The 267,233-nt window shown below is 44.8% G+C and overlaps 1 protein-coding gene across 2 annotated transcripts; it reads left to right on the top strand.

Moving 5' to 3' along the window:
• Positions 1-33,715: 33,715 nt before the first annotated feature.
• On the top strand, positions 33,716-246,338 carry LOC147709500 (uncharacterized). 2 transcript variants are annotated; one of them, XM_086928057.1, is made up of 6 exons: positions 33,716-33,927; positions 92,404-92,913; positions 125,299-125,406; positions 151,318-151,621; positions 155,550-155,756; positions 245,695-246,338. In XM_086928057.1, exons 1-6 carry the CDS (start codon positions 33,784-33,786, stop codon positions 245,910-245,912), a joined length of 1,491 nt encoding a protein of 496 aa, XP_086784183.1. In that variant the 5' UTR covers positions 33,716-33,783; the 3' UTR covers positions 245,913-246,338. The 2 variants fall into 2 exon arrangements, with proteins under 2 accessions (XP_086784183.1, XP_086784184.1); XM_086928058.1 differs by having other exon boundaries at positions 33,769-33,927; positions 92,407-92,913.
• Positions 246,339-267,233: the final 20,895 nt, after the last annotated feature.

Here is a 267,233-nt window from a genome sequence, read left to right as displayed (position 1 = left end):
TGTAAATATTGGACTCATCCAAATTTCTCACGATAATGTTTTGTTGAAAAAGGATCTCTAATCACGATAAAAATCTGCAGTAATGTAGTGGTTCGGTAATCAATATCTATGTGAATCAAAATTAAAATTTGCTGGGATCCATCGTTAGTTGTAGCTCAGCAAGTATGGAAACCCAAGCTGGCTACAATATTGTCATCATGTACTTCTAAATGATGTGCTCCTAAAAGCATAGGAAGCATGGGAATGTTGACCGCCGCCAGTTAGCTACCAGAGACCACAACCATTCTTAATTTCATGAAACTGATAAGGCAATTTTCAACGAGAAGTACTTGATCACTGTTCCCATGCCAAGAAAGAAAATGAATATCCAACAGGTGCTAAAATGAGGCCAGTAAGACATTTTTTGTTTTCTTCAATGCATTTTATTTCCACGCCGATGTTCTAAAACCGATGTACATTTAATTATCCACTCCTCACAAGAAGGAAAATCACTGGAACTCAGTCAACCAAATAGAAACTTTGGTTCAGATAGTTTCTGTAAAGATGCTGGTCCACACTCTTGCTGCAACTGTTCTGAAGGAGTGCCCTCAAGCGCAATCAGTAACATACTCGCTAGACTTTGACAATACAATTTCCACCAACATTCAAAATATGATTTCATAGCTGCAACACCACCTCCAACGTTCGCCACCCAAAATCAGTTACCTAATCCCCCATCCAACATACAATCACCACTCACCCATCACTCTCTGCACAGGCCTTTGCACTTTACTTCTCATCTAAGATCACCATGATTTGAGACAAATTCACTATTATGCTCACTGCCCCTCTTCCCCCTTTTTTGATTCACCCCACCCCTACTCCACTCTACTCTTCTCTCTGATTTCTCTCCTAGTTCATCTATGTTGCTCATCTCCATTTACTGTTTCGCTGAATCGCCATAAGCCTCATCTGATACTTTCAGTTCACAAACAATGAAACCCTTGGTTCTCTCTTCTAAGATGGTTCTTTGCCTAAAATCTCTTTCTCTACTTCTCAACTGAAAATTACCCAGAATTCATCAAATCTTCAGTTGCACTTCCCATACTGAAGAAAGTCAATGCAAAATCTTCCTCTTCCTCTGTTGTCTACTACCCTTATTACTTTTCTTCATCAAGATACTGCAACTCTTTCTAATCAGGCTTCAAGGACATTAACTCAATGGAACACACACTATCTCATACCCAACTCCCCACTGAAGAAGGTCCTTGAATTTGTCATCAAACTCATATGCAAACGATCAAGGCACAATGCCCTTCTCCCTCTCACTAGGAGGTCAGATGGCTTTCAGCTAAAAACAAGGCATTCTATAAAGTACTGAACAATATATTCAACCAGATAACCTTGGCAACATAATAACCTGCTCCACCCTCCAGGAGTTTGCAATCCGTCAACCAGAACTTGCAGATTACAGCAGAGCCTACTTGTGGAGAATCCAGATTGAGAACTGTCTACCTTCTTGCCCCCATCACTGGAAGACACACTGCCCCTAGAGATGGCAGACTGTGCCACAAGGAGGTCAAAACAACCCTGAAATGCCATTGTGTGAGTCTGGAACAAAAGAACAATTAATGAAGCACAATATGACAAATTATAAATACATCTACCCTGTAAATATGCTACGCATCATTGTATTATTGATGTTTTCTCTGAGTTTCTGTCTTATTGTCTCTATCACAAAAAAGCTTATGTATATAAATCTTCAGACACCTCTCATGTTTATGAACTCCACCACAGACAGCTAGCTAGCTGCATGCAGCAGTTTGACCATAGGTAGACATGTCATGCAACTTGTTCCTAAATAAATAACCACACACACCTGCAGCGTATTTACTAGGTACTATGTAGAATGTTCCATTGCCTTCAAATGTCCGGTCCATACAAATAAAACAAAAGAAAATTAAAGTAAATTACTTTGTAGAGTTGTAGCTACATGGATCTACTGTTTACAGCAAGAGGAGATGGTATGGAACACTGGTGGCGACCAGCATGGCTCACAGGTGTGCAATGTAAAAAACTAAAAAACAATAAACACTTATCTTGCCGCCGGGTCCCGCATCTCTACTTCTGCTGTCCTCGTAGAACTCGAGAAACAGGAGTACAGCCAGGCTCCCCTGACCAATCACAACTCTGCAATGCAGCGTTGTGATTGGTAGGCACCCAGGCTCCCCTGACCAATCACAACGCTGCAATGCAGCGTTGTGATTGGCCTGAGCGTCCTGGTTCGATGCTCAGCCAAGGAATGGGGGCCTGGGCATGTTCTCCACGCAGGCTGTAATGCAGCCTGCATGGAGAACAGGTAAAGTGCGCATGACTGTTTTGGGCAGCCCGAGAGGTCCGGCCAAACAGTCATGTGCGCTTAGGAGAAGGCAAACCATTCCTCCCCTGCGCTGCTCCCAGAGCAGCCCCGGCCGCCTGCCCGCCCGCAAAGCAGCACAGAAAAATAAAATGATAATAACTCAAAGTTATTATTATTTTATGTTTCCTTTAGTTTGCACTGCTTAAAAGCAGTGGGGCGACGCTCCTCAGCCATAGTGGAGGAGACCGCCCCTGAGGAACACCACAGATATAGAGCATTTGAATAGAGGATTGGAGTGAAGAGGCAAAGTCACAGGTATACGACTTTGAAGATTGGGAGACGGGTAAGGAACAATAAATTTGCTAGCCGTGTTAAAGCACTTAGGGCACTGAGAAAGACTTAGTCCCTCTTTACGAGTGAGCTGTAAAATAGCAGTCCCTTTGCAAACATCTGTTTACAAAGAAGTTGTTCATCTACATTTTACAGACTTAGGGCCATATGTAGGTAATTACTATTTACCGATTCTAAAATACCGAATTTTACCGATTCGGTATTTCAGAATCGGTAAATAGTATGTAGCTAAAAATTCGGTAAATATTACCGATTCGGTAATATTCGGTATTACCGAATCGGTATTTACCGATTCAGTAATTCCCATTCATTCCTGTGGGCCTGGAGGCCCATAGGAATGAATGGGAAGCCATTCACTATTACTGATTCTGTAAATACCGAATCGGTAATAGGGGAACACATTCAAGGGTGGCAGGGTGTCACAGTGACACCCTGTTGCACCCCTAAATCATGCATGTGTGCACATGTGGCACACATACATGCCCTAACGCCATGTTTGTCTGCCACATGGCACAGTTAAAAAAGCACAAAATTGCTTTTTTAAAGGTTTTCAATATTTACCACCAACTTGTAGTTGGTGGTAAATAACGAATCCTTAAAGCACATAAGCACTCTTCAATGTGCTTCCTACATACCATCTACCGATTCGGTATTTACCGAATCATCACCTACATTGGAAATGGCTCAATACCGATCGGTAAGCCTGAAAATTATAGAATTGCGGGTTTACCGACGGTAGTGAGCCACCTACATCGGGCCCCAAATTACATCTAGTAATTACTGGGTGCAATTAAGTCCAACCCAAGGTGTTAAATTTGGGCAGGTCAATCCTGCTGGAATCTAACATTGGCAAAGTGCCTGATAATTACTGAAACATGCAGATTTTACTGTTGTAAGAATGTATATGGTACTGCTGTATGTATATGGTATTTTTATAGAGAGCACCCAGCCAAAAAAGAAGCAGTAGATTTTAAAGGGTAAAAGGCAAGCTTAAAGTCAGAGAGTCATAGGAGAGGAAGCGGAGCTGTGTGCAATTAATGGATTGTGATGTGACCAAATCTGCATGCTGTTCCCTACTACAGAATACTTGTAACAGGTGCTAAAAACGAAGTGAAATAAATATCACACTAATCACCTTCATCACTCATAATCTCAGTGGGATTTTAGAGGCATGTAGTAAAGGGACAGCCACTAAAATTCAGTGAATGCCCTGCCCGCCCACCTCTTGGTTACCCTGCGTCACCTAGGCTTACAAAAAGCACTGAGATTCCAATGGAGGAGTCTCAGCCAGTTCTGTATCAGAAATATACTGCTGGCAGTCATCACTAGGGAGTTATAGTTACAGAATTGATTTTTTGGTTTCCTAATAACTTTGGAGACGTTCGACAAATCTTCATGAAACTTTTTTTAAAAACATTCATCCACATCAGCTTATTGCCAGAAAGTTTCGAGGTAATCGATCACTTGTGGCTAAGAAAAAGAGGGGGTCACAAACCGTAATTCCTCCATGCAATTTTCATAGGGATCTTTGAACAACATGACAGCCAAAACGAGTGAACTTAATTACACCAAATTTGGAAGAAAGCTAGATCTTTACCCAGAAAGCATTATTTTATTTGAAATTTGTTCAGTATTTCTGAGAAATTAAGTTTCAAAATTGTTATATATTGAAAGGTCGAATGTGCGGGGCTCCAGCAGGAGTCGAACAGGCATACAACTTCGAATAATAGAGTGATTAGATTGGTCAAGGGGACTTTTTCTTTCCGTTGGCCAATTTACTCCAATGGGAGCGAGAAGCTCCCATGAGCCCCACGGTAGCTTACGCCCTGGTTGGCTGGCAGCAAAATGAAGAAAAATATTGGAGCTGGCATTACAGGACATGGGAAAAAGGTTCTAATTTGTTTTTTTCAATAAGGTATAAGGGTGCTTGGCAGAGGTGAATAGCCTTGCATACTGGGGAGTGGCTTCCCACGGAAGGTTGGGCACAGGGCCTTGCTGCAGGGCCAGAGGTTAACATAGTTACGTATGGTAACGAAATATTATTGCACATTTTTTAAAAAACTATAAATCCAGTGAAAAAAATAAAGGTTAAAGTGACATTATAGTTAGGTATGATAATAATATCATAATGTACAAGAAAAAAAAACCTAAGAAATTCACTGAAATATTCAAGGCTTAAAGTGACGTTATGTTATAGTTAGTAAAAATGTCAGTTTAAACCTAGCATTTTAAACTGAACTAACTCATCAGTTATAGTTAACTGAAGTAACTATAACTCGCACCCTCACGTTGCACTGCTTATGATGTCACATATTACATCACTCATGACATTTTCTATGACATCATTGAGAACATCAATGATAACATCTGAAAAAACATCATTGATGACTACACTGTACATTGCAAGGGCACGAGGTATATTTACTTCTTCAGTTAACTATGTCTATACATATATTACCAAGTGGCGGTTGCCACTGGGTGGTTATAGTTAGGTCTGCATTTCTATAGGAAGATGATTTTTTGGTTTGCTAATAACATTGGCGCCGTTTAACGAATATTCACAGAGCTTGCAAAGGACTTTTTTTAAAAGGGCTAGATCACGTACGGATTAACAGAATTACATCATATTCAACAAGAAGCTAGATGTTGTTCCTGAAGTGTTGTGTTTAACTAGGACCCCGATCAATATCGTGACCTTATGCCCCTATACGGCTATAATCGATACATATCCCTATAATGGCATAATATCCAAAACCATATTTCAGTAAGTCGCCTCTGCAGTCCATGTGAGTCCATGACCCAGCAGGAGTCACTTCCTTAGATTCCTAGATAGCACACCGAGTTCTTTCGACACTTCAAACCTCCAGCAACCTGGGAAAGCCCCGCTAGCTTTGTTTTGATTTGTAATAGAACTCCTAACGAGCACTGTAAGACCGACCAGCTCTTAGTGACATCTTTATTGACGTCTTATGTCCAACACTTACGTCAAACTCGGCACCTTTCAGGTATAAATAATACCAACGTTGCCTTAAGCAAACACAGCGGTGGTGGTCAATACAGGAGCAGAACAGGAGCAGAAAGCCCAGCAGATGCAGAAAGCCCACGGACGCTGCCCTTCCTCCTTGACGCGCTGAGAAAGACGCTGTCTTTTCTCCTGCCGAGAAAATCCAGCTCTGGCGTTTCCAGCCTACCCTTGCGGGTGACTGGGATATCGAGTCCTGAGAGGAGATACCAGACCTCCAACATTCTATTCCCAAGGTATGGTGCTGACTAAACCCTTAGAGAGAATTCTTGAAGCAAACCTTGGCAAAACCAACTTAACTTAACTTGCTACTTACTTACTCCCTTCCACGTGTTAGGCTTAGGTCAGGTACACTGGGGTAGGCGTAGTTAGAAGCACCAGTTGAGATTGTTAGCCAAATGTATATATAAATGTATCTATTTTATTCATTTTAATCATGTTATGGCTAAGAAACCATATCTATGCTTTTACAGTATTACTTCGTGATACTCATACTACTGTACGCACTTTTTATAATAACAAGTCTTGCAATTGTGGCAATTCATTTCTCTTGCATGAGAAGAAAGACTGTTCAATAAATAATACCTTTTATTGAAAACGCCCGTCTCTCTATTCTCTGCATACTGGTGAAAGTAATTCTGCACAACTGACTGAGCGAAATAGCTGTCTATTGTTTCACACGACTCTAGAGATTGACTCTTATCTGAGGAGCAAAGTTGTCATGTTAATGCGGTTGTTGGAAAACTGAATCCCTTCTTGTCTGAGCCACAGAAGCTGATCACTTCCTATTCAGTCAAGAAAGTTTCCAGTGACCTCTGAGCTAGCTGGTACAAACCCAATTAAGTCTAACATAGTCAGTAGAGACCTAGAAGACTGCACTCCTACGTCTACACTGCTGTTTATGTTATTCCAATGCACAGGGCCGATAGGGAAAATAGGAACTACATACGCCCAACATTTGGTAAGGCGATAAAACGAACGCAAGACGTTAGAGTAACTCAGTCGTGCTTTTTCACTCAGACCCTCTCTCCCGTAAATACTCCAATAGACGTCTGGAGTGGGTGAAAGGTTAAAATCCACCTGAACTTAGTAGGAAGAGATTCCTATGTAGAGTTTCTGATTTATTCAACGTTGAAGGATACAGTGTTCCAAAATATTGTGCACCTAATCTTTGTCTCCTTGAAACCTGATCTGAAATAAAAAACACTTCTGACAGACAATACCTGATAGTGATGACGATGCAGTTGTCGAAACCGGTGGAGCCGCAGTAGATGCGAACCAACGGGGTTTCGATGTTACAGGGATTTATCCACCGGGTGCAATTATCATCCCGGCAAACTTAAGAAAATCTATAACGTTAAAACTTAAAGAAAACGGACTGACACCACAAGGTGGTACAGTCATTTTCGTGATAGAGGCACACAAATATCGGCAGACAGAGGTATTCTATTCATGGATAAACTTTCTAGCGGCAAACGCTGCAACACAAGAGTTTCACTATTACAAAATAGAGAAAGCTCCGGAAGAGTATGCTCCTTTCGAGGAGATTGAAATTCCATTAAAATACCAAGAGCACCTGCTCTGGTTTAAAGGCGCCCTAAAACATACTGATCACATTACCAGGCTCGGTCCACTAGGTAGACCAGGAGCAACGTGGCCGGTTCTAGCCAGCTACACACCACATCCGGACATTGAAAAAATTTCAAAAGAAGAACTTTTAGCACAGCTAAAATTACTGATAAAATACATAGACAGTTAGTCCAATATGTAATGCGGACTGCAACAGTCCAAACAGCTGTTAATGTTCCACAGCTGACCCCTCATCAGGGGAACACTAATAAAATTACACCACAGAACATACAATCATGTCTTGGTAAAACACCCATAAATCGGGAACAAATTCCTTTCTGGTTAGCACAGAAAATAACTCAAATAGAGGCAGTATTTCCGAATACTACCCCTATTGAGAAACACAGGATCCTGACCATTTGCCTTCCAATGGAGGTCGCACCACATGTGGAGGACTGTGACACTTGGGGTACAGTTTTTGCTTCCATTTACACAAAAAAACATGGTGTTCCGTCCATGCCGGTAATACCAGATGTACTAAAACAGATTCAGAATGAATACGGTCCAGAACCTGCTTTAACTCTTGGTATGAAATTACTGAAAGACTTCAAGCAGGTCTCGGCTATATTATTAGCCAACATAAAAGGAGAAGCAGCATCTGTGGCGATCCGCCAGAAATTGAAGGAAACAGATATAACAGATCAACCAATTGAGCCCGCCAGAATCATAGAAAAATGCTATGAGGAACTAGGTAGAGATAACTTGGGTGGGAAACCAGTAAAACCCCAACTACTCGAAAATCCTGAAAAATTATTTATTAAAAATAATCTAAATACTCCAAAAAAGAGTTGGGATGGAAATAAACAATCCACTCCCAAGGAAAAAGTTTTCCAGTCCAGAGGAAGGTTTCCTCGGCGGAGGGAAAGAACTCCGACTCGAGAACACCAGTCTCCCCAGAGGGAGCCCTCTGAAAAAAGATACAACCTTAGAAATAGGGATAACTTGAAAAAACCTGATAGATATCAAAGTATTGATACACGTCCCTCTCGATCTTTTTCGCAGAAATCGGAAAGAAGAGGACGGTCAGACCCAGAAGAGCACACCAAGTCCAAAGACAAGGAACCTGCTCAAAGTAAAAAGTCACAATTTCCAAAAAAGAAGGTAGCCAGTATTAGAGTAATCGAACATGCTGAGAATACTGAGGACACAGCTGAATAACGGAGAGTGGGCACAGACAATGCTAGACAGTGCAGCAGAAATCAGCATAGCTCGCAAGATCCTGATGAATCATCTGGAGACAGTGGACACAAATGAATACATTCAAGTTGAAACTGCAGACACCAGAGTTAGCAAACCTCATAAGATATACGAAATAACACTGCGTATAGAGGGAGATAAGACTAGGAAAATAAGGGGTCTATTTTGGGATAACCTCTCAAAAGGCTATGATATCCTGTTAGCTGAGAAAGATTGTCCCCCGGAGTTTGTCAGGGAGTGCCCTCATGGTGAAGAAATGATTATGCCTGCCTTCTCAAATCACATTCCAATTCACAAGAAATATACTTATGCAAGGAAATGGGCAGTAGCTCAAGCACCTGCATTATATAAGAATCATGTAGGATGGGATGAGGACTCTCCTCCTCACAAAATCCAGTTAAAAAATCAACCTACTGCACAGAGGCAGTACCCAATTAAGCAAGAAGCTAAAAAACAGGTCAGGGAGATTTTAGATCAACTTGAATATCAGGGGGTGATTGAAACATGCACCTCTCAAATGAACCATCCTTTGTTTCCTGTCTCCAAGCCAGACAATTCATATTGTCTAGTCTTGGACTACAGACACCTTAACTCGTGTTGCAAAACATTTGCGATTCAAAACTCGCACAGTGCGGCACTGATGAATAACATCGTTTGCAAAAAATACAAAACAACCTTAGACATATCTAATGGATTCTTTTGTCAAAATATTGCACCAGAAAGCAGGTACTTGACCGCTTTCTCAATAATGGGGTCACAGAAAAATTTCTGTAGGCTACCACAGGGGTTCAAGAATAGCCCAGGATTATTTTCAGCCAGAGTAACAGAGTTACTACAAATATATGATGATGAGGCATTATCTTATGTCGATGACATCTATCTTACAGACGACGACTTGGATATCCACTTGAAAAGAGTGAACACCATAATACTTGGGTTCGCGGCAGAGGGTTACAAATTCAACTTTAAAAAGTCTCGAATTGCCCATCTGCCAGTACTATTTTTAGGTTACGAATTATCAAGTGAAGGCAAAAGCCTAGCGGACAATTTCTTAGAGAAGTGCGCTATACTCCAAGCACCAAAAACGCTGAAAAACTTACAATCTATTCTAGGCTTCCTGAATTTCGGAAGAACTTACATATTAAACTATGCAGAGAGGGTTAAACCTCTCTACGAATTAATAAAACCTGATTTCAAACCAATCAACTGGACTCAAAAACACACAGAAATTTTGAGATCACTGCAAACAGACATGTTAGCTAAAACAAAATTAGAAACACGTGACAATACACGCAACCTTGTAATCCGAGTCATCCCAGGAAGATGCGGATTCACGTACCTAACCTCTAATGAGGGAGAAACAGTACCAATAGCTTACAAATCTCATTTGTACACAAATGCTGAAATAAAATTCAGTTCAACGGAAAAAATTATAACTGCGGTTCAGACTGCTGTAGCAAAAGAAAGGGCCCTAGCACAAGGTAAACGAATAATAATCGTTACACCAATACCTGCTTTAGAAGCAGTAACTAAAGCGAGCATCCCGAATGCTAAAGCTCTGCATCCAAGATGGATCCAATGGGTTAATTCTCTTGCTGCAACAGACGTAGTGTATGAATTTGATCCCAATTTAAAGACACAGGAATGTTTACAGTATGAATATGAATGTCCTCTGCCAATTGAAATCCTGCCTCTAGAGAAATACGGATGTATCATATATACAGACGGATCGGCACAACCCGCGCTTGGGGGTAAACAAGCTTACAGTGCTGCATGCGCGATTGTTAAAGGTCGTTGGCACAAAGGAAAATTAAGACCAATGGTCACTAAGACGCAATCTCTAGAAGATTGTACAGCTCAGCGAGCTGAACTACTAGCATTTAAGATGGCGTTCAAAAATACCGATCGCGAATTCCCCACACTTATAGTGTGCGATTCATATTATTGCGTTCAATCTTATAATGAATACTTGAAGATTTGGGTTGAAAACGGGTTCAAAGATGTAAAAGATGGCACAATCAAGCATAAAATGCTTTGGGAACAAGTAGTTCTTTTACAGAAGGAACTACAAAAGACTCACGTGATACACACTCTGAGTCATCAACGTGATGGTGTTCACGTTGCGGGGAATTCATTGACTGATGAAGCCGCGAAGGCAGCTGTGCAAACGGCTTCCGTAGCTGCTATCACCCGGTCAAAAACAAAAATAGACAGCGATATACTACAAGCTGTCAGTGCGTCAGTAAAAGATAATAAAGAAACACTCCCAAGAGACTTTCCAGAAAAGTACTCATATTTAACGGATACGAATAATGTTCCTTTTGCTCGAATCCCTGGAGTGGGGGATAGGGTAATTCCAAACATGGAACACAGGTTAGGACTAATAATAGCGGCACACGAAGGGCTTGCTTCTGCACATGCTGGCGTTTCCGCAACAATATCATTACTAAAACAGAGATATTGGGGGCCTTGTATGGGAATACAAACTAAGAATTATGTACTAGAATGCGAAATATGCCAAAAAATGAAAGTATCAACAGTGAAACGACCAGCGCAGACACCTCTTCTCATCTCGGATAAACCATTAGCATGTGTTTACCTGGACCACTGTGGTCCCCTACAAAGGGACGGCAACTATAAATATATCATGGTCGCAGTGGATTCCTGTACGAGATTCATATGGATGTGGCCCCAGCGCTCGACTGACGCCAAAACTGTTATAAAAGATCTGCGAGTCTTTATCGGCACATACGCAATTGCCAGTCTCCATTCTGACCAGGGTCCTGCTTTTAGCTCTAGAGCTTATAAGGAGGCCATGACCAGCATGGGAATTGGGTTGCGGTTCTCTTGTCCATTTCACCCGGAAGGAAACAGTGTAGTGGAAAGAAAAAACCGGGACATAAAGCAATCTATAACAGCAAAGGTATTAGGTTCGGGTGATGGGTGGGTCAAACATTTAACAAGTGTCCAACGTAGTCTTAATAATTTGCCAAGAAATTCTCAAAAAGGTTTCAGCACGTACGAACTATTGTTCGGAACTAGAATGTACGTTCAGGACCTTGATAGTCAGGCTTCAGTGGTAAATGATGATAAGAAAGACTTTGAAATCAAAGATCGTTTGGCTGTTTTATAGGACTTAAATGAAACAAGAAAAGCCCTGAGCAACATAAAGGTAAAACAACAGCAAACAACCACTAAAGACACACCACCTGTCCCAGCAAGACCTGTCTGGATTCCAAAGATTGGGGATCTAGTCAGAGAAAAAATAGCGGTGAAGAAGGAATTTGGGCCTTCTTACAGAAAAGCAGTACCGGTCTTAAGTATCAATGGAACAAGATCAGTAGTACTACCGCCCATTGCTGGTAAAAAGGAGAACCGAGTTGTATCCATCGACCTGGTAAAACCACAAGCATGTGGCCTATAATAAATAGCAGGCCAAGTGGGCTCCCAAGAAGTAACAGAATACCCAAATTTGCAACAATCCAAGAGGTTCAAACTGAAAGACTAATCACATTTGATAAACCTGCAGTGCACAAAGAAGGACTATGTAATAATACCATGGAACTCTTGCCTCTTGAAACACAAATTGAATCAGTTCATCGAGAAACACCAATCTACAATGACGTGGCATCAGAATGTGCTAATGAAAATCAAAGGGGAATTGCTATTCCTACAATCGATAGAACTGCCTCTGGCTACTTCATCAATTTCGATAACTTTTCTGAAGATCCAAGCGACCCAGAAGTAACGCCAGAAACAAAGACTTTTAAAGAAAAGGCAACAGAACTCTTTCATCAACTCAAAGAAACTTATCTTGTTTCACCATGGTTAGAGTTTTGATTTGGGCTAGGTGTATTTTTCCTGCTGCTTTGGCTCATCATGGTACTTTGTTTGGGAAAATTCATTGAGGGAAAATACAGTTCAATGGACACAGCAAGTCAGAACATCAACTTAGTCCTAAAACGACACAAGTCATCTCACATCGAGAAAAGAGAACTATCATCAGTGAATGTCACAGCCATTCCAATACCCGGCGGGGTAGTTTGGGACAGACTGACTATGAAATATATGGCCCGGTCGAGATCCTGAAATATCCTCACCAGTTCAAAGTTTCATTAAGTGACTTTGTAAAACCAAGTACATTCTCTGATGATTGGGATTTTGAAAGTATAAATAATATGATGTCTGATTTAGTGTTGTCAGCAAAATTTACAGAACATAATTATTTACAAGGTTCATCTAATTATGAACAAATGTACTGTTTTTCACATTTCGGGGACCATTACTTGCATAAAACTGCTCAACCCAGAAATGTTTATAAATATAACCAATGGGGGCATTGTGCAACACCGCCCAAAAGCAGTTAAAAAACATTCTATGAGAAATTCCAGTACTTCTCAGGGTTTGACACAAGTAATGCTGAAACATTTTATTATAAACTGTGGGATAAAACAGGGACTAAAAACATGTTAAATTGATATATTCTGAAGCATTTTATGAAAAAATGATTACATTTGGTTTTGATTTCTGGAAAAATAACATTGAAACAAAAACCATCTGGGGTACAAAAGATTGGCAGGTACAAGGCCTTGAAGCATTATTTCGAGCCTGCATGATCCCAGAACAAATAATGTTCTTAAATGACACAATTCAACAGACAACCTGTCTTGGCCTAGCTAAGATTAAGGACCTTAACAAACCGTCTATTCCAAAGCCAATACCTGATAATGCAACAACAGATATTGAATTAGACGTATCCTAAATTTTACATCTAAACAGAACACATCCTGATTGGAAAAAGTGGTTAATCTGGCCAACAGACACTAATAACTGTCAAGATAGATTCCTGAACAAAACACAGGGGTTAAGAATGACCAAACCAGACCCTAGATACTCCCAGAGACAACATCCAGGGATAGTAACAACATACAGTGTAGGGAAACTCTGCCTAGAATGGCTAGAAACATCAACACTGGCAGAAATTAAGCAACACTTATCTTTACTTAAAGAGGGTGCTGACTTGCATCATTTCATCATGGGACCACGCAAACAGCGTCAAAAACGTTTCATAACGGCAAGTGTATATGCGGCTTACAACGAGGTATGGAAAGTAATGCAAATTGAAACAGCAGAGAAAATACGAGAAATTGATTGTATTAATTTGGAAAGATCACTTTCTGTTGTGGACAATGGGTTAATGACTCTGTCCTCCAGAATATATTCACTGGACAGTATTGTATCATCTGCCATCGATATAATAGATCAGGAGCTGCTTATGTTACAACATGGCCAGTCCCAGTTACGTTCTATTGTACAACTAGGCTGGACGTTGCAAAATCTGCGTTCGGGCTATGTGCCATGGCGTCTAATCAACATAACGTCATTATTTTCTGTTTTTAACTTTACTGATAAACAAATCAGTTTAGCCCAAAAAGGAGCAGACTATACAATTCTGAGCATTGAAAAACTTGAGAGATTACCATTGACAATGTCAGAAAGTCCTGTCATTGAATGGATAATACACAGGATTATCACAATTCCGATAACAACTTTCCGGTTTAAAAATTGCCTTGAGTATATACCGACTGGCCAGTATGAAAGTTTGGGTAAAGGGTACATTAAGTCATCATGGAAATTACCATATACACACCATGCTATAGTGACAACTACAAAAAGTTATTTCTTAGTGGTGAAGATTGCAAACATTCACTAAGCGGTATACTTTTGTGCCACGGTATTAATTTGCATGGGGCCTGTGAAGGGACTTCAAACAACCTTTCATGCCACCAGCACGTCACACCTGCAAAACAGATAGAGCCTTTCTTTAGACAACTTGCTAATGGGAGTTACATTCTAATAACGGACCACAGCTGTTGTGGCTTAGTGCCAGGGAAAGCATATCTCGTAAACGTGTCTTCCATGGTCACTTGCTGTATGCAAGCATTGTTTCCAAACGGCCCTGGAGATTCAGAGACGCATATTTGGCCTCCGTTGAAAATCTCTTCTATACGAATTGATACTTTAAGCAGAATGAAGTCTGTGCTTTTGCAGACAACTGTGCCCATCACGTCATCAAAAGAGACGTATGATCTCCAAGTTGCAAGGACAACCTCGGAGATACATGAACTTTTATCAACAAATTGCCCCGTACATTTCGTAGAAATGTTGAGCCAAATCCTAAATATGTCGGATGCCGTAGGTATCTCAAATGTATTTAAGACGATTTTTTCGGGACTGCTAACACCATTCAAAGCAATCCTGGGCATAATTCCAAATTTTGTCCATTCGGTCTTTGGCGGCCTACCACTACTTTTGGGACTCGTAGCAGGCATTTTATTTTTGACCCTTCTGCTCCGATATGGCAAGCCAAAACGCAGACATGACTCCGGCAATGATGGAAGAAACGATCCTAGCAATGCGCTACCGGGACCGCATAACTAAGGTCCTTGGACTGGCTCGGCTGAGAGATCTGAACATGACCTGGTTTCTTTCATTCAGACCTATATGGCAGACCTGCATCTTACCTGTGCTTCGATGTATGCTATGCGGAGAAGAATGCGTGTTAGACACCTGTCTTGCACTACCATCGGCTGTACCAATGGATATCGATACTTTGCTAGGTCCTGTAACGGCTCATGCATCGTGTTGTCCCCAGCGGTTACCAATCCTGATGACAGCATTCGTTGAAACTCCTGCGCTACGACTAGGTAGCGGCAGTGAAAGCAGCATCACCCAGGTACGACCTTCTGTGAGCATTGCTGATCCAAACATCGATGATAGCAATCATTCTCACAACTGCCAGGTTACAGCACTATCAAACCTGGTCGAACTGTCACCTGAATATGTAGAGCTATTCTTTGAGAGCCTGTCTGATATGATGGTCTCCCCTGAACAGAAACAATAAATTTTGGAAAACACTCCAGCGCACAGCGTTCCCATGAACTCTGAAATTCGGCCTTCAGCTTTGATAAACAAAAGCTAGTGAAAAGCGTTTGGAACTATATTTCCCCGCTCTCCTTGATAGAAAATATTTTTTGAATCAAACATTTTTTCTAAATATTAACCTTTTTCTGGCACAAATACTTTTGCTTAAAGTAAAACTATCCATAGAGAACAGAGCTTCTATTTTTAGTGCATCTAGAGACAATATATTACCTCGGCCTCTAGTAATTTTTTTTTACAGCACTTGTATTTACATGTGATGAAATAGTCTCGACCTTCTTTTCTGTATTTAGAGACATTTCATGTGTTCTTTCGCATAATCGTTCGAAATGTTTATATATGCATAGATTTTGAATGATTAATCTGCTTATAAACGTACAGTACCTATTTTCTCATGTATTTCATGTACGCCATTTCAAATACAAATGTATTTTGGGGTGGGTAGGAATACACGCGCATCCTATTGCTTTAGTTTTTAGTAATTTGATGGACATGAATTCGTGGAGTGGGTGTTGTGTTTTATCTAGGACCCCGATCAATATCGTGACCTTATGCCCCTATACGGCTATAATCGATACATATCCCTATAATGGCATAATATCCAAAACCATATTTCAGCAAGTCGCCTCTGCAGTCCATGTAAGTCCATGACACAGCAGGAGTCACTTCCTTAGATTCCTAGATAGCACACCGAGTTCTTTCGACACTTCAAACCTCCAGCAACCTGGGAAAGCCCCGCTAGCTTTGTTTTGATTTGTAATAGAACTCCTAACGAGCACTGTAAGAACGACCAGTTCTTAGTGACATCCTTATTGACGTCTTATGTCCAACACTTACGTCAAACTCGGCACCTTTCAGGTATAAATAATACCAACGTTGCCTTAAGCAAACACAGCGGTGGTGGTGAATACAGGAGCAGAAACAGCTGTCCCCCTGCAGAAAGCCCAGCAGATGCAGAAAGCCCACGGACGCTGCCCCTCCTTCTTGACGCGCTGAGAAAGACGCTGTCTTTTCTCCTGCCGAGAAAATCCAGCTCTGGTGTTTCCAGCCTACCCTTGCGGGTGAATGCGATATCGAGTCCTGAGAGGAGATACCAGACCTCCAACATTCTATTCCCAAGTTATGGTGCTGACGAAACCCTTAGAGAGAATTCTTGAAGCAAACCTTGGCAAAACCAACTTAACTTAACTTGCTACTTACTTACTCCCTACCACGTGTTAGGCTTAGGTCAGGTACACTGGGGTAGGCGTAGTTAGAAGCACCAGTTGAGATTGTTAGCCAAATGTATATATAAATGTATCTATTTTATTCATTTTAATCATCTTATGGCTAAGAAACCATATCAATGCTTTTACAGTATTACCTCGTGATACTCATACTACTGTACGCACTTTTTATAATAACAAGTCTTGCAATTGTGGCAATTCATTTCTCTTGCATGAGAAGAAAGAATGTTCAATAAATAATACCTTTTATTGAAAACGCCCGTCTCTCTATTCTCTGCATACTGGTGAAAGTAATTCTGCACAACTGACTGAGCGAAATAGCTGTCTATTGTTTCACACGACTCTAGAGATTGACTCTTATCTGAGGAACAAAGTTGTCATGTTAATGCGGTTGTTGGAAAACTGAATCCCTTCTTGTCTGAGCCACAGAAGCTGATCACTTCCTATTCAGTCAAGAAAGTTTCCAGTGACCTCTGAGCTAGCTGGTACAAACCCAATTAAGTCTAACATAGTCAGTAGAGACCTAGAAGACCGCACTCCTACGTCTACACTGCTGTCTATGTTATTCCAATGCGCAGGGCCTATAGGGAAAATAGGAACTACACTACCGAAGGTACGCTTTTGTGATTTGGTATAAATGCATTCAGTAGTTTTTGTGCAATTAAGGTTAATAAATATTGTATATCTGGAAGGTTGGGTTCGTCAGAGGCTCCCAACAGTCCAGCGGTCGCACACATTTAAAAATGGAGCCATCCGATTGTTCAAGAGGATTTTCTCTCCCAGCGAGTGTCTCGTTCCCGCGAGATCTGCGGGAGCTCGTGCTCCGATTGGCTGGCGGCAACATAAAGAAAAAGGTTGCGGCCGCCCATTTCAGGACACGAGAACTTGGTCCCTGTGACCTGAAAATCAACCTCAAAATATTTAATCTGTTGGCCTATCTCTTCCTAAATGACTGGGTCTCGCAGTAAGGAGGTGTGAAGATACCAACCTCGGGGTCACCCTCTAAACCCTGGTCCACACTGTCACAGCGATTGCTCCGATCTCTACAGAGTGCATCCCTAGCCACTAGTTCCTTTCTCATTAGAACAAACGGAATGCAGGAACGTGTCTGGTGAATGTGAGAGTAGAATGTGTATTCTGTATCAAGGGTGTGCAGTTCTCACCAAGCATCTCGCATACCGAGGCCAAGAAGGGATTTCCTCAGGCTTCTAGAACAGGCCCGGCGTGAGTCTCAAGGCCCTCCTCCTTGTCTCTCTGCGGGTCCCTTATCACATTAAAATCCATGGCCAGGACAATCTCCCCTTGAGCTATTTCTCCAAGAGTTGAAAGAGGTAGGTGTCCTGAGCATCATTATGGGCATACACTGTAGCTAATTCGACTGGGTGACCACTTAAGGTCCCGAATAGGACCAGGTATCTGTCCTTGCTCACTGGCTTGGTGTCAGAGACTGAGAAGGTAAGGTAACATTTTAGAAAGATTGTGACGTCTATTTGTTTAGGAGGGTGAGGTATCAGGTGGTGGACAGAAGAGACAGGAACTGATGTAATGAATCCAAAGATGATTTATTCATATATATATATATATATGAATTCCAAGTAAAGGAACCCATAGCTATCACCAGTTGTTCAGGAGAAAGCCCAAGGGATCTGACCTTGATCAAAGCAACTGGAGATAGATTCCAGAATGGAATACAACAGAAAATTCACACAACATAGAAAAAATACTAACAAATAATATAGTTACCAAAATGAGTCGGAAAAAAGCAATGCAAACAGCACAAAGTAAATATGCAAAACACTACACAGGGTCAACTTAGGTAATGCCTGTGGGTACACACTGTGTCTCAGGTGAGTTTCCTGAATACATAATATGTCTGCCTGGTTCTCTTTTGCTGCTACGATCCCCAGCGCTCCCGTTGACCGCAACAGTCTTATTTCGGCTGTTGATTTCCTGCCTAATTGGTTTGCAATTTTAGAGTTGTTTGAAATGGGACGTCTTCTCTGCTCGGATGTAGTATAGGTCTAGCGATGTTACTTATTGCACAAGCCTATCCCTCATCAAGTGGTGTTACTTACCCTACTTCTAGGCCTTCGCGTGATATTTTGAAGATACATTTCTACAGGACTTGTCTTGAGCACCATCGCAACATAACCTGGCGGTGTTGGGCATCACCATTGTGGGACGTGCCTCTCAGTCATTATTTGGTTGTAGCCTTTATTTAGACAGCTCTAATTCCTTAATATAATAATATACCGGACGGGATACAGCTTACTAGCAGGGAATCCTATGACCTTTCAGCTCATGGATGTGTTTGACTCTACCATCATCTAGTGCCCCGAAGAAGTCCTGCACAAGGACGAAACGCGTCGGCTGTACTGTGTGTTGAGTCACTAAAACTGGACTCTGTGTTTTATCTACGTGAAATGAAAATGGAATAAAAAGAAAAAACTGAAGAACTTTCTTTTTTGGATATGGACTTCATAACTGTCTTTATTGATTAAGTTCTGTTGTGTGGTGCACCTGTGCTTTTGTTTTGAATTGTTAGGTTCCTGAGGGAACAAGCGCTGTGAAGGTGGGTGCTATTCAGAGTGCACACAAATCCCAGCTAGTATAGAAGGGACAAGATTGATGGAGTGGTAACGGGTTAGGTGCTGGCATCTAGAATGATCCACTGTTAGGTCTATTTGTTTATGATTTGAGATAAGTGTTGTTATGAATGGTATGATTTAACATGGTATAAAGGATGTAATATAAAAGGGTATAAGCAGTTCATGTAGAAAGTGTATGCGTGTATTTTTTATGACTAATGTTTATAAATTTATAATAGCCTGGCGTACTTCGAATCTGACCTAATAAAATGTATGTTAATAAACACACTGCTAAATACTATATATAAAATTACTAGTGTGTACAAAATTCCATGTGACAAATTAATATGCTTCTCCTCTTAAGTAGAACTATCAAGGTTTATAACACTGCAAATCTTCTACCTCTAGGGTTTGTCAGACATGGTAACCAACACCAAGCGCCTGGCCTACTATAATTGTCTGTGAGATTACACGTACCAAAATATCTAGCTACGTAGTTTAACACAGCTTAATAATGGCCCGCCCTCCAAGAACTATGGCATTTAACATATTCTTTACACAATACATTCAGTCCTGATACATTTGTCATAACTTTTCATAATAAACAGATCAGACCTGGGGGGCGTGGCTTGCGCGTCATCTGGGATGGCAGACTAACGTCGGAGCTCCGACATCGGCCTCCGCGTTTCTTCTTCTGTCAGCGATTTCAGACGTGTTTGCTGGCATATGGACTCAGTTATGGATACCGGAACCTGAGGTGAGACCCAGCGTCCTCATTTTCTGGATTTTTCTTGCTTTTTCGGCGAGTTTGCTGCCGCGACCGGAGCTCTTTAGCTCAGGCCGCCATTTTGTGTTTTTGCCGATTTTCTCTCGCAGCATCTTTTGCCTCAATGTGATGTTATGGGACCTTCCCCTGCAATGCTGGCACACTCCTTTGGGATATAATATTCACTTTGTGCGCTGCATCTGCCTCACATGCTGTTTTCTACTGGATTTTGCCGCGTCCCGATTCAGGGGTTTCTGGCCGCCATTTTGTCTTTCACAGTCCAAGAAGGTTTTTCTTGACGTGTCGCAGCGATGCAGCAAAGATAACATTTTCTCTCCTCTAGTTTGAATGACCTTTCAGCACTTTATTTTGAATATTGAGCTTCCCTCTTGCACCCCATTGGTTCTTTTGTTCTTCATGGAGGTTTTCATTTTATCTTCAAGATTTTTCCAGTCATAACTGACTTCCCGCCATTTTGTCCTTGCAACCTCAGCCTTCTACATGGCTCCACTCATTTTTACCTCCCGGACCTACATTATTTAACCTTTGGTGGCTAACGCTTTTTGCTTAATCAATTCATTTGGCTCTTTCATGGGGAAGCTTCGCAATTTAAAACTCTCCTCAGTCACGAAAGTGCCTGCTTGCTCTGATTCGGATTCTCCTCTTCAGGATATGGATGGAATCCCAGCGTCAAAGTCTGACATGATGCCTGGTGCTATTCCCAAATCCCACATTGGGGGTAAGGTGCCAACTTCTTCAGCCTCTACTAAGCGCCTTAAGAAAGACCCTCCTTCTCCTGAAAGTGCCTCATCCTCCTCTTCTATGGACCTAATCTTGGAGGAATTACAGGCCCTTAAGCCTTTTATGGAAGCGACCACCAAGACTCTACAAGTTATGCATGACAAATGGTCATCCTTGGACTCACGGGTTATCATCTTGGAACAATCCATGGAGTCTATTCATGTTTCTGACTCTCATATATCTTCAATGCAGGCTGAGATACTACAGCTCAAGAGACAGACAGAGGATTTGGATAATAGAAACCGTAGGAACAACCTTCGCTTATACGGACTTCCAGAACTTACAGAAGGGACCAACCCTACTACATTTTTCCAATCCTTTCTTTCGAAAATCCTGGACGTACCAGCTCTATCCCCTATCAATATACAACGAGCCCATCGCCTTGGTCCTAAAGTTTCCAACAGACCGAGAGGAGTCATCATGTTATTTCTTCAATACACTGATCTCCTGCAGGTTCTTTCAGCTGCCAAGCTTAAAAAACTAATTATTTGGGAAGGTCATCATATTTATCTATCACAAGATGTCTCCAAGGTTGCAGCTGATCGTTGGAAGAAGTTTCTGGATATGCGCCCACAATTGAGGGCCCTCAATGCTCGATATGGTTTGCTTCACCCGTGCCTCTTCAAAGTTACTTACAAGGACAAAACTACTACGTTCGAGGATCCTGTTGTTCTTCAAGACTTCCTTCATCATCAGGGAGCTGACACTATGGACACTTCCAGTCATGTTTAATTTGACCTGTTGGTGTTTTTTGCTGTGCTGTCTCTGCACTCATTTTTTGTTTTTGTTTTTTGTTTTGTATAATTCTGACTTCTTGTTTTTTCTCTTCTTTTTACTCAATATAATCCCCATCTTTTTATCTCTCATTCACAGATAATCCATCCCTCTTTCTCACTACCCTGATGTGTCACACTGTTTTCTGTATGCTGCCTTTTTGGATTCCGGATCGTGGAGGTCCGATGCCCGCTCTTGATGTTGTCACCGTCGTCTTTTGATGCCTCCACCCCGTTCTCGTTTTGCGTTTTTATGTTCGTAAGTATTTTCTTCAGTCGTATTTTTTGGACTTGTACTGTCTTTTTGCTCTCTTATCTATTTCTATTCTTTTTTCTTCTCCTTGCTGACTTTCTTCCTCTTTCTTTTTTCCCCTTTCTTTTTTCCTCGCTTTTTCCCTCCTCTACTCTTCCCCCTTATCTTCTCTTATCCTCTTCTTCCTCAACAATGACTATGCATTTTTCCTTGTTCTTCTCTCCCTCTGCATTTAGCGAGCATGTTGTTGCTAGTTGTTTTCTTTTGCCGTTTCATTCCATGTTACAACTTGGAATGTTAAGGGATTAAATAATCCAATTAAAAGGCAACGGTGTTATCATACTTAGCCTGACTTAAAACTGATGTTGCCCTCCTCCAGGAGTCTCATCTCTCGGAGGCAGAGGTTTTAGAACCTAAACGTTGTTGGGTGGGTCATGTTTTTTGCTCCTCCACTGTTGACAAGAAAAATGGAGTTTTGATTTTGTTTCACAAAAAGTTAAATATTTCTTCATTTTCTCATGAATGTGATGTTAATGGCCGTTGGGTTATTGTTAAACTGCTTATAGATAATATACCTCTTATTCTTTTTAATGTGTATGCTCCTACCGGCATTGATAGATCCCTTTGGCCCTCTATCTCTGGTGGTGATTGTAATCAAATTATGGACCCATTTCTTGACCGTCACTCGAAAGTTAAGTTTGTGCCCTCTAAGATGCACTCTCAATTTATCAAAACTACTCAGAATAACGCCTTAGTTGATATCTGGAGACTTTGTAATCCTGACCTCAGAGAGTATAGTTTTTTCTCCCCACCCCACCAATCCCAATCCCGCATTGATCATATTTTCCTTAGTAAACCTCTGTCCCAACACGCCATCCGTTCCGAAATAGGCTCCATTTTAATTTCTGACCACGCCCCTGTTCTAGTTGACATAGGTCTCCTTCCTTTTTCCCCTCATTCCGGCAGATGGAGATTCAACAACACTTTACTTCTTGACCCCACTTTTTGTTCTGAATTTTCTACGTTTGCCACTGAATTCTTCCTTCTTAATCAAACCCCTGACTCTTCCTTTGTTATGGTTTGGGATTCCTTCAAAGCAGCCTCTAGGGGTTTTATCATCAACTTTGTGGCTCGAGGGAAAAAACTCATAGAGGCCAAGTCGGCTCAAATTCTTACTGATATTAAACGCTTAGAACTCGCATATCACTCTTCCAAATCGGAAGCTTTTCTTAAAGAACTTATTGATACCAAAATTTCCTTCAACAAATTCACAACAGATGCTGCCTCTAACCTCCTATTAAAATGTAATTCTCGATATTATGGTGGTAGAAATAAAATGGGGAAACTTCTTGCTAACTACTTAAAAATTAGGAAGGAACGTACCAAAATCGAATCTATTAAAACTTCCTCCGGTGAATCTCGATTTAAAGACAAGGATATTCTTAACGAGTTTGTCGACTTTTAAAAATCTCTCTATACCCCGGAACACGTCCCAACTTCAACAGACCTTCTTTCTTACTTCCATTCCCTCCCTTCTCCTTCAGCGTCTAATGTCAAATAATTGTAAATTGTGTATAAAGTATGTAAATAGTATATATGTTTTTGGTTTTTAAAGAATAGATGGCATATGTAGATTATGAATAATGTATATATGTATAGATTGTGATTAATGTATATATATGTGTCATTTGTAGCCCTGAAGAAGTCCTTTTGGACGAAACGCGTAGGCACCGAATAGCCAATGGAGTAGCCCTTGATTTTAATGTAAATATACTACAGGAAAACTGGATCCACCATCTAGAGCAAACACAAATGACCCATGCACATGTAAGGAACCAACATCTCCTCACCCACCCGCTGAATGAAAAGCATGAAGAAGATCAAATCTTTGGTGCAAACTGGATTACGCAATGCCATGTCCAAATGGTCTTGAAAAAATTGTGGTCAAAAGGTGCGCCAGGTCCGAACAGCTTGCCTAATGGGCTTTTCAAACATGATCAATCGTTTTGGGCAGAACACCTCACCCCACTGTACAATCACGCATTTCAATCAGGAAGCATTCCCTCTTCATGGAGAGGGAGCATTCTGCACCCAATCTTCAAAGCAGGCGCGCGCACAGATCCATCGAATTACAGACTGATTGCGCTTATTGGCGTAGAGGCCAAGGCATATGCATCAAATCTCCTGAAAGCATTGGAAGATTGGGTTAGCCGCAACAACATCCTCCCAATCACCAAGACAGGGTTCAGGCCTGGAACCAACACGTCATGTAACTTGACAGCGCTGAATCTTCTTGTCGACAAAGTAATGGCCAAATCTACAAAACTGTACACCTGTTTTGTCGATCTAAAAGCGGCGTTCGACACAGTACCAAGGGAGATCCTGTGGGAAAAAATTGCCAGCTGGGGCATACCTCCGAAGTTGCTACGGGCCATTATAAATCTGTACTCATCCACCTGGGTTAAGATAAAAATTGGCAATGGGGACAGAACAACATCAAAAATCCCCACCCACGGGGGCGTGGCCAACTGCCGAACATGGCGGCAGCTTAACTCGGGAGCTCCGCAAGGCGATCCGGCCCGCGCAATAATCCGCATGCACATCCGTCTACTGACCTGCCTGAAGGGGTGAAAATCGGCTCCAGGAACCAAGCGGCGCCCATCAAGCCGCCCCCGGCGCAAATCCGACGCCGGGAAGTGCTCCATCCGCCGACAGCGAGGCCAGGCCTACGACAGCTCAGCAGCACCGGCCTAAAGTACGGGACCAGGCCGGCCGGAAGCTTCCCTAGCCCGGCCGGAAGAAGTCAACCTCAGCCGGCGCCCGCCCCTCCCCGCCTGGCGCCAAGTCTCACCACGACGCTCAATTAACGCTACGGCTGGGAACGACCTCCGGTCCCCCTGAGCCAAGACTTCGACGACATCAAGGGCGGGCGAGGCCCCGCACAGCGTTGAGGCAGTCCTGGATCTGCGCTGCCGGGCGAACGCCCAGCCACATGCGGCAAGGTAGGGCGGAGGACGCCTGGGTCGGCACAGTCCCCCCGCAGCTCTGAACATTACTCCGGGCCACCGTTGGGCAGAAGGGCCGAGTACACGGTGGTGGCGCCAGTCTCCAGCCACCCATTGCAGCACTAGAAGGCGGCGGCACGGCACACGTGGAGCGGGGGAATGTAACGGAGTACGAGTAGTGCTCACGCCGCCGACAACACAGCAAAAACCCTTCTACTGCTCCAACGGCAGCCACTATAAGACTAAACTTCAGGCGGGGAACGACCTGGGCCCTGCGGTACGCTACCACCCGACCCTTTACCGGCTGCTTCAACGGCGAACACCAAGGGGAAGGTTTACACGGTAGGAGGCCGGGCTGGGACCAATTGAAAGACCGGACACTGTAGACCCAAGCATAACAACATGACGGGCAAAAACACGAGGAGCATGACGACGACACAAGCAAAGCTTGATAAATTTGCCTATGCCCAGAGCGGCCACTCACAGGGGCCTGGTCGACACTCCGCCGGTGCTTCCGCCGGTGCCTCCACTGACGCCAATGGCACTGGGAAAGTCACGCTGGAAGCCATTATGAGAACCCTCACGGACGTCCAGGCGACGGTAGGCACCATCTCCACCGAGGTGAACCTGCTGCGAGCAGACTTCAAGAAAATGACGGAGAGGGTGTCGCAAGTGGAGGTAGTCACGAAATCCCTCATTGAAGACACCTCAGATCTTCAGGTGGCGATGGAGCGACTGGAAAAGACCACTAAACAACTACAAGAAAAATTGGATGACCAGGAAGGACGCTCGAGAAGAAATAACGTCCGCATCCTAGGCCTTCCGGAATCGGAGGGGAAGGGGGCCATGGACCTGTACATCGAAGACCTCATTAAGACCAAACTGCAGCCTAAAGGCCTGTCCGCCTTCTTCTCCATCGAAAGGGCTCATCGGGTCCCGGGGGGTACGGCCAAACCAGGGGCCACGCCACGACCGGTGCTGGCCAGGCTCTTCAACTTTAGGGACAGGGACGCCATTTTGCAGGCAGCCAGGGTGGCGCCGCCGGTGAAAATTCTGAACTCCACTCTGGCGTTCTTCCCAGACTACACAGCCGAGGTGGCCAGGCGTCGAAAATCCTTCAATGAAGTCAAGAAGACGCTACGAGACAGGGGTCTGCCCTATTCAATGCTCTTCCCCGCCAAACTGCGGATTGTGGCTAAGGGGAGGACATGGTTCTTCGACAACCCCGAGGTGGCACGAGAATGGCTGGATGGCTGGAGACCGGCGGGCAAGCCTCAACGCCCGCACAAAGACCGCCAGGACCGCCGTAGTGAGAGGACGTCGGACCACCGTGCGGACAGCCCGGCCACTGAACAGGGCGCGGCCGGGGGCCTAGAATCCGATCTTGAGAGGGACCCGTTTGATTCTGGTCAGCCTAGCAGGGGCTGAATGACTACGATGGGAGCAACAAGATCTGGACACAGCCCTTGGAACCTTGGGCCGATGGAACTGAGTAGGGCGGGTTATGGCCGGTGCCTGTAGGGGACTCACCAACCCCACGAGCAAGTAAGACCAGATAGGGGGGGGGACAAAAGCACTCTGCCAAGTTGGGGATGCGGGCGGGAATTCGTCCGTGGTGCAGGGGAGCAGGGAGGGGTTGGAGGGGTGGGAGTTGCGAAGTTCAAGTTAAAGTTACGTTTTTTGGTCATCATCATTGCGATCTTACAGGGCACAGAAACATTGCTAACTACGGGCGGCATACACCGCCTCCACATTCTGGCTTCCTTATCCTGCTGCACATAGTGAACACGGTTCATACACTAAAATGGCACAAGATAACCAAGCAACACCCGATATGGGTACCCCTGTAACGACAAAGGTACCCCCACTGAAGCTCCTTACATGGAATGTCAGGGGGTTGGGGGACAAAATTAAACGGGGTCTGGTGCTGCAAACTGTTAAACGTGATCGATCTGACCTAATGCTGCTGCAGGAAACACATCTAGCAGGGACCACCTGTAAGGCTCTGAACAGGCGTGGGTACACCATGGCAGTACACTCCGAGTATACCTCAGGTTCCAGGGGCACCGGGATACTCCTCAGAAACAATTCCCCCTTCTTGGTCACTGGCCACAAGACAGATGATCAGGGGCGATTCGCAGCACTCTCAGGCCAGTGGGAGGGGAGGGCCCTGAATGTGATATCTGTATACATCCCCCCAGCACTTCACGCTACAGCCTTGCCAGCACTTAGCCGATTCCTTATTGATCTCCCAGAAGGAGACGTGATCCTGGGGCGGGACTTCAATGCCATCACAGACCCCCTACTTGACACCTTTCCCATGCGGGATCGTCAGAGAGGGACTGCCGCACTTCCGGGATTCTTGTCAGCCATGGGCCTCGCAGACGTCTGGCGTCACCTGAACCCCACAGCGCAGCAATACACACACTACTCAGCGCCCCACAATAGCCTTTCACGTATTGACTACTTCTTCTTTCTAGGGGTTGGACTGAGCTCCGTGGATAGACTTGATATCCTGCCACGAGGCATTTCCGATCACTCCCCGATCTCCCTTCACCTTTCTACCAAAGATTGTAAACGAGCTAGGCTGTACCCGATCTATCCCAATTATCTACAGATACCTAACATTAGGAAAAAACTCAAGTTAACCACCACACACTACTTCAATGAGAACACAGGATCGGTCACCTCACCCTCAGTTCTGTGGGAGGCTTACAAGACGGTCCTCAGAGGGGCGTCCATATCAGCCATTACTGGGTATAAAAGGGAGTCTAGGGCTACACTGGCCAATTTGGAATTAGCATTACACACGGCGAACACTGCGCATATGGCAGACCCCACCCCTGAGACGCTCCATGCGCTACAGCTCCGTCAGCAGCAACACCAGGCACACCTCACTGTGATCACCAAAGGGCACCTCGCGAACACTGCGCACAGAATCTATGATGTGGGCGATAAGGCAGGGAAGATGCTGGCATGGCTGGACAAACGAGGTGGCAGTAACAAGGGGATACACGGGCTCTACGATGCGGCCGGCGTGCTGCAAACTCACCCGGAACAAATAATCCAGGCTCTAGCTCGCCACTTCCAGGGGATCTACACACCGACACGGCCAGTCACTGAGCGGGAGGCCACAGAATCACTTAGTCACATTCCTGTCCCCGTGCTCACACCTGAAGCACAGCGGGAACTTGATGCAGACCTGACAGAGGGAGAGGTCCAGTTGGCAATACAGGCGCTGCAGTCAGGCAAGGCCCTAGGCCCAAACGGGATACCTGTGGCGTGGTATAAGACGATGGACTCTGTGCTGGCCAAGCCCCTCTTAGACATGTATAAAGACAGCGCAAAAAAGGCGCTGCTTCCACTCGACCAACGCACGGCCACCATTGTGGCCATCCCCAAACCAACCAAGCCACCAACAGACAGTGCCTCTTACCGACCCATTTCCCTGCTCAACACAGAAGCAAAGGTCCTGGCGAAACTCCTGGCCAGTCGCCTAACCAAACATCTGAGTACCCTAATACACCCTGACCAATCGGGCTTTATGCCACACAGAAGCACAGCGCTGAATCTACGGAGGGTCCATGGGGTACTGGCGAAGGCGCATCTTCTTACGGAGCAGGCTGTGATACTTTCCCTAGATGCTAAAATGGCGTTTGATTTGGTAGAGTGGGAATACCTTTTTGCTGTCCTAACCCGCATGGGTTTCGGACCCCAATATCTGGCATGGGTGCGACTACTCTACACCCAACCGATGGCGCAGGTGGTTGCAAATGGTCGCATATCTTCGACCTTTCCACTGGGGAGGGGAACTAGGCAGGGGTGCCCGCTGTCGCCCCTGTTGTTTGCGATAGTGCTGGAACCACTGGCAATCCTGCTTAGATCGACGCCGTTGTTCCGGGGAATCACTTGGAGCGACGGGTGGGAGGACAAGGTCTCCCTATACGCCGACGACATGTTAGTATACATGGCCGGCCCAACTGAAGGGGTCCCCGCCCTGTTGGCAATTTGCGATGAACATGGCAGGGCCTCGGGATATACTCTGAACTGGTCCAAATCTGTACTCTATGTCCTTAAGGGCCCGGCTCCGGTGCTGCCGGCTGACTGTCCTCTCACAGTAACCACCTCCTCCTTTAAGTACTTGGGTATTTATGTGACGAATGACTCTAAGCAGTTCTATGCCGAAAACCTGCAGCCGCCTCTGCAAAGATTGCGTGCTGATGTCAAATACTGGGCGGCACTGCCACTGACCCTCCTAGGGCGTGCGGCGCTCTACAAAATGATGGCTCTCCCGAGATTTCTGTATGTGCTTGAAAACTCCCCTTATGTGGTTAACCCACAGTACTTTAGACGGGTAGCGGCGTTGGTCTCCAGCCTGTTGTGGAGTAATGGCCCGGCGCGGATAGCGCAGGCAAAACTGGTGAAGAGCTGGTACGAGGGGGGTATTGCATTACCCAACCTCCAACTATATTACTGGGCGTCACAGCTTAAGGTTATTAATCATTGGATCCACGCCTCACGGGAAGACCCCGCATATAAGGCGGACTGGTCGCAACTGGGGACTGAGGGCATGCTCTCGGTGCTGTACAACTACCCGCAGGTGAAAGCCCTGCTTGGCCCAACATTCCACACAGCGACAATCTGGCATACGGCGCAATCACGCCTAGGGTGGAAGGGTAAAATCACCAGGCTAACGCCGCTATGGGACACTAAAACACTGGGTAACCTACGGACTTGTAAGGGGTTTGCGAGATGGGACGACATAGGGATCTCGTGGTGGGGGACCTCTGGGACAAAGGCACGGTTATTCCCTTCCAGCACCTCCAGAAACAATACGGCCTGGGGCCCACTGAATTGTACCGATATGTACAAATCCGGCATGCACTACTGCAAGCGATCCCACCAGACACTACACTCCCAGAATCATCGCCACTTGAAGATAGGCTACTCACCGAATTCATGGAGCAAAAAGCGACCTCACTCACGTACAAAAAATTGATTAACAACCTGCCAGATCCCACACACAAACTTAAAGAGAAGTGGGTGGAAGAATTGGGCGACATGGATGAAGCGGAGTGGAATGAGGCATTGGCCTCGCCGAGGGAAGTGGGCATATCAGCCAGATTCCGACTGGTGCAGCTCAAGGTGTTACACCGCACCTACTACACTCGCACACTACTCCACAAAATACAGAGAACACCACACCCATACTGCCTCAGGGGATGCGGGGAGGAAGGGACTCTCCTACACACGTTATGGGAATGTCCACAAATCAGGGAAACATGGCGGCAGATTATGCGCACAGTCTCTCAGGCCATCAATGTCTCTGTCCTACCGGAACCTCGTAGGTGCCTGTTGAACATTTGGGACCCTACAGACTTAAACAGATATGGACAACTGTGGGTCACCCTAGCAGTGACAGTGGCCAAACGAGACATTGCACAGAGGTGGGGCGCTCCGAAGTTGCCGACGGTGGCAGGGTGGATAAGAAACATGGACCTTCTCATGGTAAAGGAGAGAGCAGTATATGTACTAAGAGCCTGCCCCCGCAAATGGAATCGGGTGTGGATGCCATGGAACAAATATAGGGGTAACCCATGTGAGGCATTGCCGGAGGGTGAGGACTCGGAATCGGAGGAAGACGAGGACTAGTGGCAATGGATATGCCAGCATCAACAGGGGAGGGACCGGGAGGCGGAGGGTATGCACGGCCACTGAAGACGGGATGCTGAATGTATGAGCCTGTAGGATAGTATTTGTGAACGTACACACTTATTGGTATAATGATGACCGTTGTTGGGTTTATAGACTTGTTTTCTTTATTCTTATATGTTCCCGCTAAACACCACGTATGGGTGAGGTCAGCCTACTGAATTGAAATAGTGTGGACGGGATGGGCGTTAAGAAGAAGGGGTGAAACTGGGCCATGTAATACATATGACTGTTCTATTCACTTTTCAGCTACTAGGCCATAATTGGAAATGATGGCGGTTGATGTAAATTGTGTTAAATCCTTTCCCCACTAGGGGATCATAATGCTGTTATATCGCTACAACTACAAAATGTCGGTATGAATATCTCTTCTATACTCCTGACAATAAAGAATTTTCAACAAAAAAAAAAATCCCCACCCACATCGGCCTCAAGCAGGGATGTGTATTGGCCCCCACCCTTTTCAACATCTTCACTGCGGACCTCGACAAGAGCATCTCAGAGATCCAAAGTGACCCGCCAAATTTAGCCCAATACAAAATAAGGAGCATGCAGTATGCTGACGATATAGTCCTTTGCAGCCAAACGCTGCTGGGTCTCCAACGCGCTATAACAAGGCTGCACAAATACACCTGTATGCATGGGCTGCAGTTCAACTACAAAAAAACGAAAGTGGTCTGCTTTGCGTCTCAGCCAGGGCAGCAATCATTCAGATGGCACATCGCCGGAAACAACATAGAGCAAAGTGCCACCTATAAGTATCTGGGAGTACTGGTTGATTCAAGATGGTCATTAAGAGAGCACACCCTGTACAGAAAAGCCCAGGCAAATAAACTGCGGTTCGCCTTAAACATACTAAAAACAAAAATAAAATGTCCATCTAATGAATACCTGCTGAAAGTGATTGCTGCCAAATTTTTACCTTCCCTCACGTACGGCTCCGACCTATATAGAGGCAAAGACGTAAATTTCCTGAACCTCCAACAGTCAGCGTTGTTTAAACATCTTTACCAAATCCCGCAGTTTGCATCACAGGCGCAGGTACGCCTCGAATTCGGGTTACTAAATCAGCACCAAGCCAGACAAGCCGCCATAATAAAAACGTGCTGGAAACTAAAAGCAGCTCAAGAGGACACGCTGATGGGTCACTGTTGGTCTGAAATTAACAATCAAGCAAAAGGAAAAAAGGCTTGGAAAACAACACTGGAAGAAGCATTGAAAAACTTGGACATGCAAGAGACGTGGAACACCAAACATACCTTTGTGGCCTTTAAAAAAGTAGCCAATGGTGCTGCAAAACACAAATCCTGGATTGCTGACAAAGCAGCATTGGCTAAGAAAAAACATGGCTGGATGGTACTGGCTACGTATGAGAGATGCGTCCCGCAACCGTATCTGGTTAACTACATAACACCATCTACGCAACAAATGATACTACGACTGCGGCTGGGAACCTATACTTCAAAAGATCAAATCCCGGCATGGCGGCAAATATGGCCAACAGCACTGTGCAGACTTTGTGGTCTCTCTGAAGAAACTTTGATTCACGTCCTGTGCATCTGTCCCTCTCTGAGCAACTTGAGACGGTATTATCTCCTTCAAATATTCCGCCTTTTCCAAATCAGAACTTGTCGGTCGGCAGTCATGTTAGTACTGAACAGCCAACAGCTGCAGATAGCCTGCAGGGCCACCAGATTTTTTCAGAAAGCGAGCCTCCTACTGCTGAAAAACGAAAAAGAGGTAATCAAAGGGACAAAACCCAAAGTATTAGTGAAACAAATGACTTTGAACTTAGATAATGAAAGATAGACTTTATTACTCCAAAATGGACATCAGTCTGTAGATGCATTTTTATTTATTTATTTTATGGAATAAGCTCTTTTGAAATTCACTTTTTTGTAAAGGTTTTAACAAACCATACACAATAAAATTGTACTTACTTACTTACTTACTTACAGTCTGTTTTCATCATCGTTTAGACACCAACTATGTCTCCCCCATCTCCTTGTCAATTAAACGAGACCTCATTTGGCTTCCTTTAGTGAATTATCTCTCCTCCTCTGCTCCCGCCATCACCTCCCTGGATCCTGATTCGGTTGAGGTACGCAAGCCACCTTGATTCCCCTATTGCCTTTTTCTTCAATATTTATTTTACAATGTTATTTTAATATGTATCTGCTTTTTACCTATTTTAATTTGTTTATATAAATTATCATGCTTGCTACACATGCCTTTTATGCGACTTTATTATATTGCTTATTTCTCTTTTGTATATTTTATATTTGCTATTGTCTTCCCTTTATGATGTACATTATTGCCATATTCATTTTCCTGTTTCTTCTCTTTCCCCTCGATGACCTTTTATTTCTTCAATAAAATCAAACTTAAAAAAAAAACGGATCAGACCTATAGCATCTGATGTAATCCATCCCAATTTACCAGACCGAAAGCCCTTATTATTATTAGCTCAGATGCATAACTAAAGTGGGACTACTGTCAAAAGTGTCCCCACAAGGCAGCAATCAATCATACTGTCACAAATGTGTTCAACATTACAGTTGAATTCTTGTAGTGCAAACCTCTACCCCTCGCCAACCCCCATGTTTTTCAGAAGGGCCAACCAACACCTTTGCATACTAAGGTAATTTACAGTGTCAATGTAACAAAATTACTGTTGAAAGGCAGAGTAACCACAATCCACCCTTATAGGCCTATCGGCTTTAAGGACTTTTTCTCAATGAACACGAGACCTACTGTCTTTGCTGTTAACTTCTCACAACAATCAATCACACAATCACAGTTAAAGCATCGGAAACAATTTTACCCAAAGAACAATGAGGCCTATATCTCTGTCCCCATAACCAACCCACTCCTACTCTAAGCTTTCGAACAAAGCAAAAAAGGGTAAAGCAAGCATTATTTTACAGTGGAAGCAAACATGTCTTGCTCATTGCTCAACCAAAAGCTCGTAGGGAAGATCAACACACCCCCTCTCACACAGTTACTTAAAGCTTTTTGTCAAGTGATCAGAAAAATTACAAACCAGATAAACTGAAACAGTGCCTGTGTGTAATACTACACTGCAAAATAAATAATACAAAGTGCGGCCGCTAGAGGGCAGAGATGTCGACTCATAGACGTGGAAGTTAGAAAAGTTTCACTTTCATTTCTCGGTCAAAAATGTCTAATCGGTGGAATTATGCGTGGCAAAGAAATGAAGGCTCGTTCAACAAGGCTTCTGGGAGCACCAGGGAGAGAGGAGGTCTGGGCACACCCTCTGCTCAGCACCGCGATGGGCGGCGGGCTGAAGCGAACCCCTCAGAGGTAAGGGCAGGGTGGAGGAGGGGCAATGCCATCCTATTTAAATATGACATTCCGCTGACGTTCTGCTTGCTGGGTGGTTTATTTGATCTTGCATTAATTACTAATTGTAGTCCACGCGGCATTCTCTCTAAATGTGACATTTATTATCAATGCGCTCTGTGCTGTGGCAAATCAGACTTTTGAACGAGAACCTCCCTAAAAAGCACTTCCGGGTACATCCGCCAAGCCTGTTTACTCTCAGCGGTCAACGCAGACTCGGGGTGCTGAATCTCAGGGGAGGGGCCAGTTTCATAGCAGCCAGGGGGTCCCAGGTATGTGTGACCACTGCTAGTCCTAGCAGCATTTTACTTGCTGGGATTTTGAGCCTGATCCACGCGCGAAACTACAGGTCCCAGAATGCAAATGGTTTTAGTTTATAAAAGCCGGGGTTGACTGAGGGTTTCACTTCCGGTTCCGGTTCTCTCAGTGGCAGCGATTGCGCCACGCCGCCCTGTTTTCCTTCGAACAAGATTGTGTTTCTACCCCCTCCCCTCTTCATTATAATTATAACAAACATTTGTAATGCAATCGGTCTCGCATTAGGGAAAGTTAGACCTATAGGCAGTGCAAATTATACTTTTTTTGTTTTCAAATCCGTGATTATTTGGCCTTTGTAAAGAGCTAGGAAGGAAAGGAGATGGTGAGGAAACAGTGGAAAGCAGGGGTGGGATGGACCAGTAGTGCTGTAAAAGGAAAGGTGGATTTTGTTCACATGTAGTGTGTCCCTTTAGCACTGCAAATGCACCACTGCACGACTGAATAGGAAGATACACACGGGCGAGCACCTACCGAATATTGTATTTATTATGTATTGTTAGTAACTTTGTAAATATTAAACTATAAATATCAAATGATTTTTATATGTAAGCTTTTCACTGGCCTTTTGGAATGTGCGGGCGGTAAGAGCGGATTTGAATGGATAACGACAAAAGAGTCAGAGAGAGTTGTCAGGTGACGGGGTGTAGTGAAAGCAAACCAAGGCAGATGTTCTGTGCATTGGGCATCTAGACGTTCGTTTTCAGAGACAGCAATAGAGGCGAGCAAAAGCTACCTGCTGTGGCAAAAAAGAAGAAAATAAACAGAAAGGGAAGGGGTCCGGCGGGAATGTAACTGAGTGAGGCAGGGTTGGATTGGGATACAAAAAAAGTGGCCCACGTTTGCGAATTGCCTTGCCGCAAAACACCGCTTCAGCGAAGTTTTGTGAAAAGAAAGGGGGTGATGGGTATGTTTTATTAACTTCGCTTTGATAGAAAAAATGCACAGATTAGTTCACACTGCTGAGCCATACATGAGTGCAAGTGAGACCACTTCTGCTCAGGCCTCTGCCCCCGCTCAATAATGAATGGCCACTCGGACCCAGTGCGGCATCCTAACATCACAGACGGCCCCCAGGCTGCCCAAAAAGCCACCCACAGCTGGAACTTGGCTACCGGCCCTTCGGCCATTTCCCAAGTGCCCGCCTTACCAATCCGATCCTGGGGTGAGGGGAAGGGACAGTCGCAGTGCGCCGCGAGGCAGCCAGGATCCGCGAAGAGATGTGGCTTGAAACTAGTACTAAAATAGCGGCAGTCGGAAAATGCATTCTCCTGAGCAAAAGGGCCAGGTCGTATGTGTGGGGTCCATGTGACCTGATAGTGGATGACAGTGTATTGTGAATTAGGAGGCCAGGCCACTGCACTGATTTCAGTAGTTTTTCCTGTGCCGTTTCCTTTTCTGCTAGTGAAAACTGGGTTACCAAGCAGTCGTCTAACAGCACTAATCAACAGAGCCTCATATTCTTGCCATCGCAGTCGCGACACATTAAACCTAGACATGTCCATCACTAACACTGCGTAAGGGAAGCAACTCTGCTTATAGCCATTATCCTGCACAAACATGCGCTGAGAGCACAAAATCCTTTGAAGCAGGTTGAAGATCAGCAGAAAATGAGCATGCGCTCAATAGAGACCCTTTTAATATATCGCATGCGTAAAACATAGCTTTTATGTTGAAGTAACATGATGTGAAAAATAAATTTATCATTTTGAAATGTTTTTGATGTTAGCTTTTATACCACAGCACAGCACTGATATAGGGCACTGTTGTTAAAGGGTGCACTGAGTTAGTAATACTTTATTTGATCAATAGTGATTATTCACATATTAAACAATTCACCTTGTACATTTAAAACATTTTAAAGAAAGCAGTAATATTCCATGGTAAAAACTTTGTGAAACATCATTAGACAGCGAACTATATAATATTTGTCTGTTTAAAATTCATTGACCTTCTAAAACAATTTAAAAAAATGATTATTTAGATTCCTCCAAAGGAGGCATCAAGTTAGTTCGGGTGCATCAGTAATTGCAATATACCCTCGATTTCGACGTAGGCTCATACCTCTCTACATTGTTTTTTCATATAACTATGCAGATAACTCACGTCTTAGACCTAAGCCACCAAGCATACAACACGTATCTGGATAGTGTAAACACAACCTACCAAGTTCTATCGGATCTAAACACACATAATGCATCTGCAGAGTGAGTAAATGACAATAATCGATAAGCAGGAATAATCCATCTTTTTCTACTGTGTACATAGTTGGGCAAATAAACATAAAGTGTTCTGTGGTTTCAGTGTGGGTCAATGTGTTCAGGGGAAGGGCCTCAGTTCTGAATTGTATGTAAAGTGCTTGTGCCTGAGAGGGTTCAACTTCATTCATATAATTATTAAACTTAAAACTATATTTACATTCTAAAAATCTACCAGTTAAAGTGCCTCCTGCCATGGGTTTAGTACACGAGAACTCAATGTAGTCCCATTATTTTTTTTTTGAGCTGGGGAAATATTTTCTGGGTCATGGTCTTTAGGGACCACGTGGTCCCCAACCCCAGTTGTAGAGCCACTGCTTGACATTTCTTAAACCAACCCAGGCGCCCGGCCTTGTCTTTCAAGGATTAATATTTGTTCCACTGCTTCTTTGACAGGGATCTGGGAGTAGCTTGTCCAGAGTCTCACGCAATACACAAGAGCCTTCAGGACAGCAGAATGAGTAATAGACCATAGCCAAGATCAAGGAGTATCAGTAGTAATGGTGTGACACTTAAAATCTTTACAGTATAAGATAAAAATCCACTCATAAAAGTGAATATCACTTTAAGTTAAAATACTAACATGTTAGACCTGTTAAGCTGACCAAAACAGAGTTCTTTTAAAGGAGTGATGTATAGGTTGCACCAGTGTTTCCCAACTGAAAAGGGGTGGCACATGAAAGTTCGGTAGAGTCAATTCATGCACCAAGGGCAGTTGGCGATAGATGGATTCCTCATGGATCTTTAAACCAGCCCAGGTTGGATAACTGTGGCCGAAGGCTTCCAGTTAACTTGCAGACAATGCCGTTAAGTGGGAGTCGAGTGCCATTTTTACCTGGTGTATACATTTCCCAACTCTGGCTATCAAACAGGTCGTGGAGACTGAGAGGCACCAGTCCGAAGCCTCTCTGCAAGTTCTATAGTAATGGTGTGTTAGTTGGTAGTTTTAGTATTGATCTTAAAAATTTGTTATCGGCAACCTCTAATTGATATAGTTGTTCCAAACCCCATAATTAAGCACCACAGAGGGCTGAACCCAACCGATCGTTTGATTTGTTTTACTATAGTCCTATCCACATGCTGGAGTGTGAGGGTGCTCTTCTGAATCTGGGATGACCATACCAGGTTACTAGCAGTCTAACTCCTAAGTAATCAAAAACCTTGACCTGTTGTAAGTGGTTTGAGCCCAGCCTTAATTTCCCCTTGAAGGCCTTATGAGGATTAAAAGCCATGAACTTTCTTTCAGAACAATTAATTTCAAGGCCCCGGTCCTCACAGGTTGAAGCAAGCCTATTTAAAACAATCTGTATGCCCATTGGGGTTTTCGAGATGAGTAACTTGTCATCTGCAAATAAAAGAGAAGGAACAAGTTTTCCGGCAAGTTTTGGAGCATCACCTCCACAATCATATGATTAATCAATAAGCCCATTCATGTATAGAGTATACACGGTTGGGACCAGAACACAGCCCTGTCGCACCCCTTTTGAGACTGTTATGTTGTTAGTTAAGTCTCCACCGGGGTTCCACCTAACTTTGGCATAGTCACCTTGGTGCAGACACACCAAAAGTTGGAGCAAGCCACTAGGTAGCCCAAGATCCCTAAGAGCAGCCCATAGCTTGGTATGATAGAGTTGAATGCTGATTGAAGGTCAACAAACACAACGTCCCTTCTTGATCGTGACTACCTTCCAGATAAGGTACACACAGTGAGCAACCCAATATACCCTTGGGGGCTTGGGTAAAAGTATGAAATGTGTAAGAGGTGCCTCCAAGGGAGTTTATTCCAAACGTTTTTCAATGCTTTTTAGAAATATTTCAATGAAGGACAATTTAATGGTCCTAGTGGAGTTTAGTTCGGTCAATCATATGTATTCAATTCATAAATAACTGTTCACACATAAAGACATTAAACTGTTGTTGAATATCTTTATTCGGTAAAAATTGTTCACCATAAAAGAGTACATATACACAATAAAAGTACATTTCCCCCGCTAAAAACAGTGATAAAATATAACAGTATAATTAATATAGACCTAGGACGAAGCATCCTCAACAGTTCACTAAGTTAAGTAGGAGAGCCATCAATTACATACAGTCAATCAATTGGTAGCCTAGAATGCAGCTTCAATATCCTTGAGCGCGTCAGCCATGCACTACTCAAAAATGTTGCCACCCCGCATATCATGGCAGTGGATGTTGAGTCAGTAGAGAGTACACGTAAGGCCAGACTGTGACACCTCAACCCCAACTCCCTGCATACAGGTTTCAGCCAGATCTTCCGAGCCACTTTGTAGGCGGGGCAGGCAAAAAAAAAGGTGGGCCACAGACTCCTTAGGGGCTGCGCAACCAGGGCACGAACGCGAAGGGACACCAGAGTTGGACCACCTCGCGGTGAATTCATGCACCGGGAGGGTCCCGTACCTTAGTTTTAAATATAACGCTCTGTCTAGAGGTTTGGTTATCAGATCAAAAAAGGGTTCCAGCTTTCTAGCCCATTTGAACTCTAAAAACCGATCGGTGAGTGAACCCCCAACCCTACCGCGTATTGCCTCGCCCTGTTCCCAATCCCAGTATAGCTTCTTGATCACTAATTTGGGCGGCGGCATTTGTGTCTCCCATGCATCTCTCAGTCGGAAAACCAGGTGTCTCACATTGTTCAGCCATCCAATCTTATTGCCAGTATCAAGCAATAATAGGTCATCCAACCCTTCAGCATATTTAACAAGCTCCTTAGTCCTTCTTAAGCGGACCCAGAAGAGCAATGGGCGCAGCCTCACTAGGTCCTTAAGGGCTCGTCTACCCAAGTCTAGTCGCAAGGGGATCAGCGGGGTAGAGGCGGGGAGAGCCACCACCTCCCTCAAAAACTTATTTTCCGCTAAGGAAAGTTCAGAAACGTTTTCGAACCCCCAAAGCTCAGAGCCATATAATGCAGCCGGGAGTATCTGACCCTCATAAATGGCCATGGCCGGGGACACAGGTTTACTTGTTGACTCTCGAAACTCCCTCAGAGTCACCCCAGATACTCTTTTGTGACCAAGTAACATTTTAGCCAGATGGTCCTTCCAATTCATTCGACTATTTATCCGCACCCCTAAATAGTCGAATGAATAGACCATCTCCAGGGGGGCCCCATTGAGCGAAAAGTTGTTTTTAAATCTTTTGGAGGGTGAGAAGGCCATCAGCTTGGTTTTCGAGGTGTTGATGGTTAAGCCTCTATTTATGCAGAAGGAGCTGAATCGATTCAAAAGTTTTTGCAGACCCACTGGGGATTTGGAGATCAGTATAGTGTCATCGGCGAAGAGTAGAGTGGGGATTCTTTCCCCCGCCACGGATGGGGCATCCGACTCTTTCCCTCTCAGATGATCCACCACTCCATTCTCAAACAAGGAGAAAAGAGTCGGAGCCATAACACAGCCCTGGCGTACTCCACTCCTCACAGGGACCCTATCAGTTAACTGTCCCTGGGTACCCCATCTGATCCTCGCGTAGTTCCCCTCGTGGAGCTTTACAATTAAACTCAAGAGTCTACCGGGGAAGCCCATCCCTCCTAGAATCTCCCACAATTTAGCCCGAGGGACCAGGTCAAAAGCTGTTTTAAGATCTATGAAGGCCATATATATAGACTGCCCTTTTTGATGGTAACTGTCTTCCAATAGATAACAAAAAAGCGAAAGACCTGGTCCATCGTGCCTACCTTTCGGCGGAATCCAGCTTGGAAGTGGGAGAGGATGCTAGCCTCCTCCAGCCAGTCGCCAACCCTTGAGATAATGACCCTGCCAACCACTTTCTGGATTACATCTATCAAACTGATAGGTCTGTAATTGGCAGGGTCATCTCTTGCCCCCTTCTTAAACACAGTTACCACCTCAGCCCCCTTCCAAGAATCAGGCACAGGATGGCCCCTTACAATCAAATTCATTATTGTGGCAATTAGGTTTGCCCAGGCCAAAGGTTCCGCAATCAAGAGGTCCCCTGGGATCCCGTCCGGACCGGCCGCCTTCTTGGGGGTTAGGTGTCTAATAGCCACTGCTACTTCAGAGGCCGTAAATGGAAGCTCGTCCTCCCCTGTAGGTTCCCCACCCCCACAGCTGGCTACCACGAGGCTATTTATGTCCTCAGTTCCGCCATATAAAGCTGAGAAGTGATTAAACCATTGCTGGCTAGTTATATGAGCAGCTAGTGGTTGCGATCTCCCTTGTCTAGCTCTATTGATTAAGTCCCCAAAAAGATTTGAGTTCCTCATGCTCACAGCATCTGTTAGGTCCTGCCAATGCTGTTCCTCCCATTCGCGTTTAGCCAGCGCTAATACTTTCAAATAATCCTTTCTAGCCGCTCTAACTAGTAAAGGATCCCTTGAAAGTAGGGCTTCTGTCAGGTTTTTCCTTTTACCCTTGCACTGGTCCGAATACCAAGGGTTGCTTGAAATGGGAGGTGTGATGTTCTTTCTACGGCTTTTCCCTTTGGAGATAAAAAAGTGACTTACTTGCTCAATTGTGGCTTTATAGACTGTATCAAGGGTAGTGGGAGGGTTCTGGCTACTCCCGTTTTCCCGATCCCAAACCTCCAGATCCAAATACAGGCCCACCACAAGGGATTTAATGGTCCCTAGTTGGTCCTCCTTCAAGTTTGCCTTATCCCATTTCAGTCTACGATTATTGTTATATGGGATAATCTCTTTAGTTAGCTTCGTAGGGGCACTCACCCTCCTATCTTTAAAGTTACCCCACTTAAACTTGCTGCACAAGGGGTTATTGTCACTATCCTGAGTAGGTATCACCTCCATATCAATTAGGTCAGTCCAAATGCTAACGTCCATTAGGATGTAATCGATTCTGGACGGCCCTATGAGCCTATTAAAGGTCAACGCACCTGCCCGGTCGGACATAGTCCTACCGTTAAGAGCTCTTAGTTTGTGATCCCTGGTAAGTGCATTAATTTGAATTGCCCTAGCAGACCATTTTCTAATGGGGGGTAAAGACAAGGTTGGGATGGACCATTTAAAATCTTCTTTTTCGATACCTAGGGGGTCATCTCCGAGGAGAGGTTCAAACGTACAATTGAAATCCCCCCCCACAATAATTTTAGCTGCAGGAGGACAATTAACTAATGCTGAATCTAGACTTAATATAGTTGCAGAAATGGTATCCCCTGGGGCCCCTCGGGCATACACATTGAATAGTTCAAGCCTACATCCCTCAATATGACCCCTAGAGGAGAGATGTAGTATATCACTACACTCCGAATCGTGGTGGATCACATCCCAGTCCAAATCAATTTTTATCCAGACCGTGAGGCCTCCCGCCGGTCTGCCCTTCCCTCTGCTTACTGCTAGAGAAAAAAAGGTAGTATAACCCGGTTTGTTTATGGGTAGCATGCTCCAGGTTTCCTGAAACAGACAAACATCGATCTTCTCGATGAATGTATGCCATTCCAGTATGTCCATCTTCCTTTTTAACCCCGCTACATTCCAAGATAACAGGTTTATTACCCGTCGGCCCTTGGATACTTTGGTATGGACCCCCTTGCTCCCCCCATCAATACCCGCCTTGGTCGTGCAGCTACCCACCACCCGGATAGAAGATTTGGGGTGTACAGTGCAGCCAACCGTACTGACCGTACTCGCGGCTACCAATGAAGCCCCAATGGTGCTGTTGATAGCCGCATTTTGAACTACAGGGGATCCCTCCTGCCTTGTACCTTTACGGCCACCTGACCGCGGAGCCTCCACACCTAACTGACCACCTCTCTCCCCCTTAGACTGTGAACATCAATCGCAGTCTTCCAACCCGGAAAGCTGCGAAAACCTATTGCAAATATCCAGAGGAGTAAAGGGTCTTAGATGTTCCATCCTTGTGTCATGATTCATTGTGTGTCTCTGGGGTACTGTAATCCAGGCAAAGTGATCAGCAGCCTGGGCAGGGTACTGCCCGTACTGAGAATAAATGCTGCTATATGGTAAGGGAGGGTTTGGTGTATAACGGTGGAACTTGTTTTGGTGATTGGGGGGAAAAGCCTCTGACCTAGGATAGAAATATGTTAGGGCCCGAGCGATAATACGAGTGTCCCCACTTCCAGTGGGCCAGTTTAGAATGTAGTCTACTGCCCGAGGGTCTCTAAAGTTAACCACCACTATGTCCCCTTCAATATCTTTGCGTCTACTACCCAGCCAATTGATCCGCCTGATATGCACTATATCCCCATCTATATTGTGTGCTATGGGCCCATATGTCCTCAACCAGTGTCTGATTTTATTTTTTAATTCAGCATATCCCTCCTTCTTATTTCCTGCTAACGGTGGAACCCCGGTCAAAACTACCACAAAGGGCACTGCTTCTGGGGGAATTTCCACTTGCGGCCCCTTGTTTACTAGGCCTCTAATATATCTACCTTCCCCATGTTCCTCCCGTTTGTTAGTTGTGGGGGCCTTCGTCACTAACCTTTTGGGGTCACCACCCGTTTCAATTACTGGAGTATTTATATGTTTAGGAGGGGGTGGATTTTGAGTGCCGGGCTCAGCCCTACCCTGGGGCTGTGGCTTCTGTTTAGTCGGCTGGGGTGGGGCGATTGGGGTATTAGCAACATTGTTAATAGGTAGCCTAACTGGAGGTATGGGATGCACCACCCCGCTCCCCTGGGCTTTGGTTAAAGTAACCATGCTGTTTATAGCAGTCTCCAGGATTGTCAATCTGATTTCAACTTTTTTAATGGTCTCATTAATAGGTAAGAGGAGAGATCTCAGTAAGAATTCCAAGTTCCCTATTAATGTGGGGGGAGATGGAATATCTGATGCTACACCCCCACATTACTATCAGAACCTACAACCTGTGTGACTATTTCAGGTGATTTGGTTTCTGGCGGTGGTGCCTCAGATGATGGAAGTTCCGGCACCTCCACTAGTACCCTCTCATTTGTAGTGGGAGTTTTTAACACTTTACCAAAGTCAGAGTGCGGGATTTTAGCTTTACCTAGGGCCGCCCTTAATTTCCTCCTTTTTTTACTAGGTGGTGGGCCGTGAATCTTGGCAACAACTAATTGCTTAGGTTTCAACTTCCTCGGCTTCGCTGTAACAGTGGTACGGCTAGGGCTAGGAGTAGGGGAAACAATTACAATATGGTCTGAGGGCAAGCAGGGGGTGGGGGTTCAATCCCGCAACAAAAGAGGGACACCTTCTTGACTGGCAGTTTCCCCACTCATATCAAGTGAACCTCCCTCCCGGGCCATAGTAAGAGGAGCACTGTCAGTAAGAGATCTATTTTTCAGACTCTCGACTGAACGTCGCCGCTCAGCCAGAATAGAATCCTTGTCACCCTCACACAAGACCTTGGGGAAGTAATTGTCCAGAGACCCGTTGCGTAGTCTTCCTCTTTTCCCAGGAGTTCCCTCTTCAGACAGCATAGCCATTCACCCGCCTGTAGCACAGACAACAGATCTACAGACGTTAATGGGTGGGCCCAGCCCAGCCTACTCTGACCTACGAGGGCCTTAGAGGGCCCGCCCTTTGCCAGGGCTTCGCCCCGGGCTGCGGCCCGCGCGCGTCCCGCGTACGCGAGGACACGTAGATAGGAGGGCGGGAAGAGTCGCAGGTGCGCGCTGATGACCAGAGCGCTAGTCCTGCTGGGACTCGCAGTCCCGCCCTGACGACCCGGCAAGCTTCTCCTCTTCAGTCAGGGAATCCAGGCAGCAAACGGAAAAGGTCAGTTCAGGGAATCCAGGGCCAGCGGCAAGGTTCGCTCCTTACAATCCAGGGAACAAAGGCAAAGGTCCTGATAGCCCCGCGTCACCAAACACCACAGTGACCCACAGTTGCATTCCCAAGGCTGCGAGCGGCTCCCGCGGAGCGGGGGCCGCGAGCCGTCTAAGTACTGCAGGCGGAGCGGGGGGCGGGAAGAGTCGCAGGTGCGTTGATGACCAGAGCGCTAGTCCTGCTGGGACTCGCAGTCCCGCCCTGACGATCCGGCAAGCTTCTCCTCTTCAGTCAGGGAATCCAGGCAGCAAACGGAAAAGGTCAGTTCAGGGAATCCATGGCCAGCGGCAAGGTTCGCTCCTTACAATCCAGGGAACAAAGGCAAAGGTCCTGATAGCCCCGCGTCACCAAACACCACAGTGACTCACAGTTGCATTCCCAAGGCTGCGAGCGGCTCCCGCGAGCCGTCTAAGTACTGCAGGCGGAGCGGGGGGGCGGGAAGAGTCGCAGGTGCGTTGATGACCAGAGCGCTAGTCCTGCTGGGACTCGCAGTCCCGCCCTGACGACCCGGCAAGCTTCTCCTCTTCAGTCAGGGAATCCAGGCAGCAAACGGAAAAGGTCAGTTCAGGGAATCCAGGGCCAGCGGCAAGGTTCGCTCCTTACAATCCAGGGAACAAAGGCAAAGGTCCTGATAGCCCCGCGTCACCAAACACCACAGCGACTCACAGTTGCACTCCCACAACAATGAGCAAGGAAAACAATAACAAGAAGGTGCATATGCAAAATATTTGATTTTATCTAAAGGTAAGTCACAAGGGATTTAAAAATACAAATATATAAACAGGAATACAGGAAGAGCAAAATAATCACAGTTCACTTTTCTGTAGAACCTGAGCACACCTATCCAATATGTAAATATTATTAATTCTCATAGGGTAAGGGTGGGGGTCGACGTTTCGGTCTCCTATGAATGTTTCTCTGAGACCATCTTCAGGACTAATCAATTAATATTTGTAAGGCCCTATTGCAAAATTAAACAAAAATATATTTACAATTGAATCGAATCTTATAATTTCATTAAACATTATACACCTAAAAATACAACATAAAGAACATTAAACTAAACAATACATACAATTTATTCAAGTGAAAGGCACATCAATATTATCTGCTGCATTTGTGAGTTAAAATAGACAAACAGATGGAGATGTGCTGAAGAATTAGGACCTGAAAAGTCACATGATGTATTTAACTAAGGGTCCTATAAAGAGTAAATCTGGCATGTGAATTGGACACAGTTTATCATCACTTTATACATTTTTCTCCATTTCATTGTTGACATGCAAACGATTTGTTCAAAAATAGGAATAGAGCGTCATTTGAGAAGGCCAAAGCACTTTCATAAATAAGTACCTTCATATGTTAGCCCTCGGAGTGGCAGAAGGATTACTGGTATAAAGAGGTAGATTCAGGCACAAGAAGCTGAATGGGAGAATTTAAATAAAGCCTGTATTAAAGACCGGTATTGAATAGGTCATAATTCGAAAAAGGAGATATAGTTTCCTTATCATACCTTAATTATTGTTCTCTGTCACGAAAATCAGAAGCGTGAAAAAATGAGGAAAGGCAACGTCAAATTGATCTGTAATTGTATATATATAGAGCGTGTTAGCTGTATTGGAAACATGAGTTACGAGAAACAGCCCACTGAGGTGAACTATTATAGCTGGTTACCTCATATGAATCCAAAATATCGTGTGGTATTAGCAACCGCACTGCCTCAAATGGCCAGAGTGAGCGTGGAGCTTGCAATTGGTAGACTTTCAAATCATGAAATCTAAAAGATTCTGAAAAAGAAGTATAATCTGAAAATAATCATATCAACCGTTTACAAGCGCTCGGCAAAGTCAGTGAAGTCAAGCTAGATTTCATTACCTTGGGGTAGTACGATGAGATCACAGTAAATGAGATGATCGTCTTAAATCGATCTGAAAAGGGGGGGGGAAGAGTCATGACTGAATTGCGTAACGACTTAAGCGCAGAGCAAATTAAATGAATTCATAAAGGGCGCCAAAATCAGTGCACGGCAGTTACCTGGAAGGGTGCCTTAATCGTCCCGCGAAGCAAACACACGCACGGGGGAAGAGTCGAAAATGCGTGTTCGAGCGCGCTTAAGTTAATTCGTTTGGAGATCAAAAGGGGACTAGTAAAAAATGTCGAGCGCCATCTTACAGGAGTAACATTGTAATATTTGGCAGATTAGGCCCTACCGTAGTGTTGGCATCTGAATTAATAAGTGCTCTTGGTGGTAAAAATCAGTGACTATCGAGCATGATTGTGCGAACATCTCCATTTATTTGTTAAAAGCTAAATTCGTTTGTTAGGTGATTGAAAGGGGACTTGTTCAAAGTATTAAGCGCCATCTTGAAAGAGTAACATTATGACATTTAGCAGATCTAGCTATAGCGTAGTATCGACATTTGAATTAATAAGTGCTCTTAGTAGTCGATGTTATTTACTAACAAGCATGATTTTGTGAACATTTCCATATGTTTTCAAAAGTAACGAAAACCACATAATCGGTGGATTTTCAAAGAATCTGTCTTGGGGTTTGACAGCAAGTTTCATCTATTTTCAGTGACTTATACATGAGCAAAAACGCATACAGTACTTACATCCTGTGCTTAACACTTTTTTTCAACATTTATAGTCATTCTAACAAGTGATATTAAAATGTTGTACTCCCATGTTCTAATCTGATAGGGTAAAAAATGTAAGCTTTGGCATATCGAAATCAAAATGTAAGCATTGGTATATTTCTAGCAAATCTTATAATCACATTTTGTATGCACTTTAGATGAAATGAAATGAAATGAAAATTAGGCTTATAGAGCGCTACAGTTGCCCTGAGGCATCCAGGCGCTGGAGCTAAACCAACAAACCTGACCACTGAGGTTACTAGTTGTTGAACAGGAGGGTTTTAAGCTGTTTCCTGAAACTGGTGAGATTTGTATTGTTTCGCATCTGCAGAGGGAGGGTGTTCCACAGTTTGGCAACGTTGTATGAGAACGAGCGTCCTCCTGCTCTAGTTCTAAATATTCGAGGGATTTTGGCAAGTGTAGCAGTTGAGGAGCGTAGAGTTTTATTGGGTTGGTATGGGGAGATCAGGGAAGAGTTGATTTCTGGGCCCGTTCTCCAGAAAGTCTGGTGGGCGATGCAGAGAGCCTTGAATTTTACTCTATCCCTGACAGGCAGCCAGTGTAGAGTTTTTAGGCCGGATTTTATTGAGGTCCTCCGAGGGATTCCCAGGAGCGCCCGGGCAGCACAGTTTTGAGTGCGCTGAAGTTTTTGTAGAGTATAGTCCGGGGCTCCAAGATAAAGGGCATTGTTAAAATCCAGCTGTGATTGGATCAGGCCCTGTATGACAATTTGTCTGGCCTCGAATGGAAGGAGGGGGAGAATTTTTTTGATTACCCTGAGAAGGCCAATACAAGTGGCTGACACCTTAGTGGCCTGAGTATTTAGGCTCAGCGATTTGTCGAGCCATACTCCCAGGCTTTTGATGTTGTCTTTGGGGAGAGGGGGAGTGCCCATACTTGAGGGCCATATTAGCTCCAGAGTGGAAGGAGTTGCTGGGCCAAGGAGCATGAGCTCCGTTTTATCATCGTTAAGCTTCAAGCATGAGCTCGACATCCACCTTTTTACGTCCTCCAGGCAGGCCGCCAGGTCAGGTGGAGTCTGGAGACCGCTCTTCTGTGAAAGGGAGACCACCAGCTGGGTGTCGTCCGCATAGGAGATAATATTAACACCATGCGGACGAACAATCCCAGCCAGCGGCCTCATGTACACATTGAAGAGCGTAGGGCTTAGGGAAGAGCCCTGCGGCACTCCGCACCCCAGTGGCCTACTGGAGGATACAGATGTGCCGTCGAAGACCTGGAAGGTTCTGTCTGACAGGAAGGATTCCAGCCACGACAGGGCATCTCCGGATACTCCCAGGTCGACAAGACGGTTCAACAAGATCTTGTGGTGTACCGTGTCGAACGCGGCGCGTAGATCGAGGAGGATCACTGCCACTGATCCCCCTCGATCCAAGATCCGTCTTGCCTCCTCGGTTACAGCTAGTAGGGCAGTCTCTGTCCCATGTTTGGGGCGAAAACCCGTCTGGGAAGCATCAAGGAGGTGGTTGTCCTCTAAAAATGTCGTCAGAATGGTGTTGACGTGCTTCTCCAGGATTTTTGACGCCCATGGGAGCAAGGAGATTGGATGGTAGTTACCCGCATTAGCTGGGTCCAGGGAGGGTTTCTTTAGGAGGGCCCGCACCATTGCATGCTTCCAGGTTACGGGTACTGTCTTACTCAATATAGAAGAGTTCAGCAGTTCTAGCAGAGTGGGGAAGATAATGTCACTGGCTAGACCCAGTGGGCCTGGAGGGGCCGGATCACAAGGGGAACCGGTTTTTATTTGTAGGGCTAGTTTCTTTAAAGTTTCCATTGTTATCAAGGGAAATGATTTCAGCTCAATATCCCTATCCAGGGCAAAGTCCAAGCATTGAGGGGACAGATCGGTAGGTGAGTTAAGGAAAGAGGAGTATATTTTATTTACTTTTTGGAAAAAGAATTCAGCCAAGTCATTGCATTTGGACAATGAATTGTTATTGTCTGAGGCGGGCGGGGGTGGTTTTGTCAGAGAGTTTACTATGTGGTATATTTCTTTCGGTTTTGATTTTGCCACTGTTATTTTATGGGTGTAGTAGGCTGCTTGCGCATTTTTTATGGCCATTTTGTATTCCCTAATCATTTCCTTGTAAATAGTTTTTTTGGCTTGGTTGTAGGATATGCGCCACTTCCTCTCTTGTCTCTTGCATAGGCGTTTCTGGTTTCTAAGATCTTCTGAATACCATTGGGCTGATTTGCTCTGTCTTTTTGATCTAGATGGATATGATGGGAAACTTAAGTCCAAAGAGGTTGTTAGCCAGTCTTCATATCTGATGTTATTGGATGTAGGGTTGTGAGAAAGGGAGGGTCTGGTGTTACTGAGAGTCTTCGTCCAGTTGTCAAGAGGAAGTTTTGACCAGTTTCGAGTTTTCCTGGATGTAAACAGGGAAGGGAGTGGTTTACTTGTAGTCCAGGTGAAGGCTATCAGGAAGTGATCGGTCCATGGGAGCTTGTTAATAAGGCCTACTTTGAGCTGGTCGCTATTACTGAAAATAGGATCCAGAAGATGCCCCTTTTCGTGTGTGGCCAAAGGAACTCTTTGCTCTAATTGGATGGCGGCCAGGTTTGATTGTATCTCTGATGCCGTGGAATCTAGCAAGTTGTCAAAATGAAAATTAAAATCTCCCAGAATGGTGAAATTGGAGGGGGAGACAACCAGCTGTGAGGCCACTGACATGAGAGAAGTATTGAATTGTCTGGTGGAACCCGGGGGGCGGTAAATGAGGATGCCGGAAAAACTGGAGTTGGGGGAGAACTCGATAGAGAAAGAAAGGTTTTCACAGTCCTCAATGTCGTCCGCTAAACAACGGCAGACATAGTTCTCTTTGTAGATAATCGCGAGGCCGCCACCTCGACCTAAAGGTCGATCAACCCGCGCTATCTGGTATCCTGGAATTATAGCCTGTGCTAGGTCCAGCTGAGAGTCTTGGTTCAGCCAGGTTTCAGTTAGGAACATAGCATCAGGAGAGTGTTCGTCTAATAACAAAGAGATTTCTGTACAGTGTTTTACTAATGACCTGCAGTTAAGTAGGAACATGGAATATTCCTGTGCCTCCGCTCTGGTTTGGGCAGTTTTAGAGGTGAGTTCAAACTTACAGTGCATACAGCGGCGGGGCATCTCCAAAGGATGTCCTGGAATTCCACAGCTTGGTAGTATTGGTGGTCGTAGCTGATGTAAGACAATCGAGCTGTAAATGTGTCTATTGGCCCCTGAAGGGCCAGGGGGCAGGGCCGCGGGGCACGGCCGGGCGCGGACGAGCGCAGACGAGCTTGCCTTAAGCGCGCCTTCGGCGCGCAATCGGCGCGTCCGCTGCGCTTCCTTAGGAGGCACACACTTATAGGTAGGTGGGTAAGTGGGCGGTGGGCGTGGCCTCCGATGGGGGCGTGGCCTGTCAGTCGGCCGAGGCTCTGTCGAGCGTTTGGTACGCCGGTTTCTGGGCAGCGGAGGGGCCGCTTGCAGTAGAAGAGGCTTGGGAGAGTGAGTATCAGTTTTAAAACACAACAAGAATCACAATTTCAATTTTTAAAAACACGGTGCGCTCTCCCGGCTTTCCGCCTCAGGAGCAGCGTTTGTTAGGTGGAGAGGCTGGTGAGCAGCGTCTCTTTTGAGCTTTTAGGCGGTGGGCGTGGCCTCCGATGGGGGCGTGGCCTGTCAGTCGGCCGAGGCTCTGTTGAGCGTTTGGTACGCCGGTTTCTGGGCAGCGGAGGGGCCGCTTGCAGTAGAAGAGGCTTGGGAGAGTGAGTATCAGTTTTAAAACACAACAAGAATCACAATTTCAATTTTTAAAAACACGGTGCGCTCTCCCGGCTTTCCGCCTCAGGAGCAGCATTTGTTAGGTGGAGAGGCTGGTGAGCAGCGTCTCTTTTGAGCTTTTGGGCGGTGGGCGTGGCCTCCGATGGGGGCGTGGCCTGTCAGTCGGCCGAGGCTCTGTCGAGCGTTTGGTACGCCGGTTTCTGGGCAGCGGAGGGGCCGCTTGCAGTAGAAGAGGCTTGGGAGAGTGAGTATCAGTTTTAAAACACAACAAGAATCACAATTTCAATTTTTAAAAACACGGTGCGCTCTCCCGGCTTTCCGCCTCAGGAGCAGCGTTTGTTAGGTGGAGAGGCTGGTGAGCAGCGTCTCTTTTGAGCTTTTGGGCGGTGGGCGTGGCCTCCGATGGGGGCGTGGCCTGTCAGTCGGCCGAGGCTCTGTCGAGCGTTTGGTACGCCGGTTTCTGGGCAGCGGAGGGGCCGCTTGCAGTAGAAGAGGCTTGGGAGAGTGAGTATCAGTTTTAAAACACAACAAGAATCACAATTTCAATTTTTAAAAACACGGTGCGCTCTCCCGGCTTTCCGCCTCAGGAGCAGCGTTTGTTAGGTGGAGAGGCTGGTGAGCAGCGTCTCTTTTGAGCTTTTGGGCGGTGGGCGTGGCCTCCGATGGGGGCGTGGCCTGTCAGTCGGCCGAGGCTCTGTCGAGCGTTTGGTACGCCGGTTTCTGGGCAGCGGAGGGTCCGCTTGCAGTAGAAGAGGCTTGGGAGAGTGAGTATCAGTTTTAAAACACAACAAGAATCACAATTTCAATTTTTAAAAACACGGTGCGCTCTCCCGGCTTTCCGCCTCAGGAGCAGCGTTTGTTAGGTGGAGAGGCTGGTGAGCAGCGTCTCTTTTGAGCTTTTGGGCGGTGGGCGTGGCCTCCGATGGGGGCGTGGCCTGTCAGTCGGCCGAGGCTCTGTCGAGCGTTTGGTACGCCGGTTTCTGGGCAGCGGAGGGGCCGCTTGCAGTAGAAGAGGCTTGGGAGAGTGAGTATCAGTTTTAAAACACAACAAGAATCACAATTTCAATTTTTAAAAACACGGTGCGCTCTCCCGGCTTTCCGCCTCAGGAGCAACCATTCGTTGTTACAAAAAGTCAAATGCATTTCATGATTAAGCACACAACTTTTTTAAAAAGATGTCTGTGATTCAACAATTCTAAACAATGAAGAACTTTAAACACAAGTTCACAGTCTGAATAATGTATCATATTCTCTGATCGGCATCAGAATGTTTTATTATCATACAGTAAGCAGTCGTCGTTTCTAGCTGGTGATACAGATGTTATGTGAGGCATGCTAATGCATGCCATTCAGTAGATTAATTTAAGCCCTGGTTGACTGTATCTGTTAAGCAGATTAGTTTGCCCTCCCTAAAAGATAGGATTTTGTTCATGTTGTTTTGTCTTTTATTAGGCTTGATGACTTCCAGGACCCACCAGGTCATTTCTGTTTCTTTATGGCCCAGGCGTAGATAGTGTTCTACCAAGGGTGTGTTTTCTTTTTTACAGCGGATGCGGGATTGGTGTTACAAAATCTGCTTTTTGACTGGTTGGATGGTTTTGCCAATATAATGTAATCGGCAGGGGCACTGGATGCAATAAATAACATTAGTGGTATTGCAATTTGAAAAAGTTTTAGCCATAAATTTTGTGCCATTAATTTCACAGGTCTTTACTGTCATGGTTGTTAAGCAAGCTGTACAGCCATTACATTTATAGTGACCTACAATAGGTACTATTTGTAGAATATTGTCAACTGTATTTTGGACAGATGGATCTTCATAGGCATGGATGAGTCTGTCCTGGATGTTTGTACCCCTTTTATGTTTAAAGTATTTTATTAGAAAGGTACAGCTCATATGGAAAGCAACTTACAAACATGCAGTGGGTACTGCGAGAGGCAACCCAAGATCAGAAATGCTAATGACCCAGCCTCAGGGCTGTTCCAATGTCTTGCTCTGCGCGCGGAGGCGTATACAGGGAGAAAAAAAAGAGAACAAGAAATAAACATTGCCCTATGGGCTTGTACCTCCATTAAGTAGAACAACAGTCCCCAACAAACTTCCCCCTCCCCACCCTCCCCGTCCAGTGCAGCGTAGCATGAAAATAATCAATCCATCTTCCCACCCACCCCGTAGACGCCCGTGAGTCCCCGGCAATGCACCCCGACCGAAACAATGCCTCACAAAGGGGGTGTAAGCCTCAGTAGCTTGAGGTACCTCGGGCATGTGATTTCCGTAAATTCTGAAGCCAGCAGTGAGTGAAAGGGTTGCCACAGTTCCTCAAAACCAGTCACATCTCCCGCTAACGTGAGGGACATTTTCTCCATCCCCAGAACATGCCACAACCTGTGCAGCCAACCAGTGCGTGAGGGAGTGGTAGTTGTGCGCCAATGTATCAATATGTTTTGTACCGCAGAACCCAGCATAATGGCAATCTGCCTACCCCTCTTAGATTTTAGTGGATACATTAAGTCATTTGGGAGACCCAGTAGGGTATACGCTGGGAATCGAGGCAGTTCAATCTCGAAGCATTTATCAATCTCATCTATCACTGTCGACCAGTAGGCTTGTAGTACTGGGCAGTCCCAGAGGATGTGTGTTAGTGTGCCAACCTGCCTCCACTCCCGCCAGCATCTGTCGCTAAGAAGCCTGTTCATTTCGTGTAGTCTTTCTGGGGTGTGATACCAGTAGGTGGAGATTTTAGTGAAGGTTTCTGTGAGGCCCACGTGATAGGCCGAGTGTCGTGCTCTGTATGAAATACGTTCCCATTCCTTAAGGCTGAGCGTTCTCCCCAGTTCTCTATTCCATCGTTGCCTACCGGGAATGTAGAAGTGGGAAGACGGGAGTTGAAGCAGTTTATATAGGTCAGTAATAAGTTTGGAGTCTGAAGCGCGGGTGATTAGCCATCGCTCATACGGGAGGAGCCTCCTGTCCGCAGATTCCCTCACACTCGGCTGTAAGGCCCAGTGTCGTACCTGCCAGTATCTCATGCGGTCAGATTCAGTCAACTGATAAGTATCTTTAAAGCTGTGAAAGGGGATAATTCCATCAGTCGCGTACATATGGAAGAGCGCTCTACAACCCCTGTCCCTCCAATGTGAGAAGGCCCCCTGTTCCATCCCTGGTGTGAAGTCGGGATTGTCTACGATCGGTGTGAAAGGCGATGGAAACGTGGTGAGGTCAAATGCGCGATTCGTGGCATCCCATACTTTCAGCGGAACCAGCGTTATGTAAGAAGCATAGAGATTCGGGGGGCGATGTGGGCGGCGAAGAAAGGGTATTTCCTGTAAAGGGCGTCCGGCTACCGCTTGATCCTGGAAGAGCCAGTGTTTATCGGACTCCCACCTGCTCCATTCCACCAGATATCTTAGTTGGGCTGCCTGGAAGTATTTGCGAAGGTCGGGAACTCCCAATCCTCCGGATTCCGGTGTCAAGGTCGTGAGAGTGCGACGCAGTCGGGGTTTACGGCCTTGCCACACAAATCGGGACACGTCAGTTTGCATTTGTGGAATCCAGCCCTTAGGTGGTTGTAAGGGCAGTGCCCGGAATAAGTACAGAATTTGGGGTAAAACTGTCATTTTAATCGCTGCCACTCTACCAAGCCAGGAAAGCGTTCCTTTGTTCCATCTCCCTAGTTCGTCTCTCACCTTTTTGCCAACTGCCTCATAGTTAATAGAAACCATGGCCTGCAACGTTGGAGCTAACGTAATCCCTAGATATTGCACCTGATCTTTCGACCACCGTAATGGAAAGAGCCGTTGTAGTTCGGCCTTCGTTGTCAAAGTCAAGGAAAGGTCCAAGGCAGTGGACTTCTCCACATTCATCCGAAAGCCGGCTACCTTCTCAAAAGCTTTGAGTTCTGCCATACAGGCGGGTAGGGCCTGCCTCGGGCTTTCCAACGCGAAAATAACGTCGTCTGCGTAAAGGCTTATTGCATGGGTGAAACCCCCCATTCGTACTCCTGTTACGGTCATGTTCTGCCGCACTCGTTGGGCAAATGGCTCCATGTAGAGCGCGAAGAGAAGGGGGGAGAGGGGACAACCCTGTCTCGTTCCGCGTTCGATATCAAACCGTCGAGAGCCACAGCCATTCACACGTACTGCGGCCGAGGGGGATTTATAGCAATTAAAGACCATGGTTCGGAACTTTTCCCCCATTCCCAGCTTCGCCATGACTCGTTCGAGGTAGGGCCAGTGTACCCGGTCGAACGCCTTTTCTGCATCGACCGAGAGCAGCATACGTTCCCCTGGAATACGTGAGGCCTTTTCCAAGATGTGAACTATTCGTTTAGTGTTGTCCACAGTCTGCCGCCCAGGCACGAAACCGGCTTGGTCCGGCTCAATGAGGCCAGGGAGGTACTGCGCCAATCTCGCCGCAAGAATTCCGGTGTAGAGCTTCAGGTCTAAATTTAGCAAGGAGATCGGTCTGTACGAGCCGCACTGCTTCCTGTCTTTCCCTGGTTTGGGGATGACAGACACTGTCGCTTGTAGCAGATCCGGAGAGATAGCTCCAGGATCAGAAAAGGAGTTAAATAGTGCGGTCAAGATAGGGGCTAGCGTCCCGCAGAACGTTCTATAGAAGAGGGCTGTGTAGCCATCCGGGCCAGGGGCCTTTCCTAGCTTGAGCCTAGAAATCGCTGCAATCACCTCCTCGATCTTAATCTCTCTCTCTAGATAAGCTGTCTGCTCTTGGGTCAGAGATGGCAGGGTCACCGAATCCAGATAACCCTCCGCGTCCTCCATATTGGTGGCGTCCGCTCTATATAGATCAGCATAGAAGCGACGAAAGGTCTCGGCAATTTCGGCGTCACCCGTGACCCCCTGCCCTGCATTTCCTGTCAGTTCCTTCACCTGGCGACTCTGATGGGCCACCCTCAGCTTGGCTGCCAGCAGGCGGCCACAACGATCCCCCCCAGTATAATATGCGTGCTTGAGGCGCAACGCTGCATATTCCGCCCTATCAAGGTCCAATGTGGACAAGAGTTTCCTAGTCGCCTTCAACTGTTTCCAGACTCTCGGGGCCCCAGTGCGACGGTGTACTGTCTCCAATTCCTTGACTTTCTGGGTGAGTTCGTCCCGTTTCCGTTTCCTATCACGGTTATCCGCAGCCGAGACCGCAATAAATTCTCCCCGTAGCACTGCCTTGAGAGCCCCCCACTGAGTCGACAGGGAAGTATCAGCGTTAGAGTTGTGCAGCTGATAGTCCTTGATCGAATCAGTAATGCTTTGCACCACTTCTTTCCTATGTAGGAGGGTGTCTCGAAGTCTCCAAACCCCCCTCCGGGCAGAGCTCGGCTGGAGATGTAGGGTCCCCGAGACCGGTGCGTGGTCCGACAGAGAGATAACACCCATTTCTGAGCCCGTGGCAAGGCTACGAACAGGTCCAGAGACCAGTAGATAATCAAGTCTGGCATAAGTTTTGTGTGCATGCGAATAGTAGGAGAAGTCTGTGTCAGTCGGGTGGAGTTCGCGCCAGAGATCATGCAGGTCGGATTCAACCAGCTGGGCCTTAACTGCCTGTGAGAGTTCCCCAGTCTGTGGATAGCGCTGCGCCGATCTATCTTTTGAGGAGTCAAAGACCAAATTAATGTCCCCCCCTAGTACTATGTGTGTGTCCGGTGAAGCCGTGACCTCCTCTAGAGCCCCGCGTAGAAATCTATCTTGCTGTTCATTCGGGGCGTAAACGGTGCCTACAGTAAACGTTAGAGCCCCCACCTTAAGTCTATAGGCGAGAAGTCTACCTTTTTGTTCTACAAATTTGTGCAACACCTCACCCTTAAACGCTTTGGACAGAAGAATAGCTACCCCAGCTGTTTTAGTCACATTGGAAGAAAAGAACTGAGTAGGGAAATGGAGGGACCTCATTCTGTGACAATCATTAGCTAATAAGTGGGTCTCCTGGAGCAGACAGATGTCCGCCCGAGAGTTTTCTAATAAGGATAGAATTGCCCTTCTCTTCGTGGGATTGTTCAACCCCTTAACATTCAGGGTCACTATCTTCAGGTCAGCCATGAATGGATCGGATTACTCCGCCTGTGTGTGCGAACCAGAGTGTGTGAGAACAGGACGACTGCCAAGCAAATACGAGCGTCTACACTAGTATCCTCAGATACCGTAGAAGCACTGGACAAGGTAACTTCCAACTCTCCCCCCCCCAACTATCCCTACCCCCAACTCGGAACAAACCTCCCCCCCCATATCTCTCAACACCCACCGCAACGCGTCCCGTTCCCCGCTCACCGCCCTCAGCATCAACCCCCGGGTCATGCTTCCCCCCACACCGTGCACCCAAAACTTCTTGAAATAGTCCCGGACAAGCCCAGACGGACCAGTCCGTGGAATGTTACCTTAATGGACGTCCAGCCACACGTGGTCAAACCTTCACCCCCCCCCCCCATCGACCTCCCAAGCCCGCCATGGAAATATTGCTACTGTGAGTTCCCCCCGGAGCTTAGTTAAGCGGTCAGTGCCACCTCCTCTGGACCTTCAAGCACCGTGGATGCTGTCCGGACAGCGGCTTCTTGTTCCGCTCTAATTGTTGGAGACCCCGGCCTCCGTGCCGTTTCCGCCGTCCTTCTTCTCCTGCTCGTAGCTCGATGCCAGCCATCGTCAGTTGTGCGACTCCGTCTAGGCGTATGGGAGTCCTCCTCCTCTGTGGTGATGCTCAAGATTTCGCAGGCGTCCTGGAGGTTCCGGACATGGTGTGTCTCTCCCTGCCACTTAAAGATAATACGAAAGGGGTGCCCCCACGAGTAGGGTGTCTCATGCTGTCTGAGGAAGTCCGTCACAATCTTGAACGACTTGCGCCTCTGAAGCGTGATTGTAGACAGGTCTTGGTATAAGGCCACTGGGTGATCCCGGAAAGTAAGAGAACGTACCTTTCGGGCCTCCGCCATGATTTTTTCTTTCAGCGGGAAATCCGGGAGGAACGCCAGGATGTCCGGAGGGGGACCATTAGATCTTCTGGTGGGACCTACCCTGTGCGCTCTGTCGATTCTAATGGGGAAGTCATCTCCTTCTCCCAGGACCATGCGGAAGAGTTCTTGCAGGTACTGAACAATGTCCGGGTTCTCTTCCGAGGACGGCACACCCCGGACCCTAATGTTATTCCTTCGTGACCTGTTTTCTAAGTCTTCGTTGTGCAATTGGAGGTCCAGGTGTTGGTCTCGAAGGATCAGAACTTCCTGCTGGAGAAGAGTGATCTCTTCAGCTTGCCTGTGCGCGGAGGTCTCCACAGTGTCCACTCTCTCTCCTAGGCCCTCCACCTCCCTACGGACCTCACGCACCTCACCCGCCACTTCCTGTTTGAGGGCTTGGAAGTCTTCCCTCAGCGTGCCAAAGAGAGATTCCAAAAAGGATCTGGTTACCGGGGGTTCCGCTGCTGCGCTAGACTGCGAGCTCCCTGCTGCTCCAGGTGAAGAAGAGGCTCTGTCTCCCTTGGTCTGCTGTCTGTTAAGCATCTCCGGGAGCGTGCGGTCGGTGCGATCGTTGCGTTTTCCTCCCCTTTGGCCCGCCATGATTCAGGCCTCCCCACCAGTCAGCTCCTTCCTGCACGTAGAATCCGGGCCTCAAGGAACCTGCTCTCAGCTCAGGGCGGATGACGATCCGCTGCCGCTCAGAAGATCACCACCGGTCCAGGTCAGAAGCCCCCCCTCAGGCTGAAGAGGGGGGGGTTGTCGTGGTTGTCCCCACGGAGAACCTGTAGCTGCTGCTCTGGCTCAGGAGGGGCCGTTCTTGACCTCAGTCGCGACGTCCAGTTGATACTGTGGGTACCAGTCACCTCGTCAAGTCCTCCTTCCGGCCGGTCTAGGTGTCCACGCGGTCTGTGGCCCCTCTCGGGGAGTCTCACTGCAGATAGCGCGTCTCGGGGGGTGCAGCCGGAGCACTCTGGGCTTCGCGGGTGTTCCGTTGTGTGAGTAAAATGGTGCCGAGGCAGCGGGGGTGCTACTCGACTGGTGGGTGACTGTGTCCTGCCGGGAGTAGGCCGCCTCTGTTAGGGAACCACCCCGTCGAGCGCTGCGGTAGGACCCACACGTGGCCCCGCCGGGCCTCCAATCCGGGCGCTTGCGTTTATCTCCTCTCTGTCCAGCCAGTACTTCGATGTGCGGCGGACCCCGGGACCCAGCCGGCGAGGCGATCGCTCCAGGCGCCCCACGCGGTCTACAGCCCCTCCGGGCTGCTCCACCGCCCACAGTGTGCTTCAGGGTACGCAGTCCGGGCACCACGGGCCATGTGGGTGCCACAACATGTGTGCAGAGCGCCGCCGGCGGTTCTGGGGCACCCCTCGCCCAGGGGGGTGTCTGTGTCTTTTCGGATGCAGACCGCTTCCGCTAGGGGGCCGTGCCGCTAAGCGCTGCGTACTGTCTCCCTCGCCGCCCGGCCCCTAAGCCGGGCGTTCGTGTAGGTCCCTCCCCAGTCCAGCCGGCACCTCGGATGTGGAGACCTCCAGGACCTTGCTGGTGAGGCGTCAGTCCCAGGTGCACTGCTTACCGCACTGACGGTGGTGTCCGCTGGGTAGTGGGGGTATTCCGCCCTGGTTAGCGGGTGCACTGTGCAGTTTGCGGACCTCCAGCCAGTCCGGGCGGGGGACCCTCCACTCAATTCGCCGCCATCTTAGAACGTTGGGACGCAGCGGACTCGTCCCAGACACCTCACCGCTCCGCTCCTCGGCGCTCAGCTGTGCCGCCCGCCGGGGCCAGGGAGCCCCACCCCCAGCAGCGGCGTGTCCACACCATGCCTTCTAGCCGTCCGGCGTCCCGCTATCCCGTCCGGGCCGGGGCACTGCTTCCGCCTTGGCTCACGCCGGCTCCGAGCACGGCACCGGGAACTCGGTGAATTTAGCACGCAGCCGCGCGCTGGAAGCGACAGTCAGGCCGTCGCTAGCTCCCCGATCCGCGGAGCCAGTCGGCGTAGCTCCGGGGGGAAAATGCAGCTGAGTTTAGGGCTCGGGGCCTCCGATGGGGTCGGGAGCTCTAGCCGACACGTCCTTCTACCCCGCCATCTTGGCCACGCCCCCGTTTGTACCCCTTTTAAAGGCAAACATTGGTTTCTGTGCGAATTCTGAAATAGAACTGAGTAGGTTCCAATTTTTTGTTACTATTTTCTTTATAGCATTTGAGTGTGTGCAAAAAGTAGACACACACACTATATTGATCTTATTGTGGCGTTCTTTTGTAGTCAATAGGGCTTCATGATTATAGTACCAAGCCCTTTTCATTGATTTACGGAGTAGTCGCGATGGATAACCGCGTGATTGTAATTTAGTTTTAAGTTTGTTCGCCTCACTGAAATAATCATCTTTAAAAGTACAATTCCCACGTAAGCGAAGAAATTGACCAAAAGGCAGGCCATCTTTCAAGGCTTGGGGATGGTGACTTCTGTAACTTAAAAGTGTATTTCTAGCGGTCTTTTTAGTGAAAAGGGTGGTATAGAGACAGTTCTTCTCATCAATTTTGATTGTTATGTCTAAAAAGGGCATTTCTTGTGAGCTTTGTTCTAGAGTGAATTTCATATTAGTGTTTCTGGCATTAAGCCATTGATGAACGGTGTTAAGTTCTTCGGTTGTACTATGCCAAATCATAAAAACATCGTCAATGTAACGAATCCATTTGTATATGTGTTTCCCAAAAGGATTCGATGCATGCTAGATGTGTTCGTTTTCAAAAGAGGATACATAAATATTAGCAATATCCGGTGCGTAAATTGCACCCATTGCTACCCCCTTTAATAGTTGGAAGTAGGTGTTTTGGAATATAATTTTTTTGTTCACAAAGTGATATTCTTACACATTCCAGTATGAAAGAGGTGGGCACTGAATGAGGTCGTGGTCTTGAATCTAAGAGGTTGTTGAGAATATTTAACACTTCAGGTTGTGGAATATTAGTGTAAAGGCTTTCCATGTCCATAGAAACCAGAATATCATTAACAGGGTCAAAGGCCAGATTTTCAACGGCATTAATGACTGACATAGTATCTCTTATGTACCTCGGATTTTCAACTGCAAAAGGTCTGATGAAAAAGTCTGCGTATTGCGCAAGGGGCTTCAATATTGAGTTACACCCAGAAACAATAGGACGACCCGGTGAATTAATTGGGTCCTTATGCACCTTGGGTAGTAATAAATATAACATAACATAACGTAGTAGGTATATTACCCGGATGGTAGCAGTTTTGTTTACAAAGAATGAGGCCTCTTTTTCATTTAACCAGCCTCCTTCTAGGCCTTGTTTACTCAGTGTTTCAATTTCTCTTATTAGGCGTGAAGAGGGATTCCCTGTCAATTTCTTGTAATGAGTGGGAACTGTCAGTTGTTTGGACATTTCTTCTTCATATTTGGATTTCTCCCAAAGTACTATTCCACCCCCTTTGTCTGCTGGTTTTAGTAGAGCATTTGGTAAGTTTTGGAGATTTTGTAAAGCATTTTCTGGCTTGGACAGATTGGAATTATATTTTAATGGTTTTTAAAAAAGATTTTCAATTTCAATCAGTGTCGCATTCTCAAAAGTTAGAATTTCTTTTCTTACCATGGTATTTGTAGGGTAAAAGGTTGAGGGATTCCTTAACCCTGTTATACCATTCTGGGGATCTCATGTGTTTGAGGCAAAAAATCTTTTGAGATGGATCGTACGAAAGAAACGATAGAGTCCTAATTTGGTTTTGAAGAGATAATTTTTATAGGTTGGGACAAAACTTAAACCATGAGATAAGACAGATATCTCTTGCTCAGAAAGAATGTGAGTGGATAGATTGAATATTGGTATGGTTTGAGCTACATCTACCACTCGTAATATTGATTCTGTGTCTGTCAGAACCCAGGGGTGTATTGGTTGCGATACCATCCTCGTTTGGATTGTTGTGGTCTTCTCGGTGGTCTGGATGCCCTCGGATCCTGAGCTAAAAAAAACACGGTTAGAGGTTGAGGCTTGTTGGTCGTAACAATGATAGTTGGTATCAAAGGACTTTTCACTCCCTGATTCTGAACCAGTGTCAGAAAAAGTAGTTCTTTTGGGTGGTTGTTGGTTAGTACCTTGAGTAGTGTAAAAGTCTTTTCTTAGATAGGGATACGTCCGTTCTTTGTTGTATCGCCTAATATCATTTTGTAATTTTTCTGTTTTTTTGTGTGAGTTGAATTCCTCAAATTCTTTAGCTGTTTGCTTCACTTTGTCAAGAAGGAATTTACTATTCGTGATAGTACTATCACCTAAGATCTTATTTTCTAGGGATTCTATTTCTTTAGTGAGAATTTTGATTTGTCTCAGTGCTGTCTCAATACTTAGAGCCATCCAGGTTCTTGAACAACAATTAGCCAAGAAGCTGAAACCTATTTTAAATTCTTCATCATCTATAAAGATGATTGGAATATTTCGTATTTGAAGACCTGCTGGAATGATATTGGAACTCAGATAGTCAGTGAGGAATTTGGCGTGTAGTTCAGTACGAACAAGTTTTTTCTTTAGTCGTTTTAACTGATTGAGTTCAGACTCATACGGAAGCTGAGTCACTGGACCCTTGTTACCTAGCAATGAGGGACCTGCAGCTACCTTCAAAATATACTCATCAGAGTATGCTAGAGTTTCTGCCTCAGACATAGATGTGGGGAAGAGCAAAAAGCGACCACTCAGTTAAGCGGCTCACAACAGACCAGCGTCTGCGCTAGTATAAGGTACACACAGTGAGCAACCCAATATACCCTTGGGGGCTTGGGTAAAAGTCTGAAATGGGTAAGAGGTGCCTCCAAGGGAGTTTATTCCAAAAGTTTTTCAATGTTTTTTCAGAAATATTTCAATGAAGGACAATTTAATGGTCCTAGTGGAGTTTATTTCAGTCAATCATATGTATTCAATTCATAAATAACTGTTCACACATAAAGACATTAAACATAAAACAATGAACAAGGAAAACAATTACAAGAAGGTGTATATGCAAAATATTCGATTTTATCAAAAGGTAAGTCACAAGGGATTTAAAAATACAAATATATAAACAGGAATATAGGAAGAGCAAAAGAATCACAGTTCACTTCTCTGTAGAACCTGAGCACACCTATCCAATATGTAAATATTATTAATTCTCATAGGATAAGGGTTGGGGGTCGACGTTTCGGTCTCCTATGAATGTTTCTCTGAGACCATCTTCAGGACTGATCAATTAATATTTGTAAGGCCCTATTGCAAAATGAAACAAAATATACTTACAATTACAATTGAATCGAATCTTATAATTTCATTAAACATTATACACCTAAAAATACAACATACAGGACATTAAACTAAACAATACATACAATTTATTCAAGTGAAAGGCACATCAATATTACTTGCTGCATTTTTTAGTTAAAATAGACAAACAGATGGAGATGTGCTGAAGAAGTAGGACCTGAAAAGTCACATGATGTATTTAACTAAGGGTCCTATAAAGGGTAAATCTGGCATGCGAATTGGACACAGTATATCATCACTGTATACATTTGACTCCTTTTCATTGTTGACATGCAAACGATTTGTTCAAAAATAGGAATAGAGCGTCATTTGAGAAGGCCAAAGCACTTTCATAAATAAGTACCTTCATATGTTAGCCCTCGGAGTGGCAGAAGGATTACTGGTATAAAGAGGTAGATTCAGGCACAAGAAGCTGAATGGGAGAATTTAAATACAGCCTGTATTAAAGACCGGTATTGAATAGGTCCTAATTCGAAAAAGGAGATATAGTTTCCTTATCATACCTTAATTATCGTTCTCTGTCACGAAAATCAGAAGCTTGAAAAAATGAGGACAGGCAACGTCAAATTGATCTGTAATTGTATATATATAGAGCGTGTTAGATGTATTGGAATGAACAAAACAGGTTGCCAGTACTCTGCAACAATTTGCTACAAAGTAGATGAATGAACAAACAATTGCTCATTCCCAAATGACCACTCTTTCAGTCAAAAATCTAGTAGAAAAATAAATTTTACTTTTATTTTTTTAGTTCGAAAATCGAAGTTATTTTTAGTTTTTGTTTTCAACAATAAACATCAAGCATTTTAAACAATAAGGAGGAGTGGGGCATATTCATAGACGGGGAAAGTGATTGTGGGGGTGAGTTGAACACACATCAGACATAATGCTAGACAACATGAATAAACACAAAACAATGGGTACACATAAATTGATGGCGGGGGAAGTGGTGACGGTTGGTGGTGTGGCTATTTTATGAGTGAGGGAACTGGATAATTGGTTCTCAACAGTAGGTTCTACCCTCGTCCTATTTGTAATCACGGGTATAGCCTACTACATTTAATGAAAAAATGCATCTATACAATCACAAAGACCATCTAGAGCATCAATAATTCATGGGCTGCAATTATTATTTGCAGAATAACGATTGGTCTGAACACTCAAAAATGACACCACGGTCAACTGACACCTCGGTCGACGCGTTTCGAATCCTTGCAAAATCAAAGGATTCTCTTCAGGACCATACACATTTAATCTGTAAGACATAAATAAAATAAAATAACAATCTGTCAGTCATATCCAAGAGAGACTCTCAACTTTTATTCAATTCAGCACACATTCTCAGTTTTTTTACCTGTAGGAGTTTTATGAAGACTCGGAGATGTATTAACTGTAAATTAAAATAATCAGAGATTCTAGGTCAGAAAACAATATGCTTTGACCTACCAATTGAAGTTTGTAAAACTAATCTAACATACTCACTAGAAAGTTAGTTCTGGCACGCCCAAGTTCAGTTTAGAAGTCCAAGAGTGGCGCATACATGTTCATCAAATCTTTGTATTGCCTCGTGGTTGAGTCTGTGAAAGGAATGTGAGGAATGGTTACCCTTTGAAAGCTATAAGGGTGTTCAGAAGAAATCGTGGGATGATTCAAGACACGGAGGACCCGGCATTAATATATCTGACAGCCATCAAATGTGTCGAGATGAGCGCGTGTGATTAACTAAGGTTAGCCCATTGTAAAGCTTTGTTGTTGCGCTTTGTTAGTGCACTATCTCTCCTTCGGACAATTAATCCGGATTTTCTAGTCGTTCAAAGCCTGGCGGGGAAGTAAAGGAACCCCGATTCCTAGCTCCTACGTCAAGCGCTATCATCGCGCTTCGCATTCGCACTGTCTCGCTCTAATGTGAGGACCGGTTACTAGGGTCGTTCCGCTCGTGCAGGTGGCGGGCATCTAGGTTAAGCTCCCCTTTTCTCTAACTACCTGGTGGGATTGCTTGCGCTGCTAATTTACCTGTGACGAGTGCATCCGTCTCCACCAAGCGTGAGAGCGATAGAACTGGTTCCGGGTCTTACGGTCTTTATTGTCCCGCGCTTCCGGGTCCGTGTGTAGATGTCTTGGGATTTGTAGTTTATTAAAGGTTTGTAGTTTGTTATGGTGAAAGCGAGTGAGAATAACTTAAATGTTTTTCAAAATATCTTCGCTTTGATGGAAATGTAGATCGCATTGTCACTTGCATTCAGGCTCCTTAAGAGGTTCTTTTTAGAAGGATTTCTGAGAGTATAGGGCACGCTTTGGTGATTAGTGAGTCATCTCACAATTATATTTTTGTAAACAGTTAGCAAAGAATTCATAAATTATATAGCTCGGACATTTCGTTCAGACCTCGAATAGTGGTGTTGAATTTCAGAATCAGCATTGCTTCTCGTTGTCGCAGCCTGGCCTCTAAGTCTCCGCCTCTAGGGTCATGATCGAATTTGGATATTATCGTCCATTTGAAATCATTTTCTCCATGTAATTGATCAATCCAGTGTTGGACCAATGGAGCTGTGAGGACTTTTTTTTTCTTATTCTGGACTTGTGTTGCGACATCCTTTGTCTTACTTCCTGGTTTGTTTTGCCTATATATAGTTTGTCGCATGAGCACAGTATTCCATAGACCACATTCCTTGTCTTGCAATTGGTAAATTGGTCATGCTTCCATGATATCCCGGCATGTTGGAAGAGGTTCCCCTCTATAGTCGAAGCGCAGCAGAGGCATGTGCCACATTTGCGATGGGCAGTTATGGGCGGAAGATTCACATAATCACGTAATGTGGGCGCTTTTTGCTTAGGAATTGCTGCTCGGACAATGTGGTTCGCTATACTGTTGTCTTTTTTGTATGCGAAAAGAGGTACATTTGTCCGCTGGGCATCAAGTTCTTTAAGAAGATGTCAGTTTTGGTGAATCATTTTTTTTGAAGATGTTAGATGAAGGGCAAAAGGTGGAAACACAGACAATACGTTATTGTTGTCTTTTTTGCTTTTTCACCAACAGATCTTCCCGTGGGGTCCACCATGCTCTTTTGATCGATTGTTTTAGTAATTTAGCTGGATAGCCACGGGCTAGGAGTTTCTCTTTTAGGACATTAGCATGGTTCATATATTCGTCCTTAAAGGTGCAGTTTCTACGGATACGGAGAAACTACCCTACTGGTAGGTTTTGTTTTAGACTCCTTGGATGGCTGCTTGAAAAACCGAGTGCCTTGTTTCGATCGGTTTTCTTTCTGTATAGAGTGGTCACCAATTGTCAGTTAGAGCAGTACACTTCCACATCCAGAAAGGACACTCTAGTCTTAGAAGTCTGAAGGGTGAATTTAATATCTTTTGTCTTATTGTTGATCCATTCGTGGAACTGATTTAGCTGTTCCGAGGTGCCGGACCATGTGAAAAAGACATCATCGATATATCGTACCCATCCACCAATCCATTGGTGGAATGGGTTGTTATGGATGAATGTGTCCTCGTATTGGCTCATGAAAAGGATCGCCATTTCCGGGGCAAGAGGACAGCCCATGGCGACCCCCTTTATTTGGAAGTAAAAATTGTTGCCAAACTTAAAGTAAATTTTTGTCAATGCTAGTTTCGCTAGCTTCAGCATAAATTCTGTTGGAATTTTCGATGGACTCTCGTTTATTCAAAAAGATTTAATCACACGCGCTCATCTCGACACATTTGATGGCTGTCAGATATATTAATGCCGGGTCCTCCGTGTCTTGAATCATCCCACGATTTTTTCTGAACACCCTTATAGCTTTCAGAGGGTAACCATTCCTCACATTCCTTTCACAGACTCAACCACGAGGCAATACAAAGATTTGATGAACATGTATGCGCCACTCTTGGACTTCTAAACTGCACTTGGGCGTGCCAGAACTAACTTTCTAGTGAGTATGTTAGATTAGTTTTACAGACTTCAATTGGTAGGTCAAAGCATATTGTTTTCTGACCTAGAATCTCTGATTATTTTAATTTGCAGTTAATACATCTCCGAGTCTTCATAAAACTCCTACAGGTAAAAAACTGAGAATGTGTGCTGAATTGAATAAAAGTTGAGAGTCTCTCCTGGATATGACTGACAGATTGTTATTTTATTTTATTTATGTCTTACAGATTAAATGTGTATGGTCCTGAAGAGAATCCTTTGATTTTGCAAGGATTCGAAACGCGTCGACCGAGGTGTCAGTTGATCGTGGTGTCATTTTTGAGTGTTCAGACCAATCGTTATTCTGCAAATAATAATTGCAACCCATGAATTATTGATGCTCTAGATGGTCTTTGTGATTGTATTGATGCATTTTTTCATTAAATGTAGTAGGCTATTCCTGTGATTACAAATAGGATGAGGGTAGAACCTACTGTTGAGAACCAATTATCCAGTTCCCTCACTCATAAAATAGCCACACCACCAACCGTCACCACTTCCCCCGCCATCAATTTATGTGTACCCATTGTTTTGTGTTTATTCATGTTGTCTAGCATTATGTCTGATGTGTGTTCAACTCATCCCCACAATCACTTTCCCCGTCTATGAATATGCCCCACTCCTCCTTATTGTTTAAAATGCGTGATGTTTATTGTTGAAAACAAAAACAAAAAATAACTTCGATTTTCGAACTAAAAAAATAAAAGTAAAACTTATTTTTCTACTAGATTTTTGACTGAAAGAGTGGTCATTCGGGAATGAGCAATTGTTCGTTCATTCATCTACTTTGTAGCAAATTGTTGCACATTACTGGCAACCTGTTTTGTTCATTGTTTATTTGGCGCAGCCTTACTGTGCTTTATGCCAAACCCTTGTTGTTACTTAGATGTATTGGAAACATGAGTTACGAGAAACAGCCCACTGAGGTGAACTATTATAGCTGGTTACCTCATATGAATCCAAAATATCATGTGGTATAAGCAACCGCAATGCCTCAAATGGCCAGAGTAAGTAAGTAAGTAAAGTAAAGTATGAAGTCTTATATAGCGCGCGATTACCCTGGGGCATCTCGGCGCTTGCATAGGGAACCCGTCCTGGTATTCCCCTGTGAGATAGCCCTGGAAGGGTATCCACAGAGTGAGCGTGGAGCTTGCAATTGGTAGACTTTCAAATCATGAAATCAAAAAGAAGTATCATAATCTGAAAATAATCATATCAACCGTTTACAAGCGCTTGGCAAAGTCAGTGAAGTCAAGCTAGATTTCATTACCTTGGGGTAGTACGATGCGATCACAGTAAATGAGATGATCGTCTTAAATCGATCTGAAAAAGGGGGGGGGGGGGAGTCATGACTAAATTGCGTAACGACTTAAGCGCAGAGCAAATTAAATTAAATGAATACATAAAGGGCGGCAAAATCAGTGCACGGCAGTTACCTGGAAGGGTGCCTTAATCGTCCCGCGAAGCAAACACACGCAAGGGGGAAGAGTCGAAAATGCGAGTTCGAGCGCGTTCAAGTTAATTCATTTGGAGATCAAAAGGGGACTAGTTAAAAATGTCGAGCGCCATCTTACAGGAGTAACATTGTAATATTTGGCAGGTTAGGCACTACCGTAGTATTGGCATCTGAATTAATAAGTGCTCTTGGTGGTAAAAATCAGTGACTATCGAGCATGATTGTGCGAACATCTCCATTTATTTGTTAAAAGCTAAATTTGTTTGTTAGGTGATCGAAAGGGGACTTGTTCAAAGTATTAAGCGCCACCTTGAAAGAGTAACATTATGACATTTAGCATATCTAGCTATAGTGTAGTATCCACATTTTAATTAATAAGTGCTCTTAGTAGTCGATGTTATTTACTTACAAGCATGATTTTGTGAACATTTCCCTATGTTTTCAAAAGTAACGAAAACCACATAATCGGTGGATTTTCAAAGAATCTGTCTTGAGATTTGACTGCAAGTTTCATCTATGTTCAGTGACTTATACATCAGCAAAAACGCATACAGAACTTACATCTTGTGCTTAACACTTTTTTCAACATTTATAGTCATTCTAACAAGTGATATTTAAAGGTTGTACTCCCATGTTATAATCCGATAGGGTAAAAAATGTAAGCATTGGTATATCAGAATCAAAATGTAAGCATTGGCATATTTCTAGCAAATCTTATAATCACAACATTTTTGTATGCACTTTAGATATAGAACCATTCGTTGTTACAAAAAGTCAAATGCATTTCATGAATAAGCACACAACGTTTTCAAAAAGATGTCTGTAATTCAACAATTTTAAACAATGAAGAACTTTAAACACAAGATCACAGTCGGAATAATGTATCATATTCTGTGATCGGCATCAGAATGTTTTATTATCATACAGTAAACAGTCGTCGTTTCTAGCTGGTGATACAGATGTTATGTGAGGCATGCTTATGCATGTCATTCAGTAGATGAATTTAAGCCCTGGTTGACTGTATCAGTAATCAGATTAGTTTGCCCTCCCTAAAAGATAGGATTTTGTTCATGTTGTTTTGTCTTTTATTAGGCTTGATGACTTCCAGGACCCACCAGGTCATTTCTGTTTCTTTATGGCCCAGGCGTAGATAGTGTTCTACCAAGAGTGCGATTTCTTTTTTACAGCGGATGCGGGATTTGTGTTGCAAAATCCGCTGTTTGACTGGTTGGATGGTTTTGCCAATATAATGTAATCGGCAGGGGCACTGGATGCAATAAATAACATTAGTGGTATTGCAATTTGAAAAAGTTTTAGCCATAAATGTTGTGCCATTAATTTCACAGGTCTTTACTGTCATGGTTGTTAAGCAAGCTGAACAGCCATTACATTTATAGTGACCTACAAGAGGTACTATTTGTAGCATATTGTCAACTGTATTTTTGACAGATGGATCTTCATAGGCATGGATGAGTCTGTCCTGGATGTTTGTACCCCCTTTAAAGGCAAACATTGGTTTCTGTGCGAATTCTGAAATAGAACTGAGTAGGTTCCAATTTTTTGTTACTATTTTCTTTATAGCATTTGAGTGTGTGCCAAAAGTAGACACACACACTATATTGATCTTATTGTGGCGTTCTTTTTAGTCATAGGGGGTTCACGATTATAGTACCAAGCCCTTTTAATTGATTTACGGAGTAGTCGCGATGGATAACCGCATGATTGTAATTTAGTTTTAAGTTTGTTCGCCTCACTGAAATAATCATCTTTAAAAGTACAATTCCCACGTAAGCGAAGAAATTGACCAAAAGGCAGGCCATCTTTCAAGGCTTGGGGATGGTGACTTCTGTAACTTAAAAGTGTATTTCTAGCGGTCTTTTTTGTGAAAAGGGTGGTATAGAGACAGTTATTCTCATCAATTTTGATTGTTATGTCTAAAAAGGGCATTTCTTGTGAGCTTTGTTCTAGAGTGAATTTCAAATTAGTGTTTCTGGCATTAAACCATTGATGAACGGTGTTAAGTTCTTCTGTTGTACCGTGCCAAATCATAAAAACATTGTCTATGTAACAAATCCATTTGTATATGTGTTTACCAAAAGGATTCGATGCATGCCAGATGTGTTCGTTTTCAAAAGAGGATACATAAATATTAGCAATATCCTGTGCGTAAATTGCACCCATTGCTACCCCCTTTAATTGTTGGAAGTAGGTGTTTTGGAATATAATTTTTTTGTTCACAAAGTGATATTCTTACACATTCCAGTATGAAAGAGGTGGGCACTGAATGAAGTCGTGGTCTTGAATCTAAGAGGTTGTTGAGAATATTTAACACTTCAGGTTGTTGAATATTAGTGTAAAGGCTTTCTATGTCCATAGAAACCAGAATATCATTAACAGGGTCAAAGGCCAGATTTTCAACGGCATTAATGACTGACATAGTATCTCTTATGTACCTCGGATTTTCAACTGCAAAAGGTCTGATGAAAAAGTCTGCGTATTGCGCAAGGGGCTTCAATATTGAGTTACACCCAGAAACAATAGGACGACCCGGTGGATTAATTGGGTCCTTCTGTACCTTAGGTAGTAGGTATATTACCGGGATGGTAGCAGTTTTGTTTACCAAGAATGAGGCCTCTTTTTCATTTAACCAGCCTCCTTCTAGGCCTCGTTTACTCAGTGTTTCAATTTCTCTTATTAGTCGTGAAGAGGGATTCCCTGTCAATTTCTTTTAATGAGTGGGAACTGTCAGTTGTTTGGACATTTCTTCTTCATATTTGGATTTCTCCCAAAGTACTATTCCACCCCCTTTGTTTGCTGGTTTTAGTAGAGCATTTGGTAAGTTTTGGAGATTTTGAGATTTTGTTCTGGCTTGGACAGATTGGAATTATATTTTAGTGGTTTTTTAAAAAATTTTCAATTTCAATCAGTGTCGCATTCTCATAAGGTAGAATTTCTTTTCTTACCATGGCATTTGTAGGGTAAAAGGATGAGGGATTCCTTTACCCTGTTATACCATTCTGGGGATCACATGTGTTTGAGGCAAAAAAACTTTTGAGACGGATCGTACGAAAGAAACAATAGAGTTCGACTTTGGTTTTGAAGAGATCATTTTTATAGGTTGGGACAAAACTTAAACCATGAGATAAGACAAAAGTAGTTGAAGTTAAAAGCATTTATAGAGCGTGCTAACACCAGGCGGTTTCATGGCGCTATGACTAGATTGGAAAAGAGAGGGAGTGAGGAGGAGGGACTAAGACAAGTAGTTATGGAGAGAAAGCTAGAGAAAAGAGGTAAGTTTGAGGGCTTTGCGGATGTCCGTATAACTAGGCAGAGACCGGATGGAAAAAGGGAGGGCATTCCAGAAAGTAGGAAGGAGAAGCGAAGGCCGCCGTGTTTTTTCCTTTTAAAACGGGGGACCACCAAGAGGGCTTGGGTGGAAGAGCCAAGGCATCTGTTGGGGAGATAGAGACGGATTTTTGAGTTGACAAACCTGGGGGCGGTACCAGCAAAGGCCATAAAAGTGAGACAGCCCAGCTTGAAAAGGGAGCGTTGGGAGATGGGGAGCCAGGGAAGGACTTAAGGAGGGGGGTGACACTGTGATATTTAGGAAGCTTGTATATCAGGCCTGATTCTGAATGAGCTGAAGGCGCCGGAGCTCATACGCTGGGATCCCTACGTAAAGTCCATTGCCATAGTCCAGGCGAAAGACAATCATGGCTATGACAATGAGCTTAAGGGCCTCCACAGAAAAGAAACGGGAAATTTTTCGGATGATGCGTAGGGATAAGAAGCAAGATGAGACAACGGCACTGATTTGAAGGCGCATTGTCAGGTCTTGGCTAACGAAAATACCTAGGGTTTTTGCTTTCATAGAAGGGGGGGAGGAGGACCCAGGGCAGGGGGCCAGAAGGTGGGGGACCATGGGCTAGGAAGGCTGCCGGTAAGTATCAGTTCTGTTTTGTCCGGGTTGAGTTTTAACTGGTTAAAGTTTATCCAGTCCAATATGAAAGTGAGAACAGAGCAGAGGTTGGAGCTAGAATCGTGGGACGGGGAGAGATTAAAGATGAGCTGGAGGTCATCAGCGTTATTGTAGACTGATACACCATGTTTTGTACAGCAGAAATAAGGGGGTGAATATAAAAGATGAAAAGAAGAGGAGAAAGGGAAGAACCCTGTGGGACCCCACAGGTGACTGGGTCGGGAGAGGCAGAGAAACCATCCAATTGGACGGCCTGATTGCGATCTCCTAGGAAAGAAGTAAGCCAGGTCAGGGCAGTCCCCCGGATGCCGGCGCCTCCGACACGGTCAAGAAGAATGGAATGGTTGACCATGTCGAAGGCGGCGGACAAGTCAAGGAGCACCAAGGCTTGGGGAGAGTTAGCATCTGCGCTCTGCCTAAGTTCGTCCAGGAGCGAGAGGACCACGGATTCCGTTTAATGAGCAGGACGGAAACCGGCCTAATGAGAGGCCAGGAGATGATTGTCCTCAATGAAGGTCGAGAGGCAGGAGGTGATGTGGCTCTCAAGAATCTTGCCTAGGAACGGAAGTAGGGAAATGGGGCAGAAATTGGAGAGGGAGGAAGGGTCGGCCCCAGGTTTTTTTATGATGGGGGTAATGATGGCCGACTTAAAGGCCACCGGAACAACACCCTGTTGGATGGAGGTATTAAGAAGGGTAAGCGGAGGTTCAGGACAGTTGGAGAAGACCTCTTTGAGAATACGAGCAGGGCAGTAGTGTAGGGGAGAACCTGATTTGACTTTCTTTAGGAGGGTGAGTAAGGTCACCTCAGTAATAAGAGGGAACGTGTCAAGAAAAACAGCGGGAGTGGGAAGAGAAAGGGGAAGAAAGGAGGGGGAAGGCAGAGGTATATTGTGCCTGATAGTGGCTATCTTCTCAATGAAGTAGGTGTTAAGGGAATTGCAAAGGGATTGAGAAGGGACCGGTTTGGGTAGGACTCTATCTGCGGCGGCTAATTTATGAACAATGGAGAAGATTCCTTGGGTTTACTGCTAGCTAAGAGGATTTTAGTTGAGAAGTATGCAGTTTTTGCAGTCAGAATGGCTGTTTTATATTCGCGGAGGAGGGCAGAGTATTGAGATTTGGCAGTGGGACAGTACCTCCGCCTCCAATGACGTTCTGCTTGTCTAAGGCAGAGTTTAAGGTTTTTGAGATCAGCGGTGAACCATCGGTTGGCCTCATGAAAGCGGCAGGACCTGACTAACTTAGGAGGGGCAACCAAGTCACAGGATGTCGAGAGCCAATTATTGACGGTGGCTACCTGTGAGTCCGAGGGAAGGTCAGCCAGGTAAGGGAGTGAGGCCGCCAGAGAGGAGAACAGGGCAGGCATGTCCACCTGGTTCCAATTACGGAGCCATACATTTTTGGGAAGGGAGAATTTATTGACAGCCTCAAGGTCAAGAGAGAAAGAAATGAGCAAGTGGTCAGACCAAATGCAGGGGAAAGGGACAGAAGCGAGATGGGGACATTGGTAGCCCAAATTTGATCTAGAATATGGCCATCTCTGTGGGTGGGCTGGTGAATCAGGGGAGTAAAGTTAAGGCAACCAAGAGATTCAGTAAAATCTTTGGATATGGGATCCTCGCGGGGGTCATGAGGCCAGAAATTAAAATCTCCCAGGATGAGTACCGCGGAGTTGTTGACCACAAGAGTGGCCAGCAGATCTTGTATGGCTGTAAGAAAGTGGGGCATGGTTTGAGGGGGACGGTATAATAGTAAGCAGGTCAGGGGAGTCGGAAGATTGATCGAACAGGCCACAAGAAAATCAACTGAGGGGATAAGGGTAAGAGTTGGAATTCAAATTTAGAGTGGATAATCATGGCCACTCCACCACCAACCCTCCCACCCGGGCGGTCAGCGCGGAGGGCATAGTAAGATTCAGGGAGAGTGGCCAGGACATCGGGCATCGAGTCGGAGGAGTACCAGGTTTCGGTGAGCAATAGTATTTCGGGTTTAGCGGAGATCAAATGGTTGGACAGCTCGAGCTGGTGCTTAACTGCTGAGCGGGTATTCAGTAGCATAGCACTGGCCGGAGTGGGGGTGGTAGTGGTAGGGGTAGCGGGAAGTGCTCAGAGGACAGGGATGAATCGGTTGGGGTTACTGTGAGTGAGGAGATTCCGAGGTGGCTGATGCGAGCCTGGTTGCGGGGGCTAATGCACCAGTCACCCTGGAAGGCCTGGAGTTGATCTGAAGAATAGGATATGGTTTGGGCATTAGGACAGGCCACGGTCGGTCGCAGACGGGCTTGCCTTTGGCGCGCCACCGGCGCGCCCGCTGGGTGCGTCCGCTACGCGGCCGGGAAAGGGGGGGCATCTTATGCTGTAGGGAGGTGGGAGGGTCTATCGGCTGCACCGCCGACCCACGACTCCCTCCCTCCAAGATGGCGTCTGTTCTCGCGTTGCCAGACCCCTGATGCAGCCCCAAAATCGGCTGTCCGGGGAGCGGAGCGAGATGAGGAGGGGAGCAGGGAAGAGGGTAAGTGACCAGAAATTAAGTTAAAAACACGAAAATTAAATTTTAAAAGGCTACTCCCGGCTTCCGCCTCAGGCGTTAAGGGTGCAATATCTAGTGCAATATCTTAAGAGAGATATCTCTTGCTCAGAAAGAATGTGAGTGGATAGATTGAATATTGGTATGGTTTGATCTACATCTACCACTCGTAATATTGATTCCGTGTCTGTCGGAACCCAGGGGTGTATTGGTTGCGATACCATCCTCGTTTGGATTGCTGTGGTCTTCTCGGTGGTCTGGATGCCCTCGGATCCTGAGCTAAAAAACCACGGTTAGCGGTTGAGGCTTGTTGGTCGTAACGATGATAGTTGGTATCAAAGGACTTTTCACTCCCTGATTCTGAACCAGTGTCAGAAAAAGTAGTTCTTTTGGGTGGTTGTTGGTTAGTACCTTGAGTAGTGTAAAAGTATTTTCTTAGATAGGGATACGTCCGTTCTTTGTTGTATCGCCTAATATCGTTTTGTAATTTTTCTGTTTTTTGTGTGAGTTGAATTCCTCAAATTCTTTAACTGTTTGCTTCACTTTGTCAAGAAGGAATTTACTATTCGTGATAGTACTATCACCTAAGATCTTATTTTCTAGGGATTCTATTTCTTTAGTGAGAATTGTGATTTGTCTCAGTGCTGTCTCAATACTGAGAACCATTCAGGTTCTTGAACAACAATTAGCTGAGAAGCTGAAAACTATATTAAATTCTTCATCATCTATAAAGATGATTGGAATATTTTGTATTTGAAGACCTGCTGGAATGATATTGGAACTCAGACAGTCAGTGAGGAATTTGGCGTGTAGTTCAGTACGAACAAGTTTTTTCTTTAGTCGTTCTAACTGATTGAGTTCAGACTCATACGGAAGCTGAGTCACTGGACCCTTGTTACCTAGCAATGCCAGATTTACTCTTTATAGGACCCTTAGTTAAATACATCATGTGACTTTTCAGGTCCTAATTCTTCAGCACATCTCCATCTGTTTGTCTACTTTAACTCACAAATGCAGCAGATAATATTGATGTGCTGTTCACTTGAATAAATTGTATGTATTGTTTAGTTTAATGTCCTGTATGTTGTATTTTTAGGTGTATAATGTTTAATGAAATTATAAGAATCGATTCAATTGTAATTGTAAATATATTTTTGCTTCATTTTGCAATAGGGCCTTACAAATATTAATTGATCAGTCCTGAAGATGGTCTCAGTGAAACATTCATAGGAGACCGAAACTTCGACCCCCACCCTTATCTTATGAGAATTAATAATATTTACATATTGGATAGGTGTGCTCAGGTTCTACAGAGAAGTGAACTGTGATTCTTTTGCTCTTCCTGTATTCCTGTTTATATATTTGTATTTTTAAATCCATTGTGATTTACCTTTTTAGAAAATCGAATACTATGCATATACACCTTTTTTTTATTGTTTTCCTTGTTCATTGTTTTATGTTTAATGTCTTTATGTGTGAACAGTTATTTATGATTTGAATACATATGATTGACTGAACTAAACTCCACTAGGACCATTAAATTGTCCTTCATTGAAATATTTCTAAAAAACATTGAAAAACGTTTGGAATAAACTCCCTTGGAGGCACCTCTTACCCATTTCTTCCTTCCAGATAAGCATAATGAATCGGCACACCTAGTCCAGAGGTCTTGTATGATCTGTAAAGCCAGCATGCAAATGAGAGAGTATACTAATGTCTTCTGTCCAACACTGAAGATATACCAGGATAATTTTAGTAAAACATTTCTGGCTAACATCTATAAGGCTAATAGACATGTAGTTGGAGGATCCCCTTCTTCCCCTTTCTTGAATATGTGAATTATTCCTGCACCCTTCCAGGTCTCATGGATATCCTCTCCCTGTGTTACGGAATTGAAGACTTAAGTGTAGTAAAGCGCCCCATATGTTAGGCTCGGTACAAAATAAATCTGATATTCTACCCAGCCCTTGGTGCTTTCCCAGACTAACACGTGCAAATAGCATTCACAGTTTCCTCCAAGGTAAAACTAACTGTGTCCCCTAAAGATGGCTCCAAGGGGCAATCCCTTCCAACCAATGCATTCTCAGACTCCAACTCCCTGTCTTCTCCAGGATATTAATTCAGAAAGTGGTCTTCCCAGAAATGGGGCTGTATGTAGAAATCCTCTTCTTTGAACAGTTGTGTTGCCCCTTTGGAGACTAAATGCCAAAATAACAGGCAATACTTCAGTCTGGAAGCCTCTACTAGGGAGCACCAGTTCTCAACCTCCCAGTTCCTTTTGACCTCGTCCTGCTTCTTCTTGTAGATTTTCTTTCTTTGTATTATTTCTCTCCTATTGCCCTTTTTAGGTCTTGCCTGAGCCAGCGCGCATGCGCTGCAAGGCATTTAGTAAGGGCTTTTAAACTCTAAATACACGCTTGTGTGTTTGCTTTTTATCACCCGCTATGGGGCTATGCATGTGTCTTTCTAAGAAAGACAGCACACAATTGGCCCAAGGCAGGTGCATGTCTCTCCTTCTCTGTCCCCTGGCCTAGGGTGCTTGGGAGCGAGCAGCTGCGCCCTCTGTTTCCAATTAAACGTTAATTGGAAACAGATGGCCGTCGCGCTGGCCCTGGTGTGCTGCATTCAGGGCTTGTTATATATAGCAATGGCTGTAACTGTGTCATAGTTGATTCACGTTTGACACTGACTAAGTACATAAATATTGCTTATGTTGCTCTCTGTCTCATAAGCTCCAGCTTATTTATAGCGTGTTCAGTTTGTTTTCACACTGTTTTCAACTCAGTGTATGCGTGCAGCTGGCAAATACAGTGCAAGTTTTGCCTTTTTATCTTTTTGTTACTGTTTGTTTAAATACAGTGTATGCGTGAAGCTGGACCATTTCTTTCTGTGTAATAACTTTTAATATAGTCTGCAAGTTTTTCTTGGGCACGTGCAGCTGTTAATAATACCCAACGCATATTGTCACTTTTTTTTTTGCAGGCTAAACTTTTCGTTCAACAAATACAGACTCAATTTAACCCATTCACACCCTCACAGACCTTTCGTCTTAGCCAATCTTATCTCTTAACAATAAAATATGCACACATTCACACCTTTACAAACATTGCATTAAACGGCAGCAACGTCTCCCACTTTTTCAGACTTCTTGGCGCGTTCGCACACTTCTTTCTTTTAGCAAGAAGTTGAGTGCGCATTTCAAAGAGCTTTAACTAAAGTTTATAAATTACCTTCACAATAGCGTTTTTGCCCACCTAACCCCACTATTAACCCCCCAAAAAAGTCTGTATTAAGTGGTGCTTTTTTTACTTAAGCGTCCAGGTGTCCGCCACATGTAGACTTTTTACTATGTTTAACATTTTTACACAAGAAACATATTTTGTTACCTGCAGCTGACCTCCATTTATTTGTGATTATGAGGAACTAAACATTGCCACAGAATTTTTGTCATATGCACACTTTTCGCATTTTGAAACAAGGTTATGTTGTTATGTTATGTTATTTAAGATTTCTATAGGGCACGGCTACTCCACTGGAGTGTCCCGGCGCTTTAATTGGCGGCTCATAACAGCAGAAAAAAAACAACACAACACAGGTATCGAGAGAAAAGGAAAAGGGGAACAACCGAACAACGGAAAAAGCATCTTACAGGGTAAAGAGCATCTTACATGGTAAAGAGCCACGTTTTAAGGTCCCTCCTAAAAGACAATAGGTCAGAGTTACCCCGTAGGGCCAATAGCAGAGCATTCCAAAGCTGTGGAGCCCTTAACCCGAAAGAACGCCCCCAATACGGGCCTTCTTTATTCGGGGGACCTTCGCAAGAAACAAAGATTCAGAACGCTAAGCACGGGCCGGGCGATAGAAGCCTAGCCTGCGCTGAAGGTATTTTGCTCCTGAACCGAAGAGCGCCTTGTGTGTCAGTGTCAGCGTCTTAAAAACTATCCGTTTCTGGATAGGCAGCCAATGGAGGGACTGCAAAAGGCTGGACACTCTGGCACGCCTATGAAGGCCAAAAATGGCACGAGCAGCAGAATTCTGCACCACTTGTAACCGCTGTACAAGATAGTCTGGAAGGCCCAGATAAAGGACGTTGGAATAATCCAATCTAGAGCCAATTAGGGCTTGCACCGTAATCCTCCTATGTTCTTTCGACAGCAGGGGGAGAAACTTCCGGAGCATCTTGAGAATGCCAAAACATGTGCCCGTAAGACCGAGGATCTGAGATCTCATAGTCAAACCGTCGTCGATCTTAATACCCAGATTTTTTGCCAGCATTAGCTGGGGGGAACATATTAGTCGGCCACCATGTCTGCCAATCAGGGTCCGAGGTACAGCCAAAAAACAAAACCTCGGACTTATCTGAATTGCATTTGAGGCCGTTCAGATGAAACCACCTGAAAACGGCCCCCAGGCACTCTCGAATGCTCTGTCCGTCAAATTCCTCACCTTTCCCACTCGTAAAGAGGAGCTGGGTATCATCGGCGTAGGAAACGATCTGGGCCCCAAAAGACTCCGCCAGTCCCGCCAAGGTAGTCATAAAGATGTTAAAAAGCGCTGGGCTCAACACAGAACCCTGCGGAACTCCCACTCCCAACGGCGGCATCTCGGCAGAGCTAAGAGAGGCCCAGACCGTTTGTCGACGACCCGCTAAAAAAGATGTAAACCAGCTGAGCACCGTCCCCCTCAGACCGATGTCATAAAGTCTGGCGAGGAGCCCCTCATGGGGGACGGTGTCAAAGGCCGCCGACAGGTAAAGCATGACAAGCATGACTTTGCCCCCTGAATCCAGAGCCTCCTTAATGGCTTCCGACACCTCCAGCAACGCTGTCTCGGTACTTAGATTGGGGCGGAAGCCAGATTGAGTGGGATGCAGCAGGTCATTGGTCTCCAAAAAAGTAGAGAGCACGCTGTACACGTGCTTCTCAACGACTTTGGCCAATGCCGGGAGGAGCGAGATGGGCCTATAATTGGCCAATTGTGTAAGCTTTTGAAAGAGCTTGCACTTGTGTAGCCTTATTTATACTTTTATTTTCTGAGCCGCTGTTAATCTATCTGTATTAAGTGGTGCTTTTTTTAACTTTAGCGTCCTGGTGTCTGCCACATGTAGACTTTTTACTATGTTTTACTTTTTTACACTAGAAACATATTTTGTTACCTGCAGCTGACCTTTAGTTATTTGTGATTATGAGGAACTAAACATTGCCACAGAATTTTTATCATACGCACACTTTTCGCTTTTTGAAACAAGGTGCGTAGGCTTTTGAAAGAGCTTGCACTCGTGTAGCCTTATTTATACTTTTATTTTCTCCCTCGTTATTATTCACATAATGTATAGCCCTGCGGCCACAGCAGCTAACTCTGTAGCACAAGGCTCACAGTGCGATTCCTGGTGCAAGCAGCAGGTCATCCTAGCACTATCTTATTAGAAGCAAAACAGCTTGCTTAATATTTCCTATAGAACCTAGCGCTCATGTTTATTTCAATGTTTTTCTCCTCTATACTTTTCATACGTTTTTTCCAACAGTTTTCTATTTTGTTTAACCAAATCGCTGCGTGCAAGATTCCCCTCCTGTGCTGGACCACAATTAAAACGGGTGTGGTCATGACGAGCTCAGCTCGTCATGAGCACAAGAGCACTGTGCTGCATGACTAGCTGAGCTCGTCATGAGCATGAAAGGGGTTAAGTCCATTTTATTTCTTTCCGATGTTTTTGTTGACCTCACCCTACTTCTATCTTCCATAATTCCTTATTTCTTTTTTTTTTTTTTTTTAATTTTTGAAAACCTTTATTTGAGAAAATGGATGCGTACAAATACGGGCCTACAACCCGGAGGCCGGCCACGGAGCAAAACTGGAAAGCACCATCATCAATTAAAGGCACAGAGTGGTTAGATGATATTACCTAACGCTGCAAGTCAATGTTATCAGCTAACTAGAGCCACTCGACACAGGATTTTTATATAGTAAAGAATAAGGGATCGGTCATATAGGTAGCAACCTGGAGTACATGGCGGGGAATAATCCAGCTGTTTCGTTGCAGTACAAAAAAGAGCAGTAATCAGAAAGGTCCATAGCGTGCAAGACATAGGTTAGCTTATAATTCCCCAATGGTAGTTTCCACACCCAGCCACATGTACCCAGAGACTAACTGAACAGCAATTCCGCAGTAATAAAAACCCATCAGGGAAGCAGATAGGCTGCAATCACTATACATCCCAACCCCAGAAATAAGAAAACGAGAAAACCAAAGAAGAAAAGAAGTAGGGGGACTCCACGTTATTGTACCCGCCCCTCAGTGATAATGGCGAGCAATAATACAAATAGCGAACGTGCTTGGGGGAGGAGCGATAAATTCAGGAGAAACAGTGCCATGAGTATCATGTGACGTAAAATACCTATTCCTCCCCTCACAGTAACTCACCCCACGGGGTTACACACAGTCGTGGAGACCCAAGGAAAGGATACAAAAGAGCCATAGAAGCAAAGAACAACCTAATAGACCCTACTCCCCCCCCCCATCCCACCCTGCACCCCTGCAGAAGGCTACGGCCTCCCCCCCCCTTGGCCCCCCCCCCCCAGCAGCGTGCCTGTCGCCCTAATGATGAACCCGAAATATAGAAAAAGAGAATATAGAGAAACGGAAAAGGAAGGGGAGAAAGAAAAAGAAAGGCCTGGGGAGAGGAACCATAGCAAATGGTACGGCCCACACCCCCCCGCCCACTTACGCCATGAGTAATGCCCAAAACGAAACTGGCAAGTGTTCAGCAACACGCAAATACGAAGGAATCAACAAAGTATCACAATGTAGGGCAGTCCATAACTCCATTCACCAATCAGTAGTCCTCCGAAAAGAACCGGGTTCATCCTAGTCCCTTCTTAGCCAACGTCGCTATATGCGTAGATCCAGTGGGCATAGGACATGGCGAGGAAGAAAGGCCATGGAAAAGTTGCTGGATTATCAACGGAAGCAGCCAATAGGACCCCCTCTCCCAAGGGCGATGCAGAAACTGTTCACAGCATCCGTATATACCAATGTCAATGAACTCCAGCGGTTCCACCCGTTCACGAGTCGGACCATCGCCACCCCAACCAGAAAGCGGGGAACAACCAGCGACCGCACCGGACCCATCCGCGTTCTCAAAAGCTGGCCCGGGAGGAATGGCGGCCATTACATCCCTCTGCACACAAGAATCCCGGACCAAGGACGACCTCCAGGACCTCAAAGCTTGCAGGACGTCGCCCACCGTGGGCTCGAGCTCACCAGTACAGGCCCAAGCGGAGTGCAAGGGCAAGAAATCGGCATCCCGGGACCCTGCACGGAACATGGCAGCAGTCGCCATTTTGCGACAATTACGCCGTCTCTCTGGATTAGTCTCCAGGGGTGAGCTCTACAGCAGAACCCCGGCGGGACCCCCCTCAAACGCACGAGCAGTACCCACAGCGCTGAAATAGTGGTCACCAGGGAGGGGGACCCGCCGGTGACACCGCTCCACCAAGATTCCTCTTCGCCACCAAGTGAAGGAGCCCGGTACGGCCGGACGGCAACAAAGGGGGGAGCCACCAGACACGGCGTCCCCAACCCACAACTTGCCGCACACCACCTCTGGAGCACCGGACGAGTGTCCCAGGCGCGTTTATTTGCCTCCGGGCTCTTCGCACATCGGCATCTTCCGGCCGGCCCCAGACCTCCACCCGAGGCTGCCGCCGACACTGTCTCGCCGGCAACTCACTAAGGGGGAGGCCCCGGTCTCAACCCCAGGGAGGCCGCACTTTCCGGGAGGGCACCGCTGTGGATCCACTGAACACCGAACACACCGGGATGGATGGTAAGTTACTGCAAAGCTCTGCATTTAAGTTGTTGTCCGTTTTGGGCAGGATAATCGACAGGATAATAGATTGTAGGCAGGTAGGGCGGCGGAGCCGAGCTAACGTGCGGCCATCTCGTTGTCGAGCTTGGCTCCTCCCCCCAATTCCTTATTTCTTACTGTTGCGTTTATAGTCTAGTTTTCAACCTTATTGTGCAATGTATAGCTGGATTACCAGTTGCCCCAAAACATAACTGAAACTAATTCCAAAAACGTCCATAATGTAATGTTATTGGAGATAAAGACTAGTTTAATTACCAGTGGGGCACTAGAACGACTGGGGCCCTGAGGGAGGGGGTAGTATTGCTCCGAATTGCTATTGTTTATATTTTTTACTGTTGTGTTCATCGTGCAGTCTTCAACCTTACTCTGCAATGTATAGCTAGATTAACAGCGGCTCCAAAACAGGGCTGAAAGCAATCCAAAAATCAGCATTGGCATTGCCAATAGGTCTCTGCTTTGGGATCTTATACATGTTTAGCCATGCAACAGTTGATGTTGTTGCACCAAGGATATTGTGCTGGATAACTAAACACTTGTAAGGTCCCAAAGGCGAGACCTATTGGCTATGCCAATGCTTGTTACCTCTGCACTAAGTTCTAGCTTGTCTACATTCCTCATTATACCAGAGTGCAGCATTACATCTACTTATATTTGTTTTACATTGTCTATTGAAGTAGCACTTTAATCTGCTTATTAAGAGAAAAACTAGCCATGATGCTTACATTATTTAGGTTAGAATTCCCCAAAGCTGTGAGTGTTTGTGCCACCTCAATATAAATACCAGAAAGCGACTTCTCATCAGCGACCACTTGGGCCATTTAATTCTTGTGTTGGTTTTGGTAGTAACAACAGGGGCAGACAATTAATTATTCAACGAGGTTAGGATTGGGACACCAACCAACCTCAGAACCAGTGCGTTCACATTAGGCCAGAGGTCTTGGTCCACTATGATAAAATCAATCCTGCTCTTAGCATTTCCCCTTTTAAAGGTAATATTTTCTTCAAGATCGGAGGGTGTCTACCGATTACAAGCGCACACTCCGTAGGTAAGTGTGAATGACAGGACTTGTTGGCCAACCTTTGTGCATCTTTTAATTGGCAGTGTCTGTAATCATTTGGTTCCTCTAGCTAAGTCTTCCTCCTGTGTTATTTCCTGAACAAAACGTATAGGTTTGTATGTTGTATTAAAATCCCCAGCCACTAGGAGATAGTAATGTTTTCTTGAGCAATCCACAAAGCTGAATAGTGTTGCTATTCTGTTTTATGCCTTATGATGACTACTAAAACGGTTATATAAGTTTATTAGTCTTATAATAAAAATCCCTTTAGAGGGTGCCAAATCTATTCCCACTATGTCCTGTGAGCCTATTTCAAGACTATTTTGCATGCCAAGCTAGTCTTGATCCAGATGAACACGCCTTCAGAGGGCCTACCTGAGGGTGAGGGTCTAGATTCAACACTAAATGTGACAAACCCCACCCTATGGATTGGCTCAGTTGCCCAGGTTTTTTGGAACATGCAGATGTGGCTACTATCCACCATCTTGCAGCATTCCGGGTAATTTAATTTGGGCCTTAATCCAGCAACATTTCTCGAAATAATTTAGGTATTTTGGTCTTCATTTATGCTTCCCAGAGATGGATATCCAGCTATCAGGTTGACTTTACCTAGCGTTGGATCAAGCATATGATGCACATGCGGGGTAACTGTGGTTTGAATCTTCGTTTCTATTGCACTCCTGTTATGCATAGTGTCCCCCCAAAAATGGCCAATTGAGATCATGGCAAAAGGTACCACAGATTCAGCATTGCCCAGTTTAAGTCAATCTGGGGTATCAAGTTTGGTAAGGGCTTGTAGTCTATTGCTAGTTTCTTTTGCAAATTGTTCATTGTCCCTCTGAGGGTTATGGGCTATGCGTGGCTGCATGCATTTTAAGTGGGCTCGTCGGCTTCATGGATTTGTTTGTTCTCCGTATTCTGGAAAGGTAGCTGGCACTACTGGACTTAATTAGATCAATGGCGATGAGGAACCATTGCCGAAGTATTTATGGCTGTGCTTGATATTACAGCACTCTGGGAAGCAGCGTCCTAACTCCCACCCTCCTCCCACTCTCGGTTGTGTTATTTTAACGTCTGTTTAATTAAGGACTTGACGCACCACATTGTGCCTCTGCGAAAATCAGTACGTCGAACACTGCAGGCCCGAAATGAAGTCAAGGCTTTTATTCCAGTGTCTAGGATATAGCACAAATGACGTTGTTCATTAGAAGTCTGTGAAGATCTGCAAAAACGACAGTATGAAAGAAGCAGACATAGGTTAATTAGAGGGTCTTAAGACCTGAATCGCAACTGAGAGATGTCACAGAGACGGCCCCATAAATTGCATCATGCGAGTCTAGACGGTAGACTTCCCCCTTTAAAACACTGAGCAATGGGGAAATCCATCATATCCGCCGTATCCCTACTGTATGCACTCACGTTATGGCTGGTTGTCCCAAAGCGCTCATGTATGACCCTCCATTGGTATACCATCAAACCTCTGACCCACCCTCGGCAACAAGAAGCCCTAAGAGGTCAAGTTATTAACAAAAGTGCTCTACATAACAAACGCACAATGTGAATCGCACAATAACTCACGATCCACAACTTCTTTACTTAGCAAAAAAGGCCACTTTATTACAACAGGTGCAAATTATATTTTCTCAAAACACATTTTCCCATTATATGATAAAGCAATTCCCCAAGCTTATCTTAACCTATCTACAAAAAACATAATCCCCAATGTTGACCCGAAGCAAACCCAGAAGAACTGACTCCTGTTGAGAGATCCCCCTCATTCTCATTTCCTTTCCATGTGACTCTGTACCCCACCTCCCCCCTTGGAGGATGGACAATCCCGCTCAAGGCTGCCCAACCCCCCAGAAAATTCTGCCTACCAGTTCTATATGGCTAAAAGAAAAAACCTGTCTTATCGTGGCACAAAAATTATGACACCTCTGGCAGTAGCCAAGGCTAAGAAAAATTAACACTTGACAAAATTGTAACATATGAAAAAAGGGAAAGGATGGGTGGGACAAACTGAAATCCCTTCCTCCCGCCTCCCTCGGGCAAAGTGACTTTCCTTCCCCGCCAGCCCTCTATAAATAACCTTCCCCCTGCGAGCCTACTGCCTCCCTAATTGCCCCTATCTTTGCACCTGGTGGCCGCTCCATTGTGCGAAACAACCCAGGGGGAGACCGGCTCGCGCCCAGCCTATCTACAAATACAAAACCCCCAATGTTGACCCCAAGCAAACCCAGAAAAACGGGCTCCTTTTGAGAGATCCCTATTATTCTCATTTCCTTTCCACATGACTGTGTACCCCACCTCCCCCCTTGGAGGATGGACAATCCCGTTCAAGGCTGCCCACCCCCCAGAAAATTCCGCCATCCAGGAAAACCGAAAAGAGTTTTCCTGCCCCACCAAGGAGAAAATGATGACGTTCTGTTAGAGCATCATATATTCTCTTTCCATATTTGTACAATCAAGTCCCTTAATTCCAGTAAATTGTACGCTTGCCCCATTTGTGACAAATGCACCCCATCCTCACGAAAAAGATGCCGCTCAGTGCTTTGTATGTTCGAGTGAGATAGAACCTTGACTTCAATGTCCCTGCAGGAAAAGTATCATGGCTCTATTAAGCTTTTGTTTCGCCTTTTCCAAAGCTGCGTGGTTTCTTGCTCCTCTCCAGTGCAGCTGTGTTATGAATTCAGTCCAGAACACTGTAGTGCCCTCCCAGTTAGACTTGATGGCAGCCAGATCCAGTTTTATTAACTGATAAGTCGACAAGATCATTCTCACCCAGGTGAATGACGAGCAGATCTGGCGGCCCCCCCCCATAAACACATCAGAGACCCCCTTTTCCTTTCCATACCACCTCATGGCTAACACTTGTAAGTCCAAGTGATCTCCCACAAATCTGTTGCTCAGCGTAAACAGAAGCCCACTTTACGAAGGAGTGTCCTACTATCCATGTTGTCTTTTTCAAACTTACAAACCCTGGAATCTGACCTAGGTAGAAAAACAAACATTGATAGGGGAACAAGTGATACACTGGAAATTATTTCCTAACATATTTTTCACAACATTTGGATTTCTATCTCCCAATCCTACGTATGTCTGACCAAGACCACCCCAATCTCGAAGCCTCCGTTGCTGCCCCAATACGGAAGGAGTGTGTGCCAAATCATAGAGGATTCTCACCCAAACTAATGAGCACTTTCCTCATCACTTTAAGGAAACAAAGGTCCTAAGCACTTTCAGAAATATAAGCAAATGACATATAGACCACAATAGGCTACTATATATTTTTCCATGTCCACCCGGACAAGGAATTTATTTTTAAATGGAATAAAAAATTATTAAGACTGAATACAAAAGCAACAATTCTTAAAGTAGGGCACAGTCCTGTACCGTACTAGTGAAGGAAACACAGTGGGAGGAAAGAGATAGTACAGTAAGAGAAAGGGATTTTTACAGGCAAAGAAAGTGAGCAGTCTGGACACTTTTTAAATCAGTGTTAGAAGTGTTTGCCAGAGTAGTACATACAAAATAATAAACAATGGTTGAATGTATGTCTACTTAAAAGAGTCGACGTTTCGATCCCGTGCTCTTATTACAAAGGGATCATCATCAGGACTAAACAGCGTTATTTTGCCTGGTATAAATAATAATACGCCTGTTGAGGGGAAAACAGGGGAGGAAAAAACAGTAAGATTTTTAAAAAAACAAGGTTTGAGAAGTTAGCATTTTACAGGGTTTGTACATATTACATGAATCGGAATCGCAGTGAACAACACACTATTTACCAATTGGTGTTTTACCGCGTAGACGGCGTGTGAACGAGTGACAGAGGTTTTAGCAGTAACAACTGATGGTTGTTCGGCTGGCACTTCGTGATAGTGCGGGTAGTGTCAGCTCTTTTGTCTTATGTCGAGAAAAGGGCGCTCAGTAATATCACGGTTGATGGCTGGGCAACCGGCGATTGCATGCGACTGGCGGATTGGGCTAATTACATGCAGTGATGATTCTCGAGTCGAGAGCTTTTTAAGTGCAACAAGCAAGTGTGAGAGGGCATTACACCCGCGGCGCTGTGAACATTAAATTTAAAGGTGTACCCGGGAGGCCGTGGGCATTACCGTTGCGGTGTGGGTGGTGGGGTGAGAGATCGAAAAAGATGCGGCGCTGCCAGCGTCTTGGGGATTGTATATCTTACCTCGGCTCGGAGGGTTCCCTGTGAGGAGTAGGATAGGCAACGCTTGTGGGAGCGTGCGATGCTAGCCTCGATTAGGGGGACTCGATGTTAGGAGGCACAGTGCGCTTTATAGAGAATTGCGCTGTTGGATAAAGAATGGGTTATTAGCCCAGGGTGACGGCTTAATGTGAAACCAGCGGATAGGTACTAAAAAGGAGGGAACATACCATGGCGATAGGCGATTAACAGTGTTTCCTTGGTGAGGCGTTTGGCAACCCGGTATGATAATACTCAGCGTTGCGGGTGGTCTTTAAAATGGAGGATACGCTGTGTAAAGAAGGGGGGGTTTATTAACAAGAGTAAGTACCCATGGATGGGGAGCTAGCGAGGAGCCACGGTCGTAACAATGGCAGATCACTTACCGAGGCTATGAACGATGTCAGAGATTGCAGGCGAGAAGGAGCGTGGATTCGCTGCTGTTCTCTTGCTGCAAAATTTGCCTATTGGCCGTCAGGCAGCCAAGATGTTTATATTTCGTTGTGCTATAGTCAGGTGACCGCGAGCCCGGATCACGTGCCAGGGGTGGGATATGTGAGGCAAAATTGAGTGAGTGCGCGAGTGTGGCGGCCATCTTAGAGTGATGAAAGCCGGCCGAGAAGACAGACAGTGATTCAGCAGTGATGCACATTGGTGCGTGTAATGATTAAAAAGCTGGCGCAAATGACTAATGTGCCCTAGTGACATTTAATTTACAGTCAATCAAATTGCGGGGTATATACAAAAGAAGAACAATTTCGACATGTTGCATTTAGACAGTTGGTAATAGTACGAGTTCATCTTGGCATCCGGTCTAAATCAATTGCCACGGGTAAAGCATGATTAGATCCTGGTCAGTTGTAAGAGTTCCACCTCATAGGTGTCAAGTTTAGTGTGGGGTGTAAAGTTCACTGTGGATAGCCGGCTACAGCAAGGTAGTCCAGACCTCGCTTCTGTTCAGACCGGTCTGTATGGTGTCAAATTGGATTATGCTCTTGAGTTCCTCACGGTTCAGGAGTTGGGCTAGATTGCCACCCCTTTGTGGTAGTTTTAGGATTGTCCACCTAATGTCATCCTCGGTATGATTTGCTTCAGAGAAATGCTCGACCAATGGTGCATTAGGGGTCCTGCACCTGATGCGGCTCCTATGTTGACAAATGCAGGTCTTGGCTTTCTGAGTTGTCTGCCCCACATAAATTTTTGAGCAAGGGCAGAGTATTGTGTAAATAACATTTTTAGTATTACAGTTAGAAAGAGATTTAATTTCAACAGTGACACCATTGTGACTGTGTAATCACAAACATTACAGCCACCACATTTCACATGACCAAGCAGTGGTGGTAAACCCCAGTTTGATTCAATGGTTGATCTTGGTGCGGGGGCTAGTAGGGCTGCCCTAACCAGATGGTCTTTTAGGTTCTTACTTTTTCGAAAAGCAAACAGTGGTCTCTCTAGATTAATGGGGCCTGCATTAATTGTGGGCCAGTGCTTGAGGATAGATTTTCTGATTTTGTTCGAGACAGGCGAAATGGTAGTAACACAGGCTATCCTTTCTGATTTGTCACGTGTTTTAGGTGTCAGTAGGGCCTCTCTTGGGCAGTACCATGCCCTTTTGGACGCGGTCTTGACTAGCCTTCTCGGGTAGCCACGGTCTTTTAATTTGTTGGTTAGAATATTGGCCTCCCTGAAGTATTCTGTTTTGGAAGAGCAATTACGTCTTATCCTTAAGAATTGGGAATAAGGAAGAGATACTTTTAGTGCCATAGGGTGGTTGCTGTCATAGCTGAGGAGCGTACTGCGCTCCGTCGGCTTTCTAAAGAGGCTGGTGTAGCGCATTGATGTCAAGATTCCATATAAGGAAAATATCATTGCAATAACTGCACCATAGTCCAATCCCTGATAGAAAAGGGTTACCGTCTGTCAGAACTGATACAGTTTCAAGTGCGTCCATAAAGAGGATTGCCAGATTGGGGGCAAAAATCGCCCCCATGGACATACCCTTGATCTGTTGATAATAGACATTATCAAAAATAAAAAAGTTTCTGGATAGGCATAACTCAAGGAGTTGAAGAATGAACAGAGTTGGTACTTTGTGTGGGCGTGGGCGGGAGTCAAGTGTTTTCTGGATGACCAGTAGAGCCGCTGTCTGGGGGATGTTTGTGTACAGCCACTCCACATCCATGGTGCACAGTGTATTCTTTGTGGGGTCAAAGGGACAGTGTTTGACCAGGTGTGTCATGGCCATACTGTCCCTTACGTAACAGGCAGTTCCGGGCATGAATTCTTTGATAAAGAAATCGACATAGGCACCCAATGGTTCAAGGACTGACCAAGACCGAACTTAACCTAAATGCATGTAATAGTTTTCAGCAGGGTTTATTTTTCAGACAAAAGTCGCTTATATAGTTAAAGCTGTGCCCTTTTTTGGTTCCAAAAATGATCCCTAAAGGATCACTTGAGTTTCTAAGCAGTCTCTCTTCCCTCTTTTACTTTTGGGGACTCTTGTTTTCAATTTCTGCAAGGAGCCACTGACATGGCCTTATGGGCCTTCACTTTTACAAATACTTTAATAACGCGCTAGTCATCCTCTGCCTGGCTGCTGACTTGGGTGGAACAACTATATATTTTCAACCATGGAAGCTGCGGACCTGAACTGGGTGGACAGCCACTGCCTGCATAGAACTCAGAGTAGACTGTGATGATTGTAATGTGAAGCAGCGAGAGCTTACTTTTGATGTGGGTTTCCAGTTCATGACCACTGGAATTAGAGGACTGTTCCAATAGAAGATGTTAGATATCTTGGGTTTCGGTTTGATGTTCGCAGTGAACGCAAATGTCTTTGGTGCCTCTCTCTGTATGCTGGGACTCAGCTGTCACAGCCCACAGGATTTCCCCCCTTGATTATGAGCATTCGTATTACTTCAGCCTGACTGAAAAGTCCTTTTCTAGAATTCACCTTATCCATTCTCAACTTCTACGGTACTTCCTAGTGCTCATAAAATTGCAGCTTCTTCTCCTCTGCTTAAAAACATGCATTGTCTTCCTGCCCACTACCAGTTCAACTAGCCACGTACCTTATTCATTAGTTCATGTTTTTCACTGTCTGTTCAGTGCGTCACATTTGAGCCCGCCTGCTAGTTGGTTCATCCTGAGCCTGTCATTTCATTTGTTCATGTTTGAGCTTACAGTCGAATTATTTTATCCTTCCAGTGGGCTTTGATCTACAGACCAGTCTCTAATAAGCATTTCTCAAATTGAGAAACAGTAGAAATGCGTAAAATTATGTTTTTTTGTCACCCAACAAATGATATGCTCTCTTCTTCCACATGAGCTCTAATCCAACTATCTACAGTTAAAAAAAAATGTCAAGACCTGGTTGTTCTTGCAGTGTTAGAACTAATGCCTTTTTGTTTTCCAGTTTAAAAACAGGCCCTGTTCTTAATCTTTACCAGGAAACACTTAGAAGTCTATATTGTGCTCTAGAATAAATATTGAATACACATCTCACTCTTTTCTCTTGGGGTTCCACTGCAATGATAGCATCAAGTATGAAAAACTCCTTCAGATATTTCCCTAAACATAGAGCAAAGTTCTCATTGGTTGTGACTCTGGCAGCAAAGGTATGTGCCTTTGTATGAAGTAGATTTAGGCACTTTTTGGAGTAGATCGCTTTGCATATGATGTTTAAGATAATACTCTTAACACTGGTGTAGATTGTGCCAGGATAGATGTCAGGCGAAGGTATTAATGATGGTTTATACACCCACCAAGTCCACCGATGTTCACTTCTGGTCCTTAATATTTCTGAGAGTTGTTATTTATTATTTAGTAGTTTTAGACGTAGCATACAAGGCCAAGGAGTGCTAGCGGCCTTGACTTAGACCTCTGCGGTGCACAACGACAATGCATCAAGAGCAAATATAAACACATATCCCAAATACAGGTGTACAAAACATATGGAGGTATATATAAATAGACACAGATAAAGATGTGTAAACAACAGCTCGGGGACATGCAAAACATAGAAATGTTATTTCTCTGTCTCTGTTCCAGTCTCACAAAAAGATATAGTGATAGTCAGACATATGAACATGCCATTTCTCAAAGTGTGATCCAAATAGAATTTCCTGTTTGAAAAAATTTGAATTCACTTGGGGCAGCAGGACTACTAACCAAGTTAAAACACTTCAGATTGGGAACTCAACTTGAATTTATGGATTTTGGAAGTGGTAAAAAGTTTAAAGCACTAATTCTCTATTACCACAACTCCAGACATTAAACTTTTCCGCACTTCTAGTTGTGGGCTGCAGAAATTAAATGTACATGCTGTATTGTTGCTAATTAATATTCTGATCATATATACATTATATACATTTGTGTTTTCTGAAGCAGAAAAAAGCGTGCTGCATCGAGGCGGATATTCCCCGGGGCATGGAACGCCAGATGCATTTCAAGCAACAAAACTATGAGGACCAGAGGGTGGTAAGAGAACTCAAACCAGATCTCTGCTCAACACAGACCTCTAACAGCAAGCATATGCCTTCTGTGCTCATTGATGGAAGGCCACAGGAAAAAGGCAACCTGGAACAAAAATTAGACAGTCCAGCTGAGGAGGAGCTTGATGAGATAGCCTCCTTAGCCTCTGAGCCATGGTCCACATCACCCAGTGATGCCACGGGTCAAGCCGCCAGCCACTCCAGTTGCAGATTTCTTGAGACGTTTAAAATGAAGCTGGAGTACAGTCAAAAGCAATTTGAGTTCAAGGAAAAACTGGCACATGAGAGAGCTATGCGGGAGATTGAGTTGAAATCAAGCCTGGATTACCAAAGAACCCTAGAGAAGCTCCAAGAGAAAGCGGCTGAACACCAGAGGTTCCAACAGAAGAACAACAGAGATACAGTAAGCTTGCACCACAATCTGGAATGCCATCTTAATATCATTATGAGCTGTTTATTTTGTTTGATGTGGAAAAGTGTGCGTGTGATTTAGTTACATATTTTTGAGCACCCACGACTTTTGAACAGTGCTCTTAGGGATCGTTGATGTTGTAGAGGCAAATAAACTAGTTTAAAGCAGGGTGCATTGAATCATTTCAGGCAAATGCCTCCCAAATTCAGATGTGGTGTTTGCTGTGACCATGTCCACTGACGTTTATCAGTCAACAGCAAACATGTGGTGGTTTGTGTGGGGAATCACGGCATTCCCCTATAGTTCACCTACTACATCTATGTTTATGCATTGTCTTCACATTATTATCATTCTATTCTGCCCCCTCTGCAGTTCCAAAACATAACATGTGGCATAATATGAAATAAATAGGAAAAGTTTTCGATAGCATTTGGTGGGTCAGATGCAGTGACAATGCAAATAATTTGGTATTCAGTGACATGGATTATTTGCAGGTCACGGCATGGACAAGAGTGTTTGACTACAGTAAACTTATGGGTTGTGCTGTCTTCTTATAATGTCTACACAGTGTTGGATCTAGTCATGTGTGGGAGGCCTCGAGGGTTGGAAGAAGACGAGCAACAGTCATTCTAAAAAAGTATTCCGCTTGTCAGCCACAAATAACTCAAAAATAAGAATGTCTTTCCACATGGGTATTTTACTTACTCGCGTGGTCAGAGATGTTTCTGTTTCAAGTTTTCTGTTGTTTTGCTACGCTCACATGTGCATGTTTATTATTTTTGTATATTGTTATTTTAATTATTATTTGCATATCAGATATGGTAGTTAAAATATTTCAATTATTTGATGTATTGGACAGCAGCCATGGTAAGTATGGATTTAGGAGACTTTTCAGTTCAACTTGCACAAACTAATTGTAAAGGTAACTTCTGCAGAGGAAAGGGGGATTAGTTTAGCATGGAGTGTCCTTATCAGAAACGTGAGTTTACAACTCAACATCATGTCCTTCACCTCTGTTTACATCCATATGGGCACAAAATATTGGCTGCTATATTTCTATATTATACATCTATATATTATGTATACTCAGAGACTAATTGGTATGCGTGTGTGCTTTTACATCCTTGCTCTATTTCCATAACTACGCGTCTATGTTTTCACCTTTTGTATTTACTCTCTCTGTGTTTGATGTGAGTGCGACAATAGAAGCTCAGCATTTGCTGACTTTTCTCTGGAAGTGAGGGAGCACTGTTGTGAGGAAGAAGGAGATTGGTATGTCTCACATGCTACAGAGTGTAACTGTATCCTACTGACTAGTTGGCATGCTTTTGTATGCGTTGTCATTGAAAAAAATGGCCCAAACTGTGTCAATCATTTACTTTCATATAGACCCACGTTCACTTGTGCAAAGTATTATTAATAATTAAAAAAATTAAAAATGAATATCCATAGGTCGGGCTTGAACCCTAGTCAAAAGGTATGCAAGGTGTATAGCACTTTACACTACACCAACTGCTCTCTTGTTTTTACGTTTTGGCTAAAAGTTCTTTTAACTCATTGATTTCACATTAGGCCTTTTTCCACTATTCTACAGAACTTCATTTACATGCCAGAAACTCAAACATTTTTCATGCTCCAAAAACTCAGAAATTCCCTCTCTATTACTGTGGCCCTGCCCCATACAGTTTGGTTTCTCCCAGACTTATTCCACAAATTAAGGGTTTTCTTCCCCAACCAATCATACCTGCCTCTCTGCATGTTCATGCCAGAAACTCTTCCTGCTTTACCAGCCATTAATTTCCGAGTGGATCCACTTAAAACTAATTTAGTCTAATTAAAAAAATACATGAAAAAGCTTTCAGCCAAAGGCCAGGCTTGCTGCCTAGCCAAAGGACAAATATGTCCACACCACTTTCCATTAAACCAGGGTTTCTCCTGGATAGGAGTATTGCTTAAAAGGTTTTTTGACACCTTCCTTTTTCAATAGTCCTTCAATTACTATGCTGAATTTCTGTTAAATGCTGCAAACACATTTGTGTATTTGAATGCACTAAATACAAGGAGGTATTGCTCTCTTCCTTTTTAAGTCGAACCACAGCGCACATGCGCTGCTGCTAGACCTGCTCTAATGGATAAAAGCACTCTATTCCTGCCTCCTGCTTACTATTGGTTCATTCCAGTGTTGCTCTACTCTGCAGCCTGCTTTCTCGTTCAGGCAGCCAAAAGCTCCTTTTCTCCGAAGGCTCAGTTGCACCGGTAAAGTTCAATGTACTTAGGCTTGCCTTCCATATCTCCTGTGTCAGAACTTTTTTATCTTTATTACTGCTTTTAGCCCGTTACTGCTTCCGCTGTTTTGATCTGCTTCACATAATTTATTAGCCTTCCGGCAGCTTTCAAGCTCAGAATGAAATTAAATAATTAAGGCTAAAACATAATGAAAGGTTAATGTACTGTTGACCCCGTAGTGACCGTACCAATGTTAAAATGTTTATAATTGCAATTAAAACTTCAGTTGTGCAGAATACAATACACAGATAGTGCTTAGTATTGTTCTTCACATATGCTACATCGATTGAGTGAAAAATAGACCTTTAATTACATTTCTAGCTCTCCGAGGCACGCCAACAGGGTGTGCCCGTCAGATAAATAAATAATCTACAATCCTGTTCAATAGACAAAGTCCTATGTGTACGAGAACTTTTTAAGGCATGGATTCCCTCAGTTGCATTTCAATACGAGTGAATGCAGATAAGTGCGTGCTTTTTTGGCACAGCATCAATTAAAGCAGAGGTTTAATTCAGGACTGTTCCTGGTCTAGAATGGAATGTGACGTCATCAGATGATTAAGTAGGTGAAGGGCCACAGTAGCAAACAGGTGAGGAAAAAACAAAAGTCTCCTTGTTATTGTTAACCTCTCGGACAATGGGGGGTTGTCTACTTTTTTAAATGCAAACGTAATGAAAAATTGTCTAGCATACGTGACAAAGAATTTTCAATTCTATTAAGGACACGGAGGCGAGGATTATGCTTCTCGTATCTTTACTGACAATATCAGCAGCCAATAAACTTTAAACTGGCATGATCTCGGAAGGACAACCCCCTCCACCAGTCTGCACCAATCACTGTCCAGTCCAACACATAACAATCCTTGTAAAAACCGGAACCTTCCTCTTTCTTTGCGATGTCCTCCGCAGTCCAACCAAGACCAGAGCCCAACGTGGCAACTATCGCATCCTCTTGTCCGAAGGGGAACACTTCTCCTCCTCAGTGGAACCCAGCTCAGCCCGCAGAAATCTTTTCTCAGGACTGCTTGTGCTGATCACCTGAAATGAAAATACATGTCGTAATGGCTATTCCAACAGTAAGGAATACAACAAGCCATAAACATCATTCGGGTGGGTAAAATACATCACATCTTCAAATCTACATACAAAGTGCATCACTGTCAACCCTGGTGGGATAATCCTCGCCTCCGTGTCCTTAATAGAATTGAAAATTCTTTGTCGAGTATGCTAGACAATTTTTCATTCTATGTCAGTCCACGGAGGCTCTGATTATGCTAGTTTAAAGTTTCTCCACCACCACCGAGGCCACATCCACAATAGGTTTATGATAAAACGTTTTAAAAGTAGATTAAGATGACCAATCAGCCGCAGTCATGATGTCCTGAAGCCGAGAACCGGCACCAAAGGATTTTGAGGCCATAGCCCCTCTAACAGAATGAGCTCCAAATTTGGAGGAATCAATACCCGCCAGACTCAACAACCAGGAAACCCACCTGGCCAGAGTAGCATTGGCGACTGGGCGGAAAGGCCTCTGTAGAGAAATCAACAATTGACCAAAATCGTTCCTAAACTCTCTAGTACAATCCTCATATACCTTTAAACACTTTACTACACACAATTTACTGTGGTGAGGAAAAGCAGGATAGGAAATACATTTTGAGTGTGTCTTAGTACGCTTCGAAATTGTAAAGGAAACTCCCGTGGGAGTAAATACTCTACCTGACAAATCCAGTGCTCGAATGTCCGATACTCTTCTGCAGGAAATCAAACATAGCAAAATCGTAAGTTTCGCTGAGAGCTGCTTCCTAGACAGACCCTCATTAGCAGGCCAAGCCGATAAAAAACGCAAGATAACAGAAACATCCCAAAGTTCAGTATACTTGGGCTGAGGGGGGTTCACCAGCCAGATCCCCCTGACAACCTTACACACCAGTGGATGTTCCCCAACAGGTTTACCATCCACGTGCGGATGTCCCGCCGAAATAGCTGATCGGAAAGTATTCACCGATCTGTATGCCAAGCCCGACTGTGCCAAATCTGCCAAGAAATTTGCAATCATAGAGATATCTGATCCCACAGGATCTCCCTGCCGTTCGTTACACCAACCAACCCAACGTCTCCAAGCGGACTCATAACGCTTGTGGGTGGAAGGTGCCCATGCCTGTGACAAGAAAAAGAGTGTCCTGAGAAACTCCCGGCACTTGCCAGCGTCTCCGGAAAGTCTCCCCGCCATGAGAGACAACTGATCCAGAAGGACCAGCGGATGTTGAAGGCCCACTGGGTCCGTAAGAAGGTCTGGAAACGATGAGATTCGCACTGGTGATGCGCATGCCAGACTCATCGTGACCGGAAACCACGCTTGAGTTTTCCAACACGGGGAGATCAAAATCACCTCCGCCTTCTGCCTCCGAATCTGAGCTAGAACCCTCGGGATCATGATGAACGGAAGAAATGCATAAAGAATGCCCATCGTCCAAGATTGAAGAAAGGCGTCCGAGATGATCGCCAACGGATCCGGACGGCAATTGAAGAATTGGGGCAACTGTCTGTTGAGCCGTGAGGCAAACAGATCTATCACACACGGACCCCATAAGTGGTCCAAAGCCCTGAAAATCTTGGGATGCAATCTCCAATCGCTGGCATCCCTCAAATACAGAGAGTTCCAATCCGCTGTCACGTTGACAGATCCCGGAATGTACTCTGCCATCACCGATATTTGATGGTCCAGGCAATAGTGCCAAAAGTCCTTGGCTATCTCCGCCAGGAGACGAGACCTGGTGCCTCTGAGGCGATTTATATACCGTACCGCGGACACATTGTCCATGCGTAGGAGAATGCAACAAGAGATCTTTTGAGGGGATAGAGTCCGCACCGCAAAAGAACCGGCCAGGAGTTCCAGACAATTGATGTGGAGATTCAATTCTTCGCGGGACCAGCGCCCCCCGTCTCCACAGAGCCGCAACGGGCTCCCCAGCCCCACCGGCTCGCATCCGACTTATCACTACTTCTGGGGTGACAGCAAAGATGGCTCTGCCGTTCCAGGCCTCCATATGCTCCAACCACCAGTTCATCTCCGTGCGATCGTCCGCCGACAGCAAAACCTGTTGGGCGTAAGTCACACCCTTGCGTAGATGCAATGCCTTCAATCGTTGCATAGCTCTGTAGTGCAAGGAGCCCGGAAAGATCGCCTGGATGGACGAGGCCAACAGCCCCACCAGGCGTGCTAAAGTCCTCAAGGAAATTGTCGGAGAGACAAGCGCTTTCCTCAACTCCTTCTTGATCGCCACCCTCTTCTTGAGCGGTAAGAGCATTTGAGCCTTCACTGAGTCGACCTGGAACCCCAGGAATTCCATAACCTGTGAAGGTGTCAGAATGGACTTCTGCAAATTCAAAAGGAAGCCCAGTTCCTGAAGGAGGTGAACCGTCCATCATAGATGGAGCAAAACAATCTCCAGCGAGCATCCCAAAATCAGGATGTCGTCTAGATAAATGATCAGTCTTACGCCCCTCTCCCTTAAGCACTGAACTATTGGTTTCATCAGTTTGGTGAAACACCAGGGAGCGGACGAGAGGCCAAAGAGCATGGCGGCAAACTCAAACCACTTGTTGCGCCACTGAAATTGAAGAAAACATCGATGCGGTGGAAAAATGGGCACTGTCAGGTATGCGTCTTTCAAGTCCAGACGTACCATCCAATCCTGTTCTAACAGAATGTCGCGCAGTAGGTGTATGCCTTCCATTTTGAAGTGCCGATACACCACCCATGCGTTGAAATCTCTGAGATTTAAAACCAGTCGAAAGCCCTGGTCTTTCTTGGGAACCACGAAGACGGTGCTCGCACAGCCCTGAACGTGTGGCAAAGTCTTCACTACTGCTCCCTTTCTGAGCAAAGCCAACACCTCTGCGTCTATGAAACTCTGTTCTTGTAGGGAAAAATGCAGTGGCGTGGGCGCTTGACGCTGCGCGGGGGAGGCATAAAACTCTATGTGGTACCCTTGGACGGTTTGTAACACCCAGGGATCGGTTGTTAGCCCCCGCCACTTGTGAATAATTAAGGCCAATCTGCCTCCCACTATGTGTTCTGTTGCACAAAGAACTCATACCTGAATAGGAATTATTCTGTTGTCCTCTTTAGTTTCCTTTCTGTCCTCTGCCACGACCTCCTCGATTACGGGAGGGATAGAAGTTGGAGCGCTGGTAACCTCTGCCTCGCTGCTCACCTCCATGTGAGGTCTGATTAAAACCTCGGCCGGACCCTCGGCCTCGCTGACGTCCGGCCCTGTCAAAAACACCGGTGTGAAGCCCCTTCTTTATCGTAGTCTGCGCCTTGTCAAGCGCGGAAAAAGTGGCGACGTACTTGTCTCCGAAGAGCATGCCGTTAGCCATAGAACCAGGTTCGTTGGTGGCCATCTCTGCCAATTGGGAATCAATCCGCATCAGAAAAGAGCGTCTCCGCTCTGTGGATAGAGCCACATTCGCATTTCCAAAAAAGCACATGGCGCGTTGGGCCCATTCCATGTCATCAGACGTATCCATAGGCACGTCCTGTTCCTTGGCCTTGACCGCGGCCTCCAGAATCTTAGTAAGACGTCCAGCAGTTTGTCCTGGCACCCCCGCCATGCCCTATCCAGCCCTTTTTAGGTTTTGCCTAGCCAATGCGTACGAAGTACGCATGCGCTAGGAAAAAACCTAATGAGTATAGTATATGGGGCTTGGAATCCGCCCCGTCTTCCATTGGCTAGCTCCATAAATGGAGGCTAGCCATTGGAAGACACGTTTGTCCGTCAATGCAGGACCAGATTCGGGGGCGTTCCCGAGAGTTTTTGGCTTTTGGCGACGTCAGCCGAAAGCCTGTTCCTGGGAACGCCCCCGAATCTGGTCCGGCATTGGAAACACCGGAAGAAGATGTCCGGCCCGCCGCCTGGTTGTGGGCGGGGCCGGGAGGACGTGGTTTCTGCTTTCCCCCTTCCTTGGGGAAGCCATTGCCTGCCTTGCCGGTCTCCCATGTTGTGAGGGAGACCGGAGATGCTGCCCGCAGCGAGAAGCCGGCCCGAAGGAAGCAGCCGTGTGCCTCCAGCCAGGGCCGCGCTGGGATTGGCCCAGCCGGCCGAGCCGCCGCCACGTCATCAGGAGGAGGAGTGGAGAGCAGGAAGCAGCCTGCGTCTGTTCCTGTTCTTTTGTTTGGATCGTGGCCCAAGTACCGATTGATTTATTTTGATTAATGTGATTCCGGTGTCCTTCCTCTGCTCGCTGTAATTCAGGTATTATTTTTCTTTAACACATGGTGGAAACAAAGTAAAGCAGTGACCGGATGCAAATACATAAATTCATTGCCTCCGTTAAGGGCCCCGCACACGCACTGCTTTCACCATGGAGCGCGCCGATGAGTGTTCGGTAACCTTTGCACTAGACCGCCGCCGCCCCCCCTCGCTCCCTCTGGCATCCGCTGCTGGAGCGGCTGCTGTGATTATCTTGCCAGCTTCCGTGATGCCTTCGTGCAGCTTCACCGTGTGCCCTCGGCAGGAGACGTGCTTCTATCCTGGGGTAACCTTGGCGTGTGCTCACAGCGCTCCCTGCTTCACCTTGGCCTTTGCACTCACATTCCGCACTTATTCCGTGACCTTGTGGGCCACGGAAACGATTTGATTAGAACAAAGACGACCCGCGTATCGAGCACGCCAGGATTGTATTGTGTTAGCATTTGCATAGGAGGCATTGAAGCACTTTTTACCGAGTACCCCGTTGCTCCGGGATCCAGTGTTAGTGCTTTATCTGGTCGTTATTGACATGGCCACTGAAATAATGCGATTGTACGGTAGGGGCATAATTTTGGATTTGCCATATAACCCATCATCTGCTGCATAATATGTAGATTGTTACAAAAAAATGTGTTTAGCGCAAACGGATCAAAAGTTACCAAAAATGTAATGGCGCCTGTTGCTGTGCAACAGAAGGCAATTCGTAAAGGTTGACTGCATCTCTATGTTACTGTATTTGGGTGTTAAACTAATACGAATTAAATGAAACCTTTGTCCAGACGATGTTAACGTGTAAAATGGCAAAATAATGAACTGATGCTATCATAAAACGCGGCGCATTATGCAACTTAATTTGTATTTTTTTCCGCATAATTCCAGTGATTTTGGGTATTGGTTTTAGTCTTGTGTTCTGAAGCCGGTCCACGCATTTAGGTAAACATGTTTGTAGTATAATAATAGGAGTTGAGCGTCGTCTCTGGGAAAGATTTGCAGTTCATACAGTATATTTGGTACGGTGGTAGGTAGTTTAGATGGGTACAGATTAACAACAAATTCGGTCCTACATGTTTCTAGTTTTACAAAATAGGATAGATGATGAACTGTAGGGTGGGATTTGAACGATTTAACCTGAAGCGCATGCAAGCTAAGGTCCTGAATTTCGAACAGGAGTCATTAAAGAGGAGAGCTGTATTATAAAAGGTGTATTGTCAAGGATTGCATTCGGAATCCTGCAAATCCCCAAAAGACACATAAAAAGTGAGTATTTCAGTGTGAGCTGACTCATTTTTTTTTTTTTTTTGAAAACCTTTATTTATCGTAAACATAGTACACAGCGTCTGCCTACACCACTGCGGGCCGGCCGCTATGACACTGTAAAACATTCCAAGGTACCTTGCGCTGCAATAAATGACAGAAATAACAACACTGCGATGTACTGGCAAGGAACTACTGGAAAAGGATAAAGAGGGTTTCATTTTGTAATTTTGGCGAATCGTCCTAGAGTCAGACCGGGTAGCTGAGAGGGCGAGCCACCTAGCAGGGCATCCACCAGTGGAACAGCGTTATCAAAAGACTGGCGTAGGTCATTGCAAGCAGGTTACACTAGCGCGGAAGTGCATGTCGCCCCAGTTAGCGCCCGCCCAATCAATATACCACCTAAGGAGTTACGAACTAGCTTGTCTATGGTATACTAGGATGTAGGAGGGTTCATTCTATAGCATCAATGAAAGGATCCGACGACCTACATAAAGGCATACATTGCGTGGGATAATTCGTAGGCAGGATATGCGCCCTCAAGCAGAAGTATAGGAGGGAAGGAAAAGCAAAATATGCAATCATTCAGTAACTATGCATTAAAATCGATATCTTAGCCATAGAATCAATAAACCATATAATAAAGACATAGACACAAAGCGCAAAAAGCGTCCCGGAAAGAACCAAACCCGACCCCCCGTCTGACCCAAGTCATATGAGAAAGAAAAAGAGAAACAAGAGAAAGAACAAGAAAAAAAGAAAGACCATAGAAACAAAAAGAAACGAAAATCAAGCCCCAGCCCCACCCACCCTGCACGTCGAAGAGGCTACGGCCCCCCCCCCCCCCCCCCCAACTAACGTGCCTGTCGCCCCAGAAATACCCACATAAGGGAAAAGACGGGGGAAAATCAACACAACCAGACTCCCGCCCCACCCCACCCGCACAAAACAGCTCAGGCTCGATCACAAACAGACTAACAGGGAGCTGACTCATTTTTAAAGATTATATAATACAGTACCCTGAATATCACCCTGCTACCAAGGTTAAGTTGTTCTTTGGCAATTGACTGGGAAGTCTATCTGTGGACAGAGGTGCCGAAATTCTTGTGTGTCAGATTTGATGAGGGACATCCGTAGTAATTGATTTGGGAATAACCTATTTTTAACAGTTCTTCTGATTTTACGGATAGTCTTTGATTACTTTTTTATTTTTGTGGGAAGGAGTTCCATAATATGGTGGTCTGTACAGAGAAAAAAGTGTCGCTCTCTGTTTTCTTATTGTAAGATGGAATGATTAGTTGCGCTGCTAATCTGTAAACTGATTTCCTTGGTTGGCAATATTTTGCTATTTTCATCGAGTAAAATCCTGGTCCTTTACCTCTGTGATAGGAACGCAGATCTTCTTGCAACTGGTAACCAGTGAAGAGCTTCTAGACGGAGAGAGCTGTGTCTACAACTTTACATTTAAAAGTAGCCTAGTGGCCGAGTTCTGAAGTGGCCTTATGGGTAAAAGTAGGATCCCATTATGCAGTCAGTTTGCATAATCAGATTTTGAAATGATAAGTGATCTAGGGCAATATGTATCAAAAAGTAATTTTGCGATTCTTAAATAGCGATTTGAGAATCGCAAAATGCTATGTATGTAGGATTTGCAATACATTTTGCGAATCCTACATATTCCTTAATTGCGATTCGCAATTAAGGAATACCTCCCCATTCATTCCTATGGGTCTAGAGGCCCATAGGAATGAATGGGAAGACCTTCTCAATTTGCAATTAGCGAATCGCAAATTGAGACTGCAATTTCAAGGGTGCAAGGGTGTCAAAAGGACACCCTGTTGCACCCCTGAAATAAGCATGGGTGCACATGTGGCACACATACATGCCTTAAGGGCATGTATGTGCGTCACATGGCACTGTGAAAAATGCAAAAAAGTGCATTTTTCAAAGAAATGGCAAATTACCACCAACTTGGAGTTGGTGGTAATTTGCGATTCCTTAAGGCCAAATTGCACTTTTTTGGTGCTTCTTACATTGCATTTAAGGAATCGCAAAATTTGCTATTCCTTAAATGCAATCGCAAAATAAGGAATCGCAAATTTTGCGATTCCTTATTTTGCACGCAGATTTGCTTCATACATACCATTTAGCAAAAATGCGATCGCAAAAGCCGAAATTCAGTGAATTTCGGCGTTTGCGATCGCATTTGTGCTTGATACATATGGCCCCAAGTCACTTGAATCTTCTGTGGGAATCGCAGGTGGAGAAGATACTTCGATTAATGGTGTGAAACGTCGACTTGGTCAATTGACCGCTTGGAATTTATGCTGAGTGCAGAGTCCATTATGATTCCTAGATTTTCTACTACAATTTGATATTTTTGGCGGTGGTCCTAATTCTACCAACCAGAATGTTAATGTTTCATAATTTTTCTACTCTCCCTACATGAATATTTCAGTTTTTAAAACATTATTTTAAAATTGTTCAGTGTCATCTGATGGTCTATGCTTTGGGACAGTTGTTGAGGTTTGAATTTCCTATGTCTTTAAGACTTTCCAGCTTCGTGGCAAGTACTATCAAAACTTGTGATTAGCTCTGGCAGGGGTTTGATGTATATGTTGAGGTGGGCATAGATAACTACATTTTTTTTTAACACTCCTGTTTTGATGTTGTAAATTGTGGAGACGAAACGGGACCGATGGATTATGGAAGATCTGTCTTGGAGGTGGTAGGGTATCCACTCAAGAATTATTACAGGGATACCAATTCATTCAGGTAAAAACCATTTCGAAAGCTGCCTATAGGTCCGGAGGAATTAGTGCTGCTAAGCTGTTCTTGTCAACAGTGTTTTTTACTTTGTGCCATCTGGCGATTAGAGCTGATTCTTCTCCAGTGGCATACTTTGTGGTAGTTTTAGAATAGTAGATAGTCATTTAGAAATTGCGAATCTTAAATTTTTGCTCTTTCAATTATTTTGCTTTCTAACAGTTGGTTTGAGATTAGTCTGTAGTTATTAGTGTCTTCTGGGTCCACTTTGTTCTTCATAATTTAGAGGACTTGTATATGATTTGTTTAATTCCTGTCGAAAGAGGCCTTTGTGTAAAGAGTTGTTGAATATGTTCAGTTCATTACAGGGTTAACTACTGAGATTAATAGAAGGATTTGTTGAATATTTGTGGGATGCATGGATCTGAAGGGAAGCTGCCAGGCTCTTTGGCTTTCACAAAATCATGAGATTGAACGATTGTTAATTCCTCGAAGATGCTTAGACTGAGTTTTTTTCTTGAGTGATCATCTTAGGAACCTCACCAAAGTGATAGCTGTTTCTTCAGTGTGCTAGATATGAATCAAAGGAGCCGGCGTTGGTAATGTCGTTTGTCACAAGTTTGTTACAGAAGTCTTGAGATTGAGGAAATGTTACTTGGTCGACTTTTAGGTTGCAGAATTCAGGTGGTCTGAAGAAAGGTCCTTATTTGGGCATTTGGGGGTACAGATTGCGCTTGTATAGTGGATTTTCTTTGTCTTCGTAATGGTTTATTTATTTATTAACCTCTTCTGCCAAGAGAGTTCTTCAATTTGTGCCAGATGGTTTGACATTTTGGAATTTGTGCTATTATTATAGTCTTTTTAATTCTTCATTCATCCAATATGCTTTTCCATTTTGACTTACTTTAGCAAAATTATTTTGCCAACTGCTTAAATCATCCAGCCACAAAATATTTACTCTATTTATTATTTCCTGTTGTGTGTTTGTGTTTAGGTAAGTTTCCACCTTCCATGTGCCTCGGTTTTCGTGCCTCTGTTGCCTGCTTGTGACCCGGTTTTCGTGCCTCTGTTCCCTGCTTGTGACCCTGTTTTCATGCCTCTGTTGCCTGCCTCTGTTGCCTGCTTGTGACCCTGTTTTCGTGCCTCTGTTGCCTGCTTGTGACCCGGTTTTCGTGCCTCTGTTGCCTGCTTGTGACCCGGTTTTCATGCCTCTGTTGCCTGCTTGTGACCCTGTTTTCGTGCCTCTGTTGCCTGCTTGTGACCCTGTTTTCGTGCCTCTGTTGCCTGCTTGTGCCTCGGTTTTCGTGCCTCTGTTTCCTGCTTGTGACCCGATTTTCGTGCCTCTGTTGCCTGCTTGTGACCCTGTTTTCGTGCCTCTGTTGCCTGCTTGTGACCCGGTTTTCGTGCCTCTGTTGCCCGCTTGTGTCCCGGTTTTCGTGCCTCTGTTGCCCGCTTGTGTCCCGGTTTTCGTGCCTCTGTTGCCTGCTTGTGACCCGGTTTTCGTGCCTCTGTTCCCTGCTTGTGCCTCGGTTTTCGTGCCTCTGTTGCCTGCTTGTGCCTCGGTTTTCGTGCCTCTGTTGCCTGCTTGTGACCCGGTTTTCGTGCCTCTGTTGCCTGCTTGTGACCCGGTTTTCGTGCCTCTGTTGCCTGCTTGTGACCCGGTTTTCGTGCCTCTGTTCCCTGCTTGTGCCTCGGTTTTCGTGCCTCTGTTGCCTGCTTGTGACCCGGTTTTCGTGCCTTTGCCTAGCAAATGCGTACGAAGTACGCATGCGCTAGAAAAACCTTATGTCTTACAGTGTCGAACAGGGACCCGCCCCACTCTCCGATTGGCTAGCTCCATAAATGGAGGTTAGCCATTGGGAGAGGGCTCTGTCCGTCAATGCCGGACCAGATTCGGGGGCGTTCCCGAGAATTTTTCGCTTTTGGCGACGTCACGCTACGTCAGCCAAAAGCCGGGAACGCCCCCACATCTGGTCCGGCATTGCCGGCACCCGCCTTCCTGCTCGGGCCGTGAGAAGGAGCCTCACTTAGAGCGCGTGGAGCGCTTTTGCTGACCTCTAAAGCCGGTGCCCACCCGGCATTGTCCCTTTGTTTCCCCGCCGCAGCCCCCGAAGCCGAGTTCCCCAGCCGAAGGAAGCAGCCGTCCGCCTCCAGCCAGGGCCGCGCTGGGATTGGCCCAGCCGGCCGAGCCTCCGCTGCGTCATCGGGAGGAGGAGTGGAGAGCAGGAAGCAAGAGATCTGCTGGAAGATGTCCAGGTGAGTGCTCTTTTTTTTTTGTTTCTTGCCTTCTTCTTACACATCAATGCCTTCCTGGCATTGACATGTAAACTGGTGTGGATTGAGTGACGTTTTATTATTTTGCAATCTGCGTTTTTGGCATGGAGCCGGTTTTAAAGCCTGGGTGCATGGGCATTCAACACGTCATTGCAGACGCCTTTTCCTCCTAGTGCATGGGCTAGTCGCAAGTTGTGATGTGTGCAAGGAATGAATAGATTTAGTTAAAGTGAAGCCCTCTCCGTTGAAAGACAAAAAGACATGTAAGGCAAAGTGTGTCTGCAACATGGAGATCGGCAAAGTGTTATTATACCTGGCAGAGGAAATCTGACAATATGTTACTTCTCTAGTGGTTAGGGTTTGCTGGTGGCCTAAATATGGAGTTTATGGTCGAGGCAACAGGAAAGATTAAGTGCTGATTTCAATGCGATCGATAGAACAACCAGGTCTTCTCGCTGTGCCCTTAGGCAGTCAGTGGTGACTCAGCGGTTCTTAAGCAAGAAACTTGTTCACCATTGGTGTCCTAAGGCCTTTAGTATGATTGACATGTTAAAAAATGCAGTAGGTACACTTTTTGGGTCTTGGTTTCCCCGGTGTAGCATGGTCGAAAAGTTAGTCTCAGTCTAGAGATGGTGCTGGATTAAGAATTTACAATCTGTACAAATCAGTCAAAATAACACTTTCCGTCAGCGCTACAGCTTACAAAATATAGGTTTTTGTTGTTCACATTATAGCAGAGTGGAGCAGTTAACTAATGCACACCAGAAGGGTCTGGTATCCTCTGTGGATGAGATCTAAAGCCAGTGTGTTATAATGTCACTACTGTCTCATCAACGATGTTGTAGAAAGCCCTGTGACTCGCATTAAATGTAGCATACTTCTTCTCTGTGTGGGGGGGGCTCTGTGTGGGGGGGGGGCTCTGTGTGAGTGTATGTGTGGAGGGCTCTGTGTGGGTGTGCGTGGGGGGGGCGCTGTGTGTGTGGGGGGGCTCTCTGTGGGTGTTTGTGTGTGGCATTTGCGAGAGATTAAGCTATTGGCATTGTAAATGACAATGCCATTTATTTATGTTAAAAAAAACATAAATAAAAATAATGTCAAGAGCAATGCCAATAGCTCTAACTTTAACAAAGGCAAAACCATTGCATTGTAAATGCTTGTTTAGGGTCCTTAGCGAACTTTCTAATGAACGCTGTCATGGTAGGATCAAGGTCCGGAGTATCCGTCACCTTCCCTGTCACTGAAGGTCTGGGGCATTCCGACCTCAAAGTGGCTCGCACCCCACTCTCAAAACCTTGAGCAAGTTGTTGGTGACATAATGCGCAACTTCAGCACAGGGCACCCATTCCGTGGATCTAGGGTGAACTATACTATTAGGGTCAAACAGAAGGTTCCTAGGGACCTGACTATCATCTGCCTTGAATGCCGTGTGTTTAGTCTTCTTAGCCTTCTTTTTAGAAGCAATCAAATCCACCTCCGAGTCTGAAGTACCAGGTGGCATCGAGGAGGAATCCCCCGATGTCTGATAAGCCATAGAGCCATGGTCCCTCATCCCTGACTTGGCCATCTGCGCTAACTTGTGGGCCTGGGACTGAGCAGAAGTATCCCCCTTGCGTGAGGATTTAAACTTTCTCTTGCCCGAGGTATGATGGGACTTAGTAAAAGGCTTTAACGCCTTAATCAGGGCTTTACTAACAGAGCTCTGGTCGTGGGTAGCCAGGGCTTCACCTAAGTTTTCCTCCAATTGTTCTTCCTCAGGCTCATACTGCTCGTATTCATTGAATTCGACCCACTGGTCGCCCTCCTCGGCGTAATACGCCATATCCAAGGGAAAGGAGGTGAGGAGGAGATTAACAGGGGGGAGCAACCCAGGGGTGCCTCTACACACACTCTGCAACCCCAGTTGCCAACACACCACAGAGGCAGGTAATTACATGGTGGAAGGAGACCCCTATTAGCATCCAAAACTCCCCTAGAGCAAAGCTCTTAATCCGGACACGCTCCAGTCAGCGTTCGTATGAGGCCAAGGATTGATGCAGCCTAGAAACGCGCACTTCGCGAGGAGCCGGTAATGCAAAATCGGAACTCGGCTCCTCGCGCATGCACGTCGTACTGGGGGCACACACTCGACTGCTCCCTGCGCGCGGGCAAGCCGTGTTTGCCTCCTCCTGCTCCACCGCCCCCTAACGCGCTCACACGCACAACGCACACCGCAGGACAGCGGACTGGGTAACGAAGAACCCGACGTCGAATAAAGTCGCGCAATAGCGCTATACCAAGTCGCGCAATAACACACAATCTCAAAATCATACACCATAAACCCCCATCCGCTAAAGCAAATAAGGGAAAGGCACTTAACTCGCTGCTGCAGCAGCAAAGAAAGAGGAAGGTTCTGGTTTTACAAGGATTGTTATGTGTTGGACTGGACAGTGATTGGTGCAGACTGGTGGAGGGGGTTGTCCTTCCGGGGTCATGCCAGTTTAAAGTTTATTGGCTGCTGTTTTTGTCAGTAAAGATAAGAGAAGCATAATCAGAGCCTCCGTGGACTGACATAGAATTGTACACCCATATGTGTAAGTGGATCGTGACGAACTCACATTGTATTACACTAAGATTTGCATGCTGATCGGCAAGGCTAGACTAGAACAATAAAATATTTACAATAAAAGTTCCTGGAGAAACACACAGACAGATACACACACACACAGACATTGACACACACACACACACTCTCTCTCACTCACTCTTTGGTTTGTTATACTCAAAATCATACTTGGGTACAATCAGAAAACACAGAATGCAACCCCAAATGCAGATCACTGTCATGACCAGCTTTCTGCTTTCAACCTGTCCAAAGTCCGTGACCACTGCCTTCATTTACACACCAACCCCTCTGCTTTACCCCCACTATTGACGTTACTTTGTCAAGCAAGAATAATTCCAAGCTGAAGTAGAGTACAGGAAAAGGCTACCTGAGTTTCATTGACCGCTTTATCATAAACCACATGCCTTTCATGCTTCGGCAATACATTTGCAAGCTCAGCGCACACGTTGTGAGGGTGTTTGTGAACAATGCCGCTATAAACATTGCCTTAGTTTCTGTCAACTTTTATTCTTCTGTTTTCCGCTTCCTGACAACACCGAAACTTTACCATGGCATCCTAATATTGTTTTATTTCCACACTTCCATAATCTCTTCTTTCAGTATGGACCTCTAGTATTTCTTTCATGATTCATACCACTTTACACTTAAGCGTAAATTGGGTTTTTGACTTCTGTGACACGGCCTACACTGTCTTTTTGGACAGGGCCACGAAATAATTGAATATGGATGACACTTGCTTATAAGAACATGTTGGCATAGATAAGCTAAAAAAACAACATGAAGTGTATCCAAAGTATTTGCCAATTTATATGTTTAGTCGGGCATTTCAATCTGTCACCTTTATGCAGTCCAATGACTACAGACTATTTATAAACTCTATGAGTACTGCATTTTTTCTTTACACTTTCAGTTTAGAAATATGGTTTGACGGTACTGTGGGCTGCACGGCACTCACAGGTCATGTTCAATGCTCACTCAGCTCAAGTTGGGAAAAATCACAAACAGACACCTAAAAGTAGGTTGTGTGGTGCTAAGTTGACGTTTGTTTTCCAGACAGTTTAGTTCGGCCTAGTAGTGGTGCACGGATATTCCTCATTGGTTATAAAGTAGAACTGAAGCTTTGTTCCTTCATAGGTGCTACAGTGCACTCCATTTCTACGCACACATCTTTGTAGTTCTTATGCTGCTGCTGCTGCTGCTATCTGCTATCTCTAGTTCTTTTCTGAGGAGGGGGTGGGCATTCTGTTTATTTTCTGCTTTGTGAAGTTAGTCATTGTGCATGAAAGTTCCCCTTATCATCAGTTCTTTGATTCCTCCTGTGTGGGACACTGAAGAAGCATATTTCACTCTCATTGAGTCCCAGACTGCATTAAGTACATGTTCAGCCTTTCTCTGCTTTCAGCTCTGACTGTGTTGCTATCGCTGCTGCTTCCTTCTCAGAGTTTAACAATCATTTGCAATGCATTAGGTCTTGCATCTGCACTTGTTTGAGCTACTGGCGCAGTAAATAACAATGCCTTTTATTTGTTTTTTGAAAACCTGCAAGTGGTGCGTAAACACACACTTTGTACTTTGTTTATAGTCGTTGCTTACGAAAAGCATGACAGGCAATAACTGTGCCTCTTGTGCTGCCAGCCTTGCTTCTCATAAGCAAGGACTATAAGCTCCTCTTGTATTCATTGTTTAGAAGAAAAAGTCACCGGAGATTTTCTGCCCCAACATATCTGGGCAGTAACCAGAACAGCCTATATTAAACTTTCATAAATACTGGGATTGCTGCCAGCAGTGGCAAATCAGTAGCACTGAGGCAGAACTTATTTTGGAGGGTGGGGAATGAGGCGGTGCAGGCTAAAATGCATCTGACTAATTGTGCTGTATTCAGTTGTATGTGCTTTGCAAAATGCATGTTTTTCATCAATATTTATATGTACAGCACTGCTCAGATGTATTATTAACAGTGGTGCAATACTGTCTGAGTCCCTTGGTAGCATTACCCTCACCAAAATGGAAACTGTTCATTTAGTGTGTTTTCAGTATTTCGAATACTATATATTTATTATTAAAATATTGTATTCATGAAGATTGTTTAGCATTCCCCAAGCTAAAATATGCAACTGAGGGAATACTAGTTCTGTACAACTACTCTTCAAATATACATGAGGAAGACAAAAAGTATTCATACTGATTGTTAAAAGAAGACTAGTATTATTCCAAAAGAATAGTATTTAAGGCTTTCTAGTATTCTGGTAATCTTTATTTGTAGTACCAATTTCCTATTTCAGTAGCCAACTGAAGACTGGACTTATCTATTGTGACCGCTAAATAAAGACTAGTAGTATTCTTTGTTAGCAACAGCTGAAGACGAACAGCAATGATTGTGTGTGGTTCTATTAAGACTGGTAGAATTGAATGTTAATATTAATTGAACACTAGTCATATTCATTCTGATTAGTAATTTATGACTAGTATTTTAATTGAATTGATAGCTTGCACACAACTTCTTTCATTGATGGCTATTGGGCAAAATGATATTTGTTACATGTTTTGGGATTCAATGTATGGCCTGCCTTTTACAAACTCCTAAGTCATGCATTCATTATGTTTTTTGTAGTATGTGGAACATGTGTTGGTTTTCAGACTACCCAAAAGGAATAATTGGGTAACATTTGTCTTAAGAGAATAAAAACAGTAATATATCTTAACACCACCTGAAGGCCTCCAGATTCTATTAATGATATATACATATACTTTTTTTAAACAATATGCTGAAAACATACGTACATTGAGTTTCAGGCATTGAGTTTCAATTTTTTGTAAAAAAGAAAATGGTGTTGGACACAAAAGTATGCTATATGACTTTTTAATGATTATCTGCCAATTGTTAAATCGTATAATGTAACAATTGTAAACCAAATGATTCACACATTTCAATTGACTAAATTATCAGAATAGATTACAAAAACATGATAGAGAAATAACCAGTACACCTCCAGCTAGTGTGTAATGTGCAGAGATATAATTTTATAAATCCACAAAACTTATGAAGTTTTAGTTGGGGGAATGTTTTGTCTTTTATTAGTTGACTTGTTAAAATTCAATTGGTCATAATTTGGTCCTTCTAGTGGTGCTCCTTGCAAAGAGTCCAAACAAAGTCTGTATATTAAATATGTATATTACCAGGTGTGACCATTCAGGTCCAATGATTTCTGTCTCAGTCAATCATGAGCACATCTTCAGTCAGCGTCTGGCCAGTTCTATTTATCACCTGCACCCCACCTCCTCAAAATACTACTACAACAGTATACTTAATTTCCCCTCAACAGTGGGACTGGTTTCGGTGGAGCACACATAGGACTTTGCGTTTGGCAATGCAATTAATAAAAAAGACGAAATATACTAGGGCTAAATAACTATTTCCACAATAAAATAAATCCAAAGATACCTCTACAGCCAGAAACCTTTACTTCATCCAGACCTCTATGCTTTGAATCCATTCTTTGACCTGTGCCTTTGCTGTTTGCCAATTTCTGATCATGGAATACTCCAGATATGACTTGATTTAGTACAAATTCTCCCAGATCACTTGAAGATGGTGCTCTTGCAAGTAAACTATAAAGATAGCCAGCATCCACCAAGATAATATTGAATTGAAAAGGGTTTTTGGGATCCTCCATGAGGTGTATCAGGCGACACTGCCTGGAGTCTGAAAATGTGGTCGACATTTCTTATGGGAATGCTGTTTCCTGCTGTATTTAGACTGTGAATATGGATATTTGCGATACAAACACATTTACAGTAGGACTACCTAATGCAACAATTCCGGTCTCATTCTCCAAGTAAAGTTGCCAGATTTAATCACGACAAGCTACTTTTAGGGCCTACTTGCTCATTCTGGCGAGTGGCTTTCAGAAGCAGAGGTTGAAAGTCAGTTTGTCTCCTATATTTACTTTTCTTTCTGTGACTTAAGTTAGATGATTTTGTGAAGGGAACCATGTGACAATTGCGCTATGCAAAGCTTGTGAAATGAAAGGCTGTAAGATTTCAGGCTATTTCACAACATTGAAAGAGCCAATAAGTGAACTGTACAAATATTTCGTATATCACTAGTTATGAAGACACATTTTTGTCATTCTGTGATGGAAACAAAAGATTTTTAAAGGATCAAAACAAACCAGATAACTTTACTTGATGTGCAAATTTTAAATATTTTGCCCGAAGCCCAATTTCCAAACATCATTTATGCGCTATTTAGTTTTATCAGGAAAACAACATGCTAGAGAGAATGGTTTGTGGCCATTTCAGTGGAAAAGTCCTATCTGTAAATGACAATGCACTGCTACATCATGCTTTAGTAATATATTTATGAAAAGTGAGTTTTTAAACATGAACTGGGAAATATTCCTGCTCCTGCGCTGATGACAATGCTGTTAGTGAACTAAGAGGCAAGCCAGGGATTATGTGTACCCTATATGTGGGCTTGATTCTTATTTTTTTTTTTATATATGTTTTTATTAATTGAAGAAAGCAAGAGCGAGAAGTGGACATATCTGGTATCATACAGCAAAACACAGTACGGAGGGAAACAGGTAGAAAGATTGAAGCGATACATCGCAGTTAAACAATTACGAAGACATCAACACTAGCGTAAATTTGGCAGGAGCAACGACATAACAATCCACCACCCCGCTAGGCTGAGGCCCTCAGAGCCTGTCGACCCACAAAATCAGGATATTTAAAAAGGAAGCCCATGACACCCAGATATGAAAAACAGTTCAGCTCAGGATAATTCACCCACATCTCGTGTAAGAAGAGAGAAAGGTAGGAAAAGAAAAGGGCCATAGAAACAAAAATAGGAAAAAACAAAAAAACCCACCATCCCCCCCACCCTGCACCCCTGCAGATGGCTACAGCCCAACCCCACTAGCAGTGTGCCTGTCGCCCCAGTTAACTGATCCCTAAAAGTAGGAAAGAAGTGGAGGAGGAGCATCTCAATACGGGCCCCCGGTCTCCCCCTCCCCCCCGCCAGAACCAAACATCCCAATGAAATACACAAAACTCTATAGGCAAACATAGCTAAAAACGAAATAGGGGAAACAGTAAACACCACCCTGCCTCCCAACAACACAATGGCAACTAAATCCAGTTCAAAAACTTATGGTGCCAAATCCTGACGGCCAGTTTCAACCTTGACCCTTCCAATCAATGACACAGGCCCCCTCCAAACAGGCCGTCTCTTCCGCAGGATAGTCAAAATGTGAAAATAGTTTAGAAAAGTTCCATGTGGGTCGAAGCAAAGTTATAAGGTCCCTGGAAGTTCCATTGGTGATAACGGTGACCCTCATCGATATAAGCACGCTGCGTTCTTGTCCATGAAAGGATATGGAAAACTTCGAAGAGGGATAATACACCGAACCATTCCACAGAAAGTTCCGAGCACGAACCTCTGGTAGGGGAGCGACAAGAAGAACCAGCTCGGAAGGCGATGTTGAAGGGCTTGGCAATCCACTTGGCACATCGAGTACCCGACCATCGGCCATCACGTTAGAATGAAGCTCCGACACCTCTCGTTGCTCGGGACCCATCGCTGCTATGGGGACTGCTGTGGGAGATATGGACTGATCAGGATATTGAGACGGTGTAGGGTCCGGTCCCACTTGGCCGATGCTGTGAGCAGTTGCAATCGATTTGGACTCCACCTGGGAATGGAAAGCCCAGAGCGCTGCCAATACGGATCGTATCGACGGTTCAGACTCAGCCTGTCCCACGGAACCTTGCTCCGAGACATCCATCTTCACGTCCCCCCGAGTCAGGCTTTCCCCGGGGGAATCGAGTAATTCTGGGACGGGCTGTCACAGAGGGAGACCAGGGACTTACCACGGTCGCGGTCGAGGTTCCGGCGCCAAGCGGAGACCCCGGCCCGGAGAACACCGGCGGGGGGAGACCGGGTCCCCGGGCCAGGGACCCACACCGTCAGCGCACTGTTGTGCCCCGTCAACCCTCCATCGATTGAATGCTATAAAAACAACCGCCGTCAACATCGGGCTCGAAAATTTTCACACATCCAAGGACCGGACCCTGATGATCACCAACAGCCGTTGTTATTCAACTGGAACCCGGCTGGGCCAGTACTAGAGTCCCCGGCTCACAAGCTGGTGTAGGCCCAAAATCAAACTCGACGTAATTTCGTCCAGGAAGCTGGTAAAAATCCCGGGATTGCACTAAAATGATGTGCAGCGAGTCACACACCCGGAGGCAGGGTGGAAAGTCAGGATTTGTAACAGGATGATCCGGCGGGGGAAGGAGGTCGGCGGAGGCGGGAGCCTAAGCGGCCATCTTGGATGCAAGCGTAGCTCCTCCTCCGGGCTTAATTCTTATTAAACATGGATCAAACGATAAGTCTAGTAAATAAAGAGTTGTTTTATACAGCAGAAATTGCATATTTGAAAGTGTTCTCTTATGTGATAATGAAGAAAAGGCTGCTCTAAAAGACAAAATATTTGGCTAGGATCACACATTTTGAGACCAGTTCATGGGTCAAGTACATTACAGGTAAGTCAAGTAGATTATTCAAGTTACTAAACCTGTAGGCCTAGTAACATTGTTATGATTTGTGACCCCTGCAGATGTTTATTTCTGATTTCTAAAATATTCCCACTTTAAAAATGCTATATATTCTCACAGTGTATATTATTGTGCTCAGCAACATCCCAATGCACATATCAATTTTGTGAAACTGATAGAAAGTTTTATTTTATATGTGTGAATAGGAAATTATACATATATAAAGGGTAACTGTGTACATTGCCATTGTGAGGTTCTGATTACCCCATAATCCATGAGCCAAAGGGTGAGTGGTTTATAAACGCCACTAGAACACTGAAATGCAAATATAGCCCCACATTTTACATGTTCTGTCTTGTATTGTAATATTACATCTATATTTTGGGGGTAGTTAGTTTTAAAAATCAATTTTCTTCAATGTTCAGGAAACAATGGTTACTGATAGAAATTGGAATGTATGAATTTTATTTATATTTTTTAAAGCATTTTTGTTAAAGCAATAGTGTATGGGGAAGGCCAGTGGATGTATAAGATTGTCCAGTTGTAGAATTACTGTACAGTTAATGGACTTAACACATATGCCACACAATTTGCAAATTTTATAAAATATTATGTCTAGATCAGATAAATGAAAATGATATTACCATAGGATGTTCTCTATACTTTGCATATTTGCCCATATAATTTGGATAAACTAGTCACAGTTTTTGCTCTACCATTTTGCAGAATCCTAGTAGAGCTGACAATGGAATGTTCTGGAGCATGATGTGGGGGCTTTGTTTGCGACAACAAAATCTATATTTTCCATGAAACCTGATATATTTCCCATATTTCACAGTCCCCTGTGTAAAATAGATTTGTATATAGCTGCATTTTGTTCAATAAAAGAATCTGCATATAACGTGATTTATAGATTTGCATTGCCAGCAATATTCAATGTGGCCAATAAAAAAAGGAAAAACAAAATATTGATAAGAGGTATATTAACCCCTTCACTGCGGCGGCTATTCCGCCGCAGTGCTAAGGGGGCGGGAAGGCCGCGCGGCGGCCGCATGCTGGTGACGGAACCGCTCCGTCACCAGCGTCGGTTGCGCTGTGCTTATGACGGAGCGGTTCCGTCATGGCCCCGCCCGCTCAATGGAACGCTCAGCGCAGGCGCGGAATTCGCGCCGCGCAGGAGCGTCGGGCGGGCCATGACGGAACCGCTCCGTCATCAGCACAGCGCCACCGCAGCTGATGACGGAGCGGTTCCGTCATCAGCAGGCAAGGGGTTAATAACCTCAAAGCCACACAGTGCAAATGTCAATTTCCATGTTATAGCTGAAGAACTGATTGTCTGATTAAAGAAGACACTGCAATATACTTTACAAATTCCATTTTCTTTACAATGGAGAAAACTGATCCATACTCATAAGATCTACTTTTCGTGGGTATAGCTCCTTGCAAAGTTTTAAACCTTGTGCTTTGGTGTTTGTTTATAATGAATGGACATCAAAAACAACATGAACATGCAGATGTGTAAAGTGTAATACACTATTACCATTTGTTGAGGCTGGGGAGGAGCTTCATGACTCACATGAGGCTTCATCTCTTGTGAGTCATGCCCCTCACCACATTCCAAAATAGTTAATATATTGAATTACAGCCCGCCTTAGCCAAACATACATGCTAATCAAGGCCGCTCTTGCATTATAGACACAAGCTCATTGTTAGGGACTGTAACAGGTAAGTTGAGTTGCTTTTAGTGGCTGGTACAGCCCGCCACAGAAGGCTGTAAGACAGTTGGAACATTCCTCCCCGTAAGTGCAGAATGTCTTAATTTTGTTTTTATTTGAAAAAAGCCTCCAGAGAGACACGACCACCTGTCTTTACAAATAATCTTCATGAATCTTGCAGTGTATGTCAAATCAGTTAACTCTAAAGCATGGTCAAAAAGAGATGTAAAAATAGGCAGCAGTCTATCCCTGATTCCACCTAGGGTCTGACAAACAGTTTCTCTTTGATAGAGACATTAGAGCCGCGGAAAATTCCTTCCTCCCTTTTTCCACAGTTCAGCCACTGTGAGCTACGAGTGGTGGGTGGTGGGAATGCTCTCTTTGTGCCTTCGCCCACAGTCTCTGCCACTCCCTTTCCCCTGCACAAGATCTTGTAGAATCGGAAGAGAGGGGAGAATCAGGCTGTATAGTTGGGCATCTAAATGTTGACAGCAGTGGGCCTATGCTACAGTTCATAGTCTGCTGATGCTTAATTTTCTTCAGTGAATCTGTGAACATACCAATATTTTAGAACAGAATTCTATACTGTTTGCTTCTGCTAAAGGAGTATCCAGGCAGATGGGAAAGTGGATTGAGTTACACAAATGTGGTTGTGTTTAGAAGGTGGTTGAATGAAATGCAGTCTAAAATGTTATAAAACAAATGGGACAGCAAAGTGATAAAAACTCCATATATAACATTTTAGACTTTTTGTATTCAGTTTAAAACCCTGAACAGTAACTTGAAGCATGCAATACAAACAATTCTCAAACTAAAAACTTAAATTAGTCTCTGAAAGGATGTTCAGGAGCCCTCTTAAAGCCTTCACGCAATAATCACAACCCACTAATTCCTGTTATAGCAAAAAAGGCCACTTTATTAAGACAGGTAAATTTTCATCACTTTAAGCAAAACAACATTATAAACAACATTGGCATCATAAATCCCCTGAATTATCTTCACAAAAACCCCCAACCTTTGAGAATAAAAATACCTCAAACGACTCTTCCATATTAAACCCCATGTAATTGCAAACCCCATCTTTTTTCTTCCCCTCCCTTGCGTTCTGTCCTACCACTCCCCCCCCCCCCCAAACCCCCAACCCCCGAGGGATGGATAAGCCGGCTCCAGACTTTCCACCCCCCAAAAAGCGCCACCCAGTAAAAATGAAGAGTTTTTCTGGCCCCACCTTAGATATTGCTGAAAAGGAAAAAACATTAGAGACTTTGATTGCACCATAAATGTTCATTTAATAATAAGTTAGCAAGCAAATCCCTCAGTTCCACCAAATAATAAGCCTGTCCCAATTGAGATAAATGAACACCATTGTCTCAAAATAAGTGGCCCTCAGATCCTGTAATGTTGTTATGTGACAACACTTTAATGCCCATGGCTTGACAGAATACCTTCATAGCTTGGTTGAGCTTACGTCTCGCCTTTTACACAGCGTCCTGACTCCTTGCCTCTCTCCAGTATTTCCTATATATAAATTCTGTCCAAATTAAACATGTGCCGGCCCAATTGTGCTTGAGAACTGCGAGGTCCAGCTTCATTTGCTTAATGAGAGACAAACCTGACAAAGACACTAACTAGTTTCCCACCAAATGGATAACAAGCATATCAGGAAAACCCTAAGAAGAAGACAGTTCGGATAAAGTAGGAAACAAACCTGCCCACCGCATACCACCTTTACCCTTCCAAAACACTTCATGCTCAACGCTTGGAAGTCCAAAGGATCTGCCATAAATTTGTTGTTCTTCAAAATTCGCTGCCCACTTTATGAAAGAATTTCCCACTATCCTGCTGTGCTTTTTTCCTGCTAATGGGCCCTGCACGCAACCTAAATAGAAAAACAAATATTAACAAAGAGGAAATTGAAAAACAGCATCTCATTTTCTAACATAACAAGCACAACAGAACGATTTCCACCTGCCGATCCACCTTATATCATTCCATGCCCAACAGAATCTCGCGGCCTCGGTGGCTGCACCCATACGGAAGGAATGAGTGCCAAACAGAAAAGGATCTTTACCCAGCCTAACAAGGGCCATTCTTAATACTGCTAACAAGTGAGTGCTAGTAATCTTATTCCCCCTTTTATGGCAAAATATTGCACCAGACCTGAACCAGACTGCATTGGTAAAATGCTCCCACTCACTCACAGGACAACAGCCCTCCACCGCGCTGCTGTTGAAGTGAACCCACATGCCCTTGCCTAATTGATCTATTATAGATGTTCTCAACCAGATTGTTCTAAATGAATTAAGTAGAAAACCAGAGGTTGCCAGGTAATATTTCCATGTGTGAGGTTTATTAGTAATTCGTTACAGGTTCCATAGAAGTCTTTAGTAGGTCTTATGAAAATTATATGGAAGGTCCCACCAGGAGCTGCATGGTTGCTGCTCAGCCACTCTCTTCAACTGTCATTCTCCACACACAACCAGGCACACTCACATTCTACTCTCTCTGTCATCAACTATTCCAACATTCCACGCAGACAACACATTCATTCTGGCTGAGCAGCTAAGAAGGAGATGATTCAAGGTACAACATATCCCCTTTCCTTCAACAGCAATAAAACACAATAATTCGCAACATTGCAGTTTGAAAATAGGAATGATAAAACTTGCAATATTGCACATAGTTCATATTAGCGAGGAAGAAAGAAAAGAATAGATGATAATGAATAGATAATTAAATGAAATACAAGCAAATTAATGGCATGCACACCATCCCCATTTCTCGCAAAGGAAGGCAAAACAAAACCTGTGCCACGAAAATACGCACACCTGAAGACATACTAAGTCACAGGCCAAAGAAAGAAGAGATACTCACGTACAACATAAGTAAACCTAACGTCTCAGGCTCCCCTATGCATCAAAGATTCAGTCAACGGCAACAGAAGAAAAGATGGATAAAACAAGAGATGTGAAGTTAACAGCGAACCAGCACTGAAAAACAAAAGACTTGACAGACCATAACAGGAATGAAGAAAAATACATGCGTGAAAACTAGTACTCAACAAAAACACCAGGAAAAGCACAGGGATACACTCACACAAATAAACATCAAGAATGAAAACGGGTACACTCACCCATGTAAATAACAAGTAATGGGATACACTCATCTGTGTAAATTACAGGAATACCCTCACCCATGTAAACAACAAGAACGAAACGGGGTACACTCACCCGTGTAAATAACAAGTAATGGGATACACTCATCTTGTGTAAATTACAGGAATACTCTCACCCGTGAAAATAACAAGAATGAAACGGGACACACCCGTGATAATTACAAGGATACCCTCACCCATGCATACAATAAGAATAAAACGGGATACACTCATCTGTGTAAATTACAGGAATACCCTCACACGTGAAAATAACAAGAATGAAACGGGATACACTCATCTTGTGTAAATTACAGGGATACCCTCATCGAAACTGCAATCTTTTAACTTTGCCACAAATATGTAAACAATAAATAATACCCAGCAAGAACAAGGCTTGATACCAGAGAAAAACCCAATAGAATAGCAAAATGAACAGCAATCTAAGAAAATAAAGTAATAAAACAGGTGAAACTTCTGCTATGCAAATAAAACAGAATAAAATACACCTGTACTAAAAATATCAACCACGTAAGTAACAACGGCTGTTGTACACCTCCTCATACATAGCAATTGCTAAACACATCACAGGCATGTTTAAATTGTAGAATGAGTCATTGCAAGCCTATTAAATGACAGTTACAGTCACAAATGGCAATGCATGTAATATCATATAAACAAGGCAAACGCCAAAGAAACCCAGGATAAAGTTCAATTTGTCATAAACAAATTAGCATGCAAGACATTACAAATAAAATAAATAAAAGTAAATGGTCACATCTCAGTAAAGCTGGCTGTGGATAAAACAGAGAAAACTAAATAAATCAGCATAACGAACACATATGTCAAAGCATCCCAGAGAATCAAGGTTGAAGATAATGACACCGGGTTCCGGTTATAGCAGAATGTAGTTCCAATTACTGTTCAGTAGAAAAATCGCCAATTGTCTTAGAAACTCAGTAGTAAGTGAGAACAATCCAAGAGTAAACATGTTCTTCACTGAAAAACGGGTTACCTATTGAGTGCAGCAAACATCAACCGAGTATTGCAAACTTTGCTGCAGTCTTGTCAAACAATCTTCGCCATAGGCATTTCCAGCAGTTCCCACAGGCCTATTCAAGATGGCGACACGTAAGAGTCATCAGAGTCGGGTGGCTCACAGCAGCTGCGTTCTCTAGCTGACTCGCACAACGTCATAGTAGAGATGAAACTCTGGAGGTGGATTGCACAGAAACTCTTGTGACGCTGGCAGTCCACTGTAGTGAATTAAATGATGAATGGTCAGGTAGTTTCTTGAAGCTCTTTATTTGAAGTAAGATGTACAGGAGGAAAACCCCACCAGGAGCAGGATGGTCACTGCTCAGCTCTCTCTCATCAACTGTCATTCCACATCCACACCAGGCACACTAACATTCCATTCACTCTGTCATCCAGCATTCAACATTCCACACAGTCATCACATACATACTGGCTGAGCAGCAAGCAAGGAGATAACATAAGGCACAACATATCCCCTTTTCTTCAACGGAAATTAAACACAATAATATGATACATAGCAGTAAACACAATAATATAATACATAGCAATACGAGAGGAAGCAAAAGATAAAACTTGCAATATGTATGTATTTACAGAATAAGACCAGAATAAAATAGACTAAGCAAATATAGGTAAACACAACCTAAGCAAATATAGCTAAACGCAATCTAAGCAAATATAGCTAAACGCAATCTAAGCAAATATAACTAAACGCAACCTAAGCAAATATAGCTAAACACATCCCCTTCCCTTGGGAACATTGAAATTGTAAAATGCAATAATACCAACGTATGTATAGAATAACCACTGCAAAGAAGGCACAGCACAATAAAAGTGAGTACAGGTAAAGAAAGGGTAAGGCTGATGCTAAGTACAAAGATTACGTAGGGTAAAAACAGTGAAAAGGGCGCGCGCACACCCCACACTGAATATGTATAGAGACCAGCTCTGAACAACCCTACAGGAGAAAATAACCTCTAAACTTAAAAAAACAGCAATTACAAGAAGCACCCAAACATGCACCTAAATTTGCACCACAAAAACTGTACCATTGTAAGTAATAATGAATTAATTAAATCAGCAAGGTAATACAGACTTACTGCTGTATAAAGCATTGAAAGTAATACAGATTCACACGAATTGCTGTACCAAGCATAGAAAGAAACACAGACTTACTAAAATTGCTGTATGAACGTAAAACAGACTCATTTGAATTGCTGTATAAGGCATTGGAAGAAATACAGACTAGGATTACTGTATGAAGCATAAACATAATACGAACTTATTTAAATTACTGTATGAAGCGTGAACGTAATACAGACTTATTCGAAAAGCTGTATAAATCATCAAAACAAACAAACTTACTTAAAAACCTGTAGAAACAAACATAAACAATCAATAATCAAATAGGTGTATCAATAACTAAAGCCTTACAGTCATATTCGCTGAAATCCTTAAAGCACTACCTATAAGCAGATAAAAATATGAGCCCCACGTAACATGGACATTCAAGGAGTGAAAACAAGATAAGTACCACCTAAATCCATGCACTGGGGACACCATAACCGTCTGAAACTTAAAGACTGACTGGCATACACCGCCTTCTGCCAGCAACACCTAGAGAAATACTGGGAGCTAATGCCCAAGAAAAACCGACCCATGCCCAGCATGTGTCCTCCTGAGTCCTGAATGTCATTTGTTCTAGCGCTATATATGTGGACAAGGATGAGAGACTAGTGAGATTTGAGGACATAGTTTGCTCCAGCAAATTGAGTGAGCTGTGTTCCATAGATCACACTCATTCTGACTAGACCCCTTGCGACGGTCGGTTGATTGATTGTTTCAGCTATCTACTAAGTGAAGTAGTGTGGCTCACTGGTTAGAGGCGGCAGACCCGAGAGCAGAGGACGGCCCGGGACCAGGGTTCGAATCCCGGCGCTGCAGGTTTCTGGACCAGGGTCAGCGGACTCGATAATTCTCTCGCCTCGGTGCCCACTCTGATCAGCAATCACACTCGGCAACTCTGGGCATTAGCTTGCCTCATCTTCACTAACGGCCCCACCAGACCGCCGGGGATGCCTGGTCTCACCCTGGAGATACCCATTAAGGGACCATCTCTCAGGGAAGCCAGGAAGGGTTTCGCAGCGGTCGAAGCGCCTTGGGACCCTACGGGTAAGTAGTGCGCTATATAAATGCCTATACATTTACATTTACTATGACGTTTACTCCATTAACTTACGCTGTTCTAATGTCCCTATATTGTAACCACCTTAACTGCCTAACGATTCTCTTTGTCTCTACAAATGCATGTAATTTAATCTAATGGTCTGGCATTACATGTAAAGCACTCTGGTACGTTTGGTTCTAGCTAGTGCTATATAAAACCTATAAATAAATAAATGTCTTGGCCTCAGGCGACTCGCATGAATGCATACAATATTTTTGGGGAGTGACCACGATGAGTGTTTAGAGTGGGCACTGATGACACTGACTGCTTAATATTACATATTGCAGGACTGCAATGTTCTTTTCTGTATGATGTTCACTCACTGCTTGAAAAACTCAAAAACATATTTTTTAAATAAAGGACAATAATGTGGGTATGATGGCCCAAGCTACATTTGGATGCTTTCCCAGTTATCCGATAACTCTCAGACCCCCGTAGAACCAGGACACCATCTCCGGAAAGATATCTGGGTCGTTAATTTGTGAATTAACTACCAGTCCGTTCACCTATTAATGATGCTATTATCATTTCCATATCCAAACAGCAATAGACATATTGCTCTTGTGAATGCTTTTCATATGACCTTATAAAATCTATCAACCTAGTAGCCCATTTACCCAGAATGAGCATCTGAGGTGGGTCTTACGGTCTTACATGTTTAAGCATTTCTATCTTTATGAATCAAACTCAGATTGTTGTTTACTAAATAAGTTTGTGGTTTACTGTTGGTCATTGGAGATATAACAAAAGAGTTTTTCTTTAGCAGTAATGATTTTATTGTGAATGAATATGTTGTGAATGTTATACCGCGACTCAATGGATAGGTAATGTGATTAAAAAAACATGTTGGCCATGAAAGAATCCTGAGTACATTTTTAGTGACACCATTAGCCCAAATATTTCTGATTAAACATCCAATACCTACTAACTATCAGTTTTCAAGGATTGTGAGGCGAAACCTTTCCGTACACAGGTCCCAAATTTTAGTAATCCCTGTGAGACCCCTTTCTCTCAAAGAATGACTATTTCAGTCTAACTTGCACCTGAAAATGTGACCTAATCGATTTATATGTATACCAGTGATTTCTGTTTCAGTACACATGCAAATGCCCTGAACAGGAGTATTGACAGCATGATATGTTATGTGGCTAAAATATGAACCACAAAAGGACATATTATTTAGATGTAAACCTAGTTATTTCAATGCTGAGAACTCATTCATAGGAGTGTTTTTGAATTTTTCAGCTTATATTCGATGGAATTGCAGAAAAGTCAACCGCAGAGAAAAATCCTGTGGAAAGAAGCGACCAGCCACTTAAGAACAAAATATATGATTTGATTATAGAATTAAAGGTAAAAGATATCATATAAATTCTCTTTTTTTCAAAAGCATGACGTCCACAAATATTTTGATGTTTACTGTTATTACTGCCTACTATGCTCAAATGTATGATGGTTGCCTGTCTCTCGCTTCTATGGAAGAACCCCCAATATTTGTTACATTGAAGTTGTAATAGTATATCTGATCTCTTTCTCCAAATGTATGTGCTTTTCTCACTGAATACAGGCCACTTGTTGTTTAGGAGTGAATGCATTGTCAGAACCACATTGTATAAGTATCTGAGTATTTGGGGGAAAGAGAGAGGTGCACATCTACATCATTTAGCAAATTTTAAACCAAAAGTAGCATTGTCTCCTCTCCCTTTTTAAGACCTGTTTTTAAACTTATTTTTGCAACTTTTCACCAGCCATCTGGTATAGTAGTGAGTCCTTCCTGGCCATGATTTCTCCTTTATCCTTGGTTAGACTTAGCATAGTTAGCAAATTACATTTGAAATAATCAACTGTGCAGGCCCAGCTCGGACTGGAGTTCATAAGCTCCAAAGGAGACAAGTGCAACGGGTGTCTTTGAGCCTCAAGAACAGCCATAAAGGAGCTAGGACTGAAGGAGCGTAAGAATACAGATCAATCCCTAGGTGCGTTGGAAAGCATTTTGAAAAAAGAGGTTGGGCATAAATCTCCATTTCGGAGCTGAAAAGTGAGGACTTGCCATGATCAAATTAGAACTTGTTTAATTACACTGAGACACATCTGCTGTCTGCTTTTGTAAAATATATGTAATTTGCGGAATCTACATTTTTGATGACCATGAGGTCAACCAGTGCTTTACTTCTTAAAAAAATAAAGTTTTAGGGCCATAGGCAGGAGGTCATTACAGCTTGCACCACCCATTGCCCCAGGCAGTGCTGCTGATGACAGTACAAACACACCTACTAACATCACAGTCCTACTAGTTTGACAACTCAGACTATTCCAGGCCCCTAAAGCTGGAAGAATGTTTTGGGTGGCAGGTAGTAGTAATTTTAAATGTATATTCAATTAATAAACAACTGTTGTAGTGCTCATCTCCAAATTATACAAACAGTGCCACCATGTGGCAGACTGTCATAAGTGCTGGTTTTGCCAATTAAGTGTTGGTGCCGAGCACTGTAAACCACTGGTACAAATTAAGCACTGAGTTGATTAAGAACGCGAAAATCATCTCAGTGCCTTTTTAGAGGATGGAATCTTCTGTTGTATGGTAGGACAATTTCATCAGGCATGACATATTACATTTTTTTATTTATTTTATTTCTTGAGCTGATTTATTAGTTGGAGCCTAGACTGCATTGTCTCTTCTAGACATGTTGTATATACTCTGTGAGCTTATAGCCCGCCTATTGCTTTTTTTTGTTCATTATACTGTCCTTTAAAAATCCTTGCTTCCTTCTACGTGTCCTGTTACTGGCTCAGGAACTATGTTTTTTATTCTGAAAGAACACTAAACACAAGCCTTCGTGTTTCATTCCCTTGATTAGCAGGGCGGCTGCTACAGGAGGCTGTGTGCTTTTTTTTTTTCTGCACGCAGGGTCCCTGCTTGTTTTCAATTGTATGTTAACCCCTTCCATGCTGCCGTCCGCTATTGGCCGACGGCAGCACTACCTCCCCAGTGCTGCTGTCGGCCAATGGCCGATGCGGCCTGCCCGTTTTGCGGAAGTGCCGCACTGCCGCGAAATCGCAGCAGCATGGAAGGGGTTAAAGCAGATAAATATGTGCATCGGTATCGGCTCATTTTGCTTTCTACTGGCTTTAATCTCGTTCATCCGTCCAAGGTATAGTTTTCGCGTTATGTGATGTTGGTTTCGTTTTGGGTTTCACTTGACTAAACAAAACTATTGCTGCTTTCACCCACCACCTCTCCATTTTGCTACACGACATCCCCCATCCCTCCCCGCCATCCTTGTTTTCAACCTGACACACAGCGCATTGGAAGGCCTGTCCTGTCATGGGCAGGGCATCCAATGCAATGTCAATGCTAAATGACAAGCATGCTACATTTACTAGATGAAATGTGCCTCATTTTTAGGTCGACCCTAAAGTCAGCATGTAAGCGCTCCTCTAGGGAAGATCTGGGGTAGTTTAGTATGGGAGAGAAGCCTTGCCAATACCCCGCCCATACTTTTCATTGGCTTGTGTCTTTGTCCTTCGTAATGCTGGCCTCTTATTGATTATGAGGCTTGTTAGTCCCTACTTATTATGGCTGTGTCATCATTTGTACCCTCCCATCGCTACTGTTCCCTTTACCTCGAGGGTTATGTGTTATTTAGACTGTCAGCACTATTTTTTTCCTTGCCTTCTCATCCACTCCCCCACCTGCACTCCTGTTTTCTGTGCCTTCTCTGCCCTCCCACCGCCCGCACTCCTGTTGTCTGTGCCACTTCTCCGTTGTCCGTGATGCAATGCAATAGGTCTTGCGCAAATGCGAGTCCTATTGCATTGCAAATGCTTGTTTAATTGTGTGTTGATGCTTAGTTCTGATTTTATAATTAGCGAAACACAGCTGCAAGTTTCCACAGCGCAAAGGAAAATAAACTGGACCTCGTGAGCAACTGGCTTATAAATATGGAAACTTGAGAGCTCTGGACTTCCTTCCACGTTGTCCGTGTTTGGAGCCGAGGCTGTGAAGCGGCACTGTCCCTGTGAGGCTTGGCTCGCGCACTTAGAGTGAAAGGAGGTAATGAGGGCAGACACCAGTGAGGTTTGGAGCACTGAGGCCGGGAGGAGAGGGCCATGAGACCGAGCAGCACTGAAGCCAGCAGGGCAGGCACGAGGAGGCGCTGCTCCAGTTCTCACTTGATTCAGGGAGGGCCTTGCTCTGGACCCGCCCCAGGACAGACTCCCAAGAAGCCGAGATCGGAGCGGCACTTACAGAGGAAAGAACTGTGGAAACAAAACATGTTCTGGAGCAGGATGAATCCTGCCCAGAAACTGTAAGTAACCCCCTCACCCGTCTCCATCCTTCTTTGAATCTGTGCCTCCTAACTGATAAGCAACCAGCGGGGCACAGGGACTCTCTCCTTTTCCTCCTGCAAACCTACTGTTTGACTGTGCCTGAAACTAAGTGACTGCCGCCCCTCGCTCTCTGTGAGTATTAATGACTCAGAGCTCGCCACGAAGTTGGAAACCACCGCCGTCTGTTCAGTCACATCGTTTGGGGGAGCGGCACCCAATGGTGGCATCTCTGTTATATTTCAGGGACTCTGGACCAAATTTGGCTGAGTGTGATCACTGTTTTATTCCTTTCCCTTCCTCCCTGGATCTCCAGGGTCGCCAACTGTATCACTGCAAGATCCCATACATAGCTTGCACACATCATGTGTCCCAGGTACATGAGTACAACGCTCGTCCAGTCCAGGTTTTGGTTTTCATTCTAGGACTTGCAGTACAGTTTACCTTATTTTGGGATCGGTGCGCCTAAGGATGCAAAGCCAAACCTGTGACATGGATAAGCTGCTCACACTTGGACCTGGGAAATGGTAGACCTCTGGTAGCTGGCACCTCATCCCATTTCCTATAGCCTTGCTGTCAGCTAAGAGCACCCTCGTGCTAGGTGTTTATCCTAAGGTCACACCAAGGACAGTCCCACGTTTGAGCCCCAAAATGTATCATGCTGGTGGCTGTATCATGTCGTTAGTCAGTTACCCTAAGGCCTTCAAGCAGTATCTGCGCTATATAAAATGTATAACTAAATTAAGAAGTCCGGGCGGACCGCTGTAGCCATTGATGTGCAAACTGCAGTTACATTTGAATTGCATTGCATTGAACTTTTGAGTAGGCACTTGGGACCAATTTACCTCCATCATCTGCGATAAACACCCCTCTCCTTATGTCAGGGGATGTAACAATCCCTTCATTTAAGGCTGTACACCTCTGTCACCATTTCTCTGGAATACTCTGCCCCTCCACTTTTCCCTGGTGCTCTAAGATCCCCCTCCAAGGGCTATAAACGAGATGAAAAAAGTGAGGGGTCTTTAAAAGGGGCATGGCCTATGTAATTAAAGGCATGGCTTAATAAATAAACAACATTTCTGTGATTTCCATAGTGTGACACGCAACCAGTATGTTGGTTTCTCTCTGAGCTTTCAGTTATTACATCCAGGTATGTAGCACACCAACTTACCTACACCTAAAACCAGCCAGGACTATTAGCTTGTCACAGGGTTTCTCTGAGTGCTTTGTGGAGAGGTCATGGATTGGATGACCATATGTTCTGAGCACCGGTTTGACCCACTGACAGGCACTGTGAGAAACTCACTCTGCCTTCAGCCTCAACTATGCACTATACAAGAGTAATATGCTACACAGAGACAAATACAAAAACACAACATCCTGGAAATAGCCAGCACTCTTATGGAGTGAAAAAGTAAGTACAATATGTGAAATATGAACCAGAAATAAATCACTGATATGGATTCCCTTAACACATATTTAGATGAACTGTTCAGCAATTGTCAGTGTTTTACCAGTAAAATTAAGGACATAAATATAAGGACCCAGTTAAAAGCCCATTTTAAATTACTACTGGGTCTGTGGCCCGGCCTACTTAAAGCCCGGCCCCCTCCTGTTGAGAGGATCTTCCCCCACTCCTCTGCCTTGGAGTTCTGAGCACCATCCTCTTTGGTAAGTCCCACTTTCGCAATCTCTGGGACTCAATGACTTCTCTGAAGCTACCCTGTTTCGAGGCACTTTTTTCCTAGAAACTACAATCACATGACTCCATAGTTCCTATTCCCACTTCATTTGGTCTGCTCCATCATGTCTCCCAGATTCTGGAACCTCTTCCTTTCCTGTCTGTAGATCTCTGGGTCATCTCTGCCTCCCTCTGCCCCCTAAAGCTCTCCTCCTAACCCACACTTAGCATGTTTTCATTCCTTAAGTGTTCGTCTAGTGGGCTGCATCTCGCACACCAAAGCCCTGGACTCCGACACTGCTTGAAAGTGACTCCTCAGTAGCTCTGATACTGCAGCCATCTTTGAGAGGAATAAACGCCCATGAAAGGCCTTTAGCCTCTAGCTCTAGAACCGAACACCCCACCGTCTAGAGCTCTGAGACTGAGCTGGGTCTAGACACTGTGACTGATATTTTTTTTTCTGGATTTTCTGTGCTGCTGCTTCTGATTCTTTTCTGTCGTCTACATCGTCCTCCTTAACACTTTTGCTGCATTGTCCACCAGCTGTTTGTTGATGCTTTAGATACAGTTCTTTGATGATGACCCGGAAGCTGACTCATCGTTGATTGGCTCTCCCAGCTACTCGGTGCCATGGAGGTCCCCTGGATGTTTGTTGATCTGGGAGCAGGTCTCCTGTTTGATTGATGCCCTAGACAGGGTTTCTTCCTGGTTGTTTGTTGATGACCCAGATGTGGATTTCTCAGCTGTTTGATGACCCAGATGGGGTATCACCTAGCTGTTTGTTCATGACTTTGCCTAAAGATTTCCCTCACATCCTGACTTAACTTTGTCCTCCACAATGGTCCTGCTGCCCAACACCACCGTAGTCCAACTCCCTGAGATCTACCTGTCGGAGCAGGTGACGGTGCTCCTGTCTTGCTCCTTGTCCATGGCAGGCTGCATCCTCATCTTTTGCACCCATGCCCTGTGGCCTGAGCTGCGCTGTCGGCCCAGTGAGCTGCTCCTCTACCTCTCTGTGGCCGACCTATTGTCTGCCATTGCGTACTACTATGGTGTGCTGCACAACTTTGATTCCACCACATGGGACTGTGTGTTAGAGGGCCCCCTGTCCAACTTTGCCAACACCAGCTCCTTCTTCTGGACTGTGGCTGTCGCTGTGTACCTGTACATCACCTTCGTGCGAGCCAAGCCCAACCTAGCTGATAGCCTGCTCTGCACCTTCCACGCAGTCACCTCAGCAGAGGCTACATGGAAGCAGATGTTTGAGTGGTGGAGGGAGGGGAGCTAGTGTGGAGAGTTACTCGCCTCCCAATCTCAAATTCTTAGGTTCTGATGACTTGAAGTCTGGAAAGGAGGTTCCCTCTCTTTACACAAGACCCTGCTTGCTGCACATTGCTTCAGTAGCTTGTGGATCACTGACTTCAAACCACAACCCTGTGTATTCAGTGACACCATTTCACTGAAAAAAACATAAATTGTCTGGTTGCAACTAGAGCACCACAGTTATGGTATTTTTTTCTTACATTTCCATCTGTGCGTATGCATGTTCATTTTTATCCTCTTCACTTAATATAACAGATGAACATACATCCACAATTGATGTCTATAAAGTTTTAGTGCACTCAGTACCATGATACAAGAACCATTTGCAATGCAGTAGGTCTCTCAACTGCAAGATTTTGAGCTATTGGCGTTGTAAATGACAATACCTTTTATTCATGTGTTTAAAAAACCTGCAATAATAAAAGGCATTGCCATTTACAATACAAATAGGTCAAAGTTTCTAAAATGCGAGACATATTGCATTGCAAATGCTTGTTTATTTTTGCACACAAATGAGAGCACATCTGTTCATCAGTGATGGGTGCTGTTTTTTTAACCAGTCAGTCCTCAAAAGGTGGCATGGTCAGTGGCGGCTGTTTACGCATGATGGAAACATGAAGGGTCGCTGATGTAATTTGCAAGTAGTCAATAATTACCTGCCCGAAATTGCACTGCCTGAGGTGGTGTAGTGGGTTCTCCCTTGATTAAAACTTTGTAAAACTGGGCCAAATAATACATGTGTATCCTCATAGATTCTGAAGGGCACACAAAACTGACCCTTCCTATGGATGGCAGGAGTTCCCCAACAGACCACTGTTACTCAACCACAGACATTTACAATCTAACCACCTGATGACCAGTGCCCTCTGGAGACCACACACACATCTACCTCCTTACCCACCATGCTGATGTCCCTAGCATTGAGTGTCAAACTCCTGATCACCAACCTTATCCCTGCATCTCTTTCACTCAAGCGGTTTGCATCTCTTGCCGTTCTCCCTCTCTGATTTATTTCTCGCACTACAAAGAGCAAGCTTTCTATCGTCTCTTTCTACTATATTAAACCCCACCCATACTTGCCTTCCACCTTATTTTTCTCAGTATTGATAAGTGTCTTTACAGCACTCAATTGCATTGTATCTAGGCGCACACTCCGAGTCTCATATATTTATGGATATGTTTTAAAAATTCAATTATTTTCTCCCCTGAGATCAGCTTGTCTGTTTTGAGAAATGTACATAATTTGCTGTCAATTTAAACCTTGCTTTTTTAGATAAACACAGCCAAATTCTCCCACGCCAAAGTAGATCATGTATATGAAAGAAAAATTGCAATATTTTTTTTTTTTTGTAAGACCTTTATTGCAAATGATACATGTACACAGCAGCGTGCCTACAACCCACTGATAGGGCCGGCTGCAAACGATTTGGTAGCAGTGAAAATGAAGCACACAACCAATGACATTTAATAGCACCTACTGATATATGTGGAAGCAGACACCAACCGGTGCTCCAGGCTCACTTGCATCTTACAATAGCGTCGCAAACAGTAAATACGGTCTTATTTTGTGATTCTATACAACCAACTATTCAATACCCCAACAACCCTCCACCCCGTACCCCAGGAGTCAAGTCTTGGCAGCATTTTGCAGTGCATAAGGTCGTAGGACAAGCAACAACCATTACCCAGCTGTATAGTATATCAGGGATACACATCTCAGAACCCTCGATTGTCAGATCTGTGTGCAGAACACGGCATTGGTGCACATACAACATTGGTGCACGTCCATGCAGGTAGGCCTCACAAAAAAACTGTGGAAGGAAGAAATCGCAGCCCGCATCCAGTACCCCCTTGTAGTTGACCCCTCTCGCAGCACATTACACTGAGCCTCCCTCCCCTGCCGACGAACCTCCATTTACACTGCTAGCGCTGTCATCTTCAGTCATGGAGAGCATATACGCCGTATATGGGCCCCAGAAATCTCGTGGACGCGACCTCGCAGGAAGCCCCTCGTAATAGCAAACTAGTTGATCCCTGCAGTATGCCACGTCCTGCAGCCACAGCTGTACATCTGGCGCTCGCCTCCCTCCCCAGGCCATAGCCACTCTGCGTTTAGCAATCTGTAATGCCAATACTATCAGCCGCCTTGCACTCGCAGGCACACCGGAGGCCAGTCCCAACAAGCACAGTCGGATGTCCATTGCAACCTCAGCTGACGTCATTTTAGAGAGTGCCTCGGTCACAGCAACCCAGAAAGCATACACACGCGCGCAACCCCAGGCCAAGTGTACAAAGTCTGCATCATCCATCCCACATCGAACACATTGAGACGTCTCTCGGAGACCATACCTCACTAACTGAACTGGCGTGTAGTACCACTGGTGCAAAAATTTATAATGAATAAGGCGAAAGTTGCCGTTGGCCACAAACCCCCCGGTCATAGAGCAACACTCGGACCACTCATCATCTGTTAATGGGTCAGGCAAGCACGCGTCCCATCTAGCCTTCGCCATCACTGCGCCTCCCCCCTCGTCCTCCTGCGAGGCTCGGTATAACCTGGAGAGTAATTTGACTTTATCCGGTGCAGTGTACAGTAATTGCAAGGCACCCAGCGTCAATGGTTCCTCCGGATATGTAGGATATAAGGCGTGTATGGCAGCTCGGAGCCGGACATATATAAACGTGGACATAACAACGTTTGGGGAATGATCCGTCATATCCTGCAATGAGAGGAAAGAGGCACCTGGAAAAAGTTTCCCAACCGTGTCGAGCCCCGCACCTTGTAGGACCTGCAAAGCCCCGATTTCACTGGGCTTGGCCGAGATCTCTGTGTGGTACAGCAGTGGCATGTCAGGGGCATATAACGGCAGTCGGTTCGCTCGTTTACCCAATTCTCGCCAGGCGTTAGCAGTGGAGCGTACCGTGTCCACTTCCCTCTTCTCAAACACAGAGTGTGTGTTGACTATCATTGCTTTCAGTGGAATAGGCAGGACTGCACTGGCCTCAAGCGCTACATGTGGCGTGTACGGCCGGGCCGACAGCCAATAGGCAGCAAACTGCGCCTGGGCGCACAAGTAGTATAGTTTCATATCTGGTATGGCGAAGCCCCCCCAATTCATACGGCTTAGTCAGTACATCCCATTTCACTCTTGGTTTCTTACCGGCCCAGGTTAACGCTATCAACAAAGACTGCAGTCTGGCAAAGAAATGCGACTTAAGCGGGAGAGGAATATTAACAAAAAGATATAAAAATTTCGGAAGAACCACCATTTTTATTAGAGACACGCGATCAGCGAAGGTGAGCGGGAGCCGAATCCAATTTGCCACCTGGTCCTCTAGTTTAGAGATAGCCACTCCATAATTAGCCCAAATGATTTCCTGACAGTCCCAAAGCATCCAAATTCCAAGCTAACGCACCGGTTCCGTGGCCCACTCTAACGGGCACTCTAAGGGGAAGGGGGCCGCAACGTCAGTGAGTGGCAATATAACAGATTTCTCCCAATTAATGGAGAGACCCGAGTGATGGCTAAACCGAATAAATTCGCGCCGCACGGGTTCCAAGTATCACGCAGGCTCTCGCACATAAAGGACCATATTATCGGCATACATGGACACCGCCAGAGACCGAAGAGGAAACCTCAGGGCAGCGTCCGCATATCTCTGCCTCAGCACACACGCCAGTGGCTCCATCACAAGAGCAAATAGCAGAGGCGACAGGGGACAGCCCTGCCTGGTCCCTCGCCGCACAGGGAACGGAGCTGATACATGGCCGTTTACCCGTACACGTGCAATTGGATTCGTGTAGAGCAGAGTCACCAGTGACGTAAAAAGGAATGGCACTCCCATACGATGCAATATCGCGATCATATACCGCCATGCGACTGAGCCGAAGGCTTTCGCGGCGTCTAGCATGACAGCCACCGCAGCCAAGTCCGGTTTGAGGAGATGTAACACCGCAAAGATGGCCCTCAAATTGTGAGTGGTAGACCGGACGGGGATAAAGCCAGACTGATCCGGTAACACCATGACCGGGAGGAGCAGGCGCAGCCGGGTCGCCAATACTTTAGCTTTGATTTTAACATCGGTGTTCATAAGGGACAAGGGTCGATACGATTCGCACTTCGCACTTATTCTGCGGTTTACCCAGTTTCGGCAGTGCAACCAAAAGTGCCTCTCTCATTGTGGTCGGGAATTGACCCTGTTCCACCGCCTCCTCTAGGACCATTGCCAGGTGTGGTAGCAAAAGATCCACATATTCTTTATAAAATTCGGATGGTAACCCATCGGTGCCCGCTGCCTTGCCATTCGGTAAGGACGCTATTGCATCCCTAAACGATCCCTAAAAGGAACTCCTGTTGACCCCTCGAGAGCCAGACCAGCGCTATGTCTTCAAAGTATTGTGCAATTTCTTCCTCCCCCGCCGTCTCCTTATACTCATTCATCTGTTCATAATATTTTGTAAAACAGTTCAGAATACCAGTCGCACTAGTGACAGTGGTGTCCCCATCCTCTATCTCCTGCACTGCACAATGTCTAGCCCAAGGGTCTTTTATTCGATCCGCCAATCCTCGCCCTGGACGTCCCCCCTCGCCATAATAACGCGCTCTAGTCTGCTTGGAAAGGAATTTAACCTCCTGATCCTCTAGATCGTTGTATTCAGTGACTTTTAATCCAATACAGGCCAGCAAGGACTCCTCAGGACGTTCCTCCAGCTGTCGTTCAAGCAGCAACAATTCTCCTTCCAACTTAGCCATTGCATCCCTCAACGATGTAAGCACACTCGATTGCAGGCCTATACATGCTCCCCTTATGGTCACTTTAAAGGCTTCCCACACCGTGCACATACTATCAACAGACCCAACATTCTTATCAAAGAACTCCTCAATAATCGTCCTCAGACGTTCACGCAATACCTAGGGCCCGATGTAGGTATTTTTTTTTTACCGGTTCATAAATACCGAACGATACCGAATCGGTATTTCTGAACCGGAAAACGCAATGTAGGTAAAAAGTCGGAAAACAATACCGATTCGGTACCAATCGGTATCCAAAATCGGTAAATACCGAACCGGTATTGTCCGATTCGGAAAACTCTGATTCGGTAACACCCATACACTCCAATGGACCTACAGTCCCATAGGAATGAATGGGAGTTACCGAATCGGAGAATACCGAATCGGACATGGTAAAATCCGCTCTGGAAAATTCGAAAACAGACATGTGAGCACAGTGAACCAATCAGGGAGACCCACCACACCCAACAACAAAGCCTCAGGGAATCCAACCAATCAGAAGCAAGTACCACACCCCAGTACCTGTAGCAGGCCACACCCATGCTGGTTCAGAGCAACAGAACAGCAGAGAAAGAGCAGGAGGTGAGACAGAGGAGCAGGCTGCACTGAGCCCAGCACAGCAAACACATGGAGGGCCAGGAGGCACAGAAGGATGGAGGTGACAGGAAGAGAAAAATAAAATTCAGCCCCACAGAGCTCCAGGTGCTGGTGAAGGAGGTCGTGCAGCACTACAGTCAGCTGTTTGGGAGGCATTCACTGCAAGTAGCAGAGTCCATCAAGAGGAGCACCTGGCTGGAAATACAGAGCAAGGTGAATGCGCTGGGAGTGACTCACCGTGGAATAGATGACATGAAAAAAAGGTGGTATGATCTGAGGATCACCACCAAAAAGAAGCTTGCCAGCCAGAGGAAGGAATCTGGACTCACAGGTGGGGGGAGTAACAGTGCACCACGCCTGACTGAATTGGAGCAGCTTGTTGAATCCACCATGGAGTCAGAGAGCATACATGGGATTGGGGATGCAGATAGCACAGACAGAGCTGCAAGGAAGAAAGGTAAGATGCATGTCAATGCACCCCACACATTCCCTGTCCCCTTCCCCAATGTAGGTGAATCACTCACAATCCAGTACACATCACAGTAGTAAGCAGCAATGCATCATGGTAGTTTTAGGCGTAGACATAAACATAAAAGCTGCAAATAAGGAACACAGCATGCCATTTCACACACACCAAACACAACCAGTTGAGTGACAGATTAATGTGTAGCAGGAATATGTGTGATGAGAACACACATCTGATCATTTTCCATGTCTCTCCACAGGAGAGACATCGCGCAGAGCAGCGCAGGGAGGAGAGTCAAGAGCACCAACAATGGCACAGACAGAAAAAAGCAAAGACACTGCAGGACCTAGCACTGTCCATGAGGACACGGAGACCACGCAAGCACCCACACCAACAGAGGAAGACGCCAATGCACAGGCACTGTCACCCCTCCTTTTCGAGACACAGCCAGCAGCACCACCTGCAGGTGCCACAACACCGAGCTCCGGTTCCCCAGTGCTTGTGAGGCCAAGGAGGCAGGACGCACTGCCATTGCACATAATGGAGAGCTCTGATGAGGAAGTGCTGCAGGCACCCAGACCAAGCACACCACCACCGGCTAGCAACGCAGGCCAACAGGGGTCAATGGGGAGTGGCGGTGAAAGAGACCTTGGCCGTAGGGCACGTCAGCAGGATGAGGGGCAGTATGAGCAGGGTGTATTTGCCGGCCTGGAAGACACAATGGTGAGGGTGCAACGCATACAGGCAAAGGGTATCCTGGCCGTGCATAGACAGGTGCGCATCCTTAACAAAAGGATGTCTGACATCGATCGGGGGATAGGTGCCATGGCGAAGGGAATGGAGGCCATGGGCAAAGGAATGGAGTCAATGGGAAAAGGAATTGAGTCCATGGCAGAGGGGGTGAGGGACATGGGAGCGCGCATGGGCACCCTCTGTGACACTCTGGAGACTGACCACCAGGAAAGGCGCAGGTACAGGCGCAAGGTACAGGAGCTGAGTCAGTCCATTGACCGTCTGGCTACCTCTAATACACTGCTATGCCACCGGTCTGTGACCATGCAGAGTAAAATTGTTCACTGCTGCAGTGACATGTCCAGGGGGATGAGGAGGGTGACCTCTGCCATGGAGGTATTGCTGACACAGCAGACAGCCACTGCTGGGGGTACGTGTGTACTGGACACGGAGGAGTCCACAAGCAGGAGTGAGGCAAGCACACCAGTGCAGGACATTCGTCGGAGCAGCAGACTCAATGCTGATGACACGGTTCCCACTGCGCAGGTTGAACCCCAGCCCCGTGGCTCACTCCACAACACACGCAAGCGCAAGCATTGAGGGAATGTAACATTAAAGGGACTGCTCATAGTGAATTCAACTTTGGCAACCCAGTGTGCATGGTGAATTTATTTTTGTTTTTTTGTGGTCTAGAATAGTGCAGTTGTGCACATTAAAGTTAGTGTTACAAAGCATGGACATGCCTGTGTGTCTTCTATGATTCAAAATTATCTATTGGTTATTTCTGCGTGTCGCAGTCTTCCATCTGTTGCAGGTGCTGCTGCGTAATCGCCTTGTTCAGGCACGTCATCTATGTCCTCATGATAGGTTATTTCGATGTCTGTGCCCTCCTTTGTTGCAAGATTGTGCAGCATGGCGCAGGTCGCTATTATCTTGCAACAGGCAATTGGTGTATATTGGCGTGCACCCCCACTCTTATGGAGGCACCTGAATCTGCTTTTCAGAAGTCCGAATGTGCGTTCAACAACGCTACGTGTTCTTCGGTGTGCCATGTTGTATCTCCTTTCTCTCATGTTGGATGGGTTCAGGTACGGGGTGAGTACAAATGACCGTAGGGCATATGCACTGTCACCTAGGTGGGTAATGAGAATTTTATTAGTCACATACTCTCAATGTTTCCTTCAGCATGGATTATCATGGTGTCTTGCACATACTTACCCAGTAGGTATCCATCACCAAAGTCGCCAGCCACAAGGCGTCTATAAATCCCACTGTTGGTGAATATGTAGGAGTCATGGCTGCTCCCAGGATATTTTGCTACAATGTCCGTTATTATGTTGCCAGCGTTGCAGATCACCTGCACATTGAGTGAATGTGTGGATTTCCGGTTTCTGTAAATATGTTTCATGGCTGCAGGTGGGCATAGTGGGATGTGTGTCCCATCGACGCAGCCTATGATGTGCGGAAACTGGGCGAGTTGATAGACCTCGGTCTTGGTCCGAGCGAGTTCTGCCAGGGTCTCAGGGAACTCTATGTAGTGCTCCATCCTGTCCATCATGGCGTTTAAGAATTTCCTGAAAATCCTTGATAGGCTGCTCTGAGACACACCACCGACAGCGGCTATGACGTGCTGGTAGCTACCAGAGGCGAGGAGGTGCAGGCAGCACAGCACCTGCACATGTGGTGGGATTGCATGTGCTCTTGGGGTTGGGTGTTCCAAATATGGCTGGAGGTCCGCAATCAAGTCAAGGATGGTCCTGGGGTGCAGTCTGTACCTTTGCAGGATTTCAGCTTCTGTCAATTGGAAGAGGGTGATCCTCTGTCTATATACCTGCTCCTCCCTTAGCCAGACCCTCTGTCCTGCTGCCTGTATCCGTAGACGCCTGGCTATTACGTACAATGCCGCCATTGTGGTTGCACTGTTGCATTTTGGGTCCTACTTTTATATCCTGTTCCTGGTTTCCACCTGCTCCCAGTCCATGGTAATTACCGATTCTTAAATACCGAATTCCATGGAAATCGGTATTTTTAGTTTTTGCTACATCTCAATAGGCATTTTTTACCACTTGTTATTTACCGAGTCGGTAAATGTGCATTCGGTGATTTCCGATTCGGATTTTTACCGATTCTTGTTTTCCGATTCGGAAAATTTGAATTCGGTAAAATCCGATTCGGATACTACCGATTCGGTGTTTTACCGACAGGTATTTACCGATTCGGTACCTTTTCCGTCTCTTACATCTCGATTCTCTTTTACCGGTCGGTAATGGCCGGAATTACCGAATTCCGGCCGTTACCGACCGGTATTTGGCTACCTACATCGGGGCCCAAGTCAGTTAAGGTACCAGCCGGAAGTCTCCAGGAGAAAGGGGCCGGAGCATGCGACGGCATTGCCACCTTCATACAAACGGGCGCATGATCAGAAATCGTTCGAGGCAGGTGCCCAACATCCATCACCCATCCGCTGACATCGCGGGTAACCAACCAATAGTCCAGCCTCGACCACGTGTCATGCGCAGACGTGTAACACGTGCCTTCCCTCCTCACAGGATGTGCCAATCGCCACGCATCCACCATTCCAAGCCCTCCCATTCCATCTCGTACTGCATCAGCCGCTCTCTTGTGCGCATAAGGCCTATCATGTTTCCTGTCCAGTGCTCCATCAAGAGTGGCATTCAAATCCCCCCCACAAATTATAGCCGATGGAGGCAGCAGGTAGATCTTATTCCACAGATTAACATAAAAGTCGGGGTCATCAGCATTGGGGCCATAGACATTAATCAGCGTAACCAACGTGCCACATAGCTTGCCATGTAATATGATATATCGACCATCCACGTCAATCTCTTCATGCAGCGATACAAACGGTACATTTTTTTTAATCATAATTATAACTCCACGTGCATATGCCGAATAATTCGAAGCCAGCCTAGTGCCGGCCCATTGTTTACCCACAGTTTCAGCCGCCCTTCCCCTAAGATGTGTCTCCTGTATGAAAGCCACTTGTGCTCCATGCCTGTTCAGAAATGCCAACATTTGTCTAGATTTCTGCAGACGATTCAGCCCTCTCACATTCCAGGTAATACAAGTAAGGTTACCCCCCCTATTCATAGAACCAAACCTTAAGTATACCCTGTAAACAATAGAACAGTCCTAATGCCCCACAGAGAATGCAGAGCATACAGTAAGCAAACAAACAAGTATCAGCAGGTAATGCCGCACATGAAAGGCCACCAAGTGACCAAGATTGACTCAATTTCTGTCCCGCCCATTCCAACCCCCCTCCATAAAGCATCAGATCGCCCTGACCCAAAAACTCCGAAAGCCCAACACCCCCCCTCCACCCACTTCAGCACCCCAAACTTGCCAAAGCTGCCCCCTGCCCCCCAGACCCCAAATCCCCAACCATACAACCATTAGTGTGTGGGGAACTCCCATGTGTCGGGGGCGTAGTGACACACAGCCCTCGCTAGTAAACTAACGAAGAGCGGACCGTAGTGGCCATGTAGACATCCCACTCCCCATACCCCAACCCTGCAGCTGCTAGGACAGCAAAGATTCAGTTTTCCACAGCGCTCGGCAACCAGTTTAGGAACAGTTCCAGTATCACCACAATGCCACTCTCAATACATGTCAAATAAACAGTGCCTCAGTGCAGTTTCCAATATCCCTTGAACAGTGCACCAAAAACCATACCAATATAGCATAAATCCTCCACAACTTAGCCACCCCCCGGTGCAGATTTTGCAATGACACTTGGACAATTGGCAGATCAACATAACAAATGTGCAACCATAAAAATCCCAGTGAATGTACCATTCACAATAGTCAAAAGTGGCTGTCAACCAAGGCGTGTCCAGTGAAAACAGTGTTCCCTGAGGACAAAGTGCGTGATTAGAAGGCATTAGGAAGTTGAACAACCTGAATCCAAGTGACATCCCCTCCAGCAGTACGTGGAACTCAGCCATTCGTTATTAACAGCAAAGCGAACACTTAAACCACCTCATCTTGCAGATCTTCCTCCCCGTCATGCGCCACATTTGAATCCCTTTTACGTTTTTTCTGCTTTTTGGCATAGTCCATGGCCGCCTTGGGCGAGGCAAATATTTTGTTGTCCGAGGGAGGCCCAATCCGAAGCCTGGCCGGATAAAGCATGGCGTACGGGATATTTTCGGCGCGAAGGAGCTGTTTCACCAAGGCGAATTCTTTTCGCGCCGTCTGTACCGCTACTGTGAAATCCGGATAGAATTCAAGTTTATTTCCCTGATACTCCACAGTGCCCTTCTCCCGTGCAAGACGCAAGATGACATCGTGATCTCTATAGTTAAGAATACGTGCAATGATGGGACGGGGCTGCGCCCCAGGCACCGGTCTCTTCGCCAAAGAACGATGTGCGCGCTCCACAATGAACACACGCGACAGCTGATCAGCCCCAAAAATGTCAACCAATTTGCTTTCCATGAAGTCCTCCATTCTACCCACATTCGTAGATTCCGGCAGGCCTGTGACGCGGATGTTATTGCGTCTGGACCTCCCTTCCAATTTCTCGTTCTTTGCCTGGATGACCGCCAAAACACGCTCCATGTTAAACACCTTAGTGGTCACCGTAGCTAGCCCATCCTCTGTGGCAGACACTCTTTGTTCCACTTCGCCCATCCGCTCATTTTGCCGGTCAAACTGTGTCGCCATGTGGTCGAGCCTGTGATTGACCGCTTCCATGGTGCCCTCTATGGATTGGAGTGTCTTTTGCATCGCCACCAGTGTGGCCTCCAGGTTAGGGGTACCACCAACTGCCCCGAGGAGTCATTGTCTGGAGGGGCCTGCGAAGTGGTCATCGCTGTCTTTTTGGCCTCAAAGTTAATTTTGGGCTGGTTCCTCTCAGGCCTGCCCATGTTGACTCACAGGGCCCACAGGCTGTCCCAACAGCAGTCGGCCGAGGGTAGATTGCCTCCCAGTGACCCTCTAAACGCAGGTCCAGCTAATGTGCACGAGCCGGCAAGGTCAGAATGCACCCGGCCTCCCCCGCCGTCGTAAGAGCAACTGCCGACTCAGGGAGAAAAGGCGCCAACTTCGCAGGCCAGGGCTCCTCTCTCGACCCGTTTGACAGCCCAGCCGGTGCTCCGCAGCATAAGTAGAGACCCCCGGTGTGGGCCCAGCCGTTAGCTCTCCCCCAGCTCTGTCTCTCCGCCGAGGTGTGTGCCCTGCCAGGAAAGCAGGTCCGGCGTCCCGCTCGGCAAAAGAAAGGCGTCTCACTTTTCGCCGTGATGCTGTAGAAGGCAATCGCCGTCGGGTTGGTCAGTGTAGGAAGCAGGATTTACAGGATATTAGGAGGATATTAAACGGTCTCGGCAGAGCCTCACATATGTGCGCCCATGTTGCCTGGCGCCCTCTAGCGCCCCCCAAGAACATTGCAATATTATGTTTACATTTTAATTCTTACACATTTGATTCCCATACAACATTGTGCTACTTCCAGCAAATATTTGGATTCCCTGCTGCTATACAAGGGCAGATTTTCCTTTACATGAATTACCGCAAAAAGAACAATTGATGGACAGAATCTTGAACAATGTCAAACATTCACCCCAGTACAGAGATCTGGCCTAAATCTATTGTTTTTTTGCTCTCCATTCCATTGCATTTTAAACCCAGCCAATGCAATCAATCTTGACCCTGCACCCCATGGGAACAGCCCAGCCCAAACTGCCAGGCCAGGTCCTCCCTGGACTGGAAACAAGCAACCTAGGACCGGTTGAAAAAAAATCAAATTATGGTCAAAATCAGGAGCAGAAAGGTCCAAGAACCAGTTTAGGTGCAAGGAGATCCTTGGTCACAGGACTGAGTCCAGTATTGTTGTATCAAATGGGCTCTGGTATGTAGTGAGTAAATTTGCGGATAGTCACTTCCTGTGAGCCTGAGCAGCAAGTCAGTTGCTGCTGGTGGCAGTTGCTGTGGTGACATAATGGTCATCCCGAAGTAACCCCTGTTCACCACTTGACTTATTGACTTGGGAGAAAAACGTGCATGAGCACCAGAATTCACCACTGTTAACACTCCTCCCTTGTGGCTGATGCATGCTGAACATGAGAATTAGTCACACAAGCTATGAACTGATGTGAGTGTGATGCGAGTGTGACTGAGGTCGTGCACAAACAGCTACGAACTGTTGTGAGCGTAAGGTGTACACCACCATTAACTCGTTTCGATCGCAGCGCAATGAGGAGAATTCGGCTCCCAAGAGCCCGAAGTAGGGTCTCACTTCAGTAGGACCCTTCAACTTCCTTAAATCTTGACTTCTTGAGTGCAATCAGCATCCTTGTTTCTTTGAGTTCTGCGGGAGCTCAGAGGGAGGTGCATCTGCTCGGAGTCTTGGGAAGACTTTCTGTGGTATGCTCCCTACTGCCCAGTGGGTGACACGTTTTGTCCTAAGCCTGCAAGGACCACTCGCCTCACTGATTCTGGGCTTTGGAGCCCTCTCCTGTCTAAACGGAGCCAGAGCATCCTGGAGGCATTTGAGGAACAACATGCTGATGTTGGCACTGGCAGTGGTAAAAAGAGATCAGTAACTCAGTGTGTGGAAACATTGTGCTTTGCCATATACTGTGAGACCTTAGCTCCTACTTTTGTTGTGAGGGTAGAGGGGTTGGTGAAAGTGATGTGGGGGATATTTTATGTGAAATAAGAAATGAGTATGCAGAGTGTTACTCCTCCCGGATTCTTTTTAATGTCTCCTTGGGAACCATCAATGAAGTGGAACAAATGGAAAAAAGTCTTCACAATTATTCCATTATATGTGGGCCTAATTTGGGTTTAGAGTGGAAGATTGCACTATTGCAATATTGTCTAGGAGCAAAGGGACAAAAATTCCTAGAGCATCTGAAAAATATTAAGAAATTAGATAATCATTTCCTTCCTAGGATCAGTAAAGTCATAGTGTGTTATAATTTTGGGAAGCGCTTACAGAAAGAAGGAGAAACAGAAGATGTGTTGCAAAAATTGGCAGTCAGGTAAATTTGAAGCAACAAATGATGAATGCATCAGGGACCAATTTTTGTTGAATTGCAAAATTGAAAGGATGCAGGGGAAACATCCTTTACCACGCATCAATTACAATACGGTGTGTTACATCGCAGTTTTGACTACACAAGTCTTTATATCGACTTGCACTAGAGGGCGCTATAGACTAAGGAATAGTGTAAATTACTATTCCAACACCTTCCCTACTGTACGTAGACTGGAGTTGGAATAGTAAATCACTCTGTCCCTAAGTCCAGCACCCTCCAGCGCAAGTCGATGTAACGACTTGCATTGCCAGGACCGCAATGTAACATACCACGTTGTAATAGAACGCGTTGTATTGTCATACATCCGGATACAGGGGTAACATTGGCAAAAAGATGATCTTCTCTTGGGGAATGTGTTGATTGTGGCAAAACAAGTACTTCACATGATGAGATGTGTGGAAGAAATTAAGCAAGACATGAATTCTAAGGAAATCGTACAAACGTTTGAGCGTGAGAAAAATGAGGTACAAGTAGTTAAGGTCCCTCCTGTGACAAAGGGCTGGAGGAGTGTCACCACCTTCAAGGGACAATGCTACTAATGTGGGAATGTTGGCCACAAGTCGTACAGTAAGGAATGCCCATCAATGAAAGCTGTATGTAATGAGTGTGGGAGGAAAGGACATGTTATGGAGTGCTGCAGACGTAGCTCTGGTAGCAAAAAAACCTGAGAAACAAGATGTCTGTAGTGTGAAGAAATTGTACTGCAGATGACTTATGGAGGGTCTTGCAACCCCGAAGATGTAGTAAGGATAGAATACCTTGAGGTTAAGGTCATCTTTGATTCATGCTCTAGACTAACAATAATCTCAAAGGAGATATTTAATCGCCTTTTTAAGAAACAGATGCAGTTACACAATTTGAATATACAGCCAGGAGGGTGTGGTAGCCAGCCAATAAAGATGATAGAATACTTTGTGGAGAAAGATCGAATAAAGAAGAAGATATTCACTATGCAAAGTTTATGTTTCATTTAAAGGAGATAACATTTTAGAACAACCAGCACAAAAAGACATAGGAGTTTATTCTGAATCTCAAATACTGATCCAGAATATTAACAAGGATACAAAGGTGGAATTTGATTTTGAAAAAGAATATGCTGAAGTATTCACAGCAATTCAAGCAAAATGTGCACAAGATCAAATTGAAAGAGAAAGCATTATCACGGTCATGTAAAGTGTGTAATCTACCCTTAAGTGTACAGAAATAGAGAGAGCAAAGACTAAGTATAATTGTGGAATCTGGATGTACTAGAACCTGTGGAAGAAACTGAAGGATGGGTACCCATTGTAGTGGCAAGAAAAGCAGGCGGCAACATTTGCCTGTGTGTTGATCCTAGGGCCGTTAACAAAGAGTTAGTTATTGACAAGGTCCCTTTGCAAAACATGACAGAAATGGCCACAACTGTAGCTGGAGCAAAACTCTTCTCGGAATTAGATCCTACATTCGCCTACTTCCAGATCAGCCTACACCTGACTCTCAATAGCTCACTGCTTTCATCATGACAATGGGGGCATACAAATTTAAACTCATGCCGTTTGGTCTGGTAACGGCAGCTTTGGACTTTTAGAGAACCATGTCTAATATACTGTCTGCAATTCTGGTATTGTTCTGTTATCATCACAATGTACTAATGTTTGGGAAATCTCAGGCCCAACATAACTAAAGCATTAGACAGGTTTTGGACAGGTTCAAAGTGTGTGGTCTTACTGTAAAGAAAGACATATGTAGACTAAAATGTACTGAAATTAACTTTCTTGGGCCTAAATTGACTTCTGAAGGGGTACAAGCCAAAGCAGATCTGGTGAACACCATAATGAAATTAGTGGCACCCAAAAACGAGGACGAGCTGAGATCTTAGATTTAGGAATTATAGAATTTTATAGTAAATGTATCAGCAACTTTGCCAGCCGATGCCATATGCGCAAATTGCTGAAAAATAGTATGACCTTTGAGTGACATGGTCATTGCGTGAGAGAATTTAAAGATGTTAAGAATGCCTTTACCACTGCACTAGTCTTTAAAGTGTTTGCTCCAGGGAAAACAATCATCAATACAACAGATGCCTGCTTAAGAGGCTAGGGGCTGTACTTCTACAAGAAAATGGAAAAGGTAAGGAAACCATTGCATTTGCCTCAAGAGCAGTTAGGCAATCTGGAATCAAAAAATAAGCATTGGTAGTGTTCTATACACTTAACAAATTCAAGATCTTTATTTGGAGAACTGTGTTCATGTTAAGGACAGACCACAAGACCACACTCCTATCTTGCATTAGAAAATTGTTTGTTAAAAAATAGATCAGAAACAGTTTGCAGACTTCTAAAAGCAGAGCCATCAAGGGACAGGGCAGAGCTATTAAGGGGCAGGAGGTGCACCAGACATCCCAGAGAAACAGAAGAAGAAACTTGACGATATCCTGGAATACGGTAAGGGTCCATGCACATCCTATCAATTCAGTTCAGTGTGGCGGGGAAGGAATGCATATTTTTGCATTGGTGAGACTTTGGGACGGAAAAGTCCTCTTCAAGTTAATTGACTTGCACCCCTACATTGACTGCCAAACTGCACTGATGTCTGGATCCCTGATGCAGATATTTGTTGTTGAAGATAAACAAAGATCATGTGTGTGCGCTATGACATAGATCTGCCTCGCGGTTTTCGGTCTTGTTGGACTGGGAGGTGCGCCCAAAGCGCTACCCTCTTAGTGGTGTAAGGTTACTACCTGCCCTAGCAGTTAGGCAGCATGAGTGTAGTGGAGACAGCATACTGTGTAGTGATTAGTAGCAGTGAACTGGTCCTTTTTAATCTGTGTTGCTGGAGTGAGGTCTACAGGCTCACTTGCTTTTGAAAGGTTCCACTGCTGTGTCCTTAACTGACCCTTGGTCTACGTCGGGTTGGTGTGAAGTGTTGCGCAGCACCATACTATATAAGATTTATAAAGCGCATGGCTGCCCGTGAGCCCGAAAGGGGTGTATCTGTGCTGGGTGTATGTGTGCCTGGGAAGAGTGCTATACATGGATGATGTAGTACTGAGTAGTGCATGCATGGTGTATGCATGAGCTGGTGATGCATTTGCCTATGAGTGATACTGTTCATAAAGGACGTAGTGCTGTGCAGTATTTGCAGGATAAGTGCACATGCTCAATGTATGTGTACCTGACAGTGGTGCAATACATGAAGGGTCTGTGTGCATGTTAAATGCACATGCTGGATGTATGTGTGCCTGTACGTTGTAGTATAATTTTAAGTAACTCACAAGACCGTGTTGAAGAAAATGGCATATTCTGTCATTTAGCACACTTAAGAATTAGTCACTCAATAATATATGTGCTATTAACTACTGCGTAATTGTTTATGTCAAAGTGTAATGTTGAATCAAATTCAAGCACAACCGTACATCCCCAGATTGGTACAGTACATGGAGGATATAGTACTGTGCAGTGCGTGTATTCTGTATACATGCACTGGCTGTATGTTTGCCTGTAGACGGAACAATATATAGAGGGCCCTGGGTTGCATTTTGTGAGGCTGATGCCTATATGGTGAAATGTGTAGGTAGAGAGATACCCCAGACTGAATTGTGGATTGCTGCTTTGCTGTAAGCTGGATGGGAACACACTGGAGAGGGAAGGGCCAGGCCTTCCATGTACTTCAAAGGGTACTTTTTGATTCAGTGAGAGGTCACAAAGAAGGGGCCTGAGCACATTTCAGAATAGAATAGGGCAGATAAGAGGTTCATAAAGAGTATGGCTAGGAGGTCTGGGCTAACCTTTTGATGCTCATACCACTGTGGCTGACATCCAGATGTGAATTCTAGTCACTCCCAGGGTATGTGTTGTGGTACTATCAGCTTTGGAGGCAACCCTGCTATGACAGATGGCCTTTAAAGAAAGATGAAGAGAGAGCAGAGAAGTAGTCACTTCAAAAGAAGCAGAACCCCAACATGGAACTCGAAGACTCAAACCCAAAATCACATTTGGTGTCTGAAAATAAACTTTAAGAAGGGGAGTGTGAGACCCCAAAAACTGTCATCTGTGCAGCTGCCAGATGGGATGTGTGAGGAGGGGAAGCTCCTGTGCAAGACGTATGCCTGTAGCCTGGACTGGGGGCCAAAGCCTGCTAGCCTCCCTGCTGGGTGAGGGGACATCACTCAGGGAAACCAAGATCACCAGCCCTAGAGTCTAGAGGCCCTCACCTGCCTGCTTACCAAGACCAGTGTGTCCTTTGAGGAAGAAGGGAGCATTGGATGGAGCAAGCTCCAGTGGGGTGCCTTGTCGAGTGGTCTCTGCTGCACTGATCAGTTTGTTGCCCTATGCAGGACTAGGTCGACGACCCCGATATGCCAGGAGAGGGCCGCTTTGAAAATAGCCATTGAAAAGGCTGCTTTGCTGCAAGGGCTGAAACCGTGTAAGGTAATGCTGTGGTTGTCCTGTATACCAGGAGGAGCCGCTGTAGTAAAGACCCATGCAGTAAGGGCCACAGCCTGTGCAGTCACCATGTGGCAACCCCGTAGGCTAGGAGGGGGCGCTGTGTAAAGTCTGTTGTGCAGTAAGGGCCAATGTGTAGCAGCTATGCGGTAAACCTGTATGCCTGGAGGGGCTGCTGGGAATACTTGTGCTGTGTTGATCGGGCCGGAGCCGTAGACCACTAGTGGTGGTGACCCGTAGATCACTGGGAGCAACGAGAACTGTGACTGGTCTAACCCCATTTGAGCAAGTGACAATGGCTTGGGAGAATTGTCACCCAAGTTTGGTATCGAGGACCGGAGCGTCGGCATCACCAACATGCCCCCCTCCCCCTATCTGGAGTCTGGAGACACTTAACCCGCTGGAGGAGTGCAGGAAACCTCTGATCGCTGACTGAGCTCAATCAAGAGGGTGAATGCCGAGTGCAGCCACTGAGCCGCACACAGCCGACTCACCTGATCAGAACCTGAGCTGCTGCAAGCGCCTGCAGAGGAGGCACACTTTAGGACCCTGTATGTTTCCCTCTTACTGGTAAGACTTGTTTTGGCCCTATCGGTCCTTGGAGAAATTGCTGCTGAGAGCGCTGCAGCTTAGAATTTTTTTAACTTGAATTTAGGAGTCAGAGTGGACTCTTGAGGCACGTACTACTAGGAGGGCATTCCCGGGAAGTTGCAAACAGTGAACAGGGAATAACCACTATCACTAACATTAAGATGGAGTGGGAGAGGCATTTGCCATTGAAACACTACAGACTGACCTCAAGGTGAATTGTGTTATAGTTTGTGAACTTCTTATTTTTACCTTTTTTTGGATAGCGGTAGAAATAAAATACTTCTTTTTTTCCATAAAAGAAAGTATTTGGTTGACATTGTTTTACTGCTGCTGCGTGTATTTTGAACACATGTTCACTAATCTGTATTCCCCACTCCTCCCCTGAGGGAGCCTTGGACTGTCTGATCACGTTTACCACCGAGAGTTAAGTGCTCAAAGGGTACTTAGTCCAGATGCTCAGAATCCATAGTGGGCCAGTCTCTGGGACATAAGGACCCAAAAGCCTCAACACCCACATTCAGGCCCCTTAGCCCTAGCATGCCCAGTGGACCTCTTAAGAGGGATTCTGCCATTTTCTAATCTCTCCCATGGCATATAAACAAAAATTATGAGTGTGGCTAATTATATTTTCTTCTTGTTTCTTAAATGGTAAATATAACTGCATTAATGTAAAATGGGTAATTGTGTGAATATGCATGGTGTACAACTTTCATTTTATGCCACCATTAGGCTTACCATCACATTCTTATTTCTGAAATCTGAGTTTAAATGGATCCATGTTTGCCCACTTTCGCATGTCACAGTCTGTATACATAACCATATATTTAAGATACTTCTGCTGCAGTGCACTTATCCTCTATAAAGCACACCACTACTCTGTGGAGCAAAGTTTGTGTTACCTCAAATACTTATAATCAACCTTTTAAAATGTTGTTCTGGAATAATTAGTAATGTGATATGATATATGAGGGGGGAGTTCAAGAGTAGTTTATTCTGAAAGGTGCGACAAATGCATGAACCGTCCTTTCACAAGAGAGATTTAAAAAATCACCTCTACTTCAGATATAATCACATGAACATGACAAAAAAGTAGGAGGTAAAGCACAACTCAAGGTTACATAATGTTTTCTTTGGGGGGGCTGTTGCTTATATGTGCCTGAAATTTCCATAAGTGTATTTTGTATAATGCCAAGGTGTAAGGTTAATGTATGGGATGTAGAAAGTTAGATTTTGATTTTCTATGTTATGAACAATTCTATTGCAGAGTCTCGAAGAGGACAACAATCCTGAGACCCTGGCATTTGTGGAAATTCTGTCTAATCATGTGAGACTTCATAAGAAGATGATCAGATCTCTAAAGGTTTCCCAAAAGGCTGACTGGGCAAAAGAAACAAAAAAAGAAATAGTAGACCCAATACCAAAAGCTGAAGCCGCGCCTATGCAACCAGATATAGACAAGAAACATGGTCATGAAGCTGAACCAAAGCCATTTGCCAGCCTTCCTGCTCCAGTGCCTGTGAGCCCCTATATCACCCCGCCGATCACCTCAACAACACCACTATTCATAAGTATGTGCCGAAAAATTGTCTAAAGTGTGTTGCATTAGGTTATTAGTCAATCTCGATGCTGTTTTCTCTGAGTAGAGCACCAACCTATATTGTGTTGCAGAATATAGAACCATTGTAAACAAAGATGTAGCAAACTATTTTTAATCAATTTTGTTTTCCGCATTGCATGCCTTTGAAACCATGCTGCTAAGTGTGACCCAGTCAGGCATGGTTTTATCAATGCGTAAGAAGATAGGATGGAACTCTTTTGATCACAAAAGTAGCAGAGGCAGCGAGCTCATTGAGGGCATCCGATCTACCCCTATAGTTTGGCGCCTAATGGACCAGCCCTCATTGCCATACATGTAACTCCAGCCCAAGCCATCCAGCCACAGACAGTGCTAAACACTGTTGTTAGATTGATGGCTGGCCATGTGTGAAATGATTGCTTGTGTGTTACACCTCTCACATAGGCATCTGTTAAGGGGTTGTGGCTCGCAGAGCCAAACCAGTGCTTGAAACTGAGTAAAATGGTCTGGTGCACCATTCATAGGAAACTTCTCTGCCCAAATAGAAGGTAGGACAATGGCAGAGATTGGATCAGGGACTGTCATTGATCTCCTTCCAGTCGTGTTCTAGATACAGATTATTTGACTGTACAAGTAAAGGTACAGCGAGGAACTAGCAGAGAAGCATGTTTTTGAAACTTAGGCAAGTCCTTTTGTAGGAGATGGGGCTCGAAGGACATATGGAGATGATTTGGTGGCTAGATTTTGAAGGGTTTGAAGAATTAGAAAAGCCACTACTTTATTTATTAGGTGACACTGGACTTTCATCATGATCATGTTCTGATAGATCCTTTGTTATGTAGAGAAATCAGGCACAGGCAGGGAGGAGGAGAATTCATGCCTCTAAAAGATGAAGGTTCAGACCTTTAGTTTTTGCTTACTTCTTATTTTGTGCTCTCTAACTCCAGCCCTTTGGTTTTACCTAAATTGAAGGAAAGTAGAGTCATAAACTGTATGTGTGTATATGTGGGTGTGTGGTACAAGTTTGGTATTGCTGGCATCTGGAGGTACCCCATGCAAGTGGTATGCATCCATGGCATTTGATTAACATTGTATTGCCCCCATGGCATATGATGAGCACTCATGGAAAAGTAAGTCAACATTGAGTACATAATGATGTCCACCTTATTATTAGTGCCACAGGTTTAATGCACTTGTAGTATGGCGAACAGGATATCTGCCATGATTGTGACGGAGCCTCCCATCCACCAATCTCTAAAGGTGTATCTTTTGAAAATGCAAATCTTACAATTAGGGAAAATTTTGCTTATTTGCCAAAATTTCAAAGCTGGTTTGTGATGGCAAAATGAGCGTAATTCTTCAGAAATAGGTAAGGTGATGTTTGTGGGAAAATAAGTATTATTTGCCATCAACATAAAGTTATGGGTGTTAGTATTAGAACTGTTACTCTGTCACACGTGAGTACATTGCACCTTCATGCTGTCCCCCCTGAGAGACTCAGAAATACCAGGATGTTGTTCACCAGTCTTCATGCCCCAGTTTGGTACTCCTGCTTCCACAAAGGTAATTTCCTTTTGTAACTCAGGTGGGGCTTTGGTGAGTGGGAAGCGTGAAGCAATTGAGTGGAACTGAGTTGCAGTAGGATGCACAGCAACATTTTCAGACAGGTGCAGTTGAATCGAACACTCTACAATCGCCTACCTACCATTACTGTGGACTCCTTGCTTTCTTGTCATCGTCCCTCTGATAGATGGGCTGGGCTCTGTGTGTTGAGAACATTTATGGGAGGCACTGAAGGTCAGGGCTGAGGTGTTTCTAAAGGAGTGCTATGGTCTATGATATCTGGAAAGATGGCTGCACTCTTAAACATTTATAAGATAGTGTAGGTTTGGGTGTTAAATGTAGGTTTGGCTAACATCATAGAGTAACTGGGAAAGTAGACTCCCAGCCCCAATTATGTCAGTCTGAAAAAAGTCATAAAAAACGTGTGTGGCCCTTAATGCATGTCTTACAAAAGGCAGACCCACATTCATATAGTTAAGAATGTAAACAGGATCAGAGGATGGTCTTGGCAGAGTGTCAAAGTAGTGACCAGGAAAAGGTACTGCAAATGAGGTGATAAACTCACACAGAGGTTCCTTTAGGGTATTCAAAATAGATTTCCCAAACTTATCTGCCCATCTAACCTACACCTGAAGGACTCTGGTATAAGCAGTGCAGAGAGCGTTCACCAGATTGTCCCATCAGCCCTGGTTCTTTGTAGGAAGAGAAAACTTTCACTGGAGCGTCATTCGCAGGTTAAAAACATTTCTGAAGAAGTAATATTAATTGGCTTTATTTGTTCTATAGAGTGTTGAAGACCAAGTGGTAAAAGAGCGCTTTATTAATAACAATTAGACAGCAATGTGCTGAAGCAGTGGTGTTTGGTAAGGGATAAGATTGAAATAAAATTTTCCAAAGTACCCAAATCTAACTATAACCATACCTAACGGCTAAAATGTATTGGGGCCTTTTTACAAACTGTATTTTGTAGAACATTTAGTAGTACTGCTGTAGTTCTAATAACTTTCTACAAAATGCTATTCACAAAGCTACCTGCAGAGACCCACGCCTCGGCCTTTCCTATTTTTTATGTGGGGAAATCGCAACACATGTGGGTATACTTTATAGTAGTAGATGCGGAAGGGATGGCGGAAGGCTGGAATATATGGAATACTTACTTCTAAATGGAAGGTGTTAAGGAAGTGGTAGAGAGGGGATTAGGGAGGGTTAAGATGGAGTTGGGGAAGGGACATGTACTCACACAATGAGTAAGTCCATTCTTATTCACAAACTCCACTTCTACAGCTACTGCAGCCAAAAAAGACCTAAACAGTCGTAAATGTACTCCAGCTCTGAGCTGGATTTAGCCCAACAGCACACCAGACCAAGCATTGGTACTGCAACACCCTCCATAAAAAGTAATGGGGACATATACAATAAAAGGCCATAGAAATGTTGTTAAATTAAATTACCTTATTTTAACTTTTTTTAAAGTATAAATAGTTCATTTAATGGTAAAAATGATATACACAACACATAATCATTTATTATAAAATAAGTTAATAATTTTTCATTTACAGATGAAATTTAATAAAAAATCGTAATAATTAATAATTGTATGCATAACTTTTAATATTTTTACTACATAAGAAATACATGTACATTTAATATTATAGGTGGGATTTTTTTTATCTAAGGTTTAAGAAAAATAATATAAAATATTCAAAATATTTAAATAAATAATTCATATTTGCTAATCTTGTAAAACAAATAGTTCTATATTTTAATTTTTTTAACAAGGCATACTGAGATTTATTTTAAAAGTATTTTAATATTTTTTTAAAGCTAAATAAACTCTTTACCTTTTACATTTACTTTACCGATAGATCTCTGCCCCAGTCACAAAGAGCTCCCCCCTCCATATGAAAATGTACAATTAGTAACTTTACACTCATAAGTTAGGCTCCAGACCCTGGTTTCAGGGGATGGAGACATATAAAGCCTACAGTTTGTAGTAAATGTACTCTCCTAAATGGTGAATAGTCTAATGTAGTAAACTTAGTACTAAGTGTAAGAGTAAACTTATATGTTTATATTTACTCATGTGTAAGATTACCTTTCTGAAGACCCCAAGAAAGTGCAGTTTGTAAGGCACATTTTCTCTTTCTTTTAATTACCACAGTATCACTTGTGCCATAAGGTTGTTTAGATTGTCTCAAGGTCGCTTTTTGTCAACTTTGACCTTGTTTAGGGAAAACTAATAATGGCCTATGTTTTTTGTCTTTATGCCTAAGCTCCATCTTTCAAAGGATACAGCCATTGAAAATCAGCACTCTTGATACTAATGCCTCTTTTCTTTCTCCCATGTGCTTGGCAAGTCTTTCCTATACAGGTTCTTGTGGCTGGGCAGGCCTTTGGCTCAGATCAGCAGTTTTTAAACCAGGTTGAAAAGCACCTGGAGACATCTAACATTTTTCTGCAGAAGGAGCCTTTTACGCCATCATCAGATGGACTGCTGCTGCTCTTTTGTCCTGTTGTGTCGCGTGCAGGAACAGATATCAGTAATGCACTGGAGAAGAGCCCCGGTAAGCGTAAAGTTCAGAAATATTTCTAGCTTCATTTGATATAAACCTCTTTCAAGCACAAACATTTCCTATTATTGATACATCTCAGTTGTAATTTGAATAAGTTCAGTTTTGTTTTCTCATTTTATTAAGATGATTCAACTCAATTATTCCACAGTTGTCTAGCATTCACTGGAAGGGGGTCGTCCACAGTTATTGATTACATATTTATTTCAGCTCCTCTTACACCATTATTAAAAGATTTTTACATCAGGTGGAGTGGATTTAGCGATCATAATCGCATAAATCTTGAAATACGGAGGGCAGAGAGGGCGCTTAAATCCTAGATTCATGGCTACCTTCCCAAGAATCAATTATCTCTAGTTGAACAAGGGCTTAGGCTAAAGTTAGCTAAAGTCGCTCTTAAGGATTTTCAATTAGGAATGCTTTGTGTGTCTTTGAATGCCAGTACTGGACAACACTAAATAATTTTATAGTGACCTATATGAAGTAAACATAACGGTCCGTTTTTTGATTTACGTCACTAGTTTATTCATTTATTTTTAGCACTAGTGGAACAAAGGGTTATTATCATAAGCAAACAAAATTTTGTAGGTGCATGTACAAATATACAATAAAACATTACAAATAGATCATAATGTACAGAGAAATTTACAAAATTTACAACACATCCACAGTTTCACTCTGGCCAAAACCTTTCATCCATCTACAATCGTACCACAAAGCAGAAATACTTAGGGCCTAATGTCAAAAATATAAATTCTATATACATATATGCAGTTTCACATCCTAAGAATGATAATTAATGTGATGAGTACACTTTCAGGGGTATTAATCCTGCTTAATGAACACTATTTTTAGTATAATTCAAATTTGACAGAAGGACCCATAAACAGGTCGACGCGTTTCGAACTCCCAAATGCGGAGTTCTCCTCAGCACCAACTATCTTATTATTAGAAACACAGCAGTCCTCGAGCAGATGGTATTAAGACGATGGACAATTCTATTTGAGAATTGATAGCAACTTATCACATGTTTAATACATTGGTTTGGTGAAATTGCTCGCCGCGTGTGATTATCACCGGCGTCCGTTGGCAAAGTTTTTTGTCCTCCTTGAACGAGCGCAGTTCAAAACGTCCGGGGACCTCCAACGAGGTCCCCGGACGTTTTGTTTACGGAGGAGAAAATACGCTACCGACAGACGCCTACGACAAACTTGTCCTTTCACCATTTTATTGTACAGCACGTTAAAAGATTAAGAAAAAACATCAACCAAGAACTACCCTAACCAACATGGCAGCGGTAATCATGGTAATACAGTAACCAATCATAGTCCACACAACAGCATAAAGGGATCCCACGTCGGTAATCCTTCCTCTTTCATTGCTGCCGTTGGAAAGAAGTCCTCTACCCTCTAGTCCGCTTTCTGATCGGAGCCTAGGGAAGAGAAATAATTATAATATCTCGTCCAGAACAGTGTTGAAGCAAATCTAAGACATTGCAATGGATTTGATCAAAGGTAAATGCAATAAGAGGATATATCAAGTAAAAACATATCAAACAAATGTACACATCAATACATATGAAAAATAGTACTTCCCTTGTAAGAAGAAACAATTACTGGAATCCATAGGTCAGGGAGGGAAGGCTAGATAAAGCCAGGGTGGGAAAATCCTCGCCTCCGTGTCCTTAATATAATTGAAACTTTCCTTTGTGTCAACTAGGAAATTTCTCATTCTATGTCAGGAAGCGGAGGCGAGGATTTTGCTTGTTTAAAGCTTACTCACCACCAGAGAAGCAGCCTCATGGATTGGCTTAAAATAACACTTTTTGAAAGTTGAATCTGAAGACCAATCCGCTGCATTCATAATATCTTCCAATCTGCCCCCAACTTGGACAGCCTTGGAAGCCATGGCGCCTCTAGTAGAGTGAGCGCCGAAGTTCGTAATGTTGATACCGGCCTCAGACATAATCCACCTGACCCATCTGGCTATGGTGGGAGATGAAACCGCCTTGAAAGGTTTCTTTATCGCAATTAACAATTGTCTCTCGCCCGGGGGGCGGACTTCTAAAGTCACATCTTCATATGTTTTGAGGCAACGAACAACACATAGTTTAGGTGAACCCGGAAAAGCTGGATAACATACTGACCTGGTATTGCACTTAGTTCTCCTGGAGATGGTAAATGTAACCCCTTCAGGGGTAAAAACTCTGGCAGAAATGTCAAGGGCGCGAACATCGGAAGCCCTTTTGCAAGAAATTAAACCGAGGAGAATAGCCAATTTAGCCGAAAGCTCCTTGCGTGAAAGGTACTCGTTATCCTGCCAGGATAGAAGGAATCGCAAAACCACATTCAAATCCCAAAGACCGGAATAACGAGGTTCCGGGGGACGTGAAAGACGAACACCCTTGAGGAGTTTACAAACCCAAGGATGCTCCCCAACAGGGGAACCATCCACAAGGGCATGACCCGCAGAAATTGCTGATCTGAAAGAATTGATGGTACAGTAAGCAAGTTTGTCGTGAAAAAGCTTAGCAAGGAAGTTAATTACTTCTGTCACAGAAGAGCCCACGGGATCCAGGTGTTTTGACACACACCAACGAACCCATCTGTTCCAGGCAGATCGGTATCGTTTAGTGGTACTAGGGGCCCAGGCTCGTTGAATGAGGAGTTCATCGTCTGTCGAAAGTGAGTCGTTAGACCAACGTCCCCTGAAATCCTCCAGGCCATGAGACGTAGATGGCCTTGGAGAACCAGAGGGTGTGGATGACCCAATGGATCCGTCAGAATGAGGTAGAATATCGGTAATCGAAGAGGTCTGTCCCAAGATAATTCTAGAAGGGACGGAAACCAACATTGAGCTCTCCATACGGGGTGATCAAGATTAGAGAGGCTCGTTGTCTGCGGACTCGGGCTGCTACCCTCTGAATGAACAGGAACGGGGGGAAAGCATTAGCTGGAAACCGGGACCAATCCTGCAGGAAGGCATCTACTGCTTCCGCACCCGGGTCCGGCTTCGAGCTGTAGAACCGGGGAAGTTGGGCGTTCCACCTGGACGCAAACAAGTCCATCTGTGGAAGACCCCAAAAATCAGAGATCATTTGAAAGACAGAATGATTCAGTTTCCAATCGCTGGCATCCCGAAAATTCCTGGATTGCCAGTCCGCCACAGAATTCATCTCGCCGGGAAGATACTCCGCCGTGACTGAAATCTGGCGTAAAAGACAATAATTCCAAAAATCTTTCGTGAGATCCGCTAGGACTTTGGAGTGGGTGCCGCCCAGGCGATTGCTATACCTGACCACAGTTGTGTTGTCCATCCGAAGAAGGACACAACAAGAGACTCTGGTTGTTGTGAACGAGCGTATGGCGAACGAACCCGCAAGGAGTTCTAAGCAATTGATGTGGAGATGAAGTTCCTCCTCCGTCCATCTGCCTAACACTGAAAGGGAGCCACAACGTGCTCCCCAACCCTGTCGACTGGCATCCGATTCGATCACAAGATCTCGACGGGAGCCGAAGATCGCCTTCCCATTCCATGCATACATGTGATCCAACCACCATAGGAGTTCTGATCGGGCTTCTATGGACAAAGAAATGAGTTCCGAGTACGTGAGACCTTTGCGGAGATGAAGCGCTTTTAGTCTCTGGAGAGCTCTGTAATGAAGCGGGCCTGGAAAAATGGCATGGATCGATGAGGACAGTAAGCCTACTATCCTGGCCAATAGACGGAGAGAAATCCGGTCTCGACGAAGGACCTTGCGAATCTCGTTCTTGATCTTGGTGATTTTCTGAGAAGGGAGATGTAACGTCGCATCCGTCGTTCTTATCAGAAAACCCAGGAATGTCATTTCCTGTTGAGGGACTAAATCTGAATTCTGGGCGTTGATGATGAAACCCAGAGATTGAAGCGTAGATATGGTCACCTGAAGATGGTGGAGGAGAAGATCCTTGGATTGATTCATTAAAGGAATGTCGTCCAAGTAAATTATCAGACGAAATCCCATGGTGCGAAGATGTTCCACCACGGGTCGCAGGAGTTTGGTAAAGCACGATGGTGCTGAGGAAAGACCAAAGAGGAGAGTACGAAATTCGTAGATTTGATCCCTCCAGAGAAACTGGAGGAATTGGCAATGAGGAGGGTATATTGGAACCGAAAGATAGGCATCCTTCAGATCCAAACGTACCAACCAGTCGTTCTGAAGAAGAAGGTCTCGTAAAAGATGGATGCCCTCCATCTTGAAATGCCTGTAAATGAGCCATTTGTTGAATGAACGAAGATTGATGACTGGTCTGAACCCTTTGCCTTTTTTCTCGACTAGAAAGATGTTGCTGAGAAAGCCGTGAGGGTGAAGAGAAGAAGGAATTATGGCGTCTTTTAGCTGCATAGCTTGAACCTCTAAGTCTATGAGCTCCTGGTCTGCGGGAGAAAAAACTAATGGACGAGGTCGCGAGAGTTGAACGGGGGAACCGTAGAACTCTATGTGAAAACCTTGAACAGTTTCTAGAACCCAAGGGTCTGACGTGATAGCCAACCAGGCCTGAAGAAAAATAGCAATCCTTCCCCCAAGACGTACCGGAAAAATGGTGGAAAGGCTTACCGTTGAATCCTTTGGAGTTGAACTGATTGCCACCACGTCCTCTGCTTTGGCCTCTTCCTCCGTGGGAAGGATAGAAGGAACCTTGACGTCCATCGTTCCATCCATTGTTCCTTCTGGGCTGACCTCTATTGGGGCCTTGCTGGAACTGGCGGCCGGAAGAGCAACCCCTGCCTCTGCCTGCCCCGCCAAAAACCTTTCTGGGAAACATCTTTTTCATTGAAGTTTGCGCTTTATCTAAGGCAGAGAAAGTGGACACGAACTTCCCAAGTTCTTTCACAAAAGGGTCACCGAACAAGGTACCTTGCGCTATTGAACCTGCTTCAGAAGAAGATAACTCGCCAAGTTTGGGATCAATTTTTAGTTAGAGAGAACGGCGACGCTCCGCAGAGAGAGCACAGTTGGCATTGCCAAGAAGACAAATAGCCCTCTGTGCCCAACCCGCCACGTCATCAACTGGGAGAGGCATACCCGATTCCTTGGAACGCTGGTCAAGCTCAATGATTTTAGTAAGGGGACCGACCACATCCAACAACTTGTCTTGACAAGCCTTCCAGGACCTATCAATCCCTTTCTTAGGGTCCTTAACATATTTTGCGAAAAATTTGCATAATTTCGGGTCAATCTCAGGAGTGGCCGCCACTCTATTGGGAAGGGACGGGCGAGGACACTCGGAGCGCAAGCGTAATCTCACGTCCTGAGAGAGCGGTTGCCGAAGCTTAGCGGCTACGTAGTCAGCCGTAGATTTCTCGGGAACCCACTCTGAAGAACGGGGTCTGTAAATCGAATTAGGGTCAAACATGTCTGGGGAAACCAGGTCACCTTCACTGTACTCTGAGACATTAGATTTAGGGCCCCAAGACCTACTAATGTCAGACATATCCTCAGAAGACTAATCGTCATCAGCGTAGTCATCCTCGTCATCTACTCCCTCTTGGGGAAACCCTTCCTCCGGGTTAAGGTCCTGGGTGGAAGTACCACCAATATCCCCGGGTGAGTCGTCCCCCCGGAAGGGTGCGCTTCTTAGCGTGCGCGCACTCTTATGAAAGACTTCTGCAAGTCTGCTGAAGCCTTCCAGGTGCCCCGCATCACTCTTCTTGGCCGTTCGTGAGGGTACAGAGAGTACTCCACTGGGCCCAGCCCCACTGTATCCCAAAATGCCTGAACCATTTTTTAAAACATGGGCAGACAGTTTATTGACGCTATCCTGCAGAGGTGCCAGCGCCTGGGCAATAGCCGAAGACAAGAGTCTGTCCACATTTCTGGCCTATCTTCCATCTGCCCCTACCAAGAAAATGTCTGGAGAAAATAGTGACTTTCCAGCACTAACTTTTTTTTAAAACTTTTGTTGAGGCGCAATCTCAGTTCCGCCCAGGCCACAGTACAGAGACAACTTTGGTCTCCGTTCTAGATGATCTGAGGCGACTGACCGACCAGCACAATGCTTCTGCCTTTGTGCTATGGGATCTCTTCGCTGTTTGCAACACCATCTCCCATCGCTGACTTGCAGCAGCTGTGGGGAGTCGATGTGGTAGGTTCTGCATTTGAATGGCTGAAATCCGGTCTTTCAGAGAGATCCCACGTTCAGCCCAATTTTAGGTCTCTGTGTCAGGGATTCTTCAATGGTCCTTAAGCCGCACTTTCTTTAATCTTCATTTTGAACCACTGGATAGTTTAAGTCATACTTTTGGTTTTTAATTTGTCTGCTGTGTGGATGACACACAATTGTAGAACTGTGTGGACTAAAGGCATGGGGATCTAGGTACAATTTTAATGAGTGCACAGTGGCAGTGACCAGCTGTATGTTCAAGAATTATTTAAACTAAAACATTGAGACAACAGAGTTACTGGTGATTGCTGGGGGAAAACACTCTATTGGTTTTGGCCTGTACAGCTGTGTCCTTCCCTACCTTAATTGCCGTGGTCTGATCTACTGAGGTTCATATAGTCCAAGAGCTAACCCTATCTAGGCATGTGAGTAAGGTCTCTTCTGTCTGCATCAACCTCATGAGAGTGCTACAAAAGATCCTGGCTTTTCTTCCAGCACAGACCAGATCTATGGTTATTAGGGTTACAATCCTAAATCAGTTCAGCTATCACATTGCTCTGTCATTGGGATTTATTATAAATCCTGTAGCTGATCTGCAATAACACAGTTCAGAGAGCCTTGAACCTCCCCATAAATGTTCCTCAGCCTCTGATGCACTTAGAGCCTTGCACTAGCTTTCTATGGGCAGGCGATGGAATTTAAAACTTGTGTCTGGTCTTCAAGGACTTTCACTGCACCAGCCTTCATTGTTTGCAAGACAAGTTCCTGTGCTAACGATCATCGACTGCTGGTTCCAGCCTACTAGCATGGTTGTCATGTGACTCCTTCACCTTGTAGTCATTAGTCTTTTGTAACATTTTCTATACAGTGATTTACACAGATATTAATTGTCTCTGTGTAATGTGTGTGATGTTAAGTGCTCTGACACCCTACACTGGTATGAGTGGCGCTGTAAATCAAATTAAATGCATCTGAGAGATACTGTGGCTATGGAGACTTGAAAGGCATTGTTAAAAGGTGGTAGTGAGGGAATCCATGGCGGAGGTGGTCATTGGGGGGTACTAACAAACATTAATGTTCATAGCGCCACCAGTGCTAAGGCCGCCCCTGTCCTTCATGCCAGTTCACTAACCCATAGGTACCTCCATTGGCCTTGTTTCAGCAGTAGTAGCTGCCGCTCACCAGGGATTAGCAAGGCAGGATTTGCACACACACTAAACTAGGTTCGCAAACTTCACATTTTTTCTGCTTCATTCACAAGCACTTTTAACATGTGCTGTCTGCTGTGGGGCAACATGGATTATTTATGCAGCAATGGGGGACAAAAATATAAATATACCGCAGTGGACTGAATTATGTATAAAAAAGGCTGCAGCGTAATGCAGTATACGTTCTGATATTTTATTATTTTGACATGTGTGCACATGTTAACAATCTCTGGAAAGATTTTGCCTTTGTTAGTACCGGTGTAACATACAAATGGAGCAGTGAAAAAGGTTATCAGTCAACCTTTCCAATGGGTCGTGCACTCCGCAGCTACACAAGTCACATTTTTTATTACTTTCGATACGTTTGAGCTACAAACAATTTATTAGTTAAAATGGTCGGATTATGCAGAAGATCTTGTATTATGTGGCATATGGCAGAGCCATAATTATATAGAAAACATTTGCAAACCAGGATATTTTGCCATTCATGTTTGAACTGCTCGTGTGGAAATAGAGAAAAGTAGTGATGACAGAAACTCCATGGCTCACCGAGAAATGGCTTGTGCTTCTACATTTAATCATATTTGGGACATTTTGTGATTAGAAGCATATCCCACTTTGTAAGTGTATTTTTTTTGTTGTTGAAATTTTTACATTTTATTTAGCCATAAATGCAAATCAGTACACTGAAGACGAGCACATCAGGAAATTGCATTGACAAATTTCTAATTGAAATAGAAAGGGAAAACAAGGGGGTACAAAGGTTAATTATAAACTCAAATACATCTTACTAAATATAAGCCGCAATAAAGTATGTAAAGCACACAGGTCTAATCCCACTGAGTACCAGACCACATCCGTTTAAATTATCTCCACGAGCGTGGATCTCTAGCTTTCGCAAGAACCAGTTCCATTTCATATATTTCACGAAGTAAAGACCAAAATTCATTGATACTGGGTCCTGTTTTTTAATCCAAACCGAGCAATACTCAATCGAGCAGATATTATTAAAATGTATACAAATGGGCCCGAGAGACAAGCTTGGTCCTCTATTGCCCCCAGCACAATTTCCTTCTCTGTTATTTGAATGCTGTGCCCAGCCAAAGCTGAAAGAGCATGATTAAATTTAGCCCAAAATACACTCAACACAGGGCACTTAACCCCTTCGACGCTCATGACGAGCTGGGCTCGTCATGGCGTAGCCCGCTCGCACGCTGATGACGAGCCCAGCTCGTCACGCAAAGTGCGATTTTGAAAAACCCAGCGCGCTAGCGGAATTCCGCTAGCGCGCATGCGGTTAATGAACATATGACATAAATCGGAAGCATACAGTTGACACTTTGGACAATATACTTTAAGTGAAGATGTGTGATTCATAGCCCAGTTGGAGATTACCTCTGGATTATAATAGTGCATAAAAATTGCCCTATGTTGCTGTAGCTTCAAATTAACCGATGCTACTGCTGTATCTAAGGTCGCCAAAGATTCCTGCACTTCGTTGCTGGTTATATTGATTTGTAAAACCCCACTTAACTTTGCTGCAACTTGTGTGCCATCGTCACTACCGGTATCTAAAAGCTTCTTGTAGGCTTTGCCAATTAACCCCCGGCTACGGGTTCTGAAAAAGTACAGAAAGTATACCTGAGGGGCTTGGTAACTTTACTAGGCCCAGTAGCATATAGTCCCTTCTTTGCAGATTTTTAAAAAACTTAGTCTGTGGCAACCCATACTCTTCCTGCAGTGCGGCAAACGACCAGAACCCTTGCCCATCATATAGTTGGCCGAGTTGTTCTGTACCCCTGCTTGGCCACCTACTTCCAGTAGGATCATGACATATTTCTGGCAATGCAGGATTCGCCCATAGGCTAGTGTATACATGCCAGTATGCAAGGGAATATACTTTATAGATATCTTGCCATATCTTAACGATATCCCTCACAATCTTAAATCACATGTGAATGTATTTTAATGTCAATAACTCGTATTAAACAGTAAATAATTATGTCTATCCATTGGTTGAATTAAACTGGGCAGTGAAATGCCAAACAAATACTAAAAATTGGGATGTTTGCTCATTCTGGCTACACCTCTGACCGCGCATTGATCCAATCCTTGGGTTATTCTCGCTCTTTGACTCTCCGCCCACAGTTCCATACTTTTTCCCCCCACTTCGACCACTGATATAAACCAAAGTGATCTGAAAGCTCTCACAACTGATAAATTGAACAAAATCAGATGATTCACCTGATCGAGCCACTTGTCACTTTCAGTGGCAGGAGGGGTTTGGTTCATAATTAGTTGAGAATCTCCTAAAATTGATTCATTTTAAAGAAACAATTTTAAAAAGATTTTTACCGATTGGGATGGTTACTGCTACTTACTCCCCCTAGACACAATATATGTGTGCTTATTCGAAATTTGGAATAGAAATATTCATGGTATTTAACCAGTTTTTTCAAATGTATTTCCATATCACTCAGACTGAGATTACAAAAGAGGGACCCATTTAAACGATTACTTTTTAATTAAAGATTGATATTTTTAAAGCTTGCACAGAATAAAAAAAAACTAGAATATAGGCCAAGAATGAGGTAGTTGCTGGTGAGGTTGCCTTTGACCTCATCTCATGTCATATCTGTTAGAGCACAATGACTATAGTGTCATAAGAAATAAATAAAGACAAAATAACTAAAAATCAAATATAGATAAATTCAAATTAAGACACATAAATACAATAAAAAAATTAAATACAAAGACAATCTCATAAATACAAATAGAACATATCAAACAAAACTATAAATACAATATACAAACAAGGACATTGTATATTGTAATGTTTAATGAAATTGTTTAATGACATGAAACTGTAAATAAAGTGATAAATACAAAATAAAGATCATATATCAACTAGAACATTAAATAAAATATCCAAATGAGGTTAACGCCTAGCTTTTTTACTTATTAAAAATATGTCTGTTCCCAACAAAAATGAACAGTCTTCCAAGTGTCTCAGCTGACTCCTCATCAACATTCTAACGTGCACTCCCAAGGGTACTGGGAGTTCTATGCGACAAGGGACTATGATACAAAGGAGGGGAGAGCTGAGGAAGATACCAAATACATAAAATAAAGTCAATGACTAAGGATGGTATATATATATATATATATACCATCCTTAGTCATAAAGTCAATGACTAAGGATGGTATATATATATATATACCATCCTTAGTCATTGACTTTATTTTATGTATTTGGTATCTTCCTCAGCTCTCCCCTCCTTTGTATCATAGTCCCTTGTCGCATAGAACTCTCAGTACCCTTGGGAGTGCACGTTAGAATGTTGATGAGGAGTCAGCTGAGACACTTGTAATATATATATATATATATATATATATATATATATATATATATATATGAGGTTAACGCCTAGCTTTTTTACTTATTAAAAATATGTCTGTTCCCAACAAAAATGTATATATATATATATATACCGAAATACCACATCAGAAGACAGGTAGCCGCCAAAGACATCTTGGACACGGACCAGTTAAGTGCATAATCTTTGTTTATTTAATCAGAGTATGCCGCATGACGTTTCGGCTCCTTGGAGCCTTGCTCACATGACAATGTCCCTCATACAATTGCTCATTTTTAAAGTGCTAGTGACCAATTAATTCAACACCACGTGTTATTCACTCGGTATAGACATGGAAAAAATATTCATAGTCGGATACAATGCACAGTTAAGTGCAAACAATCAACAGTTGCAACTCATCTTGTTTTGGTAAAATAATGGTAAAATACCTGGGCCGTTCAATATTTAAATCACAATAAAAGCAAATAAATACGTATATCTGTAAAAGCCTATATAAATTGATATCGAAGTTTGCTCGCTTCTGTAAAAACAATCACATTATGTGCAAAATATCGCTAAATATGCAACATACGCAATGTAAACAACCTCCTGCCACATATTATTATTGTGGTAATCACGGAGTGCAAGTCAATCTCCTAATGTGCAAATCATGCAAAATCGCATTAATGATAATTTAAATGAATGTGCAAAATACGCCGTTTGTAAACAACCACTCATCTTTTTCTGTAAACCTAAAGCGCCATCTAGGTTCACTTTAAAATACTAAAATTGATACCTAGACTGACAGTGAGAGGTCTGTAAACAAAATCGAATATGTTAAAATTAATAGGCTAACAGATGTATATTCATTGCTCTCAACCTCATTCATTTAGTTTCTCCCACAAAGTAAACTGAGTGCAGAATACCAGATATTTACACCTAATCCATGGTAAATTCATAAAGTTTCCATGTGCCCAAGTTGATAATAATGAATACCATAAAAACATAAAATAAACTTAAGTTGTGTCCCTAATGTGATGTTAGAATCTATACAATCATCCTATACATCGAATTATAGTCAATAGAAGCTGCAGTTTCACGTGAATACCAAACATTGTGAGTATATACATTACAATCGTCCTGTTGAATACATACGACGTGTTTAACTAATTCTATTGGTGTTCCAAATATATATATATACAGTATAGATCACAGTGGTTATCTGTCAAAATTCTTATCGTAGTCAATTCTCAGATAATCCCCAGCCGGGGATCCCAGTAAGCCATATCAAACAAGTAAAGGAACAAACAAACTAAATATGCCAAATGAACCACAATAATATCAACCTCATGTAAAATAACTTAGTTGTAAGAAAACACCAATCAGATGTGTGGGCTAATAGTAGGTTTCTGTTAATTAATGTATATAACTGAGGCATCTTGACCATTATACAGACATGTGTACATGTCCTCCGTTATATTGAGACCACCCGGTATCTTGGTGTCCAACTGTAATATATAGCGGGTCTCCAGTCTTCTCAATTTAGCCTCTCTATCAGCTCCTCGTCGGCTTGCCTTTACAGAGTCTATAACAAAGTACTTCAAGCTGGTGTTATCGCTCCTATGATGGTCACGAAAATGCTGTGCCACCGTGTACGTGTTATCTTGGTTCGAAATCGCTCTAAGATGCTGAAGTATACGCTTGTGTACAGCTAATTTGGTGCTGCCGACATAATTTGGAGAGCAGGGGCACTGTAAAACATAAACGGCGAACTCAGTTTTGCAAGTCAGGACCTGAGTGATTGGGTGTTCAATTTCACTGAAACCGTCCCTGTTTGATTTTTTGTTTATCCCGTGTGTGCACGACTTACAGGTAATACACCTGAAAAAGCCACTGTTATTATGTAGCCACGTCGTTCTCTCCAGGGTCTCAGGGCAGGTATTGACCACCTGATCTCTAAGGGATGGTGGTTTGCTAAAGGTAAGTGTAGCTCTGTTAGGTAAGGTAGACCCTATCACCGGATCACTGACAACAATCGGCCAATTCTTATTGATTATATGGTATATGGCCTTATGTTGTTTGCTATATCCAGTGATGATTCTGAAGGCTTTGTTGTCTTTAGGGTTGGATTCAACCTCAGGGGTCAGAGTCAACTCCTTACAGTTAATATCATTGTCATACTTCTTAAACAGATCCTGTCTATTAGATCCCATAGATCTCACCCGGGCTCCCTCAATGAGCTGTGCGGAATAACCTCGCTCCAGGAATCTCTCCCTGCTAGCTGATTGGGCAGCCTCTAAATCAATAGGGTTACTACAAATCCTCCTCATGCGTAGCATTTCCCCATAGGGGATGCTAGCAATGCGGTGGGCTGGATGGGCACTACTCGCATGCAGGATGCTATTCCCTGCTGTGCTTTTGCGATAGTTTGGTCTCTAATTTGCCGTTCTTAACCAATATCTCTGTGTCTAAGAAGGTGACAGATTCCTGGCTCAATGTAGCTGTGAATGAGAGATTGAGATCATTGGTATTGATATCATAGATGAATTCTTTGGCCTGTAGTTCACTCCTCTCTCCAAATGACAAACAGGTCGTCAATGAATCGGTACCACCCTTGTACATTAGTCTCAAAAACCTCCTGATGTGTGGTCTTAAGGGCCAGCTCCTCCCAGACTCCCATGTGTAAACACACGAAGCTCGGGGAGAATCTGGCCCCCATTGCCACACCCTGTAACTGCCTGTAAAGAAGATTGTTGTATATAAAGATATTATTAGACAAGCAAAATTCCAACATTTGTAGCAGCATATCATTGTGATCACTGAACATCCGTGGACGACGGGATAGATATTGTTTTACAGCTTCCAATCCATCCGTGTGAATTATACTGGTATAGAGAGCGGTGACATCAAGAGCTTTCAACCAACCCATTCAATATTTTGGATTTTCTGTAAAAAATCACCTGTGTTCTGTACATATGAATCCAATGATCGTACATAGCCTTGAGGAAAGTAATCAATGTACATTCCAATAAGCTCCCCCTGGCTGAGATGATAGGTCTACCAGGTGGGGCTTCTCGACATTCTTATGAACTTTGGGTATAAAGTAAATAAGGGGGGTCACGGGGTTCTCATTTTTCAACTATTTGAATTCAGTGTCCGAAATCATGCCACATACATATATATATGTATATATATATATATCGTTGCACGTTCCCAGAAATCGGTTCCAAGAAAAAACGGCCAGCACTCCAGTGTCGTAGTTCTTTAAGTTATTTTATTTCCAAACCCTCCAGCACCCTCGACAGACGCGTTTTGCACAAGGCTTCGTCAGTGTCGTCAGTGTTCAAACCTACTCGCCATTTTTAAACAGTCCGCCCTTTTGGGAGTCATAGACATCAACGATGGTATCTACCACAGATTAGTGGCGGCCATCTTGTAGTGTATATATACAAAGTTACTTCCATTGTTTAAAACTGGCGATTAATAAAAAGTGCTCAGTGCAAATAAAATATAAAGTGCAGTTTGACAATTGACAAAAAATATGTTGTGAGACTGTCACATATTTACATTCATTGCAATTTTGATACCGAGAAAAGTGCTATAACAAATTTACATGCGTCACAGATGTTAATGCGGGGGTGTATCCCCTAATGTGTTCAGGGCGGATTATGCAGATTAAATAATTGCATGTGGTATGTTGTTCGACCCACTGCGCCTAAATCTTAGACGTCTCTGCTGGTTATGCAGGGGTGTATCCCCTAGTTTATACATTACTAAGTAGTGTGCATATCATGTACATAAATATACGAGTTACCAATTATATAACCCCATGCCCGCTGAGTATATATTTTTTTCTAAAGTATTTACATATCTACAAAACATTTTTCAGCTGAGCTCATGGAATGATATTTAGCACCATGTTGACTTATGATTATGCCACAGTTAGCCAGACATAATTTTCTGGTGTCTATATTGCACTGTTCTCTCTTGTCACATTTACACATATGAAGGGAAACTGTATTTACAAGCCAAGTATCAGTTACTATTTACAAATGTACAAGGAGTAATCCCATGTTCTAATCGCAGATCAATTATCCCCTTGCCTATCCCAGATTTTTCTATAGGTGCACCCACATTTCAGCATCGTTGTTGAGACCCCATGGTGTCATTGTTTTAAGGTCTAGGATGTACCGTGATTCCAATATGCGGAGGGATCTTTCTCTATCCCCCCCTCGTTCTGTCTTTGGAACCTGATCTATACAATAGTATACTAGTAAATCCCTATTGCTGTTATGATGTTCAGCAAAATGACGGGCTATCGGATATGTTTTGTCCTTATTCACGATAGCCCTCATGTGTTCTAAAATCCTCATTTTTGCTGGTTTTATGGTGCTTCCTATGTAACGTTTGTTACAAGGACAGACCAAGCAGTAGACTGTAAAATCTGAGTTACAATTTAGATGTTTTGTGATCTTTCTACTCGGTCTTTCTTCGCCTGTTCTGCATGGGTACTCCTTGACTTTCTTACTGAATTTACAAGCCTTGCAACGTAAGCAAGGAAAAAAGCCAACTATCTTGTTTGTCATCTGATTGGCCTTAGTAGGGGAGTAATGGCTATGAACCAGATGGTCCGAAAGAGACTGGCACCTCCTATATGTTATCATAGGTCTGTCTGGTAATGATTTCTTCAAGATGGTATCAGTTCTTAAAATGTGCCATTTTCTTTAAAATGCTTGGACCAATTCTCCAGATTGATTGTTGAATGTTGTAATCACTCTGACCTGCTCACTCTCTTTCCTTGACTCTTTCACTACCAGAAGGTCCCTTCTGTCAATAGTGTCTGCCTTGGTGTTGGCTTGTTCTAAGATCTTCCTAGAATAGCCTCTTGCTTGGAACCTGTCACTCGCGTCTTTCTGAGCTTTCTTAAAATCCTCAGTTCCAGAGCAATTTCGTTTGATTCTAAGGTATTCACCATAAGGTACATTCCTTATTAGACTTCTAGGATGATGGCTGGCAGCGTGTAGTACTGCATTGCCAGCCGTCGGCTTTCTATAAAGTCTAGTGTGGAGATGGTCATTATCCACAAAGACCTCTAGGTCCAGATAACATACAGACTGGTCACTTATCGTGCTGGTGAACTTGAGATTTAATTCATTATCATTTAGAGCCGAGACATACTCCTCAGCCGAGGCCCTGTCTCCCCTCCAAATGATAAACAGGTCATCAATGTACCTGGTCCACATCAATATGCATTCGTTCCATCTTTCATTCCTCCCACCCCACGCTTCGTGCTTCTCCCACCAGCCCACGAAGAGGTTCGCGTAGCTGGGGGAGAAGCACGAACCCATTGAGGTCCCTCTGATCTGCTTGTAAAGTTGGCCTGCAAAAAGGAAATAATTATTAAACAAACAGAATCTCATCATGCTAAGAATCATCACGCTGTGCGCTCGGTATTTCGGTTGTTTTTGTTCCAAAAACCATTTCGTGGCACAGAGACCCTGTTCATGATCTATGCATGTGTATAAGTTCACGACATCCATAGTGATTAGTAGCATGTCTTCATCCCAGGAAATATTGTCCATGATGCGAAGAAAGTCCTGTGTATCCCTTACATACGAGGGCAGGTCTTTGACGATAGGTGCTAAAAAAATGTCTATGAAGCGTGACGTGTTTTCCAGGAGACTTCCGATTGCCGAGACAATCGGTCTCCCTGGTGGTCTTTTGGCATTTTTATGGATCTTGGGCAAATGGTAGAAGGTGGGGAGCATAGGGGAATCACATTGTAAGAAGGCAAATTCATCTTGACTGATCATGCCCTCTTCTTTCCATTGTTTTAATAGGTTCTCGTATAGAGTTGTGCTCTTAACGTACTCTTCTCTTTTGACTGTGATGTAGCACTCTTTGTCACTCAACTGCCTGAGTGCCTCCTGCCCATATTGCTCCTTAGAGAAGATGACGATGTTCCCGCCCTTATCTGAGGGCTTGATCTCAATTGTTTTGTCATCTCTCAAGGATTTTATTGCCACCCATTCTTTCCTGGAGATATTCGAGGTCTTCATGTCCATTTTTTTGTTTGCCATTTTCTCCAAATCTGCTGTCACTGCTTCATTGAACACGTCTATCGCATCATGGGATGAGTTGGATAGTTTCCTTGATTTTAATTTTAAGTTGCTCGGATCTCTGGCTTGTTCTAAAGGAAGTTCAGTCTCTTGGCCTGAGTTTGGTAAGTCTTGTGTTGGTGTCATCAAGATTTCCAAGAGATCGTCTTCATCTATCCCAGTGGTATTTTCTGAGTTTGTTGAAACCGCTTTTTCTGGAATTTGCATGAAGATTTTTTTAAACTTCAACTTTCTGATGTATTTGAACAAGTCGATTTTGGCATCCACTAAATTGAATTCACTAGTCGGACAGAAACTAAGTCCTTTTTTCAAGACATTGATCTCATCAGTAGTTAAAATCCTTTTTGAGAGATTAATAACATTGTTGTCTTCCTTGGTGGTTATTTCCTTCTGCGATTGGAGGCACTGCGTGTTACCATTGGGGTGGTGTTGTTCTGTGAACCTCCCCTTGTGCCTCTTCCCCCGCCTCGTCCTCCTCTTTGTTTTTGTTGAGGGGGATGATTTCTTAATTATATATATATATATATATATATATATATATATATATATATATATATATATATATATATATATATATACAGAAAAGGAAATTACAACACATCTCCTTATCCTACAAGAAGTAAGAGCATTGTAGTGAAATATCAGGTAAGCAGAAGGCAATACATTCACACAATATGCAGAGGAAATAATAATTTCCTCTGATGAAAGCCTGGTAGGGAAGATGCCCCTGCAATGGCAGAAACATGTTGACCGCAATACCATCTAGTCCTGGCAGTCATTATTTCAGACTGTCATACACTCTTTTTTAACGTTGACACCATGATTTATCCCCAATAAAGTTCCCCTATATCATGGTAGCCAATTTTAAGTTGCACATTTGATTTTTGTTCACACACTTTTTTTTCACTGCAATCAACTTCCCACACCATTACACCCACGTGACAACATCTTTGGGTCGGATCCATCACTGGAGTTCTTGGAGAATTACACACAATACCAACAGGTGTGTCTCCTTATCTAGACCATTACCTAAAACAATCCCAGATGACGATGCTCCGCCATATGGGTTGGCTGATGGGATTCATTTCCAGTCTCTAACACACGTATTGCACCTGACACATAGTTTCTTGCTTCAGTCTTTCTGCTCAGTCTTTGTCTTAATGTAGACCACTACTAGTCTTTTGTTTTGTTTCTACATGTAAAATGGGGGTGAAGACTGTGTTCTGTGGTCTCTAAATATGTATTCCCCTTGGACCCTTCTCAAATCCTTCGTGTTATACAGGACCATAACATATTCTTAATAGATTGAACAAGGGGCTTGTTGGAAATCATAGCTAACTGTGAAGCTTCCTTGATCATCCTGTTACTCTTTTCCACCAGCCCATTAGCACGGGGACAATATAATGGGGTGGTCACATGTTTTTTTTTTTTTAAAGACCTTTATTGTACATTCTAGAGAAATAACACAGCCGAAGGCCAACAACCCCGGGGGTCGGCAGCGGTATCCGCATTCATTCGTTAATTAATACTTATGGATTGATACACAGCCCTTCAGCTGACAACCCTGGGGTCCGGAGGCGAATCTCATTGAGTGTAATTGTGAGCAATTAGGTTATAGTTCGGATAAAACATAGGTCTAACATTTTATTATTTTTATGTCATTCGTAAACAACTTGCAACTGAGCTCAAGGTATCAACTTTAACGTTGTTCAGTACCATATCCATGCTTCCATATAATGTGTAAAGAATCGTCAATCGAGATAGTGGAGTGAGGTAATCTGTGTGTATTGGTGTATCACAAAACTGCTTATGCAGACCAAGGACCCTTCTAACTTTTACTTAGTCTCCTTCCACCTCTTCATCTGAACTAATGCTGTCTTCTTCTGGCAGCGGGTCGCACAGGTCACCTCTGTAAGTATTCCAGGCAGACCATACCTTGTTCCACTTACAGGGGCATGCCCTATTCAAATACACCGCCCTCTCCGTCAACATCAGCGTATCCAAGTTTCTGCTCCATTGTGATAACGTGGGCAGTTCCGATGCACCCCATTTCTGCGCGATATCTCGTTTCGCTACCATTATGGCTAGTGTACCCCATATGTGGTCGTATCTGGATAGATCTGTCGGTTCCCATATATTCAGTATACACTTACGTGGTTCCGGCATTAGGGAGACTTTGAGTGTTTGTGAGAGAGTACGCATCACTCAACGCCAGTACTCCGCTATGAGTGGACAGTCCCAGAGTGTATGGAATAATATGCCCTCCTCGCCGCAGCCGTGAAGACAATGTGGGTGTGGTGCTCTAAGCAGTTTATGGAGCAGGGATCTAGTATAATAAATGTGATGCGGAATCTTAAGTTGCACTAATCTAAAAAATGTAGCCGAGATTCCCACCTCCCTTGGAGACACCAACGCCTCATTCCATTCTGAATCATCAATATCCCCAACCTCCTCCGCCCAGCGCTCTCGCAATTTCAGCGTAGGATCCAGCAGGTTATTGAGTAGCTACTTATATGTAAGTGAGGTTGCACCTCGTGGCATAAAATCAGTGAGTAACCTGTCCTCTAGCGGTGAGGATTCCGGGATGCCAGTGTCTGTTGATATTGCCTATAGTAACGCATGTCTAATTTGCACATATCTGTATGTTTCGCACGGAACCAGGTCATATTGCTGCTGGAGTAATGTGAATGGGACCACCGTACCTTTATCCCACAGATCTCCCACCGTGGATATGCCGATGCTGTCCCACTGGGCAAATCCCTTGCTGCGCCGCAATCGCCCCAGCTCTTTTGTATCCCAGAGTGGGGTGAGTTTAGTGAGCCTCCCCTTCCAGCCCAGTTTCGCCTGCGCCGTGTGCCACAACATGGCGTATGTTTTGTGGGTCCTAACAGCTTAGTTGCCTGGTGTCTGTTGTAGAGTACTGATAGCATACTGTCTGCGCCTAATTGTACCCTGCCTGCCCTGTAGGCCGGGTCCTCCCTTGGTGCGTGGATCCACTGGTTCACAATTTTAAGTTGTGCTGCCCAATAATACAGTTGCAGGTTGCGCAATGCAATCCCCCCCTCATACCAACTCCTGTTTAATTTGATATGGGCAATGCGCGCCGGGCGGTTACCCCATAATAAGTTGGAAACCAACGCTGTGACCTGTTGGAAATACCGCGGCGCGACCGAATAGGGCGTGTTTTCCAGGGCATAGAGGAATCTCGGAAGCGCCATCATTTTATAGAGAGCAGCTCTACCGAGAAGGGTCAGCGGCAAGGACGCCCAATGCTTCACGTCCTAACCCTCAGACGCTCCAGGGGGGTTTTTTGATTTTTTTTCGAAGAATTCTACAGCATTGTCAGTGATATATATGCCAAGATACTTGAAGGAGCCCGGTGTGAGCATGAGTGGGCAATCAGCTACTAGCGAGGGTTGTGGTCCCTTCAAAACGTATATCACCGATTTTGCCCAATTTAATGTATACCCTGATGTCTTCCCGTGGGTGTCGCATAGTGTAAGGAGTGCTGGGATACCCCTGTCTGGGTCTGTTAAGTATATCAGCATATCGTCTGCGTAGAGCGATACTCTATCCTCCCATCCTTCCTTCCAATCGATCCCTTTCAGCAACGGCGTTGACCTGATTAGTGTAGCCAGTGGTTCTAAAACCAGCGCAAAGAGTAAGGGGGAAAGTGGACAACCCTGACGGGTTCCCCTCGCCAACGGAAATGTATGTGAGATATGACCGTTAGCAGTGACGTGAGCGGCAGGGTTGGTGTACAGGAGACGGACCCAGGCAATGTATTTAGGGCCAAAGCCCATATGCGACAAGACTGTGAACAAATATTCCCACTCCACCATGTCGAATGCCATTTTGGCATCTAAGGACAGGATTACCGCCGGTTCCGACAGTCATGGGGCATGTGCCAGTACCCCCTGCACGCGCCTGAGGTTCAGGGCTGTGCTCCTGTTGGGCATAAAGCCCGATTGATCAGGGTGGATTAACAGTGGGAGATGGTTCATTAGTCTATTGGCCAATAACTTTGCGAGAATTTTCGCCTCTGCGTTCAGGAGGGAAATTGAGCGATACGATAAACAATCCGCCGGGGGCTTACCGGGTTTCGGTATAGCTACGATCGTTGCGGTACGTTGTTCCAGTGGGAGTTCCGCATTCGCCAGGCTCTCAGTGTACATTGCCAACAGAGGCCTGCTGAGTTTGTCAGACATGATTTTGTACCACTCTTTGGGGATCCCATTCGGGCCCAGAGCTTACCCTGACTGAATCGCAAGGATCGCTCACTGTACCTCTTCCACTGTCAGGTCCGCCTCCAGATCGTGGACCGCTTCCGGCGGAAGCGTCGGGGTTGTGACGTTACCAAGGGAATCTAGTGCCGCCTGTTCCGTGACGTCCCTCTCTGGGGTAGAGACCGCTTGGAAATAATCCGCCAGTGTATGTACTATGTCCTCAGGATGTGACTGCAGCTGTCCCTCACGGGTGCGTAACTGCTGTATGCCTCGGCTCCTCCCTCTTCGTTTGTCTAACCAGGCCAGCATTTTCCCGGCTTTGTCTCCAACATCATAAACTCTATGAGCCGAGTTATTGATATCGTTGACTACTTGCTTCTTTAAATGGTCTTGGTACTGCTGTTGGCGCAGTTTCAATGCATGCGCTGAGTCCAACGTGGGATCCGCCATATGGGCCACGTTCGCTGTATGAAGCGCCAGTTCTAATTCCGAAAGTTCCCGACGGTGTGTTTGCTTGTGTCCCGAGATGGAAGCGATTGCCTGTCCCCGCAAGACCGTTTTGTAAGCTTCCCATAGGATCGAGGGGGAAGTCACCGACAACGCATTTTCAGCAAAGTAATAGGTGGTCGTCGCCTTCAGATCTTTTCTGATTTTAGGGACTTTCAGGTAGTTCGGGTATAATGGATATATCCTTTTCCGAGTCTTCTCCCAACTGGAGAGGGTCAACACCACCGGAGAGTGATCTGAGATGCCCCTGGGCAGTATATATATGGCACTCATATCGCTCATGCCCCGCCAAGCAACAAGAAATAGTCTATTCGGGATAAGCTATTGTGAACTGGTGAGTGGTAGGTATATTGTTGTGCTGTGGGGTGTTTGTGTCTCCAGACATCTGCTAGGCCCATCGTTTCTAGAAAACCCGGGAAGCTGGAGGGTCTAGATGTTTTCGTCCGCACCGGAAATGTGTCGAGTGTCGGGTCCACGATGGAGTTGAAGTCCCCCCCAATGATGGTGTCCCCCCCTGGGAGATTCAGTAGAAACTCCCCTAGTGTTGGAAGTGCAACCGCTTGTAGGGCTGGTGGTATATAGACTGACACTATATTCAAAAGGTGTCCCTCCCATTGCCCATGGATTGCCGCAAAACTGCCCTGATTGTCTATCTTATGTTGTAGAATAATGAAGGGAGAGGTCTTTTTTACCAGGATACCAGTCCCTCTCGAGCCAGTGGTGAATTCTGAGTGCGCTGACATTCTGTAACCCCGTCTATCTAATGCATGGCACGCTTTTCCGGTAAGGTGTGTCTCCTGTAGTAACACTATGGCTGTGCCCTGACGCTTGATTGCCTGGAGAACCAGCCCTCTCTTTATTTTGTCCCCCAGTCCTCTTACATTCCAGGTGAGTATTTTAAGAGGGGAAACTGCCGTATGGTGCGTCATGCCGTCAATGGCGACGGATTGGGAGTGATGTGCCAACATGAGGTGTCCTCAGTGTGTCCCATCTACTTGTCTGTAGCAGTGTGATACTCTTGCCGTCTCGTCGAAATGTATGTGTCCTCCTTGACATAGTGTGTCCTAACGTGTGGATCCTGAGCCAAAAGAATTAAACACCCCCAAACACCCCACCCTGCCTCTCTGCTACACGGACATAAAACCGCCCGCGTCCCCCCGCCTCCCCCTGCCCCCCACCCCCAACTTAGCAGAGTGCTTTACCCTTCCCCAGCCCAGTGTACTTGCTTGCGGGGGTAATGAGTCTCACGCTGGTGGCGGCAACGGCCACCCTCTGCAGCTTCTCCCGTTCTGGAGTCTAAGGACTGCTCGCCCGTAATCGGAGAGAAGTGTCATCACGACCTCGAGTCCGTAACACTCAGGAATCCGGCTGCTGCCTGCCGTCCTCGGATCCCGCCTCAGACATCTGTCTCAGAAGCTCAGGCCCCGACGCATGCGTCTCCGTGGGTGTTCCGGCACGGTGGTGCTGTTGTCCTCTGTTAGTGCGGCGCGGTGCTCCTACTTGTCGCCAACCCTCCAGCCAGTCCTGAGCTGTCTCAGGTGTGTCGAAGAACCAAGTCTTTCCATCAGGAACAACTCGCAGTTTCGCAGGGAACAGCATGGAGTAGGGCAGGACCTTCGCTCTCAGTGCCTTCTTGACCTCTAGGAATGTTTTCCGTCGCCGTCCTACTTCCGCCGTGTAGTCTGGGAAGAAGGCGAGTGTCGAATTCTGGATCTTGATGGGCGGTGAAACTCTCGCCGCCTGGGGTATCACATCTCTGTCCCTGAAATTGAACAGTCGGGCCAGCACTGGACGGGGCGCTGCACCCGGCTTCGGTACTCCGCCGGGCACTCTGTGAGCTCTTTCCACCGAAAAAAATTGCGACAGTCCTTTAGGCTGTAATTTAGTCTTCATGAGATCTTTAATATATAGGTCCATTGCTCTTCTACCTTCTAATTCTGGCACGCCTAGTATTCGTACCTTATTCCGTCTCGAGCGCCCTTCTTGGTCGTCCAGTTTTTCTTGCAGTTGTTTAGTGACGGCCTCCATGCGCTCCATGGCAAGCTGTAGCTCCGAGGTGTCTTCCACCAGGGACTTTGTGACCACTTCCACCTGGGCCACCCGTTCCGACATTTTGTGAAGTTCAGCCCGTAGTAGAGTCACGTCTGTAGATATCGAACCAACCATCGCCTGTACGTTAGACAGGGTCTTCATGATGTCCTCTAGTGTCACCTTCTTGGCCCCTTCAGTGTCCTGGCCTTTCACCGCAGAGGCACGTCCTTCCGCGTGCTGGGAGTTGTTTTTGTCATTGGCGTATTTGTCCAGGTTGGCTTGCGTCAATGTATTCCTTGGCCCCCTGCCTGCTATGGCGCCAGTTCCCACTGTGACACAGGGAGTGGGTTACCCTACTTCAGTGACCACTCCTACTGCTATACTTCCTTAGCCGCCTCCAGGGGTTCAGCGCGATTCGTGAGTGGTTTGTCTTGGGCGATGTTACGTCAGCACGAAGCTTCTGAGTCTATGGGTCGGGGTCCCAGAGGCGTGCCAGTATCCTCGTTACCCCCGGTCACGCAGTTTTCGCCAGTAAGGACCCCCGCCGCTGCAGATCCGCGGCCGATTAATGCAGAGCTATAATGTCTGTATCTGTAAGCTGGCTGCGCAGTAGTGTAAGTCACGTACCTTGGCCCGTCGTAGTGTTCTCCGAGGGTCCCCGCCTGAGGCGTCCCGCCGGCAGGCCCCCTGCAGTCACACCTGGAGCTCCTCTTGAACTGTGGGCGCCGGAGTTACTTTGTGGGTTGCCACGGTATAGTTGGCTCAGGCTTCCCGTTCTGTGCCTGTGTCGCGGTGTAATCGTGGACACGGAGGGGTCATATATTCCCTAGGCCTCATACGTGTTAGCGGGGTACAACAGCGCAGGGTCACACTTATGCCAGAATGGTGGGTGCCAAGTGGTCCGTGATGTATGTACCACCTGTAGGAAGTCTTGGAGCGTTGCACCTCTGCTATGCTCCGCCGCAGGTTGTCTACTGTGGGACAGAGTGTTGTGTCTCACCATACAGCTGCAGTCCAGCCACAGGGGGTTGATCTGCTCGATTCGTTTATGTCCAGGGCCGCTGCTGCGATATCAGGAACCTACTGTGCCTGGGAGTGTATATCCGTATCCCCTTACGGTTTCGCCACTATGCGAGGCCCATCCATGCACCTCTTATACCCAGGCTTCCTGCCAGGCGCTGCGTTCTCGTTTTCCCTTCTGCCCCTGCTCCAGTAGGCGGTGAATGGAGGTCGGGAAACGAGCCACGACGGAAGGCCAAGACCCGGGCCCACGCGGCGGCGGCGGTCGCCGCGATCAGTGTCTCATTAGAGTCGCGGCTGTTGTTTCATCCGCTGAACGTTTCCGCCCTCGCCCCTCCGAATTTTTAGGGCCTCCCAGCATCGGCACCACCACGGGGACCACCCCGGACCCCCGCCCGATGGCAGTGTCCGTGCTTCCTGGGCTAGCGCTGGGGGGCACGTTCCGGTCCCTGCGCCGCTGTAACGATGGCAGCAGTAGTCCGCTGCGGGTCAGTGCTGCTATGACGCTGCTTACTTCGGGCTGTTTCTCGAGACCTCCGGGGTCCAGGTCCACTTCCGCCCGCCGCGATCGCTCACCTCTCACCTCCGCCTGGGCACGGATGAACTCGAGGCCGGTGTCTTGGATCCTCCAGCGCTGAGTTGCCGTTCCTGTCCCCAGCGTCGGACGAACACCCGAGTCAGACCGGAGAGTGCGGACCGCCCTCCGCTCTCGGGATCTGCCACCTGGGGTGAATGTATGCCAGATAAGTGCTCGGATTAATGACAAACGCGGTTTCGCCTGCGGAGCTCTCTCACTACGCAGCCACCATGTTTGGCTGCTAGCCACGCCCCCCGGGTGGTCACATGTTTAATGGCTAAACTCTGGAGCAAGTTGTACCCCATTATCTGTAATGAGAGTATGTGGAATCCCTTTGCTAGTGAATACTTCAGCCAGGAAACAAATAGGAGTTTTGGTATCAATATGCTTTGCAAACTTGATATTATTCTATTTAGAAAAGTAATCAACTAAAACAAGTATAAAGGGGAGCCTTTGAACATTTCATTTCTGCCACAGTGTCAGCAGATTTGCTCGCCATGGGATTGCTGGTTTCAGTGCCGGTCTCAGGGGGATAAAACCACATTTCTCTGCAACCTTCACGGCGTGCACGCCGCCAACGTCAAGGAGAGTGCCAGGAGGTGCTCAAAAGCTGGTAGAGCTCCCGCAGCATGGGCGGGCCCATCGGAGCCTGGAAGAGGCTTGTCCGGTCCCACCCTCTGAAATCAGAACAGGGGCGCAATATAAATATAAATTGACTCATTAATTAGTATCTAATGGCTAAACGGATTAAACGAAAGGATGCTCTTACGTCTTCAGGGGGAGCAGCTTGGGGACCCTCATCACCTTCCTGACATGGGCCAAGTCGGTGGTGACACACGAAATACAGCTTACGGAAAAAAGACTCTCCCTGGATACTTTTGTGACACATAAAAGAGCTTCATTAGGTTGCATAAGCAGGGCTAAATCCCCGCAGCCGCTCAAATAGCTAACGTGTACCTGCATGAAGAACAAGTAATTATGGGCAGACCGGGCGGGCCAGTGGATCTAGCGTTAGTGACATCAGACGCTGCCTCATTCATCCTAGTAGATTCCACCGGGGCGGTGCCGGTCCTGGCGGGGAGTGGTGCTACGCCGGTGCAGGAGGCGTCCTGTTCCCTAGTGGTCTTGCACACTGTTCCCCTTACACCCCTGGCCCCAAGTGGAACACTAAAAACACTAGACCCGGGGCCAGAGAGGTCACCACTAGATCTAAAAAGCACCTAAGGGGCAGTGTGGCGGGTTCGACATTATTAGCTAATAACGAACCGCCGGCAAAACGGACCAGGCGCGGCGCCTCCCAAAAGCCCAGGTTAAAGCAGCTACCTCCCAAATGACCAAATCAAGAACTTGCGGTCCTGGAAGGCGCACAAGGGTCATCATGAAATTCCACGCTGCAGGGCACATACTCTAGCCCACTGATTCCCGATTGCAATAATGATCAGTGGAGAAAACTTGAGACATTGGTGTCTGTGCTGTTGGACCCTTTACTATGTAAATTGTGGTTAATTGAGAAGAAACTCTTGTTGATTGAACAGTTAAATAGTGCATCATCTAACCCATCAAACAAAGGGGTGTGTTGTTGTAATTATCCTGTTCAACCATTATCGGTACCATCTGTGGCCCAGAGGGCTCCGGAAGTGGAAGGGTCCGTGACAGGGATTCCATCTTCATTACCTTTAACGGGCTATGACCCCTGATTAGATAAACGGGTTGACATGGTAAATTTATACCCCTCAACTTAACCCTGTAGCAATACGCCCTAAGGCTCAATCTAGTATTGTGGGGGCAAGGGATGTAAGGTCAGTGGAGGCAGGGTCCGAGAAGGTCCAACTGGCGAACCGTCAAAAGGCACTAAGGGGGAATAGCGCACACCACAACAAATAAGAGGGGAAGATATGTTAGTCGCCCCCAATAGTGGTGAGCTTCCAGTAATTGATCTCCCACAGACAAGTTGTCCATATACAGTGGTTCTGACAGGTGTGCCAGGACATAATAACACACAGGAGGAGTCCTGTACAGTTAAATAATAAAGCGGCGCACTGGATGTGCAAGTATGCTAGATTTAACATTAAAGCTCATCAGCACATTCTTATGGCCAGGAGGGTGTCTTGGATTGGCAAATTGAGAAAAATGTTCCCAGGAGATTGCGTAATTGTTACATTTAGATACTCAGAGTTAGTGCATGGGATCCTCTTGCATTCAGCTGGCTTATTTGCCGTAGAGTCCGGCATTAAACCACTACCCTTGGGCTTCTTTTATAGACCATTGCCCAGCTTTAGTTCCATACAATGTTATGCAGGACAGGACCAGGGAACTGGTTGAGCGGTAGGCCTGTGGTGGTAACTAATGCATTTGCTCCACTGAGGGATTTGAATGATATCGACGGACTAAACCACAGGGAGGGTGGGGGCAGAGTCAGTGATATCCGTTTGGCCAACACTGACAGTAGAGAGGAGTGAGGAGCCCCATAGGGGAACAACATTCCAATCCCTGTTAGAGTGCAGGTAGTCTGACATCTCTGGGACAAATCATATGGATAGGCCTGTCATCCTGCGGAGTAGTACTGGGCTTGCGGATTCTATTGTGGGGAGCAGTGGGGGAGACAAAAATTATCTTGTGGAATATAGCAGGACTGTCTAGTAAATTTGGGGAGGAAAAATGGCTCACTTACATGAGAAAGTACCACATAATATGCCTCCAGGAAACATGGGAGACAGGTAAAAAAAAAATATTAAAGGATATAAAACCTTCTTTTTTCCAGCAGTCAGATCGGTCTCCGGTAGAGCAAAGGGGGGCCTGATCATGTTCATAGATCTGAGAATTCATGGCAGTTGGAAGAACCTGGCATGGGATTCAAATGTTGTCCAAGAATTAAAATTCTCGAATAACACCTTTAGGGTAATTTTAATAAATGTTTATAATGTAATGCCAAATGGCGCAGGACGCGAGTAGTCTCCAAGAACTAAACACACAGCTGGAGCACACACGAGAGAAAGGGCTGGCTCAATCACAATTGATTTTAGTCAGCAATTTTAATTGTCACTTGTGCCCACTCCTAAGGGGGGCCCAGGATGATTGGTCATCCTGTCCACTAAGGAAGGGATCACACCTGGAGAATACTCAGGTGGGGTGGGAATTGACTGGTCTTTTATATTCCTAGGTGTTAACCCACACAATGGACATGTTTGATGAAAATAAGGGCAGTCCGGTTCATCCTACATTTAAAGGAGAGGATGCCACTCGTACATTGATTTTATTTTCGTTTCCCCTTTAGTGATTTTATTTTCGTTTCCCCTTCAGTGATTTTATTTTCGTTTCCCCTTCATTGAAAAGAGGTGTATCAAATTTTAATAGTCAACACAGTGTGTTTAGTCATCATTATCCACCTATTTTAGTGCTTGCTGTTAAGTCCCAGCTGCCAATATTAAATAGACAGGCAGGGGGTTCGTCGATTGCTGTGACGGACCAAGGCAGAAGGCTGAGATGGGCCCAGATTAACGCTGATGTTTGTAATATTTCCTTATTTGATAGAGGTTATCAGGAAATATTGAAATGCTTAGATTTAGGAGTGGAAGGGGCTGAATTAATAGAAGCTTTCACAAATATTGCAAACTTGGTGGATAGCTTGCTTAAGTCCTCAACACACGCGCCCAGAGGGGGAGCTCCTAGGTGGCTTGATAGCCAATGCTTGCAGGCCCTAAGAGAGCTAAAAGTGGCACTTAAGCAGACCGCAAGGGACAGGGAGTGGGTTGCGGCTTGCCGTTTAAGTTACAAGCTAGCTGTTGAAGGACGAAGGGGCCAACTACAGCGTGCAACCTGGGAGGAGCTCACTGAGGTGGCGGAGCTGAAGGTCTCTGCCTGTTTTTGGAGAGTAATTAATAAACCTTGTTTTAAGGAACCAAACAAGATGGGGCTAAGCAATAATATTCTCCCACAACAATGGCAGCAGCATTTTTTACGGGTTTGCATAACCAGTCACATAGCCGGGATGAACAGCAGACCCCAACCTCAACACTAAATACTAATTCTGTGACCTTCTCCCTGGATAAAGTAGGTTTAGGAATTGAGGGTCTGATGAGGAACAAGGCACCGCGTCCAGATGGGATCCCAACAGACCTCTTTCGTTGTATTACGGCGTTCTCGGCCCCTCTTTTAACTAGGGTATTAAATGCGGCAATAATTTCAGCAATGCCAGCATCTTGGTCTTCTGCTAATTTTTAAGAAAGGCGATAGGGATAGCCCACACTGTTATCGCCCCATATCTCTGAGAGATGTTTCAGTAAAGGATTTGAGGCAGGTGATTTTAAATAAGTTGATGGAATGGGCAGAGGCTAAACAAATCATTACAGATGCTCAATACGGGTTCAGCCCGGGGAAATCCACCGTAGATCAATGCCTCAATTTGTATCTCATCACTGCAAAATATACAGTAGCTAAGTTAGGGGCGTTATACTTAGCCTATATGTGTCTCACTGTGGCCTTTGACCACATGAATCGTTGCAATCTGTGGGCAATCATGGGTGAACTCTGGGTGTACCCGGCAATAATAAATATTCTTCAATCACTACATTCCAATACCACAGCTACTGTGAGATACAACCAGGAAGGCAAGGTAACAGATTATTTTAAGTGCTCAAGTGGGGTCAGACAAGGATGCATATTAGCTCTGTTTTTGTTTTCCCTATATATTAACAGCCTAGATCCCACCCTGCGCGTCATTAAAACAGAGCCGCAGAGAATAGGTGTAAGAGCAGTCCTGGTTCTGCTTCACACAAATGACGCAGTGCTCCTGGCCCGAACCCCAAAGGTTTGCAGCTTTTAATTGATGGTATTGTGATGTTCATGGAAAACTTGGATATGTATCCTAATCTCTCAAAATCATATGTTATGGAAATGGCTAAGAAGCCACGCAAATCCTATAATTATACCAAAGGCTCACATACCCTTGGTAAAGTTCCAGCCTTTGCATATCTGGGCTTGTTTTTGGATGGACATCTGATTGTTAAACATTTATTAAAGGAGAAGTGCTTGGCCCTGACCAGGTGTACAGGTTCTATTGCTAATTTTGCACAAAGGCTAGGATGTTGGACTCCGGGCATGATCTTAAAGTTAAATAACTCAATTTGTTGCTCCAAGGTTCTTTATGGAAGCGAGGTGTGGGGCATCATTAAGGCTAATAATTTGCAAAGGGAAGAGAACAAATACTTGAGGCATTTACTGAAGGTTCCTCATAGAACCCCGGCATTTAGAGTTCACGAAGAACTTGGGATCAAATATATTTCTGACCTGGTGGCAGTTAAGCCTCTACTATGTTGGTTGAAGACTTGGACAAGGCAGGTCTAACAAGGATGGTAATCCAGGATTGTCTCTCCTTTGATTACGTGCTGAAAATTCCCTGGATAAAATATGTCAGGGATTCCTTTACTAAACTAGGGCGTGCAGACCTGTTCACCAAACCAGACACAATAAGAACCCAGGATAAGGATGTCACCAAAGATTTGTATTTAAAGTTCGCCACAGCGCAACGTGAAGCCACTGAACTTTCTAAACACACAGTTAGAGATCACATTTTAGTTAAAACAACTCAGGGTATAGAACCACATCCAACATTAATGACAAGTGCACATGATAGATTTTTAATTGCTCGTTTTAGATAAAATTGAATTAATCATCTACTGGCGGTACCGGCAGTTTCATTACAAATTCAGAAGGGAGAGGGCCCTGTGGCTGGGACAGTAGGTCTCCACAGCATACCCTTCATTTAGTCCTTCTCTGCCCGTATTACGTCCTTCCCAGAATTATTTTTTGAAGGGCCTGTGAAGAAAAGTTTGATTTAGGCAGGCATGTTTAGCTTTGTTGTTTTTAAAATTGTTGACTGATGTTTTTACACTTTTTTGTGTGTCCAACTTTTTAAGAGCTGCTGTAAAGCTTAGAACCACGAGGGGGGACTGAAGTCTGGAGGTATTTCTGTCATCCCCTCGCACTACTTAGTGTTAATGGTGATAGAAGATTACTCATGTCCCTAGTTTCTCTTTTTTAAGGTATTTTAAATTTGGAAGGACTGGTATTTATAGTTAGTGACACAGGAGGGAGAATGAAAGTACATAAAAATTAGTTTTAATCATGTATGTAGTAACCCTCTTTATTATTAATATTTGAATTTATAATGCACAACAGCTACCCAAAAAGGGTTTCCAGGCGCAAAAAGCAGATCCAAGATGTAGATGAAAAAAACATATTGGCAAGTTATTTGTCAAAGAGCCACGTCTTTAAGGATTTGCGAAATTGAACATAGTCAATTTCATTGCGTAATGCTGTGGGCAATGCGTTCCATAGTGAGGGACCGAGATAGGAGAAGGACCTTCCGCCCATCATAGCTAGTTTGATTATAGGAACAGTAAACCTCCCTTGAGTGGAGGAGCTAAGGCTTCGAGAGGGAAAGTAAGGACAGACCAGGGATTGAAGATATTACAGAGCATGACCTGTTTTGATTTTGTGCATATAGCTCAGGGCTTTGAACTTTACTAGGTTTTCCACCCTGAGCCAGTGCAAATTTCGTCGATGGGCGGAAATGGAAGGGGCCCTCTGAACCCCGCACAGGAGCCTGACCGCTGAATTTTTGCACCATCTGTAGTCTATGGACTACGGCTTTGTTAGAGCCCAAGTATAGCACATTTCCGTAGTCCAGCCTTGATGTGATTAAGGCATTGACCACGGTTTTCCTGGTGGATTCTGGTAACATCACACAGATTTTTTTTAACCATTTGAGGATAGCGAAACATGTCTCACCCACTTTAACTGTTTGTGAAAGCATGTTAAGTGAGTCGTCAATAGTAATGCCCAGGTTTCGGACTTGGGGGAAGGGAAGGGGAGAGCGCCCATTTCACAAGGCCAGTGTTGGGGGGCCCCAAAGATCCTTGTTTTTACCAAAAACAAGGACCTCAGTTTTCTCTCCATTTAATTTGAGGTAATTTAGTTCCATCCATGATGCGATTTTGTTTAGACCCATTTGGAGAGAGGAAGGAACACTTGTGTTATGTGAGGAAAGAGAAAAAATGAGCTGAGAATCGTAGGCGTATGAGAATAGGGATAGCCCAGATTCAGCTGCCACATCAGCTAGAGGTCTTACATACAAATTAAAAAGTAGAGGGCTGAGGATGGAGCCTTGTGGGACCCCGTGTGAGAAGGAGTGAATTCCTGAGCAGGCTGTGCGTGAAAAAACTTGAAAGGTGTGGTTTGTTAGGAAAGCGGTGAGCCAGTTTAGAGCTAAGCCACAGTTGCCCAGTGAATTGAGAGTTTTGATTAACACGGTATGAGACACTGTGTCAAATGCGGCATTTAGATCTAACAAAATAAGAGCCACGGTGTCTCCCGTATCGAGGTGGCAACGTATGCTTTCCGTTACTCCTAACAAGGTAGTTTTGGTTGAGAAACCGGCTCTGAAACCTGAGTGGCAAGGATGAAGAAGTCCTTGGGTTGTCACAAACTGAGATAAGTGTGAATGGATATGCTTCTCAAGAGTTTTTGAGAAGGCAGGTAGAAGTGAGATAGGTCGATAATTACAGGGTAGGTCAGAGTCAGCATTTGCCTTTTTGAGAATAGGGTATATCATAGCATGTTTCCATTCCGATGGAATAGTGGCTTCCTGCAGAGAGGCATTTAGGAGGTCAGTGATCACGAGTAGCGAAGGTGAGTCCAGCTACTTTAGCACAGAGATGGTTTTTGTGAATTGTATCCTTGTTACATGTTTTCTGAATGAATTGTTATTTATATGCTTTTATGATTTGTTTATCAAATCAAATAAAGTTTAAGAGAAAAGTATACATTTCTCTTGTAATCCAGTCACTTGTAAAGAGTACAATTTTGTCTAAACCCAATTTTTCCGATGGTTTAATAGGAACTTCCACCGGTTGTAAAGGGACTTTTCTGGTACATTTAGTTTTATCACTTAGACTGCAAGCGCTATCATTTTAACCAGATTTTCCATCATGACGTCCATGTAGGAAACCAGTAACCCGACATAAGTTTGCTCTTGGTGAGGTTCCTACCTAGATGACCTTCATGTGTAAGAACACAAATGTGTTCCCTCAATTTCTCAGGAGGAACAAATTTGGCCGATTTAAGAACATTGTTCCCTTCAATTGACAATTCTTCCCTAACATTCCAAAAAGGTTGTAGTTCCTTAGATAAAACACTACACTTATTCGGTCAACCCCTCACAATCTTCTCCTTGACCGATTTTAGAGTGATATCACCAGTCATGTGTTTCTCCCAGCCAGATTGCAAAATGGCAGGAATGGCAATGTGTAAAACTGCCAGTTCTTGCGCATGATCATCTCTTAGCTTTTGAATGGGAGGACAAGACAGACAATCAGCCCCAGTATTTTTCTCTCCTGGCACATATACCATTTTAACGTTAAATCTTTTTAAGTAAATTAACCACTTACTTGTCACGGTCCAACGGCTCCTCAGGATCGGGATGATGCTATATGGGGTCCACCTCCAGCTTCCTCCGTGCTCTAGGAATAAATACCACCGAGCACGATAGTAAGCAGGCGAGGGAAAAAAGGTCCGGGACTGGAAACGGTTGTAGTAGAGGTCTCTGCAATGACACAAAGGATACACTGTAAGAGGAGAGCCCTGCTCTTCATACACTCCACTAGATCCCCCACTAATTTCCTTTCCTACCTGATTCGTCTCAGGACCTCTCCCTTCTACATATGAGATAACTTCTCTCACCACCCAGGATTATTACCTGGAAATACAAGAAACATACAAGGGGTTAATTCACTTCCCTCCCTATCCACTGACTATATGTCTTGGTACGGGTTTCCATACATACCCGATATTTTCCAATCCCTTATCTTAAAAGGTTCTACTTTGGCTCAATATTTACAGATGATAAGTCACTGGGTTTTCATGAAATAGCAAGAACTGTAAAAGATAAGACTGTTCTGGTTCGATATCAAGTACCTTCTTCACCAGATAACAAGGCGGTAACTAAATGGACAATTCTCGATCAGTTACTCTGCTCTTACCAGTCACAGGAAAAGAAGAAGGAATTAAATGTCATTCCCGAAATACCTCTTCCTTCTTGATTTCGGATTCTCCCATTAAACCAACTTCTTTACCACAGCAACGCCACACCGCACGAGTGCGACCGCTACTGTGCCGATTTAATGAAAGGTCACACCGACCATGAGAGGGGGCAAATCCAGCGTCTCTCACGTCGGAAGAACTCGGTCCGTTTTCAGAAATAAACCAACTCGGAGTCGACACACGAGAGGGTGCAAATCCAGCGTCTCTCACGTCAGCCGACACCACAGTACTTGTACACAAACACTACTCAACACCGCACTCGAGAGGGTGAAATCCGGCGTCTCTCCGAGTGCCACAAAAAGAGTTCTTACAAAGTTCCCGAATCACGAGAGGGTGCAATCCTCGCGTCTCTCGTGTCGGGTTGACTCGATCTGAAGGACAAGGTAACCCCGCAGCCGCGGGTTACGGAAACACAAGGTCGCACACTAGGAATCCAGAAAACAGTCACGGAAGGGTTCTGCTTCCAATCTCCATTCTTCGAAAAGACAAAATTATGTGCATCGCACTCCTGATCTCGCGGAGTTTTATGTTCTCATTCCTTGCCGATGCACGCTGAGCTTTCTGGGATCTGGAGTTTCTGGGCTATCATTGGGCAGGCACAGGTCGGATCCTGACATTACTAATCCTTGGTGTCGTTTTCTCGATATCTTTCTTGGCAAAAACAGAAATGAGGGGCTTATGATCAGTTCTGACTTCAAAAGGTTAACCCCAGAGAAAGTACTTAAAATGAGTGATGGCCCAGTAACCCGACAAAGTTTCTTTTTCTATAGTAGAATAATTCACTTCTGCTTCCTTGAGGATCCTGGACGCAAATGCAAAGATTCTTTCTTTTCCCTCTACCACTTGAGAAAGAGTAGCCCCCAACCCTCTATTGCTTGCATCTGTGGTAAGTATAGTATCCCTTTTACTGTCAAAAACTCCCAATGAAACGCGCTGAAATTATGGCTTTCTTAACTTCATAATAAGTGGCCGTATGGTTAGGCAACCAAACAAATTCAGTGTTTTTTAAAATAAATCTGTCATGGGTTTAACCAAGATTGAAAAATTATTTTTAAACTTGGACATGTATTCAGCCAACCCCCAAAAAGATTTAACTTCATCTTTATTAGTGGGAATGGGGGCTTTAGAAACTGATTCAATGAAGTCAATTTTTTGCTTGATTCCCTCATTGGACAGGGTAGGGCCTAAAAACTCTACTGTCGCTACTCTAATTTTACATTTTTTTGGCGAGTAAGGCCAGCACATCTTAGTTTGTTCAATACTTTCCACAAATTATAATTGTGTTCCTCCTCACTTGCACCATATATGAGGATGTCGTCTTGAAAACATACTGTTCTATCCACTCCTTAAAGAACATGCTGCATTATCTTCTGGAATGCTGCCGCAGGAGAAGCAAGGCCGAACAGCATTCTCAAGATTTTGTAATTTCTAAAAAGAGTGGTAAAAGCAGTAAGGTTCAGAGAATCAGGGTAAAGGGCAACCTGATAATATGCTGAAGAAAGATCTAGAACAGAAAATAATTTAGCGTCATGTATTACAATCAGCATCTCATTTATTTTTGGAAGAGGTTGCCTGTCAATCCATATGCTGGCATTGAGACTTCTCAAATCCACACACATGCGAATATTATTTCCTTCCTTCTTTGCAATAACAATAAGGGCCAACCATTCAGACCTTTCTACCGGTTCAATTGTACCTTGTTCCTGTAATTTCTTAAGTTCTTTCTTTAATGGGTTTTGCATCATACTTACGTTTAATTTTATGTAGGTAATTTTTAAGCATGCCAATTTTCTCTACAAACACATCAGCACATTTCTCTCATATGTCCTCAACCTCTAAAGTCTGATCTACTAGAAGAACCTGCTCTTCATTGTTGGGATCTAACTTGATCCCCAGATCTTTGATGTTTCCAACCGAATACGTTGCATTCTTTTTCGGTAATATATCAACTATTGTGTGTCTATGCTTGAAAGACATTCTCATATATATCATTCACTTCAAAGGAATGGAATCTTTGTTATACCCCCCTGGATGTACAATAGAAAATGCGTAATCAGCACCCATCTGTGAAATGGTTTTTTTGACAGTCTCTGATATCTTCAATGTCAATGACAAATAAGATCTTGTAATAAATAGGTCCGGACTGATGTAAGGTTGCTTATTCAAATCTTTATTGTGGTAATCCAAGACAGGAAAAAATCCAAGAACACATGTGGATTTCCCTTCTTAGCCGACGCGTTTAGTCTCAAAATTGAGACTTCTTCAGGGCTAAAGATAAAACATACAATGATTACACACTTTTAAACTTGTACATACATATTTTATGAAAACTACAGTTAAAACAAAACAAATCTAAAGATGTTTTTAGCCATCTGAGTCTGTCCGAATTGGCTAACACTAGGACCAGTTATCTTAACATTTTGGAAGGAAGCACACATATTAATCATAAGAAAATAGTTTTGATACAATACAAAAAAGTGTCCTATTTGTTACATGTAGCCACAGTGGGCAGCCTATGGAAGAGTCCAGATTTAGAGCCTTGTTAGAATAAATTAATACACAAATGGCCATTTAGGTAAAAGGCCCCAGGAGACATGAATAAGTGCATACCTCAAACATCTGTATTAGTCAATAAGCAGTGCAGCAAAGTAAGGTTCCTTGAGAGTAGCAGGTTATCATGAATTCTGAAGAGACACATAAAATATATTTCATTTAACGGCAATAGATGTACCGTTAATTCTACGGTTGCCAAACACTAAAATTATGTATTAAAAGAACATACTGCTAAACATTGGTATCACCTGACTGCATGGAAGTGATGATTCTCATAAAGAGAGTAAAAGTCTGAGATTTCATCATATATTGTTTGTTTTGAAATTACATCGCACATAAAAATGTTCCTAAAATATGAACTCATAGTGGTTTATTCATAATTTCAGCCTACTGTTACTAGACGTGGCCTATTATTTTATACATTGATGGTTATGGAAAGATTTCTTGAATGTTCCTCAAAAAATGCTTAATACATATAAAGTAAACGACTTAGCATACTTGTCTTTTACCTCTTAATCTGGAGAAAGTACGCTCCTATGATTATTGGAAGTTAAGAAGTACCTGTCTATATCGTACTTTATCTTGTTATGCTGCAGATAAGACGCAAGAAATGCATTACAAAATTAATTGCCCCTTAGTTCAGAAAAAAATAGACTTGAATAATATTTAAAAGTTGAGAAGTACCTGTCTATATCGTGCTTTGTCTTGTTATACTTCAAGTAAGACACAAACAATAAGACACAAAAAATAAATGGCAACATTGTTGGTTGTTTGTCCTGCACAATTTGTCAGTTCTTAAAGTAGACCTGTGTATGTTCTGTCAATTTCCCAGGTTGCATCACTCCAAAGTCCACTAAGAAACCTATTGAGGAGCAGCCTGATTTGACTTGTCGCTCTAACATTGGTCTTATATATTAAACAAACTTGCAAGAGAATATTTATAAATTACTACACATTGTTGCTTATAACACGCATCTTGTGCCTATAAGGCCCTATACAGTAGTACTAGTCTATAACATCACATGGTCAGTTACTATCACTGTGCAAGACACTTCCACTCGCCATAATTTGTGTAAGAGTTTCATATAATTCGCCCCCAAAAGAGGTACAATAGTAATAGCAAAAAAGTCGGCCATTTTGTAAAGCCATGTCCTATAATGCCTGCCCCCAGTAAAGTTGCTGAATAGTGAAGTCTACAACATTAACGAAAATGGGGAGGTATCTAAAAAAGCAAAACCAAAGTCAGGTCTACTCAATATGGGCTTAAGAGTAAATTATCAAAGATAAACTACATCTGTGCCAATTAAAAAGAGGAAGAACAGAGCCTACGGCCAAACTTACCACAAAGAGGCATGGTAGCCTAAGCAGAATCACGCATCACTGGTCGAGCAGCATCTGAACTATGAGCTGTTTGACCCCTTCTTTGTATACCCGATTTAATAGTGTGATTAACCGCACCTGGTTTCAATTCAAAGCCCGTTTTGACGGGCACAAGATGTATCGCGTTATTAGATGAAACTACGGCGGCCATCTTATAGTGTGTATCATACACTATTAGTGATATAAATATCTGCTCAAACTGGTTAGAAGCCTAACCAAGTGAAGAAATTAAGAATTAGGCATGATTATAAAGTCAATCCAGTTCATGAAAGTGCCAAAAAGTTGATGTTAGAATTATATCCTTTCGCGCACAAATTTATGTGTTCAAAAAAGCGTAAATTGCACTATTACTACTACAGTAATGCGCTCTTTCTCGGAGCACCGGAGTCAACGTTCAAGATCCTGCAACAAGTGCAGAACGCGGCAGCAAGGCTGCTGCGGAACGTTCCGGCCAGGCAGTCAGCCAGGCCTGCTTTAAAAGCACTCCACTGGCTCCCTGTCAGAGAGAGAGTGACCTTCAAGGCCCTCTGCATTGCCCACAAGAGCATACAGGGGAAAGGACCAGCCATTCTGAAGGACATGATTCGGCCCTACAAGCCCACAAGAGCTTTACGCTCTGACAACAAATACCTCCTTCAGACAAAGAGAATTAGGAGAGCCCGTTCAGGTGGCAGGAGTTTTTCCATCCATACAGCGCGGGCCTGGAACTCCCTCCCGTTCTCACTACGTTCTGAACCAAATCTTCTCAGGTTCTGGAAACATCTGAAAACCTATCTATTTCCAGAATAATTTTAGCTCTTTCTGCTCTGTATTAGCAGCTTGCTCTAGGTCTCTATAAGCGCTGGGATGCCCCTGGGTAACCGTGCGCGGTACAAAATTCGTTAATAATAATAATAATAATAATAATAATATTACAAAACACAGAGGAAGCGCTCCAGCCGGTCATCCAGGGTCACTTCCTACTGAAGACAATGAAGTGTTGCTGGAAGTCACACTTGTGTTGTCTTTCTCACTTTTGTCTTGTGTTTTACTGACTATATCGTCATACTTTCGCGCGAAAGTAAAGATGCGGCCCTTCTTGTAATCGCCGTCATCTCTGCGTATTTTCCTTTGTTTCTTTTCTTTTAAGTACAATTGATAGCTGTTCAACTCTTTCTTAAGAATCTCATTATTTTTCTGTATTATATCCTTAAGACTGGACTCATTAATTTCTTTTTCTAAATGTACAATTTCTTCTCTGATCTTTGCTACCTTCCTTTCAGCATTAGTAATCAGAATTGAATAAGCAACCTTACATCAGTCCGGACCTATTTATTACAAGATCTTATTTGTCATAGACATTGAAGATATCAGAGACTGTCCAAAAAACATTTCACAGATGGGTGCTGATTCCGCATTTTCTATTGTATATTTTGGGCTTTGCCCATGAAGGAACAGACAGGGTTGTGTTCCTTGGTCTCCTGAGCACCATCACCATAACCTTTGAGCCACAGGTGTTGTTTTTGCTTTACCTCAACCCTTGTGTTTTGAAAAAAGTTCCTCCTGGATGTACGTTAGGTTTTTCTAGTACATATTCCTCTTCTCCAAAAAAGTCATTAAATATACTTTGGACAATCAACATATAGGGTGAACACAAGTCAGCATAAGCAGTGATAGATTTCCCATCTAAGTAGCTCACATAAGGGATATTTGCCTTTGTAATCACCCTTCTGACCATGTAAAATGAATGTATTTCTGTCTTTATTCTCTGGGACATCTTCAGTATGGACAATATGAACTCCTCTACTTGTAGTACTTACTTTGCACAATTTAGCGAAATATCCTGTCTTTTTGCACTTTCCATAGCCTACACTTCTAGCTGGGCGTTTTAAATTATTAGCAACATGATTTGGATTTCCACATCTATAGCATTTTACATTGTCATTCTTAAACTTTGACTTCCCAAATTGCTTACCCTCTTGTACTTCTAAAACTTTTCAGATTTTCCTATAACACTAACATCCTTCTCCTCCTTCCACTCTCTTTATTGATTTTCATCTCTTTCACACAGAATGCAGTATGTTCAATGCTTTTAGCTACTTGAATGGCTCCTCCAAGTTAGGATTATTAGTGAGGAGTCTCTTTTGAACCTTGTGATCATTGGTGCAACGGACTAACTGATCCCTAATAAGGGAATCTGTTAATAGTCCAAATTCACATGTGGCCGACAAGCTTCTAAGCGTCGCTATATATGAGGTAACTTTTTCATTCTTTCCTTGAACTCTATTGAAAAATGTATGCCTTTCAAATACGACATACACTCTTTCCTTGAAATGAGCAGCCGATTCCCTTAGTGTTGTAATAAATACATCTTCATCTCCACTTTCCTCCCCTTCAGATAAATCCTCATATACTTTTCTTCCTTGAACTCCCAAATTATGAAATATAATATGTTGTTTCCTAATTGAGGAAAATCCCCCCCGCAATCAAATAGGAATGCAAAATCATTACCCATCTATCCCGTCGAATTTCTGGTTCTCCTTCATTTAAAAATGGAGGAGGTTGACTCATGTTCATTACAGCTATTGTGGAAACAACTAGGTAGTGAAACAACCGAGGGGATATACATTGACAAAATTAAGAACAAAAATGAGTCTTTACTACAGTGGAAGATTTTCTTATGTTACCAAAACGAACTGTGCCCAAATATGAAGGAGAGCAAAAGCTGAAGTACTAAACTCAAATGTGTGATATTAAGTGCAGTAAAAGCAAAATATGGATCCTTGCTGTAGGAACTTGACGCTCTGTAGATGAGGCTGTGTCCATCAACTAAAAGACTCACTAAACATAAATAAAGTAATTGAGAGTAATAATTACAAGCAGCAAGGACCACACAAAAACACAGCGGGAACTCTAGATAAAGCTGTGCCCATCAGCGAAGAGAGGCACTAACCGTGATAAAACGTAATAGAGTGTAATGATGCCTCACAGCAGGATATGTCACTCTGTAGGGAAGCTGTGCCCATCAGTGAAAATAGGTACTTCACGGGGAGAAATATTTTAATAGATCTGAATGATTCCAACCAGCAGGAACCGGAGGCTCTGAAGGGAAGCTGTGCCAGCCGCGAAGAGTGGCACCCCACAGGGATAATTTTTGTAATAAAGTGGGACTGTAAACAAACAGAAATTAGCCGAAGACAGCAGAGACGGACAACTGGCAGGCAGCCTGGTGAAGGAAACAGTAAACGAGGCACTGTTTACCCAAGGACGTCAATGCAAAAAGAAATGACCTGCACTGTCTTGAAAATCTGGAAGGTGGAGCACTTGTAACTCGATAGGTTAAAGAAAAGTGAATCACAGTCAACACTCCAGCTCCTGAATTACCAATAACTCCAGTGGGCTCGAACTCCATAGCACAAAAGAGGTCTGCACCAATAAAACAGGAAGCAACACCCGCTGTAGAAGTACTCAACTAAAATTCAAAACAGCTGAGGTGATTTAAAAGTATTTAAAAAACTGACAGTGAAAGCTGGAAATCGTAGATCACAGTCGTGGGAACACCAGCTGTCATCTGCACAGCCTGTAACTTGTTGCCAAATTGAAATGGTGTCTCTTCAAAGAAGTACAAGAATCGTAGATGGTAAGAAGATTTATTGTACATCAATGGTGTTCTCAACAAAAACGAACGGTCTTCCAAGTGTCTCAGCTGACTCCTCATCAACATGCTAACGTGCACTTCCAGGAGTTCTCAGATTTCTATTGGACAAGTGACTGTTATAACAAGCATTGTCATAGCCAATAGGTCTCGCCTTGGGACCTTATAAATGTTTAGCCATGCAACACTTGGGGGCTGATTCTGATTCGGGAAAAACCTCTCCGAATAGCCGTTCAGAGCATTTTTCCCGTACGAATCGTACCCTGCAACGTCCCCCGTACGTACGACGAAGTACGATTCGTACCAGGAGCCGTACTCTGTACGAGTCGTACAGAGACCGTACGACTCTAATCTCTGTACGATTCTCCCTCGGAACCTGCTGTATGCGACATCTGTACGGTTCGCGGCTGGTTTTTATGACCCAGCAAGTATGATACGTGTCGGGTACGCACCGTATGACCCTTTTTCTATGGGAGCTGAAAACAGCCGTAAAAGCAGAGTTTGTGCCGAAACAGGTACGGTACGGCCCCCCCGGGTACGGTGCGTACCCCCCATGATCGCAGGGGTCCGCACCGTACCCCTGCGATCATGGGGTGTACGAGCCATATCCCAGGTAGGATGGGTGTGCCCATCGTACATGGGGTACGGCTCGTACACCCATCGTACATGGGGTACGGCTCGTACACCCATCGTACATGTGGTACGGCTCGTACACCCATCGTACATGGGGTACGGCTCGTACACTCATCGTACATGGGGTACGGCTCGTACACCCCATGATCACAGGGGTACGCACCGTACCCCTGCGATCATGGGTGTACGGACCGTACGGTGTGTATGTGTTTGTGTGCTTTTCCGTACGACTCGCCCTTACCTGACGTGGACCGTATGAATCACGCCCTCATACCCCGGTCCGGATCGTACTCGTCAGGTCGTACGACATGTGTACGAGTCGTACGGCATGTGTACGAGTCGTACGGTTCACGGTTTCAGCCTTACAATAGGTACGGATCGTGACGATTCGGATGGATTCACGGATCGTACTACGCGACTCGGACGGACGGGTACGATTCGTACGGAGAGGGCTCCGGATGCAAATCGTACAGACGTTTTTTTTCCCGAATCGGAATCGACCCCTTGATGTTGTTGCATCAAGAATATTGTGGTGCATAACGAAATACTTATAAGGTCCCAAAGACGAGACATATTGGCTATGCCAATGCTTGTTGCTATTGAGGGCCAGTTTTGCAGCAGTGCTGCAATATCGGTCCCTTGTAACAAAAGCTGCGGCAATGTTTCCCATGACAGAGGGAGAAAGGAAGCCCCTTTACGGTGGGGTCACAAGCCACAAACCACCCTGGCTGTGGTCTTGAGCCGTGATCACAGGTCACCGACGCGCACTTCACTGAGGAACAAGGAACAATGATATGAGATGACAAAGATCACATTTGAAGTGGCATTATATTTGTTAAGTCTTAAGTACATCAGAAAATGCATTTATTAATTGAGCAGCCTGAGCAATGAAACATTTGAAAGTCTGACTTTAATCTGTCAGGATTAAAACAAAACGCAAGTTCACATTTATTTGGGCTAGAGCCTCGCTCGGCTGCAGGGTGAGGGGAGAGAGGAGGGGGCCTGTGCGATTCTCTCGCAGGAGCACACAGCAATGCACGATAATAATGTATATATATATATATATATATATATATATATATATATATATATATATATATATATATATATATAAATCCAAGCAAACGATCTCGAACCTCCAACCAGTGGCGAACAAAGACCAGGGAATCCCAAAGTAAGGCAAGATGTTTTATTGCACCAGTTTCAAAGAAGCACGCAGCGGACTGACGCGTTTCGGGCGGATGCCCTTGATCACAGTGAAATGCAATTTAAAATGCCTTATTATTATATGCTGTGATGTACACCATGTGTCTTGTATACATAAACAACATACTATAAAGTGGACATGGCTCCATGAATGGACATTTGAAAGAATCCCTTACATTCAAATTTGTTTTATAATTATTCCACCATTAAAACACATCTATTTCTGAATAAACTCATTAAAAAGAATGTATACCTGCATAAATGCAATGAACAAATGTAGGTTTTGACAAGCTAGGTAAATACAGTACTTAACGTTCTAAAACATTGTACCAATACGTTAGCAGCATAGTATAAATGTGCAAAATATCGCATTTTGTAAACAATTGTGCAATGTGCAAATAGTATAACATGTGTTAAAAGTAATATTTTAAATACTTAAAAACCACACGGAAATATCATAATTTCTAAAAACTATTCTTTCCATTAATGGAATGTGCAAAATGTCGCAATGTAAACAAGTCAATTAATACAATGTCTGCTAATTAATCAAAGTACTGTCATAATTAAATCAACTCGTCGGGTCGTACGACATGTGTACGAGTCGTACGGCATGTGTACGAGTCGTACGGTTTCAGCCTTACAATACGTACGGATCGCGACGATTCGGATGGATTCACGGATCATACTACGCGACTCGGACGGACGGGTACGATTCGTACGGAGAGGGCTCCGGATACAAATCGTACAGACGTTTTTTTTCCCGAATCGGAATCGACCCCTTGATGTTGTTGCATCAAGAATATTGTGGTGCATAACGAAATACTTATAAGGTCCCAAAGACGAGACATATTGGCTATGCCAATGCTTGTTGCTATTGAGGGCCAGTTTTGTAGCAGTGCTGCAATATCGGTCCCTTGTAACAAAAGCTGCGGCAATGTTTCCCATGAGAGAGGGAGAAAGGAAGCCCCTTTAGGGTGGGGTCACAAGCCACAAACCACCCCGCTGTGGTCTTGAGCCGTGGTCACAGGTCACCGACGCACACTTCACTGAGGAACAAGGAACAATGATATGAGATGACAAAGATCACATTTGAAGTGTCATTTTATTTGTTAAGTCTTAAGTACATCAGAAAATGCATTTATTAATTGAGCAGCCTGAGCAATGAAACGTTTGAAAGTCTGGCTTTAATCTATCAGGATTAAAACAAAACGCAAGTTCACATTTATTATGTGCTAGAGCCTAGAAAACAGGCTGGAATGAGGACCTGTAAAACGGTATAATTGAAATCAGTAGGCGATTCAAAAAGGCTCAGAATACATTCTAAGAAAACATAGCGCCTACAAAGGTGCTTTTCTGAAGAGAATTACCCAAGCAAGTTTAACATTCTAAAGGGATCCAAGGTGCAAAAGGACTGGGATCTTTCAAAAGGCACAATTGAACTTAGTTAGGGAAAGCAGAACACTTTATAAAGTCTAGTGCGTAGAAGGACCTTAACTATGGAGACTATCCCAGCAGGGCCTAATAGTTTAAGGGAACCTAAAAAAATGCAAGGAATTGGGTGTGAATGGAAAATACAGAGCATGGACAGAGATTTAAAAAGACAAAAGTATTATCTGGCTTAGGACATCCACCACCTGAGAGAGAGGATTTGAAGTCCCAAGTCAGACAATCGGCTAGCCGGAGAGCTTGCATGCAAAGGTCGCATCAGCAGAGCTCTGGCTTCAGATTTGATGGGCTGAATCTAATATACCTGAAAAATGCAGAACTAACACTGTTCTGACGCCTTTTCTGACGCAGGTGGCTGACCGCTTGTTCCAGGACACCATGTCTCAGGACATTATGTCTCGGAACACGGAAATGGTCTGATGGGTGACAGGGTTGTGGGCCATTCTGGACCGCAAGACCTAAACAAATGGCCATGTTTGACCACAATGTATAAACAATTAATCATCTTGGTCACGAACATCTTTCTAGAAGTATATGGGAGAGCAGAACTTGAGACGTGTGCTAATGTCACAAGATATTGCGGTTTCCATTGCAGCAAGTTATTTTTTCAAAAACAATGTAGCAAGATGTGCCATCCTGTACCAGCCGACTTTGTGTACGTGCGAGTGTGGGGTGTCTTGAAATGGCGCTTGTGAAAGGCTACTGTACTTTTCCAGAGTTGCTCAAGTTACCTCGCTGTGTTCTGCACACCAGAAAGGCACGTTTTAAAAATGATTTAGGCCCAGTGGATTTTGTTAACATAAGGTGTGACCTTTGGCCTTTCGCTTGGGCCTATAAACCTGAAATTCAGGGAATCTGTGGGATCCCATTTGCTGATTATACATAGCAAAAATTGTGGGATTTCAAGCATATTTATAGATTTACTCTAGCAGGGCCATGTAGGGCCTTCAGGCTACCAGGGTCGATAAAAAGGGCCCCCCATGCCCCTGGGGCTGGTCCGACTTAATTGCCACAGCCGGTTTGCGTTCTCAGTTCGGCTGTGGGGACCAAAGTGGTATGTGATGGGCTGGAGCACTGTATGTACTTTGCGGGGGTCCCCCTCAAGTTTCATTATGCCACTGGCCCTGGTTGCTTCCTAAAAAGGAGCTGTCTTCATGACCCTCAGACCAAGGGTAATAAGAGCAATGCATTGGGCCTAAGTAGGGTTCCACCTTTCCCAAAGAAAAAAAACAGTCATTGGTTCGCGTCTCAAGTTTCTGCATAGGTCCCGACATTGTACTTAAAAAGAACTGTAAGTAAAATCTTCTGTTTACATGTTTAACATGGCCTTTCTGTCTTTGTTTACTTTATCAGTTAGGGGACATTAAGGCAGTACTAAAACACATTTGAAAGTGTTTTCTTCTAACTCTGTTACTGTGTTAGTAAGGCGAACAATACCAGTTTTAGGCGATGTTCCTAATTTTTATACCCACTAGGAAATTAAAATACTGGTCATGTCGGCAACAACCACTAGCCAGGTGGAAACCCTAGAAAGGTCAAGCAAGGGTAGTGTCTTCTATCACTGACTACCCTTCAATTGGCATCCTTGGAGAGTGCGCTGGAGGTGTGAGGCACTCCTTGGTTAATTAAGCTTTGGTCCTAGTCACTATGAAACACGACTGACATGCTTGCGAGAGCTCCCGGTACAAGCGCGAGGTCGTGACTGACCTCTAGGTTTGTTTCGGTAAAGTGCGGAGTCAAGAGGAAGCAGAAGGACGGCGGGTCGTCACATCGCGCTTAGTAAACCAGCGAGGAAAATTACACAAGTGCGTTGGTTTGAGGACCGAATCCCGCCTCGGATAGGGAGACCCGTGCAACCAGCGAGAATCACCTCTGAGGGGGGAGACTGATCATCCATCTCCACCTGCTGCGGAGAGGGAGATCGAGAATACACCAGGACAAAGCCCTGCATTTCAGAGCGAGACCCTGAATGTTCACCAAGAACTGCCTCAGAGAAGGAGACACTGAAAATTCAACATTGTCTGTCTCTGGGAGGGTGACACTGACTATTCATTAAGGCCTGCATCAGAGAGGGGGGTCAAGAGCATCAACCAAGAGTTGCCTTCAAGAGGGAGACCCATAGTGAGCAAGACCCACAGTATCCACGGTCACGAACTTTCGAAAGGGAGACCTTTAGACGCGCGTGGACCGTTCATCGAGGGCGAGACACACAGGAGCCATCCAAGCATTCAGTTAACCATGTCTTTGGCTGAGACCATTCGGCTCTGGGCCGAGGGGGTGTCTGCAGCAGACAGGAAGGACTGGACTAAGGCACTGGACGCCTTTGAATCTGTGCATGACCCCACTCCAAAATATGCTTCAATATTGGATGCATCCACCTGATCCTCGAGGACCTTAACTTGGCTGAAGAGGTGAGTGCCGCCTCTGGATACTGTCCCATCGCAGTCTCTGCAGGGAGGACCCAGGATGAGAGACGGGGAACAGAGAGAAGGAGAGTGAATGGGTTAGAGATTGCAAAAGAGAGAGGGACGTGGGGAAAGAAAGAAACAAAAAATATGTTTGATAGGGGGAAAAAGAGAGCGAGAAGGGGCCAAAGCAGGAGAGAGCAAGAGAATGGGATAGACAATAGACAAAGCAGAGAAAAAGAAACATAGCCAGAGAGGGCAAGAGAAAGAGACAGAGAAAAAGAACAGACACGATAGAGATAGAGAACAAGCACAAGCCGCGCGCCTCGCTCGGCAGCAGGGTGAGGGAGAGAGGAGGGGGCCTGTGCGATTCCCTCGCAGGAGCACACAGCAATGCACGATAATTATGTATATATTTATAAATATATGAACGAGCAAGGCGCCAAGCGCTTCAGGAGGGCTGCCCACAGCGCATCCAACCATCCAGTCTTTCTTGTGCCCCGTCAGCTACACAGCTTCCCTCCAGAGTGATAACAAGGAAGTCCGACGCGTTTCGGGGCAGACACGCCCCTTCCTCATGGACTGCTGCAATAAGCACACTCCACCCACCATGATGATTTAAATGCATTTTATTTAAATCGGGCCGCCCTGAGTGGGCGTTGCTCTTCACATTGAGCTACACAGCATGCTGGTAGCTGTAGTTCGTTTGGCGAGTGTAGTAGTGTTCCTTCAGTAGGCTGTGCTTTATTGTTTTTGTAAGTAAGCCTCTGAAATCGGGGACTGGAGCGAGGAAACCTTTTCTTTGCTCATTCAGCACAGCGCATCGATTCTACTGAACGTCAGCCTCACGACCCACCTCCGACCTTGGAAACAAAGGTTAATGAATCAAGATGACTTACAAAAACAATAAAGCACAGCCTACTGAAGGAACACTACTACACTCGCCAAACGAACTACAGCTACCAGCATGCTGTGTAGCTCAATGTGAAGAGCAACGCCCACTCAGGGCGGCCCGATTTAATTAAAATGCATTTAAATCATCATGGTGGGTGGAGTGTGCTTATTGCAGCAGTCCATGAGGAAGGGGCGTGTCTGCCCCGAAACGCGTCGGACTTCCTTGTTATCACTCTGGAGGGAAGCTGTGTAGCTGACGGGGCACAAGAAAGACTGGATGGTTGGATGCGCTGTGGGCAGCCCTCCTGAAGCGCTTGGCGCCTTGCTCGTTCATTTTTCTCCGGTCTGCCATGACCGTGGGAGGGGCTCCACCTCGTCAGATGCTCAAGCCTCTGAAATCGGGGACTGGAGCGAGGAAACCTTTTCTTTGCTCATTCAGCACAGCGCATCGATTCTACTGAACGTCAGCCTCACGACCCACCTCCGACCTTGGAAACAAAGGTTAATGAATCAAGATGACTTACAAAAACAATAAAGCACAGCCTACTGAAGGAACACTACTACACTCGCCAAACGAACTACAGCTACCAGCATGCTGTGTAGCTCAATGTGAAGAGCAACGCCCACTCAGGGCGGCCCGATTTAAATAAAATGCATTTAAATCATCATGGTGGGTGGAGTGTGCTTATTGCAGCAGTCCATGAGGAAGGGGCGTGTCTGCCCCGAAACGCGTCGGACTTCCTTGTTATCACTCTGGAGGGAAGCTGTGTAGCTGACGGGGCACAAGAAAGACTGGATGGTTGGATGCGCTGTGGGCAGCCCTCCTGAAGCGCTTGGCGCCTTGCTCGTTCATTTTTCTCCGGTCTGCCATGACCGTGGGAGGGGCTCCACCTCGTCAGATGCTCAAGCCTCTGAAATCGGGGACTGGAGCGAGGAAACCTTTTCTTTGCTCATTCAGCACAGCGCATCGATTCTACTGAACGTCAGCCTCACGACCCACCTCCGACCTTGGAAACAAAGGTTAATGAATCAAGATGACTTACAAAAACAATAAAGCACAGCCTACTGAAGGAACACTACTACACTCGCCAAACGAACTACAGCTACCAGCATGCTGTGTAGCTCAATGTGAAGAGCAACGCCCACTTAGGGCGGCCCGATTTAAATAAAATGCATTTAAATCATCATGGTGGGTGGAGTGTGCTTATTGAAGCAGTCCATGAGGAAGGGGCGTGTCTGCCCCGAAACGCGTCGGACTTCCTTGTTATCACTCTGGAGGGAAGCTGTGTAGCTGACGGGGCACAAGAAAGACTGGATGGTTGGATGCGCTGTGGGCAGCCCTCCTGAAGCGCTTGGCGCCTTGCTCGTTCATTTTTCTCCGGTCTGCCATGACCGTGGGAGGGGCTCCACCTCGTCAGATGCTCAAGCCTCTGAAATCGGGGACTGGAGCGAGGAAACCTTTTCTTTGCTCATTCAGCACAGCGCATCGATTCTACTGAACGTCAGCCTCACGACCCACCTCCGACCTTGGAAACAAAGGTTAATGAATCAAGATGACTTACAAAAACAATAAAGCACAGCCTACTGAAGGAACACTACTACACTCGCCAAACGAACTACAGCTACCAGCATGCTGTGTAGCTCAATGTGAAGAGCAACGCCCACTCAGGGCGGCCCGATTTAAATAAAATGCATTTAAATCATCATGGTGGGTGGAGTGTGCTTATTGCAGCAGTCCATGAGGAAGGGGCGTGTCTGCCCCGAAACGCGTCGGACTTCCTTGTTATCACTCTGGAGGGAAGCTGTGTAGCTGACGGGGCACAAGAAAGACTGGATGGTTGGATGCGCTGTGGGCAGCCCTCCTGAAGCGCTTGGCGCCTTGCTCGTTCATTTTTCTCCGGTCTGCCATGACCGTGGGAGGGGCTCCACCTCGTCAGATGCTCAAGCCTCTGAAATCGGGGACTGGAGCGAGGAAACCTTTTCTTTGCTCATTCAGCACAGCGCATCGATTCTACTGAACGTCAGCCTCACGACCCACCTCCGACCTTGGAAACAAAGGTTAATGAATCAAGATGACTTACAAAAACAATAAAGCACAGCCTACTGAAGGAACACTACTACACTCGCCAAACGAACTACAGCTACCAGCATGCTGTGTAGCTCAATGTGAAGAGCAACGCCCACTCAGGGCGGCCCGATTTAAATAAAATGCATTTAAATCATCATGGTGGGTGGAGTGTGCTTATTGAAGCAGTCCATGAGGAAGGGGCGTGTCTGCCCCGAAACGCGTCGGACTTCCTTGTTATCACTCTGGAGGGAAGCTGTGTAGCTGACGGGGCACAAGAAAGACTGGATGGTTGGATGCGCTGTGGGCAGCCCTCCTGAAGCGCTTGGCGCCTTGCTCGTTCATTTTTCTCCGGTCTGCCATGACCGTGGGAGGGGCTCCACCTCGTCAGATGCTCAAGCCTCTGAAATCGGGGACTGGAGCGAGGAAACCTTTTCTTTGCTCATTCAGCACAGCGCATCGATTCTACTGAACGTCAGCCTCACGACCCACCTCCGACCTTGGAAACAAAGGTTAATGAATCAAGATGACTTACAAAAACAATAAAGCACAGCCTACTGAAGGAACACTACTACACTCGCCAAACGAACTACAGCTACCAGCATGCTGTGTAGCTCAATGTGAAGAGCAACGCCCACTCAGGGCGGCCCGATTTAAATAAAATGCATTTAAATCATCATGATGGGTGGAGTGTGCTTTTTGAAGCAGTCCATGAGGAAGGGGCGTGTCTGCCCCAAAACGCGTCGGACTTCCTTGTTATCACTCTGGAGGGAAGCTGTGTAGCTGACGGGGCACAAGAAAGACTGGATGGTTGGATGCGCTGTGGGCAGCCCTCCTGAAGCGCTTGGCGCCTTGCTCGTTCATTTTTCTCCGGTCTGCCATGACCGTGGGAGGGGCTCCACCTCGTCAGATGCTCAAGCCTCTGAAATCGGGGACTGGAGCGAGGAAACCTTTTCTTTGCTCATTCAGCACAGCGCATCGATTCTACTGAACGTCAGCCTCACGACCCACCTCCGACCTTGGAAACAAAGGTTAATGAATCAAGATGACTTACAAAAACAATAAAGCACAGCCTACTGAAGGAACACTACTACACTCGCCAAACGAACTACAGCTACCAGCATGCTGTGTAGCTCAATGTGAAGAGCAACGCCCACTCAGGGCGGCCCGATTTAAATAAAATGCATTTAAATCATCATGGTGGGTGGAGTGTGCTTATTGCAGCAGTCCATGAGGAAGGGGCGTGTCTGCCCCGAAACGCGTCGGACTTCCTTGTTATCACTCTGGAGGGAAGCTGTGTAGCTGACGGGGCACAAGAAAGACTGGATGGTTGGATGCGCTGTGGGCAGCCCTCCTGAAGCGCTTGGCGCCTTGCTCGTTCATTTTTCTCCGGTCTGCCATGACCGTGGGAGGGGCTCCACCTCGTCAGATGCTCAAGCCTCTGAAATCGGGGACTGGAGCGAGGAAACCTTTTCTTTGCTCATTCAGCACAGCGCATCGATTCTACTGAACATCAGCCTCACGACCCACCTCCGACCTTGGAAACAAAGGTTAATGAATCAAGATGACTTACAAAAACAATAAAGCACAGCCTACTGAAGGAACACTACTACACTCGCCAAACGAACTACAGCTACCAGCATGCTGTGTAGCTCAATGTGAAGAGCAACGCCCACTCAGGGCGGCCCGATTTAAATAAAATGCATTTAAATCATCATGGTGGGTGGAGTGTGCTTATTGTAGCAGTCCATGAGGAAGGGGCGTGTCTGCCCCGAAACGCGTCGGACTTCCTTGTTATCACTCTGGAGGGAAGCTGTGTAGCTGACGGGGCACAAGAAAGACTGGATGGTTGGATGCGCTGTGGGCAGCCCTCCTGAAGCGCTTGGCGCCTTGCTCGTTCATTTTTCTCCGGTCTGCCATGACCGTGGGAGGGGCTCCACCTCGTCAGATGCTCAAGCCTCTGAAATCGGGGACTGGAGCGAGGAAACCTTTTCTTTGCTCATTCAGCACAGCGCATCGATTCTACTGAACGTCAGCCTCACGACCCACCTCCGACCTTGGAAACAAAGGTTAATGAATCAAGATGACTTACAAAAACAATAAAGCACAGCCTACTGAAGGAACACTACTACACTCGCCAAACGAACTACAGCTACCAGCATGCTGTGTAGCTCAATGTGAAGAGCAACGCCCACTCAGGGCGGCCCGATTTAAATAAAATGCATTTAAATCATCATGGTGGGTGGAGTGTGCTTATTGCAGCAGTCCATGAGGAAGGGGCGTGTCTGCCCCGAAACGCGTCGGACTTCCTTGTTATCACTCTGGAGGGAAGCTGTGTAGCTGACGGGGCACAAGAAAGACTGGATGGTTGGATGCGCTGTGGGCAGCCCTTCTGAAGCGCTTGGCGCCTTGCTCGTTCATTTTTCTCCGGTCTGCCATGACCGTGGGAGGGGCTCCACCTCGTCAGATGCTCAAGCCTCTGAAATCGGGGACTGGAGCGAGGAAACCTTTTCTTTGCTCATTCAGCACAGCGCATCGATTCTACTGAACGTCAGCCTCACGACCCACCTCCGACCTTGGAAACAAAGGTTAATGAATCAAGATGACTTACAAAAACAATAAAGCACAGCCTACTGAAGGAACACTACTACACTCGCCAAACGAACTACAGCTACCAGCATGCTGTGTAGCTCAATGTGAAGAGCAACGCCCACTCAGGGCGGCCCGATTTAAATAAAATGCATTTAAATCATCATGGTGGGTGGAGTGTGCTTATTGAAGCAGTCCATGAGGAAGGGGCGTGTCTGCCCCGAAACGCGTCGGACTTCCTTGTTATCACTCTGGAGGGAAGCTGTGTAGCTGACGGGGCACAAGAAAGACTGGATGGGATGCGCTGTGGGCAGCCCTCCTGAAGCGCTTGGCGCCTTGCTCGTTCATTTTTCTCCGGTCTGCCATGACCGTGGGAGGGGCTCCACCTCGTCAGATGCTCAAGCCTCTGAAATCGGGGACTGGAGCGAGGAAACCTTTTCTTTGCTCATTCAGCACAGCGCATCGATTCTACTGAACGTCAGCCTCACGACCCACCTCCGACCTTGGAAACAAAGGTTAATGAATCAAGATGACTTACAAAAACAATAAAGCACAGCCTACTGAAGGAACACTACTACACTCGCCAAACGAACTACAGCTACCAGCATGCTGTGTAGCTCAATGTGAAGAGCAACGCCCACTCAGGGCGGCCCGATTTAAATAAAATGCATTTAAATCATCATGGTGGGTGGAGTGTGCTTATTGCAGCAGTCCATGAGGAAGGGGCGTGTCTGCCCCGAAACGCGTCGGACTTCCTTGTTATCACTCTGGAGGGAAGCTGTGTAGCTGACGGGGCACAAGAAAGACTGGATGGTTGGATGCGCTGTGGGCAGCCCTCCTGAAGCGCTTGGCGCCTTGCTCGTTCATTTTTCTCCGGTCTGCCATGACCGTGGGAGGGGCTCCACCTCGTCAGATGCTCAAGCCTCTGAAATCGGGGACTGGAGCGAGGAAACCTTTTCTTTGCTCATTCAGCACAGCGCATCGATTCTACTGAACATCAGCCTCACGACCCACCTCCGACCTTGGAAACAAAGGTTAATGAATCAAGATGACTTACAAAAACAATAAAGCACAGCCTACTGAAGGAACACTACTACACTCGCCAAACGAACTACAGCTACCAGCATGCTGTGTAGCTCAATGTGAAGAGCAACGCCCACTCATGGCGGCCCGATTTAAATAAAATGCATTTAAATCATCATGGTGGGTGGAGTATGCTTATTGTAGCAGTCCATGAGGAAGGGGCGTGTCTGCCCCGAAACGCGTCGGACTTCCTTGTTATCACTCTGGAGGGAAGCTGTGTAGCTGACGGGGCACAAGAAAGACTGGATGGTTGGATGCGCTGTGGGCAGCCCTCCTGAAGCGCTTGGCGCCTTGCTCGTTCATTTTTCTCCGGTCTGCCATGACCGTGGGAGGGGCTCCACCTCGTCAGATGCTCAAGCCTCTGAAATCGGGGACTGGAGCGAGGAAACCTTTTCTTTGCTCATTCAGCACAGTGCATCGATTCTACTGAACGTCAGCCTCACGACCCACCTCCGACCTTGGAAACAAAGGTTAATGAATCAAGATGACTTACAAAAACAATAAAGCACAGCCTACTGAAGGAACACTACTACACTCGCCAAACGAACTACAGCTACCAGCATGCTGTGTAGCTCAATGTGAAGAGCAACGCCCACTCAGGGCGGCCCGATTTAAATAAAATGCATTTAAATCATCATGGTGGGTGGAGTGTGCTTATTGCAGCAGTCCATGAGGAAGGGGCGTGTCTGCCCCGAAACGCGTCGGACTTCCTTGTTATCACTCTGGAGGGAAGCTGTGTAGCTGACGGGGCACAAGAAAGACTGGATGGTTGGATGCGCTGTGGGCAGCCCTCCTGAAGCGCTTGGCGCCTTGCTCGTTCATTTTTCTCCGGTCTGCCATGACCGTGGGAGGGGCTCCACCTCGTCAGATGCTTAAGCCTCTGAAATCGGGGACTGGAGCGAGGAAACCTTTTCTTTGCTCATTCAGCACAGCGCATCGATTCTACTGAACGTCAGCCTCACGACCCACCTCCGACCTTGGAAACAAAGGTTAATGAATCAAGATGACTTACAAAAACAATAAAGCACAGCCTACTGAAGGAACACTACTACACTCGCCAAACGAACTACAGCTACCAGCATGCTGTGTAGCTCAATGTGAAGAGCAACGCCCACTCAGGGTGGCCCGATTTAAATAAAATGCATTTAAATCATCATGGTGGGTGGAGTGTGCTTATTGCAGCAGTCCATGAGGAAGGGGCGTGTCTGCCCCGAAACGCGTCGGACTTCCTTGTTATCACTCTGGAGGGAAGCTGTGTAGCTGATGGGGCACAAGAAAGACTGGATGGTTGGATGCGCTGTGGGCAGCCCTCCTGAAGCGCTTGGCGCCTTGCTCGTTCATTTTTCTCCGGTCTGCCATGACCGTGGGAGGGGCTCCACCTCGTCAGATGCTCAAGCCTCTGAAATCGGGGACTGGAGCGAGGAAACCTTTTCTTTGCTCATTCAGCACAGCGCATCGATTCTACTGAACGTCAGCCTCACGACCCACCTCCGACCTTGGAAACAAAGGTTAATGAATCAAGATGACTTACAAAAACAATAAAGCACAGCCTACTGAAGGAACACTACTACACTCGCCAAACGAACTACAGCTACCAGCATGCTGTGTAGCTCAATGTGAAGAGCAACGCCCACTCAGGGCGGCCCGATTTAAATAAAATGCATTTAAATCATCATGGTGGGTGGAGTGTGCTTATTGTAGCAGTCCATGAGGAAGGGGCGTGTCTGCCCCGAAACGCGTCGGACTTCCTTGTTATCACTCTGGAGGGAAGCTGTGTAGCTGATGGGGCACAAAAAAGACTGGATGGTTGGATGCGCTGTGGGCAGCCCTCCTGAAGCGCTTGGCGCCTTGCTCGTTCATTTTTCTCCGGTCTGCCATGACCGTGGGAGGGGCTCCACCTCGTCAGATGCTCAAGCCTCTGAAATCGGGGACTGGAGCGAGGAAACCTTTTCTTTGCTCATTCAGCACAGCGCATCGATTCTACTGAACGTCAGCCTCACGACCCACCTCCGACCTTGGAAACAAAGGTTAATGAATCAAGATGACTTACAAAAACAATAAAGCACAGCCTACTGAAGGAACACTACTACACTCGCCAAACGAACTACAGCTACCAGCATGCTGTGTAGCTCAATGTGAAGAGCAACGCCCACTCAGGGCGGCCCGATTTAAATAAAATGCATTTAAATCATCATGGTGGGTGGAGTGTGCTTATTGAAGCAGTCCATGAGGAAGGGGCGTGTCTGCCCCGAAACGCGTCGGACTTCCTTGTTATCACTCTGGAGGGAAGCTGTGTAGCTGACGGGGCACAAGAAAGACTGGATGGTTGGATGCGCTGTGGGCAGCCCTCCTGAAGCGCTTGGCGCCTTGCTCGTTCATTTTTCTCCGGTCTGCCATGACCGTGGGAGGGGCTCCACCTCGTCAGATGCTCAAGCCTCTGAAATCGGGGACTGGAGCGAGGAAACCTTTTCTTTGCTCATTCAGCACAGCGCATCGATTCTACTGAACGTCAGCCTCACGACCCACCTCCGACCTTGGAAACAAAGGTTAATGAATCAAGATGACTTACAAAAACAATAAAGCACAGCCTACTGAAGGAACACTACTACACTCGCCAAACGAACTACAGCTACCAGCATGCTGTGTAGCTCAATGTGAAGAGCAACGCCCACTCAGGGCGGCCCGATTTAAATAAAATGCATTTAAATCATCATGGTGGGTGGAGTGTGCTTATTGCAGCAGTCCATGAGGAAGGGGCGTGTCTGCCCCGAAACGCGTCGGACTTCCTTGTTATCACTCTGGAGGGAAGCTGTGTAGCTGACGGGGCACAAGAAAGACTGGATGGTTGGATGCGCTGTGGGCAGCCCTCCTGAAGCGCTTGGCGCCTTGCTCGTTCATTTTTCTCCGGTCTGCCATGACCGTGGGAGGGGCTCCACCTCGTCAGATGCTCAAGCCTCTGAAATCGGGGACTGGAGCGAGGAAACCTTTTCTTTGCTCATTCAGCACAGCGCATCGATTCTACTGAACGTCAGCCTCACGACCCACCTCCGACCTTGGAAACAAAGGTTAATGAATCAAGATGACTTACAAAAACAATAAAGCACAGCCTACTGAAGGAACACTACTACACTCGCCAAACGAACTACAGCTACCAGCATGCTGTGTAGCTCAATGTGAAGAGCAACGCCCACTCAGGGCGGCCCGATTTAAATAAAATGCATTTAAATCATCATGGTGGGTGGAGTGTGCTTATTGAAGCAGTCCATGAGGAAGGGGCGTGTCTGCCCCGAAACGCGTCGGACTTCCTTGTTATCACTCTGGAGGGAAGCTGTGTAGCTGACGGGGCACAAGAAAGACTGGATGGTTGGATGCGCTGTGGGCAGCCCTGCTGAAGCGCTTGGCGCCTTGCTCGTTCATTTTTCTCCGGTCTGCCATGACCGTGGGAGGGGCTCCACCTCGTCAGATGCTCAAGCCTCTGAAATCGGGGACTGGAGCGAGGAAACCTTTTCTTTGCTCATTCAGCACAGCGCATCGATTCTACTGAACGTCAGCCTCACGACCCACCTCCGACCTTGGAAACAAAGGTTAATGAATCAAGATGACTTACAAAAACAATAAAGCACAGCCTACTGAAGGAACACTACTACACTCGCCAAACGAACTACAGCTACCAGCATGCTGTGTAGCTCAATGTGAAGAGCAACGCCCACTCAGGGCGGCCCGATTTAAATAAAATGCATTTAAATCATCATGGTGGGTGGAGTGTGCTTATTGAAGCAGTCCATGAGGAAGGGGCGTGTCTGCCCCGAAACGCGTCGGACTTCCTTGTTATCACTCTGGAGGGAAGCTGTGTAGCTGACGGGGCACAAGAAAGACTGGATGGTTGGATGCGCTGTGGGCAGCCCTCCTGAAGCGCTTGGCGCCTTGCTCGTTCATTTTTCTCCGGTCTGCCATGACCGTGGGAGGGGCTCCACCTCGTCAGATGCTCAAGCCTCTGAAATCGGGGACTGGAGCGAGGAAACCTTTTCTTTGCTCATTCAGCACAGCGCATCGATTCTACTGAACGTCAGCCTCACGACCCACCTCCGACCTTGGAAACAAAGGTTAATGAATCAAGATGACTTACAAAAACAATAAAGCACAGCCTACTGAAGGAACACTACTACACTCGCCAAACGAACTACAGCTACCAGCATGCTGTGTAGCTCAATGTGAAGAGCAACGCCCACTCAGGGCGGCCCGATTTAAATAAAATGCATTTAAATCATCATGGTGGGTGGAGTGTGCTTATTGCAGCAGTCCATGAGGAAGGGGCGTGTCTGCCCCGAAACGCGTCGGACTTCCTTGTTATCACTCTGGAGGGAAGCTGTGTAGCTGACGGGGCACAAGAAAGACTGGATGGTTGGATGCGCTGTGGGCAGCCCTCCTGAAGCGCTTGGCGCCTTGCTCGTTCATTTTTCTCCGGTCTGCCATGACCGTGGGAGGGGCTCCACCTCGTCAGATGCTCAAGCCTCTGAAATCGGGGACTGGAGCGAGGAAACCTTTTCTTTGCTCATTCAGCACAGCGCATCGATTCTACTGAACATCAGCCTCACGACCCACCTCCGACCTTGGAAACAAAGGTTAATGAATCAAGATGACTTACAAAAACAATAAAGCACAGCCTACTGAAGGAACACTACTACACTCGCCAAACGAACTACAGCTACCAGCATGCTGTGTAGCTCAATGTGAAGAGCAACGCCCACTCAGGGCGGCCCGATTTAAATAAAATGCATTTAAATCATCATGGTGGGTGGAGTGTGCTTATTGAAGCAGTCCATGAGGAAGGGGCGTGTCTGCCCCGAAACGCGTCGGACTTCCTTGTTATCACTCTGGAGGGAAGCTGTGTAGCTGACGGGGCACAAGAAAGACTGGATGGGATGCGCTGTGGGCAGCCCTCCTGAAGCGCTTGGCGCCTTGCTCGTTCATTTTTCTCCGGTCTGCCATGACCGTGGGAGGGGCTCCACCTCGTCAGATGCTCAAGCCTCTGAAATCGGGGACTGGAGCGAGGAAACCTTTTCTTTGCTCATTCAGCACAGCGCATCGATTCTACTGAACATCAGCCTCACGACCCACCTCCGACCTTGGAAACAAAGGTTAATGAATCAAGATGACTTACAAAAACAATAAAGCACAGCCTACTGAAGGAACACTACTACACTCGCCAAACGAACTACAGCTACCAGCATGCTGTGTAGCTCAATGTGAAGAGCAACGCCCACTCATGGCGGCCCGATTTAAATAAAATGCATTTAAATCATCATGGTGGGTGGAGTATGCTTATTGTAGCAGTCCATGAGGAAGGGGCGTGTCTGCCCCGAAACGCGTCGGACTTCCTTGTTATCACTCTGGAGGGAAGCTGTGTAGCTGACGGGGCACAAGAAAGACTGGATGGTTGGATGCGCTGTGGGCAGCCCTCCTGAAGCGCTTGGCGCCTTGCTCGTTCATTTTTCTCCGGTCTGCCATGACCGTGGGAGGGGCTCCACCTCGTCAGATGCTCAAGCCTCTGAAATCGGGGACTGGAGCGAGGAAACCTTTTCTTTGCTCATTCAGCACAGTGCATCGATTCTACTGAACGTCAGCCTCACGACCCACCTCCGACCTTGGAAACAAAGGTTAATGAATCAAGATGACTTACAAAAACAATAAAGCACAGCCTACTGAAGGAACACTACTACACTCGCCAAACGAACTACAGCTACCAGCATGCTGTGTAGCTCAATGTGAAGAGCAACGCCCACTCAGGGCGGCCCGATTTAAATAAAATGCATTTAAATCATCATGGTGGGTGGAGTGTGCTTATTGCAGCAGTCCATGAGGAAGGGGCGTGTCTGCCCCGAAACGCGTCGGACTTCCTTGTTATCACTCTGGAGGGAAGCTGTGTAGCTGACGGGGCACAAGAAAGACTGGATGGTTGGATGCGCTGTGGGCAGCCCTCCTGAAGCGCTTGGCGCCTTGCTCGTTCATTTTTCTCCGGTCTGCCATGACCGTGGGAGGGGCTCCACCTCGTCAGATGCTTAAGCCTCTGAAATCGGGGACTGGAGCGAGGAAACCTTTTCTTTGCTCATTCAGCACAGCGCATCGATTCTACTGAACGTCAGCCTCACGACCCACCTCCGACCTTGGAAACAAAGGTTAATGAATCAAGATGACTTACAAAAACAATAAAGCACAGCCTACTGAAGGAACACTACTACACTCGCCAAACGAACTACAGCTACCAGCATGCTGTGTAGCTCAATGTGAAGAGCAACGCCCACTCAGGGTGGCCCGATTTAAATAAAATGCATTTAAATCATCATGGTGGGTGGAGTGTGCTTATTGCAGCAGTCCATGAGGAAGGGGCGTGTCTGCCCCGAAACGCGTCGGACTTCCTTGTTATCACTCTGGAGGGAAGCTGTGTAGCTGATGGGGCACAAGAAAGACTGGATGGTTGGATGCGCTGTGGGCAGCCCTCCTGAAGCGCTTGGCGCCTTGCTCGTTCATTTTTCTCCGGTCTGCCATGACCGTGGGAGGGGCTCCACCTCGTCAGATGCTCAAGCCTCTGAAATCGGGGACTGGAGCGAGGAAACCTTTTCTTTGCTCATTCAGCACAGCGCATCGATTCTACTGAACGTCAGCCTCACGACCCACCTCCGACCTTGGAAACAAAGGTTAATGAATCAAGATGACTTACAAAAACAATAAAGCACAGCCTACTGAAGGAACACTACTACACTCGCCAAACGAACTACAGCTACCAGCATGCTGTGTAGCTCAATGTGAAGAGCAACGCCCACTCAGGGCGGCCCGATTTAAATAAAATGCATTTAAATCATCATGGTGGGTGGAGTGTGCTTATTGTAGCAGTCCATGAGGAAGGGGCGTGTCTGCCCCGAAACGCGTCGGACTTCCTTGTTATCACTCTGGAGGGAAGCTGTGTAGCTGACGGGGCACAAGAAAGACTGGATGGTTGGATGCGCTGTGGGCAGCCCTCCTGAAGCGCTTGGCGCCTTGCTCGTTCATTTTTCTCCGGTCTGCCATGACCGTGGGAGGGGCTCCACCTCGTCAGATGCTCAAGCCTCTGAAATCGGGGACTGGAGCGAGGAAACCTTTTCTTTGCTCATTCAGCACAGCGCATCGATTCTACTGAACGTCAGCCTCACGACCCACCTCCGACCTTGGAAACAAAGGTTAATGAATCAAGATGACTTACAAAAACAATAAAGCACAGCCTACTGAAGGAACACTACTACACTCGCCAAACGAACTACAGCTACCAGCATGCTGTGTAGCTCAATGTGAAGAGCAACGCCCACTCAGGGCGGCCCGATTTAAATAAAATGCATTTAAATCATCATGGTGGGTGGAGTGTGCTTATTGCAGCAGTCCATGAGGAAGGGGCGTGTCTGCCCCGAAACGCGTCGGACTTCCTTGTTATCACTCTGGAGGGAAGCTGTGTAGCTGACGGGGCACAAGAAAGACTGGATGGTTGGATGCGCTGTGGGCAGCCCTCCTGAAGCGCTTGGCGCCTTGCTCGTTCATTTTTCTCCGGTCTGCCATGACCGTGGGAGGGGCTCCACCTCGTCAGATGCTCAAGCCTCTGAAATCGGGGACTGGAGCGAGGAAACCTTTTCTTTGCTCATTCAGCACAGCGCATCGATTCTACTGAACGTCAGCCTCACGACCCACCTCCGACCTTGGAAACAAAGGTTAATGAATCAAGATGACTTACAAAAACAATAAAGCACAGCCTACTGAAGGAACACTACTACACTCGCCAAACGAACTACAGCTACCAGCATGCTGTGTAGCTCAATGTGAAGAGCAACGCCCACTCAGGGTGGCCCGATTTAAATAAAATGCATTTAAATCATCATGGTGGGTGGAGTGTGCTTATTGCAGCAGTCCATGAGGAAGGGGCGTGTCTGCCCCGAAACGCGTCGGACTTCCTTGTTATCACTCTGGAGGGAAGCTGTGTAGCTGATGGGGCACAAGAAAGACTGGATGGTTGGATGCGCTGTGGGCAGCCCTCCTGAAGCGCTTGGCGCCTTGCTCGTTCATTTTTCTCCGGTCTGCCATGACCGTGGGAGGGGCTCCACCTCGTCAGATGCTCAAGCCTCTGAAATCGGGGACTGGAGCGAGGAAACCTTTTCTTTGCTCATTCAGCACAGCGCATCGATTCTACTGAACGTCAGCCTCACGACCCACCTCCGACCTTGGAAACAAAGGTTAATGAATCAAGATGACTTACAAAAACAATAAAGCACAGCCTACTGAAGGAACACTACTACACTCGCCAAACGAACTACAGCTACCAGCATGCTGTGTAGCTCAATGTGAAGAGCAACGCCCACTCAGGGCGGCCCGATTTAAATAAAATGCATTTAAATCATCATGGTGGGTGGAGTGTGCTTATTGTAGCAGTCCATGAGGAAGGGGCGTGTCTGCCCCGAAACGCGTCGGACTTCCTTGTTATCACTCTGGAGGGAAGCTGTGTAGCTGACGGGGCACAAGAAAGACTGGATGGTTGGATGCGCTGTGGGCAGCCCTCCTGAAGCGCTTGGCGCCTTGCTCGTTCATTTATATATATATATATATATATAAATACAAGCAAACGATCTCGAACCTCCAACCAGTGGCGAACAAAGACCAGGGAATCCCAAAGTAAGGCAAGATGTTTTATTGCACCAGTTTCAAAGAAGCACGCAGCGGACTGACGCGTTTCGGGCGGATGCCCTTGATCACAGTGAAATGCAATTTAAAATGCCTTATTCTTATATGCTGTGATGTACACCATGTGACTTGTATACATAAACAATATACTATAAAGTGGACATGGCTCCATGAATGGACATTTGAAAGAATCCCTTACATTCAAATTTGTTTTATAATTATTCCACCATTAAAACACATCTATTTCTGAATAAATTCATTAAAAAGAATGTATACCTGCATAAATGCAATGAACAAATGTAGGTTTTGACAAGCTAGGTAAATACAGTACTTTAATGTTCTAAAACATTGTACCAATACGTTAGCAGCAAAGTATAAATGTGCAAAATATGGCATTTTGTAAACAATTGTGCAATGTGCAAATAGTATAACATGTGTTAAAAGTAATATTTTAAATACTTAAAAACCACACGGAAATATCATAATTCCTAAAAACTATTCTTTCCATTAATGGAATGTGCAAAATGTCGCAATGTAAACAAGTTAATTAATACAATGTCTGCTAATTAATCTAAGTACTGTCATAATTAAATCAACTGACATAATTGTTGTTGGGGACATCTAAATTAGATGGCAGCCCCATAGTGTTGTAGGGCCAAAAAACCTAAGCTTGAGAGGGTAGATAGATAAAGTGGAACAAATGATGGTGTAAGGGAAAACCAACAAAAACTACCATGATAAAATTAAATGTGTCCATACAGCTGGATTTAATAAACCAGATCTGTATCACCCCATGTTTTGAAAAAGTGCTAATGAAAGGGTAATTTTCCAAAAGAATAAGATAAATGTGATAACTCATTTCAATTTATATTGTTACATAATAGTACTAAATCGGGTAAAGGAGGTTCAGAACTAAGGAATAATAATTTTTAGGTGTCCACCCAAAAGAAATCCAACAAAGGTTAGCATCCCCTCATTTTCCGTAGAGCCCTACAAAAAATGGTAAAGGTCCTCTGTCGTGTTCAGTCCACTAGGAACCTTACTGTCTAGTTCTAGTATCATTTTAGATTCAAGTTGTCGAAGCATTTTATCCCTGTCTCCCCCTCTTCGAGGTTTAGGTACAGAGGTAAGTACAAAATAGTTGAGACACTGTAGGTTATTGTTATGTGTACTTTTAAAGTGTCTCGCGACAGGGTAAGAACTGCCATTGTTGACAATTGCACGAAGATGCTGCAATATTCTGGCATGCACCTGTAGCCTGGTGCTGCCAACATATCTCAGGCCACAGGTGCACCCCAGAACATATACCGCATACTCCGTCTTGCAACTGTAGTTTCCTTTAATGGACAATGGAACGGCACTGAAAGGGGTGCTATAGTGGGTGGTATTTATGCCAAATTTGCACGCCCTGCAATTTGAACATTTGTAAAACCCCGGCCGGGGTTTGAACCAAGATGTACTTTTGGGTAGTTCAGGAAAAGGATTTGACACCAATGTCCTCATTGAAGGACCTCTGCAAAATGTAACAATAGGATTGCTGGGGAGTTGGGATGACAGAACTCCGTCTGTCATAAGGATAGGCCAACTCTTGGTCAGGATAGCCCTTTTTTTTCCTGACAACTGGATGATGTAATAAACCTAATGTTGCAGTTAGCTGGATCTGTACTTGTATTACTGGTGGAAGATTTAGGCAAGAACAGTGACTCTCTAGTTCTTTGCTTGGTTTTATTGATTGCCATATTGAGTATCTTATCACTATACCCTCAGGCCTTGAATCTAGTCACTGCATCAGGGGCACATTTACAAAATTCCTCTTCACTGTTGCAGATTCGTTTAAGGCAAAGTAATTCGCCATAGGCTATGTTATCTATGACGTGACGTGGATTGGCACTACTCGCATGAAGGGTCGAGTTCCCAGATGTATCTTTTCTGTGGAGGATGCTGGAGAGTTTGTTGTTGTTTGGGGACACCCTAACATCTAGAAAGTCTACATAATCTCTGCTGATGTTTGATGTAAACCTCAAATTTACTGAGTTGATGTTAAGGCCTGAGATGAAAGTTCTGGCACTCTCTTCATCACCCTTCCAAATTAAAAACATGTCATCAATGTAACGAACCCATAATGCTACATGCTCCAAAAATGTTTGAAGGTGCTCCCCCATGAGGACCCACCTCTCCCACCAGCTTACGTGCAAGCACGCATAGCTAGGGGAAAAGCAGGCCCCCATGGCAACACCCCTCTTATGTAGGTACACATCTTTGCCAAAGACAAAATAATTATGGTGGAGACACCATGCTACAAATTCTAGGATCATTTTGTTGTGATTATAACAATGGAGAGGTCTTGTTCCCAAGAAATATTCTAGTGCTGTCAGACCTGCTTGATGTTCAATGCTCGTGTAAAGAGCTTTTATGTCCAGAGTTATAAATAACGAATATGTTGTCCATGGAATATCTTAAATTTTTTTCAAAAAGTCACCAGTGTCTTTGATAGGTAATTGTAGGTAATTTGGTCACCAGCTCTTGCAGGAAATAGTCAATAAATTGCGCCAAATGTTCTACCATGCTGCTTATGGCAGAAATTATCGGTCTGCCCGGAGTAGGTAACGTACCTTTATGTATCTTTGGTATTAAGTAAAACCTGGGCATGATTGGTTGGTCTACATTTAGAAATTTGAATTCCTGCATCGATATGAGGCCCTCTCTTTTATACTTGTGGAGCATCTTTTTTAGTGAATCTCTAGCCTATTCATATTGTTTTGTGTTAGAGATCTATATCTATATTTAACAACAGTGTCTAAATTGCTTGTGTGTTCCAAGTCTTAGATTTACTTTTAGTGTTATCAGCCGCTTTTCATCCTTCCGCAAGCTGTGACTGAACATATGAGATGGGGTTGAATCTCTTAAATGGTGGTCCAACAGGATTTAATAACAGAAGATATTGTTTCAGTCAGTAATGATTGCTTTTGTAGATGTGCATATAAGATGAATTTGAAAAAAGCCTCTCTTATATCCTGCAGTAGTGATAGCATAAGTGTTGAAGGCTATTAAAAGCTCCTTGAACTGCCTTTAAATTCATTTCCCTCCAAAATCCTTATACTCTCTGTAAGTACATATGTTTTCTCAATTGCCAATGTTGAATCATTTACACAGAGACTCAAAATCACTTTCACCATAAAGACCAGTTAGTAGTTCATCAGGCCAGTACTGCTTGTATCGAGCGTTCACTTCACTAATCAGGATATCATAGTCAGCGCTTTTGTCAGTAGAAATAGTATCTCCTGTAGAAAGCAAATCTTTTTTTTTTTTTTTTTGCAGAGCTGTGAAAAAACTCTCCCTGTTCAATCATTTTGTCAGTGATTGTTCCATTGTGCAGCATCACACCTTAGAATATATTTTCTTCCATGGCCTCTTTACCTTGTGAAAAATGGTTCCTTGCTCGTCCACCATTGCTTCAAAAACTGCTGTTTCCTGACAGATAGACCAATGAGCATCAATGATTTAAGGTCCTGATTCTTTAACTCAAGTGGTAACTCTGATAACTCCTGAAGAGCATCATACATGTCGCCAAGATTGGCACCAAACGGAATAGATGATATCAGCCTACTCACCTCTTAAGATGTTGCTTAAGCCATTATCAGGTGCACTAGTAAAGAGCCTAAGACAGTTCCAAACTGCCTCCACTGTTCTGAAACTTGATGCAACTCAACAAGTATATAATACTCTACCTATTCTGCAAAGCTGAATGTCAAGAGCTTCAGCACATTTGTTTAGCTGCAAACAGTTCTTAACAGATGTGGTAAATAGAGAATACAGCTTATCAAGCAAGTTTTTGAAATGATTTGTAACACTGACGTCTTTCATAACATCATGACTGCAAGGTTTAGACATTGTGCTAAGCGTTGCAGCCTCTGATTTGGGGGCACTTTTTTCTTGCAACCTTTTTGCGACACCACTATGACGGCCAAACATCACTTATGCTCCACCACAGGCAACTAAAACAGGCATTTGGTGATAAAGGCCTCACTTGTGTTAATTGGATCTATATTTAGTGGAGATAGTAAACTTTGTGCTGTGCCTTTAGCTGGCAAATCAATGAGGTGAACAAAAATATTAGCTGGGGCCAGGTAGCTTCATTTGCATGGACACGATTAATAACATTTCCTATTTAAAGCAGCAGCTTCACATAGTGAAAGTCTTACTTTTGGGGAAAGATCAATTATTTGGGAAATATATTCCTCTTCTTTTCTGAGGATACGTTGTGTTGTATAATTGAGCAAGCCATATTGGAGTGAAAAATTCACCACAAATCCAGTCCATTAAACGGTGGCAATGTATCTCTGTTTCAAAAAAATTTTGCTGGCCTGTTTCTGTTTGCTTTCTTACAGTTATCTGGAATATTCTGGCTGTTGCTGACATTTGTACTGATCAAGCTTTTGCAGTTTCTTGCAAAGAAGGACATGTTTTGCATTATCTAAGTTCCTTAAATCAGCAAGATGAGCCTTGGTTTCTACATGTTCTATTCTTTTTCCTCATTATTTTCTGTTGTTGGTCTTTATTTGTGTATATGCCTTTACAGTAAACTCAGCCCATTATTTGGCAAATTTCATTCCTCTGGATTACTTGGCAACAAGATCAAAGACTTGACGACAAATAGAACAGCCAAGGTTATGGTCTTTAACAATTAAGCACTGATGCTTACGATGGAAATACATGTTTTGGTCGTGTTTCAACCTTTAGGAAGAACACTTCCTAAAACTGATGCTGCATGTAGTTTAAGTGATAATGTGTCATACTGTTTGCTCGTGCTTGATGTTTCCTCTGTCTCAATATCACTCTCCACATCATGATGCTGCTCATCTCCAAGGGGACTTTTGTGTGTCTCTCCTTCTGTAGGGGATGATACTGCCGCTGCTGGCAGTGGTGCCACTCTCATCTAGTGGCTTCTCATCTAGTGGCTTCTCTTGCCCTTCATAATCCTCTTTGTTCCCTTCATTTATTGTAGGGAAGTATTATTTTTTAGCAAGTTTGCTATTAGTCTCCTCATCATCTTTAGCGTTAGATTTTGTGAAGTAACTTGACATCTTCTTTAAGCCAGAGTGTGACATAGTGGGGAAGTAAAGTCAGGGAAAAATACATAGTGGAGAAGTAAAGTCAGGGAAAAATACTTAATAGGTGTTAAGTGTGATGTCAATGTATCTGACATGAAAAGTTATGCATAATATTTATTTATTCTTTGCATCTGCACCATCTACTTCCAGGATCCTGACTACAACCCAAATAGATCCTACTTTGCTCACCCAAATTCAAGCCTTTTCCAATTGATACCCCTGTCCTGCAGCACCAATTTCAAAGACCCACAGATATAGTCTTTAAGGTTTTGGCCCCCTTCATAGTTTGGCAATCACAAATACTGCAAATACAAAGTGGGATTTATAATGGATGCTTCAATTTCAGCACGGCACAAGATAGGGGCGAGGATGCATTTCTCCGACAATGGAAGTGAATTGCCGGCATTCCTTTGGCTGGAGGTTAGAGACCCTGAATCTAAAGTGAAGGTTTTTCCTTAGAAATTCAATAAGGGCCTTGTTAGAAAAGGGAAGCTGATTAGTTCTTACACGCAAACTTCCATTTGGTGGATGATATAGGGGAAGGTGAGACTGTAATTTGTAGCTCACTGTCATGAAGTTTCTAGGCCAAGCCTGCCTTTTTGTCTGTTCTTAATTGCTGCTTCAAAAATGTTGATGACAACCAGGTGCAGATATCTCATACTTCATTGTACTGTGGGTACTCCTGCTTGGAGCCAGCACCAGTTCTACCTGTTGTGAGAAGCATTGCTTTACACTAATGTTGTGCCAGAAGAGCAGCCTGTATAGGCGACTTGAAAGAGAACCAAACCAGTTCTTGAGCATGAGACAGTAGATGGTCTCTCTCTGATGCCTGGGCTGTCATGCCATTCTTTTGTGGCGGTGGAATGATCCATTAAAAAAAGAACACACAAACACTGAGAAAAAACACAGAGCAACATTGTGTTTAAAAGACAGCTAACTTAACTTCATGCATCAAGTCCAGTCATGAATTATGACTGCAAGGTTCAAGAGTCTGATCACCTATAAGCCGCTTGACGGGCAGTTAGAAGTAAAGCAAACATGGGAATATGTGTTGATAAGCGAGACAGAGAGCACATGAACAACAACCATTAGGTGGCTCACAGTACAAAATCAAGTCTTGCATATCAGTAATAATATATTCCAAAGGGAATCATCTGATGCATTGTATGTCAAGACCGGGGGCTCAATCATTTTAACTCATTACGGAACAGCCATAGACTCAGGTAGATGATCCAAACAAACCCCAGTGGTGTAATTATTATTGGAATTCGCCTTTCCTCCTTTTACCCAAGGAGACACACTCCATGCGCCATGGTACAGTTTGGAATGCTTATACATAGAATAGTCTATGCAGAAAGTGTTATCTATCCCCTTGGGGCATCATTGGTACGCTTGAAAGTGCATCTCTTACTATTACATAATGCATGTTGCTTACTCAAGTCAGAGGATAATCTTGGTCTGGCAGTTCAGGGTGTATGAAAATTAGAAGGTACCTGGGAGGTTAGGGTTGTTTTCCAGCCAGGATGAGATAACCGAGGCACAAACAATCAAAACCTTAGGCAGTGACAGATGATTTTCTTACAGACATAGGGCCCGATTCACAGAACTAACTTAAGACAAAATCCTAAACTTACTACTTTTGGTATTCACAGAAGTTAGGATTTTGTCTTAAGTTTGTCATAAGACACAATCCTAACTTTTTTTTTTTTTAAATCTGTTTATTAGCATAGTTTTGTGAGCAGTGATAGCATACAATTACAGACATATAATCACAGTGTAGATTCCGTCGGTACATGTATGCGGTTGCTCCAAGCATATATAGAAACATAGTGATATCGATTTTTTCCTTTTGTCGATGAACTAGAACAAACTAACAAACCCCATTCTCATCTGGTCCCGCCCTCCACCCCTTCGGAATCCCACCCGTCACTCTCTAATTAGGCACATAAATGTAATATCTACACGTGGGTCACACTTTACGTATTAGTACAAAGTGCAAGGCTTATACACAGGTAAGGTGGGTAGCGTGAGCGATGGGTCGGGGGTACCCGTACCCCATCTCAGTGCACCTTAGGCAGTGGTGGTCGCGCATGGGAAGGGTGGGTCGTGGCACAGTAATACCCTATACGGTTAATCACTATCCTCCTCTTCACCTTCGTCAGTGCCAGCCTCAAAAACCCCCAAGGTGTCAAACCATTCCAGCGAGATCGGTGTTTTCCGGAGGCCCCTGCTCTCCTCCCTTTGTATTGCTTCGCCCTCTGCTTTCCCCCATCGCACCACCTCCGCCCGCCACATGTCTGGGTTGGGTGGTCTAGACGATTTCCATCGCATCGTGATGGCACGCTTCGCCAGCAACAAGGCCAGGTCAGAGAAGCGCGTCGCCACGGTTCTAGTGCGGGTCGAAGGCCCCAGCCCCAGTAGTGTACGTTCCAGTGTAGGTGTTCAAGGCAGTGTACCAGCTGTCGCGAGTGAATCATGGACAGTGTTCCAGAAATACCCTAACTTGGGGCAGTGCCACAACATATGTAGTAGTGATGCGTCGTCCTCATCGCATCGGGGGCAGTTGTTCCTGGTCGCAGGGAACATCACATGCAGTCGGTGCGGTGTCAGGTAGGCTCTGTGCAATAACATCAATTGTATGAACTTGTACTTGGGATTCCTGGCCACCTTCCTGGGGAACTGGAGTATGCGCTCCCACTCCTTGTCTCGTAGCGGCCTTCCAATATCTACTTCCCAAGTCGCCCGTAGTGGTGACAGTGGAAGTGCCCTTCCCTTTTTAATGCTAGATGTGAGCCATCTGGTCAGGTGGCCACCCGTTCCCATAAGGTAGAGCATTGTAACAAGAGGGTTCGCGGTAGGCTCCCGCCCATCAGGCGACCATTTGCGTGAGATATAGTGTCGGAGTCCAGCGTACAGGAGAAAGGAGCCGCCGGGGACGCCCTGCGAAGTTCTTAAGTCTTCGAAAGATAGTAGGTGTCCCTCCGCAAACAGGTCACCCACATGTGTCAAACCTATGTCATGCCAGGGTTCCAGCAGGGTCGTCGTGAGTGTGCCCGAACCAAGCGGTATGCCCAGTAGTGGAATTGTGGGGGCATATGGCGTCCCAGGGGACGTGTACCTCAGCGCTTTCCGCCAGTATGTGATCGCCAGCTTGAGAAGTGGCGGGGCGTTTCTAGGCAGATCTGAGCCGGGAAGAAGTAAGATGTGCACTCTCCCCTTAGCGTGGTCGTCCCTCGATATATTAATCTCATGCAGATTACGGCCCGCCACCCAGTAAGCTAGCCATTGCAGCTGACATGCATAATTATAGGCCCTGAGGTCCGGTAAGCCCATGCCTCCAGAGTCGGAGGGGAGTTGCAACTTGGCCAGACCTATGCGCCTGCGGCCATGTCCCCACACAAGCTCGGTTAGTAGTGAGTCGAGGGTCTTAAATGTCGCCGCTGGGATCTGGAATGGCAGGTTGGTGAAGTAGTAGATAAGCCGGGGGAGCAGCACCATCTTGGAGATTGCCACCCTCCCGGGTATCAAGAGCGGTAATGTAAGCCAAAACTGAATTTGCGCCTTCAGCGCCCTAATGGCCTTTCCTAGATTGCCGTCAATCATCATGCTCGCCTCTCTGTATATCTGGATCCCCAGGTACCGGAAGGTGGTGTCAGCCATCTGGAATTCGTGAGGGGCAAAAGGCAGGGGGGTTGAACCATCTGTTACTGCAAAGGTGAACCCATAGGATTTAGTCTCGCTAATGGTGAGGCCAGAGATCTCTCTGAAATCCTCGAAAACCCGAGAAACCGGACTCAGATCACCTCTCAGGTCGCGGAGATATAATATAATATCATCCGCATAAGCAGATACAATGTGGTCCGTACCGTGTCGCCGTATGCCATAGAGGGGGGCCATCAACCGGAGTCTACAGAGTAGTGGTTCAAGGGCAAGGACAAAGAGGAGAGGGGAGAGCGGGCAGCCCTGTCTGGTGCCTCTGGCAATAGCCATAGGACCTGAGATTTGATTGGAGGTGCGCACTCTGGCCGTGGGGATGGTGTATAGCAATCTGACCCAAGCGAGGAATTCGGGCGGTATCCCGAACTTCAACAGGGTGGCGAACATATAGTCCCATCTCAAGGAATCAAAAGCTTGTTTTAAGTCTAGAGAAATGCATCCTTCGGAGCCTGTGTCAATATTGTCTCCGAGCATGAGCTGAGCCAATCGCCTAAGGTTCATGGCCGTATTGCGGCCCGTAACAAAACCGCACTGATCCGGGTGGACCAGCTGAGGCACGTATTGCATGAGCCTCGACGCCAGCACCTTGCTCAGTATTTTAGAATCAGTATTGAGAAGGGACAGGGGCCTGTAGTCGGCCAGGTGCAGACCATCTTTGGCCGGTTTCAAGAGGGACGTGATCAGGGCTTGCATTGATGATTGCGGCAGGGAGGTTGTGCGTAGGGCAGCCAAATAAACAGTATGTAACCGTGGGGCTAGTAGGTCTATATATGTGGCGTAGAACTCAGTCGGTAGGCCATCTGTTCCAGGTGCCTTGCCCTTCGGAAGGGCTCTGATCGCCTGTCTGATCTCCGCCACTGAAATAGCACGTTTCAAGTCCTTGTTCTGGCTGGCAGTAAGTCGTGGGAGAACCAGACCCTCCATGAAGGCCACAAGTGCGGGTTCTGATAGGGGCTGCGGAGGACTGTACAACGTGGTGTAGTAGTCCTTAAACGCCGTGTTGATCCCTATTTGGGTGGTAGCTGAGCGGCCAGATTGGTCGAAAACCCTCAGAATGGGTTGGCTGATCGGGGAGTCCCTTAGGAGGCGGGCAAGTAGGGGTCCGGCGCGGTCAGCCTGTGTATGCTGCCTGTTCGTGTACTCCCTGTAGTCTATAAGCCGCAGTTCTTCCAGGAGCTCTGCGTGTCTAATATGTGCCTCCTGTAGTGGTGTGAAGGGAACATTTGTGCCCGCCGCCTCATTTTCCAGGGATGCAAGTGAGCTCTCCACCTCTTTCAGTTCGCTGATCACCTCCCGTTTCCTTCCCACCCTAATAGCCATAGCAGCCCCCCTAAGACAGACCTTGAAAGTGTCCCATTCTATCTGCCGGGAGCTGGCCGTGTGTGCATTGGTGGAGAAGTAGGTATCTATAGTGTCGGACAGGGAGGACCGGAAGACCGAGTCCTCGAGGAGCTCAGGAGACAGCCGCCAAGTCGGGATGGGAGCCAGCTTCCTACCCCACTGCCACGTAATCTCCACAGGGCTGTGGTCCGATAGTGTTTTCCCCATGTGTTGGGCTTGGACAATCTGTGCTGTGAGGGAACGGGAGCAGAAAACATGATCAATTCTGGTGTGAAGCTGGTGGGGAGGTGAGAAAAAGGTGTATTCCCTATCCAGAGGGTGTACGCTGCGCCACACATCCGCCATATCCCAGCCCGCAGCCCAACCTGCAAGCGCCGCAGCCTGTTTACTGCTCTCGGTAGCCTGTAAGGGGGGATGCGATCTATCTAGCATAACATCAAGTACAGCATTGAAATCACCCCCTATGATCCAGCGATGATCAGCCCAATCTGCAAGTACCCTGTTGACATTAAACAAAAATTCCGATTGATTTGTGTTAGGTGAGTACACACAGCCAATGACTACCGCCTCCCCATCCAACAGTCCCCGTAGAAATACATAGCGTCCCTCCTGGTCAATCCGTTGCTCTAGCAGCTGGAAGGGTAGAGAGCCACAGAGCCAAATTGCCGCCCCCCTAGAGAATGCAGAATATGAGGTCGAAAAGAACTGCCCTCTCCATTTCTTGCGCAATTTCACCGCTTCAGCAGCGTTCAAATGTGTCTCTTGCAGGCAAGCAATCTGTGTCCCCCTTCTGTTGAGTTGTGCTAGGATTCTATGTCGTTTATGCACAGATCCCATGCCACGCACATTCCAGGTGCACAATTGGTAGTTATTAAGAGGTCCCATCTTCAACTGTGCGGCTCAACAATGTAATACAACTGGGTGACCCTACATGTTCTGCTGTGCTAAGAGGTGAGAGTGTCCCGCAAACAAGTAACCCCTGAACAAAAAGGTCCCTGAGCCAACGTTCCCAGGAGCCAAACCATGGTGCCCAACGTGGGCACAAGTCAGTCAAGTTCTTGTGCATACCGGGGGTGGTAGGCCTCCGTCGGTTGACACTGAACTGTCCGCGTGGGCATGATAGCCCCCAATACAATGGGCCCCTGCACATACAACCCACCATATGTGAAGGAGGGGATTAGTCATACGTTACCACCTGGAGAGGATCAATTGCGTCGTCGTTCAGAACTCCTCCGCCATCTGGGCTGTGATCTTCGGGAAGAGTTGCAAGCTGTTGTCCGAACCAGATACCTCAGTGTGGGTGTCGGTAGTGACGGAGAGTCTGTCTTTGGTCGCTTCCGCGTCGTGGGCAGCCAGTGCCTCCTCAGTTAGACTGTGATGTGGGGATGATGTCGTTCGGTTCGCTGCCTGGCGTCCGGGTGGACGCGTCGTAGCCGGATCTCCGCGTGATGAATGATGTCCGGGGCTGTGAGTGTCGCTCCGTCTGCCTTGCGAGCCTCTGCGGGTGTCACTGCGGTGGTCTGCGAGTGGGTCCTGTGATGCCTGCGGGGTCAGTGTGACCTCCATCCACTCTGCCGCATCCTCGGGCGAATCGAAGAAATGGGATCTGTTGCCATGTAGGATTTTGAGCCGGGCAGGGAATAAAAGTGCATATTTCATGTTTCTGGCCCGTAAATTGCGTTTCACCCCCATGAAGTTGGACATTGCCCGTTGCACAGTGGGTGTAAAGTCGGGGTATACCGATATATTCTTGTCCTCAAAGCGTATTGGCGCTTCCTCCCTGGCCGCCCGTAGGACGGTGTCTCGGTCCCTGAAGTGGAGGAGACGAGCGATCAGGGGGCGAGGGGGCTCCCCGGGTTGCGGGGGCCGCGATGGCATCCTGTGGGCTCTTTCCACACTGTAGAGGGCGGTGAGGTCTCTCTGGCCCACCAGTTTCCTCAGCCAATCTTCCACGAACTGCGTTGGATCCCTCCCCTCGCTTCTCTCCGGAATACCCAGGATGCGGACGTTGTTGCGGCGGGCACGTCCTTCCGCGTCGTCCACTCTACCCCACAGAAGTTTCAGTTGCTTCTCCACGTTTTCTAATTTCGTGGAGTGTTCCGTCTGCTGCGGTATGAGATCGTCCAGTGCTATTTTCTGTTCCGCCACTCGATCCGCCAACTTGTTGTGGTCAGTTTTGAGTAGGGACAGGCCAGTCGCCATATTGTCTATGCGCGATTCTAGCGCTTCGCGCGTCGCACGTATTTCATTCAGGATGAGATCTAGTTTGGCGTCCTGCGATCCCTTACCGGTCGGCGGGACGATGTCCATGCTGGAGGAGGCCAGTGGGTCTTCAGAGCCCGTGGACTGTACGTCCGTTCGGGCGCCTTGATCCTGTGGCTTGCCCCTGTTCCTGCCCATGGCTCGTGTTAGCAGGGTGGCGTCGCAGCAGCCCGCCGCTGTCCCTCCGAGTGGTCTGCAGTGGGTGTGGACAGGCCAATGTTCACTGAGTAGGGGCTGTGGTAGTGGGGACCCCAGGTCCGGTAGGGGTAGCGTGGATTATCTTGGCGAGGTATCAATGTGGGGGTGGGTCGGTGCGCCACCAGTGTCCTCAGCTGTAGGTATATCCCCAGGTCCGCAGAGGTGGCGAGGGGGGAGAGGCGATGGGTCCAGTCCACCACAAAGCCAGTGCGTCAAGGCTGGCGAGAGCGTGGAAAAGGTCCGGGCCGCAGCGTTGTAAAAAGGCGCCAAAGCGCGTGGCGCACTACCCCACTCCACTGTGGTCCGAGCGTCTGCAATGCGTGTCGCTGCACGTTGTGAGTCCGACCTTGGTCCCCAAGCAGGCAGCTCCGTGGTCCGCAAAGGTAAGACTGCTAGGGTCTGAGGCCTCCACCAGGCTCCGACGCGGTGACAAGATGGCGCCTAGACAATGACAGGGTCTGGCTGCATTGTGTTATGGCGCCGGTACCCTGTGCAGAGGGAAGCTGGACCCGCGGCGCCTGCAGTAAACTACACACCTCGTCTGCTCCACCGCTCCTCACCCCCACCGGCGAGACGCCAGAGTCCCATCAACCTCGTGGGTTAGCGTGGGGACGGCACTGTGGTGGCCTCTCGTCCCGTAGGGGCCGCGTTGCGGTGAGGCTTGGCCGTGGCGATGTGTCCAAGCGGGGCAGGCAGTGGGGCCACAGCGAGGGCAGGGGCTCCGTACCTCAATCCTTGGGTCCGGCTTGCAGAGTGTCGGGCGTCGGAAGACTAATCCCGGGTCCCGACTGGACCGCGAAGGAGGCGGGTGGTAGGCCGGCCAGGCCGATCACTTTAGGCCGGGGCTCCGTCTCGACCCACAGGCCGCAGCAGGCTCCGTCGTTAGAACTCGTCCAAGGAGCGGTTCCAGTGGGGCCACGAAGCACCGCTCCACGCCGCTGGCCCCCGGGGGCAATCTGAGTAGGGATCAGGTGGGTTGCAGGCAGGGGAGTACAGGATAAACAGCTTATATTCAGGGCGTTGGACGGAGCTAGCAAGCTACACGTCCACCATCGACGGCTTCAGGCCACGCCCCCCGACACAATCCTAACTTAAGTCTGTCTTAAGTCTGTCTTAAGACAAACTTAAGACAAAATCCTAACTTCTGTGAATACCAAAAGTAGTAAGTTTAGGATTTTGTCTTAAGTTAGTTCTGTGAATCGGACCCATATAATTTACTGTTGCACATTACAACAGACCTCATATAGTTCATGTCTCTTCATCTCTATTTGACAGACATGCAGCCTTTCAGGAACCTCCTTTGGAAAATTACAATAAAATAAAACATTTAGCCAAAATAAAGTTTCCGGGGGAAAAAAGTTTATAAAATCCACCTGATGGGGGGTAAGGCCAGGATGGCGGCAGAGTAGGACTCCTTTCCTCCTCTCTCCTTCCCGCCACTGGCCTGATGACATAGCACGGGCCTGTCCAGTGCAAGCTGACGGCGTTCCCACCCATCCCCTGGCAGAGGCAAAAAGGCAGGTCATCTGGCAAACCAGGTTACTGCAAAAGAGAACACCACACGAGGCGACAAGCACTGCCCTAACGGAGCCTGTGGCAAAGCCTGCCGAGACCAAACCCCTAGATCGCAGGAGATTGGAGAACCTGCTGGAGCCGCCACTCAGCAGCACAAGCAGGGCACAGACTGGTGAGCAACAGACGGCTGTGGCCGAGACTGGCAGTCCTTGTTGGCCAACGGAGGACTCCACTACGATGGAAGGGGTAAGGCAGCGAAGCAGCCGGCAGAGTAGCAAGAGACCGCAGAGAGCATCGTGTGTGCTGTGGCCCGGATTGAGTTGGCCTAGTTACGGAGCTGACTGCTGTCACAAGTGCTCAGAGCTAACCCCTCCCCCTCACTACCGTCGCTGCAGGCCCTGGAGAGACCCTGGATACGGACAGGGCCGCAACTCGACAGAGAAGCAGTGTGGCCCCCTGAGGGACACTCATTGGAAGTGAAGGGCCCTGTGTCGGGCACACGAGGCCCAGAAGACTTTCACATTCTGTAGATCACAGAGAGCCCCCGCTAAGAGATCACCACAGTGAGACTCTGTGTGCTGGGGTTTTAGGTCTCGCACCTAGCGTTGCAGTGTGAAGACCCGCTCGCGCAGCGAGGGACCTCATGTAGGAGCTACTGAAAGCTTACCACACGCTTGTGCGTGTGGTTCTGTTATGGTTGCAGGCTATTGGGTGTTGCGTGCGTCTTTTTAACAAAGACAGCATGCAAATGTGGGCGCATGTCCCGCATTTGCCCCGTCCACGGTCTATTGGTGTCTGTTACCCGCACGGCCAACATCTGTTTTGCATTATCGTGCCCAGACTCGTGCACCATAATGCAAAACAGATGGCCTGCTCCCTCACACAAGCGCGCGCGCTCTCGTGCACCACTCGCGGCTTGTTTCCTACAGGTGTTAATTATAAACATGTGTTTGATTAGCGCACGTTCGCTTTGTTGCCGCGCTCCCTCGCCCCCGCTCCTCTGTAGTGCGCGCGCACCACTGGTTTCGATTCCGTGCTTGTATTCTATGCCACCGGCAGAAGTATGAGCCAGTCCCAGATTCCACATCTGTGTAAAATTACATCATGAGTAATCTCAACTGCGGCGTTACCTTTTGACTCGCCCCTGATTGTTTTATTTTTCGGAAGTGTTGTTCTCGCTAGCCGTGTCCTCGTTTGTACCCCGGGCTCCAGTCCCTTGCTCAGTGTTTACAGTTGGAAGCAGCCGAGCCCGCCCGTGTGCGGTGGAAACACTGTACACGGTTATATTTGTATTTCCGTGTGGTCTCCAGTGCAAGTGCACACCAGCCTTTGTACCCTGCTTAGGGCCAGTCAATCGAAACATGCACGGGCTGTCTCCATTTGTGTCACGTAAATGGATGGACTTGCCTTTTACTGCAGCAGATACACCATTTTCTCAGTGCGCAGAATTCGTTTGTGATTGGGCACAGGTTTTTTATTTATTTATCTTGAGGAGGGCGCAACATTCTCTATACAGGCACGTGCACGTTTTGTTTTTAAATGCCCGCAGAAATGATCGTTGCCTCCTGTAACACGGTTACAAAAATCTTGTTTTACGGCAGTCGAGAGGAACTGCTTAGCAGACAAAACGTGTGAGAGTGGGCGCCCCTGAAGGCTAGGTCTGTGCCACACAAAGCTGAAGTAAACAGTTTGTGTGGAGTGTTTTCAGACTGCGCTCAGCCTCGTACAGCTGTAAATCAGGCTGGACAGGCAGCGCAGGGCTTTAGACCGCATACTTTCATAGGACAGGCTGCCCAGGCTGTGACTTTTGTGCTGGCGAGGCTACCCTACCTCCTGCCCTGTGTCGGGCATGTGCTCTGTCTCCTAAACCAGGCTGGGCAGTGGAGCTTTTAGCCCCCAAGTAGCTCGGTGTACCCCTGGCAAGAATAAAGTCATCCTAACCCTCAGAACCAGGAGTGCAATTCTGTGAAATGTTAGCATAACACCAATAAATGTCTGCTTTTCGCATTTGCGTTGTACTACAGCAGCACGACCAGCAGTTCAGGGCCTGGAGCACAACTTTTTTCAGAGGGGACAGGATAGAGTTAGCTTAAGGTAAATGAGAGACTCAAAACAGAGCTGTGGACTTGCTCGAGTGGTTTGATGTTTAAGAACTTATTTATTTTCCTTGTGTATACTCTGTAGCTTTCACGTTATTTTGAAAATGTAACTTGAATCATCGGCAGGGAGATTTCATGTGACAAGGAGCCTACTTGATTTGCACTGCAAATAAAACTACAGAAATAAAAGAAACTGTCATTTATAACTCCAATAGCTCTAATTTTACAAATGCGAGACCTATTGCATTGCAAATGCTTGTTAACAGTGGCTGCAGATTCGACAGACGGGTGCCTTCTTTAGGGTCGGCATCAAGAGGAGGTTTGTCCGGAATTGCTGACACTTCTTCCATGGTCTTGGTCTTGGGACTCCAGCGCTAGGTCAGTGCTGACCAGCAGTGTGAGACTTGTGGATGGACCTGTGACTGGGAGGCTGTCGATGACGACCAGCCGCTCTAAGAAAGAGCGCACCCTGAAGGAGATGCACACTCGTCCACCTGGGGGCTCGTCCGACATCCCCTCTCCAACATCAAACACCCTGCAGGGCGAGAGCACCATGGAGGAACCTGTGGCACGCTCCTTCCTAGAAACACTATTCACATCACTGAAAGATGACCTCCAGGCAATCAAAAGAAACTTCTCCCATGACATTAAAGAAGTTAGGTAGGACGTGAACTCCCTAGGGGACCGTCTTGCAGCCTTGGAAGATAAGGGAGAGGGCAGAGAGGAAGAACTGGGATCTCTCCAGCAGGAGGTCATCCACCTCCGCCAGCAGCACATAGACCTGCAGGCTTAAATGTAAGACCTTGAGAACAGGTGCCACCAGAATGACGTCTGCACATGAAGTATTGCTACAAAAGCAGAAGGACAGGACATATTTAGCTACGTCATGGACCTCTTCTGCCACATCCTAGAGGTTCCCCCAGAAACTGAAATTAAAATTGATAGAGCACACCGTGCCGGACTACCTCTCTCCCATTCAGCTTCCCCTGCCAACATCCTGCTATGTGTGCATGACTTCGAGCCAAGGAGGGGATCCTGCCCAACGCCTGGCAGAAACACCTTATTACTTGTAGAGACCAAACCCCAACACTCTACCAGGACCTAGCCACCACTACACACAGAAGAGGAGAGAGTTCCGACCTGTCACCTCGCACCTGCGGAACAAGGGGATACCTTACTGCTAGGGACATCCCTTTCGCATTATATTTGCTGGGATGCCATGCTTGTCCAGCTATGATCCTTAACAAAGGCCAGCCAGATGTTGGGGCTAGACCTGCCCTCCGAGGGGTAAAAGTCTGTCTCACCCGCCTCCCGGCCAAGGAAGCATCAACCAGGCTGAAAGAGACGTGAAGCACGAGGAGGGGTAGGGTGCCCAGACCCTGCAGATTTAGCCAATGGGCATGCGTGCAGCGCTGAAGGCAATCCCTGCAGTGTTGGCCAAGAAGGATGCCTCTTAAGAGACCCAGACTATCCAGCAGTTCTAAGTATAACAGACGGGGTGGTGGGTGGGATCTATGGGGATCATAGCGGACCCCTCATGGTCAACCCTGCAGACTTGCTAGTCCATTGGACTGAAAGTAAGACACTGTTCCAGTCTACTAGTTGTTCCCTTTTTCTATTTTCTTCTTCTTATGGTTGGGATTCACGCGCACTCAGACAGCCGACACAGCGACACGCATGTAGAATTCTCTTAAGATCCTTTAGTGCAATTAGTGGACTTCTCAGACCCACACGCTGCTACACCCCATAGTCTACACCAATCTGCTTGGTCCTGATGTCCGCTACCACAATTAAAGTCCTCACCCTTAATGTGAGAGGGCTTAATAATCCGGTAAAACGCAAGGCGGTATTATCAGTATTTGGAGAATTCGAGGCGGACATCTGTCTTCTTCAGGAGACTCACCTTCTTTCCAGGGATTGCCATCGCCTTAAGTCTTAAGGGGGGGGGGGGCATTCCCTGATAGTGGCTCTTATCTATGCTCCCAATGGTGGGCAGGAAGCATTCCTACACACAGCATTAGCAGAGGCAATGTCCAGTACTGAAAGTAGGGTGTTGCTAGGAGGGAATCTCAACCTAGTGTTCGATAAGGAGTTAGACAGATTGGCACAGAGGCTGTTGGAGGGAGGACGCAAATGGCCGGGAGACCTTGGACTTATGGAGGGCCTTTCACCCCAGAAACTTGAATACTTCTTCTTTTCTAATGCCCACCAGAAGTATGCTAGGTTAGATTACCTGTAGGGTATGAAAGACGTACATACACTCATCACAGAAAGTGAAATTCTCATTGTGGCGCTCTCAGATCATGCTGCAGTGGCACTGTCGCTGTCCCTCAATTCGTTGGAACATCCCACCCACCAGTGGAAATTATATGAAGCTATGCTGTAACGTCCTGAGGTGGTGACACAAATCCATCGAACCATTACCGAACACCTTGCACACAATTATATCCCTATCACGACACTGTCGGAGGCTCTCAAATCAGTAATAAGGGAGAAATTTACTGCAACATTGGCGTCTGACAACTTAGCCCAAAAAGAGAAACTGGAAACCCTCAGCAAACGTGTCAAAGAGCTTGAACAAATACACCAACTTAAAGCGGCCCGAGCATCTAGCGTCAACTGTACGTCGTTTGCTCTCATCTGCCAGGTATTGATTTAGATTGGGCAGAATACGCCATCCTCCACCTGCGTCATTCCTTTATGCTGGTAGTGACAAATGTGGCCGGCTCCTAGCGAACAAGCTGCGGGCTCAACGACAGGTGATGGTGTGTCTCCGATATGCACGCTGGAGGGGACACTGGTGACAGAGAATAAAGCCATAGTGGATACCTTCCGGCAGTTCTACACTCGCTTCTACTCAGGCCAGTGTCTAGACCACGGGGACAGTGCTAGGTATCTTCAATCTATCCACTCGACCCCCCTCCTACCGGAACAGGCAGAATCACTGGAAAGAGAGATACACATATAAGAAGTTATAACAGCTATCTCCTGTCTAAAACCAGCAAAGTCCCCGAGCCCTGACATATACTCGTCGGCCTTTTTTCTAAAACCTACACCATCCTAGGGCACGGCTATTCAACTCTTTTGCCGACCTGGTGGTGATCCCAGCCTCGATACTTACCGCCTCTGTCACAGTCATTCCTAGGCCGGGCAAAGATAAGTCGCAGTGTAGCTCATACCAGCCCATCTCACTTCTAAATGTAGACCAGAAACTGTTTACGGGCCTTCTCGCTAGTAGGCTTAACCCGTATATGCTTGCAATTATCGACCCAGACCAAGCAGGCTTCATCCCCCAGAGACAGATGAGCGATAACACAAAGCGCATACTACATATCCTAGAGAAAGCCTTTCACGCTCCAAGCAAACTCATTTTCCTAGCAATTGATGCCGGAATGCTTTAGACAGAGTACACTGGCTGTTTCTAGAACACGAGGGCACCTGCTGTTACATGTGTTGTTACTCAGTAGGTTTTCATTACAGCCTCCGAGCCCTCTTTTGTTACAGGGATTTCTCCTTCCTCCCTTTGCAGGCAGGACACGTTCTCCTGCAACTTTTTCTATTTTTATTTGACTAGCGTGGCTAGCCTCAGCATTAATAATGGCGGCATAGTTTCCTTTTTTGTTCCTTGCGATCGCCGAATGCGGCAGCATGCCTTTTTTTCCAGGTGCGGCAATTGTTTCACAAGTAAAGAAATAGAAACAAATTAGCATTTTTATTTCTATTTGCTTACTTTAGTTACAGTTGTGGCACCTGCGCTTTAGCTTTAAACATCTTAAGCTAAAGCGCGGGTGCTGAAATTGCTTCAAAAGTAAAGAAATAAAAAGAAAATCTATTATTTATGTGTTTAGAAAACCTGCAAGTGTTGTTTACGAACCACCTGCTGGTTTTTAAAACACATAAATTAGGCCAGCCAATAGCTCTAACTCTTGCAATTGCTAGGCCTATTGCATTGCAAATGCTTGTTTTTTCTGACACAATGTGATTTGCTGGACTCCCCGGTTGTTCAAACTTCGTTACCTCTGTTTCATGAGTGGCATCTGCAGTTATTAGGCCGTGTGATCGGCTCTTGTGAAATCTCGGCTCGTTTTGTATGGGCATGTCGCTCGATCTTTCAGAGGCATCATCCACCTCCTTTGGTAAGGAAAGCGCACACCCTCACCACAGAATCTGCAACAATGATCTGCTTCACTTACCCACTCTCTGAGCGGTGATAGCCGGTCATAGCCGCTCACCATGGCACTGGTCGGATTGGTGCTATAAATAATTTGTGCAGGCCAGGTGGATGTCTACATTTCTGATTGCCCTGCCGTAACGGCTGCTCCCCGTAATCCTGTCAGGCTAATGCAGCATTGCAATTGGGGGGGCTGGCAGTTAGACAGTGCAGAGCAGGACATGTGCACCTGCAAAAGGAATGGTCGAACAATGACTACATTAGTGGTGGGCCACAAGCATGCCAAAGGCAGAAATATGTCAGCAAAGGTAAAATTGTGGCCACTTGGTTTCAGTTCAGTGAACAAATAGTTTGCTTTTTTAATTTGCTCTTCACTTGACGTCATATGGCATCGCATCAGCAACAATTATCCAATGGTACTCAATTACGACGATGGTCTTTGTGACAGGCAAGCATGTTGACATCAGTAACCTGATGATGCATGTTTTTCATTCCCATACCAGGCAGCCACACCTAAGGACAAGTACATTTTGTTTTTTAATTACCCGGCCAAGTGCCCATTGGAGAAAAAAATCTATAGAGCCAGCTCTGTGCAGAGAACCGGAAATCAGCAGCACAAATTAAGCACTGCTCAGCTCACCCTAAGACTTGGGGAGGAAAAGTAGAGGAAAATATCTGATCATAATGCTTTTCCTTTCTCCTTATGGCACTGTTCTATCAGGAGAACTTTATCCAGGTTTTCTGGGCATCAAAAGGCTCAGGGAACTGTTGTCAGCTTGTCCTTCAATTCCTCTATTAAACTTCTTCTGAATAAGGTTATCTCAGTGTGATATGCAAGTGATCTGAGCAGCAAGCTCATGAAACTGAGTGCAACAGGGTAGTATATCTGAATTTCCCTGAAATATTTCACATAGGGCTTCCTCTGTGTAAGCGTCATGCTCGGGGTTCTCAAACATCTTCTTGTAGCGTGCCAAGAAATCGATCAATAGGGCATGAAAAAAGTACCGGGGAACTTATGCCAGAGTACCTTGCTGAATGTAATATACGCATATATCTTCATGCTAGTGATTGGATTTACTGCTGAAGTTGCATGCGCCACCTGGAGAGTCATTGCTGGGGAAAAGGTTTCTGAACTAGCCTGATGACTGGAAAAGATATTCGTAAGCTGAGGACTCTGTCGAAAGTTATATAACCACCAGAATTATTGTTATCAAAGTCACTTTCTTTCACTTTACCCTCTTTAGTAGGTGTACCCAACTGAAGTAAATGTGTGCATGTTCTCCAGAGCTTACCCCAGCCAGGTCATTGGGCAGGAGCTTAGACTGGATGAGCCTCATTTAAGATCTCCAATAACCGTGATCTGGCCAGCAACCATATTTACTGGTCTGTTGCTCGAAAACATGGGCAGTGGACCAAAAGAAATGAATACAGCACCCATAATGTCTATCACCTAAGTCATTTATGACCTAATCGAATATACCTGTGTGCAAATCTCCACACGCGCGCCCCTGCCCAGTGGTGCCTCCCTTCAACAGGGAGTATAAAACAACAATACACAATTGGAGCGGCACCACACATAGAATGAAAGGTTTAACTGATATCAACACAAAGCAATATAATATAATACATCCTTGTAAATAACAGTGTCTGTGAAATCCATAGGTATTCTTTCTTCCTTTATTAAATTGTGTTTAGTTCTTTAACCCCTTGCGTGCGGGGCGTATTTTCCACCTGTGCTGACTCCGCCTTGCGCGGGCGGAGTCATGACGGAACGGTTCCGTCATCAGCACAGCTCAACCGATGCTGATGACGGAACCGTTCTGTCATCCGCACGCAAGGGGTTAAAAGCCATCAGCCAACTCGTTTCGTCCACCTAAACATTGGACTTCTTCAGGGCTGTAAATTAAGATAAAATACATATATAGTATGACCCGAACTATACAGTGTTGACAATACATACATAAAATACACATATTTAACAATTACATACATATATACACATACATACATTAAAAAATCACTAACATTTACATACGATATCTACAACTATATACACTCAAGTTCCTTAATATTTCAAAGTCATTGTCGACATGTATGGACGAACCAAAAGACATCCCATGTCTGTAAATAAAAGATACGTATAATGATAAAAGAGCCTCCCAGGCTTGTGTGCCCAAAGACCTCATAGCTAAGCAACTTTAACCAAATTATATGTACAAAATCCAAAATTGTATGTGTACAGTCTAGAGCGTGAAGGTAAGTGCAATCCAGTATAAACCCAGCTGTGTCATGTGCATGTTACAAGTGCTTAATGGGCGAGGTGAAGAACGACGTAGTGCTTTCATGTGTGTAACCAAATTTAAAAAGTAGTATCAGTCGTATACTTTGCTGTGGCTAAGAGGAAAGCAAGAGAAAGGACCACCAATATCATCCATTCCAACACGGTAGGCGATAAGTATAGAGCGACGTACCAGCTCAAACCCTTATACCAATCTGGAATATATGCACCATAGTTGAAGGCGAAATTCCAAATCTGAAGCCGAAATATGACTGCTACAGAAAGAAGATAGTGATTCTATAATGTACAATCCACACACAACAGAATTGCGTTTGTGATAAATAATGCAAAAGGGGAAAGAGTGATTTATGAAGGGAGAGGTCGTCCTCAAATAAAATGGACCAAGATCCGGGGGTCTTGGAATAAAAGCAGGGGAATGTTATGTTTGCCATTTGAGGATTCAGCCTTACATGGGAACAATGAGAGGTGGGACCTACAATACAGGCTACTGATAAGTTTGTATCTATTGTATTTGAAGTGTACCCTGCATGTGAATGAACTGTATTGATGGACATGTAATGTAACAATGTATTATTGACAATAGTCTCTTGATTCCAATTTTCAAAAAAAAGAATAAAAAAAAAAAATATATATATATACATATATATATATATATATATATATATATATATATATATATATATATATATATATATATATATATATAATGCAAAAGGGAAAAAATAATTAAAGTGAGCATTCCCTACCTGCACAGTACTGTTCCAAATGGCAGTCCCACTCGTAATGTATGAATATAAATACATTTCCAGATAAGGATAAAGGACATATAGGCGTAGTTTTTCAGGTTGAAACAAATAGCATTGGTGTACTCAAAATGATAAAAGATGCACCACATAGTAGGGATTATCCACCAATACATAAGCACCTAGGAGAGATATTATGCCTCAGAAATCACGTTATAATTGACCCAGTGTATGCAACAACGGTCACATAGAGCCCCTTTAATGTGCCTAGAATATTGCCAATAATGGGATAGAAATAGTATTGCAAACCGAATGAGCAGTAGCCTTGGTACAACATTAATGCCATGATATGAGAGGAAAGAGACATATTGAAAAACAAATATGCAAGGAAACCCCTTCCACATGCCAGACAAATTTTGCATTAAACGTCTGGGACAGGAACCTCAGCACTCCACAAACGGGACAGACTCTAAGACATATTAAACATAACATGAGACCGCATGGGCACTCTAACCATATCGTTATGATAAGCAATTGAGAACAAAGAGCCGAGGTCTAGAAGTGAATCTCTGCGTTGCCCTTAAACTTAAAGGCGCACTGCAATAGTGCCCAAAATGTATCTCAGAGCGAAATGAATGTAAATCAAAGAATGCCGCGTTGCGGCCCTTTTTTTGTATAAAATAGCCAAAAACAGCCGCGTTACAACTCTAAATTGTTCTAAATAGCCAAACTAAAAAGATGCAGACAGCTATACCGGCATGGTAAACCTACTTCAAATTTCAGGCTCGTCCTGTTGCAATAAGAACTCACCGGTGACACATGGAGAACCGAGCCTCCAATCATTGCGTCTATTTATGTGATCATCAACATCAAAGATGATCACATGATTCAGTCACATGATCTATTTAATGCCAGGCAGTGCTGAAGGGAGAAAACATGGGTGCCATCTTGTAGTGACTCAATTAAACAAAACATGTGTATTCATTGGGTCTCTTGCTAGTCATATCTTGTTTCTTCACCAAGGTGCTCTCCCTTGTAACGTTCCGGATTCTCTGTTCTTCCTTAATCAAAATATCGTTGTTGTAACCCCTGTTTCTGAATCTGGTTTTTGCAACCGTGATGTTATCTCTAAACGCAATTTTGGGGCTACAATTACGTCTCACCCGAACCATCTCACTGAACGGTATATTCCTGATAACCGACATAGGGTGAGCACTAGTAACATGCAAGGTACTATTGCACGACGTTGTTCTCAATGTGAAATAGGAGATCAAGTGATTCTATTTCCATATACCTATGTTTGATGGTGAGATGCACATTATAGGGATTGTTGTTTAGAAAAGAATGATAATCTTTCAATTGGCTCAGTGTTAGTTTCCATAGCAGGATGACATCATCTATATACCTCCCCCAGTAGACAATGAAGTCCATCCAGGGGTAGGCATATCTGCCCCAGGCGTGCTCCCTCTTCCACCAGCCCATGAAGAGGCCGGCGTAAGAGGGAGCAAACCTAGAGCACTTGGCGGTGCCCTGGATCTGATACCAGTTTCCGTCATGCAAAAAGAAGTTCTTTGATAAAATTATATCAATCATTTCATTGAGGATCCCATTGTGCTCCATATGATCTGCCGTACGTGTATGCAAGAAGGACTATCATGCCAAATTGTTTTTGTATACAGGTGTACAGGCCAGTCATGTCCATTGTGACAAACATCAAATTGTCTGACCATGCCATCCCTTCAAATGTTCGAAGTATCTCCCTGCTATCCTGTATGTACAGTGGAAGGTTCACCACAAATGGTTGTAGAAATCTATCAACGTATTGGAATAGTGTTTCAGTTGGTGAATCGATACCAGATATAAAGGGGCGACCTGGAGGAAACACGCCCTCCTTGTTGATCTTGGGGAGAATAGATTTTCATGGAAAACGTGGATCGCTAACAGTCAAATATGCACATTCTTCATCTGATATAAGTCCATGCTCTTGCCAATCTAAAAGTCTGCTGTTAATGTGCGTGACAAGAGGGGCAATGGAGTTATGAGCAACCCGCTAGTAACATTGGGTATCCGCAAGTTGTCTATTATTCTCATTCAGATAGTTGCTGGCGTTCATATTTACTGGTCTATTCGGGGATACGAGATAACTCAGCAAATTTGAGGACTTACTGGGGGAGTTGGGACTGGAAATAATGTTTTCCATGGTGAGTTCAACTTTTGAAAGGTACTGTCCGGTTCTCATTTGTAATTTTTGTTAACTCCAACCTAATGAAGTTAACAGTAACCTCAGTATTGATAGCCTCTGAGCAGAGTTGCCTGGGATAGATTATAACAGGGAGTGAAGGAATCAGGAAGGAAAGCAAGGAAAAACATGGGAGTGTATTATAATGGTACACTGGGAACTGATTTTTAGTTTGGGTGAATTAAGAGTGCCCATTCATGGCAAATGCTTTTGCATACCCAAGTCCAATTTAGGTTCATTGATGGCTTGTGTTAATCCTCATTCTGTGTTTACAAAAGTTGAATTTACACCTATCATGCGATTTTGCTCAGATAAAATATATCAGCCTGTGTCCATGTTATTCCTTAATGTTGGAAGTGGATGCTGCAGTGTGGGAATGCCATGGAAACTTGATGAACAGCCACAGACCTTCCAAGCTGTAGATATCCACAAACGGCCTGTTTCACAAATGTAAACGTACACTTGTGTGTAGGTTTAAAAATGTTTGCAATTCACAAAGCAATGTTACGCGTAGTATCTTTACGACTGAGGAGTCTCCGCACTTGTGGCCGAGGCTCCGCACATAAAAAGATACAGTCGTAATGATACTACTCGGAAAATTCCTCTGTGAATTGCAAACAATCATAAATGTTTTCAAAAGTGTACGTTTACCTTTGTGAATCAGTCCAACTTTTTCTAACTTGGAGTGATACCCTGGATGCAGTTGGAGAGTTACACATGTTAAGATCAGTAGCGAATCTGTTTAAGAGTTGGGAAAGGGAAGAAACAACCCTAATGTTGGTGGGTGTAGGACAAGGTGTTACTCCACTGGGAAAAATATTTTCCTTATGGAGACAAAGAAAAAAACAGAAAGTCCAATGCAAATTTACAAATGTATTATGGCTCTTAGAGCTTATTTTTGCCTAATAAATCCCCTTTATAAGAACAGTAATGCTAACAATAGTAGTAATGTTTACAATTGTGACTACTTGTTGACAGCTGGGACTGTCTCTGCTTTCAGGGGCACTTCTATAAATATACTCCAATTGTCGGAGCAAATCTACTCTATTAAGTATACAATTGTATTTGTGAATCTGTATAGCTTTAATACTCTGGAAGGTTCCTAGTTGGAACTAAAGTTGTTTTAACATTTTGACCAAATTGTCCCAGGCAGACAAGTACTTGCATATCAGATTCAGAGCTTACAATCTTTTAAAGATTCAGATTCAGAGCTTACAATTTTTAACAGAAGGTGTGTCAATCTTGTTGCATTTGTTATTGTAGATTTGTAGGGACAAGTACGATAAACGTGATGAGTGCATTCGCAAGACGAAGAAAATAGGTACAACTGAAGCACTAACATGTTTCTTTTATTTTTGTTTCTTAGCTCAGGCCAAGATCATTTTGGTAGTGATGAACCATGTTCCTAATGAAAGTATGACTGTCTATCTCGACAGTAGAAGTAAAGTCAACCGTCAATCTGTCATTCACTCAGTGGACTGTCGCTTTTCAGAGCGGTCCGGCCTTTATACTTCACAGATGAACAACGATGCTGTCATATCCGTGGCCCGTAAAATACAGGAGGAAGTTAAAGCCAAAAGTTGATCGACTACTGATATCTCACCTTTACTCTTTCCCACCGTACTTTTCTATATATACCAAATGATTTGTCCGATTAGAAAATCTCGATAAGAGCTAATTCAACAACCTAGATCTGTGAAAGCAATGAATGTGTTGCATTGGCTTTAATATGACTGTTATGCACCTGCTTTCTTCTCGGAATATATGCTGGGAGTTAATGTAGGTGCCACAAAAGAGAAGGCAATGTATTTATAAAAAGAGTTTTTTTTTATATTTAAAAAACATACAACTCTTAACTCCCATATGACTTATCTGTGAGCTCTATAGGACTAGATCAAATTGTGTACCACTACTACTCTAAGAAAAGGTCCATGATTTAGTTTTCGGAAAATTTATAAAACTCACTTGTTCAACTCATGTCCCTGTAATAAAGATATCATTTTTCTTTTGCGCTGTGACAAATAATTTATATTCGCCCACTTTAGAAGCGTTGACAATGTTACTCCTTGTTGCCGATGTGAAATTAATTTAATAAAGTTATTTTTCGCATGTTATCCCTGATAATGGCATCATCCAGTCTTACATCTTAAACAGTGAATGTGAATTCTTGTCCTTATAGGATTGACGGGAAGTAAAAAGCTAAGAAAGGACTATTCAAAGAAGAGCAGAATATGTTGCTTTGGTATCCTGGTCAGTGTTTAGGAGGTTTTTCAGAATAAGGACTATTCTTTCGAAAAGGATATGGGAATTAAGAAAGTTTTTGTAAGCATCTTAATTTAGGGAGCCATTTAGAGTTTGATGGAAAGGGTGCGCTGTTATAAATGTACAAGGCTCCCACCTCACCAAACCTGTGCTCCCCGCAAAGTATTTAAAGTCAGGAAAAGCACTGCGTTTGCACCAGCAGTGTCTCTGCCAATGTAGACCTCTGGCCTTGCGCCTGCCAACCACTAGGCAGCCTGGTCACTGTAACAGCTGCCCCAGTCTATTAAGGCAGGGTTACTGTCACTAGATTACCCTCCCTCACAGTGCCGAACAAGTCATGGTGATCCGGGGCAGGAAATCAAACAATGACTCTGGCAAGCAGGGAGAAAACTACAAGTGTGTTAGGACCATTGTGTTTTTTTGTTTTGAAGAAGCCAGCTTCCACTTTTTAAGATTGTATCCTTAGTGCAGTGACTGGCCCTGTAGTGTGCGGAAAGTTATTTTACAGGTCTTTTTTTATCTTTGGTTAGATTACCCTTTTTATTTTTCCACATTGCCAGCATATCCCAGGCCCATTGTGCTCTGTGCTTTACTTGTTTTGTTGCTTCACAGCAGAATACTAGATTAACAGGCACACAGTATCCCCAGAGTATACCTTTCACCCATTGTCAGGAGGAAACCTCATGTTGACCAGTCTGTAGACCTCCAGTGAAGTTTAGTAGCAGTGATTGATAAGCTGGGAGGGGAGCCTATTGGATATCTCTATGCTCATCTGTCCAGTCACCTGTGACTGGGGCTGTGCGTTATAGGTTACAGCCAATGTTTGTGCAGATTGAATGGAGTCCTTGGAAGAATACATGGTCTGTGAGACAAGATAATGGTTCTCCAATGTTCCTGCCATATAGATAGCTTGTGATCTGTACATCGTACATCCCATTGTTGTGTTCGTCTCAGTCTGCTTGTCTTAAGTCACCAACCATCTAAATGTGTGCAACAACTGCTATGAGCGTCATCCAATAATGTGGTACTTGTTTTTGGGAATATCTGGATTGGCATATCATGCAACACATATTTCACATTTGCTGTGAACACAAATAGCCTGTGAAATGAAAGCACATACTGTCAGCTCACCAGCTCATCACAAGGAATGATTAAGTCTTAGCTCCTTGGTAGTGGCTCAAGTTTAAGATGAACATTGGCCCATGAGATTAGGTTTTTGAAATTGTGACTCCAGCAAAGACTGTGCAAACACTTCTGCAAGATGAGTTTCCAGGACAGGAAATCTGTTTATTTTCTCCTGAAGGCTAGAGTTAACCCCTTCCATGCGGCCGCGATTCCCCTGGTGTGCTGTAAACAACACGAACAGGGGCGGGCCGTGACGAACCCCAGCCGTCATCAGCACACGAGCACCGTAGTGCATGATGGCTGGGGTTCGTCATCAGCATGGAAGGGGTTAAAGCAGAAGGACTTTTATGAACCTTCTGAAGTTGCTGAGTTTGCTGTAACTGAACTGCCTCGGACTCAAAGGCAAAAACCAAGGCCTTGCTGAGAATTTAACCTGCGTGGAGGACGCACATGACGAAGAGCTCAGGGATCAAAAATAAACATGAAGGATCATCTTCCGGCAACCAAGACATAGACCAAACTACCTTCTTCTCTCAAATCATTGTGTATCCATAACCAAGAAAGGACCTACTAACAACTTGAACCATCTCATTTGAAGTCCTGCATTATCTCCTTTGCACCTTGACACCCTATTATGGGACAATGACCGGTCTTGCTGGTTTCCTGAACCTGTCTGATACTTACTCTTCATTGAAACCCAAGTATACATTGATTTTATGTCATGGAATGGATCTGGTTTATAATTTTTGCTGTACCCCCTTGGATTGCCTTGGGGAACCCGTTCTCTCTGTGGTCAACCATATAACTCATGGAATTAAATTGAGTTTTACAGAAAGATGAAAGGACATTAAGTGGTACAAAAATGGAAGGATATCATATCAAGCAGACAGTCCTGGAGAACAGGAGTTCTGGCTTTCTGTTGTAAGGAGTGCGCGTATTGTGGGAGAAGGTCAGACGGGGAAACCTCAATGATGGTGAAGAGTCCCAAGGTTGCAGGTTGATGGGACATGGTTTCTCCACTGAAGTTTTCTTCTTACCGTTTAATCATGCGGTTCAGGTTTGCAGGGTGTTAAAACTAAACAGCAATCGTATTCCATGATAACTGTGTCAAGATGTGTAAAAGATGGAGACACAGGAAAACAAATATGAACAGTATTGGAGTAGGATAATAAAGTCAGGGTCTGGGTTAATATGCATAATACATCAAATGCAGATTGAGAGAAGTTAGAGGCAAAGGAAGTTTATGCTTGAAAATCTGCATATATCACAAGCTGATTGGGGGGCTGAGGCTGAAAACAGAATAAAACGTGGTGTCTCAAGGTAACAGAAGTACTTTTAACTTCCTGTCCAAATGTTTCTTGAACGTTATAATCTGAAAGATTTATTTAGACTTGGAAAAGCACTGCCTCCTTCCAGGCCTAATCCTCACCACCACTCTTCCATTTTTCTACAGGACCACCATCATCATTACCCTTAATTTACAGGCTTTAGTGGAGAATGGAAGGGAGGTGGTAGACATCAGAATAAGTTTGCAAACACTGTCATGCTAAAGCCCCGCCTGGGGGCCTGAACCTGATTTTTCATTCAAAGTTTCAAACGTATCACATTCACACGTTCAAATAGGGGAGGATTATTATACACTTTATAATCAATCGGGGGGAAAAAGACGACATGGAGAAAATTAAGGTAAACAAAACAAAGAACAAAAATCCAACCGAGGTCTACAAAGCTATTTCAAGAACAAAGCCACGATCTATTTTACCATAGAACATTCTTATATCTTTGAGAGTTTAAAAAAAATCATTAGAATTTGAGTATTAGAAGGTAATGTACAAGAAGGAGCTCCGGGTTCAGCTGCTTCGATGCACAGATGCTCACGCAGACCAGTTGGAACAGGGCCTACGCGTTTCGAATGCCTCTTCAATCATTGGGGATTCTCTTCAGGGCCTTATGGAATCACTGTGACAAATAAAACAAAAAAGAAGAAAAAACAGACTAAGTGACGCATATTTATACAGTTTATATTTGGACAGTATAGGGTGACATCATGAGCACTGCCAAGCGATATAAACACAGATCCGTACGAAGGTTAATCCAATCTTGGGGGTCCTAGACAGGTGCTTGGAGGGATGTCCTTGAATGGCTGGGTTTTTTTCTGTAGAATATAAGGTTTACAGTAAGGGAATCTCACCAATGAAAAGTGGGTTGATAGAGCCACGAGTTTAACCAAACAGGACTCTGCATGTATCTTACTACTCACCTCTATAGAATCAACAGGGTGTGCCTTTAGATGTCGAAAAAAGTCCCACAGTGGTGACGAAATTCTTGTGCACTATAATGCAAGGGGCTGCCTAAAGGTAAACGAAGACTTTATTAAAGACCTTTTACCAGAGGGAGGTAGCTGGGTTGGAGTCGTGGAGACTATTAAATGTCTTACCCCTGATACTGCTGAGTGTCTTCTCACAGCTGGTGAGAGGTCGAATGGCGAGAATAATCAAAAATGAGAAATCTAAAATGTAAAGCAAAGCGGACCGATTATTTTTGCACGTGGAATGAGCTCTATAACGTGTCATCTACGCAAAATGTATCACAAGTATTAGCAGTCTACGGGGAAAGTCGGAGACCCAGAGAGGGTAGACTCATTCAGATTGCTCGATGGAGACGCGGTACACACTGCAAAATGCATGCATTAAAGAAGTTGTTAGATGTAGCCTTTTACTATTTACGGCGGTTCTTTATAACAGCAGAAGTCAGCATGTGAAAGAAGTCTTACCAAGACTAAGTCAAGAGCGTACTTTGACGTACGGGGCGTGCTTCACAAACGTTCTGGCAGAAGCACTAAAAGAACACGACAACAAGAAACTGTCAGAAAAGTAATCCAACATACACATGAATGAGAATGAGAACATAAATGACCTGCTCTTACCCACTTCGTTCAGTATTAGAATTGGCCCGTACTCGTATTGAAAAAAGAGCGCATCAATAGCCGCTCATCAAGGGCAATCTACGACGGAAGGGGGAACCCGTTACTATCAAAAAGAGGTGACGATAAAATCTACAGATTAACAGCAGGGTAACACTTACTCGTCTCCCAAGCAGCCGCACGGACAATTGGCGTTCGCCTCAGCACTTCTCTCTCGCACATGCGTGAAGAAGCATGGTTGGAGGAAGTGTTCTATTTAAAGGAAAAGTTACATCAGGACCACCCTTCGGGGGCGTGGAAGGTTTTGCTTCCAGATTAGGCACTTCATTTGGATGAAAAGCAGTGGAGGGTGCAAGAATAAGGATGACCTTTTCTAAAAACATTTCTTTATATAGAAATGGATCGGGGGTAGTGGCGTTCATGGTGTCATATGGAGGACAGCAACTCCTTACAGTTTATAGATTTCACTAAGCTCAATAAGACCTGATGTTGCTGTGTCGAATTTAACTATAAGGAGAGCTTCTCTCTTAGATAATTTGAGATCCCAGTCCCCACCACGGGGGTCTTTTTCAACCTTGGATATCACAGTCCATCTCAAATCGCTGATTTGGTGGTGCATCCGTGTCCAATGGCTGACCAAGGGCGCATTTTCCACTTTTCTTTTTAATCTTGATTTGTGTTGGGAGATACGTTGACGAACTTCCTGGTTTGTTTTGCCGATGTATAGGCTTCCGCACGGGCATTTTATCCCATACACAACAAATTTAGATTTACAGTTGCTAAAAGTTTCATGCTTCCATGAAATCCCATTGTGTTGAAATACAGACCCTTCTACTGTAGTTTCACAACATAGGCATGTGCCACATTTGTGGTGCCCTGTTATTGGGGGCATACCCATCATTTGGCGCAGAGTTTGTTGCGTTTCCGCTGGCATCGCCGCTCGTACTACGTGATTAGCCACACTACTCTCTTTTTTAAAAGCGAATATAGGGAGTTCTTTTAGACTAGCATCAAGGTTTTTCACCAAGTGCAAATTTTGTCTGATAACACGTTTAAGTTGGTTTGGGCAAAAGGTGGTAACGCACACTTGGCGTTTCAAATCAGATTTCTTTTTACGCTCGAGGAGTGTCTCACGGGGCGTCCATCTGGCTCTCTTCATGCAATTTTTTACGAGCTTCTTGGGGTACCCCCCTGTCACACAGTTTAGATACCAAGTTCTCTGCGTGATGGTGGAAGTCTTCATTATACGTGCAATTTCTGCGGACACGCAGAAACTGACCGTAAGGAAGATTTTCCTTCAGACTTCTTGGATGATTACTGTCAAACAGTAAAGCTTTATTACGATCTGTGGATTTGATAAACAAAGTTGTCGCAAGTCTACCTGCTTTGGGGAATACTTGTACATCAAGGAATGGGATCTTGGTAGTTGATTGAGCAAGACTAAACTTGATGTCTGGTGTTCTGGAATTTAACCATTGGTGGACAAGTTGTCACTGCCTCCTGTCCACACCATGAAGACATCATCGATAAAGCGTAGCCATGTCCCAATATGGTGACCAAATGGATTGTTATTGTGTACATAGGTGTTTTCGTACAGTGACATGAATAACACTGCTAATTCTAGTGCAAAAGGGCAGCCCATTGCCACCCCCTTGACTTGATAGTAGAACTCCCTATTAAAACAAAAATAGTTTTTCCTCAGTGCGAAGGATGCTAGACCTACTAGAAATTTTGTGGGTACTCGCACAGGTCTGGTTCTGGAATCTAAAAAGAATGTAAGCACTGCCACTGCTTCATCCTAAGGAATCTGAGTGTATAACGACGTCACGTCGAGGGTGACCAACATGTCCATCCCCTCGCAAAAATTCACTGTCTCCAGTTTATTAATAAAGTCCGTGGTGTCCTGTAAGTACGACACTACCTGACTCATAAATTCTTTCAGGAAGCAATCTAAGTACTTGGCAATCGGCTCAAGCAGTGAACCACATCCTGCCACGATGGGTCTGCCCGGCGGATTGTCTTGGCTTTTATGGATCTTCGGTAGTACGTAGAACATGGGTACTTTGGGGTGTTTAATTTGTAGGTATTCAAACTCTTTTGGTCCCAAGTATCCTTGATCGAATCCTTCTTGGATAATGGCAAACAATTAATTTTGCAGATCTTTTGTGGGGTCTTTCCCTATCTTTCGATAACAACTGGAATCCTCCAATTGCCTCATGATTTCAGCAAGGTCATGGGCCGCCTGCAAGTGCTTCAGAATGCCGCAGCGCGGCTTGTACTCGGGCTCCCTAGGAGGTCACCCTCCAAACCAGCTCTGCAAGCCCTCCACTGGCTCCCAGTGGAGAAGAGGGTAGAGTTCAAAGCCCTCTCCACATGCCACCGCATTTTGAGCGGTAAAGCCCCTGCTCCGCTCCTGAGTCTGGTGACCCAATATGAGCCCACACGTAGCCTACGGTCCTCACGGACTGGACTGCTAAAGATCCCCAGAGTCAGACACCTCGCTCCCAGATGCTGGAATGCTCTACCGCTAGAACTGCGACTTGAACCATCTGAAGTCCTATTCAGGAAAAAGCTTAAAACCCACCTTTATAGCAGGTAGCCTTCTGTGGGAGGGGGGGACAGCCACTTCACTTACTACAGCGCGGGGCCACGCCAGTGGCGTAACCAGGCGCTTTACAAATGCCCAAAATAGAAATAGAAATAGTATAGTCGTTGGCATCCCACACGACTATAGCCACGCCTTTGTCGACCTGCTTAATTATGACTGACGGATCATTTCTTAAATTGGTCAAAGCAGTTATTTGATTTTTAGTAGTGTTAAATTTGACACATTTTTTGTCTTTTTCCATGGCTGAAATGGCAGACAGCACACTTTTTTCGAAGATCACAAGTTCTTTGGGGATCTTGCTAGCAGGTGGGCAAAAAGTAGGTTTATTTCTTAAGCCCGTTACTTCAGTAGAGAATTGGATAGGATTTTCATTAAAAATCATAGTTAGTCTCAGTTTTCTACAGAACTCAATGAATTCTGATTTCATTTTCACGAAATCTGTTCTTTTACTCGGCACAAATGATAGTCCTTTAGCCAATATACTTTCTTCTTCCAGGGTCTGAACTTTTTTCGACAGGTTAAAGATTGGTGACACCACTAATTTTTGTAGTGTTGGCGACGGGTTTTCATCTCCCACGGGATTGTATATCTCACCCTGCCCCTGGGGCGCGTCTGGCCTCTCGATAAAAAAGGATTTGGGGATTGGTTTTGCTGTTGTTGGTTTGAATTCCAATTGCGATTCCTATTGGGACGGTTATAATTACTACCTGTGTCACTATCTGTGCCGGTGTGCACCTGTTACAACGCATTTTTTACAACGCACTACTGTTACAACGCATCTATTACAACGCAGATACTGTTACAACTCATGTTTTTACAACGCATTTTTTTACAACGCAGGTACCTTTACAACGCATACCATTACAACGTAAGTATTGGTAAGTATATAGTTATATTTTAAATGTTATATGTTTGGGGTAAAGGGGTATTTTTAGGGTTTAGGGTCAGTTTTGGGTTTTAGGGTAAAGGGGTATTTTTAGGGTTCAGGGTCAGTTTTCAGTTTTTGGGTAAAGGGGTATTTTTAGGGTTCAGGGTCAGTTTTCAGTTTTTGGGTAAAGGGGTATTTTTAGGATTCAGGGTCAGTTTTTAGTTTTTGGGTAAAGGGGTATTTTTAGGGTTCAGGGTCAGTTTTTAGTTTTTGGGTAAAGGGGTATTTTTAGGGTTCAGGGTCAGTTTTCAGTTTTTGGGTAAAGGGGTATTTTTAGGGTTCAGGGTCAGTTTTCAGTTTTTGGGTAAAGGGGTATTTTTAGGGTTCAGGGTCAGTTTTCAGTTTTTGGGTAAAGGGGTATTTTTAGGGTTCAGGGTCAGTTTTCAGTTTTTGGGTAAAGGGGTATTTTTAGGGTTCAGGGTCAGTTTTCAGTTTTTGGGTAAAGGGGTATTTTTAGGGTTCAGGATCAGTTTTCAGTTTTTGGGTAAAGGGGTATTTTTAGGGTTCAGGGTCAGTTTTCAGTTTTTGGGTAAAGGGGTATTTTTAGGGTTCAGGGTCAGTTTTTGGGTAAAGGGGTATTTTTAGGGTTCAGGGTCAGTTTTCAGTTTTTGGGTAAAGGGGTATTTTTAGGGTTCAGGGTCAGTTTTTAGTTTTTGGGTAAAGGCGTATTTTTAGGGATCAGGGTCAGTTTTCAGTTTTTGGGGTACAGGGTAAAAATAAATTACAATTAATTTTAAATTACATTATTTAATAGAAAATAAATTAAATTAAATTACATTGCATTATTTTTGGGGTTGAGGGTCAGTTTTGAGTTTTTGGGGTACAGGGGTACAGGGTAAAAATAAAGTTATAATTTTTTTAATTTACAATAATTAATTTAAATTATATTTAATAAAATTACTTTAATTTATTTTTGGGGTTTAGGGTCAGTTTTGAGTTTCTGGGGTACAGGGGTACAGGGTAAAAATAAAGTAATATTTATTTAAATTTAAATTAATTTACGGAAATTAAATTATTTAAAATTACATTAAATTATATTTTTAAAAATTAAGTTACTATTATAATATTAATATTAATATATACTTACCAGTACTTACGGTGTAATGGTCTGCGTTGTAAAGGTACCTGCGTTGTAAAAAAATGCGTTGTAAATACATGCGTTGTTACAGTATCCGCGTTGTAAAATCCGCGTTGTAACGGTATGCGTTGTAATAGTCTGCGTTGTAACATCATATATCCTCTGTGCCTGAAGATGATGTCTCGGAAAAAGAGATAAACAGTTTTTTAGACCTCCCTTGATTGTCAGCGAGGTAATGTCTTGAATCTGCCTTAGAATAAAAGTCTGCCTGTAGATATGGGTATATATTATCCAATGAAAAGCTTTTTTATCTTTCTCAAACTGATTGGTCTTCTGTGTTATGGTGTAATCTTTAAATTCCTGTATCTCCTTTTCCACCTTTTCTAACAATGCCTTCGCATCAGTTATAGTTGGATTTGTGCTAATTTCCGCTTCTAGTTTAGCAATTACATCCAATTCTGCTATGGAGATCCTTACTGCTGTCTCGACTGTCAAGACCATGAGGTCTCTACTACATTTGGTTTCAATAAAAGAAAAACCTTTTTTAAAAACAGGGTCCTCAGTAAAGATTACTGGAATGTTTTTCATTTGTAACCCACCTGGGATGGTTCCCTCTCGAAGGTGTTGCAATAGGAAGTGACCATGGAGGTCAGTTCTAATTTGTTTCTTTTTTAATCTAATCAACTTATCTGATTTGTTGTGGGAAGTTGCTGTCACACTCAAAGAGACTGAGGCAAATACTGGTGAATCGCTTAGCAGGCTCTTGATGTGGTCCTCATAATAAGCAAAAGTGTCCTTTTCTGCCATCACTTCAAAAACCAAAAAGAAAAAAGAAAAGGATTTCAAGAAACATATACAATCCAATGTAAAACACTAAGGTAAAAAATAAAGTGAAAAATACCATGAAAGGTTGAAGTAATCCAATAAATTCAAACCTAACCAGAAACGAGGAATTTACATAATCCTTCACTCCAAATTCAATGGAGTTGCCACACTAACCTCGCGGGTGAATACCCGCTATTATCACAAGAAACGAATGGGGGCTGGCTCTAATCAGTAAGGCTGAGCCGGATAACTGGATAACAGAACAAAAGTGCGTATACTGATGTAAATAATTCAAATTAACAAATATACCATCCAAATCCAGAAAAGAAATTCATGAATGGGAATTGCTACTCAATAGCATTTTATTCAAACAAGTTTATTTTAGAGTTTTTTTCAAATTTAATTAATAGTGCAAAAGAGATTTATACAACAAACACATGAAACATTATAGCATTAACCAGGCACTCAATTTTTTCATTCAAAGTTTCAAACGTATCACAAACAACCATATCACATTCACACGTTCAAATAGGGGAGGATTATTATACACTTTATAATCAATCGGGGGGAAAAACACGACATGGGGAAAATTAAGGTAAACAAAACAAAGAACAAAAAACCAACCGATGCCTACAAAGCTATTTCAAGAACAAAGCCACGATCTATTTTACCATAGTACATTCCTATATCTTTGAGAGTTTAAAAAAATCATTCGAATTTGAGTATTAGAAGGTAATGTACAAGAAGGAGCTCCGGGTTCAGCTGCTTCGATGCCCAGATGCTCACGCAGACCAGTTGGAACAGGGCCTACGCGTTTCGAATCCCTCTTCAATCATTGGGGATTCTCTTCAGGGCCTTATGGAATCACTGTGACAAATAAAACAAAAAAGAAGAAAAAACAGACTAAGTGACGCATATTTATACAGATTATATTTGTACAGTATAGGGCGACATCATCGACATCATGAGCACTGCCAAGCGATATAAACAGAGATCCGTACCAAGGTTAATCCAATCTTGGGGGTCCTAGACAGGTGCTTGAAGAGATGTCCTTGCATGGCTGAATTTTTTTCTGTAGAATATAAGGTTTACAGTAAGGGAATCTCACCAATAAACAGTGGGTTGATAGAGCCACGAGTTTAACCAATTAGGACTCTGCATGTATCTTACTACTCACCTCTATAGAATCAACAGGGTGTGCCTTTAGATGTCGAAAAAAGTCCCACAGTGGTGACGAAATTCTTGTGCACTATAATGCAAGGGGCTGCCTAAAGGTAAACAAAGACTTTATTAAAGACCTTTAACCAGAGGGAGGTAGCTGGGTTGGAGTCGTGGAGACTATTAAATGTCTTACCCCTGATACCGCTGAGTGTCTTCTCACAGCTGGTGAGAGGTCGAACGGCGGGAATAATCAAAAATGAGAAATCTAAAATGTAAAGCTAAGCGGACCGATTATTTTTGCACGTGGAATGAGCTCTATACCGTGTCATCTACGCAAAATGTATAACAAGTATTACCGGTCTACGGGGAAAGTCGGAGACCCGGAGAGGGTAGACTCATTCAGATTGCTCGATGGAGACGCGGTACACACTGCAAAATGCATGCATTAAAGAAGTCGTTAGATGTAGCCTTTTACTATTTACGGCGGTTCTTTATAACAGCGGAAGTCAGCATGTGAAAGAAGTCTTACCAAGAGTAAGTCAAGAGCGTACTTTGATGTACGGGGCGTGCTTCACAAACGTTCTGGCAGAAGCACTAAAAGAACACGACAACAAGAAACTGTCAGAAAAGTAATCCGACATACACATGAATGAGAATGAGAACATAAATGACCTGCTCTTACCCACTTGGTTCAGTATTAGAACTGGCCCATACTCGTATTGAAAAAAGAGCGCATCAATAGCCGCTCATCAAGGGCAATCTACGACGGAAGGGGGAACCCGTTACTATCAAAAAGAGGTGACGAATAAATCTACAGATTAACAGCAGGGTAACACTTACTCGTCTCCCAAGCAGCGACACGGACAATTGGCGTTCGCCTCAGCACTTCTCTCTCGCACATGCGTGAAGAAGCATGGTTGGAGGAAGTGTTCTATTTGAAGGAAAAGTTACATCAGGACCACCCTTCGTGGGCGTGGAAGGTTTTGCAACCCGATTAGGCACATCATTTGGATGAAAAGCAGCGGAGGGTGCAAGAATAAGGTTGACCTTTTCTAAAAAACATTTCTTTATATAGAAATGGATCGGGGGTAGTGGCGTTCATGGTGTCATATGGAGGATAGCAACTCATTACAGTTTACAGATTTCACTAAGCTCCTTAAGACCTGATGTTGCTGTGTCGAATTTAACTATAAGGAGAGCTTCTCTCTTAGATAATTTGAGATCGCAGTCCCCACCACGGGGATCTTTTTCAACCTTGGATATCACAGTCCATCTCAAATCGCTGATTTGGTGGTGCATCCGTGTCCAATGGCTGACCAAGGGCGCATTTTCCACTTTTCATTTTAATCTTGATTTGTGTTGGGAGATACGTTGACGAACTTCTTGTTTTTTTTTGCCGATGTATTGGCTTCCGCATGGGCATTTTATCCCATACACAACAAATTTAGATTTACAGTTGCTAAACGTTTCATGCTTCCATGAAATCCCATTGTGTTGAAATACAGACCCTTCTACTGTAGTTTCACAACATAGGCATGTGCCACATTTGTGGTGCCATGTTATTGGGGGCATACCCATCATTTGGCGCAGAGTTTGTTGCGTTTCCGCTGGCATCGCCGCTCGTACTACGTGATTAGCCACACTACTCTCTCTTTTTTTAAAAGCGAATAAAGGGAGTTGTTTTAGACTAGCATCAAGGTTTTTCACCAAGTGCCAATTTTGTCTGATAACACGTTTAAGTTGGTTTGCATTTGGGCTAAAGGTGGTAACGCACACTTGGCGTTTCAAATCAGATTTCTTTTTACGCTCAAGGAGTGTCTCACGGGGCGTCCATCTGGCTCTCTTCATGCAATTTTTTACGAGCTTCTTTGGGTACCCCCTGTCACACAGTTTAGATACCAAGTTCTCTGCGTGATGGTGGAAGTCTTCATTATACGTGCAATTTCTGCGGACACGCAGAAACTGCCCGTAAGGAAAATTTTCCTTCAGACTTCTTGGATGATTACTGTCAAACAGTAAAGCTTTATTACGATCTGTGGATTTGATAAACAAAGTCGTCACAAGTCTACCTGCTTTGGGGAATACTTGTACATCAAGGAATGGGATCTTGGTAGTTGATTGAGCAAGACTAAACTTGATGTCTGGTGTTCTGGAATTCAACCATTGGTGGAACAGGGACAAGTTGTCACTGCCTCATGTCCACACCATGAAGACATCATCGATAAAGCGTAGCCATGTCCCAATATGGTGACCAAATGGATTGTTATTGTGTACATAGGTGTTTTCGTACAGTGACATGAATAACACTGCTAATTCTGGTGCAAAAGGGCAGCCCATTGCCACCCCCTTGACTTGATAGTAGAACTCCCTATTAAAACAAAAATAGTTTTTCCTCAGTGCGAAGGATGCTAGACCTACTAGAAATTTTGTGGGTAGTCGCACGGGTCTGGGTCTGGAATCTAAAAAGATTGTAAGCACTGCCACTGCTTCATCCTGAGGAATCTGAGTGTATAACGACGTCACGTCGAGGGTGACCAACATGTCCATCCCCTCGCAAAAATTCACTGTCTCCAATTTATTAATAAGGTCCGTGGTGTCCTGTAAGTACGACACTACCTGACTCATAAATTCTTTCAGGAAGCAATCTACGTACTTGGCAATCGGCTCAATCAGTGAACCACATCCTGCCACGATGGATCTGCCCGGCGGATTGTCTTGGCTTTTATGGATCTTCGGTAGTACGTAGAACATGGGTACTTTGGGGTGTTTAATTTGTAGGTATTCAAACTCTTTTGGTCCCAAGTATCCTTGATCTAATCCTTCTTGGATAATGGCAAACAATTAATTTTGCAGCTCTTTTGTGGGGTCTTTCCCTATCTTTCGATAACAACTGGAATCATCCAATTGCCTCATGATTTCAGCAGTATAGTCGTTGGCATCCCACACGACTATAGCCCGGCTTTGTCGGCCTGCTTAATTATGACTGACGGATCATTTCTTAAATTGGTCAAAGCAGTCATTTGATTTTTAGTAGTGTTAAATTTGACACATTTTGTGTCTTTTTCCATGGCTGAAATGGCAGACAGCACACTTTTTTCGAAGATCACAAGTTCTTTGGGGATCTTGCTAGCAAGTGGGCAAAAAGTAGGTTTATTTCTTAAGCCTGTTACTTCAGTAGAGAATTGGATAGGATTTTCATTAAAAAACATAGTTAGTCTCAGTTTTCTACAGAACTCAATGAATTCTGATTTCATTTTCATGAAATCTGTTCCTTTACTCGGCACAAATGATAGTCCTTTAGCCAATATACTTTCTTCTTCCAGGGTCAGAACTTTTTTCGACAAGTTAAAGATTGGTGACACCACTAATTTTTGTAGTGTTGGCGACGGGTTTTCATCTCCCACGGGATTGTATATCTCACCCTGCCCCTTGGGCGCGTCTGGCCTCTCGATAAAAAAGGATTCGGGGATTGGTTTTGCTGTTGTTGGTTTGAATTCCAATTGCGATTCCTATTGGGACGGTTATAATTACTACCTGTGTCACTATCTGTGCCTGTAGATGATGTCTCGGAAAAAGAGAGAAACTGTTTTTTAGACCTCCCTTGATTGTCAGCGAGGTAACGTCTTGAATCTGCCTTAGAATAAAAGTCTGCCTGTAGATATGGGTATATATTATCCAATGAAAAGCTTTTTTTTATCTTTCTCAAACTGATTGGTCTTCTGTGTTATGGTGTAATCTTTAAATTCCTGTATCTCCTCTTCCACCTTTTCTAACAATGCCTTCGCATCAGTTATAGTTGGATTTGTGCTAATTTCCGCTTCTAGTTTAGCAATTTCATCCAATTCTGCTTTGGAGATCCTTACTGCTGTCTCGACTGTCAAGACCATGAGGTCTCTACTACATTTGGTTTCAATAAAAGAAAAACCTTTTTTAAAAATAGGGTCCTCAGTAAAGATTACTGGAATGTTTTTCATTTGTAACCCACCTGGGATGGTTCCCTCTCGAAGGTGTTGCAATAGGAAGTGACCATGGAGGTCAGTTCTAATTTGTTTCTTTTTTAGTCTAATCAACTTATCTGATTCGTTGTGGGAAGTTGCTGTCACACTCAAAGAGACCGAGGCAAATACTGGTGAATCGCTTAGCAGGCTCTTGATGTGGTCCTCATAATAAGCAAAAGTGTCCTTTTCTGCCATCACTTCAAAAACCAAAAAGAAAAAAGAAGAGGATTTCAAGAAACATATACAATCCAATGTAAAACCATGGAAAAAGACAAAAAATGTGTCAAATTTAACACTACTAAAAATCAAATGACTGCTTTGACCAATTTAAGAAATGATCCGTCAGTCATAATTAAGCAGGCCGACAAAGGCAGGGCTATAGTCGTGTGGGATGCCAACGACTATACTGCTGAAATCATGAGGCAATTGGATGATTCCACTTGTTATCGAAAGATAGGGAAAGACCCCACAAAAGATCTGCAAAATGAATTGTTTGCCATTATCCAAGAAGGATTCGATCAAGGATACTTGGGACAAAAAGAGTTTGAATACCTACAAATTGAACATCCCAAAGTACCCATGTTCTACGTACTACCGAAGATCCATAAAAGCCAAGACAATCCGCCGGGCAGACCCATCGTGGCAGGATATGGTTCACTGCTTGAGCCGATTGCCAAGTACGTAGATTGCTTCCTTAAAGAATTTATGAGTCAGGTAGTGTCGTACTTACAGGACACCACAGACTTTATTAATAAATTGGAGACAGTGAATTTTTGCGAGGGGATGGACATGTTGGTCACCCTCGAAGTCACTTCGTTATACACTCAGATTCCTCAGGATGAAGCAGTGGAGGTGCTTACATTCTTTTTAGATTCCAGACCCAGACACGTGCGAGTACCCACAAAATTTCTAGTAGATCTAGCATCCTTCGCACTGAGGAAAAACTATTTTGTTTTAATAGGGAGTTCTACTATCAAGTCTAGGGGGTGGCAATGGGCTGCCCTTTTGCACCGGTATTAGCAGTGTTATTCATGTCACTGTACAAAAACACCTATGTACACAATAACAATCCATTTGGTCACCATATTGGGACATGGCTACGCTTTATCGATGATGTCTTCATGGTGTGGACAGGAGGCAGTGACAACTTGTCCCTGTTCCTTCAATGGTTAAATTCCAGAACACCAGACATCAAGTTTAGTCTTGCTCAATCAACTACCAAGATCCCATTCCTTGATGTACAAGTATTCCCCAAAGCAGGTAGACTTGCGACGACTTTGTTTATCAAATCCACAGATCGTAATAAAGCTTTACTGTTTGACAGTAATCATCCAAGAAGTCTGAAGGAAAATCTTCCTTACGGTCAGTTTCTGCGTGTCCGCAGAAATTGCACGTATAATGAAGACTTCCACCATCACGCAGAGAACTTGGTATCTAAACTGTGTGACAGGGGGTACCCCAAGAAGCTCGTAAAACGCCAGCTTCGTTCGACCAGCCACGCCCTCGCCGCCATCCTCCGCATCCGTAGAGCCACCACAGGGTGACGATCCTTCTCCTACCTCGCCGCCAAGATATGGAACTCCCTCCCCACCCACCTCCGCCTGACCCAGGACCACCTCGCCTTCAGGAAGCAACTCAAGACCTGGTTGTTCGAGCAGTAGCAGATCCCCCCCTCCCCCCAGCGCCTTAGACCCTCTGGGTAAGTAGTGCGCTATATAAAAAATTGCATGAAGAGAGCCAGATGGACGCCCCGTGAGCCACTCCTTGAGCGTAAAAAGAAATCTGATTTGAAACGCCAAGTGTGCATTACCACCTTTTGCCCAAATGCAAACCAACTTAAACGTGTTATCAGACAAAATTGGCACTTGGTGAAACACCTTGATGCTAGTCTAAAAGAACTCCCTTTATTCGCTTTTATAAAAGAGTAGTGTGGCTAATCACGTTAGTACGATCGGAGATGCCAGCGGAAACGCAACAAACTCTGCGCCAAATGATGGGTATGGCCCCAATAACAGGGCACCACTAATGTGGCACATGCCTATGTTGTGAAACTACAGTAGAAGGGTCTGTATTTCAACACAATGTGATTTCATGGAAGCATGAAACGTTTAGCAACTGTAAATCTAAATTTGTTGTGTATGGGATAAAATGCCCGTGCGGAAGCCAATACATCGGCAAAACAAACCAAGAAGTTCGTCAACGTATCTCCCAACACAAATCAAGATTAAAACGAAAAGTGGAAAATGCGCCCTTGGTCAGCCATTGGACACGGATGCACCACCAAATCAGCGATTTGAGATGGACTGTGATATCCAAGGTTGAAAAAGACCCCCGTGGTGGGGACTGGGATCTCAAATTATCTAAGAGAGAAGCTCTCCTTATGGTTAAATTCGACACAGCAACATAAGGTCTTGATGAGCTTAGTGAAATCTATAAACTGTAAGGAGTTGCTGTCCTCCATATGACACCATGAAAGCCACTACCCCCGATCCATTTCTATATAAAGAAATGTTTTTTAGAAAAGGTCAACCTTATTCTTGCACCCTCCGCTGCTTTTCATCCAAATGATGTGCCTAATCGGGTTGCAAAACCTTCCACGCCCACGAAGGGTGGTCCTGATATAACTTTTCCTTTAAATAGAACACTTCCTCCAACCATGCTTCTTCACGCATGTGTGAGAGAGAAGTGCTGAGGCGAACGCCAAATGTCCGTGCGGCTGCTTGAGAGACGAGTAAGTGTTACCCTGCTGATAATCTGTAGATGTTATTGTCACCTCTTTTTGATAGTAACGGGTTCCCCCTTCCATCGTAGATTGCCCTTGATGAGCTGCTACTGATGCGCTCTTTTTTCAATACGAGTACGGGCCAATTCTAATACTGAATGAAGTGGGTAAGAGCAGGTCATTTATGTTCTCATTCTCATTCATGTGTACGTCGGATTACTTTTCTGACAGTTTCTTGTTGTTGTGTTCTTTTAGTGCTTCTGCCAGAACGTTTGTGAAGCACGCCCTGCACGTCAAAGTACGCTCTTGACTTACTCTTGGTAAGACTTCTTTCACATGCTGACTTCCGCTGTTATAAAGAACCGCCGTAAATAGTAAAAGGCTACATCTAACGACTTCTTTAATGCATGCATTTTGCAGTGTGTACCGCGTCTCCATCGAGCAACAGAATGAGTCTACCCTCTCCGGGTCTCCAACTTTCCCCGTAGACCGGTAATACTTGTGATACATTTTGCGTAGATGACACGTTATAGAGCTCATTCCACGTGCAAAAATAATCGGTCCGCTTTGCTTTACATTTTAGATTTCTCATTTTTGATTATTCTCGCCGTTCGACCTCTCACCAGCTGTGAGAAGACACTCAGCAGTATCAGGGGTAAGACATTTAATAGTCTCCACGACTCCAACCCAGCTACCTCCCTCTGGTAAAAGGACTTTAATAAAGTCTTCGTTTACCTTTAGGCAGCCCTTGCATTATAGTGCACAAGAATTTCGTCACCACTGTGGGACTTTTTTCGACATCTAAAGGCACACCCTGTTGATTCTATAGAGGTGAGTAGAAAGATACATGCAGAGTCCTGTTTGGTTAAACTCGTGGCTCTATCAACCCACTTTTCATTGATGAGATTCCCTTACTGTAAACCTTATGTTCTACTTAAAAAAAAACCAGCCATTCAAGGACATCCCTCCAAGCACCTGTCTAGGACCCCCAAGATTGGATTAACCTTGGTACGGATATGTGTTTATATCGCTTGGCAGTGCTCATGATGTCGCCCTATACTGTCCAAATATAATCTGTATTAATATGCGTCACTTAGTCTGTTTTTTCTTTTTTTTTGTCTTATTTGTCACAGTGAATCCCCAATGATTGAAGAGGGATTTGAAACGCGTAGGCCCTGTTCCAACTGGTCTGAGTGAGCATCTGGGCATCGAAGCAGCTGACCCCAGAGCTCTTTCTTGTACATTACCTTCTAATACTCAAATTCTAATGATTTTTTTAAACTCTCAAAGATATAGGAATGTACTATTGTAAAATAGATTGTGGCTTTGTTCTTGAAATAGCTTTGTAGACCTCGGTTGGTTTTTTGTTCTTTGTTTTGTTTACCTTAATTTTCCCCATGTCCTGTTTTTCCCCCCGATTGATTATAAAGTGTATAATAATCCTCCCCTATTTGAACGTGTGAATTTGATATGGTTGTTTGTGATACGTTTGAAACTTTGAATGAAAAAATTGAGTGCCTGGTTAATGCTTTAATGTTACATGTGTTTGTTGTATAAATCTCTTTTGCACTATGAATTAAATTTGAAAAAACCTCTAAAATAAACTTGTTTGAATAAAATGCTATTGAGTAGCAATTCCCATTCATGAATTTCTTTTCTGGATTTGGATGGTATATTTGTTAATTTGAATTATTTACATCAGTATTGGCACTTTTGTTCTGTTATCCAGTTATCCGGCTCAGCCTTACTGATTAGAGCCAGCCCCCATTTGTTTCTTGTGATGGAGGAGTTATGGCAGCTGTTATCCTCCTCAATCTCAGTGGAGTGTTTGATACTGTCAACCATGATATCCTTATCAAATTAATACACAATGCTGATATCACTGGACCTGCTCTAACTTGGCTCAAATCCTTTACGGAGTATAGATCGTTTCAGATCTTTGACAGTGGCTGCACCTCAGATATTATCCCCCTTCAATGCGGCATACAACGAGGCTCTTCTCCTAGCCCTACATTAATCCTTTAATGGGTTCCGGAGTAGCATGCTACTCATCAAAAAAAGAAGCGCTTCAACACGCCATCAGGGGCAACAAGCGCTATATACATTTTTAAAGATTGTCCTCCTATTCGCCTCTTTTGGGAGAAAGTGAAGGCGTCGCTGGACTCTATTCTCAATACTGCATTGAATATTACCCTTCCATTAATTATTTTCGGCATTGATGATAATATCTCCGGCCATGCAAGATCTTCTCTCTTTTACGCAATCCTTCTGGCAAGAAGACAAATTTGCAAGTTTTGGGTAGATACCGCCGCACCAACACATTCAGGCTGGCTGACGTCCCTATATGAATTATCTAGAGTAGACTTGGCCAGATCTTGCAGCAAAAAAAAGCTAGCATTTTGGGACTTATTGGTACAGTGGAGATAGGATTTCTGTATTTTTTTTCCCCGGGGTCCTATGATTATGCCTTCTCTGCTCCATGGACCTTTGTTACGGGTCCCCCAGGTCAATATTGTGGTCCAACTGGTTGTAAAATACCTCGATGGAGTAAACTAGCTAGCCTTCTATCTTTTGGATGCTTCTTCCGCCAACAAGTCACTCATGTCCTGGTGTGAGATATAACTCAGATCCCTGGGCTCATTCACTTAAGACACGCAAGGTGGTTGGGGTTTCCTACAAGAGGGTAAAGGCAAATGAGGAAAAAAAAGAAATAAAAGCGCTATATAAATGCAAACTTTTCCCTCTTCTATCCCTCCGCTATCCTTCTCAATCCAAATAACTGACTAACCTATCCACCACTCAAATTACTTTTATATTTCACTATACTAACTCAACACTAATCCTTTATGGGTTCCAGAGTAGCGTGCTACTCTTCGAAAAAGCTCTTAGATGCCTCGTCTGGGGTAGTAAGCGCTATATAAATGCAATTACAATACAATACATTGGTTAAATAATATATATGAGGCCATTAGCTGATATTGCCCATTCATTGGGGACATCAATAGATTCCTATGCGGCTGATACACAATTGGTCTTCTCCCTCAGAATCACATCCCCCTGTGCTTCCCTGGGCTCCTGCCTAGAGAAAGTGGCTACATGGCTGAACAACTCTTGCCTGGATTTAAATGGTAATTAAACTGAACTTTTGATCCTTGGCAATAACCCTATTCTTTTAATAGATTTAGGCTGGCCGAACTGCCTTGGACTCCCTACCACGCCAAAAACTGCCATAAAGATTCTGGTGGCCTGGTTGGATGATACTCTTAACGGTGTCT

Source organism: Lissotriton vulgaris, chromosome 6 (genome assembly GCF_964263255.1).
Source record: "Lissotriton vulgaris chromosome 6, aLisVul1.2, whole genome shotgun sequence".
Classification (NCBI taxonomy): Eukaryota; Metazoa; Chordata; class Amphibia; order Caudata; family Salamandridae; genus Lissotriton; species Lissotriton vulgaris.
The sequence above is the reverse complement of the archived record's forward strand: the minus strand, read 5'-3'. Positions and strand labels throughout refer to the sequence as shown.

Excerpts from the sequence above, each read along its gene's own strand:
- LOC147709500 (XM_086928057.1), top strand. The coding sequence starts at position 33,784 with ATGTCTAATCGGTGGAATTATGCGTGGCAAAGAAATGAAGGCTCGTTC. Across the intron at positions 92,914-125,298 it reads AGAAGAACAACAGAGATACA|CTTATATTCGATGGAATTGC; the intron begins GTAAGCTTGCAC and ends TGAATTTTTCAG. Across the intron at positions 155,757-245,694 it reads TGCACTGGAGAAGAGCCCCG|CTCAGGCCAAGATCATTTTG; the intron begins GTAAGCGTAAAG and ends TTTGTTTCTTAG.